Consider the following 208,852-nt stretch of genomic DNA (forward strand, 5'->3'; position numbering starts at 1 on the left):
ACTCCAAGAGTCTTCTCCAGCACCACAGTTCAAAAGCATCAATTCTTTGGCGATCAGCTTTCTTCACAGTCCAACTCTCACATCCATACATGACCAAGGGAAAAACCATAGCCTTGACTAGACGGACCTTTGTTGGCAAAGTAATGTCTACATCTTAATTTAGCAACACAAACTAAACTATTTGTCGAAGTGCTTAAAACCACACGCGAAATCTGCGCACTGTGCTGTGTTTGGAAGGATGTGGAGAATCACGGCAGGCTGCGCAGGCGCAGAAGGAAGAGGCCCTATCAAACCTTCAGGGCGCGCCCTTCCCCCACGCTCTTTCCGCCTTCTCCCATTGCGCAGGCGCAGTAGTGAAGCAAGATGGCGGCCCCCGTGGATCTGGAGTTGAAGAAGGTAAAAGAGGGTCTTGAGCAGGCAGAAGCTTTTCTTTGGAAGCTAAGGGGACTGTGGACAAGAATATCGAATGAATCTCAAGTGCTGCGGGAGGAAAGAGGCCCCAGGGAAATGGGGAGTGGTTTCTCAGAGTTCAGACGCGGGACCGGGCCTCCTTAGGCTGGAGTCGAGGGCGAGCGGCTCTTTGCCCGGTAAGAGCCGGTTGGACTGGGCCTGGTTAAGTTTGGCGGGCCTATAGCTGTTTTGTTCCGTTGTTCCGAGCTCCAGAGACCTTTCGTTGCTCTTGGTGCGTTCAGTTCCATAGTGAGGCCTGAAGTGAGCGCTTCCAGTTGGAGCCTCTTTAGCCTGCTTGCCCGAGCTGTAGCATCTGTAATTCTGTATCCTAATTTGCTTTGAAAAATTCCAAGTCCAGTCTGTTTTTAGGTCAGTTATTTAATCCCATACCTTGTAAGTTCGCTTCATACAGTTCAGTCAGGTATCCTTATAGCAATGTTCATCTTAGGGCTTTGCCAACACCACCCGCTACCCCCACCCTCGTTTTTAAAGACTTGTCAAAGAAGAAACAAGTCACAGTTTTCCAGATAAAATTGGTATCAGAAGGAATTGAGTTTCTCTCTTCAAACAATTGCCTAGAAATGTGTTGTTACACAGAAACGTTTTCACCACCCAAGAGTTGTCAGGATTCTAACACCACTGCCGACTCAAAAGCATATCCTTTTTTTTTTGCCGAAGGGAGGGAGAATGGGGATTGGAAAGGAGCCTAGACTTCATCTACTTTAAGCCAATATTTTTCTAGAAAAGGAAACAGTTTAACAGAAGCTTGGTTCTAGAATCCTGCATTCTGTGCCTCACTTTCCACCTTTTGACCACTACTTGAGGTTAGAAGAGCAAATTTTATTTAAGACTATCTTGTGATCAACCTTTGCATGAGAAATAAGACTGTTGAAGTAGCTCTTCCATGTAATAGATGAAGCAGTGTATTATTGCTCTGAGGGTTTATGAGTGTGTGTATTGCTTTTTGTTTGGAACTTGTACCTTTACTCCTTATGGTGCTCTCTAGTGCTGTATTATCTCATCTTTAACAATATACTAGCTTCCTTAGCAAACTGTCTTAAAGTGTTTTAAAAGTTTACCTTTTTTTTTTTTCTGTTAAAAGTTCAAATTTAAGTTAGCGTTTAGTGAGAGCTAACGATAGAATACAGCTGTGCATGAACTTACCCCTCAGTATTATTTGAATCTGTTGCTGGGAAACCTGTGGACAGTGAATGCAAACTAAGAAAATAATTACAGAATTAAATTGGGTAGTTTTGGCAACCAATAAAATTACAGAAAAAACTTGTTTAAAGGTCTTTTAATATGTTTATAATTTTGGGGGGAGGGAGAGTGATGGAGACTAATAGGAAACTTTAGGTACCTCCTCTCCCCTCTAGATGAATCTTTTGAAACCTTACTAGTAGGTGAGAACAAAGTCAGAATAAAAGTTTAGTAGCTCTTTGCCATGTATTGCAGCCACAGATGTTATTATTAAGTCAGAATTTGACAGCATGTGAAAGTCATTCTAGGCTCTTCAGAAGTATCAAAAACCTTTTGAGTTAAGAGTACTCAGAGGTCAAGTTTGGCTTTTTGTGTGCATATAAAGATCATGATGCAATTCTTTTATCAATGCTTTGAATTTTTTTGTGTCTTTCTCTTAAAATATTCATTTTCTGAATATTACTGTGGATCGTAGAGTAGAAAGATTCAGTAACTAGCGGTCAGAAGAAGTTAATTAAGTACTTGGTTTTTGACCTAGTAGTTGTTCAGCCCTGTGAAAGTCATTTATATCTCTTCAAAACATTGAGTTATTTTGTAAACTGTGCTGATGAATCTGCCATCCTTAACTCAGGATTATTGAAAAGAGAAAATGAGACATTTATTATATGTCAGTATTCTCATATTAATATTTACATGTTCATATTTCAAACAAGTGTGGGAAAGTGCTTTAAATAATCTTGAGTAGTACAGATGTGGTGAGTTGTTACATTTATGGTTCTTGTTTTGGGTCTCTGGGTTTCTGATTGTTGCATTTAGAACTTTTATTACTCCTTGGGTACCTGCTACTTGATATGGTTATTATTTACCATGCCTTTGTTCAGCTTCTTCAGATAGGTTGCATCTTCTGAGGACTGGGTAAGTTCAGTACAGTTGACTCTTGAACAGCATAAATTTAAACTTCAGGGATCCAGTTGTACACAGATTTTTAAAATAGTAAATACTGGAGTACTACATAATATGTAGTTGGTTGAATCAAATGTAGAACCAGGAATACAGAGGAACTGCTATATGGAGGGTCAACTATAAATTATAATTGGATTTTCAACTGCATGAAGGGTCAGTGCTTCTAATCACTGAATTGTTCAGGGCTCAAGTTTTTAGCAGACTGGCTTTGAGATGTTTGCTATGGTAAATTTCACGGCTTTGTCTGTTTACCAGGCTTCATTTTAATATATTAGATTTGATTTAAACATTTACTGTAAAATGTTGCACCTACTAAATCAAGGACTTCTTTCTTTTTAGGCCTTCACAGAGCTTCAAGCCAAAGTTATTGACACTCAGCAGAAGGTGAAGCTTGCAGACGTACAGATTGAACAGCTGAACAGAACGAAAAAGCATGCACATCTTACAGATACAGAGATTATGACTTTGGTAGATGAGACTAACATGTATGAAGGTGTAGGAAGAATGTAAGTAAAGTATATTCTTAAGGGGGTTATCCTGAAAGAAGTTTATCTGAATTAAGTCATAGAATTTGTTCACTTTACAACTTGGGTTAAAGTATCATAGCTTTAAAGAACACTAGATCAAATATCTTTTTTCTTTTAAATGAGAAACTGAATTCCAGGTAGATGTGTTTAATCTTAAACTTTGAAGTACATTTAAAAAATATTTATTCCATGTTCTTCTTTCCATACTTAGGTACTTATGTGTGTAACTTCAATGGTAAAAATGTGATTTGTTGTGAAAAGATGTTTATATTAGTTTTGTGTGTGAAGATTTTTTTAAGTAGTTGTAGTTTTAACCTCCTCTTCCCAACCTAATTATTAGTAGTCACACAAATCATGAATCCCAGATGTCTGATCAGGTTGTAAAAAAAAATAAAGATTCAGTTGTCTATTTAAATATACTCATTCTGTCAAACATGAGAAATCTAGTAAGTTGACTTACCTTGTTTGTTCTAATTATTATATGATTAACCACCTGCACTTCACTTTTTTTTTTCTTTTAAAAACTATATTGCCATTCTGAGAGAGAATACATCTGCTTCATGTTCTCCAAGCAGTAAATAGGAATGGAAAAGCCCTTAACTGCAGGTCACATTCCATTACACTGAGCTAAAAGGAGACTGATTTTTTTTTTTTAAGTGGAGGAGGTACAAGAGAAGGGTTTTTCTGGAATTTGGTCTTTGAATATTACTTAGTAAGTGGACCATTACTTAAGTTTGGAGCTCCTTTAGTTGGAAAGGAATTTGACCTCAGTCTAGGATGATTTGTTTTGTGATTGATTTGAAGGAAGCATGGCATGTGTAACGTTTAGTGATGGCTTTAGAATGACATCATGAGAAATAGACCCTGCTTATGACTAGCTAATCCATATTGGTTTGAAAAAGAGGTAGATTATGATAAACTGTTCATCTGATATGCTTTCTGAAAATAAACAGCGTGGATAAATAAATAAAATCTTATTGTTGGAGTCCATTTTTTCATTTTAGCTTGTTTTAAAAGGAAGAAAATTCCAATTTGAGAGTTTGTTACTGGGACACAAAAGAATTGGGATGAGAACAAAGTAGAACCCTTGAATATGTGTCTGTGTAGCATGAAGTGCATTGTTGGCATTCACTGCAGGATAATTTTATCTTTGTTATGAATATCCTTAGGTCTTAAAACAGTAATGGTAGCTTTTATAGCATGCTTGTTAACATGTTGTGCTTCGGTTTCACATCATTACATTAGCCTTTGCTTGCTGCAGTTAAAGAATTTCTTTCTCCTGAAAAGAAAAACTCTGGTCTTTTGATCTATAGTGAATTTTTTTTTTTTAATAATTTTGTTTTTTTATTTGTTTTGGCTTTGCTGGGTCTTTGTTTCTACACGCTGGCGCTCTCTAGTTTTGGGGAGCAGGGGCTACTCTGGTTGCGGTGCTCTGGCTCTTGTGGTGGCTTCTCTTGTTGCAGAGCACGGGCTCTAGGGTACACAGTCTTCAGTAGTTGTGGTTCCTGGGCTCTAGAGTACAAGCTCAGTAGTTTTGGCTCACAGGCTTAGCTGGTCCATGGCATATGGGATCTTTTGGGACCAGGGAGTGAACCTGTGTCTTCTGCACTGGCAGGCAGATTCTACCAGTGAGCCACCAGAGAAGCCCAATCTATAGTGAAGTTTTAATTTTTAATAGAATAATTTCATTTACTAAACATTTTGCAGAGATGGTAGGCAAGTTGCTTTTTTTGCTTATTGCCCAAAGTGCTACTTATTAGTTGTATTCCACTCAAAGAATTTTAGAGTTTAAAGGCTGGGATATGAATTAGTTAATGGTAGAACAGTAGTATTTCCAGAAGATTTATTTCATGTGAATTATGTTTCTTAAAAGAAGTAAGTAGCTTTAAGTTTTTAGATAACGTGGAATATCTACATGGTTTTAAACTTTGGTTTTAAATTTGTCTTTTGTACTTTGTGCATCTCACTAGAGTTTGTAGGGGCATGTAAGGTAAGTTGTGTTTGTTGTTTGGCTAGAGCGTTAGTGCCCTCAGGAGGAAAAGACTTGCTGAGTATTAGTCTGGTCATGAGGATGTTCTCTTTCTTGATGCTAAGCCTGAAATAGCTATTTCTGAATTTATAGTCTTGAGTAATCCTGAATATCATTGTGATTCACTTCTTTAATTCTAGTCTTTACCTTAATTTGTCTTTTTCTTTTTGAAAATTGTTCGGGAATTCTAATTAGAATGGTAATTTTTCCTCAAACTGTTGTTTTAAAACCAAGAATTATAAAATCTAAATCATTACATTTTTGTTTTAGAACCTGCAATTTTACCATTGCTGAAATTCAGGCCTCTTGCCTGGACTAAGAAGCAGTTGCTTCTGAACTGTTCTTTGTGCCCTTATTGTGTTGGTTTAAATGCTTTCTTCACACATCTGCCAGAGTTGATTATGTCATTATTTTTCATAAAATCTTTTGTTCATCCTTGGTTGCCCATGGGGTAAAATGTAAACTGTAAGCCTAGCATTCATGGTCATTCATAATCTGTCCTTAATTTACCCTTCTAGCCTCAAATCCCACAACTTTCTATTCCCAGGCTGAGGATAGTACATAAATTTCATCTCATGGACTTACTTCTTTCCATTGGTTTTGAGTTATCTGTTGAGGAATTTCAGTCTCATGTGGGCTTAAACATGCTTTAATTGATCAGTGAGGTCTGTCATGGGCTGAAGGTAGAAGGGGAGAGGCTCATGTACCCAAAATTGTTATCCCTACCCTCGTCACATGGGCTTCCTCTCACATGCCATGTTTTTGTGTTTTCTTGGTTTTGCTCCTTCTGTCCTTCTTGGCCTGCAGTATCCCACTTTTCCTCCTGAAATTCACATCCTTTAAGACAGAGCTTATCTTTTCTGAAGAGTTTTTCCATCTTCCCTGGCAGATTTACTAACACATTCCTGAATGATACCAGAGCTTTTGTTCCTATAGCTAGTAGAGTACGTGGGTGGTGGGATGAGGGCAGAACTTGATTGAGTTGGAAATGGTCTGGTCTCCCCAACTAGATTGTCAAAGACTGTATACATATTTATCTTTGTTTCTTCAGTCCTCAGTACAATGTCTGGCACAAAATGCGTGTTAAACGTGTGTTGGTTTGAATTGAATATAATTCTCTTGCCTAAAATAACTGCATTTTCTTTTGGTCCTTTAGAAAGAAAATGTTTAGTCAGTGTCAGAGACTTAAGAGTTGAAGTTTATTATGCTTTTTAAATATATGATTCAATGAAGATTAAATTTTAAAAGTAACATTTAAGTTCAGGTTCGACGCATAAATTTTCCTCTGTTCATTTCTTTGCATTTGTGCTTTTTTAATAAAATTCTTTTTTAGAAATAAAAAAAAAAATAAAAGTAACATTTTGAGTAAGGTCAGAGGAATTGTTTCTGACCAAAATTATGTCCCCTAATCTGACAGAATTAATTCTTTATTAAATCTGTTGAGAAGGTTGACTAATTCTAAATGCCAACCAGTTGCAGAGATAGTCAGCATTGACAATATAGAAAAACCCCAAGCCTTTAGGGTTACGCTGAGGGCAGTATAATCCTTGGAGAGTAAAGGCTGTTCTGTGCAGAGTATACTGGTATAATTGTATATTTTACCTTGCTTATGCTTACATAGGATGGAAGTCATATTTTTCATTTTAGGGTGTGCATTTAGTTTACAAAGTCATTTCGAGCCTAGATGCCTTTCCCAGTCATGAGTATGGAGAAAACTGGGAGTGTTAAATAGCTTTTATACATGGCAATTTTTGGTTTAAAACAAGGAAAATCAAGCTACAGGGTAAGAGATGATGAATTGCTGTATACTGTAAACTCTGCATATTCGTTGCTCAAAGCTATAGTCCATCTAGTCTCTTGGCATGTTGCCAGCACATTTTAGTTCTCTTACTTCATATTCTTTGGAGGGGCTGTTATGTAGCCTGATACTACTACCACCAATTTCTAGTTTTGCTACTTAAGCTGTTTGTGAGCTGACCTCACCGTACTGCTTTGAGAACTATGATGAAAGTTACAACTGTGGAATGATGTGTCTGAATAGTTGGACGTGTTTGTCTTTTCATCTTTCTAGCGTGCAAGGAAGGAATAGGCACAGATCTCAAATAAATATTACATGAATGTTTCTTGTAGTTTTTTTTTATGAATAAAAACCAGCTTGTAATTATTTATGGTAGTTTTCTTCCATTTTCCTTTGCATAGTAGAAATAAGAATATTTCTCAAAGTTAGTATTACATTTGAAAGTGCACATAAATGACATTTAATCATACTAATGTTTGAAAGGACCATCATTAGAATAAAGGTCAAATTTATTTTTATTAACAATAGATATGATCCAGACCCTGATTTGATATTAGTGCCATTATTCTAATATCCTTGTGCTTGAGCATTACATTAATAACACTTCTTCTTTCCAAAAGAGATAAATTAAGCTTTATATTTCTTTAATGAGAGGAACTTGAGTAGATTAGCCTTTGAGAAGAATGATTAGTGCCTTTCTAAAACTTGAACCTAACTGAAAATAACTTTGTACCATATTTAAACTAATTTAGAGGTATGCCACCATTCTGTGGATATTTTTTACATTTAAGGAACTAAGAATGAACAATGGTATAAATCTACCAACTAGATAAGTGTCTAGCAATGCAGGAATTGCTGTTTGGGAGCGGTGTTGCTATTTCTACTTGTTGAAGTAATTTGATGGTTGATCTCTGGTGGTTGAAAAATCCAGAAGTATAAAACTTAAGATAAATGTGGCACAGGTAGAAAATGAAAACAGTAGGTATATTTCTGATCGGTAACAAAATTTTTAAAAAAATCTAAATAATTGAACAGATTTTCAACTAATCATGATGTAGAAATCTGAACTGTGACAGTTTGGTTGAACTGCCCTTTGTTTAGAATGTTATGTTGGTTTTGTTTTGATTTTAATTGTTAGCTTGAATGTTGACTTGTAATTTGGATTGTAACATTTAGAAAAGTCAAGGTGAAACATTTGCAGTTGCTCTTAGTTTAGGTATATTAAATATTAGTCAAAAGGAATATAATCAGGCTGTCTTAAGTTTTGCAGCCATTTTACTTCATGTTCATGTAGAGTTGATATTCCAGTCAATTTGAGGTAATTTTAAAGCTGAAGATATAGTTGCATTATATTTTATTCCTAATACATTAGGAGGCAAACCACAAATCTTGGTGTAACAGACATTGTTAAGTATTATTGATATTATAATAATAATAGTTTGTTATTGTTCTCCCTAGAACCAAGTCTAGATATTTTATGCTTTCTATTGGAGAGAAAAATTGCAGTCTACTTTTGGTGTGAGGGTCACATTGCAAATTCAAATTTATAAGTTCCTTTATACTGTCTTTAAAGGTATTAATCTGTATTTTAGAGCAGAGAAAATGAAGCAAAGATAAAATAATTTTCAGAGGTAAGAAGAAATTTAGTCATTTTTTAGGTTTTATTTTAAAGGAAAAGGAATTTTGATGTTGAGCTGCTTTTCCTAATAGAATATGAACCACCCTTCTTGTGTTTTTATACAGAGCCGTATAAAATCATGGCTTTCATTGCTCAGAGTTCTAACAGGGAAAAAACAACTCTTCCTGTTGTGCAGGGGAAAATGACTTCAGTTTTGTTGATGTTGAGTATGTATATAACCCCAGCTGGGCATAGACTCCTCTTCCACAGATGTGATACTCTAGGGAGAGGAGATTACTGAGTCATAGTCTTAATTTCCTTAAGCTGTCAGTGATTTAAAAACTTGGTGTTCATTATAACTCTTCTGACTGCTGTGTAGAATGACATCACTGTTTTTATGCCAGGAGAAGTTAACAAACATTTGCGTAGGAATGACACAGCTATGTTTCTTCTGCAGAAAGAGTAGTTTTAATAATTTTTTCCCTTCTTCCCCTCCCATATCCTCCAAGATCCAAACAATCTCACTGAAACACTGGAAACTAATTTCCAAAATGTTGTAATTAGGAGTTTATTGTAAAAAAAAAAAAAAGAGACTTTGTACACTTCCCTTGGGATGTACAAACATACTGAAATAAAAATTTTATTTAATGTGTCTTTGTTGTAGGGTTGGTTCATTTATGCTAGAACTTGTTGAGAAAAGGTAAATGTAATTGATTCATTTTGTTACCATTACTTGGAGGAGTTTGCTTCTGCCATCTCCTGACATCAAAAGGCCTGCCTTTTTTTTTCTCCCATCTGCTTTTGTTGCATGAAAATAATTAATCAGCAACACAAGAGGATAGTGGTACAGTATATTCCAGTTGGTGATAAGCAAGAAATTAATGCAGTTAACTGGAGGAAGGGTGAACAAAATCACCTTGTTGTTCCTGCTGCTGCTGCTGCTGCTGCATCACTTCAGTCGTGTCCGACTCTGTGTGACCCCATAGACAGAAGCCCACCAGGGTCCCCCGTCCCTGGGATTCTCCAGGCAAGAACACTGGAGTGGGTTGCCATTTCCTTCTCCAGTGTGTGAAAGTGAAAAGTGAAAGTGAAGTCGCTCAGTCGTGTCCGACCCTTAGCGACCCCAGGGACTGCAGCCTACCAGGCTCCTCCATCCATGGGATTTTCTAGGCAAGAGTACTGGAGTGGCTTGCCATTGCCTTCTCCGTTGTTCCTATGTAAATAAAAATAAAGCTAGCAGTAATCATGAGCTTGTTACTTTGTCCTTGGGGATTTGGGTGCTGTAACTGACTTAAATCAGGTTGAATTTCTCTGAAGTGAAAAACAATCAATTTTAAGCTGTACCAAGAATTTTCTGATTTTAGCTGCCACTTATCTCATAGTGGCAAATTTAGGAACAACTTGCTATCTAATCTGTTTGAGAGAAGACTGATATGGTCATGTCAAGGAACATAATCTGCTTAATGAAACATCCAAAAAGGAACTGCTGCTGCTCAGTCACTTCAGTCGTGTCCGACTCTGTGTGACCCCATAGACGGAAGCCCACCAGGCTCCCCCGTCCCTGGGATTCTCCAGGCAAGAACACTGGAGTGGGTTGCCATTTCCTTCTCCAATGTGTGAAAGTAAAAAGAGAAAGTGAAGTCGCTCTAGGAAAAAAAAACCTTGCTTAAAGGGTAAGAGCCAGTCCATATATATGAATACACAAGTAATGACTTATTGGTGTTTTTTTAATTTATTCGTTTTATCAGGAGTTGCTGTGAATTGCAGATGTCTTTTGCCCAGATAGAATAATTAGGATTGCATTGTGTTGCCATGCACCATTAGTGCCTGTGGTTTTGTGAAGAGTGTATGCCCACTTTATTTTTAGAGTTTAGGTTTGAATGGACATTCTGGGAGAATGTTATCTCGTTGTTCTGACCAGAAACTTTCATTACCAACTCTTGTTCTAAGATCAGTTACCTTGAAATGAACCAGATTACTTGGAAAACACTACCCTTTGGCTTTGAAGAAGACTTGAAATATTCTTACATCAAAATTTCACAGCAACAGGAGCCCAGTATTGAAAATGTATCTTTAAATAAATAGGTAAGAGCATAACTGCCCTAAGCAAAGCCTTTTACATTGTTTGGCTCAGGGTAAAAAGATTTGGACCACAGTGTGTATCCTATATGTGTGTAACTCTTTTGCTCTTGTACCAAGTTGTATTTATATTTCTTTGTGACTTTCTGCTTTTGCACCAGTAGTCTTCTGTTTGTATTCTTCAGTACTCATTTTTTATTATCTGGTGATTCTAGTTTATCCAGTGTTATATTTTAACCTATGAGTGAAATAAAGATCACATCTTGGAAAAATTTATAGCATAGCTCGATGGTTATGTGTGGAAATGTTCGGGTTTTGATGAGGCCAGAGTAAAAGTGGTAAACATCAGAGGTAATTATTTACCAGAATGCTTAGAATACCAAGTAGTGACCAAAAATAAGTGTCATGTTTAAAATAGATTAACATACTACTGTTTCTAATTCTGGAGTAATACTTTGATTTAAAAATACACAGTGATTTTTAACTAGTACAGATTAAACCTATCGGTATGTGACTTACTCATCTAGAACAAGGAATGTTTACATGAAATTTGGTTCCTGAAGGAACCATGATTTTTAAAAATAATTCTAATGAATTCCCAATCCTCATCTTATTTAACTTATCAGTAGCATTTAGTCCAGTTTATATTTCTTTCCTTTATGTACTTTTTTCCCATGGCTCCTAGGATACTACCTCTTAATTTCCCTTAAATTTCACTGGCCATTCCTTCTCAGTCTTCTTCACTGTTTCCTTTTCTTTCCCATTTCCAAATATTAGATTGACTTTGGGCTCATCTCAGCCTTTGGATTTTTTTTTTCTCTTTTCTTATATATAATCAGTTTCTTAATCTCTTTAAATGCTTTTTTTGTATTCTGACAACTCTCAGAATTTTATCTTCCCTTCCCTGAACTCCAGACTTGGATATATCCACCCGCTTCCTTTACATATCTGTTTGATGGGCTAATAGGCATCTCAAAACTAACTTGACCAAAATAAAAATATTATTTTTTAAAATTTTGTGTATTTTTGGCTGCGCTGAATCTTCATTGCTTTTCATGGGCTTTCTCTAGTTGCGGCGAGCAGGGGCCACCCTTTGTTTCGGTGTGCAGGCTTCTGATTGCAGTGGCTTCTCTTGTTGTAGAGCACAGATACTAGAGCACAGGCTCAGTAGTTGTGGCACATAGGCTCAGTTGCTCCCTGGCATGTGGAATCTTCCTGCACCAGGGATTGAACCCTTGTCACCCTCCTTCGCAGGTGACATTGTGCCACCTTCCATTGTGCCACCAAGGAAGTCCAAAATGTTGTGGCAATCTGAATAGGGTTGATGAGTTGGAAAAGAATTTCCAGACACAGAGTGTTTCAGAAAGGAGTGAATTTATTGAGAACAAAGAGCAGAGATAGTGAGGGGCATTGCAAATGCAGACTTTCTGACAGACCAGGGATAGCCGGCTGTGAGAACAACAGGCTGGCTCAAGGGAGAGCTGTCGCTTTTCATGGTTTAAGTACCCAATTTTTATAAGCTCAGGACAAAGAAGAATCCTACTGGAAGGATGGCATTAGGTCCTTGGTTAGGGTGCTATAGGGTGAGTACTGGAGTGGGCATTTTTGCCTAATTGGAGTCAGGAAGCTGGCTGGTAATGATCGGGGGGCTTTTGGCAGGCAGTGGTTGCAAAGGGGCTCAGTCAACTTAAGACGTGACCTTGGTTCTGGGCTCTGCATCTATGGCCTTAGTACACGGCGTTGTTACTGTGACCTTGGGATGGGACTCCACACAAAATTCTCATTATTTACAAATTAACCAGTTCCTTCTTTAGTCTTTCTCATTTCAGCAAATGCCTTTTCTTTCCTTTTAGTTCTTCTAAATCTTGGCTCATCCTTGACTCCTCTCTTTTAGTCTTAAGTTCAGTCCATTAGCAAAGACTGTCTAAATTTTGTCTAGAATCTGCACATAACTTATTACCAAGTTGGTCTAAACTGTCGTTGGATTGCAGTTTTCTCTTAAATGGGCTTCCTGCTTCCATCCTTACCACATTGTAGCTGTTCTCAACTGTGTAGCCAGAGTGATTCTTTTTTTTTTTTAATTTTTAGGCCGTGCTGGGTCTTCATTGCTGCTTGCAGGCTTTCTCTAGTTGAGGCAAGCAGGGGCTACTCTCTAGTTGCAGTCTGCGGGCTTCTCATTGTGGTCGCTTCTCTTGTTGCAGAACACGGGCTCCAGGGCACAGGGCTTCAGTAATTACACCACACAGGCTCAGTAGTTGTGATGCACTGGGCTTAATTGCCCTCTGGCTTGTGAAATCTTCTCCAACCAGGGATTGAATCAAACCCATGTCCCTTGCATTGACAGGTGGATTCTTAAGCACTGCACCATCAGGAAAGTCCCAGAGTGATTCTTTTAAAATATAGATCTTTCTTCCAGATGTCTGTATGGCTTATAACTTCCCTTCCTTCAGTCTGTACTAAGTAGGCATTGAGACCTTTTGTGACTACCCTATTTAGTTATTTATCAATATATTAAAAAATTTTTAATTGATATATAGTTAATTACAATGTTGTGTTACTTTCTGCAATATAGCGAAGTGAATCAGTTATACATACACGTATATCCTCTCTTTTGTGACCACCTAGTTTAAAATTAGTATATGCATACTTTACCTCCTACCTATTTGCCTTGTGTACTCTTTTTTTCCCCCTTGTCTTTATTTTTCTCCTGCCACTTTAAACCATCTGGCATACCATAGTACTAACTGTCTATCTTTCTTAAATCAACTTTATTGAGCTATAACTTACATATGGTAAAATGCATTCATTTTAAGAGTAGAGTTGGGTGAATTTTGACAAAGTGGTGGTTACACTCCAATCATGATATGGAACATTTTCATCTCTCTCTAAAATGTTCTTTCTTGCTTTAGCCAAGTCACTCCCCTAAATCCTGCCCTGGGCAACTGATAGTCGGATTTCTATCACTGTAGATTGATTTTGCCTATTTTAGAACTTTATATAGAATATATAAGTAGAATCATTACAGTATATACTCCTTTTGTGGCTTCTTTGATTAAGCTTATTACTTCTGAGATCTGTCCATATTGTGCCTGTTAGTCTTCCTCACGGACTGTATTTTGGGTGTCAGTTCCTCCACTTTTTAAAGTTTTCTTGCCTCTGCCCTCCCCACTGTGTTTGCTAACTTCATCTTGAGATTGGTTGTAGGAATTCCAAGGATTTCATTCAGATGTGACAACATCCAGAGTTAAAAAGTCACCTTGTTTTTTGTGTCACTTTTTGTGAGCAAAGAAATCTTTCCTTGAGGTCGTCAAAAGGACTATCACATTTCATGACAAGAGCTGAGCTACATGCTTGGCTTAAATCTTGGGGGTTGGAACTGCCATAATTAGGTAAGACCAAGATTTACCACAGGATTTACCTCCCAGAGTCACTCAACAGTGCAGGCTACCCAGACAAAACTGGGACTCTGTCAGCAAAGAATAACAGATACTGGATAGCCAACCAGTAGCATCTGCTAAAATCATCAACAGTAATTGTTGCAGTGTCCAACAGTTAGGGCTAGCTACATGAGAATTATATAAAATATTTAAGAAGAATTAGGAAGTTTAAATAGGGAATATAGATAGGAAATTCTTGAAGTAATTTAGGAGTATAGTAATAAGGGCATAATTAAGGTGGCAGAAGTGGGATGGAGAGGAAGAGGGTGAAAGAAAGTGATGAGCCTTGGAGATAAATTGGGAATATGGGGACAAAGAGAATAGCTGTAGGTTTGGGACTTAGTTGAGTGGGCAAGTGGTGACATTATTGATAGAGACTGCATTTGAAATGGGGAAACATGATTGTAGGCAGTGTTGGCCTGGGAAGGTAAAATGAATTTAATTTGGGACGTGTTGAATTTGAGGAAATGTGGAAAATGTAAGTGGAAGTGACCATTAGATGATAGTGCAGGTGATAGAGATTTGTACTATTTTGAGATTCATTAGCCAAGTTGTTGTTGTTGTTGTTGGTGGTGGTTTAGTTGTTAAAACCATGACCAACTCTTGTGACCCCATGGACTGTAGCCTGCCAGGCTCCTCTGTCCGTGGGATTTCCCAGGCGAAAGTATTGATGTGGATTGCCATTTCCTTCTCCAGGGAATCTTCCTGACCCAGGGATTAAACCTGCGTCTGCTGCATTGCTGGTGGATTCTTTACTGCTGAGATAGCCAAGTTTAAGCCTTGAAAATAAGAGTTCTCAGAGGGACTTTGGGTACAAATAGCTTAGCCTAGAGCCTGCATAATACTTTTAATATGGGCACTGAAAGAGAAAAGGAAAGAGGGACTTACGAATATAGTAGTTGCTAAGGGGAGCATGAATGGTATAGTACTAAGATGCAGCAGTATCACTCAGTTTATATTAATTTTTGATAATATTCTATAGGTTTTTATCAGGGGATCTCCTGTATGCTTTTAACATGTCCTCAACCTGCTTTATTTTAATTAATAGACTTTTATTTTTTAGAGCATAACTTTTAGTTTAAAAGAAAACTGAGCAGAAAGTACCAAGAGCTCTCACATTCTTCCTCCCCAGTCTCCTCCTTTTACATATTGAATTTGTGTTGTATATTTGTTTCCGTTGAAGGAATATTGATACATTATGATTAATAAGATCCAAGGGGCTTCCCTGGTGGTTTAGTCAGGAGATGTGTGTAGTATTTTAGTTCCCCAGCCAGGGATTGAACCCACATCCTCTGCATTGAAAGTGGTGAGTAACCACTGGACTGCCAGGGAAATTCCAGCTCACTTCTTTTTTTTTTAAATTAATTAATTTGTTTTTGGTTGTGCTGAGTCTTTGTTGCTGTGCAGACTTTTTCTCTAGTTGCAGTGAGCAGAGACTACTGTCCAGTTGTAGTTGCTGGCTTCTCATTGTGGTGGCTTTTCTTGTGGAGCACGGGCTTTAGAGCCTAAGGGCTTCAGTAGTTGTGACTCTCAGGCTCTAGAGCACAGACTCAGTGGTTGTGGTGCCCAGGCTTAGTTGTTCTGTGGTATATAGGATCTTCCCGGGTCAGGGATCCAACCCATGTCTGCTGCATTGGCAGGCAGATTCTTTATCACTGAGCCAGCAGGGAAGCCTTCATTTCTTTTTAAATTTCCTTTTTTTCTCACAGTGTTTCTGTCTGTCAGTTCTGTTGTTCTATCTTTGAGTGTACTTATTTATTTAAAACATTTTATTGGAGTAGAGTTGATTTATAAGGTTGTGTTAGTTTGGGGTATACAGTAAAGTCATTCAGTTATATTCATTATTTTTCAGATTCTTTTCTCATATTGGTTATCACAGAATATTGAGTAGTTCATAAGGTATACAGTAGGGTCTTGTTGATTATCTGTCTTATACATAATACTGCATGTATGTTAATCTCAAGCTCCTAATTATCCCTTCCCATCACATTTCCGTTTTGGTAATCATATTTGTGAAATATTTGTTTATCTGGATATCTGTTTAATCAGATATCTATAAGTCTGTTTTTGTTTTGTAGTTAAGTTCATTTCTATTATTTTTTAAAAAATTACATTCCACATATGAATGATATCATTTGATATTTGTCTTTGACTTACTTTCATTAGTATGATAATCTCTAGTTCCATTCATGTTGCTGCAGATGGCATTATTTCATTCCTTTTTATGTCTGAGTGATATTCCATTGTGTGTGTATATATATATATAAATATATATATACACACACACCACATTTCTTTATCCATTCTTCTGTCGATGAATATTTAGGTTACTTCCATGTCTTAAAATTGCAAATAGTACTGCAGGGAACATTGGAGTGCATGTATGTTTTCACACCATGGTTTCCTCCATATATATTCTGAGCATATTTTCATGGGCTTCTTGTTTATGCTGTGTGTTTCCTTTGGAGAATTGTCTGTTTTAGATCTTGTGTTCAGTTTTTGATTGATTTTTGATATTGAGCTGCCGGAGCTTTTTGTGTATTTTGGAGATTAATCCATCAGTGGTTGTATCATTGGAAATATTTTCTCCCATTCTTTGGATTGTCTTTTCATTTTGCTTATGGTTTCCTTTGCTCTGAAAAGCTTTTGAATTTGTTAGGTCCCATTTGTTTGTTTTTATTTTTATCACTCTACGAGGTGAATCAAAGAAGATATCTCTGCGATTTATGTCATAGAGTATTCTGCCTATATTTTACTCTTAAGAGTTTTATAGCGTCTAGCCTTACAGTTTTGAGTTTATTTTTGTGTATGGTGTTAAAAATAGTTCTATTTCATTCTTTTACATGTAGCTGTTCAGTTTTCCTAGCCCCACTTATTAAAGAGACACTCTTCTCCACTGTATATTTTTATCTCCTTTGTCATAGATTAATTGACCATAGGTGCTTGGATTTATTTCTGGGCTTTTTGTATTGTTCAGTTGATCTGTATTTCTGTTTTTGTGCCTGTACCATACTTTTTTTTTTAATTGGATAATTGCTTTACAATGTTAAGTTGGTTTCTGCCATACATCAACATGAATCAGCCATAGGTATACATATGCCTCCTCCCTCTTGAAACTCCCTCCCATCTTCCACCCCATCCCACCCCCTAGCTTGTTACAGAGCACCCAGTTGAGCTCCCTGTGTTATACAGCAAATTCCCACTGGCTCTTTTACCTATGGTAATGCATATGTACCACTGTTTTGATGACTATAGCTTGGTGGTATAGTCTGCAGCTAGTGAGCCTGATTCCTCTGGCTCTGTTTTCCTTTCTCAAGATTGCTTTGGCTATTCAAGGTCTTCTGTGTTTCAGTAGAAATTAAATTTTTTGATCTAGTTCTGTGAAGAATGCCATTGGTAATTTGATAGGGATTGCATTCAATCTATAGATTTCTTTGGGTAGTATATTCATTTTAATAATATTGACTATTCCAATCCAAGAACATGGTATATCTTTCCATCTGTTCTGTCATCTTGAGTTTCTTTCATCAGTGTCATAGTTTTTACTGTACAGGCCTTTTGCCTTCTTAGGTAGGTTTATTCCTAGGTTGTTTTTTTTTTTTCTTTAAAAAAATTATTTTTTAATTGAAGGATAATTGCTTTATAGAATTGTGTTATTTTCTGCTGAATATCAGCATGAATCAGCCATAGGTATACATATGTCCCCTCCCTCTTGAACTTACCTCCCATCTCCCTCCCAATCCCACCCCTCTAGGTTGTTACAGAGCCCTGTTTGAGTTCCCTGAATCATACAGTGAATTCCCATTGGCTGTTTTGCATGTGGTAATATAAGTTCGCATGTGGTGATATAAGTTTCCATGTTACTCTCTCCATACATCTCACCTTCTTTCTCTTCCCTGTGTCCATAAGTCTGTTCTCTATGTCTGTTTCTCCATTGTGTGTGTGCTTAGTCTCTCAGTCGTGTCCGACTCTTTGAGATACCATGGACTGTAGCCCACCAGGCGCCTCTGTCCATGGGGATTCTCCAGGCAAGAATACTGGAGTGGGTTTCCATGCCCTCCTGCAGGGGATCTTACCAACAAAGGGATCAAACCCAGGTATCTTGCATTACAGATGAATTCTTTACTGTCTGAGCCACCAGGGAAGTGCAAGAATGCTGGAGTGGGTAGCCTATCCCTTCTCCAGGGGAACTTCCCGACCCAGGAATTGAACCAGGGTCTCCTGCTTTGCAAGCAGATTATTTACCAGCTAAGCTACCAGGGAAGCCTGTTTCACCATTGCTGCCCTGCAAATAATTTCATCATACCATCTTTCTAGATTCCATACATACATGTTCAGTTCAGTTCAGTCACTCAGTCGTGTCCGACTCTTTGCGACCCCATGAATCACAGCACGCCAGGCCTCCCAGTCCATCACCAACTCCCGGAGTTCACTCAAACTCGTGTCCGTCGAGTCGGTGATGCCATCCAGCCATCTCGTTCTCTGTCGTCCCCTTCTCCTCCCGCCCCCAATCCTTCCCAGCATCAGAGTCTTTTCCAGTGAGTCAACTCGTCGCATGAGGTGACCAAAGTATTGGAGTTTCAGCTTTAGCATCAGTCCTTCCAATGAACACCCCGGATTGATCTCCTTTAGAATGGACTGGTTGGATCTCCTTGCAGTCCAAGGGACTTTCAAGAGTCTTCTCCAGCACCACAGTTCAAAAGCATCAATTCTTCGGCGCTCAGCTTTCTTCACAGTCCAACTCTCACATCCATACATGACCACAGGAAAAACCATAGCCTTGACTAGACGGACCTTTGTTGGCAAAGTAATGTCTCTGCTTTTTAATATGCTATCTAGGTTGGTCATAACTTTCCTTCCAAGGAGTAAGCGTCTTTTAATTTCATGGCTGCAATCAGCATCCGTGGTGATTTTGGAGCCCAAAAATTAAAGTCTGACACTGTTTCCACTGTCTCCCCATCTATTTCCCATGAAGTGATGGGACCAGATGCCATGATCTTTGTTTTCTGAATGTTGAGCTTCAAGCCAACCTTTTCATTCTCCTCTTTCACTTTCATCAAGAGACTTTTTAGTTCCTCTTCACTTTCTGCCACAAGGGTGGTGTCATCTGTATATCTGAGGTTATTGATATTTCTCCCGACAATCTTGATTCCAGCTTGTGCTTCTTCCAGCCCAGCGTTCCTCATGATGTACTCTGCATATAAGTTAAATAAGCAAGGTGACAATATACAGCCTTGACGTACTCCTTTTCCTATTTGGAACCAGTCTGTTGTTCCATGTCCAGTTGTGACTGTTGCTTCCTGACCTGCATACAGGTTTCTCAAGAGGCAGGTCAGGTGGTCTGGTATTCCCATCTCTTGAAGAATTTTCCACAGTTTATTGTGATCCACACAGTCAAAGGCTTTGACATAGTCAATGAAGCAGAAATAGATGTTTTCCTGGAACTCTCTTGCTTTCTCCATGATCCAGCGGATGTTGGCAATTTGATCTCTGGTTCCTCTACCTTTTCTAAAACCTGCTTGAACATCTGGAAGTTCACGTTTCACATATTGCTGAAGCCTGGCTTGGAGAATTTTGAGCATGACTTTACTAGCGTGTGAGATGAGTGCAATTGTGCGGTAATTTGAGCATTCTTTGGCATTGCCTTTCTTTGGGATTGGAATGAAGACTGACCTTTTCCAGTCCTGTGGCCACTGCAGAGTTTTCCAAATTTGCTGGCATATTGAGTGCAGCACTTTCACAGCATCATCTTTCAGGATTTGAAATAGCTCAACTGGAATTCCATCACCTCCACTAGCTTTGTTCGTACTGATGCTTTCCAAGGCCCACTTGACTTCACATTCCAAGATGTCTGGCTCTAGGTCAGCGATCATGTTATCGTGATTATCTTGGTCGTGAAGATCTTTTTTGTACAGTTCTTCTGTGTATTCTTGCCACCTCTTCTTAATATCTTCTGCTTCTGTTAGGTCCATACCATTTCTGTCCTTTATCGAGCCCATCTTTGCATGAAATGTTCCCTTGAAATCCCTAATTTTCTTGAAGAGATCTCTTGTTTTTCCTATTCTGTTGTTTTCCTCTATTTCTTTGCATTGATCGCTGAGGAAGACTTTCTTATCTCTCCTTGCTATTCTTTTTAACTCTGCATTCAGATGCTTCTATCTTTCCTTTTCTCCTTTGCTTTTCGCTTTTCTTCTTTTCACAGCTATTTGTAAGGCCTCATCAGACAGCCATTTTGCTTTCTAGGTCTTGTAGGTCTTCATAGAACCATTCAACTTCGGCTTCTTCAGCATTACTTGTTGGGGCATAGGCTTGGATTACTGTAATATTGAATGGTTTGCCTTGAAAACGAACAAAAACCATTCTGTCGTTTTTAAGATTGCATCCAAGTACTGCATTTCGGACTCTTTTATTGACCATGATGGCTACTCCATTTCTTCTAAGGGATACCTGCCCACAGTAGTAGATATAATGGTCATCTGAGTTAAATTCACCCATTCCAGTCCATTTTAGTTCACTGATTCCTAGAATGTCTATGTTCACTCTTGCCATCTCCTGTTTGACCAGTTGAAATTTGCCTTGATTCATGGACCTAACATTCCAGGTTCCTATGCAATATTGCTCTTTACAACATCGGACCTTGCTTCTGTCACCAGTCACATCCACAGCTGGTATTGGTTTTGCTTTGGCTCTATCCCTTCATTCCTTCTGGAGTTATTTCTCCACTGATCTCCAGTAGCATACTGGGCACCTACCGACCTGGGGAATTCCTCATTCAGTATCCTATCATTTTGCCTTTTGATACTGTTCATGGGGTTCTCAAGGCAAGTAAACATGTTCGTATATGATATTTCTCTTTCTCTTTCTGACTTCACTCTGTAAAATAGGCTCTAGGTTCATCTACCTCATTAGAATGGACTCAAGTGCATTCTTTTTTTTATGACTGAGTAATATTCCATTGTATATATGTACCATAGCTTCTTTATCCATTCACCTGTCAATGGACATCTAGGTTGCTTCCATGTTCTGGCTATTGTAAATCGTGCTGCAGTGAACCTTGGGGTACTGTGTCTTTTTCAGTTTTGGTCTTCTCAGGGTATATGCATAGTAGTGGGATTGCTGGATCATGTGGTAGTTTTATTCCTAGTTTTTTAAGGAATCTCCATAGTGGCTGTTTATATTCCCACCAGTAGTGCAAGAGGGTTCCCTTTTCCATACCCTCTCCAGCATTTATTGTTTGTAGACTTTTTGATGATGACCGTTCCAACCAAGGTCCGTCTAGTCAAGGCTATGGTTTTTCCCGTGGTCATGTATGGATGTGAGAGTTGGACTGTGAAGAAAGCTGAGCGCCGAAGAATTGATGCTTTTGAACTGTGGTGCTGGAGAAGACTCTTGAGAGTCCCTTGGACTGCAAGGAGATCCAACCAGTCCATTCTAAAGGAGATCAATCCTGGGTGTTCATTGGAAGGACTGATGCTAGAGCTGAAACCCCAATACTTTGGCCACCTCATGTGACGAGTTGACTCATTGGAAGAGTCTGATGCTGGGAGGGATTGGGGGTAGTAGGAGACCGGGACGACAGAGAACGAGATGGCTGGATGGCATCACCGACTCGATGGACATGAGTTTGAGTGAACTCCGGGAGTTGGTGATGGACAGGAGGCCTGGCGTGCTGTGGTTCATGGGGTCGCAAGGAGTCGGACACGACTGAGCGACTGAACTGAACTGAACTGAACTGAATTCTGACTGGTGTGAGGTAATACCTCATTGTAGTTTTGATTTGTATTTCTCTAATAAAGAGTGATGTTGAGCATCTTTTCATGTTTGTTAGCTGTCTGTCTGTCCTCTTTGGGGAAATATCTGTTAGATCTTTTTCCCACCTTTTGGTTGAGTTGTTCATTTTTCTGGTATTGAGTTGTATGAGCTGCTTGTATATTTTGGAAATTAACCCTTTGTCACTTGTTTCATTTGCTATTATTTTCTCCAATTCTGAGGGTTGTCTTTTCACCTTGTTTATAATTTCCTTTGCTGTGCAAAAACTTTTAAGTTTAATTAGGTCCTACTCGTTTGTTTTTATTTCCATTACTCTAGAAGGTGGGTCATAGAGGATCTTGCTTCATGTCAAATGTTCTGCTATGTTTACCTCTAAGAGTTTTATAGATTTTGGTCTTACATTTACGTTTTTTAATCCATTTTGAGTTTATCTTTGTGTATGGTGTTAGGAATTGTTCTAATTTCATTCTTTTGCATGAAGCTGTCCAGTTTTCCTAGCAGTAGTAACTGGGATTGGCTCCTTAAATCTCTTTCTGATCTTTCATTGTTAGTGTTTAGAAATGCAGCAGATTTCTGTATATTTTGTATCATGCAACTTTACCTAATTCATTGATGAGCTCTAGTAGCTTTTGGTAGCATCCTTGGAATTTTCAAATATAATATCACGTCATCTGCAAACAGTGACAGTTTTTCTTCTTTTCCAATTTGGATTCTTTTTATTTTTCTTCTCTGATTACCATGGCTAGGACTCCCAACACTGTTTTGAATATCAGTGGTGGGAGTGGAGATCCTTGTCTTGTTGTTCCTGATCTTCGAGAAAAATGCTTTCAGCGTTTCACCGTTGAGTATGATATTAGCTGTGGGTTTGTCAGATTGGGCCTTTATTATATTGAGCCATGTTCCCTTAATACCCACTTTCTGGAGATTTTTTTATCGTAAATTGCTGTTGAATTTTGTGAGAAGGTTCTACATCTATTGACATGGTCATATGATGTTTATTCTTCAGTTTGTTGATGGGATATATCCCATGATTTGCATATGTTGAAGAATCCTTGCACCTCTGGGATAAATTGCAATCGATCATGGTATATGATCCTTTTAATGTATTGCTGTATACAGTTTGCTAGTTTTGGTTGATTTTTTTGTTTGCATCTATGTTCATCAGTGATATTGACCTGTAATTTTTCATTTTTTGTTGTATCGTTGTCTGGCTTTGGTATCAGGGTGATGGTGGTGTCATAGAATGAGCTTGGAAATGTTCTTTCCTATGCAATTTTTTGAAAGAGTTTCAGAAGGTTAGATGTTAATTCTCTGAATGTTTTATAGAATTCCCCTGTGAAGCTATCCAGTCCTTGATTTTATTTATTCAGTTCAGTTCAGTCGCTTATTCGTGTCCAACTCTTCACGACCCCATGGACTGCAGCATGCCAGGCCTCTCTGTCCATCACCAGTTCCCGGAGTTTACTCAGACTCACCTCCATTGAGTCAGTGATGCCATCCAACCATCTCATCCTCTGTTGTCCCCTTCTCCTCTTGCCCTGTCTTTCCCAGCATCAGGGTCTTTTCAAATGAGTCAGCTCTTTGCATCAAGTGGCCAAAGTATTGGAGTTTCAGCATCAGTCCTTCCAGTGAATACCCAGGACTGATCTCCTCTTGGATGGACTGGTTGGATCTCGTGCAGTCCAAGGGACTCTCAAGAGTCTTCTCCAACACCACAGTTCAAAAGCATCAATTCTTCGGCACTCAGCTTTCTTTATAGTCCAACTCTCACATCCATACATGACTGCTAGAAAAACCATAGCCTTGGCGAGATGGACCTTTGTTGGCAAAGTAATGTCTCTGCTTTTTAATATGCTGTCTAGGTTGGTCATAACTTTCCTTCCAAGGAGGAAATGTCTTTTAATTTCGTGGCTGCAGTCACCATCTGCAGTGATTTTGGAGCCCAGAAAAATAAAGTCAGCTACTGTTTCCACTGTTTCTCCATCTATTTGCCATGAAGTGATGGGACCAGATGCCATGATCTTTGTTTTCTGAGGTTGAGCTTTAAGCCAACTTTTTCACTCTCTTCTTTCACTTTCATGAAGAGGCTCTTTAGTTCTATTTCACTTTCTGCCATAAGGGTGGTGTCATCTGCATATCTGAGGTTATTGATATTTCTTCTTGCAATCTTGATTCCAGCTTGTGCTTCATCCAGCCAGTTTCTCATGATGTACTCTACATATAAGTTAAATAAACAGCGTGACAATATTCAGTCTTGATGTACCCTTTTTCCTATTTGGAACCAGTCTGTTGTTCCATGTCCAGTTCTAACTGTTGCTTCTTGACCTTACACATTTCTCAAGAGGCAGGTCAGGTGGTCTGGTATTCCCATCTCTTTCAGAATTTTCCACAGTTTATTGTGATCCACACAGTCAAAGGCTTTGGCATAGTTAATGAAGCAGAAATAGATGTTTTCATGGAACTCTCTTGCTTTTTTGATGATCCAGTGGATGTTGGCAATCCTCTGCTTTTCCAAAACCAGCTTGAACATCTGCAAGTTCATGGTTCACATATTGCTGAAACCTGGCTTGGAGAATTTTGAGCATTACTTTACTAGCGTGTGAGATGAGTACAATTGTGCAGTAGTTTGAGCATTCTTTGGCATTGCATTTCTTTGGGATTGAAATGAAAACTGCCCTTTTCCAGTCCTGTGGCCACTGCTGAGTTTTCCAAATTTGCTGGCATATTGAGTGCAGCACTTTCACAGCATCATCTTTCAGGATTTGAAATAGCTCAACTGGAATTCCATCACCTCCACTAGCTTTGTTCATACTGATGCTTCCTAAGGCCCACTTGATTTCACATTCCAGGATGTGTGGCTGTAGGTGAGTGATCACACCGTCGTGATGATCATTTTTTTATAGTTCTTCTGTGTATTCTTGCCACCTCTTCTTAATGTCTTCTGCTTCTGTTAGGTCCATACCATTTCTGTCCTTTATTGAGCCCATTTTTTCATGAAATATTCCCTTGGTTTCTCTGATTTTCTTGAAGAGATCTCTAGTCTTTCCCATTCTATTGTTTTCCTCTTTCTTTGCACTGATATCTGAGGAAGGCTTTCCTATCTCTCCTTGCTGTTCTTTGGAACTCTGCATTCAAATGTGTTATCTTTTCATTTCTCCCTTGGTTTTTGCTTTTCTTCTTTTCTCAGCTATTTGTAAGGCCTCCTCAGAAAGCCATTTTGCTTTTTTGCATTTCTTTTTCTTGGGGATGGTCTTGATCCCTGTCTCCTGTACAGTGTCACGAACCTCCGTTCATAGTTCTTCAGGCACTCTTATCAGATCTAGTCCCATAAACCTATTTCTCACTTCCACTGTATAATTGTAAGGGATTTGATTTAGGTCATATCTGAATGGTCTAGTAGTTTTCCCTACTTTCTTCAAGTCTGAATTTGGCAATAAGGAGTTCATGATCTGAGCCACAGTCAGCTCCTGGTCTTGTTTTTGCTGCCTGTATAGAGCTTCTCCATCTTTGGCTACAAAGAATATAATCAGTCTGATTTTGGTGTTGACCATCTGGTGATGTCCATGTGTAGAGTCTTCTCTTGTGTTGTTGGAAGAGGGTGTTTGCTGTGACCAGTGCGTTCTCTTGGCAAAACTCTGCTAGCCTTTGCCCTGCTTCATTCTGTACTCCATGGCCAAATTGTCCTGTTACTCCAGGTGTTTCTTGACTTCCTACTTTTGCATTCCAATCCCCTGTAATGAAAAGGACATCTTTTTTGGGTGTTAGTTCTAGAAGGTCTTGTAGGTCTTCATAGAACCGTTCAACTTCAGCTTCTTCAGTGTTACTGGTCAGGGCATAGACTTGGATTACTGTGATATTGAATGGTTTGCCTTGGAAACAAACAGAGATCATTCTGTCATTTTTGAGATTGCATCCAGGTACTGCATTTTGGACTCTTTTGTTGACTATGATGTTTATTTACCGGGAGTTTTTAAATCACAGTTTCAATTTCAGTACTTGTGGTTGATCTATTTATATTTTCTATTTCTTATTGGTTCAGGCTTGGAACCTTGTACTTTTTAAAAATTTAGAAAATTTCTTCTAATTTGTCAGGGTTTTTTGCATATAATTGTAGTAGTCTCTCATGATCTTTTATATTTCTGTGGTGTCCATTGTAACTTCTCCTTTTCCATTTCTAATTTTATTGATTTGAGCCTTCTCTCTCTCTCTCTTTTTTTCTTTTTTGATAAGTTTGGCTAAAGGTTTAACAAATTTGTTTATCTTTCAGAGGACCAACTTTTAGTTTCATCCTTTTATTGTTTACTTCATCTCTGTTTATTTCTACTCTGATCTTTATGATTTCTTCTACTACCTTTGGATTTTGTTTATTCCTCTTCCCCTGTTACTTTAGGTATAAGTTTAGATTGTTTCAAATTTTTCTTGTTTCCTGAGGTAAGGTTGTATTGCTGTGGACTTTCTTCTTAGCACTGCTTTTGCCATAACTCAGGTTTTGGATTGTATTTTCATTGTCATTTTTCTAGGTATTTTTTTAAATTTCCTTTTTGATTTCATCAGTAATCTATTGGTTGTTTAGTAGCATGTTGTTTAGCTTCCACATGCTTGTGTTTTTACAGTTTTTTTCCTCTGTAATTGATTTCTAATCTCATAAAATTGTGGTTGGAAAAGGTGCTTTATGTGATTTCAGTATTCTGAAATTTACCAAGTCTTGATTTGTGGCCCAAGATGTGGTCTGTTCTGGAGAATGTTCCATGTGCAGTTGAGAAGAAAGTGTATTCTGCTGCTTTTGGATGTCCTATAAATATCAGTTAAGTCTGTCTGATCTAATGTGTCATTTAAAACCTGTGTTTTTTAAAACTGATATTCTGTCGGATCATCTGCCCATTGGTGAAAGTGGAGTGTTAAAATCCCCCACCATTAATTGTGTTAATGTACATTTCTTTCTTTGAGTGTTAGAATTTGCATTATATATTGGAGTGTTCCTTTGTTGGGTTGTTGTTGAGTCACTGAGTTGTATTTTGACTCTGCAACCACATGGACTGCAGCACGCCAGGCTTCCCTGTCCTTCACCTTTCTGGAATTTGCTTAAACTCAGGCGCGTTGAGTCAGTGATGCTGTCTGACTTTTTCATTCTCTGCCACCCTCTTCTCCTTTTGCCTTCAGTCTTTCCCAGCATCGGGGTCTTTTCCAGTGAATCAGCTCTTCACATCAGGTGGTCTGAGTATTGGTGCTTCAGTTTCAGCATCTGTCCTTCCTGTGTTGGGTACATCCATATTTTATAATTGTTACTCTTCTTGGATTGATTCCTCGTTCATTATTTAGTGTCCTTTGTCTCTTGTGACATTCTTTATTTTAGTGTCTGTTTTGTCTGCTGTGAGTATTGCCATTCTGGCTTTCTTTTGATTTGCGTTTGCGTGGAATACCTTCTGTCCCCTCACTTTTAGATCTGTATGTGTCCCTAGATCTGAAGAGGGTCTGTTATAGACAGCATGTATGTGAGCCTTGTTTTTGTAGCCATTCAATCTGTGTCTCTTTGTTGGAGCATTTAATCCATTTATATTAAATTTATCTAATATTTGTATATTTATTTCTGTTGTTATATGTATGTATATATGTATGTATGTATATTATTATATGTATATTTCTATTGTTATTTTAAATTTTTGTGGGTCTTCTTCCCTTCCTATTTTGTCTTTTTGTGATTTGATGCCTATCTTTAGTGTTGTGTTTGGATTGCTTTTTCTTTTTTATGTAATATATCTATTGTAGATTTTTGGTTTGTGGTTCCCATGAGGTTTTGCTATAGCAGTCTATGTATAAACAAGATTGTTTCAGTTCAGTTCAGTCGCTCAGTTGTGTCCGACTCTCCGCGACCCCATAAATCACAGCACGCCAGGCCTCCGTGTCCCTCACCTACTCCCGGAGTTCACTCAAACACATGTCCATCGAGTCGGTGATACCATCCAGCCATCTCTTTCTCTGTCATCCCCTTCTCCTCCTGCCCCCAATCCTTCCCAGCATCAGAGTCTTTTCCAGTGAGTCAACTCGTCGCATGAGGTGGCCAAAGTATTGGAGTTTCATTTTAGCATCAGTCCTTCCAATGAACACCCAGGATTGATCTCCTTTCGAATGGACTGGTTGGATCTTCTTGCAGTCCAAGGGACTCTCAAGAGTCTTCTCCAGCACCACAGTTCAAAAGCATCAATTCTTCGGCGCTCAGCTTTCTTCACAGTCCAACTCTCACATCCATACATGACCACGGGAAAAACCATAGCCTTGACTAGATGGAGCTTTGTTGGCAAAGTAATGTCTCTGCTTTTTAGTATACTATCTAGGTTGCTCATAACTTTCCTTCCAAGGAGTAAGCGTCTTTTAATTTCATGGCTGCAGTCAGCATCTGCAGTGATTTTGGAGTCCCAAAAAATAAAGTCTGACACTGTTTCCACTGTTTCCCATCTATTTCCCATGAAGTGATGGGACCAGATGCCATGATCTTTGTTTTCTGAATGTTGAGCTTCAAGCCAACCTTTTCATTCTCCTCTTTCACTTTCATCAAGAGGCTTTTTAGTTCCTCTTCATTTTCTGCCATAAGGGTGGTGTCATCTGCATATCTGAGGTTATTGATATTTCTCCCAGCAATCTTGATTCCAGCTTGTGCTTCTTCCAGCTCAGCATTCCTCATGATGTACTCTGCATATAAGTTAAATAAGCAGGGTGACAATATACAGCCTTGACGTACTCCTGTTCCTATTTGGAACCAGTCTGTTGTTCCATGTATAGTTGTGACTGTTGCTTCCTGACCTGCATACAGGTTTCTCAAGAGGCAGGTCAGGTGGTCTGGTATTCCCATCTCTTTCAGAATTTTCCACAGTTTTTGGTGATCCACACAGTCAAAGGTTTTGACATAGTCAATGAAGCAGAAATAGATGTTTTCCTGGAACTCTCTTGCTTTCTCCATGATCCAGCGGATGTTGGCAATTTAATCTCTGGTGCCTCTGCCTTTTCTAAAACCTGCTTGAACATCTGGGAGTTCATGGTTCACATATTGCTGAAGCCTGGCTTGGAGAATATTGAGCATGACTTTACTATTGTGTGAGATGAGTGCAATTGTGCGGTAGTTTGAGCATTCTTTGGCATTGCCTTTCTTTGGGATTGGAATGAAGACTGACCTTTTCCAGTCTTGTGGCCACTGCAGAGTTTTCCAAATTTGCTGGCATATTGAGTGCAGCACTTTCACAGCATCATCTTTCAGGATTTGAAATAGCTCAACTGGAATTCCATCGCCTCCACTAGCTTTGTTCGTACTGATGCTTTCCAAGGCCCACTTGACTTCACATTCCAAGATGTCTGGCTCTAGGTGAGTGATCACACCATCGTGATTATCTTGGTCGTGAAGATCTTTTTTGTACAGTTCTTCTATTAATTTCAAATGCATTTTCAGTATTCTGCATTTGTGCTCTCTTCTCAGTATTGCTGGTTTTGATGTCACATTTGTGTGTAGATGTTTACTACTTTTGCTTTATGCTTGCCTTTACTGGTGGTTTTTGTGATTGATGTTTTCTTATGTCTAATAGAGGCCTTTTCTATTTAGAGAAGTTCTTTTAGCAGTTGTTGCAGGTTTTCTTGTGGCATTGAATTGTCTTAGCTTTTGCTTGCCTGTAAAGCTTTTTCTCCATCAAATCTGAGTGAGAGCCTTGCTAGGTACAGTGTTCTTGGTTGTAAGTTCTTCCTTTTCATCACTTTAATTATATTGTGCCACTGCCTTACAGTCCACAGACTGTCTGCTGAGAAATCAAATGATAATCTTGTGAAAGTTTCCTTGTGTATTATTTATTGCTCTTCCCTTGTTGCTTTTAATATTTTTTCTTTAATTTTTGTTGGTTTGATTGCTGTTGTCTCTTGGCGTGTTCTTACTTGGGTTTATCCTGCTTGGTGCTCTCTGTGCTTCATGGACTTGGGTGACTCTTTCCTTTCCCATGTTAGAGAAATTTTCAGCCATTATCTGTTCAGGTAATTTTTTATTATATAGTAAAAATTTTATTATAAAATATTTTCTCAGGTTCTTTCCTGCTCTCTCTTCTCCTTCTGGGACCCCTGTAATGCTCATGTTGGTGTGTTTAATGCTGTCCCAGAGGTCTCTGAGACTGTCCTAATTCCTTTTTCCCTTTTTCTGTTCTGTGGCAGTGATTTCCACAATTCTGTCTTCCAGCTCACTTGTCTGTTTTTCAGCCTCAGTTATTCTGTAATTGATTTCTTCTAGTGTACTTTTCATTTCAGGTATTGTATTGTTCATCTCTGTTCATTCTTAGTTCTTCTAGGTCTTTGTTAAACATTTCTTGTATCTTCTTGATGTACCTCCATTTTTTCTCGTGAGATTCTTAAATATTTCAACTGTTATTATTTTAAGTTCTTTTTTGTCTAAATTGCCTGTCTCCAGTTCACTTCTTCTTCTGAAGTTTTATCCTGTTCCTTGATCTGGGACATATTCCTTTGCTATCTCCTTTTGCCTCACTTTCTGTGATTGCAGTTTCTGTTTCACAGGCTGCAGGATTGTAGTTCTTGATTCTGCTGTCTTCTTCCTGGTGGATGAGTCTAAGAGACTTGTGTAGGTTTCCTGCTCGGAGTTACTGGTTCCTGCCCACTGGGTGGTGAAGCTGGGTCTTGTCTGTCTGGTGGGTAGGGCTGTGTCAAGGGTTGTGTTTATTGGGCAGCTATATGCTTAGGAAGAATTTAAGCACTTTTTCTACTAATGCATGGGGCTGTGTTTTCACTGTGTTGAATTTTTGGTCCAAAGTGTACCCATTGGATCCTACAGGTTGTTGGGTGGGGCCAGTTCTTATGAGAAAACGGCAGCCTTTAGGAGGGCTCATGCCAGTGAGCACTCCCCAGAACTACTGCTGCCGTGTCTTTTTCCCTGCAGTGAGCCCCAGCTGCTCTTTGCTTCCACAGGAGACTCCAATTCCAGCAGGTAGATCTGGCCCAGGCTCTTCTGAGGTCATTGCTTTTTCCCTTGGGTTCTATTGCACTTAAGACTTTGTGTTGCCCCTCCAGGAATGGAGTTTATGTTTCCCCCAGTCCTATGGACTTCCTGTGATCAAACCCTACTGGCCTTCAAAGCCAGATTCTCTGGGATGTACTCTTGTTGCCAGATCTGCAGGCTGGAGGGCCTGACACATGACTTAGAACTGTTGTGCAAGAATTTCTGTGATATAGTTATTTTCTAGTTTGTGAGTTGCCCAGCCAGTGGGTATAGGGTTTGATTTTATCATGATTGTCCTCCTTCTGCGCTGTCCTGTGGATTTTTCTTTGGTATCTTTTTTGGTAGGTTCCAGTGTTTTTCTGTTAATGATTCGGCAGTTGTGATTTGGGGGTTTCCATAAACAGGTGAGCTCACGTCCTTCCACTATGCCATCTTAGGTTTATTGTTTACATTTAGTTGATATTTAATTCAGCAATCTCAAAATGTTCCAAAAATAATTTAATGTATTTATCACTGTAATATTGAGAATATCTGGCATACGGTTTGAAGAGACTGGTAATAAGGAAGGGGGCTTCTATGCTGTTTCACGCACAGTGAGGCTACTGCAACATCTTCCCAGGACTGCTCCAGATCCCCCAGCTGAACCATAACTACACACCATGTGCCCCAGGTCCCCTACACCCCAAACTTTGGAGACAGGTGGGATCTGCACGGTCCACATGATGCTGTCCAAAGCAGGTAGCTAGCTGGGGATTGGTGTGTGAGGGTGGATTTCTTCCACATTAACAACATTTTCGAATTAGTCTGTTATTTCCATTTTGTTGAAAATGATGTTTGTTTCTCATGTATAATTTATATAGGGTAAAATGTACCCATTTTAGTTGTATAGTTCTGTATGTTTTGAGAAACATGCTGCTGTGTAATTATCACCACAGTAAAGTTATAGAATATTTACATCCCCTCAAAACATTCCTTTATATTCATTTGTAGTTAGTTGTCTCTTTACCCTCACCCCCTAACAACTGTTGATTTGCTTTTTGTTCTTGTAGTTTTGCTTTTTTAAGAATGTTTTGTAAATGGAATCATAATGTATGCAACCTTCTGCGTTTGTCTTGCTTGGCTTAATATAATGGTTTTGAGACGTCTCCATGTTGCTTAGTATATCAGTAGTTTGTTCGTCTTTTTTGCTCAGTACAAGTTGACTCACTGGAAAAGACTCTGATGTTGGGAGGGATTGGGGGCGGGAGGAGACAGGGATGACAGAGAATGAGATGGCTGGATGGCATCACCAGCTTGATGGACATCAGTTTGAGTGAACTCCGGGAGTTGGTGATAGACAGGGAGGTCTGGCGTGCTGTGATTCATGGGGTCGCAGAGAGTTGGACACGACTGAGCGACTGAACTGAGCGTACTGTTGTGTAATTGTACCACAGTTCATCTATGCAATTCATGGTGGACATTGAGTTTCCAGTTTTTGGCAATTCTGGATAACCCAGCTGTAAATATTTGTGTACAGTCGTTCCGTGGACATATATTTTGTTTCTCTTAGGTAAAAATCTAGGAGTGGGATTACTGTGTTGAATGGTAAATGATTGCTTACATTTATAAGAAACTGCCAAACTCTTTTCTGAAGTGGCTATACCATTTTGCATGCCCACCATCTGTATGTGAGAGTTCTAGTTGCTTCCATCTTCACCAACACTTGGTATTGCCTTTTTTTGTTGTTAATTCTAGCTGTTGTAATAACTGTAACAGTATCTCTTTGTGGGCTTAATTTTTATGTCTCTAATAACTAATGATGTTGAGCATTTATTTGTCATTCTTATCTCTTCTTTGATGAGATGTCAGTTTAAGTATTTTGGCTTTTTTTTTTTTTTAGTTTTTGCTTATTTATTTGACTGTGCTAGTCTTATTTCTGGAGAAGGCAATGGCAACCCACTCCAGTACTCTTGCCTGGAAACGCCCATGGACGGAGGAGCCCAGTAGGCTGCAGTCCATGGGGTCGCGAAGAGTCAGACATGACTGAGCAACTTCACTTTTCACTTTTCACTTTCATGCATTGGAGAAGGAAATGGCAACCCACTCCAGCATTATTGCCTGGAGAATCCCAAGGACGGAGGAGCCCGGTAGGCTGCTGTCTATGGGGTCGCACAGAGTCGGACATGACTAAAGCGACTTAGCAGTAGCAGCAGCAGCAGCAACAGGTCTCATTTGCAGTGTGTAGAATCTTTTAGTTGTGTCATGAGGGCTCTTTAATCGTGGCATGCAAACTCTTAGTTGCAGCATGGTGGGATCTGGTTCCCCGAACAGGAATTGAGCCCAGGTCCCCTGCATTGGGAGCACGAAGTCTTAGCCACCTGGCCACCAGGAAAGTCCACTCTTGGCTATATTTTATTTTTTTAATATTAAAAAATTTTTATTTGACTGCACTGGGTCTTATCTTTGATCATTGTTGTGGTATGCAGCAACTTTAGTTGTGGCATGTGAACTCTTTTGTTGCTGCATGTGGGATTGAGTTCCCTGAACAGGATCAAACCCAGGAGCTCTGCATTGGGAGCATGGAATCTTAGCCACTGGACCAGCAGGGAAGTCCCTTGGTTATTTTTTTAAAGATAAAATTAATTAAAACAAAATTCACTCAATAGTTTTTAAGTATACAATTTAGTGTTTTTTTGAATATTTTTGAAATTTTTAAAGATTTTTATATGTATTTTGGCTGCACTGGGTCTTTGTTGCTGTGCATAGACTTTCTCTAGTTGTGGTGAGCGGGAGCTCCATGAAAGGGCTTCTTATTGCAGTAACTTCTCTTATTGTGGAGCTCAGGTTCTAGGGTGTACAGGCTTCAGTAGTTGTGGCTCAAGGTGTTTGTTGCCCCATAACACATGGGATCATCCTGGAGCAGGGTTCGAATCTGTGTCCCCTGCATTGACAGGTGGATTCTTAACCACTGGACCGCTAGGGAAGTCCCCAGAAAAATATAACCACAAAAAGTATTCTTAAACCTATTATCAGTTATTCCATAATACCCCTTTCCTCTGGCTGTGTGTGTGTGTGCATGTATGTGTATACGCTTAGTTGTGTCTGACTCTGCATCCCCATAGACTGTAGCTTGCCAGACCAGAATACTGGAGTGGCTTGCCATTTCCTTCTTTAAGGGATCTCTCCAACCCAGAAATTGAACCCATGTCTCTTGTGTCTCCTGCATTGGCAGGTGGATTCTTTACCACTGCACCACCTGGGAAGCCCTTCCCCTTGCCGTTTGCAATCACTAATCATTCTGTCTGTATAGACTTGCCCATTTTGGATATTTCACATAAATATAACCTTGCAGTCATATAGTATATGATTGTGTCTATCTTGTCAGCATTATGTGTTAAAGGTTAATCCACGTTGTAGCGTGTCAGTACTTTGTTCCTTTTTATTGCCAAATATTCTTTTGTATGACTATGCCACATTTTATTTATCCATTTATCATTTGATGCACATTTTAATTGTACTTTTTGGTTATTGTGAATAATCTACTTTGAACACTTATAGTCAAGTTTCTGTGCATGTGTGTTTGTATGTATTTGTTTTTTTCTCAGTATATTTCTAGAAGTAGAATTGCTGAAGTTTAACTCTTGTACTGCAAGGAGATCCAACCAGTCCATTCTAAAGGAGATCAATCCTGGGTATTCATTGGAAGGACTGATGCTAAAGCTGAAACTCCAATACTTTGGCCACCTCATGCGACGAGTTGACTCACTGGAAAAGACTGATGCTAGGAAAGGTTGGGGGTGGGAGGAGAAGGGGACGACAGAGAATGAGATGGCTGGATGGCATCACCTACTCTGTGGACATGAGTTTGAGTGAACTCCGGGAGTTGGTGATGGACAGGGAGGCCTGGCGTGCTGTGATTCGTGGGGTCGCGGAGAGTCGGACACGACTGAGCAACTGAACCGAACCGAACTGAACTCTTAACATTTTAAGGAACTGTCAGAATGTTCCGCAGCAGTTATACCATTTCGTGTATCCATCAGCAAAGTATGAGGGTTCCAACTTCTCCATATGCCCTTAAAAATTGTTATTATCTGTCTTTTTTGATTATTTCCATCCTTGAGGGTGTGATTGTGCTTTTACTTGGAACTATCTGTGTCTTTTTATTGAAAGGGGATTTCTTGTGATAGCATGTAGTTGGGTCATGCTTTTAGATTAAATCTGGCAATCTTTGCCTTTTAATTGGGGTCTTTAGATCATTTCCATTTACAGTAATTAATGCTGCAATTGGATTTAAGTCTACCACCTTGCTGCTTGCTTTGTCTTTTCTCATCTGTTCTATATTCCTTTTTTTCTTTTTCTGCCTTCTTTTAGATTAATTGAGTATGTTTTATGATCCTGTGTTATCTTCATTTTGGCTTATTAATAAGTCTTTAGTAAAATTTTTTTTTATTTAGCTATTACCTTATTTTTTTGCAGTATGTCGTTTATTGTAACCTGTTGTTAAATAATATCACTCATCTTGTTATATTTCAAATTTCTGCATTCTTTTTCTGTTATACATTTTAGATATATGTTGAAATCCACGGTATATTGTTACTATTTTGCTTTAGATCATGGGTTAACAAGCTTGTTATTTTTTAATTGAAGAATAATTGCTTTACAGAATTTGACAAACTTGCTTTTTAATGGGATATAAATAATTTTGCTGACAGTATAATTCCTGTCTCAGCTTTCTTACCTGCCATTGTTGGGAGAAAGCAACCATAGACATTCTGTAAACAAATGAGTGTGACCAATTCAGCCTGCAAGCAATAGTTTGTCAACCCATGTTTTAGACAGTGACCTATTTTTAAAATCATTAACAATGAGAAAAACATGTGTTTTATGGTTACATCTTTTGTTGTTGTTGTTATTCTGAACTTTAAACTTTTTATTTTGTTGGGGTATAGCCGATTTTAACAGTGTTGTGGTAGTTTCAGGTGTACAGCAAAGGGGCTCAGTTATACATATACACATATCCATTCTCTCCTAAACTCCGTTCCCATCCAGGCTGGCACATAACATTGAGCAGTATATTTATCTTAATTTGTAATATTTTTAGTGCTTTTCATTTCTTTGTAAGTTGACATATGTTATCATACTCCTCCTGGAACAACTACTTATGAAATTTCTTGTTTATGTTTGCTAGAATAAATTCTCTCAGTGTGTTTTAGTTTGAATTTCCCCTTCCTTTTTTTTAAAGATATGTTCAGTGTGTGTGTGTGTGATGCTGGTTAATAACTTTTGTCTTTTAGTACATTGAAAATGTCATTCCATTGTCTCTTTCTTGCATAATTTGTGGCAAGAAGTTTGATGTAACTCTTACCATTGTTCCTTTTAATGCAATGTGTCATTTTCTACCTTCAAAGTTTTCTTTCTAGTTCTCAATAGTTTGATTATGTTACGTGTAATTTTGTTCTGTTGTATTTATTTTTGTTTGGATTTCTCTGGGTGTCTTGGAACTGTGATTTGGCTTCTTTTTTTTTCATTTGTTTTAGAAAATTCTTGTCCATTATTTCTTCAAATATTTCTCTAATTTTCTTCTATTTTTGGGTCTCTAATTACACATATGTTGTGTGTTAATTGCTCAGTTGTGTCCAGCTCTTTGCGACTCCATGGACTGTAGCCCGCCAGGCTCCTCTGTCCATGGAATCCTGGCAAGAATACTGGAGTGGGTTGCCATTTCCTTCACTAGCACATATGTTAGACAGCTTAATTATTATCTCTTGCCTGCTATATCCTATTTTTGCTTTGTTTTATTGCTTTTCACACCATTTTTTCCTCTTTGTGTTTCAGTTTGATTAATTTTTCTTAGCCCATCTTCACGTTTACTAGACCTTTGCCATTTGTGTGAGTAGGAACACTGTAAATTAAATTCTGTGAGTGAAATTTTCTGTACATATATAATAGGTGTTTTTTTTTTAATTAGTGTTTTATTTTCGGCCACGCTGCACAGCTTGTGGAATCTTAGTTCCCTGACCAGGGAATGAACCCGCATGGCTTCCCTGGTGGCTCAGAGGTTAAAGCATCTGCCTCCAATGCGGGAGACCCAGGTTCGATCCCTGAGTCGGGAAGATCCCCTGGAGAAGGAGATGGTAACCCATTCCAGTATTCTTGCCTGGAGAATCCCATGGATGGAGAAGCCTGGTAGGCTACAGTCCACGGGGTCGCAAAGAGTCGGACACGACTGAGTGACTGAACGGAACGGAACGGAACCTGTTAGTGAAAATGTGGAGTCCTAACCACTGACTTCCAGGTAATTCCCTATAGGTTGGGTTTGGACAACAGCCCATGAGGAAATCAGCTTGAATTTGGACCACAACCCATGAGGAAGTCAGCTTAGGGTTACAAATACTTAGGGGACTTTTTTTTTTTTCGTTTTATTCAATACCATGGTATAGATAGACGAGTTTCTTTTATTTTACATACCTAGAGACAAGTACCCCCCACCCCCCAGACTGGAGGTGGAATCCTTTAATTCAGGATTATCTTAATAACATCCTTACTTTGGATGGTGCCTAGGTTTTATCTCCCTTTTTAAATCCTGTTTCTTTGACAGTTTGGATGCTCATGGTCTCTAGGATTCAGCAAAATCACTCAAGGTGAAAACCAGTTTATTGCTTTCTTCTTGTAGTTGTTCAGTTGCAAAGTTCTGTTCAACTCTTTGTGACCCCATGGACTGCAGCACACCAGGCTTCCCTGTCTTTCACTATCTCTTGGAGTTTGCTCAAATTCATGTCCACATTTCATTTCATTTTGGCCCTCTGTAGAGTATTTCTTTTTTTATTCTGTTAGTTTTAATGAGATGTAATTGCCAAAAAAGCATTGTATATGTTTAAGGTGTACAGCTTAATGATTTGGCTTACATACATTATGAAATGTTTGTCACCTAAGTTTCAGTTCAGTTCAGTCGCTCAGTTGTGTCTGACTCTTTGCGACCCCATGAATCACAGCACGCCAGGCCTCCCTGTCCATCACCAACTCCCGGAGTTCACTGAAACTCATGATGTTTACTATGTTAAAAACTACATCTCTAGTACTTACTTGTCTTAGAGGAAGTTTGTACCTTTTGACTGCCTTTATCCAGTTCCCCTTCCCTCACTCCCTGCTTCTCATAACTACAAACCTGATTTTTTTTTCTATGAGTTAGTGTGTTTTTAAAGTATAATTGACCTAAAATGTTTTGTTAGTTCCTGTTAATGCATCATAGTGATTTGACATTTCTGTACATTTCAAAATGATCACCATGGCAAATCTAGTTATGATATGTCACCATAGAAAGATGTTGTTGAGTGTGACCCCCATGCTGTACATTTTATACCTTTGACTCATTTACTTTGCAGCTGGAATTTTGTTCCTCATTATCTCCCTCACCTGTTTCTTCTCCTTGTCCCCTCCTCTCTGGCAGTTTCCTGTTCGTTATCTGTATCTATAACTGTTTCTTTTTTGCTAAGTTTGTTAATTTGTTTTTTAGATTCCACATATAAGTGAAATCATATGGTATTTGTCTTCCTTTGACTAATTTCACTTAGCGTAACACCCTCTGGTTCTCTTCATATTGTCACATATGGGAAGATTTCGTTCTTTTTATGGCTGAGTAATATTTCATCATATATTTATGTGTGTGTATATATGTATATATTTTATGTCTTTTATCCATTCATCTATTGACGGACACTTAGGTTCCTTCCATATCCTAACTATTACAAATAATGATGCAGTGAACATATAGGTGACTATCAGTTCAGTTCAGTTCAGTCGCTCAGTCGTGTCCGACTCTCCGCGACCCCATGAATCACAGCACGCCAGGCCTCCCTGTCCATCACCAACTCCCGGAGTACACTCAAACTCATGTCCACAGAGTCGGTGATGCCATCCAGCCATCTCATTCTCCGTCGTCCCCTTCTCCTCCTGCCCCCAACCTTTCCCAGCATCAGAGTCTTTTCCAGTGAGTCAACTCGTCTCATGAGGTGGCCAAAGTATTGGAGTTTCAGCTTTAGCATCAGTCCCTCCAATGAACATCCAGGATTGATCTCCTTTAGAATGGACTGGTTGGATCTCCTTGCAGTATAAGGGACTCTCAAGAGTCTTCTCCAACACCACAGTTCAAAAGCATCGATTCTTCGGCGATCAGCTTTCTTCACAGTCCAACTCTCACATCCATACATGACCACGGGAAAAACCATTGCCTTGACTAGACGGACCTTGGTCGGCAAAGTAATGTCTCTGCTTTTTAATATACTATCAAGGTTGGTCATAACTTTCCTTCCAAGGAGCAAGCGTCTTTTAATTTCATGGCTGCAATCAGCATCTGCAGTGATTTTGGAGCCCAAAAAAACAAAGTCTGACACTGTTTCCACTGTTTTTCCATCTATTTCCCATGAAGTGATGGGACCAGATGCCATGATCTTTGTTTTCTGAATGTTGAGCTTCAAGCCAACCTTTTCACTCTCCTCTTTCACTTTCATCAAGAGGCTTTTGAGTTCCTCTTCACTTTCTGCCATAAGGGTAGTGTCATCTGCATATCTGAGGTTATTGATATTTCTCCCAGCAATCTTGATTCCAGCTTGTGCTTCTTCCAGCCCAGCGTTCCTCATGATGTACTCTGCATATAAGTTAAATAAGCAAGGTGACAATATACAACCTTGACGCACTCCTTTTCCTATTTGGAACCAGTCTGTTGTTCCATGACCGGTTCTAACTGTTGCTTCCTGACCTGCATACAGGTTTCTCAAGAGGCAGGTCAGGTGGTCTGGGTTGACTATATCTTTTCTAATTTGTGTTTTCATTTTCTTCCGATAAATACTCAGGAGTGGAATTGCTGGATCATAGGATAGTTCTATATTTAATTTTTTGAGGTATCCCTATACTGTTTTCTGTAGTGACTGCACCAATTTACATCCCCACCAACAGTGCATGAGGGTTCCCTTTTCTCCACATTGTGGAATATTTGTGGTTGCTCAGCAAAATGTTCGGAGAAGGCAATGGCAAGCCACTCCAGTACTCTTGCCTAGAAAATCCCATGGACGGAGGAGCCTGGTAGGCTGCAGTCCATGGGGTCGCTACGAGTCAGACATGACTGAGCGACTTCACTTTCACTTTCCACTTTCATGCATTGGAGAAGGAAATGGCAACCCACTCCAGTGTTCTTGCCTGGAGAATCCCAGGGACGGGGGAGCCTGATGGGCTGTCGTCTATGGGGTCACACAGAGTCGGACACGACTGAAGTGACTTAGCAGCAGCAGCAAAATGTTAAAATTTTTTTTTCTTTGTCCTGGATGTCTGCTCTACAAGATGCCAATAATAGAAGTCTTACTCAGCTTTTTACAATGTGGAGAGTTGTGAAAGGCTGAGTAATTTTTTAATTGCTTTTTTACTAAGTGATTTAGGTTGTTGTTTGTTTTTGTTTTGCTAAAAAACTATGAAATAAAAATATTTTGCATGTAGGTCTTTGTGCACTCAAAGAGTTTTTTCATCATCATGGAATGAGTCAAAGGAATAAGATATGATCATTCTTATTTAGCTTTTTCTATGCTATATAATTTGTGGATTCCTTAAATACCACTAAAATATGTTTTTATATTCTAAAAATTTCCCACCCAGACAAAATGCATTATCATAAGCATATTGTTATTTCTGAATAGTGTGTGTCCAGGTTACCATACTTTGCAAGTATATCCAAAAGATAGCATTGCCACTGACTCTAGGCTGTGTTTTCGCAGTGAACAACACTTTTGATACATGCTGAATCATTAGAAAACGGAAGTTATGTACCAAACTGCAGGACAGTTCAGAACACAGCTTCTGATGTTTCTCAAATAAAACCAGAAGTCATTGTCAAATTGTTTTTCAGATGGCATAGTTACAAATAAATGAGGAAATGAAACAGCAGGCTACGCATCATTGATAGATTACGTGCATAGCCACATGGCATTGATTTCCAAGGTAGAGGCTTTTTTACAAAGCAGTGACAATTGTAGGTTATGTAATACTGAGTATTAATAAGTATGTTTTGTATATATCATTTGTTATATGAAAATAACTTTTCATTTCATGCTCTACTTTTCCTTTGGGGCACGTTCTGAGCTGTAGAACAGTTTTATCTCCCATTTGGTTTCTATAAATTATCAGGCAAGGTGCCTATGAGAGTCTCTACTTTGAGAAGTAGTGTACATAATAGCTATCTTCAAAATAACATCTAATAACTCATGTTTTGTTTTTTTGACACTAGTTAAAGGTGTTTTCTAAAGACTTTTCCCAGAAATCCAAATGTTTCTGGGGACTCCTTCCAATCCGCAATACAATGTATCTTTGGCATTTTAAAACTTGAGGGCTAAACCAGATTTTCTGTAAATTTTTTTTTGGTTTGAATTTTGTCTATGTAATTATTCTTTGAAGTAGACATTTGCACTTACTCCATACTCACCCCTGTTTAAAATTTTCAAGGCTGAGATGTCCTCAGGCTTGTAAGTAGATTGGCCAGCTTCGATGACATCTCTCTAGCCTTTGAAGTTGGCTCAGTTCAGTATAGATACCTCAGGGGTGTGTGGTCATGGAAAAACATGTTTTTGTTGAGTGTTCTTGCTTTCTAGTAATTTTATTTTCTGCTCAAGGGATTTAGTATCTGTTCAGATACTTTATTTTTAAAGACCACATAAGTAATGACTTGACCTCTAATCTTAGCTTTGAAAATTTCCCAGACATTAATAAAGATAATGCCTAATGACTTGTTATTTGAGAATACTGCTCCCTGGCCAGCAATCAGTGCTATTTAAAAATGTATATTTTACTCTGAAAATTATTTCTTTGGCCAAAAGCCTTTGTTAGTAAAATTGTGCATATAATGACATAATTTGGTAACTCTGGGGCCTTGATTTGTAATACTTTTTATATGTTGTCACCAAGACTTATTACAGTTCAAAACAACTCTTTTCCTTGAATACTACACTAAATGATTAGTTCTAAGAAAAATATTCTGTAAACAATACTCTTATCAGAAATAGCACCTGTCTCTTGGACTAATAATATGAGTATTTTGGACACAAACCATTACATGGTAATCCTTGTTTTTCATGAATGTGGGCTATCTTTGCAGTAAATATATGAATAAGATTTTTGCAAAGGGTCAAGTTAGTACTGAAGACTAGGATTATCATTTAAATTTCCTGGACTGTCCTTGTCAGGACCCATGTTTAATAATTTGTGGAGTGAAATAATCACACCAGATTGCGTTATATGTATGTCAGGCTGTATTCATGAAGAGAGGAAAAAAGTTCCCTTCCAGGTGTCTGGGCAAAGCTAGAGTTGTCCTTTTTTGTTGTTTTTGTCTGTGATAACAGACCCTCTTGGTAAGAACCTACCTAGATACAGTGTTGTTTTTGTGACGTTGGTAGAGGAAATAGTCTATTGCTAACTTGATGTGCTTTCTTGCATGGCTTCTTAAGAGATGATGTTTAGTTTTTTGCTAAACTCTTAAGTTATATGCAAAGAGAAGAAACAGTCTGCGTAATTAATTTTTTTTTAATTTGTTATAACTGAGTTGGACAATCCTAAAAGAGATTTGAGTAATTGAGATTTTCCCTTGCTTCCAGTGGAAGGGAAATATTTCAGTTTACTTACTTTAGGTTATAAAAATAGTTTGTTCTTCCTTTGCCTGCAGCAAGACTTATGAATATAAAGTCCCAAAACAGATTTAGTATTAATTTTTAAAGCTTCCCCATATTTCTTCCCTCATCTACTGTAACTAATGTGCCTGAATGTAAAATGGAAAAAGTTGAAAATTTCCACTTGTGCATTTTGAGCTTTTCAGAGGTATTATACACTCTGGATATAGTAAAAGATACTAGGCCTTATACAGTGCTTTTTGTGTGAGGAACTCATATAAACACTAATGCATTGATCCTAACACAGTACTTGATTGTGACTTTAAAAGGTCATGAGTTACTGCTGTTACAAAGAAAATTTTTTAAAGATTGGAGGAAGAGCTGTGATTTACAAATATTGTTTGAAAGATATCAAGATAAAATTTGATACAGAAAACTGAAAAATTAAAGTTAGGGAGGATTTTTATTGTTTTTTCAGTTTTCTTTTAGCCTGCAATAGATTTTTATCTCCCTTCCTTTTTTTCTTTTGTCTATGAATATCCTTGAAGCCTGATTCCCTTCTTAAGCCATGAAGGCAAAATTTACTTTTAAACATTTATTCCTTCTCAGCCAAAAAGGCTGCAGCCTGAGGACTTTCTTGAGGAAGTTGGTCACATTAACATAATAATGCATTTTATTTGTTCTGAGTTGGGAGATGATCCTTCTGGTTTTTTTTCCGTTTAGTATTTTGTGGCATATGGTTATTGATGAACACAGTGGTCAAGTGGCTTAATCTTCAACCTTTTTGTGTTTTTAGGTTTATTCTTCAATCCAAGGAGGCAATTCATAATCAGCTGCTAGAGAAACAGAAGATAGCAGAAGAAAAAATTAAAGAATTGGAAGTAAGTAGGTTTTGAGTGAATAATGATAGCTGTAGTCAGCTTTTAGGAGAAAAGTAATGATCTCATTTTGTCACATTAAATGAAAATGTATGCCTGCCAAGGTCATGTCACATTGTTTTTATTTTTTCTGATTGTGTTAGAGCTAATGATGCAGTCTTTTTATGGCAGTGTATGACAAAAAAAAAGACTAGTCTCTTAAAACTTTAGGGAGTTTTGGATACTTTAGGATAGGATATTGTTAACCTGAGTGTGTTTCTTCCATTGCCTTTGAGTGAACATGTTTATTCTTAAAAAATAAAAGCACAGTGTGTATGTAAATAACACATATTATGGCAGATGAACGTGAGAGTGGGTCATGATAATAGTAGTTAAAGAATCTAGATATATGACTCTAACATGTTGTAATTCTAGATAAGGACAGAGTGAGTAGTAAGCGCTAATTGGGCTTTGCTGGTGGCTTAAACAGTAAAGAATCCGCCTGCAATGCAGGGTTCGATCCCTGGATTGGGAAGATTCCGTGAAGGCATGTCTACCAAGCTAAAACTAATTATCTATATGAAAGATAGTGCTTCAGTCAAGAAAAGTCTTTTTTTTTCTTAGGGGAAAAGATGATAGGTAAGAATAATAACTTTATAGGTGTTTGGAAAATTGGAAAAGATGATAGGTAAGAATAATAACTTTATAGGAGTTTATTATTATCATCTTCTTACACATTAAAACCTTTGCTGTTGCTGTTTAGTTATCTGACTTGTGTCTGACTCTTTGTGACCCCATGGACTGTAGCCTGCCTGGCTCCTCTGTCCAGGAACATTGGAGTGGGTTGCTGTTTCCTTCTCCAGGAGATCTTCCCAACACAGGGATTGAACTGGGGTCTCTTGCATTGCGGGTGGATTCTTTACCAGCTGAGCTACCAGGGAAGGCACCTGGGAAGTCCTTAAAATCTTTAATGAAGTAGTTTTCTTGGACTTTGGTGAACGGTCTATCCTCTATGTAGTAAAAGTTGGATAGGACAAAAAACTGGTCGTTATTTTTGGGGACCAAGATTTCCTGAGATGGGGGTGGATACAGTGACTTCATAGGTCACCTTATCTAATTTCTTTGAATACTGTTTGAGGCAGTGGTTCAGAATCTGACTCAGCCTTTTACTGAATTGATGAGACATTTCTTATAGCCTTTTGGGGATTTCTCAGGGACACCAACTTGGCATGGCCTGGGCAAGCATGTGATGTTTTAGGTTACTTAGGCTTATTTTTGTTTGACTACTGATGAAAATTTAAGCAGACTTGATAATGGTTTTGTTGCTTAGAAAATGTATTGTGAAACAAATAAGCAGACAAAAAAGAAATCTTACCTGTAGTAATCAGGTTTTTATTATTTCTTTATCATTTTTGTCAGCCCAACTCTTCTAGGTTGAGTTTTCCAAACAAAAATACCTTAAAAAAAACAACTGAACAGAACTATTTCATGTGGAGTACCAAAAAAAAAAAAAAAAAAAGAAAATGTGTTTTTGCAATTATTGATAGATATATCTAAACATTGTCCTGATGAGTAAGTGGCAAAGTAATGTGTAAATAATTCTCTTTTTTTGAAAACAAACAAAAGCCAAGATCTGTATATGAACATTGAATATGATTTGTTTTAAGTATGTATATTAAATTAATACTAGTTCAGTTCAGTTCAGTTCAGTCGCTCAGTCGTGTCCGACTCTCCACGACCCCATGAATCACAGCAAGCCGGGCCTCCCTGTCCATCACCAACTCCCGGAGTTCACTCAAACTCATGTCCACAGAGTCGGTGATGCCATCCAGCCATTTCATTCTCTGTCGTCCCCTTCTCCTCCTGCCCCCAACCTTTCCTAGCATCAGAGTCTTTTTCCAGTGAGTCAACTCGTCGCATGAGGTGGCCAGAGTATTGGAGTTTCAGCTTTAGCATCAGTCCTTCCAAAGAACACCCAGGATTGATCTCCTTTAGAATGGACTGGTTGGATCTTCTTGCAGTCCACGGGACTCTCAAGAGTCTTCTCCAGCACCACAGTTCAAAAGCATCAATTCTTCAGTGATCAGCTTTCTTCACAGTCCAACTCTCACATCCTTACATGACCACTGGAAAAACCATAGCCTTGACTAGACGGACCGTGGTTGGCAAAGTAATGTCTCTGCTTTTTAATATGCTATCTAGGTTGGTCATAACTTTCCTTCAAAGGAGTAAGCGTCTTTTAATTTCCTGGCTGCAGTCAGCATCTGCAGTGATTTTGGAGCCCCCCAAAATAAAGTCTGACACTGTTTCCACTGTTTTTCCATCTATTTCCCATGAAGTGATGGGGCCAGATGCCATGATCTTTGTTTTCTGCATGTTGAGCTTCAAGCCAACCTTTTCACTCTCCTCTTTCACTTTCATCAAGAGGCTTTTGAGTTCCTCTTCACTTTCTGCCATAAGGGTGGTGTCATCTGCATATCTGAGGTTATTGATATTTCTCCCAGCAATCTTGATTCCAGCTTGTGCTTCTTCCAGCCCAGCGTTCCTCATGATGTACTCTTGCTTATTTAACTCTTAAGTTAAATAAGCAAGGTGACAATATACAACCTTGACGTACTCCTTTTCCTATTTGGAACCAGTCTGTTGTTCCATGTATAGTTGTGACTATTGCTTCCTGACCTGCATACAGGTTTCTCAAGAGGCAGGTCAGGTGGTCTGGTATTCCCATCTCTTCAGAATGTTCCACAGTTTATTGTGATCCACACAGTCAAAGGCTTTGGCATAGTCAACACTAGTTACCCTAAGGAAATTAGATGGGGTGTGGCTGTAATTGTTTTTTTCTTATAACCTCTGTGTTGGATAAATTGTAACAAGTATATGTTAACTTTCATAGTTAAAAAGAAACATCAAGGTAAAATTGCCACAGATGATGATTTTAGCATACTATTTAGCTCTGGTGAATATCAGGAAATTCATTTTCCGAAAGTTTCCTTTCATGGAGTCTCTCAAATACTGGTAAGAGTATTCTGATATCTGTCAGATAGAATAAATTAGCTCGTTTGTTGGTATTTGAAATGCTTGTTAATAACTATAAAAAGAGTAATTCTCTCTCTCTGGGAACTTCCTCTTCTTCCTCCTACCAACTCTGTTAATCCTTAAGATCTTAGTTTAGGGCTGAAAATTAAGTGCTTTCCCCTTGTTCTAATTTTTCTAGTTTCATAGCACAATGCGAGGATTTGAGCATATAAATTATAATCAGTTGAAGTCATTACAAATATTACTTCCTATTACTTGGGAAGCCTGATACAGATTCAGAGCTCTAAATAGTTTTTCCCAAGGTCTTCCAGTTATTACTCTGCTTTAATTAGTCTCTTCCTTTGAGCGTTAGTATTTCTTGCCAGTCCAACATAATTATCATTGTTGTTATTAATTTGTACCCTCATATACTTTACTATTAAGTTGAGGATGCATAATTTATACAATAACTCTGAAGACTAAGGCCAGGCTACTTCGTTTAGCACCTTTCATCCCTTATGAAGTAAGATTTTTGGTTTGGGTCAAGAGTTCCAGTTTCTAATCTGGTTACACTGTGTATGCCTCTGCATCCCCTACCAGTAGTCTATATAAATGACTCTATGGATCAGCCATGACATAGCATAGGTGCTGGTCTGATCTGAGAGCCCACCTTCGTTAGTATTTTCTAGACTGCCTTTTCTCCACCTCCATTCTTCGTTTCTTTTTGCCCTCTCCATATTTTTTTCCCCTAGTCCTTAATTTATGAGTGCAAGGATTACCTAGAATTTGTTTAGCTTTTAATAATGCTAGTATGCTGTGCTGACATTGTCAACTAGCCTGGTGTCTCACTTTCTGGCCCTTTTCCTCTTCTGGAGCAGAAGTGGGAATACTATAATGTTGCACTCATGTCCTTAGTTCCCCAACCAGGGATTAGACCCATGGCCCCTTCAGTCGAAGCCCAGAGTCTTAACCCTGGGCCTCCAGGGGAGCCTCTTCTCTCATATCCTCTTGATAGGGAGTTATAGTACTTGTTTGAAGTGTAGAAACAAGTACCATGTAACCTTGGGAAGATAGGCTGTAATTTTCTTCTTAAAATTCAATATTTTACATTTTAATACCCCTATGTTGGTTTTTCAGGCTATAATCACTTTCTTGGGTTAGATTAGGAAGTGACTTCATAACAGACTCACAATGTTATAGTGTTATATAGATTTTTACCTTTCCTTTCTAAAGATGATTGATCAGGTTCTGGGAGCAAATGTCAGTTTCATCCTCATGGTGATTAGCAGACCAATGATTCTATTCCAGCTGAAGAGAAAAAAAAATGATGCCTTTAGGATGGTAGAGTAACCATGTTGTTTATGTCATTGAGGGAATTCATTATTTTTGAAAAAATACTGATAAATAACTTTAAGGAAGCTGGCTGAGTATATAACACATAATACAGTATATGTTATTAGAAAATATAAAATTGTACTTCTTAAAAATGACATGCATATAATTGGGATTTCTGATTAGGACTTCATGTGTCTCATCTGTCTGTATAAAAATAATTTTTGAAATATACAGCATTGCTGCATAAAGAAAGTACAAGTTTTTATTTTTTTGAGATTTGAGAGTGTAATTAGACACCCTGTCATTAAACTCACAGACATTTGTGAGGCATCAGATACAAAACATAGTAGTAGTGTAGTGTTGTTTGCTCAGCTATGTCTGATTCTTTGCGACCTGATGGACTGTAGCCCGCCAGGCTCCTCTGTCTGTGGGATTTTCCAGGCAAGAATCCTGGAGTGGATTGACATTCCCTTCTCCCGGAAAGTACACATTTTTAAACATTTTATTTTTTTCATGGCTGTTCTGGGTCTTTGTTGCTGCTTGTGGGCTTTTTCTGGTTGCAGCGAGTAGGGGCTACTGTATAGTTGCAGTGCGGGGCCTTCTCATTGCGGTTGCTTGTTGGGGGCGTGGGCTCAGTAACTGTGGGCCACAAGCTTAGTTGCCCCACAGCATATGGGATCTTCCTGAACCAGGGATTGAACCTGTGTCCCCTGCACTGGCAGGCAGATTCCTAACCACTGGACCACCAGGAAAGACCTGAGTTGTTTTTTTTTTTAATTTCAGTTTTAGTTAAAGTTGACCTAAAACCTTATTGATGGATTGAAGAGATACCGGTCTTCTAAAGAGTGAAAAATACATCCTATATTTTTGCTCTCTTTTGGGGGGGTTAAAAAAAAAAACAATTACTTGTGGACTTTTACAGTTGCAAAAACTCAGATTCAGCATTTAGATGAGCTAGAGCTGAATTTTTGACCCCTTTTGCCTTTTGATTCTCAAGTATTTGGAATACTTGAGATAACTGTAAGCTTTCAGTGATGTGTTTGAATACATTTTGACCATCATTCTCCTGTGTTCTTTCTCATTGAATTACTGCTTCAGGCTCATCTGCCTAAAGTCTAAAATTTGCCTTATATTTTAGGCACATGCAAATATTGGTTGACCACTTTCCTTCCTCTCTTTCTCTGACGTGGTTCCCACCCTTCCACCACCCAGGTTAGCTCAGCAATGACACAATAAAAATAAGAATAAGGAAATTAAGACATTCTGCCCTGCATAATACCACTTCTGACGCAGAATGTTTCAATCCCAGAGTTGTGAAATAGCTCTCCAGCCCATGCTATAAGTAAAATCGGAGACACTGTGAAAGCCCTGACTCTTCCATAAAAATGGCTATTACGGTCAGATGATAGTTCCTGAAACAAGTAGGAAGACAAGTGGCAAGAAAAGTGGATAGGAGGTGCCTGTGACACTCTGCAGTTGGCTGAGTTCTGAGACTCTGATGAGAAAATGTTTTGGAGTAGTTCCCATGATTAAGGATATTTCACTCTGCCTAAGGAGGATCATTTTTTCCACAGCATGGGTGGTGACTGGTAGGCACTTGGATGGATGCCTAGTTTTTGCCCTAAATACTTCACTTTGGGGCTGGTACCTTTGTGTGTATGATGGGACACCATCTTTGGAGGTGATGTCAAGTGAACACTACTGTATGTTAAGCACTGATTCTTATCTGTGTTGTCAATGAAGAGAGAAGGGCAGGTGAGAGCGAAGCCAGTGGCAGAATGTTTTACATATATACCCAGTGGTTCATCTGCTTGCATACCTCAAAGTTTAGATTCCATTAAAAAATTCATTTATTTATTTTGTAGTGAAATACAGCATTTACAGAAATATGTATTAAAATTCATGTAGTTTAATCAGTAATGATAAAGCAGTCACCTGTAACAGTCATCCAAATCAAGAAATCAAACATTGACAGGACACCAGAGTACCATCTGCTTCCATTCTTGCTTGTTCTCCCCCTCCCCCAGGTACGTCTAACTTTTGGATATTTATTTTCTTTTATAAAAAGTTTTACTACCTCTCTAGGTACCCCTCAAAAGTTTTTGATCTTTATATGAACAAAATTAATCTCCATATTTTTTGCTTTTCTTCTTTCCCTCAACATTGTGTCTGAACTATTTGATACATTCATGTTGAGATTGTGGTTTGTTCATTTTCATTGCTATATGTAGTCCATTATATAGTTGGGCTACAGTTTATCTTTCCAGACAGCTCATTTTTAAAATTTTTAATTGGAGGATGATAGCTTTGCAGTGTTGTGTTGGTTTCTGCCATATATCAACATGAATCAGCCATTGGTATACATATGTCCCCTGCCTCTTGAACCTCCCTCCCAGCTACATCCGATCCCACTGGTCTTGGTTGTTACAGAGAACTTGGTTGAGCTCCCTGCATCATACAGCAAATTCCCACTTGTTGTTTTACATAATGATGTATTTGATTCAGTGCTAACTCTGTCAGTTCATCCCACCCTCTCCTTTCCCAACTATGTCCACAAGTCTCTTCTGAATGTCTGCATCTCTGTTGCGACCCCCCAAATTGATCAGTACCATTTTTCTAAATTCCATATATATATGCATTAATATATGATATTTGTCTTTTTCTTTTTAACTTAGTTCATTCTGCGTAACAGGCTCTAGGTTCATCTTCAGATTTATTCTTTTTTTATGGCTAATATTTCTTTGAATATATGTACCACCATCATTCATTTGTCAATGGACATCTTCAGTTGCTTCCACGTCCTGGCTGTTTTAAGCAGTGCTGCAGTGAACATTGGGATACATGCAGACAGCTCATTTTTACCCTTAAGAAGACAAGATGTTTTCATAAAATATTTGCATAGTTTATCTCTTAGCCTCTTGCTGAGGAGATATGTTTTCCAGAGACATCTCCTATTCTATCCCAGGAGAGTTTGAGTGTCTGGAGAGAAGTGAAATATAAAATGTCTCTGCTCTAAAAGTTACTTGGTGATTATCCACCTTCAGTAGTAACTAGATAGCTACGCGTGTCTGATGTCTTTAAAATCAAAAAAAGAAATAATTGCAAGTTTAGTAAATAATCTCTTTACTATGTTGATTTGAATTTGGGAGTCTTGGGTGAAGCTTCTCTTATTGTTCCGTTTGTTGGGATTTCAGATATGAATCAGTTCAGTTCAGTCACTCAGTCATGTCCGACTCTTTGCAACCCCATGGACTGCAGCATGCTAGGCTTCCCTGTCCATCACCAACTCCCGGAGCTTGCTCAAAATCATGTTCATCGAGTCAGTGATGCCATCCAGCCATCTCATCCTCTGTTGTCCCCTTCTCTTCCTGCCTTCAGTCTTGCCCAGCATCAGGGTTTTTTCATATGAGTCAGTTCTTTGCATCAGGTGGCCAAAGGATTAGAGTTTCAGCTTCAGCATCAGTCCTTCCAATGAACACCCAGGACTGATCTCCTTTAGGATGGACTGGTTGGATCTCCTTGCAGTCCAAGGGACTCTCAAGAGTCTTCTCCAACACCACTGTTCAAAAGCATCAATTCTGTGGCACTCAGCTTGCTTTGTAGTCCAACTCTCACATCCATACATGACTACTAGAAAAACCATAGCTTTGACTAGATGGACCTTTGTCGGCAACGTAACGTCTCTTGCTTTTTAATATGCTGTCTAGGTTGGTCATAGCTTTTCTTCCAAGAGGCAAGCATCTTTTAATTTCATGGCTGCAGTCACCATCTGCAGTGATTTTGGAGCCCAAAAAATGTCTGTCACTGTTTCCCCATCTATTTGCCATGAAATGATGGGACTGGATGCCATGATCTTCATTTTTTGAATGTTGAGTTTTAAGCCAGCTTTTTCACTCTCCTCTTTCACTTTCATCAAGAGGCTCTTTAGTTCTTCTTCGCTTTCTGCCATAAGGGTAGTGTCATCTGTGTATCTGGTGAATACTTATCTCTTTGTAGAGTTCATTTGCATTCTCAGCATACATAAAAATGAATGTTTTAAAATAGCTTTTAGTTACTTAAATTTAAGTCTAAAAGGGCCTGATGGTTGGAAGGCTAGAGTTATAGTGAACTATATATAAATACACACACACACACACACACTCACTCACTCCATGTCCTGGTGTTTTAGGACATGCAGCTTAATGTAACTATGTGATCCTCCTCTGTGGCTTTCAGAGAAGAGTGAATCTGAAAAAGTCCATATATGGTCCTTTTTCTGGTTGAGTATTTATTGGTTATTATCAATATTATCAGTATCTTGGTCAATATATATGTGATATGATTCAAGTGCTAATATTTGCCCAAATGTAAACTGTCTGTGGTATATTTCATTTCCTCAGTAGAAGTATTTCATTTCTGGTAAGAACTTAGATGTAACCAGTCCAGATAGATTTGCCCTTTATTGACCATTTCTTGTTTGTCTGTGAAGTGCATATTACAGATATTTTACACACATACTCCTTTGATTGATCTGTTCATTTGTGTCTTCATTTTGTGATTAACATTTTAAAAAGGTTTTGCATTCCAGTTAGTCCAGAATTCAGCTTTTTGCATCTTGATTCAGTTATTCTTTTCTTCTAGGATACATTCCCAGGGTGGAACACTTGTCCATAACCACACCAGACTCTTCCTTTGAATGCTTTAGAGGGTTGTTGACCTCAACCTTTGCTGCTGTATGCTTTATATGGTCTGTACTTTTCTTTGTTTAACCATAAATATTTGTCCTTAGCCGCCTCCCTCCCATGCCTGAGAGTTCCTCCATTCACTTTCAGGCTGCCTAGTGAATTATTTCTTTTGATGAGTTAGAATTTGAATTTTGTTTTCTGTCATTTGCATGCCTCCTTGCCCTTGTAACTTGATGGTGAGGTGAAGTTGGTCAGTATACTTTTCTTTGTACTAGATTTTTGGGGCTTCCCAGGTGTCAGTAGTGGTAAAGAACCCACCTGCCAATACAGGAAACATGAGATGCAGGTTTGATCCCTGGGTTGAGAAGATCCCCTTGAGGAGGCCATGGCAACCCACTCCATTATTCTTGCCTGGAAAATCAGTCCATAGGGTTGCAAAGAGTCAGATGTGACTAAAGTGACTTTTCACATACAGCACATACTAGATTCTTACTCTGATCAGTCTTTATATGATAGATCTCCTTTAATCTGAAGTAATAGATGCTGGCCAGAAGAAATGAGTTGTTCAATACTTAATGTGGACAGGCCACACCTGTATTAATGAGCACACTAAAGTGTATGTTAACTCAAAAAAACAAGATCCAAACTGATATTTGAACCATAAATAGAGATCTCAAAGTCAACTAGACTTGTAGTAGAGCATTCATTACTCTAAATTCCTAATTTAAATACTAAATTCTTATTTAAATGCCTTCTGTTGAGTTATGAGTTCTGGATTCTAGCCCTTGCTGTATTCTAAGCCTCGGTGTCCTCATCTGTAAAAGAAGAAGGTTGGACTAGAAGATATCTAGGGTCACTTATATTGCGTTTATTGTTAGAACCTTATTCTTTTTTTGAATTGCCACTTTAGAAGCAAAAATGCCCCCTTAAAATGAAAAGATGGAGGGAGGCAGACCAGAACAAAAAAAACCCAGTTTCCTTTCTATTCAGATCATTATCTTAATTTTAAAAAGTTAATTGTAATCATATTTTTGCAGGTAAATAAAATTAGCTGTCTACAGCTTTGCCAGCTAAAATGTAATACAAGGTGACAGCATCTCCTTTGATCTTTGCAGTAGTTGTTTAAGTTCCTGAAATCACAGAGATTGTGTATGTGATGGCTTAAAGGTATCACCTGTTCTAGAGATACTTTTGGATAGAGCTGTGTAATAGCTTATTAACTCCACATTCATAAAGTAGCATTCTCAAGGAATGTTATCATTTGTAGTGTTTTATCTTTTAGTGATCATGTAAAATACATGATACTTAGAATAGTGGCAAAAATATTCAGAAAATGTTGAAAAATTATTAAATTCCTTGAGTGTATGTGGACATTTTTTATAGTGGCAAATTTTATAAAATGTTTTTAATGAATTTTAGTTAATCTGCTGATATACTGCTTAGGACTTTACTATTTTTATTTTTACCATTTTATTCATTTTTCAAAGCATTTTTACTCCATTATTTCATTTAAAAGTAGTGTCTATGGTTGATGCTGTCTTGCTAATTATGATTAATTAGAGGATTTTCTCCCATCTCACTTTGTCTTGTTTCAAACAAATCTCTCACTTGCCACCAGGATAATAAAAATATTTGAATTCCATCACTATTCATGAGGCTGTTCTTTTGGGCAGGTAATTATCTTGTGAGGGAATTTTTCCAAAATGGACACACATGCATTAAACTCCTAACTTTTGTATAAAACAGTTTAGTTCATATTCTGCTTTTGTTTTTAAGAAAACACATGAGGGTGGAACAATACTTCATATCAGGAAGCATTATCAGTTTCCACTGATGTTTTATACGTGCTCTGTTTTTATATGAGACTCTAAAAGCTCAAATGCTGTGTGATGCTATAAAGACATGGAAAATGATTCTTTCTTAGGGTTGGAGGAAGTGATGACTAGTGTTTTGCTGGTAGTATCTGATAATCCCCCCTCCCTTTAGCTATTCTAGGCATGTTTAGTTGTCGGGCGTTGTCGGACTAAATTGCTAAAAATAACAAATAAGGGGGAGGCTGTTATAAGACCAGCTCTTGCCACTGTCTGTAATCTGTTTAATTTAGTTCCTAAGGAGAAAGGGCAAAAGTAACATGGTGCCATTCTCATTGAATGGGTTTTTTGTTTGAAGTGCTGACAAGTACATTGTTTGAGCTCTCTCTTTTCCCAAACCCCATAGGGCTCACATATGCACATCCACTTATAGTGGAGAGCCAGAGCTGGGGGACTCAAAGAGCATGTTCTAATCAGTGGTTATGCTTGAGATTAACCAAGTGAATTTGGTCTTTTGCATAACTTTAATGTGGCTTTTGACAGTGGAAATGTGCAGCTAGCCTATGAGAGAGGATGAGTTGGAGAAGACGGTGATTAGAAATGGATATTGTAAGAATAGACATCTGTATAGTACTCTCTACTACAGCAACTCAACGTTCCCAGAGAGTCAGGTTGTTTAAAATTAACCACATATGTGACTTCAGTACATCTGCATGTATTGATAATTTTAACTCACATTGCCAGCATAAACCTTTCTGTGAATTTGGCTCTTGCTCTTTCTTCACCTTAACTTCTTTCTATTAAAGAAATAACTTTCTGTAAAGTGGAGATAGCAGTCTAGTCAGTCAGTTCAGTTCAGTCACTCAGTCGTGTCCGACTCATTGCAACCCCATGAACCACAGCACGCCAGGCCTCCCTGTCCATCACCAACTCCCGGAGTTCACCCAAACCCATGTCCATTGAGTCGATGGTGCCATCCAACCATCTCATCCTCTGTTGTCCCCTTCTCCTGCCCTCAATCTTTCCCAGCAGCAGGGTCTTTTCAAATGAGTCAGCTCTACGCATCAGGTGGCCAAAGTATTGGAGTTTCAGCTTCAACATCAGTCCTTCCAATGAACATCCAGGACTGATCTCCTTTAGGATGGACTGGTTGGATCTCCTTGCAGTCCAAGGGACTCTCAAGAGTCTTCTCCAACACCACAGTTCAAAAGCATCAATTCTTTGGTGATCAGCTTTCTTCACAGTCCAACTCTCACATCCATACGTGACCATTGGAAAAACCATAGCCTTGGCTAGATGGACCTTTGTTGATAAAGTAATGTCTCTTGCTTTTTAATATGCTGTCTAGGTTAGTCATAACTTTCCTTCCAAGGAGGAAACGTCTTTTAATTTCATGGCTGCAGTCACCATCTGCAGTGATTTTGGAGCCCAAAAAAATAGTCAGCCACTGTTTCCATCGTTTCCCCGTCTATTTGCCATGAAGTAAGTGAGGGGATCGGATGCCATGATCTTAGTTTTCTGAATGTTGAGGTTTAAGCCAACTTTTTCACTCTCCTCTTAACACTTTCGTCAAAAGGCTCTTTAGTTTTTCTTCACTTTCTGCCATAAAGGTGGTGTCATCTGCATATCTGAGGTTATTGGTATTTCTCCCAGCAATCTTGATTCCAGCTTGTGTTTCCTCCAGCCCAGCATTTCTCCTGATGTACTCTGCATATAAGTTAAATAAGCAGGGTGACAATATACAGCCTTGATATACTCCTTTTCCTATTTGGAACCAGTCTGTTGTTCCATGTCCAGTTCTAACTGTTGGTTCCTGACCTGCATACAGGTTTCTCAAGAGGCAGGTCAGGTGGTCTGGTATTCCCATCGCTTTCAGAATTTTCCACAGTTTATTGTGATTCACACAGTCAAAGGCTTTGGCATAGTCAATAAAGCAGAAATAGTTGTTTTTCTGGAACTCTCTTGCATTTTTGATGATCCAGTGGTTATTGGCAATTTGATGTCTGGTTTCTCTGCCTTTTCCAGAACCAGCTTGAACATCTGGAAGTTCACGGTTCACATATTGCTGAAGCCTTGCTTGAAGAAATTTTAAACATTACTGTACTAGCGTATGAGATGAGTGCAATTGTGCGGTAGTTTGAGCATTCTTTGACATTGCCTCTCTTTGGGATTGGAATGAAAGCAATCTAGTACTTGTTCGTAAAGCTATTGAAGATCACGGAAGTGAAAGTCGCTCAGTTGTGTCCGACTCTTTGCAACCCCGTGGACTATACAGTTCATGGAATTTTTCAGGCCAGAATACTGGAGTGGGTAGCCTTCCTCTCCTCCAGGGGATCTTCCCAACCCAGGGATCAAACCCAGATCTCCCACATTGCATGCGGATTCTTTACCAGCTGAGCCACAAGGGAAGCCCAAGAATACTGGAGTTGGGTAGCCTATCCCTTCTGTAGGGGGTCTTTCCCACCCAGGAATTGACGATGACTGAAGGAATGAGTTAAATGTCTTTCCTGTCCCCTGTTATGCATTTATCAGCAGTAGAGTGTGTGAAAACTGGAAGCAAATTTGCAGTTATATTTCTGGTGTTCCACATTCTTTGTTGACTCACCTGAGCATTTATTGATTTTTATATTCTGAGGTTGCTTATTGATTTTTGTGTCTGAAGACCTATCCAAAAATCCCTTTGTGTAATTCTTCTGTTTTTTTTTGTGTGTGTTTTGTTTTGGTTTGAATCTGGCCACTTTACTGCCAAAGAAAGAATGGATTGCTTTTATTAGAGATTCTTGCTAAGGAGTATCTTGGGAAAGCCTGTTTTTAATGATGATCCTGATATTTACCTAAATCTTTGAAATCTGAGCGGTTGGACACTGTAAGCTTTGGGAATGCTTATTCCTTTTAGGCATTTCTTAAGTCACCAACCTGCCTTACTGCCTAACTTAATGAAACACATAATCATTTTACTGAACTAAAGGGTCTTAGAGATATAGTTTAGAGCACAGTCTTCAGCACTATCCGTGCTGCATAGTTGATGATGACGTCTTGTATCATTTTGGCCAAGTTTAATCAGCTGTAGAAATTTGTAAAAAAAAAAATCACTTTGCACTTCTGGATTTTTGAGGTTCAGATTCAGATCCTTCATTAAGGCAGGCTTAGTGTCTTTATCTCTTTAGAGAAGGCATGAGAGGGAAATAAAAGGTAGATGGTGATGGAAAACATAAGAGGAAGAGGAGCTTCTGGTACTAGAGTTGAACCTTAAAATGGGTCAAGTTTTGAAATTAACTGTAAAATGTCAGCTGCCTTAATTTTTAAGTGTTGATGCTGTCAATATCAGGGTTTGAATTTCCCATCTACAATGGATTTTTCCTTCCTTTGGGCTGTGTGTGCACTCAGTCACATCTACCTCTTCGTGACCCTATGGATTATAGCCTGCCAGGTTCCTCTGTCTATGAGATTTTCTAGGCAAAAATGCTGGAGTGGGTTGTCATTTCCTCCTCCAGGGGATCTTCCAGACCCAGGGAGCAAACCTGCATCTCTTCTGTCTCCTGCATTGGCAGACAGATTGTTTACCACTAGTGCCACCTGGGTAAACAATTCTAAGATTCCATGAGATAAGGTTCTGGCCAGTAATAAGTAGGCCAGAAGAAGTGTATGCATGTAAAAAAAATGCATCATTAAATGTTTGCTGGGTGTCTTGATTATACACTGTACTTTGGTGTTTTAACTAACTATGGAGTTTTTTTGTTCTTATTTTTATACATCAAGGAACCTACAGTCTATTGTAATACTGTGTGCCATGCACTATTGTAGGCAAAGTTAGCAAAGGCCCTGATGGCATGGAACTTATATTCTGGAGAATGGGAGTGAGGGGACAGATAATAAATAATTGATAAATGTTAGAAAGAAAAACAACACACAATAAAGAGATAGAGAATGGTGAGATATATATAAGCTGTCTTACATCGTGCTGACAGGGAGGGTTTCTCTGATACGGTGTATTTGAGCAGAGAGACCTGAAGGGAGTAAGAAAGCAAGCTATGTGTACATCTTGGAGAAGAGGGTTCCAAGCAGAGGGAACAGTGAGTATAAAAACCCTGGAGGTCAGAGCATATTTGATGAGTTGTGGGAACATCAAGGAGGCCATGTCAGCTGGAGCTGAGTGAGCAAGAATAGTAGGAGATGAAATCAGAGAGGTATCAGGGAATAGATTATAGAGGGTTTTGTAGGCTATATTAAGGATTTTGTATTATAGTCTGAAGTTGGGAGTTTTGGGAGGGTTTTGAACCAGAGGAATGATATTATCTGATTTACATTTTAAATCTCACCATCTGGATGCTTTGGTGAGAGTGGATTATGGAGAGTAAGTGTGGGAGCAAGGAGACTTGCCAGGATGCTGTTGTATTATGTCTCGGTGAGAGATTGATGGTGGCTTGGACCATGGTGGTGGCAGTGGAGATGATCAGAATCCAGATATATTCTAAGGTAGAGCCAAAACAACTGAGTGCAGGGATGAGAGAGAGACTGAAAGTTTTGAGCCTGTTAGATTCATAACTCCTTCCTCCACGTATATCACTCATCACCTGTTGCAGAGATCCGGGTTGGGTTCATGAGGGAAGGAGGCATTTTAGCTGGGCCTTGAAGATCAATTAGAACTTTATTATTAACACATAGGATTGGTTCAGGGGAGTCAGCATTTCAAAGCAAAAAAATGCTATGACCAGAAGTCTGAAAGTAGAGCGGTAGAAAGGAGAGTTAAAGTGAGAAACAAAGCTGGAAAGGCCTAAGGGAAAGAAGTGAAGGCTAAAATGAATGAAATCAGTATGCTTTATACTCACTTTAAGTTCTTGTTCTGGGTGAGTAGTTACTCCCAGTGCAATGCTGTTCATTCACTGTGGTTTCCACACAGCACTCCATGTGTGATGGGCTCCACAGAGATTCCACATGTTTATGGGAACATATATGCTGTTGATAATTCATAGATCAATATTCCTAGTCAATTTTTAAGTTTCAAAAGTAATTTTAAAAGCAAATTGAAAGTTTGTTTGGGGCCTTGTTAACCTTTGAGATACTGTTAGACACCCAAGTAGAAATGTTGAATAGACAGTTGGAAATAGGAATCTGGAACTCCAGGCTAGTGAAGTAAAATTGAGAGTTGTCCATAAATTGTCAGTTTATAGGTGGCATTTAAAGTCATAGAACTGGATTAGATCAACTAAGGAGAAAAGGTAGCTACTTATAGGAGCTATAAAAAAGGTTCATGTACTGAGCCAAGGGCGCTGCTGCAGGATGTAAAAGCTCTGTACAGAGGTGTGGACAGTGCAGTGTGAATTCAGAGAACTGAGTGAACACCCACATGGGCAAGCCTCTGCTGTGAAGGGGCCAAGCTGCAGTGCTGAGACCAGCTTCCTCCATGGTTAGGGGGCTGTGCGGGCCCCTGGTTTTGTGCTGCAGCAGACGCTGTCAGCCCAGTTAGACCTGAGTTTCTAGGGCTTTGTGGCCTCTCTCATTACCACTGACCTGGAGCTGGGCAGGCCTGGTCTGTTGAGGGACAGTTTGCTTTCTCTGGGGAGAGATTGCAGAATGTAGAGACCGACATCTAGTTAATCTCAGAGCTGACCGGGCTCTCTGGGGGACTACACTGCAGGGAGTGGTGCAGCATAATTCATTTAAAGCACAGATTAGAAACACCGCCTGTGTGTATCTGTGGTTTCTTGGGTAAGATCTGAGGGAGGAGTGTGCTTACATGGGTGGAAGCAGGCATGCCTGCTAGTTTGGAAGGTTTAAAGTTCCCTAAAAGAATTTTATAGTACTTTCACTGGTGCTTGTGTACACTCAACACATAAGCACATACAAACGTGCAGTTTCCTACCCTCTTTCAGTGTGTATTAAGAAATACTTCAACTTTTAGAATATTTTTTTAGTTCCTTTTACAAATTCTTAGCAAGTAATTGGCACTGCTTTTCTTGGCTCTGATAAAGCACAGCATAATGCCTTGACATAATTATTAAGATGATCTCTGGAATCAGTGAATATGAATTTGAACTCTAACTCTGCCATACTATCACCTTGGGTAAATTACTTAGTGTCTCTAAGCCTGAATATACTTTTTTATAAAATATCAACAACAGCAGGGTTGATGGATAAGGACAGTAAATAACCCTCTTATTTCCTGTTTAAGTATGGAATCAACTGAAAGTTGGGCATATTGATATGAAGATGTAAAATATATTTTACTGTTATTACTGGGGAAGATTAGATTGAAGGATGTGTCTTAGGTGTGCAGCAGTAATAATGATTTCTAATACTGATCCAGAGTTAAGTTACCCAGCAAATCTGTGGAAGTTTGGGACAAGCACAGGTCTCTCTCTGCAGAGGCAGGGGGAGCATATCTGTCAAATTTATGAGGAAAATGTGTACCTTCTGCAAGCAGGCAGATCCTGGCAGAGTGGCAGGGGCCAAGCCATAGTTCCTTTTTCTAAACTCACCAGTCAGAAAAGCCAGTAGTCTTCCTGAGAGTAGCTTGAGGAGGCCAGGATGGATACCTGGTGAAAACTGGAGGTGAAGAGAATCAGCATTTCTTCCTTCTTACAGGAAGTACCTACCTCATAACATGATACATACAAATCACTTGGTGGCTGGCACACATTAACTGTTCGGTAAATGCAGGGTTTTGTTACTTGCATATGATGGATGCTCAGTAACTATTTACTGATGGAGCATTTTGCCACCACATGCTTACAAGATAAAAGTTTCCTTTTAATAAGGGGAAAAAAATAAAGGTACACAAATGTACAAAACTAACACAACAAACACCTGTGCACTCATCACCCAGAGCTAACAAATGTTAGCATGTGGTAATGTTTATTTATTTTTGTTTTTTTACAAAATTAAAACCATACTAATGAAATTGAAGTCTGCTTTGTAACTTGCCTCCTGGCTATATATTAGTTTCATTCCCGCTAACTAGGAGAAACTACTATGAGCTGTTAGGTATAACTTTCCAAGCCACGTTTCATAACATCCTATAGTCAATAAATGACATTATATTGTTCCTGTCTTTAAGTTACTTGCCTTTTTTTGAATTCTGTTCACACTAATAAATATATGTAATTTATTCAGTTTACTGTAGGGTATTCTATAAGAACATGTAACTTTCTGTATTTTATTCAAAGGATCCATTGTTGATAGCTTTAGTATATACATGTAAATATGGCCAAGGGACCTGATGACTCCTTTCATATGTAGCATAAATACAGACATTGTTAAGGCTAGTCAGTGGGCTCAAGGATGCAAGTGCCAACAGGTTGGTGAGATCTCCTGCTCTCACTTCCTAATGGCCATGGATTCTGTGGTGAAACCATCTCCTGAACTAGCTGGATGGGATTGAAGGCGGGAGGAGAAGGGGATGACAAAGGATGAGATGATTGAATGGCATCACCGATGCAGTGGACATGAGTTTGAGTAGGTTCCAGGAGTTGGTGATGGACAGGGAATCCTGGCGTACTGCAGTCTTTGGGGTTGCAAAAGTCAGACACGACAGAGTGACTGAACTGACTCAAACTAGCTGGCCTCTGCCAGTGTTTTAGAAATGGAGATCACATGTCCTTCACAGTGCCAGAATCAGAATTGATGAGAAAGAGAGGGCAAGTCATAGTGGGAACCCAGGATTCCAGATTCTAATTTCCAACCACTTTTACTCTGAAAGAAATGAGGATTCCTATGCCATGGTTGGATACTTCCAGTAGCTGGGTCCTCTAATATTAGTGGTCCTTTTCTTATAAAATTATAAACTCGTAAATACCAACTCTTTGAGTAAAGAGATAAAGTGGCTTCTAAGTGGCCTTGTGTCTGGAAATTGAAGGAAGGGCAAAAGAAAAACCACCCCTTGAATCATGTTTGCAAAGAGAAGTGTGCCAAGTACTCTTTTATTACTCCAGTGTCATTATAAATTTAATTGGTCTTATGTCAGCTACTTAGATCAGAGCTAATAGCATGTTCAACTCCATTCTGTTTGTACCAGTTCCATGGTAACTTGGGTGGGTGTGGAGTTGGGACAAGTGGCAGCTGCGACGTCTGGTCTGTGGAGTGATTTCATCATGATACGAGCCCCTTTATCAGCCTGGATGGAGAAGTGTCACTGGGCAATGTGACCTGACTTCTCAGTGCCCTCAGAGCAATGAGCCAAGACCTTGGGCTGCTTGTCTGACCTAGAGGTTTAGCTCAGAGTTAGAGAGCAGTGATTTCTTGGTGATATGAACAGGTGTAACTATCAGTTTCCCTTTTCTCTTTCTGAGTAAAAAGAAAGCTGAGGTTTTTTGAAAGCTTTTTAAAATAACCCTTTGGTGTTAGAGTGAGTTTGTAGTTCTCTGGTTCTGCCCTCTGATGACCTGTACAAATCAGCGGAGGAGGTGCCCATGAGTCATGCCTCTGTGCTTTTAGTGGCTTTGAGCTCTTACTTGTTTTCACTGTCTCCTGGTCCTTTTATGGATTTCCGGTTGCCGTATCTCTATTTTTTTAGTTGTATAAATATGTTACTCGATTGGAAAGTAATATTGTGATCACATAGAAATTTCCTTGCCTTTGTTTGTCCATAGTCTCTCCCAGAGTACCTTATAAACTCATGAAATGTTAATGCTTCTGCTGATAACATTAATTTTCAGAAATTAATACATCAGTTTATTTTATCCTGCCTGGTTTGTGTATGTGTTACTGTCAGCCCCTGGGTGGAGTAAAGACTAATTTGCTCTGAAAATAATTCATTCGGAACTTGCATTGCCATGCCTGTTTTTAAACACAGCCTTATTACTGTTTAATTCTAGAACATGTTCATCACCCCCCAGAAGAAACCCGTTAATCATTAAGCATTTGCTTCCCATTTCCCCTTCCCCCAGCACCTGGTAATCATTCATCTATTTTCCATCTCTGTAGATTTGCCTGTTCTGGATGTTTGTATAAATGGATCACACAATATGTGGCTTTCTGAATCTGGCTTCTTTCACTTAGCTTAGTGTTTTCAAAGTTCATCTGTGTTGTAACATGTATCAGTACTTCTTTCCTTTTATGGCTGAATAATATTCAGTTATATGGATATACCACATTTAGTTTATCTGCTTATCAACTGATGGACATTTGGGTGGTTCCTACTTTTGGGCTATTATGAGTAATGCTACTAACAATCACAAGTTTCTGGTACTATACACCTGTCTTCCTTTTTCTTACTTGGATTTATACCTAGGAGTGGAATTGCTGGGTCTTACGGTAATTTGTCTTTTCAATTTCTTGAGTAGCTACTCAACTGTTTTCCATAGCAGCTGCATCATTTTACATTTCCCACCATCATATATAAGGGTTCTGATTTCTCTGTGTTTTCATTAACACTTATTTTCCATTTTTGATTGTAACCATATTCAGTTCAGTTCAGTTGCTCAGTCGTGTCCGACTCTTTGCGACCCCATGAATCACAGCACGCCAGGCCTCCCTGTCCATCACCAATTCCCCGGAGTTCACTCAAACTCATGTCCATCGAGTCGGAGATGCCATCCAGCCATCTCATTCTCTGTCGTCCCCTTCTCCTCCCGCCCCCAATCCTTCCCAGCATCAGAGTCTTTTCCAGTGAGTCAACTTGTCACATGAGGTGGCCAAAGTATTAGAGTTTCAGCTTTAGCATCAGTCCTTCCAATGAGCACCCCGGATTGATCTCCTTTAGAATGGACTGGTTGGATCTCCTTGCAGTCCAAGGGACTCTCAAGAGTCTTCTCCAGCACCACAGTTCGAAAGCATCAATTCTTCGGAGCTCAGCTTTCTTCACAGTCCAACCCTCACATCCATACATGACCACTGGAAAAACCATAGCCTTGACTAGATGGACCTTGGTTGGCAAAATAATGTCTCTGCTTTTTAATATGCTATCTAGGTTGGTCATAACTTTCCTTCCAAGGAGTAAGCATCTTTTAATTTCATGGCTGCAATCAACATCCACAGTGATTTTGGAGCCCAAAAAAATGTGGGTGTAAAATAGTATCACATCGTGGTTTTTGTTTGCATTTCCCCAGTGAGTAATGATGTTTAACATCTTTTCATGTGCTAATCAGCCACTAATATATCTTCCTTGGAGAAATGTCTACTCAAGGGTCCCTTGCTTGTTTTTTAACTGGTTTGTGTATCTTTTGTTGTTGAGTTGTAAGAAAATAGAAATTCTTAACTTGCTTGGAGCAAAGAGTAGAATCAGACTGACTTCTGGCCTTTTGCCACACATATTTGCATGTTAGTCTTGCCACCACAGGTGAGTCAGTTACACCTCCACTTCTAAGAATGCAAGGTGTTGCCCTTACTTCCGCTTTCAGAAGGCACACCTTTGTTCACCTACCCCTTTACCATGCCTACAGGCCAAACTCAATAGTAAACACTGTTGATTTGATCCTCTTGCTCTTCTTGTAAGAGGGCAAACTAAAGACAAACTGAAATAGTAAAACTTGTTTTATTTGCTCATTTGGAAGACTTGTAGAGTTTTGATAGTCCTATTGATAGGTCAGGCTTTCTGACCCTGGAGATGCAGAAGAAACTAATGCATATTAGAAAATTTCCTTTTGTAAAACTTGTTTCCATGAGACTTATTTATTATGTACTGTGTACATTTGTTTCTCAAATACAATGAAACTTAGAATAATGTTCTAGTTGGACTCTAATTTTTAGGGTTTTTTGGTTTGTTTAGTTTAGAAAGGAATCAGAGACCCCAGGGTTGTGATATTGGTAGTTGTCTTTGCCCATCCTTTTTCTGATCTCTTTCCTGCAGGCCCTGAATCAGATACTTACCATGTTTAGTATACTGTTAGGAGATTTGTACAACACACAGTTCTCGGTTGTGGCATTGCATGATTTCTGAAGGATATTTTCTTTGTGTATTTATTTCCTGAATATAGCAGTTCAACCCTTCTAATAATTTCCTTGGGTGTAGAGTATACTGATACTCTACAACTCTTGTGTTAGACCTGTGTGAAGCCCAGTGTCTCCTTTGAAATTAAGAGGTAAAATTAATTTGTCCTGACACTTAACGTATTCTCAGGGCTCATCTGTGATAATTAAAATATCAGGTGGTTTCCCTTCATGAAGTTTTAGGGTCAGGTCTCAAAGAGCTATAGACTTTTAATTTTTATTTTCAGTTTTTTTGGCTGTGCTGCTTGGCTTGTGGAATCTTAATTCCTCAGCCAGGGATTGAATCCGGGCCCTCAGCAGTGAGAGCGAGGAGTCCTAACCACTGGACTGCCAGGACATTTCCTAGACATTTTAAAGTTGGAAGATATTCCAGAGGCCACTTGATGGAGCACTCCCCCCACTGCCCTCAACATTTCTGATGTGTTGTCATGGTTCTTACTTGAACACATCCAGTGATTTCTAGTCATCTCATCCTTTTTTCCTGAACCACTCTTCTCTTGGTTTTTATGAAACAGTGCCCCTCCTTTTTAGGTATTACTTGCTGGTTCTCTTCTTCCTTTCGTTCTTCCTAAATGTTGACTTCCTATAAGGCTGAGTCCTTTTATTCTGAGTTCTTTAGGAATTCCGATCATTCTCGTGGCTTCAAGTACCTATATGTAAACTTGCATCGCTAGCCCAGACTTCTCTGAACTTCAGGGATGCAATCTAGTTTTCCTTTCACATCTCACTTAGATGGTTCACAAGTACCTTAAACCCAGCGTGTCTAAAACTAACAATCTTTCCTTCCAAACCTGATCCCCTTGGGAGGTATTCTTGACACCCCCCCCCACTTCTGATTGATAATGAAGGTTAAGTCCTCTGATAGCTTTTTCTCTTAAATATTTCTTAAATCGGTTCTTCTCTATCTCCAGTGCCACCACTAAGATACTGTCATCTCTTTCCAAGATTATTACAATGGCTTCCTAATAGGTTTCTCAGCATTCACACTCTCTAACCGAGTGCTTCCCAAGCCTTTTTGCAGCACAGCACCTAGAGAACAGTATTTGCATAGTTCACTGGGATAAGTGGACAGAGGGTGCTCACGGTGGAGGCAGCTGCCCAGGGGAGGTGGGGGCCCTTTGGCTACTCCAGGGACTAAAGAGATCAATATCATGGATACATCTATTACCCTTTCATTACTTACCGGGCTTTCTGCAGGGAGCCTTGCTCTAGCTCATTCTCTGTGTTGTAGCCAGAGTAGTTTTTGTTTTCAGTGGAAATTTGATTTTTGTTACTCTGGCTTAAGACCCAGTGGTTTTTCATCATCAAAAGATCTTTAATATGGCTTTTGACCCTCTGTGATATGACTCAACCTCACCAGCCTCATCCTTCTGTATTATCTATCCCTCCCTCCCCCTTCAGTACTTCAGCCTCACTTGCTGTCATTTAGTTCCCAGACATGTCTTGCTTCATTTGACCTTTGCACATGCTGCTTCATTTGCCTGGAATTGCTCTCTCCCCCTGCTAACCTCTCCACTTAATTTCCATTCATCCTTCATAGCTTATTCAAAAGTGCTTCTGTGATTTCCTTGATTATACCAGGTGTTTCCTTTATTAACATGCTCAGACACTCAGTCGTGTGCGACTCTTTGCGACCCTTTGGACTGTAGTCCGCCAAGCTCCTCTATCCATGGGATTTCCCAGACAAGAATACTGGAGTGGGTTACTAATTTCCTCTTTCAGGGGATCTTCGCAACCCAGGAATCAAACTCACATCTCCTGCATTGCAGGCAGATTCTTCTTCACTGCTGAGCCATCAGGGAAGCCCCTTCCTCTCTTAGACACTGTGCTTTTCCGGAAACTCAGAGCCCTTGTTGCAATGGTAATTCAATGTCTGTATGTCCTGCAACAGTGTAATCTCTGTGAATAAGTGTGTGACTTGTTCACTGCTCTAATCCCAGTGCTTTTCAGGTGTAACATGTGTTGAGTGCCCAATAAATGTTGGTTAAATTATGTGTCACTTCTTGGTACTGAGGATGAAGGATTAATCACATCAGAGAAGAACCCTACTTTTATGAAACTCATATTCAGATATCGACAATGAAAATATAAGCAAGAAGACAACATAAGCAAGAAAATATGAAGTAAAGTGACATTTTCGAGAGCTGTTGGGCAGGCCTCTCAGAAAAGATGAAATTTCAGCTGAGGTCTGCATGAGAGGAAACAACCAGCCACTTAAAAGTATCCAAAGGAAGAACATTCCAGGTGGAGGGCACAGATGATACAAACGTCTTGTTAGAAAACATTTAAAATTGTTTAGGCAAGTGAGAAAAGGAAAGAGTTGTCATAAAGTTGGAGTGGTTAGCATGGACCAGATGATGCAGGGCCTTATTTTCTGGGTTGAAGAGTTTAGATTTTATTTGAAGTGTAATGGGAAGACATTCAAGGGTTTTGAGCAGAAAGTAACCCTGATTTACTTGTTAAAATATCCATGACAAACATCCAGGCGAGGATGACAGAGGCTTGGGCTCGGACAGTAGCAGTGGTGCTGGGTAGAAAGGAGCGGGTGGTTTGGGGATGTCTTTGGAAGTAAGTTAAGACTGAAGGGGGGATGGAAGGAGGATGTTGGGTTCAAGGAAAAGAGAAGAAAAGAGTGGCTTCTGTATGTTTTTGCTTCTCTGGTTTTTAAATTGAGCAATTGAATGTATAAATGAATTGTGCTTATTTTAGGCATGTTAATTTTGGGTTTGACAACCAGGAAGATACGTTTTATAAGCAATTTGATGTGTAAATCTGGAATTAAGGGGAGTCTGGGTTGGAGATACAGATTTGGGAGTCATAATGATGTTTAAAGCTGAGAATAGATGAGGGTTTCTAAGAGAGAGTGATGAAGAGAAGAGAAGTTAAGGACAGCTTCCCAGAAAATACCAACATTTTGAAGTTGAGCAGAGAAGTAGTCAGCAAAAGAGAACTTACAAGGAGTAGCCAGTAATGTAGGAGAAAGATAGGAGTGTGGTATCATGAAAGCTAAGAGAGGAAGTTATTTTAAGAATTGTGTTGAATGCTGTTGATGAGTAAGAATGAACAGGTTGAGTAAGAAGAGAACAGAGAGTAACCACTGCTTTGGGTAACATAGAGATCATTGGTGACCTGGACTTCGGTCAGTTCAGTGGAGTAGATGGGAAGCGTGATTGGAGAGGTTTGAAGAGATAATGGGAGGTGAGGACGTGAAGGCGGCTGCTGAACAGCTAGTTCAGGATGTTTTGCAAGACGGAGAGGAGAGGGAGGAGACAGTACTTACAGGGGAATGCGAGGTCAAGAAAAGTGTGGATGTGTGTTGTGTGTGACTTGCCTTACCAATAGTTACTTTTCAGAGAAAGAGAAGTTGAAGATTAAGAAGAAAGAAAAAGGATAACTGTGGGAGTGAACATTTTGAAAAGGGGATGGATTCAACCCCAAGTGGAATTGTTGTGTTTTTATAAAAACAGAGACACTCTGACACTCTGTCCGTTTTAACATGGAGAAAGAAGAGAGTATATGCATAGGTGTAGGTCAGGTGATGGATTTGGTAGTGAAAAGAGTAATTCTCCTCAGATTGCTTCTACTTTCTCTGAGCTGGGAATGAGAGAGGAAGAGAGGTTAGGTTAGGGTTAGGAAATTTGAGGAGACAGGAAAGCATGAAATAGTTATTTGGGAAAGCAGAGAAGTTAATATGTTAAGGAAATTTAATAGAGCTTCTGGACACTGGTGAGTATCTGAAATTCATGGTGTTGAATTTAAGTGAAACTGTGCTATACAGTGTGTTTTTCTCCAGCTACATTCAGCTAGTCGGGTACAAACGTGGAGTAGGTGGGTGGTTGGATTAGCTTGGGTTGTTAGTATTTTGCCAGGGAAATGCAACAGAGGGAGAGAGGGGGCAAAAGGGAGTTCAGAAGGGGAATATAAATGATGGACTGTGGAAGCTGAGCTGGGTGAGAGGGGAGAAAGTCCTGGAAGCAGAGTGGATAATGAAAAACTTGTAGAGTGATGAGGTTGAAGAAGTGCTGGAGGGAGTTATCAGATCAAAATGACCTGGAAAAATATGAAGTGGTGGTGAAATTGAAATTCTGGAGGAGGTAGTTATTGGTGTCCGGAGAAGGCAATGGCAAGCCACTCCAGTACTCTTCCTAGAAAATCCCACGGATGGAGGAGCCTGGTAGGCTGCGGTCCCTGGGGTCGCTAAGGGTCGGACACGACTGAGCGACTTCACTTTCACTTTTCACTTTCACACATTGGAGAAGGAAATGGCAACCCACTCCAGTGTTCTTGCCTGGAGAATCCCAGGGACGGGGGAGCCTGGTGGGCTTCCGTCTGTGGGGTCACACAGAGTCGGACACGACTGAAGTGACTTAGCAGCAGCAGCAGTTATTGGTGTCAGTATCTCTGGGGTATGACTATGGGCTGGGTGGCTCAGGTGGGGTAAAGTAAAAATTGTGAGGGGAGAGAAGGTCATAGTATTGAATGGTTGACCTCCACTCTTGTTGAAGTCACCTTGAGCGGTGCAGCTGTGGTGGAGAGGGAGACGGTGAGCCATCGATGAATGAGGGGCCGCAGCCAGACCACTGGTAGATTGCAGCAGCAAGGAGGGGAGAAGAGGATGGCACACTATGATGCCACAAACTTCAAGGACTAGGGATTTTGGAGGAAAAAAGAGAAAATGGTTTGGCAGTAGGCTTGATGAATGAATGGAAGGATGGATGGATGGAAATTTATGCTTTTATTAGGCAGCTTTCATTGAAAGTTAAAATCTCTGCTTGCTGGATTCAGTTCTACCTTGTAAGGCTCCCTCTTTTTTTAAAGAGAAATTGGCAAATCTTGCTGGTTAAATCTGGCTTGCTTCTTGTTTTTGTGTTTTTAGAACACAGCTAGCCCATCTGTTTACACATTAAAATTTTTGATTTTTGGCTGTGCTGGGTCTTTGTTGCTGTGCTCAGACTTTCTCATTGTGGTGGCTTCTCTTGTTGCGGAGCACCGGCTCTAGAGCATGTAGGCTTCCATAGTTGTGGTGCACAGGCTTGGTTGCCTATCAGCGTGTGGGATCTTCCCGGCCCAGGGATTCTTAATCACCGGGCCATCGGGGAGTCCTGTTTACACATTTTTTATGTTGCGTTTGCACTATAGTGGCAGAGTTGAGTAGCTGTGGCAGAGGCAGTTCACAAAGCCTAAAATATTTATTGTCTTGCCCTTTATTGAAGGAGTTTGCTGGAGTCCATTTTTGAAGGAGGTTCTCAAACTTCAGTGTGCATCAGAATCACCTGGAAGGCTAGTGAAAACAGATTGCCAGGCTCCATTCTAGAGGTGCTTATTCAGTAGGTCGGGGTTGGGACCTAAGAACGTGGATTTCTAATAAGTTCCCAGGTGTTGATGGTGCTGCTGGTCAGGGGACCATACTTCAAAAGCCGTTGTTTTAGATATTTAAGTTAGTAATTGGATTCCTTCTCCGCTTAATATTCTTTGAGCCAAGTTCCCTACCTCCAATAGCTATATATCTCTTAACAGGATTATTGTCTTATCTTACCCCCTTTAAGCTTGGTGCCTGTGAACATAATGATTCTTTGGCTAAAGCCTGGTCTCCGCCACATGCATTGGAACAGGTGCCCGACCTTGCTCTTCACTTAACCTGTGAGCTTGTGTTCTTTGTTTCTCACGTTTTCTAATGTGCTGGTCTTTCTCTGAGACTTAAACTGATGTGGTAGGGAGAGTAATAGTAGGTAGAGATCACAAACTTTAGGTGGACTAAAATGTTAATAAACGTTATTATTTGGAGGAAATATGACCCCTTTCCTCCCCCTGCCTCCACCCTGGTGTATCTTTGCTCTGAGGAACTTGAGTAGAGCAGAGTTTTGCTTTGCCTTGGGTACATTGAGCCATGTGATCATAGGTGGGATATGGGAGTCTGGCCTCATATGGTAGCTGTGTTAGAATCTCTTTAGCAAGTAAAAGAACATCTGGGAGAAAGAAAAGGTCATTGCTCAACCGATCCAAGTCTTTTGTCCCTGTCTATCAACAGAGGAACTTCTGAAAGGTGTCTTGAAAGCAGTTTCTAAAAGATATGGTGACAGTAACCCCATCTTAGGTTTCTCTTTATTCTCTTGCTCCATGCCTAAATTTGCTTTCTCATTCTTTAAGCTTGTCTCCCAGCCATACGTAGTTCAGCAGTTACCTTGCAGCCTAGTTGTTTCCTTATGGTGAAATAGATAAACCCAGATGAGTCCACAAGTGGCCTTGGATCACTTGTCTGTTATCTTCAGGTTCCTGGTCAGGTCTGCCCTGCCCGCCTCTGCTGCTCCTCACTCACGCACTCGCGTCGCACTTGCACTTTCAGAGCTCTGCGCATCCCTGTCTCATTTCCCTTTCTGACTTCTCTCATTGTGCCCTTGCATTGCCTTTGTTTTTCTCTTCTTCCTCTTGTTTCCCTGCACTCCTCACATTTTACCCCATCTGCCAAAACATGCCTCCTCAGCCTCAGATGCTGGCCTCTTGCTAAATTTCCCCATTATGGGCAACTGGCCCCCTCTGACCATTTTATAGTTCTGTGAACTGAGAGAACAGGAGAATCATTGAATCATTAATTTGGTGTTGTCTAAATCCTCATTTGATAAGTTGGAAAATAAAAAGGGAAAGAGAAAAAACTTTTCTATACCCCAAGGTAGGACAGACAGGAAAAGCATTAATTTCAAGAAAGAGAGGAAAACAACGTTCCTAAAAGAAGTCTACAGAGATCGTGCCACAAGATGCATTACCTCAGGAGTCTATTTGAGAGATTGTGTCATGTCAGAAAAGTTCTAGGGGACTTGAGCCTCGTTGCTTTGTGAGAGGATGAGAATGAAACTCCAGGCCCTCAGTCTGACTCCCGGAAAGAACTGCACGCTGATGAGCAAGAAGGCCAACAGTGTCATTTCCCTGGCCGTCCTGAGCCACAGGAAATCTCAGAATTTTGCGTCAGGACAAGGCCCACAAGAATGTTGCTGCGCCCAGAGCCCTGTGGTTTGATGCCACTAGAGAATTTCCTACGGAAGGGGTTCTGAGGGAGTGCTCAGTAAGGCAGAAAGGTGCTGCAGTGAGGCCAGCAAATGCCTTCCCAGGACTCGGGATGGAAGGTGAGGTTTGAAAATGCCTCCTAGAGTTTCCACAGCAGTCATCCCCTTGTTGTGCACAGCAGCCCTGACATCACATGGAGCCCTTTCTCAAGGATTTCTGACTCCAGGATGCGGGAAATGGGGATGGTTTGTATTATGGTTTCACAAGTTAACCAGTTAAAGCATAAGGGCTTTGACCTGTACATAGGGCCTCTACGTGGGAGCAAGGTTTTGATGTCCGCATCAGCATCAGTGAGGTCTGAGTTTTAAACCTGTGTATTTCTGGAGGCAGAGGTTAGAGGGCAATGCCAGAAACCGAAAACCACCTTGAAGGAGAATGGTCATTTTCTGCCTTTGCTTCCTCTGGTGGGTATTCCTCATTCATTCAGATTGGGAGGGAAACTAAAACGGAGTGTGCATACAAGGAAATCAGAAAGGCCTCATTTCCCGTGATAAATGCACTTATTCAACTACTGAGTTCCTGTTATGAACCAGCCATTCTCCTAGACACTGGACTCTGTCATGAGCAGAGTCTTGCCATCAAGGACCATTTCTTCTCATAGGGAAGACAGACAGACACATACACCCCTTCAGGTGGATGGGTGATAAGGAGGAAAATCACAGAGTGAGGAGGATAGAGTGTGGAGCTACATGTGGTCACGAAGACCTTTCCCATAGGTGACATTTGAGAAAGACCTGAAGGACCTGAAGGAACAAGTAATGTGGATATCTGGGAAGAAGGTCCCTACACAGAGAGAACCAAAGGCAGAGGACAGGCAGGAGCGTGGCTGGTGGGTTGGTGGGACAGCTTGGAGGCCAGTGGGCTGGAGCCGAGGTGAGAGAGGCAGACATGGGAGGGGAGGTCAGAGAGTCAGCTTAGAGCAGGACTGTACATGGCTGTTTGAAAGGCTTTTGCCTCTTGAGAGAGATGGGAAGCCATTGGAAGGTTTTAAATGTTGAAAGATGACTCTGGCCACTGTGAAGAAACTGAAGGGGGTGGTCAAGGATAGAAGAAAGGAGGCCATTTAGGAAGCTCTTGATTAAAGTCAGAGTCTGGAGATATTTTGAGATAGTGCTAGCAGGATTTGTTTGATTGGATGTCAGGTGTGAAAGAAAGAAAATTCAAGGATGACACTGAAGTTTTTGCCTTGAGTTGAGAGAATGGAGTTATTTACAGGAATGAGGAAGAGCCAGGTCCACACGGTTTCTGGTTTGACTGATGGTTTTCAGCTGTGGAGATTCAAGGAAGAGAAGGTTTAACTGAATCATTCGTTCCTTAATTTTCTCCATTCTTTCTGATGGTCTCATTTGTATTTGGGTCAATTCTACAACAATGATTTCTGAGATAAGTACAACCCCAGCATTCTCACTTTTAGGGATCCTTAACTAAGCTTCTGTGATTTGGTGTGGGTGAAAGGTATGGGTTCAGAAGAACCTTGGGATAAACTCTGTCTCTGGGAGCATCCTTCATTTTAGGTGCTGTGTTGGTATCCTAGGGCCACAGAACAAGTTACTAGAAACTGGGTGGTTTAAAATAACAGAAATTGATTTTTTTTTTTGCAATTCTGGAAGGTAAAAGTCCAAAATCAAGGTGTTGCAGGGCCATGCTCCGGGTGAAGTGTTTAGGGAAGACTCCTTCCTGCTGTCTAGCTGACGGAGGTTGTGGGCCATCCTCGGCCTTCCTCCTCTTGGAGATGCATCCCCACTGTCGCATGGCATTTCCCCTGTGTGTCACTTAGTCTTTGTGTGGCCTTCTTATAAGGACACGAGTCATTGGATTTAGAACCTGCCCTAACCTAGTGTGCCCTCATCTTAACTTGGTTACATCTGCAAAGACCCTGTTTCTGAATAAGGTCACACCGGCACATACTGGGGGTCAGGACTTCATCATGTCTTTTCGTGAGACAGTTCAACCCATATCATGTGCTTTGGTACAGGTTTGACTGTGAGGGTCTTCTGGGCTTAGGTATGTTTGAGGATGAGACAACTGAAATACAGTTGGAAAGCAGGACTATGCTAGAGATGCCCCATCTGTTGGGATGAAAAAAAATTCTTTAATATCCAGTAAGTCTGTGTAAACTGAAGATTTAAAGATAGACAAGTTCATTTTACATTATTTTGAAACTTGAAGACTTTAGGATATGCAGTAGTAAAAATCATGAAAAAGTAATGGAAGTGGAAGATGGAAGGAAGAGATGTGACAGAATAAAGAATTTTAAAGTTGAGAGTTACAACCTGGACTTGATTGGCCAGAGCCCGGGGCCGTAGGGAGAAAGGCTCTTGCTGATGTTCCAGTTTGATGGTTTCTCTCGTTGGGGCAGCAAGTGGGTGGACATGAAATGCAGCAGACCTGGGTCCTGAGCTCTGGCCGAACTGCAGGGCTGGAACCCCACTTGCTCCCCTCGCCTCTTCCTTGGATTCCGTACCGGGCTGGGACCCAAAAGGTGCCCAGATGACACATGGCACTCACTCTCTAGCTGCAGTGCGACACCTGGTACATGTTCATTCTTCAGTGCTGAGTCAGGAGTTACTAGTGTTTGCCTTTTTTACTCACAAGTAAGTCTAACGATTGTTTATCAGAAGACGTTCCCACTCTGATATCACAGTGATAGATAGGACTGTACCAGATTTAGCGGTGTACAAAATTTTCTTGGCAGTAACACACACTTGTGGCCATAGAATCACCATGGTCACTGGGAGTTTTTTGGAGTTCTTGTTCTTTTGTAAGGAATTGAGTGCAAGCCGAAGGGATGGGAGATGGGTAAAGAGACAGGGCTCTTCCTGGCCTTCAAGAAATTTGAAGTTCGGAGACAAAGGAACCAGAAGTTCACATAAGAACTGTGATAAAGATTTGTGGGATTAGCGGATGCAGACTGTTACATTTATCCATCATAAATGGTAGGGTGTGTAGAGCAGGGAACTGCATCCATGTCCTTTGAGGGACATGGTGGAGGGAATAGGAAAGAGAACATGTATGTGTGTACTGAGTCATTTTGCCATGCAGTGGAAATTGGCACAGCACTGTGAATCAGCTATACTTAAAATTATGGATGCCTCAGCACCTGGCACCTAAAGGAAACTATACTTTCCAGTGTATCATTTAATAAATGTCTGGACAGAGAGTGGGAGAAGTTGGAGGCAGGGGTATGGAGAAGGGGCGCCAGAGAGGTTTCATGGTGAAGGCCCTGGGTAGTAGAAGCCCTCATTTCCATTTTTCTGCTTCAGAGGTTGGGGATCAGTTCCCAAGTAAGGCCTGAGACCAGGCTGCTTACCTGCCCTCTGCCACCACCCTCCCCTGGCTTCCCTGGGTCATCTGGGCGCTTTAGCAGTGAAAACCCCCAGCTGCTGGGGTGAGGGAGGGGCCCTGGCTGCCTCTGGGCTAGGGCTCTGCACTCCTGACTCTAGTGTGGCTCCATCCCATGCGCCCTGGCAGGGGATTATTTTGAGCATTCCCCAAAAAGGGAGACTTCATGTCATGTCTGTTAAATGGGAATGGAGCCATAAGTGTGTCCTCAGGGCAGGGACCAGTGGTGAAGCCACACTTCTGGGGTGACCACAGGGCAAATAACGTACAGACATCATTTCCTTTGACTAATCTTTCATAATCCTGGTCCAGATGTGGCTCCTGAAAGTGAAGTTCTTTGTCTAAGTCAAGATTTTTAATTTAGGACCCAGATGGGGTAGGAGGTAAACTTCCAGAAGGTCTGTTTTACTCAGTGTGTCATTGTCCTGGATTCCTGGCAGGCAGTGGTTTCATTAGAAAAGCAGATTTCATCCTGACTCATATGCCTCAGTGAGCCATGTGATACAGCTTCTCAGTCCGCGAGGCAGCCTGTCTCCTGTTGCGCTGGACAGAGCGGAGGGCGCGCTCTCTGCTCTGCAGCAGCGACAGCTTACAGGCGCCTGGCCTGGGCTTTGGAAAACCTTGAGAGACAGTCTGTTACGGGGCCAGAGCTTTGTCCTGGAATTTCCTGGCCTTTGTCTGTCTGGTGTAACTTCATGTACCACGATGCCTGTTTTTAGAGTCTGCTTCCTTCTGGGGGGAAGAGTGCTGTTGCTTTCCACCGAGCACTTCTGCTTCCGGAACCGAGTGACACCCTCCCTGGTGCCCAGGCGTCGGGGTGGGGGAATGCTCTGGGGCAGGTGTGTACACCTGGCTCTCAATAGACAGTAGGCTCCTGGAAGTCACTAGTCACAGAGAAGCCATAACCCTTGGGCATAAATGCAGTTATCTGTCAGCTTGGCACATTCACCCTGATCCTAACCCTCGTTTCCTTCTCATATTGCAGCAGAAAAAATCCTATCTGGAGCGGAGTGTGAAGGAAGCTGAGGACAATATCCGGGAGATGCTGATGGCGCGAAGGGCACAGTAGGCAGCCTCTCAGGAACCTCTTCCTTCTGACCCCTTGCCATTCCTGGCGAGCGGCCTGTATAGGGAAACTGCTCTGCCTGAGGGACATTTTATCTGGATGGTCTAGTAACCTTATGTTTTATGCATGGCTTGGAGCCCCTTTCAGATCTCATCCTTGTATGTTCTATCCTGGCTCTGCCTGCCACCCTTCTCCCCTGTGGTTGACTCATGAACTCCAGGGAAGGGAAGATGGGAGCCAGGACAGATAGGGGAGTTCTTCCGGGGCCTACTGCTGGTCACGTCAGTCAGACCAATAAAAGACATCTGTCCCACTCTGCTGAGTCTGCTTTTCTTGAGCTGATGGATGAAAACAGGACCAAAGAGGCAAAGAGTGTCTCCACCTCACTCCTCCCTGTTGCCTCTCCAGGGCTGTGGCCCTGCTCCTTCTGCATTGAAGCCTTGCCCTGTTTGTTTCTGTTCCTCTGGGTAAACCCCTCAACTTCTGAGCCTCCATGCACCAGTAGTATGCAGATGAGGAACAGGAGAGCAGGCATAGCTGAATGTATGATCACAGCAGTGGTACCTCAGGGGCAGTCTGCCTAGAGTCCTCGTGTCCAACTCTGCAGCATGCCAGGCACCTCTGTTCTCCACTGTCTCCTGGAGTTGGCTCAAATTCAGGTCCACTGAGTCGGTTAAACAATAGCCATTATTAAAAATTACATTTGTAAATTTACTATTATATTAAAAGGTTAATAATTATTAAGAACTTATCCTTTCTGAATTAACTTCACTGAATTTGACCATTATCTATGTATTTGAGGTTGACAGTCTGTTGTGTCTGGACGGTGGAAATACAACCTAGCAGTGTGAGCCTGCCCTTCTTTTCCCGACTCCATGTTCCAAGATACCATGTTGGTAGCTTGAAATCAGCCATGGGGGTACCTACTGTTTACTGCACAAAAATCAGGTGATGATACAAAATCATGGCTTTTTGGCTTTAAGGAGAGAGATGGTAGTTAAATATTTTTGTTTTTAAAGCAAGAGAGCTAATAATTAAATATTCGTCAGCAACTGAAGAGGAAAAGTGGGCAGGCGCAGTTAGGGAGAACTGTCAGCTGTGCCTCAGGATAGGCCGCTGAAGGAAAATGAGACTTGCTGCTATGGCGGCCCAGCGCCACCCTGCGGCCAAAGCTGAGATGGATGGCCTGACCGGCTAGTTTGTATTTAATATTGTGACAGCTCTCCTCTCTCCTTCTTGTGTGGCAATGGAGGGGGTAGGTTCTGGGAGGGCATGGCAAGAAAAGAAAGACTCAGGTCTGTCTGGCCCTGGGGGCAGCCCTGGATTACCAGGACACGCTGCTCTAGGCTCAGGGAAAAAGCCAGTGTGGCTCCTTGGTGAGGCTGTCTCTCAGTGGGCCTGGGGAGAGAGTGCTTGCTTGGCGAGGGCCCCATTACCTGACTGAAGAACACCTGGCCTTGGACGCTGCTCCTAGGAGCTGCCAGGATGAACCAGTAAATCAGCTTCCTCGTATACTGGTCAGTGGCTGAGAAATCCAGGGCTTAGATTCTACTGGAATAACTGAGACAGTTGAGGCTTAGATAAATTTATTGAAACATACAGGATGTGAGCAGAGAAATCATTCATTGGTAAATTACATCAAACCTGAATATAATTTTAAAATTATAAATATATATTTTATTATAACTAATAAACCTTTGGCCAAAAAAATAAAAAGTCATGTAGCACATTTGTGAAAGGCCAATAAGAATGGATTTGAACATTAAAAAGATCAAGTCACTGAATTAAACAGCAGCAACCCCTGCTAATCTAGAATCCCACTGTGTTGAAGGTAGAAATGTCTGTGCAGAGCTAGTCGTTGATTTCAGCAATCAGAAGAGGCGGGGCAGGCACACCTGTGCACGGTGGCGGCAGAGCTGGCAGGACAGGAGAGTTGGGATGGTCAGGTGAGCATGTCCCAGAGACAGCAGCAACAGAGGGCCGTCCAGCAGGCTGTGAGGCAGGTAGATGTGCCCAGGTCATCCCTTCTTTGGTCTTCTACCACGTACACTGCAGGGGGAAGGGGACAGAGGATAAGAATGAACTCTAACACTAACTTAACAGTAAACCCCAGGCCCTATAAGAGCCAGCACCACCCAGACCAAGGGAGAGCTCCATGAACAGCCAGAGCCACTGAGCAGACTTTCCTGTAGCCTGTCCACTGAGGCAGTCTCGGTGATGAATGCAGGAAGGGTAGCTTAGGACTGTCACCCTTCCTGCTAAGGACAGTCATCCCTGCAGGAGGGCAAGCCCAGGGGAATCTCCACAGTGGCCTCACACCAGCCCAGCCTGAGTTAAGTAATGAATGTCTGTTGTGCTGTGGCCAGAGCTGGCTAACCCTACTGGGTTTATAAACCAGGGAGCACCCTGTTCCAAATCTTACAGGGGAACTGGGGGCGGGGTGGGAGGGCTTCCTCAGATATACCTAAGCCATCTCCCAAGAGCAAGAGGATAACTATAATCTTTTAAAACCTAAAGCCCCTTTAGATTAATCAAGAATCTTGTTTTTTTCATACCTGACCAATGCAGAATGTGCTGCAGCCTCTAAACTTTTGCACAAAGCAATGGAAGGTAGGATGAAAACCTGGGCAAGTGGGAGGGTATGGCCGGAGCTTGGTACTCTTGTGTTTCCTCTGAATGGAGTAGGAACTTGGAGCCCTGTCAGGGCTAAGTGCTCTATTAAGAGAGAGGAGTGCTAAACAATCCCCAGATCAAGAAGGACCCCCAGCCGTCCTTTACTCATCAGCTGACTTGTGGCTGACATCAGCCTCTCACTTCCTGTTAGAATATCTGATGGTTGACTGTGGCCTCAGAGGATCTGCAGACACTTTTAAGAAAATCTCAAAACAGCTACCATCATCAAACTCAGTTATAAAGCAGTAAGGATCTTAAATTTTTTTGCAAGTTCATGAATACATGAATCTTCTAAGTTAAACCAATCCTTGGGCAATCGTCTTTCAGTTCTATTTTTGCGTATCTGTTTTTATACCTCCTCGCTTGGCAGCTCCTCTCTCTGGAACCTGGTATAGTAGCTTGAACACACTGGGTAGTGTGAGCTTGTCCAAGTTCTGTTGTATCAGCTGCCCTCCACAGAGAGAGCCCTTTCCCTTCTCTCATGGCACAGGTCTAATCTCATTTGGCCCCACTCAGCGACACAGGAAAAGCTGATCAGTGTCTGGGAGTCAAGACCCACCCCCAGGGGGTCAAAAAGTAGACAGCCTGATAAGGCACATGACCTGATTTAGTCTTAACCGTAACTATGTGGTGGATGTTCCCATTTCATAGGTAAGGAACTCGAGGCTCAGAGAGGTCAGGTCTCTTGTTCAAGTGCATAAACAGCCAGAGCAGGAATGTGAGCCCAGGCCCCAACTAAGACGGCAAAGGGACCAGGAGGAGCACAGGAGTGAATGGGCTCCAGGGCAGTCCTCCTCACTAGCCAGCACCCATCCAACTCTGGGGTCACCCGAGCAGGAAAGCCCCAGGCAGGGTGTCACCTGCCATTTCTGCCCAGATGACCGACCCAGGTTCCTAGCCTCCCCTGATCCTGCATGGGTAGCACTGGACAGGGAAACCCAAAGCACAGTTGGCTGTGGATCCCTTGCCTGCTCTCCTGTTGCATTCTCCTCCTCAGTGGACTGGCTCTGCTGCCCCAGGACAGAAAGGCTCCTCCCCTGCAAAAGCAGCCTGCTGGACCCAGGCCGGAGACCGAGCCCACTGGGCTCCTGTGTGCTGGGCCCTGCAGTCTCTCTCAAGCTGCCTTTACAGAGGTGCTCACTACGTGCCCCAACCCGAGCTGAGGGCCATCACAGCCACACGGGACACCTGTCTGCTCCCGGCTTCCCCACTCCCAGCCCTTCCTCCTGTCAGAACCACTGACCCACAGGTAGCTTCGTCAGGAAAACAAAGATGTCTCCGTCTTGCTTCCTCTGTCACCTTCCTCCTCTAGTCCACGTCTGTCCTAGCCAGGGCTTATTTCACATGATGTCCTCCACAGCCTGGTGCAGTGGAGACTCTGAGCTGACTACCCCCAGACAGTGGTTACAGAGGTTAGAAATAGTCAGTCTGGCTAAAAAAAAAAAAACAGAACTTCAAGCCTAAGGGCTGCGTCAGCCTTGATGGGGGTAGTTAGTGCTGTACCTACCTTAGAAACCCGGTCAGCTATTTCCTGGAGCACCATCTTCCAAAGCCCTTATTATGACTTTTTCCTTCGTGTTAGCTGAGGACAGACCCTATCCCCCCAGACTGTACAGAAGATGGGGGGGAGTCTGTGTAGTAAAGTAGGTCTGGAGGTGGGAGTGAAGTGATTTCCTTGCTTTGCTTCCCATCACCAAAGCCGGGATGACAGGCACAGGAGAAAGCTCTGAGGAAGGCTCACAGCACCCACTGTAGGGCACAGAAACTGCGCATTTGATAACCGAGTCTTCCTAGGTGCCCTGCCTGCCTGTGCAGTCTTGAGGAACTGCAGCTTCATTAGGGGCCTGCTGCGCTGAGCTGCAGGGCCGGTCTGCCCAGGGCCCCACCCCACCTTGAGGCTTCTGAAGCTCCTTGCGCCCTGTACTCTGCCACCTGTCCCCATCCCTGCCCCTGCAGTGTGAACCCCCTCCCCGAGAGCTCCCTGCTGCCCTAGCTCAGCAGTCAGGATGCAGCTGTGCCAGGCTGGGACAGCCTCCCTGGGTACCTTAAGTCAGGGCACTGTACACACACCACAGCTTCGCTGGCCGCACCAGTTACCCAGCACGAGCTGGGGCGCAGGGGATTCTGACGCAGGTGTCTCCACACCCAGGCCACATGAGCCTTACTGGCAACTGGCCTGTACTGGCAAGCTGAGCATGGGGGGTGGGGGTGGCAGGACCATGGTTATGCAAGACGTTAAACATTAAGGGAGGCTGGATCAAGAGTATACAGCAACTGTACTATTTCTGACTCATCTGTAAATCTACAATTATTCCAGAATTTAAAAAAAAATTTTTTTTTCTTTTAAAGGAAGAAACAGCAGAGAGGGATCAAAAGTGCAGTGGGAGCAGTCAGTGCTCAATGAGGGGCAAAGTATCTGGTGTCTGCAGGGGCTGCTCACACTGAGCTCCTGCTTAGGGGTCCAGTGCCCCCTCGTGGCCAGCCTGGGTGCCAGCTCCTTCTGACGCAGGCAGGCCTTTACAGATGGGCTCACACACATACCAGCCAAAAGGCTCACTGTCCCATTTGCTGTATGTCTCAGGAGTCAAGGCCACTTTATTCAGCCTGTGCCCTGGTCCCAGGGAAGGGACTGAACAGACTCTCAATTTCCAGAAAACTGTGGTTGAGTTGGAGAGCAGGTCCGGGGGTTCCTTCACCAGCTTGTCTGCCTTGCCCTGACATGGCCCTTTGGTACCAACCTTCAGTGTCCCTGGGGTGGGGCCTGAAGAGGGGCAGGTACTCAGAGTTGTCACGTGAATGCAGGTGCAAAAGACAGCGTGAGTAGTGGTGGTATAGGGGTTGCGGGATGTAGAGGGAAGGGTGTGTGAGCATGTGTGTGACTTGGAGGCCCAGCCTAGGTCAGAAAGGCCCAGGGGAGCTGAGCAGATTCTGGCAGAGGATCCTCATCCACTGTCTTGCCTCAGCTGGAAGCAGAGAAGACAGATGCAAGATGCTTGGAGGCATGCAGCCCCCTGGGCCCAGCTGTCTGTTCACCAAGCCCTGGGGTCTTCTCCAGGGCCACCAGCCACACCAACCAGCAGTCCCAAATTCTAGGCCTACCATAGTGTACACCCAGGGGGCAGGTATTCACATGGGCTACTCAGAACCCTGGTTCTGGGCACGCAGTGGGCAAGCGGGGCTCCAGGCCACATGGACCCGGGCAAGAACGTGAGTGGAGACTCTTAGCCAAAGGCTTCAGTTCTCAGTCAGCCCCATCCTGGAATCTGAAACCCTGACTCGCTCAGCTCAGACATTTTAAATGATTAAACAAGGACTTTGAAGTGGTAATTCTTGTGCCTGCATCTGTCTGCAGACCCAGCCCAGGAAGCTAATAAGGAGAAGCAAATACAACAGACTGGGGCCTCCCAGACAGTTCTGACGTCTCGGGCCTTCTTGCTCCAGCACCTTGGCCTCTTGCGCAGGCTCAGACTAGTGGTGGCACCCCATGCTGCTCCTTTACTGCTGAGACCACCACAGCCCAGCGCCACTGGAGGAGTGCCCCCGGCGGAGATGACAGCTCTGCCAGAGGCAGGAGGCCTGTGGTCAGTGCTCAGCTGTCTTCACCCCATCTTCTAAACCAGCATCCAAAACAACATAAGGCCAGCCTTCCATGAGGTATCAGTGGATGCCGAACAGCCCTCCTACTGCTCAGACTAGGAGGTAGGAAGAGGGAAAAATCTTAACGCATCTGAGGAAGAAGTACAATCTCAAGATGGCCCCAGGACAGCTCCTGCACTTTCCAAGCAGCCACAGAGAACACACTGCTGGCTGAGGATGCACTTGAGCTTTCCTTGGGTGTGCAAGTGCAGTGGGACCATTTTTCACTCAGCACAAGGGGGCTGCACCCGGGACAGAAGCTGTCCTGAAGGCGGTACCACTCTGCCACCTGCTCTGAAGGCCATGAGCACCAGGTAACTATGCTGGGGGAGGGCTGCCGTAGGGGGTGAAGGGGGGCCAGGAGTAGTAGAGGGAGGCAGTCAAGGGAGTGTCGTTTTCACTGGAGTCTGGAGGTTGAGAGAGGAGAGGTGAGGCGTAGCTCCTCTTCCCTCTTCCTCCGCAGGCAGGAGGGGTGTGGGGCTGGTGCCCTGGCACAGCCTTGGTCCTCCCGCGCTCTGTGACAGCACCTGCCCCCCCGGGCCTCACTGCCTGCCCTGCTCCTTCTGCCACTTCAGCCATGTCCCCCACGTCTCTGTCCCTCTGCTTGCTTCAGTGTCCCAAGACACCTACTCTAAGGCACGGCAGTCTGGGAGCTGGCCCGCCAGTTCATCCGTCCTCTCACACACCTACTGCCTGCCACCCCACTGAGCAGTCAGCCCAGCATCACTGTCAGACAGAGTGCTGAGTGTTGTGCGTTGCTTTGGAAAGGGTGAGTCTGCTGACTGTGGGTCCCCGTCCCGAGATCTCCAGAAGTGCAGCCACCACCATCCTCTGAGGAGGAGCTGCTGCACAAAACCCAGCAGCCACCATGGCCAAGCCTTCTGGGGGTCTAGGCGACCCCAACCTGCCTCAGCCAGAGCACCCAGAGGAGGGTGGGCCCCAGCCGCCTCCTCCCTGGGCTCAGGCACAGGCCAGCTTGTACTTTCACCCTGTCCAACACAGTCAGTCCTATGAACAGCAGACCTGATGGTAAAATTTTTTCATAAACTACAAAAAGGTTAAGTACATGTGGACATCTCACACCAGTCTGGTAAGTAAGACTGGACTGCCACTACCTCCTGTGACCCTGTCCTTGGGCTAGACCTGCTGGGGCCACTGGGACAGAGGTGGTTGTGGATACGGGGACAGTTGAGAACATCCCGGATGCCAGAATTGCAAATGAAACTGCCTTGGAGATCACGTGGCAGTCATTTTTTGGTAAGAAAAGGATCCTGAGCTCAGAAGGGAGGTGGCAGCTAAGGTTGCACGGTGAGCTGGCGGTAGGTCCTGGCCTGTCAGCCGGCGCTCCTGGCCCAGTGCTGTCCGCACATCAAGGTTAGGCTCACCTCAGACAGCAGGCTGCCTGCAAGTGACCTGAAACACAGATTGTGGAGGGGCGAAAGGCCTCTCCTCCACTGCCCTGTTCTCCCTTGAAATCCAAGGTCTGTGTGCGAGCAAGATCTAGCCCTCACCCTCCTCCACAGTGTGTCCCCAAAGAGTCAGAGCCGAATGGCCCTGGCCCAGCAGCAGTCAGTTGGGAGACGACTGAGTTCCAGGGTCCCTTCTGGCAGCCATTCGGCCCAGAACAAGGCACTTCTTGGGGGCGTGTGGGGGGAGGTGTACTTGGGCTGTCCCCCTGAAGAAATCTACTTCAGACTTTCCTTGGGCCCCCACCACTTGAGTTACTTTATTCTCTGAGGGCAACAGCTACGTACATGGGCTCTCTACAGGGCACTGCACACGTGACAGTCGCAGCTCCCCCATGCCCCAGCCTCTGACTGGCAAGGTGGGGAGGGGCACAGGGCCTCAGAGCCTACGTTTTGTGACAGAAACATAGTGTTTGGCCTGGGGCCTGGCACAGAGTGAAGGAAGGAGGACTCAGAATCAATGGGAAGCACAGCATGACGACATCCTACAGAAAGATCACCAAAGTCTGTTTTCTTATTCTCAGCCTGTGTGCAGGGAGGGGCTCCTCCCACCAGCCCATATCCAGGTTGGGATTCGTACTTGTAGCACTAAATCACAGGATGACAAAAGCAGAGGAACCGGCTGTCCACGTGAAGCACAGTTGCTCAGCGAGAAAAGGGAAGGAAGAGACAACCCAGGGAGAAGCAAGGGGCTGTGTGTGTGTGTGTCGCAGGGGCTAGGAACAGCTTTAGCTGTTGAGGCCCCTCAAGAGAAGAGAGATTGAAATGTTTAGAAACATCCCATTTCTTGAGATAAAGGGAGTAAGGAGACCCTCATACATACACAGGTGAGCATCTGCCTGGACGTGATGAGTGTGGCTGTCACTGAGACAATGCACACACTCGGCCGCAGGAGAACATGATACAAAAGAGAAGAGTCAACAAAGGATGCACACGTTAGAAAATCATAAAATATCCAAGTGAAAGGATCATCCTCCTCCCACCTCCCAGACGGAGATGCTGCAGAAGGCAGGGAGGTTGCTAAGGAGCCTGAACAGGGCATGTGAGCGAGAATGCATGGGTGCTGTCCCTCTTCCTCCGATAGGACTCGACGCAGGGCTGGAAGCTGCCAGTTTGGGAGCACGCAGTGGAGATCCAGCAGTGCTCACTAGTCAGTAGGGCCAGGCTGTTTGTTCTACAAGTGGGGAAACAGGAACTCACTCTGCTTACGCAACACCCCAAAAATAAGGGCTTCCTTTCTTCCCTGTACCGACAGGGAAGAGGTTAAGACTACGGCCCACAGAACCGAGCTAAGAGGCCCTGGCTCTGTTCTGCTGTAGCTGGGTGACTGCGTTTAAGTCACTTGACATCTTGGAGGCCCTGCATCATCCTCTGTGGGAAGGAAAGACAGCAGGGGAAGCTGCTGCCTAAAGAGGACATGTGAAAATGTAATGTGGACAAAGGTGAATATCATTAAGATGGGTCAAAAAAAGAAATCTCAGTTTACAACCAGGTTTCACCATGGGGTGAGATGTCATTCATGCTCAGTCATGTCCGACTCTTTACGACTCCGGGGACTGTAGCTCCCCAGGGTCCTCTGTCCATGGGATTTCCCAGACAAGAACACTGGAGTGGGTTGCCATTTCCTTCTCCAGGAGATCTTCATGACCCAGGGATTGAACCCATGTCTCGTGCATTGGCAGGTGGATTCCTTACCACTGAGCTTTCAGACAGTATCTTTCACAGTTTGAAAAGGTAACTTTTTATGTTCATAGAGCTGAAGACCTGAGGTGCCAGGCATTCCAGTGCAGCCTCTGCAACCACGTATGCTGGCCCAGCAGCGTGCACCAAGCTTCGTCTTGACAACTTGGCCACAGTGAGCACCCCAGGCCCACATCTACAGAAATGCCCCAGGCTGACGCTAGGGATGAACAGCTTAGGGGACGGGTGCTCTGCCCAAGGTTATAAAATGAAAAACCTAGATAAATCTTTTTAGTTGTTATTTTTTTCTAAAAATCTGAGAAGATAATCAAGAGCTACTGCTTCTGCTGATGAGAAAAGAAAATAGATGATCAAAAGGGAAACTCAAATGATTGGCTAGGGTGATGGCAGAAGACTTCGGTAAGTAACTTTATATACCCTGAGACCAAGAGACAGAACAGCCGGTGTTCTAGAATCCTGAATTCAGCCAAGAGACTAGGGAGGGGACTGAAGAACAGTGATGGGAGGAATACGCAGGTTGAGAACGTACACAGCCACCTCTCAGCACTGGCTATTCTGCTCCAAGTCTGTGTGTGCCACTGCCTTGGATTAGAGGAACCATGGTGTGACCTAGGGAAAGTCAAAGGGAAGAGTATGAGAAGACCTGACGTCATGGCTGATGTTACTACAGCAGACAGGAGGAAGCAATTCATTATATTGTGATGTATCATGAATATATTTCTAATGTGGGTTTTTAAGAAATATGAGCGAGGCTGCTATGCCAGGCAGAAGAAATTAAGGAGAATCTAGAAAAAATTCAGATCATGCCCAGTACAGGACAGTTCTATGACCCTGTGGCAGGGGTTTAGACTCCAAGGCAGAGAGATTCCTCTAATGACTGGCAGGTCTTGCTCACAACCTACTCAGGAAGGAGGCAGAGATCAAGGTTGTGAATGATGGTGGCTGACTGCCTCAGAGCATGACTTGGCCCACAAGCCCCTCAACATACTGGTCATCTTTTCATTATGTTCCTACCCAATTCGATGTAGACACACCTCTACCACAAAGCTTCAAAAGACACCAATACAATCAATCATAAGCTAGGATTATCACAACATAGCAAATGAGGGAGCAGGCTGCCTGGCTTCATTAGAGGTTATGGCATATAAGAGGGAACAAGTGAAGTGAAAGCCGCTCAGCTGTGTCCGACTCCTTGCAACCCCATGGACTACAGAGTCCATGGAATTCTCCAGGCCAGAATACTGGAGTGGGTAGCCTTTCCCTTCTCCAGGGGATCTTCCCAACCCAGGGATTGAACCCAGGTCTCCCGCATTGCAGGCGGATTCTTTACCAGCTGAGCCACAAGAGAAGCCCAAGAGGGAACAAGTTGTGCCATTAAATACCCGCCAAGCCTCATAATCTATAGATTTAATGCTATTCTAATCATAATCCCAACCATTTTTTATTGATAAACTGATTCTAAAATATATGGAAAGTCAAGAGAACTAGAATAACAAAAAATACGGAAAAAGAATAAAGTTGGAGGACTTAATGCTACCTTATTTTAAGGTTAATATAAAGCTACAGTAGTCAAGACAGCTACAGTTCAGGAGAAGGAACTGACACAGATGAACGCCTCAGAGAGGACAGTGACAGCTCCACACAAACACGGACAGCTGGCGCTCGACAAACACGCGAAAGCAGTTCTATGCAGAAAGGACAGTCTTTTCAAACGTTGAAACAACTGGCACACAAACCCCAAAAACTTCAACCATTTTAAGCCTCACATTTTATGTAAAAATTAACCCCAAATGGCTCATAGATCTAAATGTAAAACTATAAAATTTTTAGAAGAAGACATAGATTCCTCATGACACGGAGTTAGGCAAAGAGTTCTCAAATCTAACAACAAAAGCATGATAGTTTGGGTTTGATCAAAATTTAAACTTTTGCTCTATGGAAGACACTGTTGAGATGAAAAGACAAGCTATAGACTGGGAGAAAATATATGGAAATAACATCCAGTACAAACCTTGTATCTAGAATGTAGAAACACTCAAAACTCCACAGTAAGAAGCCAACAGACATGTCACCAAATAGGATTTGAGAAGAACAAATACATATACGACATCATTAGCCATTTAAAAAATGCAGATTAAAACCACACCTATCAGAGTGGCTAAAATTAAAATCACTGACAATAAGTGCTGACAAGGACACAGGGCAACTGGAACCCTCAGTCATTGCTGACGGGGATGCATAATGGTATAGCCACTCAGAAAAACAGCAGCAGCTCCTTAAAGTTACTATACACTTAATCATTTAAGCCAGAAATCATGCTTCTTAGAAAAATGAGAACTTATGTTCACACAAAAACCTGTACATAATTTATAATCACCTAAAAGTGGCAACAACCCAAATGTCCTTCAATAGGTAAATGAATATAAACTGTTACGTCCAGACAATGGAATACTACACCCAGATCTTCAGAAAATCCACCAGCAGTTACACACTGATTAATTCTGATTACAAGGCAGTACCTCGGAAGGACATTCTAGGGCAGAGAACCCATTCAGCCCAAATCTCCCTTGGCCAAATGTGCTGGAAAATCCAGAACAACTAAAGTTCTCAGATGTATTCCTCAGGTCCCTGGGATTCTAGACAAGAGGCAGGGGATGGCCCCTGCTTGCCTCAACTGCAGTTCCACAGTATCTATTCCACACTGCAGTTACATGGGGAGTTTCTTATAAAACAGTTTATACTAGAAAAATCTGAACCCTATCAGACTGAAATGGTGGTTAGGAAGGATCTATACTTGCTGCTGTTCAGGAGGACCTCCCCAGCACGGACAGTCACATGCTTGACAGTCTATGTGCTGGACCCTCCAACAGAATCCATTTGGAGAGCAGGGCCTCCTCTGTCCAGAAGCTCAAAACCTGCGGGACATTAACTGACTCCCTTACTTGGTGTCTGACCCCTCTGGAAATTCTTTTTTTGTATGGTTCTCTTCAGTTTAACAGTCTTTGAGCTTTCATGGCCCAGCTGGTTCTTTGCACTATGAGCTCATCTCTTACACACACACACACGCGCGCGCGCGCATGCACGCACGCTTGCCTTCCTTTGGACCTCTATTTTTGGTCGTAGCAATCTTGTCTCCTCCTCTGTTGGTGTCCTTCACAGAATAGAAGCTGGAGGGAAGTCCACCCACCCTCAGTGACAACAGTGTGGCCAAATCAGTGCACATTTTTTGAGTTCGTACCTGACTTCCCAGCAATATTTGATGCTATGGATCATTGCCCTAACACAAAGCCTCTCTGCTCTCAGGGCATCCTATTCTCTTGGTTTTCCATCTTTGATTCTTTTGCAGGTTCATCATCTACAGGTACAAGTCAGTTTTCCTTAAAGCTCAGCCCTACATTGCCACCTTCTCTTTTCCCTCCATATTTCTATCTGATGTGATCTCATTCATTCCCACAGTTCTAATTACTACCAATATGCCAGTGCTTCTCACATTTCATCTCCAGCCCAACATCTCCTCCAAGCTCCAGGTGTATTTACAACTGCTTATCTGACATCTCTACTTGAATGTCTGATAAGCACCTTAACACCTCAATCTAACCCAACACATTCAGAGCCCAACATGATTTTCCTCCTCCTGACCAAATACAGTTCCTTTCCTTTGTTTCCAATCTCCACAAATACCCTCACCAGGCAGTTAGTTCCAGTCAGAATCTCAGGAGTCATCCCCATTTCCTGTTTCTTCAATCCCCATAGCCAGTCCCTCACCAAGTCTTCTTAATTTTACTTCCAATTGTCTCAAGTACATTAATGTCTCTCTGTCATCACCATGTGAGTTTGTGCCTCAAACCATTCTCTACATGGAAGCCAAAGGGAATTCTTAAAAATTCAAAGTTGATCATGTCATTCCTTTGCTTAAAATCCTTCGATGGCTTCCCACTGCTCACAGGACAGAACCCCAAAATCCCTAAGTAGGGCTGTGGGCTCCATGTCGTGCTCCTGCCTGTTTTTTTTTTTTGTTTTGTTTGTTTTTTAAATCTGTTCCCATCATCCCACTCTTCTCTGTCACACCAATTTCCTCTTCTAGTTTCTCAAATGATGCATGTTCTCTCCTGCTACTGGGCCTTTGCACCTGCTTTTCCTACTGTTTTGCTTATTAACAGCTTTTCATCTTTCAGCACCTTCCCAGACTGTCCCGTGTTTGTGTTTTCATGGCAATACATATCTTCATAGTAAAGTAGAATGCCAATAATGCCTGTGGGATTACTTAATGTCTGCCTCCCTCCCTAGATTGTAAGCCCCAGGGGGGCAGGAATTGGGTCCAATCTATGTGGCCCATCACCTGACAGGCTGCAGACATTCGGCATCTACTGAGTGTCAGTCCTCGTAGACGGAGGGTGGTTCCCTGGGAGTATACTTGGGGCAGATCGAAGAACTGCACCTCCCAGTTTAAAGTGACCCCAAGGCGATGCTGTGACAAACTGGATTGAAAATCCAATCTGTGACCCCAGTAGAGTGAAGAAATTATTTTCACCAAAAAAAGGATTTTTTTTTTTTTTTCATAAAAAAGGGTCCATATACAATAGCATTAAAACTGCAATGCACCTGAGAAGACATCCAATTTTAAAACCAACAAAGGATACATAGAAAGCTGTGTGAAGAAAATTACACAATTTTATCTAAGGACATAAAAGATGACCAAACAAAAAAAGATTAAGAAGGGCTTCCCTGGTGGTATGGGGGATAAGAATCTGCAATCCCTGGTCCGGGAGGATTCTGCATGCTGCAGGGCAGCTAGGCTGGAGCACCACAACTGCTGAAGCCTGACTGCCCTAAGCCTGTGCTCCGCAACAGGAGAGGCCACTGCAACGAGAAGCCTGCGCACGGCAACTAGAGAGCAGCCCCACCCGCCTCAACCAGAGAAAGCCTGCGTGCCGCAACGAAGACCCAGCACAGCCATAAATAAATAATTCTTTAAAAATTAAGAGAAATCATGTTCCATGTATACAAGCATACATAGACAGCACTCTAAAATGTCAACTCTCCCCCCAATTACTCTAAATCAAAGTCAAATATGGTAGTTTTCCATGACAGTGTGTCATTTTAGGATGACACACTCATCCTAAAATCCTGATTAAAGGAGTAAAAGGCCAAGAACATCCAGTCCGGTTCAGTTCAGTTCAGTTGCTCAGTTGTGTCCGACTCTTTGCGACCCCATGAATCACAGCATGCCAGGCCTCCCTGTCCGTCACCAACTCCCGGAGTTCACTCAAATTCATGTCCATTGAGTCGGTGATGCCATCCAGCCATCTCATTCTCTGTCGTCCCCTTCTCCTCCTGCCCCCAATCCTTCCCAGCACCATAGTCTTTTGTTGAGTCAACTCTTCGCATGAGGTGGCCATAGTATTGGAGTTTCAGCTTTAGCATCAGTCCTTCCAATGAACACCCAGGACTGATCTCCTTTAGAATGGACTGGTTGGATCTCCTTGCAGTCCAAGGGACTCTCAAGAGTCTTCTCCAGCACCACAGTTCAAAAGCATCAATTTTTCGGCGATCAGTTTTCTTCACAGTCCAACTCTCACATCCATACATGACCACTGGAAAAACCATAGCCTTGACTAGACGGACCTTTGTTGGCAAAGTAATGTCTCTGTTTTTTAATATGCTATCTAGGTTGGTCATAACTTTCCTTCCAAGGAGTAAGCGTCTTTTAATTTCATGGCTGCAATCAGCATCTGCAGTGATTTTGGAGCCCCAAAAAATAAAGTCTGACACTGTTTCCATTGTTTCCCCATTTATTTGCCATGAAGTGATGGGACCAGATGCCATGATCTTAGTTTTCTGAATGTTGAGCTTCAAGCCAACTTTTTCACTCTCCTCTTTCACTTTCATCAAGAGGCTCTTTAGTTCTTCTTCACTTTCTGCCGTAAGGGTGGTGTCATCTGCATATCTGAGGTTATTGATATTTCTCCCAGCAACCTTGATTCCAGCTTGTGCTTCTTCCAGCCCAGCGTTCCTCATGATGTACTCTGCATAGAAGTTAAATAAGCAGGGTGACAATATACAACCTTGACATACTCCTTTTCCTATTTGGAACCAGTCTGTTGTTCCATGTCCAGTTCTAATTGTTGCTTCCTGACCTGCATACAGGTTTCTCAAGAGGCAGGTCAGGTGGTCTGGTATTCCCATCTCTTTCAGAATGTTCCACAGTTTATTGTGATCCACAGAGTCAAAGGCTCTGGCACAGTCAATAAACAAGAAAGTTCTAAAGAAGAAAAAGGGGTACGTGCGTACGCATGTACGGGGGGGCAGGAAAGATGCTTATCACACTAGACTCCCCATTCTAGCCCATTTGTATGTGGGAATTTGGTATATGACAAATCTCATTTTAAATCAATAGGGAAAGGGTGACCAAATCAATAAATGGTGTTGGAACTACCAAAATAGAAAAAGAAAACCAGAACTCTATCCTATATCATGATCAAAAACCAATTTAGGTGGAGTAAAGACTATGTTAAAAAGTTTTAGAAAAAAATATAGACTGATCTTTGCATCAAAGATTAAAACACACAAAGCATGAGGGAAAGATCGATAAACATGACATTTAGAAACTTTCATACTAGAAAATACACTATAAAAAGGTTAAGAACACAGGCAGAGGATATTTCCAAGCCTATAAAAGTGACAAGTATTAGTCTGTGGAATTTTTAAAGTTTCCCTACTAATCAGTAAGAGAAGACAAACCAGTAGAAAAAATGGGCTAAGACGCTAACAAGCAATTCACAAGATTTGTAAAGACAAGTCAAAAATATATTTATGTTCAAGGTCATTAGTAAGCAGGGAAGGTAAAATAGCGAGATACCATTTCACACCTATCACAGATGCTAAAATGTTGAAGTCTGTAGATGAGGTAATTTTTAATGAAAGAAAAACTGTCAACTGTGCAGCACTAGTTGTTTATTCCAGTAACAGAAGGTAGCGGGCCTGCAGGGAGCACTCGGGGCTTCGCTGCTCAGTCCAGGCTTTCCAGGAGGCAGCAGCAGCAGAGAGCAGCCCAGCACGCGGCCAGGGCCGCCTGACACCCGATGTCTTCCGTCTTCCTTTCCCGCTCCACCACGTATGCTGGGGGGCAGGGGAAGGGCGGGGAGAGAGAGACCCAGTCAGAGGCGACTGTGAGCCGCAGAGGCCTACGCTGTTCAAGCACTTAGCGCATCTGAGGAGACAGATTCCAGTCTCACTCCCTCTTCAGACTGTCAGCTCCGGGAAGGGGAAGCCACGCCTATCTGGTTCCCTGCCCGATCCCCGCCGCACCCCAGTGTCACTACCTGCACATGTCAGGTAGTTTCCTGGATGTGTGAGTGAAGGTGACATCTGCTTAGCAGCTGTCAGATCACTGTTTCCTGCCACCTCCCCTTCCCCAAGCCGCCCATGAAACACCACCCAGTACCTGCCTGGACAAAGTGATACAGTTTGTGGTGAGGCCCGCCCTGCAGGCAGATGTGGCAGGTGCTGGCTGAAAGCTTTACACATTGTCTCATTTAATCCTCACAACAGCTCTGTTACTATCATTTGTAACTCTCAAACACAGTCTGCAGGAGTGTAAATTAATAGAAGCCCTTTGAAAGAGAATGGAGGCGGGGAGGGTGCTGCATAGAATTTTGACCCAGAAAATCTGTATCTAGGGTTTTTCTATAGAAACAATTGTCTCATTGTTAAAAAATGTGTGTACACTGTGATTGCTGCTGTATCAAAATAACCCCAAGCTAGCAACAACCTTGATGTCTGTCACCTGGAGACTGTCTACTTAAGCTAATACATTCCATAGAATAGAATACTAAATGGTCATTAAGAAGGAGGAGATGGTTCTTCCATCCTGCCAATAAATCAAGCAAAGGATAAAAGCAAGGTATACAACAGTGCGCTCGTTATGTTTGTACAATGAAAAGGATACACATACACACACAGACATACAGATTTCTGAAAGAATATAAGAAACAAAGGTCAGAATGTGGAGGGGTAGGGACTTTACTCTGCTTTTGCATTTTATGTTTTTCTCAAATCCAGGCTCGTCCAGTTCCAAAGTCACACTCAAAGCTGCTGCTCCTCCATGTCACTGCTGGGGTCCTGTGGGCAGGAGGGAGGCTGTCCAGGTTCAACACAGCTTAGACCCCCTCCCGCCTCTGCCACTGTGCTAGCTCTGGGGCTTTCTCTGGGGGCAGCTGGCATCGACTGATCTGGGTTCCCTGGTGGCGCTGGCCTCCGTCCCGGATGTCTTCCCCAGTGTCACGATTACCTACACACCACCCTCGGCCCAGCTCCCCTAACCTGTGGTCCCAGTGCTGTTGCTCCCTTCACAGCCTGGCCTGGTGGCCTTCACTCCTATGACCTGGAGTGTGACCCATCAGATTTGCCTTCGATGCAATTCTGACTTCCCTCAGGCCTTGCTGATTCAGCCCCAGGCACACGCTAGGGTTTCTGCTGGGCCAACCTGGCAAGCAGCAGCTGGATCAGATCACCACTCCCCCCACAAGAAGCCTGGAGACCAGAGGGTCCTCACGCTGGTGCATTCCTAAGGCTGAGCCCCATGAGCCAGAAACAAGCGCCACCATGCCAGGTCCCCAACAGCCCCACTTCCAGGGTTCCTTTTGCACTCTTCCCTCTCCAGTGACAGGAGCTGGTGGCATTTCCCAAACCAACCCCAGCCCCTTCTCTTCAGTCAGGAGCCACCTGAGCCTGGTCTGGCACAAAGGGCACCGAGGAGCAGGCGCAGTCGGTCTCACCTTGCAAACCCCAGGAGAGCCACTGGTCTGCCAGGGGCCACCTTCGGGCCCCCACCCTCCTGCTGGCTCCCCCTCTCATTCCCTGCTTGGAGTGCCAACATCAAGATCTTCTTTCTGCTCCACCGCCTCAGCAGAGCCCCCACCAGACCCAGCCCCCCCCCAGCACAGACCCAGCCCCCCAGCACAGACCTGGCCCCTCCAGTACAGACCTGCTCCTTCCAGCACAGAGCCCTGTCCCCCCAAAGCGGCCCCAGAGGTTCCAATGTCTCTTCCTAGGAACCCAAGGTTCAACAGGAGTAGGGGTGGGGTAAGTAGGCAGTGGGTTCTCATCAGATTCTGGAGATAGGGAAGTTTCTTCCCCGCTTCTCTGAACTTCCCCATCAGATACAGCTGCCCCAGTCCAGGTCTCAATTCCCAGACACTCTGCTCCAATTTGAGCCTGAGTGAGAAACCACAATTAGATTTTCAGAACAGAGATTTTTAATAAGACATATCAAATTGGATTTAAATATAGGCTTATCTACTCATTGGCCATGTAACCTTGAGCAGGTGACAACCTCTCAGCCTCAGCTTCCTGTGCTGTGAAATGAGAGTGACATCAGTAACCTATACCCCATAGGGTTTCGGGGAAAGTGAAGAGATTAGACACGCAAAATGCTTACAGCACAGTGCCCAGCACAGTGTCGGTGTTCAATAAATGCTCATTGGTGTTATTGCCGTATTAAAATGACTGACTCTCAGGGAGACCCCTCCCAGGACTGACTAAAGAGGTGGGTGGGCTACACACAGGTAGAGAGAAGGGGTTGGGGGCTCACCCAGACTCAGAAATAAACCAGAGGCCAGGAGGCACTTACAGGCTGTTCTGGGAGCCAGTGGCCTGCAAGGTCACCTAGTCCTTCACTGTGCAGAGGGTAGTAGGTACGGCCTGCGGGAGGGTGTGCCCAAAGCCCCGAGGCGGGGAGTGGCTGAACAGAGTCAGGCCCCCACCTCCCACGGCCCCACAGCAGGACAGAAGACTGCTGGAGAACTGCCAGCAATTCTAGGCCCTGCTCTCACCCCAACTTAGGTGCAAGCATGCGCGCGCACACACACATTCTCTCTCTTACTCATTCCCGGTCACTTTCCCTTCGACCTCAACCAACCACATGGCACCAGAGCCCAAGTTCAGGGTTGGGGAGGTGCGACTCTGGAAAGTTCAGAGAGAGTCCAGGACAGGGAGTCTGGGACAGAAGAGGGACCTGGTTAGCAGGGGAATAAACAGGGCAACAGCACAAAGGCTGTAACCCAAGGGCCAGAGACAGACCTGCAGCCTGACTGCCAGACCCATGCCTAGCAACAACCCACTGCACCTGAAGACCCGGGCACCTGGGCTCTGTGGCACTGACCCAGTGGGAGAGCCCACAGTAGGTGTCACAGGACCTACCAGACCACCTGCCAGTCGTCCACCTTCCCATCCAGCCTGTGACACCTGAGCAGAGATGCCAGCCCCCCTCCCAGGTCCGGCTGTGCACCCCGTGAACCAGCTTCCTCTCCTCCTCTCTCTGTCAGAGAACTGCTCGCCTGCCCCAGGGCAGAGAAGTGCCCCTGTCCTCCACGTCAGTGCCAGGAATAGCGACCTGATCCACTTGCAGGCTCCTCCCAGGGTCAGGCCAGAGATCACGCTCAAGGTTGGGTTACTATGTGAAAGGCTCTCTGCTTCCACTCAACACACAGATCTTTCAGACCCTCTGAGAAGCATCTTATCTGCTGTTTGTTTGAAGGCAAACTCCTCCCTTGTTCCTCCAGCATCTAAAACCAGCACCAAATAAGGCAACCCTCAGGAGAAGGCGATGGCAAGCCACTCCAGTACTCTTGCCTGGAAAATCCCATGGATGGAGAAGCCTGGTAGCCTGCAGTCCATGGGGTCGCTAAGGGTCGGACACGACTGAGCGACTTCACTTTCACTTTTCACTTTTACACATTGGAGAAGGAAATGACAATCCACTCCAGTGTTCTTGCCTGGAGAATCCCAGGGACGGGGGAGCCTGGTGGGCTTCCGTCTATGGGGTCACACAGAGTCGGACACGACTGAAGTGACTTAGCAGCAGCAGCAGCAGCAGCAGGAGACTAGAATGGTGCCTAGCACTCAGTGCATACTAAGGCCACCTGCTGGAGCAGGAGAAGCAACCCTCCACCTCCTCCTCCTCCACAAGGCTGACAGGACAGCACCCTGACCTGGGGCGCCGTGCATCTCCGAGAAGCCTTTCCGACCTGGTCCAGCCCAACCCAGATCTTTCTGACTCTGATCTGCTGCTATCACCTATCAGTACGATCATTTAGAAACCTTGGTCTGAGAAATACCAAGCAGAGACAGAGATAGGCCTGCGGGCAGTCTTCAGATGAAAAAGCAAGGCTACGTGTACAGTAGTCAGTCAGTGTTCAGAACACAGCCTGGGGCTAAGAGCGAGGGCCTTTCCCTTTGCGGGCCAGCAGTGCTTTCTATTTACCTGAAGCACTGGAACAGGTAAGGAAACAGGACTGCCTCAGAAACGGCTGGTTTATCCTCAGGGTGTCTAGGTGCCATAACTATTAACGGACTATAAAGGTCCTCAAGTGCAGGGAGCAGGTCTTTTCCCAGTGCTCCCATGTCCACTTCCTAACTGGTCTGTCAAATACAGACGGGCACTAGCCAAAGAAGTCTCCTCAAGAAGTAGAGGGACCCACGACAGGACAGGTGAACCCACTGAAAGCCTGTCATCCCTGGATGTGTCCACCTCACCAACACCGTGGGCCCTCAGGCTGGTCTAAGCTGGTGCCGGGAAGACCACTTCCAGTGGCAACTCCAAATGCCAAGCTGTTTCAGAAAAGTATTTTATTTTCCTGGGGGAAAAATATAACATATAATTCGAGTAATGCTAAATGTTGTGTAAGAAAACCGGATGAAATAAAAAGAGATGATGAGAACCAGTAGACCTGGGGGATAACAGCATGCCTGCCCAAAGCTGCTGGGAGTTGAAGACAAGTGACTTCAATATTCTCAGCTGGCAGGGGCTCAGGGTTTTGGGGTCCCAAGACGGAGTCAGGGGTGGGGACAAGGCCAGAAGACCAGCCCAACTTGGGTGAGGAGGGGCAAAGTCAGCAAGAGCCTGCACCCCTGGAACAAGCCAGCTGTAAGGAAGTGCTCTGCCTAGGGTCAATGCCCACCACTGAGTGACAAGGGGGCCGCCACAATCACAAGGGAGTCGCCAGCTAAGTGTAGTCAATAAAATCTAATACATAAAACTGGAATTTTAACATGTTGTGAAATCCTATCAAATATCAAAAGGAAGCCTGATGTTACAAGTGACCAGTGGCGGTTGCGTTATAGTCTAAAATTAGGCCATGAGTAAAGCTTCCTTTGGCCTGTGAGCCCAGCCCTCAGTGGAGAAGGGCGAGTCATCAGAAACTGACCTTCAAAGACATCCTGCTCCTGTGCTTTTCAACTCCTGCTCAAAGAACTGAAAGCGGGCGTGTGGACAGGTATTTGCACACCCACGTCCACAGCAGCACGTCTGCATTACCAAAAGGTGGAAGCCACCCAAGTATCCATGGTGGACGGAAGGATAAGCGAAACGTGGTTCACACATACAATGGAATATTCTTTAGTCGCAGAAAGGAATTCAGACATATGACACAACATGGATTAAAGACATTTTGCTAAGTGAAATAAGCCAGACACAGAAGGACAAATACTGTATGACTCTTGTTACATGAGGTACCTAGAGGAGTCAAATTCTTAAGAGACAGGAAGTAGGATGGTGGCTGCCAGAGGCTAGAGAGGGGATTTACTGTTTAGCAATTAAGGAGTTCTAGTTCAGGATGATGAACCAAGTTTTGGAGACAGATGATGGTGACGGCTGCACAACAATGTCCAAACTGTACACTTAAGAGTGGTTAAAAAGATAAACCCTATACTCTGTCATCCCCCGCTTATCTGGGAGGGTTCCAAGCATGTCAGCACCTGGGGAAAGGGACGCGGATCAGAGCTTCACTTCCCAGCGGGCAGAGCTCTCTGGGCTGGCGCTCAGGGCCATGCTGCTCAGCTGCTGCCCGTTCCCCTGGGCTGGTGGGGGATCCCGCCACCCCGCAACGGAAGTCTGCCTGCCAGCCAGGTGCCTGCCTGCCCTCTGGCCCGAAGACCCCTCCAGAACGCTCCAGCCAGACCGCACAGACACAGGATGTGCCAGAGGAGACAGAGCCACTCTGCTCAGGGTCCCTCCCAGCCCACACGCTCACTGCTCGGTTCCCTGACATGGCCAACTCTGCAGGGGAGTCCAGGAGTAAAGGCCACCGGCCCTGACGCAGGCGGCTCACAGCCAGCCTGTGCAGAAGAGCCCCGAGCGAGCTGAGGAAGTGCACGCTGGAACGCCACGCCGGGGGCGGGGGCACCAGTGATCAACAGAGAACCAGGACAAGGCCTTTCAGTGAGCTGAGGAGAGAGGAATGCCAACCCACGGCTGCCCTGTCCTTGTTTTCCTTCCTTCGCAAGAATATTTAAAGAAAAGCTGGCTTTGAGCGGCTCACAAATAGGCGGCGTTGTAGACTGGCCCAGGTGTGTTCCAGCCCTGACCGCTCCTGACTGGGAAGGGTCATCATGGCCTGAACTCCCAGGGAGGGAGTGGTGGTGACGGGGACTGACCGCAGGATCTGTTATTTCATACCCTGCTGAGCAGCAGGAAAGACACTTAGAACCAGGCAATCAGGGGAACAAGCAATGAGAGAAAAGATAAGAGGAGAACAGAAACAGACTCAGAACCCACAAACTCCCAACGTCACTGCCCCCTGAATATAAGAAAACAATTGCCATGATTTTGAATGCTAAACAGAAAGTAGGAAAATTATTTTTGTTGGCTTCAGGCGCTAGGTTACAGGAAAAAATGGCGAGGTTCATCAGAGGGGAGCTGGCTTTTTGGACTCTTTTGTTGACTATGAGGGCTACTCCATTTCTTCTAAGGGATTCTTGCCCATAGTAGTAGATATTAATGGTCATCTGAGTTAAATTCACCCATTCCAGTCCATTTTAGTTCACTGATTCCTAAAATGTCGATGTTCAGTCTTGCCATCTCCTGTTTGACCACTTCTAATTTACTTTGATTCATGGACCTAACATTCCAGGTTCCTATGCAATATTGTACTCTACAGGATCGGACTTTACTTCCATCACCAGTCACATCCACAACCGGGTGTTGTTTTTGCTTTGGCTCCGTCTCTTCATTCTTTCTGGAGTTGTTTCTCTACTCTTCTCCAGTAGCATATTGGGCACCTACTGACCTGGGGAGTTCATTTTTCAGTGTCCTATCTTTTTGCCTTTTCATACTGTTCATGGGGTTCTGAAGGTAAGAATACTGAAATGGTTTGCTATTCCTTTCTCCAGTGGACCACGTTTTGTCAGAACTCTCCACCATGACCTGTCCATCCATAAAGTCATGCTCAAAATTCTCCAAGCCAGGCTTCAGCAATAAGTGAACCATGAGCTTCCAGATGTTCGAGCTGGTTTAGAAAAGGCAGAGGAACCAGAGATCAAATTGCCAACATCCGCTGGATCATGGAGAAAGCAAGAGAGTTCCAGAAAAACATCTATTTCTGCTTTATTGACTATGCCAAAGTCTTTGACTGTGTGGATCACAATAAACTGTGGAAAATTCTGAAAGAGATGGGAATACCAGACCACCTGACCTGCCTCTTGAGAAACCTGTATGCAGGTCAGGAACTAACAGTTAGAACTGGACATGGAACAACACACTGGTTCCAAATAGGAAAAGGAGTACATCAAGGTTGTATATCGTCAACCTGCTTATTTAACTTACATGCTGAGTACATCATGAGGAACACTGGGCTGGAAGAAGGACAAGCTGGAATCAAGATTGCCGGGAGAAGTATCAGTAACCTCAGATATGCAGATGATACCACCCTTACGGCAGAAAGTGAAGAGGAACTAAAGAGCCTCTTGATAGTCAAAGAGGAGAGTGAAAAAGTTGGCTTAAAACTCAACATTCAGAAAACTAAGATCATGGCATCTGGTCCCATCACTTCATGGCAAATAGATGGGGAAACAATGGAAACAGTGGATGACTTTATTTTGGGGGGCTCCACAATCACTGCAGATGGTGACTACAGCCATGAAATTAAAAGATGCTTGCTCCTTGGAAGAAAAGCTATGATCAACCTAGACAGTATATTAAAAAGCAGAGACATTTCTTTGCCAACAAAGGTCTGTCTAGTCAAAGCTATGGTTTTTCCAGTAGTTAAGTATCGATGTGAGAATTGGAATATAAAGAAAGCTGAGCACCAAAGACTTGATGCTTTTGAACTGTGGTGTTGGAGAAGACTCTTGAAAGACCCTTGGACTGCAAGAAGATCAAACCAGTCAATCCTAAAGGAATTCAGTCCTTGGTGTTCACTGGAAGGGCTGATGCTGAAGCTGAAACTCCAATACTTTGGCCACCTGATATGGAGAGCTGACCCTGATGCTGGGAAAGATTGAAGGCAGGAGGAGAAGGGGATGACAGAGGATGAGATGGTTCGATGGCATCACCGACTCGATGGACATGAGTTTCAGCGAGCTCTAGGAGTTGGTGATGGACAGGGAAGCCTGGTGTGCTGCAGTCCACGGGGTAGCAAAGAGTCAGACATGACTGAGTGACTGAACTGAACTGGCTCTTTGGAACAGGCCCAGATGGATAGAAATCAGCATGGAGGTCACTGCTGGGCCCTTCTCATTAGTGTCCAGGCACAGACGGGCACAGGCCCCTCTGCTATCAGCAATGTTAGTCTGACTCACGTTGAGTACCAGCCTCAGGAGTCTCATTCAAATACGTCTTGCTGCATTTTCTAACAAGGCAAACACCACCCTATTGTTTTTTATCAAACACCAAGTGTGTCTTTATCTTACGTATACAGACCACAACTGGCTTCTGCAGGTACCAGGTTCCTACGTTACTGATTAACAGCCCCAGCAGATATATTTATGCAAAATGCCCCAGGTTGATTTCTTCCTCCTTGGTCAAGCTTAATTTGGCGACAGTAAAAATGGCTGTGTTTGGGGTGAATGCACCCCAGTGCAGAGCCCTGGGTACTGACCTCTAGGGCGGGTGGGACAGGATGACCACTCTCAGTGAGCATGGTGCGACGGTGATTTCAGCAAGGCAAACCTCACTTGTAACGACTGTCTCAACAACCCTCTACTCCCTGAAGGACACCACCAGCCATTTCCCAGCAACAAAAGTCATCTTTGTAGATTTGGAAAGAACTGTGTGGGGTGCCTTGGATCTGCCGAGTAATCTCCAACAGTTCCTTCTGCTCTGTAACTGCCACAACCCACCCAACCAGGAAGAGTCCCAAAAACCACCACCCAACCTGCTAAGATGTGCCATTTGGCAAATGTGAGGCCAGAGATGTCCCTAGTGGAGAAAGGGGGACAGAGGGGGAACCTGGCCTGTAGAAAAGCTTCTTTCCATGGTCAACTCTACTATTAATATTAATAGTTCCAGCCAGCTTGTCATTGAAGCTAGATCCAAAAAGTCTCCAACATCATGACCAACCACCTTTCCAGTGAAACAGGAAGAGACAGACTAATCCTTGCCACAAAAGGCTGAGGTGGGAAGCTAGGTGAGGTTAGCCCTGGTGATGGAGTGGATACCAAGGGAGCCCCAGTGTGTCAAGAGTGACAGGGGCAGCTGATTGCTCCCCATCTGCTGAGCGAGGTTCAGTTGCCCAAAGTGGTGGGTTTATTCACAACCCTGCCGGTCTGGAGAACGCAAGGCCTCTCAGCAAACTCAGAAAGCCCAGCCTCTTTGGCTGAGGGCCCCTTCCTGCTGCCCAGCTGTCGTCCTGAGTCAGAAGCACCCCTGAGGTCACCACACAAACAGACCCTGGCCTCCTAACAGCTCACCAAGGACCCCTGTGGGGATGAGGAAAGGCGGTTGTAGAGTCCGGTACCCCAGGGTCCACTCTAAGTGCCACTTTGAAGGGCGACCACCTCTCCCAGCTTCGGTTTTCTCACTTGCGAGATGGGAATAATAACAGCACCTTGTCCCTCACTGGGTTCTGTATACTGCCTAGTATACAGCAGGCTCGAAGTTTTTGTCAGCTGCCATCACTACTCTCGAGACAGAGACCTGAAGGACAGAAGGTGTTGAGACAGCTGGAAGTGACGCTGGCATTCTGTAAAGCTGTTGGAGAGCCTACAGACAGCTTCTTCTTCTACTTGATGAACTGAGGTTTTTGAAGAACAACCAAGTGATGTGAAAATCAGGTAAAAGAGGTATCTATTTCTGTTAAGTATTGCCTAGACCCCCTCCTTGTGGATGCCAGGCTGCCGGGCAATGACCCAGGAAGGCAGGGGGCACAGTCGCCTAACGAGGCACAACCACTAGGCATCCCCACGGCCCTCCCACCCCACCACAGCAGCAGCTGGAGCTGGTGACCCCCAAGAACCCTCCTACCAGCCCCTCACCCTCCTGCCCCTTCTACTAGGCCCACAGAGTGGAAAGGTCCAGTCCAGGAATTCCTTTAGATCTCCAAGATAAAGTCTGGTGACCCTTAGCTCCCGATTCTACCTGGATGAAACTGCTGCACACGCCACGTTACTAACCACGCCCCTAGTCTACTCACACCTGAAGTACAGGAGACATGGAATGAGTGGGTGAATGAATGGAGGAGTGAGTGAACAAAAGGCGTCTTGCACCTTTTACCGCAGCTGGAAAAGCTGTCGTAGCTGGCCTCGCAGGCAAGCTCAGATACGGGCTCAGCTGGCTCCTCTCTGAAGCAATGGCAGAGTGCAACTAAGAAAAGGTATGAAGATCCTGTCAGTCTGAAGTTCTGAAGGAAGGTGTCACTCTCACTTTGGTCAATTTAAATCCTTCAAGAGATCTTGGCTCATCCTGAACTTCCCTGAAATGGTTGAGGGTATCAGGGCCATCACTCTATCCCAGAAGGAATCCATGTGACCAGGAGGATATCTTGGGAATGAGTGAAGCAAGCACAGATAGCTCAGGATCGCAAGCCTGGCTGGGTTGAGGAGAGTGGGCCCCACAGTCCCAGGATTCACCTTCTCAAGAGGGGGGACCCTCCTGAGAGCCTTTCCTTCAGATCCAGAAGCCTAGGGCACTGCGCCCATAGCTGTGAGGAATTCATGGCTGCCCGGGGTGCTGGACAGGGATTGGGGTGGAGGGGGGAATACTGATCCTTTATAAACTACCCATGATACACCTACTCTCAGAAGCAAAAACCCATTTTTACTCAAAAACAATCTCGTCCACTCTAAAATCCTCCAGGCTGATAAGGTATGCCAGGCTACCAAATGGACTTATTTCAGGGGTAAATGGAAACGCTCAGAGGGAATCAAAACACTACCAAAAAGAAAACCTAATGGAAATTTTTTTTTTTCCCCTAAGGAAAATGCAATTGAAAGGCACTAAAATCTTCCCTGGACCATTTCTGATTTACAGTCTTGAAGCAGGTATGTTCCTGGGAAAAGATTCTGACGCCTGGGATCCCAAGAACAAAGCTCTCCATGTCACCACACACACCCAGGTATAACCTCTAGAGGAAAAGTGTGTGCGTGTGCATGCACTTGTACGTGTGTGTATGGGATTGGGGTGCGGTTGCCCTTCTCCAGCTTCAGAAAACCTCTAGAGTCTAAAAGGCTGAGAATGTGTAAGGGCAGCTGGAGGGTGTGAGCCACCTTTTCCATCGCACCATGGATCTAATGAGGAAAAAGCCACTGAGCCCAGCACTGGGACAAGGAGGCAAGCGGTACTGGCTTCTCGAAACAGAAAGGGCTGGCATCTATAGCCATACCACCCTGAACGCTCCTGATCTTCTCTAGAAGGGTGGGCAGCCTTGACAGCACACAGCAGCAAGCTTCCTGGTTGCAAGCTGATAAGGCTTTCCAGAAGAATGGATAGGAAAGCGTACATTTCCTGGAGGAGGAAGCCACTCCCTCAGGGAGCCAAGGCCAAGTGTGGAACAGCAGAAGGCCAGGGCAGGCTACTAATCCTGCCACGATCCACTCTCTGGTGGGTCTTGGTGGGTTTGAGACCAGCTCTCAGGGCAGGAGCTGGGCCCTCCTCATCCCTGTGGTGCCGCGCCCCCAGCCCAATCCAGCCACTGCAGATCCAGGTTCACTGGCTCTGGGGCTAGGCCTGCCACACCGGAAATAGCCCATTTCAATAAAATGTACCTATTTCCCTTTACTTCTCTGTGGCTCGGTTTTCTCACCTGAAAAATGGAGGCAATAACACCACCCACCTCTTGGGATTGTTATAAAGATTATATGACTAACTTGAAAAGCAGCACAGTGCCAGGCACGAAGTAAGTGGGTAATATATTGCAAGTATTACTGTTGCTGTAAAAAAATAAATGGCTAGAAGGAAAAGCACCTCGAGAGACTGGGTGGGTGGCCAGGCATGAAGACAGCATGGTGAGACTGACATCTGCACGGAGACCTCACTGAGAACCGCTGCTCACCGCTCACAAGACTCCCACATTGTATGGGGCCAAGGTGCAGCGGAGGAGATACAGATTTGATGAATTTAAGAAGAAAAAACCCAACCACACTTTTATGCAGCATTTATATCAGCTACAAATACATCTCCTAGACAGAGATGAACCTAATAGTCAAATTTCAAAAGGGTTGTATCATGAAGATCTAAACACAGACCAAAAGATTTATATGAAAATGTTAACTACTGTCTCTGGATAGCAAAAGTATGGGTATATTACTTTTTGTAAGGAAGAGCTATTTCTGTAAATTAAAAAGTTATTTAAAAAACAAAGCTGTTTTTCTGTGTGAGAACCTGGCTGTACCCCAGGAGCAATGGCCTGGGGTCTGGATAAGTGGCACTAAGTCAGTGTTTGGAGAAAGCCACTCTTCTGGCCCCTGACCACACTGGGCTTGGTCCCCACACTTGTGTCAGCGTCTGCTGGGCTAAGCCCTCATCCACTAATGAGGATGCCAGTCCTTATCATCTTCAATAGCAGCATTTTAGTTACAACCATCCCATGTTGCATCCCACCTTTTAGAGAATTTCAACTCTAGGTAGCCACAATATAAACATATATAGATTTTTTCCCCCTGTGGCTAACCACACTGACCACGGGGAAGCAGGTGCCCGTGGGCACAGGGCCACAACAGCATGGGTACAGGCAGAGCCTCAGGGCCTGTGCTCGGGCCTGGGCCGCCTCTCAGCAAGGCTAGTCTTACTTCTGTTTGGAAGGGTTCATCCTAAGGAAAGACCACCGCCAACTCCAGTGGCCTCACACTCACAGGGCGGTCCCAACACCCTGGTGCTGGCTTCAAGCCCACCTGCATCTCCCAGGTTTCCTGGACACCTTTTACCCAAAGCAGCATTCCTTTCCTTGCCCACCAAATCAATTTCCTCATTGTTTATACCAACCCAACTTAAAAGGCTTATGTGAGATGTGAAGGAAAGGCGTTTGTCAAGTTTCAAGACTGGATGAAAGCAGTATTAGAGCCGAAAACACACGCTGCACCTGGAGGGTGGGGGAGGCTGAGGAAACAGTGCAGCAGAGTTGTCTGGGGGCAGGCAGGACTTCAAACACCAGTCTCCTGGGCCAGCCGGGTCTGGCCAACCCAGCCACATGCCCCTGACCAGCTGAGCAAACTGGATCTGCAAAGAGCAGCCGCCCTTTTACACTCCATTACCCCTGAGTGCTGGGCGGGCCAAGGCTTTTGAAAAAGCAAAAGTGTTTTGCATTAAGCACTTGACCAAAACAGACTGTGTTTCTATATCCAAAAAGAATTAAAAACCCAAGGCCATCTTTAGAAGCCTATGGTCCCCCAGTGACCTTGTGACCAGGCTGTCTTCATGTGACGCCAGGTCCCAGACCTTGGGCAGTCACTAGGGAGTGGGGGGACAGGGCATGGGACGTCATTTAAGCGTAGGCCTACCTGAGCAGATCTGTCGAGTTAAAGCCTGAGGTCACAAACATGGGGACTGAGAATCAAAACTGGTGCCAAGAGCCCACTCACTAAAGACTAGTCTCATCTGTTTTTGTGAAGAGTTGCAACTGAGTGTCCCAGAGAGAAGAGGTGAGCCTGCCTTTTCACTGACGTTAACAATGTATGTTATTGTTATGAATATTATACATTTTATACTTAAACTATTATATATATTATTAATATTTTGAAGTATTTCAAGGGCATTTTCTAATGTAATGTAAATAAGCATGCAAGTTAAGAATACAATTTGAAACCAGACAGACCTGGGTTCAATTCAAGGTTTAGAGAGTTACTCTCTGACTTTAGGCCAGTTAAATTCATCTCTCTGAACCTATGTCCTCATCTCTGAAATAGGAAACCACCAGCACAGGACTGCTGTATGGATTAAATAAGATAATATACACAAAACACCTGAACAAGATCTAATTAGAAACCGCAATATTTACTTAGTGCTTGGCACTACATCACACAAGGCATTTAACATCTGTTGGAGTGAGAGGTGAGATTCCAAGGGAAAGTGAAAGACAAGTTATTAAAAAAAAAAACAAACCCAAAACTTTTACTCATTCATGGGAGGCTGAATGATACATGGAAGCATGTCAGGCTTTGGGTCAGATCCCTAGGGAACCATGGTCAAGACATTACAGCCTCTCTAAGACTCAGGTTCCCTGAGTGTAAGGTCTGGGATAACTTACCCAGAAGGACTACAGAAAGAATCAAAGCCATGTCCATAAAGCTTCCAGCCCAGCATGCGGCACCTCACTAGGTGCTCAGTAGTCACTGAGGAACACAGGCTTTGGGGTTAGACTGGCGGGTCTGAATCTCAGCTCTACAACCTCCTAGTTGTAGGACCATGAACAAGTTTCATGCTTTCTCTGCTTCAATTCCTTCATCTATACCAGTGGTCCCCAGCTTTTAGGCACTGTGGACCAGTTTCGTGGAAGACAATTATTTTTCATGGATGGGGAGAGGAAGATGGTTTTGGGATGATTCTCACATTCTCAAAAGCAGCCCAAAACCCTGATCCCTTGCAGGTTCAGTTCACAGTAGGGCCTGAACTCAAGAATCTAATGCCACTGATCTGGCAGGAGGTGGAGCTCAGGTGGGGACAATGGGGAGCGGCTTTAAACGCAGATGAAGCTTCACTCACTCACCCACTGCTCACCACCTGCCGTGTGGGCCAGTCTGTGGCCTGGGGGTTGGGGACCTCTGATCTGTATGATGGGGATGGTAACAAACCTATTTCACAGGGTTGTTACAAGGACTAAAAGAGCTGACTCATAAAAATGCCTGATACACCATAACCACTTGATAACTATTCGTTCTTTTATTTAGCTTTTATTAATTATTCAACAATTAATAATTAATATTAAATGTTCAAAAACGTAGACCACTGGCCTCAAACTCTTCTTGTCCTGCTAGTTTTAATCTAGGAATTGTTTTCAGACACCCAGATTCTCCAGGCCCACCTGCAGAGAGGCTCAGAAACAAAGCTTGTCTATCCAGTAAGAAGTCATGAGTGAATTCTTTAAAGCTCCAGGTTCCTGGAGGCTTTTTCCTGGGCTGGCCACCAAAAAAAAGTCATGGATTTTTTAGCTGCTGATAAAGCTTATTAGGAAGGCCTTTTCCTCCACTGGGCTCAAAAGTCCATCTTACAGCTTTCATACGAAGACTCTATAGGAAGGGTTCTCAAAGGCAAGTGATCTGAGCCCCTAAGGAACATCTGGTAATGTATGGACAACACTGCTGGTTGTTACAACTGAGCAGATACTACTGGCATATAGTGGGTAGAGGCCAGGGATGCTGCTAAACATACAATGTACAGGACAGTTCTGTATTCCCCCCCACCAAAATCATCCAACCCAAATAGCAAGGTGCCAAAGGTGAAACCCTGCCCTACAGGGAATCTGCTTATACAAGGTAAGTGGGGTGGAGGAGGGGACAGGACACATAATGGAATCTACACTACAGTGGCCGCCAGGTGCAAACAACACGTGCATCTAAGCAAGAACTGCTGGGGAAATAAGAACACAAAAATGATTTGAGATAATGGGGTATCTGGACTGTGAGTGGAAAATTTTTTTTCTATGAGAGTTGTTACTATGTTCAGGGACCAGACCACTCAGTGGAGGCAAAAATGACCCAAAGCTGCATCTCTCAGTTCTGATAATTCACACACTCGTGACTCAGTACTCCAACAATGCTCCACGGTGAATATCCTGCTCAGAGCCCAGACCAACAAATGAATTACACGAGGGAGGGGAAAGTGGTGTAAATGATCTTTTCTGCAAATTCAAGTTCAAAGTTTAACAACTTGACAAAGCTTACTCCAGAAACTCACCCTGTCCTCTCTCCTGCGTATCTTCAAACTCCTCTTCATCTTTAATCACTCAACAAGTACTCACTGGGGAATCAAGGGGTCAGTCAAATTATTCAGGGTCTCTGCAATCAGGACACTTTTGGACAGTGGTGGAGACCTTAATTCTCTAACTAGAGCCAAAGCTGTAAAATTACAAACCAAGAGAGCACTATGAAGGGCAGAAAGCTGGCCCAGGCTGCACTGGGGAGTGAGGGTGAGGTACCACTCAGTGTCACTGAAGTTACACAAGAGTGAGACGGGAAGGATTAGTAAGAGTTACTTCTACTGAGTCAAGAGAGGTATGATTTTGCAAGCCATACAGAGGAAACACCATTTGCAAAAGCCATATGGGAGGAGAGGCCTAGGGAGGTTGAGGAAGTGAAAACAGAATCTGCTGGCAAGACTAGAACATGGAGGACCTCTCAAGTCCTTTGGAAATGCTGGTCTTTATCCTAATAATAGGAAGGGAAAAGAAATGTTTAAACCCTTAACTTTTATAGGTTCTACTCTGGAACACTCAAGGATTAGGTGAGGAACAGCTCTCCCCAAAACTTCTTTATCCTCAGGTAAATAAAAACTTCTGGCCTATCACAGAGAAACCCAGGCCAGTAGCAAAGCCTCAAACTAAATGGAAGCCAAGAGACCATGACCAAAAGTAAGAAGAAGCAGTTTTCTCCTCAAAGTAAGGATGAGCTGAAAGCCCAATGGGCCACGGTCCTGGCCCTCCCTGCATCAGGGAGAGGGGAGGTCTGCAGTGCTGAGAGAAATAGCTGGTGCCACAGCCCTTATCAAGAGCCACAAATCCCCAGAGGACTCCACAAGCAGCCCACCTCCTCCTGGTTAAAGAGGGGAACATGTGTAGGCTGGATTAGACCACAGGCAACTGTTCCTTTTGCCCCATTTCTGTGCCTTCATCTGGATAGGCCCTGGGGATTGATGCTTTCTGTAGCTCTTTCTGGAAACCCTACTACCAGCTACGGTGCTAGCTCTGGGAACCTGACTGTCTCCATCTCATACTTCTTCCTTCTCCCTTTCTAGAGACCTTCCTCCTTGTGGTCACTGAGTCTGTCTCAGGTCACACAAGGTGTTAGAATGATTGCTTGCCACTTACTAGCTCTGACCTTGGGCAAACTCTTCTTTAATAAGACCCACTTCATGGAGCTGTCCCTCTAATTAGAACCTGAAGGATATATAGTGTTCAGCACCAGGTATGACCCACAGCAAAAACTCAGAGCCACTCCTAGGATTCTATACAGAGAAGCTGAGAAGGGAGAGGAACCCAAGGTAACATCACAAGGAGGGTGCTGCAGAGACGCCTGTGCAGCCAGAGGACATGGGGAGGGGACAGCCTGCCAGTCAACACATCCTTGGACTCAAGTAGTGAACATGACACACAAAAGTGCCTGCCTGCAAGCAATTTACGCTCCAGCAGGAGGACGAAGGCAGTCAAGGAACCGTGAGCAATGTGCTGGGAAGGGAAAAGAGGCACAGAGAGGGGAGAGAGAGCAGACAAGGGTGTTTCAGCTGATGGGGTGGGGAGAGGGAAGGTGGGTGGAAGGCTTCTCGGACTAGGTGACACCTGAGCAAGAATCAAGAGAACACAGGCCGGGTCGATTTTGAAGGAAAGAGAAAGGCAGAGGGGAAGGGAATGGCAAATACCACAAATACCAAGGAGCACTGGAGCACTACACAGCAGTAGCCTGCCCATGGAGGGCCTGGCTGGTCACCTAAGGACTGGTTTTTACTCTGAATGACAAGGGAAGCTTCTAGAGGGTCTGGGGGAGAAAGCAGACAGCAGGGGCAAGAGCAGGAGGAGGGAGACCAGTTATAAGGCGGATGACGTGACTCTGGAGTTGTGGGTCCCATGGCTGCCTCAGGCCCGTGGGGATTCTGGCGGGGGGGATGGGGGGCAGATCAGGAATGACTCTTAGCAACTGGGATCCCCACCTTTCCCCTGAGGGCTTCCTGTCTTCAGCAGCCCCATCCATCCACAAGCAAAAATTCAGAAAAGTGGTGTGGGCCAAGGGAGGGTACTGAGTCCTCCCTGCCTGTACACTGGACAGTATATGATTTTTGTTTACGCTTCGCCTCAGTCCTGTGATCACAGTATTACAGATAAGGAAGTAGAAGCTCAGGGAACTGGAGAGACTCCACCTACATTCCTGAGCCAGTGTGGCTAGTGGTGGCTCCATGCAGAGTCCTTGCTGGGACATTCTGTCATCTGACACCTGGTGAAGAAAGAAGGTACTGAGGTGGACTTTATCTACGCTGGAAAGGCTTCCCGGGGCAACGAAAAATGCCTCATCAGAGTTTCTGATTAAAAAAAAAAAGCATAAACGGCTCAAACAAGCCAGCTGTAAATTTCTTAGCAGAGATTCTGGATTTCTTTCCTTGTTTACCCCTGCGCTGGGTGAGAGAGCAGTGTCAGACATGAAGGCAGTGTGCAGGCAAACCAGGCCGCGCCACCAGCCTGCACAGACTGAGGACTGGGGAAAGGCCGCTGTGGACTGGGGAAAGGTTGGCTGGTCGGCCAGTGACCCAGGTAGGGCTCTTCTGCCACAAGCATGCACCTTTTGTATTTTCAAATTACAAAGAACAAAAACAGGCACACTTTACAGGCTCAGAAACCCCGTGCAAAGGCCAATCAGCCTTCTGAACTCCATGGGGACATCCTAGGGACTCTGCTGAAGCAGAATTGACTTCATTTTATATCCATACATTGCCAAATATCAGTCCTAACCCAGAAGAACATGAATAAAATCCCAGTACCTGGACCTACAACAGTTAAATAGCAAGGGAAGAGTCTCATATGGAAAGGGGACCAGAAATGGAACATGAATTCACGAACATCTTTCGAACTGATGTTATTTCCATCCATTTAGCAGACATTTACTGAGCATATACCACATGTCAGCACTGTTCTAGGTTCTGTGGAAACAGAGGCTGAGAGAAAAAGATCGCCTTCATGAAGCTTACCAGGGGAAGCAGGCACACTCAAAGATCAAAGAGGTTAAGCAATCTGCCCAGGTCCTAGCATTAATTAGGGGATTTGAATCCAGCTTTTATCACACTTGCCACCTGTCTACTAGGAAAGTGGTACCCTGTTATAACTCCCTTCTGTGTTTGTTTCTGTGGCTGGGGGGTGAGGGGGAGGGAGGAGACAGGGGGAGAAATAGGCTGAGAAGAAAGTACTTTCCTCAGATGCGTGTCTGAGGACTGCTGTGGAATCAGTAGTGGATTGTAGCAGCATGCAGTAAAGAGGAAATGCATTTAGCCTGGATTCAGGACTTATGTCTTCATCAAAACACAAGCATCCCGGCAAGTCACTAAACCTCTCTGTATTTCAGTATCTCTAAGAAAGAGGGTCTAGAGCCAGACATCCTGGAATGTGAAGTCAAATAGGCCTTAGGAAGCTTCACTATGAACAAAGCTAGTGGAGGTGATGGAATTTCAGTTGAGCTATTTCAAATCCTGAAAGATGATGCTGTGAAAGTGTTGCACTCAATATGCCAGCAAACTTGGAAAACTCAGCAGTGGCCACAGGACTGGAAAAGGTCAGTTTTCATTCCAATCCCAAAGAAAGGCAATGCCAAAGAATGCTCAAACTACCGCACAATTGCACTCATCTCACACGCTAATAAAGTCATGCTCAAAATTCTCCAAGCCAGGCTTCAGCAATACGTGAACTGTGAACTTCCAGATGTTCAAGCTGGTTTTGGAAAAGGCAGAGGAACCAGACATCAAATTGCCAACATCCGCTGGATCATGGAAAAAGCAATAGAGTTCCAGAAAAACATCTATTTCTGCTTTATTGACTATGCCAAAGCCTTTGACTGTGTGGATCACCACAAACTGTGGAAAATTCTGAAAGAGATGGGAATACCAGACCACCTGACCTGCCTCTTGAGAAACCTGTATGCAGGTCAGGAAGCAACAGTTAGAACTGGACATGGAACAACAGACTGGTTCCAAATAGGAAAAGGAGTACGTCAAGGCTGTATATTGTCACCCTGCTTATTTAACTTATATGCAGAGTACATCATGAGGAACGCTGGGCTGGAAGAAGCACAAGCTGGAATCAAGATTGTCGGGAGAAATATCAATAACCTCAGATATGCAGATGACACTACCCTTATGGCAGAAAGTGAAGAGGAACTAAAGAGCCTCTTGATGAAAGTGAAAGAGGAGAGTGAGAAAGTTGGCTTAAAGCTCAACATTCAGAAAACTAAGATCATGGCATCCAGTCCCATCACTTCATGGCAAACAGACGGGGAAACAGTGGCTGACTTTATTTTTTGGGCTCCAAAATCACTGCAGATGCTGATTGCAGCCAGGAAATTAAAAGACGCTTACTCCTTGGAAGGAAAGTTATGACCAACCTAGATAGCATATTAAAAAGTAGAGACATTACTTTGCCAACAAAGGTCCGTCTAGTCAAGGCTATGGTTTTTTCCGTGGTCATATACGGATGTGAGAGTTGGACTGTGAAGAAAGCTGAGCGCCGAAGAATTGATGCTTTTGAACTGTGGTGTTGGAGAAGACTCTTGAAAGTCCCTTGGACTGCAAGGAGATCCAACCAGTCCATCCTAAAGGAAATCAGTCCTGAATATTCATTGGAAGGACTGATGCTGAAGCTCAAACTCCAATACTTTGGGCACCTGATGTGGAGAGCTGACTCACTGGAAAAGACCCTGATGCTGGGAAAGACTGAAAGCAGGAGGAGAAGGGGATGACAGATGATGAGATGGTTGGATGGCATCACCGACGCGATGGACATGAGTTTGAGTAGGCTCCAGGCGTTGGTAATGGACAGGGAAGCCTGCTGTGCTCCAGTCCATGGGGTCGCAAAGAGTCAGACGAGACTGAGCAACTGAACTTGACTGACTACGTAGTAATATACACCCAAAATATATGTCAAATTTCCACCTGAGGGAAAAAGCCTTAAATTCTGGTTTGGTAAGACCTGTCTTTCCAAATGGGTCTTTGAACCCAATCCTTGGGCTGATACAGCTCCTTGCCTAAGTGCTTTTGTTTCCTGAGTTGCTTTTTATAGAGCATCCCTACTCTTATTTCAATAAGAAATCTCCTTGCATATCTAAGAATATTATGATTCCTCTCCTCCTTTCTTTTCCTTCCTGTGTTGCCTCTGTTCCCTCAGTGACCCTTTATCCTGTCTGTTTGGTCACCATCTATCATCTGGGGCCTTTACTCAGGTCTCTGAAGATCCTCTGTTGTTCATTAATATTTAAAGCTGAGATTCTATTACTTGCAGTTTTATGAGTCTTGACTAACACAAATGGTAGAAGTCTAAACCAAAACAATAAGAGCAAGGTTGACTGTAGTCATTCACTTAAGAGGTTCTTTCAGTTCAGTTCAGTCGTTCAGTCGTGTCCAACTCTTTGTGACCCCATGAATCACAGCACGCCAGGCCTCCCTGTCCATAACCAACTCCTGGAGTTCACTCAAACTCATGTCCATCAAGTCAGTGATGCCATCCAGCCATCTCATTCTCTGTTGTCCCCTTCTCCTCCTGCCCCCAATCCCTCCCAGCATCAGAGTCTTTTCCAGTGAGCCAACTCGTCGCATGAGGTGGCCAAAGTATTGCAATTTCAGCTTTAGCATCAGTCCTTCCAATGAACACCCAGGATTGATCTCCTTTAGAATGGACTAGTTGGATCTCCTTGCAGTCCAAGGGACTCTCAAGAGTCTTCTCCAGCACCACAGTTCAAAAGCATCAATTCTTCGGCGCTCAGCTTTCTTCACAGTTCAACTCTCACATCCATACATGACCACTGGAAAAACCATAGCCTTGACTAGATGGACCTTGGTTGGCAAAGTAACGTCTCTGCTTTTTAATATGCTATCTAGGTTGGTCATAACTTTCCTTCCAAGGAGTAAGCGTCTTTTAATTTCATGGCTGCAATCAGCATCCGCAGTGATTTTGGAGCCCAAAAAAATAAAGTCTGACACTGTTTCCACTGTTTTTCCATTTTTTCCCATGAAGTGATGGGACCAGATGCCATGATCTTTGTTTTCTGAATGTTGAGCTTCAAGCCAACCCTTTCACTCTCCTCTTTCATCAAGAGGCTTTTGAGTTCCTCTTCACTTTCTGCCATAAGGGTGGTGTCATCTGCATATCTGAGGTTATTGATATTTCTCCCAGCAATCTTGATTCCAGCTCGTGCTTCTTCCAGCCCAGCGTTCCTCATGATGTACTCTGCATATAATTTAAATAAGCAGGGTGACAATATTCAGCCTTGACGTACTCCTTTTCCTATTTGGAACCAGTCTGTTGTTCCATGTATAGTTCTGACTATTGCTTCCTGACCTGCATACAGGTTTCTCAAGAGGCAGGTCAGATGGTCTGGTATTCCCATTTCTTTCAGAATTCTTTACAGAACATGAAACCTAACTGAGTTTGCTGAGAGGAAGTGCTTTGAAAGAAGTCTGTATGGAGTGCAGCTGAAGTTCGCACCTAGGAGTGGTAAGTTCTAGGGAAGGTGTGGGATTCAGGAGGGAAAGTTTCATGGAGGTGCTGATATTCTGTTTGATCTCTCTGTAGGGCTGGGCAGAATGAGAATGAGGAGCAGGGAGTGAAGGGGAGCAACACGGCTGGTCAGAGGCCATCCTCAGTGGTGGCATCCTTAACTCCAAGCCAAGGTAGATACTGGATGAGACATCTGATGGTCTAATAATGGGGTGGGTATATTTTTCACACGGGAGGGATGTGAACTGTTAAAAGCAAAGATTGGAGTGTGGTGGACCAACTGCCAAGACGGCCACCAACAGCTCCTCTCGCCCTGTCCTCACATGCTGTTTCTCCTAGTGTGTGCCTGGTCAGTTGCTCAGTCGCATTCAAATCTGCAATCCTACGGACTGTGGTCCACCAGGTTCCTCTGTCCATGGGATTCTCCAGGCAAGAACACTGGAGTGGGTTGCCATTTCCTCCTCCAGGGGATCTTCCCGACCCAGGGATTGAACCCCTGTCTCCTGCGCTGCAGACAGATTCCTTACCACACTGAGCCACCTAGGAAGCCCCTGTTCCTCCTAGTGAGATGAAGTCTGTTTTATACCAATGTTTGTAACAGCCATTTATTTATTATTCATAATAGTTCAAAAGCAAATATCTATCAACTAATGAAAGGATGAATAAAATATGGTATATCCATAGAATATTATTTGGCAAAGGAATGGAGCACTGATACTTGCCACGATGTGGATGAACCTCGAAAACATTATACTCAGTAAAAGCAGCCGGTCATAAAAGACTACATATTACATGATTCAAAGTTCAGCACAGACAAATCTAGAGACAGAAAATAAATTAATGGAGGAGGAGATTTAAGGATATGGGGAGTAACTGCCAAAGGGTCTCTTTTCAGGGTGATGACAATGTTCTGAAATTAGTGGTGATAGTCACACAACTATTTTAGTGACTACACTAAAACCCACTGGACTGTACACTTGAAGTAGGATAACTGTATGGTACGTGAATTGTATCTAAACAAAACTGTTACCAAAAAAGCAGAAGTGAAGGAGATGGCATCTAGTTCCCCTCCTGCTGAACCTGGCCAGCCTTTGAGCAACAGGATACAGGGTGAGGTGGTGCCAGTTCTGGGCCTCACTATTAAAAGCCTGGCAGCTGCTACTTTCACACTCTTGAAGGACAGGGAGATGTACAGAGAGAGGCCTCACGAAGGTAAACGAGGCCTTAGTCATGTGAGTGAGGTCGTCTTGGACATTTCAGCTCCAGCCAGGCTGACAGCTGAATTAAGTCATGCAAGTGACCCCAGGAGAGATCCCCTAAAGCCAATTCACTGAACCATGAGAAATAATAAATCGCTGTTGTTTTAAGCCACTTAGTTTCAGAGTGATATGTTCTACAATAGTAACTGAAACACAACCTTTCTGAGCCTCATATTCCACTATAACATGGGACTAATGACAGAGGGTCACTGTGACAATCACATGAAGCTAATGCCAATGCAAGAAATATTAACTATTATTATTATTATTAAAAACCATCCCAGGAGACCCTTGACATATTGCAGGTGTGCTCCCCAGGGAAGCCTCATTCTCACAAACACCTGCTCCTTCCAATCACATGGTTTCCAAAAAGCTGATTTGCTGAGGAAAACAAAGGCTTAAAAAAAATACAATATCTGAGAAAATGAAATTTGAACTTTAAACAGAGTACCAAAGAAGGGTCTGCTTAGATCAGCCACCTACCCACCTTCTTGTATATTCAACACATCTTTATTAAATCCTTACTAATTACCAAACGTCAATTAAGAATAGCTAAGACCCCCTCCAGCTCAGCTGGTAAAGAATCTGCCTGCAATGCGGGAGACCTGGGTTCGATCCCTGGGTTGGGAAAATACTCTGGAGAAGGGAAGGGCTACCCACCCCAATATTCTGGCCTGCAGAATCCCATGGACTATACAGTCCATGGGATTGCAAAGAATTAGACATGACTGAGCGACTTTCACTTTCACTAAGACCCTAGAATAATTTCCACCTAGGTGGCTGTTAACAGAATGGACTACACACTAGAACTTCAGCTGAGAGATGGTAAATGCAGCAGCAGATAAATCTAAAATCATCCTGCTAGAGAAAAAAAAAAACCCTTTAAATTTCTGCAGAGCGCTCAAATTCTCATGCTTAGAATATAGGCCCCAAGAATGATTCTGATTGAGGATCCCAGGAGCAACAGAGATAAATAAATGAAACAGGTTCCCTAAAGGTGCATCCCTTAGTGAGGGGGTCAGAGGGTCCCATTCACAGACTCTGGATCCCCCAGAACCCAGGATGAGAGAAGGACTTCACCATCTGGCATCGCCTGCCAAGTCTGGTGCAGCATGGGTGTAGGCAATTAACAATACCGAGGCTGATGTCAGTGAGAAATTCTGTAGAGAAGGATGTTCAACAGCTTTCAACTGCATATATGAAATCATGACAAATTGATAACACTAAACTAAAAGAACCTTTTAATCCTAAGAACAATTAACATCCTATTTTTTCCTCAAAAATGCTGACATAATACTAACACTTAAATGACACCAAAGGTAAGAAAGAGGGCCAAACCCATGAATATTTTCTGCATGAGGGGACAAGGTCCACCGAGTCCAGGAAGCACTTATTCTAGACAAGCTCTGGAACGTTCCAATCCACTGAATGCTACTTACAATCAGTACAAACAATACAGGCCTGGAAATGTTTGGAAGGGCCTGTATTGCTTCACAAATCTTTCACTCATAAGCCAGAAGGGCTCTGGGTGAAAGATACAGCCGAGGGAGGCATTGGACTGAGTCTATTGTTTAATACAAACGCTGGGCTGACGTTTTTTATTGACATACATACTAAAGTGCACAGATATTAAGTGTGAGACTTGAAAAATGTTTATACCCAGATTAAGATTAAAGAATACTCCTAATACCCAGAAGGTTCCCTGTACCCTTCCCAGTCAATAACAAACCCCACCGTAGCCCCCCACTCTGCTATTTTGATCTCCAGAACCACAGGTTAGTTTGGCTTAGTCTTGAATTGCACATAAACAGAATCATACATTATGTCGTCTTTTCAGACTGCCTTCTTTCATTCATCACAGGGTTACCTTATTTTGAAACAGAAACCTAGATACAGAGCTTATTTTCAGGAAATCCCCCTCTGATGTCACAGACCTGGATGCCAATTATTCTGATTATACTGGTTTTACTTCCTGAACTCCTCCAAGCACATGTTGTAACACTTTAAAACAGAAACAGAGCTTGGATTGGAAAAGTTTTCCTTCAAAATAAACTAAATCTTTTAAAGGTATTCAAATCTATTCAACATTGATATAGCCTCTGACTTAATACCATAAAAGTGTAATCTTTCCCATACTGAGCCCACGACTCCCCTTAAGTCTACTTTTCTTCCTTGGTATCCACCCATTCCAAAGAACCCTCAAATTCTGAAATAAAAAGAAACTTCAATTCCGTTACTACTTTCGATTATTAAGGGGTTAAACTATAAAATTTAATCTTAGGGGTTAAACTATTAAACCTTAGGGGTTAAACTATAAATTAACCTCAGAAAATCTCTGAGGCAGCTTAAGGTTCTAAAATTCAGATGAATGTGGCAGTTCAGAAAAGACAGGAAAGGGACAACAGCAATAAGATACAGGTACAGAGTCCACAGTTAACCTGTCAGGATTCAGATCTGGGCTCTGCCATTTCTAGCTGGGTGGCCTTGGGCAAGTCATTACTCCAATCTGTGCCTCAATCACTTCACTGTAAAATGGGAATAACCTCGTAAGACTGTTGCAAGGATTAAATGTGAATGTATATAAAGCTCTTAGGAAAGCATCTGGCACATAATAAGCACTCGGTAAGAATGAGCTATATTCAAAAGCTGAAAGCTCAAAGAGAGCAACTATTCTGCAAACCAAAAAGTTCTAGAACAGTCACAGCAGTCACCCAGACATATATAGCACAGTGCTTCTCAAGATGTTTCCTTTCTAACCCTTCACAGACTGCTGCTTTTTGTAAAATGCAAGATTACAGGCTTGAACGTCACAGCAACCTCAAACTGTTTTCAAAGTTTTTAGATGTTTACTCTTTCTGCATTTCCTCAAGGCAGCCTGACAGCTGCTCACGGGCTGCCCTTGTCTCCAGAGTAAACTCTGGGAAGCACTGTTCTAGCACACAAGAAAGACTACAAGCCTGCTGACACTCAGCCGGCAGGTTGCACAGAATCATGAAAATAGATTAGCAAAGAAAGCCAACCCCACAGCAGGGGCAAAAGGATGACTTGAGGGTCAACAAGTTGAGAGAGAAAATAATCCCAACAGGCTAAACTTGGAAAACAAAACTGGCTGCCAAAGCAAGAATCCAACTGCTAATTTGCCCCCACTCACTGCTTGAGGAGGTGCCCTCAGAAAACATGTTGGCCAGGAAGTGATGTTAACGAAGGAAGGAATCAGAACTGACTCAACTCTCCTGAGTTAGAAGTCAATCTATGCAGTCACCAAGCTTTGGGAATGGCAACCACAGCACTCAAAGGCCAGAGTTGCTCCTCTGCCAGAGAGAACATGCAAACATCTCCTTTAGAGATGTGGGACTGCACACACATGCACCCAGGCACACACACACAGTCGTCCCTCAGTGTCTATGAGGACTTACTTGTTCCAGGACCCACATGATACCAAACCTGTGGTGCCTCGAGTGCCTTATGAAAGGTATTTGTATATAACCTACACATGTCCTTCTGCATGCTTTAAATCACTTATAGATTATTTATAACACCCAACACAAGGTAAATGTTGTTTAAATAGTTGTAAATACAACATGAATGTTATGGAAGTAGTTTCGAGAGTGCAGCAAACTCAAGTTCTGCTTTTTGGAAATTTTCAGAATTTCTTTCCCCAAATATTTTCAATCTGGTGGTTGGTTGAATTTGTGGGTACGGAACCCACAGATACAGAGGGCCGACTGTACACCCACCCATTCACATCACAGTACCTGTGGTTTTAGGAGGCTCCTGAGGTCCGCCCTGCCAGCCATACTGTGGGTATCCTTGGTAGGGATATCCGCCCTGAGGAGGTGGGTAGGGTCCCCCTGGAGGTCCTGGAGGGTAGAATCCAGGCCCCATCGGTTGTGATGGATAAGGGGGATAAGGGGCCGTCGGACCGGGGCCCGAATACGGTGGAGGGTTCCCTTGGTTCATCAGGGACCTGCAGAGTATACCTAGGAGACAAACAGTGAAAGTTATTTGTTTTTAACCTGAGGAAATCATTAGAAAAAAACTGTAATCATTAGACAATTTATAAATTGCCTTAGAGATATCCTAAACCTCTTGCACACTTTCAGCTCTGCCCATTTTGTTTTCTTCTCACCACTGGCAAATATCTTACGTATCTGATTGCTTTTTGTCTGCCTGCCTCACTAGACGACAGGCTGTGACAGCAGGAATCAAGCCAAGCAGCTATGCCAGCAGTGAGTGACCAGGGACCAGGGTAAGGGTTGCTCCTGCTCCAGGCACTGGGTGACCTGATTGCTCTCCCCAGACCCCTAGCTCTGCGCAGCTGAGCAGTGCGCTCGGTTGTCACAGCGCAAAGGGTAGAGCTATTTACAGAGGATGCCAAGCATCTTCTCTGACCATCCAGGCTCCCAGGACTCTGGAGGGCTCACCAGGAACCCCCACTGTTTTATAGTTCCTGTTCTGGGAGCTTTGCTTCTGTGAGGGAGGCCATTTCCTCCCAGCCCCCAAAGCCTTTTACCCATTTTCTTGATTAGGCCTGAAATCTGGAGGGGTCGGCATCTCCTTTCTATCATCTCTGTAGCCCCTGAAGTGCCTGATCAAGGACTTCCTGATTAAAAGCACTCTTGGGGAATGCAAAGTCCATACACTCAGATGAATCTGATACTGTCATCTTGCTGCCTTGTACTGTTACCCCTCTCCTGTGCTGAGATGTAACATTTAACTATCTAAGTTAATAAAGGAAAGGGTCTCATGCTCAAAATTTAATAATTTCACCATTAATTCTTTATAACATGCAATCAATAAATTCATAAATGACTATAAAAAGAAGAGAACAACTTCTTATAAAGTAATAAATTACTTTTCTTACTTATAAATAAAGTAAGTCTCCCTAAAAAATATGGATTAAAATAGTGGAGTTTGCTGGCTGCCCACACAACAACCATATCCCCCTTCATAATAAGTCAGATTTCCAGTTATGGATCCACTCTCTCCTCCTGCAGTTCACGTGCTTCATAGAAAGCTCATTCCTTACTAGCTCCAGGGTAAACCCAGTCTAACCTAAGCCAATCCAGGTCACCCTTTCCCCTTTTCCATCAAGACTGATTCAAGGAATTTAGGACTAAAGCCAATCACAAATGGCAACCCTTGGCCACCTGGATTATTTCTAAAGTGGTTTGATCAGTTAAACTCTTAGGGCTCTTCAAACATGCTCCCAAACATGCTTTCACCTTAACATAGGCAAATGCATACTCCAGCAAGGACATGGGCTACAAATTGCTGACAGCCAATCTTCAGCCCTGAGGGGGTCACCAGCCTTAAGATGAAGTAGGTACTTCAGAAAGGTACAGCAGAAAGAAGGAAAGAAATGGAATTCTAGATGACTTTATAATAGCTCATAAATCAGACTGAAACCCAACCTAACCTAAGCTACTACCTCTGTAGAATTTCCAGTGCTAGGAGTCAATAGTAGGGTAAGCTAAGGAAACCCTGAGTGATGTTCAAGCAAGCAGACATTTATGTAGTGCTGACTATGCCTGGCACTGGTTTAAGTAGTCGGGTATAGAAATGAACATGGTTCAAATCCTTCCCTGGACAATGGGTTAAAAAGAGAAACATAAGGATGGTGTTTTTTAGAAAAGGTGGTAAACAGACTACTGGGCTGGAGTAGGGACTTAAACCCAGTGGGAGGAGGTGCGAGTGAGGAGACTGTCATTTGGAGGAGGCGACAATAAACTGAAACTTTATACTATGGAGTCAGAATGGCTGGAAGCTCTCTCTTTTGACCACATCTGCCTTCTGTCTCCCATTCTTCTTTTTCCAGGGGCCTAACAGGGATTCAGAAAAGAATGGGAGTTCTTCCTCCTCTTTGCTCTTTGGCCCATGCCAACATGGCACCATACTCTGACCTGGGAATGACTTTCCCTTTAACCTAAGGCAAAGGCTGGTGGTGACTAACATTGCAACCATCATGTGAATCTGAGCATACTTAACTGCTGACTACTTCTGCATTTCCTCTCTCCTACCTGGAAGGCTGTGGTAAACACAGTGAGACCTGGTTAATACAGAAATCAGTCTTATTAATCCCCTATGGCTATTCCATTAGTTATAGAACACAGCCATCATAACTATTCTTTCCTAAAATTCAGTGTGTGTGTATGGAGGGTGGGGTCAGTGTGTATCCTCTGAATTGACCTAATTTCATCAAAACTAGCTTCAGTTCAGTTCAGTTCAGTTGCTCAGTCGTGTCCGACTCTCCGCGACCCCATGAATCACAGCACGCCAGGCCTCCCTGTCCATCACCAACTCCCGGAGTTCACTCAAACTCATGTCCACAGAGTCCGTGATGCCATCCAGCCATCTCATTCTCCGTCGTCCCCTTCTCCTCCCGCCCCCAACCTTTCCCAGCATCAGAGTCTTTTCCAGTGAGTCAACTCGTCGCATGAGGTGGCCAAAATATTTCAGTTTCAGCTTTAGCATCAGTCCCTCCAATGAACATCCAGGATTGATCTCCTCCAGAATGGACTGGTTGGATCTCCTTGCAGTATAAGGGACTCTCAAGAGTCTTCTTCAACACCACAGTTCAAAAGCATCGATTCTTCGGCGGTCAGCCTTCTTAATCCAACCTAATTCCATCAAAACTTCATTAATCCAACAAGACCCTGTAATAATGATTGTTCTCCCTCTAGCAAAGTCTAGACCTATATTTCTCTGAAGACACTGCCCTTCCAAAAACAATGAGCAGTGAAAAGGAAAAGAGAACAAAGTATTTAGAAATATCACAACCTCATACCTCAATGTTTCATGACTTTTCTTGATTGATTTCTGTGTATTTATTTCTCACTATTCCTGGGACCCTCAAAACTCTCTCAAATAAATGTGTCTTCCCCCTTCTCCCTCAATCATGTTTCCCCCTCGTTTTTAGTACATATCTTTCTCCTGCCTGAGGAACTGCTTGATGTCTGGGGTTGGGGGGAACCTCATGTGCTACTCAGAGGCACTTATAAAGAGGATAACCCAAACAATGCTCTACTGTCAGGACCCAACCCTACTGCACGCTCTGTCCCTGTGTTCCCAGAACACAATCATCTTAGGGCAATAAAATCTGGATTTATTTTCAGTGTCCTCTAGGCTGGAAAAAAATTCCAGTAAGAGAACAGCAAAAATCACAGAAACTCCATCTATATTGAGGTCAAAGATTCCAGAGCTGGCATCTGAAAAGCAGGAGTTCACCCAGTGGGAATCAATTGTTCCCAAGTTTGCACAGAAGCAAACCCAAGTAAACAAAGATTCCCTCACATTAACACAGTCTAGTACAAACCATTTAACATAACCAAAATATAAACTAGCTTTAAATTTAAGGTATGATACAAAACTTTAAAATATGAATTTTTCCCTTATAAATGTGGCCAGGTGAAATGTAAGCACTGCTATAGGAGAGTGTGTTATACTGAAGATCAAATGTAAACAGTGGAAACTGCAGCATTATGGACAATTCACAGCTCCAAAAGAAACAGCTCAAATTAAGCAGCAGCCAGGATCAATTAAGACTGCATTGAATCCATCTGAGAAAGAATTCAGAGTAATGACATTAAATATGATCCAAGGTCTCAGAAAAAGAATGAAGGCATAGATCAAGAAGATACAAGAACTGTTTAACAAAGAGATAGAAAATCTAAAGAGTAAACAGAGATGAACAATAACTGAAATGAAAAATACACTAGAAAAAATCAATAGCAGAATAAATGAAGCAGAAGGATTGGTAAGTGAGCTCGAAGATAGAACAGTGTAAATTACTGCCACAGAACCAAATAAAGAAAAAATAATGGGGAAAAAAAAAGAGGATGGTCTCAGAGACCTCTGGGACAACACTAAATACACAATTTGCCTTATAGAGGCCCCAGAAGGAAAAAAGAAAGGACCTGAAAAAAATATTTGAAGAGATAATAGCTGAAAACTACCGTATCATGGGAAAGGAAACAGTCACACCCAAGTCCAGGAAGCACAGAGAGTCCCAGGCAGAATAAACCCAAGAAAGAACATGCTGAGAGACACAGTAATCAAACTGACAGAAAACATTAATACATTATTGACTGGGAGATTTCTGCAGAAACTAATGCCTGTGGTTGGCAATTTCTTATGTAAGTGAATACTGAAATGTTTCCAGTCAATAATGCTTGGATAACAAGATATATTAATATGTCTCCAGTCATTAAGTTGTTAAAAGCAACAAGGGAAAAGCAACAAATAACATACAAGGGGTAAGTTCTCTGTTGGTCCAGTGGTTAGGATATGGCACTTTCACTGCCATATCCCAGAGTTCAATCCCTGGTAGAACTAAAATCCCATAAGCTACACAGTGGAGAAACAAAACCAAAAAAAGAAACCATATATAAGAATTCCCCTAAGGTTATCAGCTGATTTTTCAGCAGAAACTCTGCAGGCCAGAAGGGAGTGGCCCACTATATTTAAAGCAATGAAAGGGAAGAACCCACAACCAAGAACTCCACCCAGCTGGACTCTCATTCAAATTTGATGGAGAAATCAAAAGCTTTACAGACAAGCAAGAGCTAAGAGAATTCAGCATGAGCAGACCAACTTTCCAACAAATGCTTAAGGAACTTCTCTAGGTGGAAAAGAAAAGGCCAAACTAGAAACAGGAAAATTATGAATGGAAGAGCTTACCAGCAAAGCAAACATATAGTAAAGGTAGGAAATCATCCACATACAAATGTGATATCGAAACCTGCAATAATAAGAGGAAAGCACAATGCAGGATATTGAAAATGCATTTGAAACTAAAAGACCAGCAACTTAAAACAATTTTGTTTATATATAGACCACTGTATCAAAACTTCATGGAAACCACAAACCAAAACTGCACAATAGATGAAAAAAAAAACAACAACCCACACACAAAGAAAAGCAATCCAAAACAACACTAAAGTTAGTTATCAAATCACAAGAGACAAGAACAAAAGAGGAAAAAAGACTGACAAAAACAAATCCAAAACAATTAACAAAATGGCAATAAGAACATGCATACTGATAATTACCTTAAATATAAATGGATTAAATGTTGCAACAGAAGACAGAGACTGCCTGTCTTAAAAAAGACCAGACATATTTTTCTCTCCCTACTGTGGTGCTGGAGAAGACTCTTGAGAGTCCCTGGGACTGCAAGGAGATCCAACCAGTCCATTCCAAAGGAGATCAATCCTGGGTGTTCATTGGAAGGACTGATGCTAAAGCTGAAACTCCAATACTTTGGCCACCTCATGCGACGAGTTGACTTACTGGAAAAGACTCTGATGCTGGGAGGGATTGGGGGCGGGAGGAGATGGGGACGACAGAGGATGAGATGGGGATGGCATCACCGACTCTGTGGACATGAGTTTGAGTGAACTCCGGGAGTTGGTGATGGACAGGGAGGCCTGGCGTGCTGTGATTCATGGGGTCGCAAAGAGTCGGACACGACTGAGCAACTGAACTGAACAAAAGACCCAATTCAGATCTAGGGATGCATACAGACGAAAAGTGAGGGAACGGAAATCTCCATGCAAATGGAAATCAAAAGAAACCTGGAGTGTCAATAATCACAGCAGACAAAACAGACTTTAAAATAAAGACTGTTACAACAGACAGAGAAGGACACTACATAGTGATCAAAGGATCCATTCAAGAACAAGATATAACAATTGTAAATATATATGCACCCAACACAGGAGCATCTCAATATTTAAGATAAATACTAAGAACCACAAAATGAGGAAATGACAGTAACACAGTACTAGTGAGGGACTTAAGACCCCACTTTCATCAAAGGGCAGATCAGACAGACAGAAAACTAAAAAGGAAACACAGGTCTTAAAAGACACACTAGGCTACAAGGACTTAACTGACATTTATAGAACATCCCATCCCCAAAACAGATGAATACACATTCTTTTCAAGTGCACATGGAACATACTCCAAGAATGATCACATGCTGGGCCACAAAGCAAGTCTCAGTAAATTTAAGAAAATGAAAATCATATCAAACCTCTTATCCAACCACAATGCTATGAGATTAGAAATCAATTACAGGGAAAAAACTGTAAAAACACAGACACGTGGAGGCTAAACACTGTTACTAAACAACCAATGGATCACCAATGAAATCAAGGAGGAAATTAAAAAAAAAAACAACAACCTGTAGACAAACAACAGTGAAAACACGACAACCTAAAACCTATGGGATGCAACAAAAGTAGTTCTAGAAGTAGAGAGAAGTTTATAGCAATACAATCTTACCTCAGTAAACAAGAAAAATATCAGACAACCTAACTGGACATCTAAAGCAACTAGAGAAAGAAAAACAAAATCCAAAGTTAATAAAAGGAAAGAAATCATAAAGATTAGAGCAGAAATAAATGAAATAGACAACAAAAACAACCCAGAAACGATCAATGAAATTAAAAGCTGGTTCTCTGAAAAGATAAAATTGATAAACCTTTAGTCAGATTCATCAGGAAAAAAAGTAGAGTGCTCAAATCAATAAAAACAGAAATGAAAAAGATGTTATAACTGACACCACAAAAATACAAACGATCATAAGAGATTGCTACAAACAACTATATGCCAATAAAATGGACAACCTAGAAGAAATGGACAAATTCTTAGAAAGGTACAACCTTGCAGAACTGAACCAAGAAGAAATAGAAAATATGAAAGATCAACCACAAGAACTGAAACTGTGATTTAAAACTCCCAACAAACAAAAGTCCAGGACCAGATGGCTTCACAGGCAAATTCGATCAAACATTTAGAGAAAATTGTACATCTATACTTATGAAACTATTCCAAAAAAATTCCAGAGAAAGGAACACTCCTTAATTCATTCTATGAGGCCACCATCACCCTGCTACTAAAACTTGACAAAGATGCTACAAAAATAGAAAATTAGAGACCAGAATACTGATGAACATAAATGCAAAAATACTCAACAAAATACTAGCAAATCAAATTCAACAATATATTAAAAGGCTCATACATCATAATCAAGTGGAATTTATCTGAGGGATGCAAAGATTCTTTAATATACACAAACCAATCAATGTGATACACCATCAACAAACTGAAGAATAAATGTCATATGGTCATCTCAATAGATGCAGAACTTTATGACAAAATTCAACATCCATTTATGATAAAACTCTCCAGAAAGTGGGCATAGAGGGAACTTACCTCAACATAATAAAGGCCATATATGACAAACCCACAGCTAACATCACACTCAATGGTGAAAAGCTGAAAGCATTTTCTTTAAAATCAGGAACAAGAGAAGGATGTCCACTCTTGCCACTGTTACTCAACACAGTGTTGGAAGTCCTAGCCATGGCAATCAGAGGAGAAAACGAAATAAAAGGAATTCAAACTTCAGAAGCAGTAAAACTTTCACTGTTTACAGATGGCATGATACTATACATAAAAAATCCTAAAGATGCTACTGGATAACTACTAGAGTTCATGAACTACTAGAGTTCATCAATGAACTTGGTAACACTGATACAAAATTAACACACAGCAATCTGTTGCATTTCTCTACGCTAACAATGAAAGAGAAATTATAGAAACAATCCTATTTTCCATTGCATCAAAAAGAATGAAACACCTAGTAATAAACCTGCCTAAGGGAAACAGTGGAAACAGTGTCACACTTTATTTTTTGGGGCTCCAAAATCACTGAGGATGCTGACTGCAGCCATGAAATTAAAAGATGCTTACTCCTTGGAAGGAAAGTTATGATCAACCTAGACAGCATATTAAAAAGCAGAGACATTAATTGGCCAACAAAGGTCCGTCTAGTCAAGGCTATGGTTTTTCCAGTGGTCATGTATGGATGTGAGAGTTAGACTGTGAAGAAAGCTGATCGCCGAAGAAGTGATGCTTTTGAACTGTGGTGCTGGAGAAGACTTTTGAGAGTCCCTTGGACTGCAAGGAGATCCAACCAGTCCATTCTAAAGGAGATCAGTCCTGGCTGTTCATTGGAAGGACTGATGTTGAAGTTGAAGCTCCAATACTTATACTCTGAAAACCATAAGACACTGATGAAAGAAATTGAAGATGACACAAACAGATGGAAAGAATACCATGTTCTTGGATTGGAAGAATCAATATTGTCAAAATGACTATAATACTCAAGGCAATCTACAGATTCAACGCAATTCCTATTAAATTACCAGTGGCATTTTTCACATAACTAGAACAAAACATTTAAAAAATTTTATGGAGACACAAAAGACCCTGAATAGTCAAAGAAATTTTGAGGAAGAAAAATGGAGTTGAAGGAGTTAGGTTCTCTGACTTCAGACTATACTACAAAGCTAGAGTCATAAAAACAATATGCTACTGGCACAAAAACAGAAATATAGACCAATGGAACAGGACAGAAAGCCCAGAAATAAATCCAAGCTACTACAGTCAATTAATCTATGACAAAGGAAACAAAAATCTACAATGGGAGGATACAGAGTCTCTTCAATAAGTGGTGCGGGAAAACTGGACAGCTATATGTAAAAGAATGAAATAAATTTTTTAAACACCATACACAGAAATAAACTCGAAACAGATTAAAGACCTAAATATAAGACCAGATACTATAAAACTTAGAGGAAAACAGTCAGAATGCTCTATGACATAAAACAGAGCAATGTCTTTTTCATCTGACTCTGAAAGTAATGGAAATAAAAACAAAAATAAACAAATAGGACCGAATTAAACTCAAAAGCTTTCGCACAGCAAAGCAAACCATAAACAAAGTGAAAAGACAACCCACAGAATGGGAGAAAATATTTGCCAATGATGTGACCAACAGAGATTAATCTCCAAAATATACAAACAACTCATGTACCTCAACATCAAAGAAACAAACAACCTAATCAAAAAACAGGCAGAAGACCTAAACAGACATTTCTCCAAAGAAGACATACATATGGCCAATAGGCACATGAAAAGATGCTCAACGTTGCTAATTATCAGAGAATCCAAATCAAAACTGCAGTGAGATATCACCTCACATCAGTCAGCATGGTCATCATCCAAAAGTCTATGAACAACAGATACTGGAGAGGGTGTGGAGAAAAGGGAAGCCCCCCCGCTACACTGTTGGTGGGAATGCACACTGGTGCAGCCACTATCGAGAACAGTACAAAGGTTCCTCAAAAAACTAAAAACAGAGCTACTATATGATTCAGCAATTCCACTCCTGGGCACATTATCTGGAGAAAACCATGGTTTGAAAGGATTTGTTGTTGTTTAGTTACTAAGCCATGTCTGATTCTTTTACAATCCCATGTCTTAATACATGCACCCGTATGTTCACTGTAGTACTGTTTACAATAGCCAAGACATGAAAGCACCTAAGTGTCCATCAACAGATGAATAGATAAAGAAGATGTGGTACACACATACAATGGAATATTACTCAGCCATAAAAACAATAATGTCATTTGTAGCAACACGGATGGACCTGGAGATTATCATAACTAAGTGAAGTAAATCAGAAAGACAAAAATATCATATGATAATGCTTATATGCAGAATCTTAAAAAAAGATGATACAAATAAACTTATTTGTAAAACAGAAACAGACTTACAGACTTAGAGAACAAATTTATGGTAACCAAAGGGGAAACATGAGTTTGTGATTGACATATACACACTATATTTAAAACAGATAACCAACAAAGGCCTACTGTATAGCACAGGGAACTCTGCTCAACCTAAATGGGAAAAGAATCTGAAAAAGAACAGATACCTGTATATGAATAACTGAATCACTCTGCTATACACCTGAAACTAGCACAACATTGTAAATCAACTATAATCCAACATAAAATAAAAACTTTTTTAAAAGACTGCATTGAATAGTATCTGATGATCCCACTCAAGACATGCTCAAAGTCACAGGATTTTCAGTTATTCAACCATAAAATGAGAAGAGTAGAAACTATTCTTTCGGAAAGTGGCCCATGGAGATAACAATCTCAGCAAAGTAGAGATGAAGGAAAGAACAGTTTTTCAAAGTCATTATTTTTTAAATGACAAGATACCTGGTATCTTGGCACTAGCCTTGCAGGCAGTAGGGTGGAGAATGTTCCTCTGGAAAAACCGAGCAGCGCCAAGGGGAAAAATATATTGATAATTATATTCAAGAGGCCAAAGAAATGACTCTCCCAGTCATTCCACAATAAAGCCCATCAACAGAGAACTTCTAATCGACTTTTTATTGCCTCATAAATAAATGAATGAACAAGGATTATCAAGACATTTGCAGAAAGCCTGCAACATAAAAGAGCAAAACAAAAAAGAAAAAGAAAGAAAACCCAAATGTCCAAAAAAGCCAAAACAATAAATTATGGTGTATCTATTAATAGTTTCTTTGCACTTATTTTTAATTTGCTTTCAAAGCCATGATATAATATTAAGTGTAAGAAAAATGCAATAGCATGATCCTGATTTTCTTTAAAATAAATATTAATAAATGGATCAATGTTACAGAATCAAGAATTCTACAAGAGACCCACACAGTAGTCGTTTAATTTATTAGAAAGGTACCACTGCAACTCAGAAAGTAAAAATTAATGTTTTCAATAAATAGTGCCAACTATTCTTATGGGAGGAAAAAAAAATGATCTCCATCCTTATAAACTGTGAATAATTCATACTATACCATGGACTTTTATATAAAAGCTAAAGCAATCACACCTTTAGAACAAAGTTTATAATATATTCATGACTCAGGCAGTATTTACCTTATGACCTAGCAACTCTTAGAAATACACTGAAGTAAAACGAGTGCATAAGCACACCAAAGATATATGCAAGAATCGTCAGTGACTTCCCCGGTGGTCCAGTGGTTAAGATTCTGCACCTCCAATACAGGGGGTGCAGGTGCTGTCTCTGGTCAGGGATCTAAAGATCCCATATGCTGTGTGATATGGACAAAAAAAAAAAAGGTCAAAGCAGCTTAATTTATTATAGCCCCAAACTGGAAACTATCCAAGTGTTCATCAACAGCAGAACAGAAAGATTACAGTATAGTCTATCAAAAAGAAACTGCCCAGCAATAAGGAAAGAATGAATACTATCTGCAGCAACATGGATGAGTCAAACAGATAATGATCAATGAAAGAACCTAGACTTCATATTGCTAAGATTCCATTTATATGAAGTTCAAGAACAGCCAAAATGAATCTACAGACACTGATTGGAAGCACAGGAGGTGACTTCTGGGATAATGGAGATGTTCCCCATCTTAAGCTGAGTCATGATTACATGGAATACTCCTGGAGTTGTACAATAAGATTTTCATGCTTTAAGTGTACAATAACAGTAGACAGATAAAATTTGGCTAGATGGAAAAAAAAATTTATAGTGGTTTTCCCTGGGTGTTAGAATTACAGGCAATTGTTATTTATTCTGTATTTTAAAAAATTCCACAGTCTGAAAAAAATTGTTTTCTTAGTGCTTTTTTGTGTTTTCATGCTACCCACCTATTTTTTTTTTAAATAGCTAGACTGCCTCTGTAGACCTTCTGTCTCCTTCTAGTACTCTAATTTCCCTTTCTATTACTAAAAATTCTCCTTTATGGATAAACTACTTTATATCTGCTCCTCACTGCTTTTTACAGTGATTTTTGTAATTGTGATTGTTTTTTTTTTTGGGGGGGGGGGCGGTATACCACGAGGCATACAGGATCTTAGTTCCCAACCAGGGATCAAATCTGTGCTGCCTGCAGTATAAGCTCAGAGTCTTAACCATTGAACAGCCCGGGAAGCCCCATGATTCTTTTCCTCACAAGACAACACAGTTCCTTAAGGTGTTTAAATGTTTTCTTCTGCTTCAAACTGAGAAGTCATTTGGCTAAATAACAAACTTGGGGTTAAAAAATTTTTTTCTCTAGGTTACATACAGACTTTCCCCACTTTGGAACTATTCTCATATTCAAAGCCAGAAGTTATGCTTATCCCTCTCTCTTTACATATCCTTTTTGGGATTTTTCAAAACTTCAAAGTCTGAAAACATGAAACTGATCTTATTCTAAAGACCTCCTCTGTGTCTTTTTTGAACTCCCTAATTAGCTGGCCTTTTAATAGGATCTTTGTGAACAGATTATTTTATATTCTAGGTCCCTCAGGTTTTTTTTTTATTCTCATACCCATAATTTTGGGTATGACTGTGCTAAAAATAAGCTTTAGAATTACTAGTTCTGTGCTGCTCTACCATCTCAGGTTTACAGTTTTCATTAAATTTTGGTGTTGACATGTTTGTTTATTCCATTCACAGTCATCTGGCCATTCTAAAAGAAGTAAAGACAACAGGTCAGGGGAGTCAGCGAAGGCTTCTAAGAAGAAGCAACGATCAAACTGAGAATTAGGCAGAAAGAAGAATGCAGATTACTCAAACCTCACACTCTTGTCAGAGGTAACATTTGCTTGGCAGATAACTATTGGCAAGCCTGATCATTTGTTTATTCAACATTAAGTACTTACTGCCTGGTAGCTCAGACAGTAAAGTGTCTGCCTACAATGCGGGAGACCTGGGTTCGATCCCTGAGTCAAGAAGACCCCCTGGAGAAGGAAATGGCAACCCACTCCAGTATTCATGCCTGGAAAATCCCATGGACCAAGGAGCCTGGTGGGCTACAGTCCATGGGGTCGCAAAGAGTCGGACACCACTGAGTGACTTCATTACACTTCTTCACCTGACAGGCCCAGTAATGAGGATATCAGAGGAAGAACTAACTCTAGCTGGCTTGCTCTTCCTCTTCAGTACCTCTGATAGTAAAAATAAAATTTTCTTTTCCATTTGTTGGTTACCGCATCAGATGGAAAAATCTGGAAGTTCGCCAAATTTCAAGGGTATGGGGTGGGTGGTTTGGCTAAACAGACCAGACGCTTTGCCTGGTTCAGAGGGCAGTTATCTCAAAGAGTTACTCGTTTACTGAAACACATGTATAAGTAAAGAATAACCCTGCCAACAGAGGAAGTGGGCCACATAGTGTGAGCCTGCTGTGGTCCAAGAAAAGAAGCAACAGCATCAAATCCGAACCCCAAAGCCACAAGAACAGGCATTCCATAGCCACAGGCCTTCATCTAGGAAGAACCTACTCCTGACATGCAAGCTTCACACTGGGGCCCTGGGGAACAGCAACAGCAAGGGTTTACTTCTACTTTTTTTTTGGCCATGCTGCATGGCTTGCGAAATCTTAGTTCCTGGACCAGGGATTGAACCTGTGGCCGCCTCAGTGAAAGCACAGAGTATTATTCCCAGGATTCACTTCTAAAAGGTGGCAGTGACATTCACAATAACAGAGCAACACCAGGAGACTATGACAGTTGATACTGTGACATAGACAAGATCTTTGTTTTTATGACTTCCTCACTATGGGTAACACATTTGGCTGTGTTACCATTTCCTAAGTTGTTTTTTTAGGGGGGTGGGAATAGGTGGGAAGGAGACAACCGACTGTCTAAATACGGATTCTGGTATCAATCTCCCAAATATTATTAACCATCCCTACTTCATTCATGATCTTTCATCTGCCAGAGAGTTAACTGGGCCTTGAGCTGTCCTCACATAATCAATGAACCAGAGCATGCCTTTTGTATCAGCATTTTGGCTTGTGGCTTTAGCGTAGTAGCCTCTCAGTAGAATGCACAATGACACAGAGCTCAGAAATGGGCTCTTCACTGAACAAGGGCCTCAAAATGCACAAGGGAGGCAAAAAAATAATAGTGGATCATCCACCCCTGGAGGCCCTGTCCTAGAGTAATGAAGAATTTCACAGACTGTCTTGTTTTCCCTTCTTACAAAGGCTATAAAAACTATTTATCGCTTATATAACTGAGTTACACGTGAAACTAAAAAAAAATCTACAAACTGTTTAGTAACATGGCTTGTTAAAGCCACTCAGGTAATTGCTTTAAGCCACTATCTCCAACATTAAACTAACACAAAGATGTAAGCATTCTCCATTTGCCCTGATATATTAGATGAAGAACAATGAAGTCTGAAAAGTCATACACACATTAATAATCCACAGTAGTTCAATATTATTTGAAAACATGGCTATAGCCAATCTCATTTCCCTCCAACAATAAACGTGCAGCCTTGAAGACTGTGACACTCCAGAGAAGTTCCCCTCAACACAGAAAAACATATCATCTGCTAAAATCTAACTGCATAAAGCTTTCTATACAGAATCTCTGGCTGGATCCTAGGCCTGTCACTCTCTAAGGAGTAAGATATATAACCTTTATTAACCAGTCCTCAAAAAAAAAAAAAGCTTCCCGAATTACTCAACCATCAAAAAGAATGAAATAATGCTATTTGCAGCAACATGGATGGACCTAGAGATTACAATACTAAGTTAAGCAAATCAGAAAGAGAAAGACAAATACCATATGCTATCACTTACATGTGGAATATAAAAGACAACACAAGTCAACATAGCTACAAAACATAAAGACTCACAGATACAGAGAACTGACTTGTGGTTGCCAATGGGGAGGAAAGGATTGGAAGTCTCGGATTAGCACAGGCAAACTTTTATGTATGCGATGGATGAACAACAAGGTCCTACTGATTAGCACAGGGAACTATATTCAATAGCCTATGACAAATTATGAGGGAAAAGAATATGAATAGAATATATATGTATGACTGAGTCACTCTGCTGTACAGCAGAAATTGACATAGCATTGTAAATCAACTATACCTCAATAAAATTTAAAAAGAAATGCAAATGCAAAAACAACAAAAATCGCTATCTGAAAATATCTACCAACAACTAAAATAGTGTATCCTGAACCATCCAGGCATCAGAATCCCATTCCGCTCTAATGTTTGGAGGATACACCCTTTCTTTTTATTGAGAGTTCATTCTTTTTCCTTATAAATTCTTCAATAAAGACTAATTTTTAAGTGAAACTTCAAATAATAAAAAGAAGTCTATTCTATGAATCAGAAATTCCACCTTTAGGATTTATCCTACAGGTATAGACTAGTGCCAGTATACCAAAAAAAAAAAACAAAAACAACAAACCACACGATTTTATACCACAAACACAAATATTTACTATAACATTTGTTTACAACTATGTAACATTATATATCAAATACATACAAATACATATATGATATTTGTTTGTTGTTGTTTAGTCACTAAGTTGTATCCAACTCTTCCTCTGTCCATGATATTTCCCAGGCAAGAATACTGCAGTGGGTTGCCATTTCTTTCTCCAGGGGATCTTCTCCACCCAGGGATCGAACCTGCGTCTCCTGCATTGGCAGGCAGATTCTTTGCCACCACAAACACAAATATTTATTATAACATTTGCTTATAATAACTATATAACATATATATAAAATACATGCACATACATAAATGATATGTAACATCCTAAAGGTCCACCTCTATGGGGATGGTTAAATAAGCCATGGAATTTCCAAACCACAGAACTGCTATTTGACCCTTAAGAAGAATGAGGTAGAATTACATGTATTGAAAATGGAAAAGTGCCAACATAGTGAAAAAAGCAAATTACAATACAAAGCATTCTTACTATCCCATTTGGGCTTAAAAATAAAGTTCTATTTCTAGACCTGAATAGGTTACAGTTATATTAGTGAATATAATTATTCATTAAACTGTACTTTTTTTGTCATACACACTTTTCTACACAGTTGGCCCTCTGTATCTTCAGGTTTCACAACCTTGGATTCAACCAACAGCAAATTAAAAATATTCAGAAAAAAAAAATCCCACAGAGTTCCAGAAAGGGAAGCTTGAATGGCAACTATTTATAAAGCACTTACAATATGTTAGGTATTACAAGTAATCCAGAGATGATTTAAAGTATTCAGAGGATATGCATAGGTTATATGCAAATACTATGTCATTTTATCTAAGAGGTTTGAACATCCACATAATTTTGGTGAGAGGGTCCTGGAACTACTGAGAGGTGACTATACATGCTAAAAAATGGAAATTATCTTTAAGTAAAGTCTATTTCATAGCTTTTAGGAGAACCCAGGTGGTGCAGTAGTAAAGAATCCGTCTGCCACTGCAGGAGACACAGGAGACAGGTTCAGTCCCTGAGCTGTAAAGATCCCCTGGGGAAGGGAATGGCTACTGACTCCAGTATTCTTGTCTGGACAGTTCCATGGACAGAGGAACCTGGCGGGCTACAGCTCATAAGGTCATGAAGAGTCAGACACGACTGAGTAGGCACACAACCTACTTCTTAACTTATTGAGCAGGAAAGCCACGCTTCGAGATGCTTCCAAAAACCATCCAACTACTATTGAGAATATGTTTTTTTTCAGCTTCAGGGCAGGATCCACAGCTGTGAACAGACCCATAGATTCCAGGCGAACCTCACCAAGGGCTCCTTCTCCAGCCTTTATTAATCATGGATGGCTCTCTGCAGAAACCACAGGACACCTGAATGCAGGACAGACTACTGCCTTCAGATTCTGGAAGGACTCCTCAAAGGTGGACCTCACTCAGCCCCTTGTCTGACAGCTCCCAAAACGCCAGCAATTACCCCACCTCTCACTACCTCCTTGGGAACTCCAATGTCCAGCTTCATCCGACCACAAGCTCAGGGACTCTGGTCATTACCCAACTAATGCAGTTATCTGAAAGCCATGGGGAAGTGAAGACTGGCTCCTCCTCAGAAAGAAAGGCTGGGATCTCTGAATTACATCTAGTCACTGGGATGTACAGGACGGCATTGTCACTCTGCAATTTCAAACAGTCAGTCATCAAAGTGACAATGGAGAGAAAATGAGTTCAGCAAGAGAGAGGGTAGAAGCGAAAGCAGCAGTGAACAGAAAGAAAAGTAAAAGGGAAGAAAGCTGTTAACAGAGAAAGTGAGTTGAGGAGATGAAAGGACAGGTTAGGGCAGGGAGAGAGAAAAAAGGGAGGAACCCTGCCCCCTGCCAACTTGAGAGGACACACTAGAAAGGCACAGGTCCATCCCTCCCAACAAGCTGACAAGGCCACTTCCCAGGCCAGGTCCCCCACCAGCACAGCCCCTGAAAGACGGGCTCTGCCTGCCCCCTCCCAGAGCATTAGACTAGGCTTTGTGGGAAAGTTGAAATCTTGATAGCTTAGAAAGAGGCCCCCACAGCTTCATGTGCTGGTAATTTAACTAAGCCTGGTTCCTGCCGGCTACCAGACCGGCCCTGGCTTCGCTTCATCATTAAAGCAAGCTCTCCTGACCCGTGGCAGGAGCCGCAGCTCAGTCAGCACCATGGGGCAGCTTCAAAGGACAAGAGTGAATTTCACTGCACACCAGCAAGTACCAGTCACACCTGCCACGTGGTCACCCCAAGGACCAGACAACCCAGAGCAGTTCATTCCTTCCTCCTTTCTTTTCTGCATTTTCATAGAATTTTTAAAATAGGCATTACAGACAAAAAGGTTACACAAAATAGAGGTTAGATGTCATTATTTGCATCCACCAAGAGCAACCATATGTTCATATATGGGAGCCAAGGAGACCAAAGGAGTATGGGGTAGGGATTAATTAAAACCCAAACAAACAAAAAACAAACTGCATCCACCCTGAGCAAAATTTTGAGTTTTCCAAGTGCACACTTGCACAGAAAGAGCAATAGAACACAGCATCAATAAAGACACATCCTTGGCAGAGGGCCTAGAATTTACTGATGATATAGTATACAGGTTCACCACCACCAAGACCTCCTTTTGGCAAACCTCCTATTATAACACCAGTGGTTTCAACTGACTGCATACATTTCTTCTCAGTTCCTAGACCCTTCACTCTGCTGTCTTCCTGGTATCACAGAGCCACTCGGAGTTTCAGGAGGTGGGGTTCAAGGGGCCCTCTCTGAAACCTGGCTACCCCCAAACCAGTCCTATCACCTGTCTACTGCCCCCTGAAAAAATTCACAGTGAGTCACATCTTTGGATGAAGGCAGTATTTTTCCAAGTGGGATATGTGGCACGGTTTGGGGAATGTGGACAATTTTAACAGTTATGCTTTTTAGTATTTGCCTTCTACTTGTGTCAGGTGATAGCTGTTTCCAATTTTAGCCAATCATAGTTTCCCCTTTAAATAACTTCTGGAGTTTTTTAAAAAATGGCACACTTTAAAGAAAAAAATGTTAACAGTACTGATGGCAAAGGGATAAGACAAAAATCATGCAGGTGGAATATAAATTAACTGTGGGAAACAGGTAAAGCATCCACTTCCAAGCCCTTTGACTTAGCATGCAACTAGCCCTCACTGGGGCCTTCCCAGGTAGCTCAGTGGTGAAGAATCCACAGTGCACGTGGGTTCAGTCTCTGGGTTGGGAAGATCCCCTGGAGTAGAAAATGGCAACCCACTCCAGTATTCTTGCCTGGAAAATCCCATGGACAGAGGAGCCTGGCAGGCTACAGTCCATGGGGTTGCAAAAGAGTCGGACTCGACAGAGTGACTAAACAGCAACAACACCCATCACTGGTGTTTCTACTGCCACCATCACATATCAAGATTTGCCACAGTTTAGTTCCACAAAGTCAGCAGAACTAGAAGGATGCAGAAACTGCATCAGAGATTGAAGAATCACAATCTTAGTGAGGGTGTTTGCAGAAGAAAGGCTGGGGGTGGGGGAAGGAGGGACACGGGGTCTGGGGTCTATGGGAAGCTGGCAGGCAGCAGGAAAACAGTAAAAACAAGCTTAAAGATAAGGACTCATGAGCTAGGCACATTCCTACAGAAGTCCCCCTCTTCACATGTATTATACCCATATGATCCTACCCAAGGCCCCAACACTGAAAGCTGACGGGCAAAGTGCTGAGGCCAGAGGCCAGGCACCACTTCCCAGGTCTTCTTCGTCCCAAAGAACTTTGCAACTCAACAGCCCCCAACCCTTACCATTTTGTGAACACTGGCCAAGAGGTCAGATAGTTTTCAGTCATGATCTACGCTATTTTCTGGGCCAATTCTCTTGACACTAATGACTCTTTAGCGCAAATCAGAGAAGTGATAAGAGGCATCTGTGAACAAGGTATTACTCTCTAATGAGTAAATTCAGGTAAATCAAACCCTCTTCTCACCATGAGTACCAAGACTCCCTTATATCATTTACCTGCATCATCACAATAACCTGAGTATCACAATAAAGCAACTCACACAAGGTTTTTGACTTCCCAGTGCAGATAAAAATTATGTATTCACTATACTATAGTCTGAGGGTACAAAGGCATTACGTCTAAAAAAACAATGTACACACCTTAATGTACATCCTCTGATGCTGGGAAAGACTGAAGGCAGGAGGAGAAGGGGATGACAGAGGATGAGATGGTTGGATGGCATCATCGACTCATTGGACAAGAGTTTGAGAAAGTTCTGGGAGTTGGTGATGGACAGGGAGTCGGACACAGCTGAGCGACTGAACTGAACGCACCTAATTTAAAAATCTTTTATTGCTGAAAACTGCTAACAAACATCCAAGCCTTCAGCAAAGTGTAATCTCTTTGCTGGTGGAGGTTTGAAGTATTGTGAGAATTACCAAAATGTGACACAGACACACAGAGTGAACTACTGCTGTTGAAAAATGACATCGACGGACACAGGGTTGCCACAAACCTCCCATCTGTAATATCGCAGCATATGCAAAGCACAACAGAGCAAAGTACAATAAAATGAGGGAGGCCTATTGAGAAATGGAGCGTTTCCTGCCCGGTTAGTAAACAGGGATATCACCATCATTAGCAATTTAACTGCAGCCCTCTATCGCGAGCCTGAGCTGGGCAGCCCCAGGGGAACTCAGGAAGGAGAATGCCTACCATCCAGCCTCCCTCAGACTAAAGCCTCTTCCTACAGTGAGAGTAAGCCCTGATGAACTGAGGACATTCATTCACACGATACTAGCCTGATGGTTAAGGTGTATATCAAAGGAATGATTTCAGTTAGCCCAGCCTCTCACATCTTCCACCTACAGAAAATAGACAAATTCCTTAACATGGGTTATCTGGTTTTCTTTAAATAACAATAACCTTTTGATATTCAGACTACCTGCCTTTTGTTGCAAAATTTCTATATAACTTGGCTCCCCTTCTCATCTCCTTGGAGCAGTTTTCTCAGGATTACTTCAGAAGCTATCTTCTGGGCTTAAAAGTCCTCAAAATTCCCACCAAATAACACTCAACTTTAAGTTGTGAATATTTTTTAAGTCGACACTATAATCGAAATGCTCAAACTACCGCACAATTGCACTCATCTCACACGCTAGTAAAGTCATGCTCAAAATTCTCCAAGCCAGGCTTCAGCAATATGTGAACCGTGAACTCCCAGATGTTCAGGCAGGTTTTAGAAAAGGCAGAGGCACCAGAGATCAAATTGCCAATATCCGCTGGATCATGGAGAAAGCAAGAGAGTTCCAGAAAAATATCTATTTCTGCTTCATTGACTATGCCAAAGCCTTTGACTGTGTGGATCACAATAAACTGTGGAACATTCTGAAAGAGATGGGAATACCAGACCACCTGACCTGCCTCTTGAGAAACCTGTATGCAGGTCAGGAAGCAACAGTCACAACTGGACATGGAACAACAGACTGGTTCCAAATAGGAAAAGGAGTACGTCAAGGCTGTATATTGTCACCCTGCTTATTTAACTTATATGCAGAGTACATCATGAGGAACGCTGGGCTGGAAGAAGCACAAGCTGGAATCAAGATTGCTGGGAGAAATATCAATAACCTCAGATATGCAGATGACACTACCCTTATGGCAGAAAGTGAAGAGGAACTCAAAAGCCTCTTGATGAAAGTGAAAGAGGAGAGTGAAAAGGTTGGCTTGAAGCTCAACATTCAGAAAACGAAGATCATGGCATCTGGCCCCATCACTTCATGGGAAATAGATGGAAAAACAGTGGAAACAGTGTTAGACTTTATTTTTGGGGGCTCCAAAATCACTGCGGATGCTGACTGCAGCCATGAAATTAAAAGACGCTTGCTCCTTGGAAGGAAAGTTATGACCAACCTACATAGTATATTAAAAAGTAGAGACATTACTTTGCCAACCAAGGTCCGTCTAGTCAAGGCTATGGTTTTTCCTGTGGTCATGTATGGATGTGAGAGTTGGACTGTGAAGAAAGCTGATCGCCAAAGAATTGATGCTTTTGAACTATGGTGCTGGAGAAGACTCTTGAGAGTCCCTTGGACTGCAAGGAGATCCAACCAGTCCATTCTAAAGGAGATCAATCCTGGGTGTTCATTGGAAGGACTGATGCTAAAGCTGAAACTCCAATACTTTGGCCACCTCATGCGACGAGTTGACTCACTGGAAAAGACTGATGCTGGGAAGGATTGGGGGTGGGAGGAGAAGGGGACGACAGAGAATGAGATGGCTGGATGGCATAACCGACTCTATGGACATGAGTTTGAGTGAACTCCAGGAATTGGTGATGGACAGGGAGGCCTGGCGTGCTGTGATTCATGGGGTCGCAGAGAGTCAGACACGACTGAGCGACTGAACTGATAATAGAAAGCTTCAAAATAGACACTATCCCGTTTCTGGCAAAGACGAAAAAGACTTGTTGCCTGCCCACAGAGACTGGATTCAAAGCATTTATCTCCCTTGATTTAGAAGGGAGGGCCCATTCAGTTTCCCAGCTCTGATTCTGAGGCCTAAATAGGTACTAATATTCCACACAGCACAGTGAAAGTTGCTCAATCGTGTCCAACTCTTTGCAACCCCATGGGCTACACAGTCCATTGAATCCTCCAGGCCAGAATACTGGAGTCGGTAGCCATTCCCTTCTCCAGGGGATCTCCCCAACCCAGGGATCGAACCCAGGTCTCCCACACTGCAGGCGGATTCTGCAATAATATTCCACATAAGCCTCTGAAAAACTATAAAAGAAGTCATTCTAAGTTCACTTCCTTTTGAAGAGCCCTTTATATATAGTGCCCAAGATGGTGTGAACCTTTTTGGTCAGAGCCTGGAGGGTCAACTCATGCCCAGTCCCCTTGCTTCTAAACTGCTGGGTTTTAATTGCTGACTCCCATTTTACAGCCAAGTCAATTAGTAGACTTGGTCAAGTGTGAGGAAGTTAGAGGCCTAGAATACAGCTTTCAAATCAGCATGAGAAAAACAGGAAGCCTCTCCTGTCAGCAACTTCCCTCATGTGATAACTATGCCACAAGTCTAAGAGATGGATTTTGTAGTTCTGTAGGGTCCCTGGATGCTTCAGCAAGCACCTGAATCCCTACCTGACCAAGGACTGGCAGAGTGACACAGTAGGAGAGGGGAATTTTAAAAGGTGACTATTTCACTCCTCATTCAATTTAGTGAGCATTATTGCTCCTTCAGTCTCTGAAGAGCTTAATAACTAACTCCTTCTGGGTTGAAAGGATGCTGGGTCAAAAGCCCAAGAGGCTGCTAGGTTACTGGTTTACTCCAGGCACTCTAAACCAGATGGATAAAATGTAAAACAGTCTGAACTTATTTACATATGAAATGCAAACATGAACTTACCCTTAGGCCTCCAGATCACACTATTGGTTTACTGGTGACCAAACCCAAATATACCAGGAAACAAAAACAAAAAAGCCTTAGGGTGCTCAATGAAGCTTTTAAAAAATTCAGAATGTCCACCTCTTTTTATTTCACGGTATCTCAAAAAAATACCATTCATCCAACAATTAAAATATTTGCTTTGGAGAAGCTCAAATTTCATATAAGCTCCTATGAATACTCCTTAAGAATCTCTGTGAAGAGAGCACTGCCCATTATCCCATTTCAAGGGCGAGGAATGTTTCCAGCCAGGAAAGGAGGGCCTGCTGTTGGGTGACAAAGGCACCGGCCTAGAAGGTTCCATGGGTCTCTGGCTCATACCCCAACCCTGCTTCTCATCTGGGCCCAATTTCCCCTAAGGGAGGTTATTTCTGTTCTTCAACAGAGCAACCAGCCCTGGTGTTTATCATAGACTGTGTTTAGGGAAACACTATTTTTTCTTCCTATCGAAGTCTTAAATTCTGTACCAGTGGGAAACTTGTAGAGGTGGCAAGGGTGAATGAAAGCAGAAAATTTCCCAAAACTCTTGGCCTACTTAACTGCCCTGACAGCACACAGTTAGGAAACCACTGGGTGTCATCTCAGGGGCCTCCAAAGAGCTCCCAGTCTTTTATGCCTCAGCACAGAAAAAAATTTAGTGAGAGGCAAAGTGACAGATGAGATTTACTAGAACAAGATGCTTGTAAGGTTTATAAGCAGGCAGGCAAGTGTTGTACTGCCCTGAGTATTCAGTGGATTACATTTTTATAATCAGAGAAAGAGAGGGGTGAGGGAGATCTTTGTCTTTCTTGAGTAGTGTCACACTTCCATGATCAGTTCTTCCCCCAGGTAGAGCAGGTAAGTTTTCTTGTCCCTATTTGATCAGGCCAGGACTGTCATAGCACTTTGGACAAAGTTATTCAGGTCTCAATACAATGTGGGTCTTTCATTTTGAAAAGTGACCTTCCCATAAATGATTGTTTTTGTATGCACAGAGCACATCCTGAGGGTCATTAACTTGATGACGCAACTGGGTAGGTTGTAGGCTTTATTCTCTACTATTGTTTTATTGCTTGGGGGGCACTGTGCAATGAACATGTCTTAGGGGGTCAAAGAGTATGTTTTAGGGATCATTAACTCACTGAGCTCACTGGGTAGGAGGTAGGTCTCATGCCACCACTGCTTTATTGTCTGGGGGCCTGTCTCGTGCTTCTGTTGCATGGTTTTGTTGCTAAGCAGGTTAGATTTTATTTTATTGTTAAGCCAACCAATCAGGCTTTGATGCTAAGCGACTTGTTTTGCTTTACGAGTCAAGCAAGCGCACATGGTCTCAGAATCTTCCCATTATTTTCTTGAGTGATCATTAATCTTACTGTAGTCTCCCAAAGCCCCCTGAAGTTCCCCTCTATCTACAATTCCCTAACCGGGTTTCTAAGCTAACTATTTGCTTATCCTTGTGCTTGCTTGTGTGTGTGCTCAATCTGACTCTTTTTGATCCCATGGATTGCAGGCCACCAGGCTCCTCTGTCCATGGAATTTTCCAGGCAGGAATACTGAAGTGAGTTGCCATTTCCTACTCCAGGGGATTATCCTACTCTATTAGTTATAGTGTTTGGAGGGTGGGGGGACCGTTTACAAAGAAAGCATGGTTAACTGGCTGTTTCAAATATTTCCAAAGAGATTTAGAAAATTGATAACAATTTTTTAAAAATGTGGCCCAGAAATCTAATCTCCAATGATTCTTAATATTATGGGGCTCCTGGAAAGCCCAATAAAAAACACTAACAAACCCTACCAATGAATAAGCACACAAGGGGAAAAACTCTTCGGGTTAGTAGAAATATGTTGTAAACACACATTGCTCAATGCTCAAATGGCCTGTCTTAAGATGTCATTTACAGAGAATGACGTTGCTGATCTGACTGGAAGTCTGCTTTCCCCAGGTGCCACCACTCTGGATTTGTCCTCCCGTGGGTGCTGTGCTGGTTTCTCCATTTATGCACAAACCTTGCCAAGTTCTCAGCAATTCCCTCAACTGCCTTTTACTGTACAGGATCCCTGGAGGTTCAATTCTGTTTTCTGGAGTCAAACAAATACAAAACAAGTTGGTGAGAAGTTTCAGCTATTTCACTTCCTCCAGAAAAAAGAAGTTTGTGGAAGATTCAATATAAAAGGGACAGCTGTTGTTGTTTTAATTTTTTCCCCCCACAGGATCAGTAAATTTCAGAGTTGGAAAAAAACTGTACATCACTCAATCATTCCTCTTCAATAATTAAAATATCTTCTTCTCATTTCTCAAGAATTTAAGACAAAAATGGCCAATTAACACTTATGGAGCGTTACCTGGAAAGCCCACAAACTGAAAGTAGTAGGTAGGAAGGGAGGAATCTGTTCTACAATTAACAAAGAGCATGGAACTTCTTTCAGCTTCCCCAATGCCCCCATATTCATGTTTTGGGCACTGATTATCCTTCAAGAACTTCTGTGCCATTAAATCTCTTACCATTCACTCGGACTTTCGGTTTCACCCTAGGTGTAAGAGGTGTTGTAGAACACTCTGAAACCTCTAAAGGGTAAGTGCTGTGGACAATACAACCTCAATGCATATGAAGAAAGGCAAACCCCGTAAACAGTCATAACTGATCGGGTCAAACGAGATAAGAGAAGGCAGCTGGTTGCTTCTTTTCCCTCAGAAGAAGGAATTTTTTAAAAATCTAGGATAATTGGCACCTGGCTGCCTACACCCCCATCCCTGGCTCCTACACTTCCTAAGCAAGGTTTCCAGAATCCCAACAGATTAGAGGTCTAGGCGTTGTCATCTCTTTTCCAGGCTGTTATAACAGCCTCCTCAGTCTCCCCATACCACTGTTCCCCCTACCGCAATCCAGCCGACGCTTAAATGGCTCCCACCCACAAACCCTCAGCTGAGCACTCAAAAGAGTTTTTCCAAATGGGCCCTAACCTAACTTTCCGAACTTCTCCTCTGCCCTCTAAACCGCCCAAGCACTCAATCCAGTAAATCTTTCCTTTACTTCCACATCAAGGTCTCTTTCCCAGAGGTCCCCTTTCCCTCCCCATACTCTTCCAACCCCCACAGCTGCCGGAGATTAGCCCCATCCCTTGGGGCTCCGCTCAGATTTCACTCGCCCCAACAGGTCTATTCACATTTCTATAAATCGCACTCAACAGGATTGAAACATCTTTTCTGAACACCTCTGGTCCCAGCTCCCGCTCGGCCTCGCGCCCCCAACAGGCTCGGTTCTACGCACGGAGTGGGTCGCCCGCAGCGCTCTAGAAATCGCAGCTCAAGGCGAAGAGACGCGGACGCCTCCCGCAGACGTCCCTCGAGACCGGGTGTGGCAAGCCTAGCTCTCAGTCAGCCGGCTCCTCACTACGCGGAGCCCCTTAGTCCTCGGCCCAGAGGCCCCGGCGGGCAGTGCGGGATCTTCCCAGCCTCAGCCAGCGGCGCTGCGACGGGACCCGGAGGAGCAGCCGCGAAGCGCCGGGGTGTGTATCAGGCCGGCTGCAACCGCTCCGCCGGCTCCCGGCCTCTCCCCCAGCTCTGAGCGCTTCCCGGCCCGAGTCCGCCCATCGCGCCCCGGAGCCCGTCGCTCTCCCGGAGCCCTCTGGGGAGCTCGGGGGTGCGCAAAAGCCCAGAAGGGCTCTGCCCGCGCCTAACCCCTTCCCTGGTCCCAGCTTGGCTGAGACCGGGTCCGCCGCGGGCCTCACCTCTCCTCTCTACGAACCCGCTGAGCACTGGTTCGGCCGGGACCCGCTGGAACCTGACGAGACCGCACAAGTGGCGCCGCACCTGCCAAGAAGCGAGTGAGAAGACTAGGCTCTCCTGACGTCACGGCCTCCACGAGCGCCGCGAGCGCGGAGTCACCTGATCACCCTGGCAACACGCGCGGGGCGGGGCGAGGCGGGGGGCGGCGTCACAGCGCGAGCCCCGGCCCCCAGCAGCGAGGCCTGGAGGCGCCACCCGGAGCGCTCCCGAGCGGTTGACGGAAACTCGAGTTCCGGCTCCGGCCTCCCTGCTCTGGCCTTCAAGTAGGCATGGATAAGTGGGCATGAATACTCGAGACTCCAAAAGGCAGTCACCTCAGGCTGGATCACTGCTCCGAGACTCCAGACGTTATCCCCTCGCCGTCAGAGCAAGTGCCTGACCTCAGGGCCTGTGTCCTCACCGAACCCTTAAGGGATTCAGTGCAAGGCGTGCTGCAGGCTTCGCTTGTGAGCTGCTTCTCTCCTCGTCTTCTTCTAGATCCAACTAGGTTCGAGGGTTTGCTTCCAGAACTGTATATGAAAGGACTGGGGCTGAGGCTGATAACTGGATTGCTCTCTGGCAACTTTACCCATAAGCCTCACAACAAGTAGTGCAGCCTTTGCTGGAGAATATAGTAGTAAGACTTCATTCACTCAGGATGAAGAACAGGCTGTAGCCCAGCCCAGTCCTCCTGTCCTGCACCCCTCCTTCTCTGCCAACAGAAAGAGAAAGCACTGAAACACTCTCAGAGCAAAGCTTAGCACAAGCCTGAAAGTCCTAGTTGAAGTCCAATTTGTTTTCAGTTTAGAAATTGATTTTCCCTTCAGTTTCCTCCCCTAACTCACTATGATGCTATGCCTACATCTCTGTGACTTTCCAGTCACTAGACATAGACCGTCAGTTTCAAAATGAAAATGTAAGATCCTGTGGAGGTCCTGGTTTGAGAGCCACTGCTTATTCTATCCCTTTTACTTCTTTCTGAGTTCCATTTAAGTTTTAGTCTCCTACATCCTGCACCACTATGGAAGTTTCATATATGTTGTCCTTCCCTCTTAGAGTTTGGGATTTTAAACCAAAAAGTTATTTTATAAATAATTTCTAGTGAGCATCTTTGCCTGGCAATGGGTGCTTAAGGCATGATCCTTGAAGATTAAAAGTTTATGAGTGGTGCATCTCATATCCAAGTACCACCTGTACTGTTTACTTAATAGTTTTGTTTCAAGTGACACTTGTTTATTTTTATACATTTAAAAAAGAAAGTAGCATATAAATGGGGGGGGCGCGGAGAGACAGCTGTGAAAGAGAAGAATCATGGCTCCAGACAGAGTTGTACTAAAAGGAGAGATATTTAAAATATGAGCCCAGGTCCCAAAGGGCAGAGATTAGGAGGCAGGAAGATGGTGGGAGCAGGGGCAGCCAGACCTGGGGTGGCTGGTTGGTCTGAGGAGGGGAGCTGTAAGTGCAGGTTAGGGATGCGTGAGGGAAGAGCTGGGTTGGAATGAGGTTTGAGGGATGCATAGAGGGGAGAAGTCTGGGAGCGGAGAGAATGGAGCAGGGATCTAGAGAAAGGAGAAAGAGCAGTGGTTTGAGGAGGAACTACTGAAAGGAAGGGTGTGCTAACAGCATTAAGGAAAGGGAGATTACGAAAATGAGGACTGCAAGGAAGGAGGAGCAGTGAGAAGAACTTGATGGAGGCCCTACAGGAAAGCTCAGAGCCTCTGAGGCTGTAATGTGGGCAGAGTAAGGTGAGATGAGGGTGGGGGCAGGGTTAACCGCCTTGGAAGAGAGGGCAGCTGGACATATAGGGCCATGCCGTGGGAGAAGAATGGTGTTTTCAGTAAGGTCCTTGGTCACTCCCATTTTACTGAGTTGTTTGGGGGTGATGGCAATAAAGAGTTCATGATCTGAGCCACAGTCAGCTCCCGGTCTTGTTTTTGCTGACTCTATAGAGCTTCTCCATTTTTGGCTGCGAAGAATATAATCAATCTGATTCTGGTATTGACCATCTGGTGATGTCCATGTGTAGAGTCTTCTCTTGTGCTGTTGGAAGAGGGTGTTTGCTATGACCAGTGCGTTCTCTTGGCAAAGCTCTGTTAGCCTTTGCTTTGCTTAATTCTGTACTCCAAGGTCAAATTTGCCTGTTACTCCAGGTATTTCTTGACTTCCTACTTTTGCATTCCAGTCCCCCATAAGGAAAAGGACATCATTTTTGGTTGTTAGTTCTAGAAGGTCTTGTAGGTCTTCATAGAACCGTTCAACTTCAGCTTCTTCAGCATTACTGGTCAGGGCATAGACTTGGATTACTGTGATATTGAATGGTTTGCCTTGGAAACAGAGATCATTTTGTCATATTTGAGATTGCATCCAAGTACTATATTTGTTGTACTTGACTCTTGTTGACTATGATGGCTACTCCATTTCTTCTAAGGGATTCTTGCCCACAGTAGTAGATGTAATGGTCATCTGAGTTAAATTTACCCATTCCAGTGCATTTTAGTTTGCAGATTCCTAAAATGTTGATGTTCACTCTTGCCATCTCCATACAGTCAGCAAAAACAAGACTGGGAACTGATTGTGGCTTGGATCATAAACTCCTTATTGCCAAATTCAGACTTAAATTGAAAAAAGTAGGGAAAACCACGAGACCATTCAAGTATGACCTAGATCAAATCCCTTATGGTTATACAATGGAAGTGACAAATAGATTCAAGGGATTAGATCTGATAGAGTGCCTGAAAAACTATGGACAGAGGTTCGTGACATTGTACATGAGGCAATGATCAAGACCATCCCCCCAAAAAAAGAAATGCAAAAAGGAAAAATGGTTGTCTGAGAGGCCTTACAAATAGCTGTGAATAGAAGAGAAGCAAAAGGCAAAGGAGAAAAGAAAAGATATAACCGTTTGAATGCAGAGTTCCAAAGAATAGCAAGGAGAGATAAGAAAGCCTTCCTCAGTGGTCAATGCAAAGAAATAGAGGAAAACAATAGAATGGGAAAGACTAGAGATCGCTTCAAGAAAATCAGAGATACTGAGGGAACATTTCATGCAAAGATGGGCTCAATAAAGGACAGAAATGGTATGGACCTAACAGAAGCAGAAGACATTAAGGAGAGGTAGCAAGAATACACAGAAGAACTATTAAAAAAATATCTTCATGACCCAGATAATCACAATGGTGTGATCACTCACCTAGAGCCAGACATCCTGGAATGAGAAGGCAAGTGGGCCTTAGGAAGCATCACTACAAACAAAGCTAGTGGAGGGGATGGAATACCAGTTGAGCTATTTCAAATCCTAAAAGATGATGCTGTGAAGGTGCTACACTCAATATGCCAGCAAATTTGGAAAACTCAGCAGTGGCCACAGGACTGGAAAAGGTCAGTTTTCATTCCAATCCCAAAGAAAGGCCATGCCAAAGAATGCTCAAGCTACCGCACAATTTTAGTCATCTCACATGCTAGCAAAGTAATGCTCAAAATTTTCCAAGCTAGGCTTCAATAGTACATGAACGGAGAACTTCCGTTCAAGCTGGATTTAGAAAAGGCAGAGGAACCAGAAATCAGATTGCCAACATTCACTGGATCATAGAAAAAGCAAGAGAGTTCCAGAAAAACATCTATTTCTGCTTTACTGACTATGCCAAAGCCTTTGACTGTGTGGATCACCATGAACTGTGGAATATTCTTAAAAAGATGGGAATATTCTTAAAAGATGTGGATATTCTTAAAACCACCTGACCTGCCTCCTGAGAAATCTGTATGCAGGTCAAGAAGCAACAGTTAGAACTGGACATGGAACAACAGATTGGTTCCAAATTGGGAAAGGAATAAGTCAAGGCTGTATATTGTCACCCTGCTTATTTAACTTATATGCAGAGTACATCATAAGAAATGCTGGACTGGATGAAGTACAAGCTGGAATCAAGATTTCCAGGAGAAATATCAATAACCTCAGATATGCAGATGATACCACCCTTATGGCAGAAAGTGAAGAAGAACTAAAGAGCCTCTTGATGAAAGTGAAAGAGGAGAGTGAAAAAATTGCCTTAAAACTCAACATTCAGAAAACTAAGATCATGGCATCTGGTCCCATCATCACATGGCCAATAGATGGGGAAACGGAAAGAGTGACAGACTATTTTGGGGGCTCCAAAATCGCTGCAGATGGTGACTGCAGCCATGAAATTAAAAGATGCTTGCTCCTTGTAAGGAAAGCTATGACTAAACTAGACAGCATATTGAAAAGCAGAGACATTACTTTGCCCACAAAGGTCTGTCTAGCCAAAGCTATGGTTTTTCCAGTAGTCATGTATGGATGTGAGAGTTGGACTATAAAGAAAGCTGAGTGCAGAAGAATTGATGTTTTTGAACTGCGGAGTTGGAGAAGACTCTTGAGAGTCCCTTGGACTGCAAGGAGATCCAACCAGTCCATCCTAAAGGAAATCAGTCCTGAATATTCATTGGAAGGACTGATGCTGAAGCTGAAACTCCAATACTTTGGCCACCTGACATGAAGAACTAACTCATTTGTAAAGACTCTGATGCTGGAAAAGATTGAAGGCGGGAGGAGAAGGGGATGACAGAGGATGAGATGGTTGGATGGCATCACTGATTCAATGGACACGAATTTGAGTAAATTCTGGGAGTTGGTGATGGACAGGGAGGCCTGGCATGCTGCAGTCCATGGGGTCACAAAGAGTTGGATATGACTGAGTGACTGAACTGAACTGAACTTGGGTGCGATGGGGCATAACCATCAAAGGAAAAATAGAATGTTCCCCACCCTCATTCCCACCACGAGGAAGGAGTGCTATCATATGAATACAAACTCAAGGAATGTTACTTGGCAGCAATCCAGAATTGAGACATGGCCAAGGAGCATGGCCATTTCTAGGATTTGACCTCCAATCCCAGAAGTGAGTCGTCAGCCAGATGTAGAAGTTGCTGGAGTTTCCTCAAATTTTCTTTCCTGAAAATAAAGAAAAATGCCTGTGTGAAAGGTCCTGACAACGCAAATTTTTGTGAATGGATTAGCCATAGAAATGGCAATGGATTTTCAACATTTGTGAGCTCAGGAAAACCATCCAAGGATTGCAGAGGCAGCATAATGCAGGGGTGGGCAACATATGCTCTCTGATTTATCCATTTTGTGAAATCAGACAAGTTATCCACCTTCCTTGAGCCTCAGTCTTATCTGTAAAATGGGTATAATACCTACCTCGTGAGACTGTCATTAACTCGAGGTGAATTCTAGGTCAAAGGAAAGACACATATTCAGGTTTTCAGAAGGCCATTTTCAAACTCATTGTATTTGGGGGACCTCCCTGGTGGTCCAGTGGGTAAGAATCTGCCTTGCAATGAGCAGGATGCAGATTCAATCCTTGGTCAGGGAACTAAGAGCCCATATGCCACAGGGCAACTTAGCCCATGCCACAACTACTGAGCCCGTGGGAGCCCGCACAGCACAACTAGAGAGTCTATGCACCGTAAGAAAAGATGCGGATGGCGCAATGAAGATCCTGCATGCTGCAACTAAGACCTGATGCATCCAAATACATAAATATTAAAAAAAATCACTCTATTTTCATTGGCCCCATCTGTTCACCCACCAGCTGGATGAAAGAATGTTTCTTGGATGCCTAATATACACACTATACCGTGATGGATATGAAAGGAGCAAGTTCTCTGACTTGGTCCTCCAGACTTCAGACTCCTGACAGGACAGTGGGACAGTATGAGAGCTCACAAAGGCCCTGTGAAACCGAAGGCTAAACTATGTCATGGCCTTCTCTGCCCTCAGCATTCACAAAGAGGCTGGCTGCATTGGCTGAGGTGGGATGTATGAAGGAAAGGGTCTGGAACACAGCCTGAAAGGCAAGATTTGGAGAAGTGGTGAGAGAAAAGAGCTTTCTTGGTCATGTCATCCAGATGACATGAACACTTGGGACAAGGGCTTAGTAAATATTTGCTGAGTGAATAAATGAATGAATGAAAGATTGAACAAATAAGCAAAGGCCACACCATTAGAGAACGGTGGGCACAGGCATAAGACCAGCCTAGGTCGGCTGTGGAAACTAGAGAGTTGTGAGAAACAAGATAGGGACAGGGCAGACTGTAAGAGGAGCTTTTGAAACAGCAGAATCTTCTGGTAGCAACACAGGGTCTGGAGCCAAGGTGACAGGGTTGCATTCGAACTCTATTACTTATTGGCCACATGTCCTTGAGAAAGTTATTTAACCTCTTTCTGTGTTAGTTTCCTCATTCGGGAAAAAAATATGGATTACATTGTTGTCTACTTTATAGATTTTTTCCCCCACCCCCATCCCTACCCACAGTGTATCTATAGTGTTATTTTGAAGATTAAGATAATGTGTATGAAACATAGACATGGAGCTTGGCACCTAGTAAGTACTCCTATTGGAAAAGATGTTTCTGAACTGTGGTGTTGGAGAAGACTCTTGAGAGTCCCTTGAACAGCAAGGAGATCCAACCAGTCCATCCTAAAGGAGATCAGTCCTGGGTGTTCACTGGAAGGACTGACGTTGAAGCTGAAACTCCAATACTTTGGCCACTTGATGCTAAGAGCTGACTCATTTGAAAAGACCCTGATGCTGCGAGGGATTGGGGGCAGGAAGAGAAGGGGACAACAGAGGATAAGATGGTGGGATGGCATCACTGACTCAGTGGACATGGGTTTGGGTGAACTCCGGGAGTTGGTGATGGACAGGGAGGCCTGGTGTGCTGCAGTTCATGGGGTTGCAAAGAGTTGGACACGACTGAGCGACTGAATTGAAGTGCTCCTAACTGTTCACTTTTCTTTATTATTGGTATTGGTTTTATTAAGGCATAAGAAGAGTATGGATTCAATACAAAAACTATAGGAATCTACTGAAGCTCCTCAGAATGGAAAGTGGGAATGGGAGGCAATGTTTTTGTGTTTGCTTTTTTAGAATAGATTTTTATTTATTTTAAAATTTCTATTGGAGTGTAGTTGCTTTACAATGTTGTATTAGTTTCTACTGTATAGCAAAGTGGATCAGCTATATGTATACATATATCCCCTCCTTTTTGAAGATGTAGTGTTTTGTAAAGAATTGTTTGGAAGCAGCATCCAACATGGTCAGAAGGGAGAGTAGGGGCAAAGGTGCAGCCCCAAGAGCTAAGGAAGGGCTAACCAAGGACTAGAAACCACCCCTTCTGGTGAGGAGAAGGACTGTCTTTTGCTCACATGTGTGTGGCAGTTGGAGCCTAGCAGGTAGAGGTGCACAGAAACCCTATTAAAATGAACATCTCTAAATGCTGCACAGGTCAAAAAATGTCTTTTTGGAGCTCACAGGCTCAGTGGCAAACACTGTGGAACTCACCTCAGAACGGAGTTTTAAAGCACTGGGAAATCCACTAAGAGCTGGCCTCTGGCTTTCCTCCCATGGAAACAGACAAATGAATACATGTGAAAGGAAAGCCAGTGAATGTGGCCAGCACATACACAAAAACCAGAAAAAAAACAAATCAGATTCTTTTCACGTTTGAGGATATTGAAGAAAGACGAAAAAAGCTTCACTTCTGTTTGTTAGCTCGTTGGTCTGGCTGATTATAACGGAATTTGAGGTCCATGTGAAGGAAAAAGGTGTCAGTCTGCTTTCGGTCATGCTTCAAGGTTTGGGGTTTCACCTGAGCAATGAGTTTCAGTTTTACACATCTCTTTCCTGATTTACATTTTCAGATTCCAATTTGCTAGTCAGGATTGTCTCCATTGCAAGGAACTAAAATGCTCTTCAAATCAGTTTAAGAGAGAGAATTTATTAGCTCTTGAAACCAGGAGTCCAGAGGCAAATCTGAACTTCAGGCATAGCTGGATCCAGGCACTCAAGCAGTTTCACCAGGAATCTCTCTTGCTCTGTCTCTTGGCTCTCTTTTCTGTGCATTCTCTGAGAGTGCAGCCCCTCTGAGAGTGTTAGAAGCACATTCTCAAAACAGACAAAAGGCTTTCTCTTTCCCAGAGAGCTTTTTACTAAGAAAAGTTCCAGATTGGAGTCTAACTGTTTGCATCGGCTTGGGGTAAATTGCTTCTCTCTGAATGTGTGGTTGTGGCCAGGGGATGTGGCATCTTGGCTAGTTCGTGCTGTCATCTGGAACTGGGGGTAAGGCTAGCCATCTCTCAAACCCCACATTGGAAAGTATGGAAAGAACAGCTTCCCCAGGAAAATTGAAGTTTAGTTATCAGAACTAAGAAGAACAGATACCTAGCAAACAAAAAACACAGCTGACCCCTACAGGTCACTGATACCAAAACCACAAACTTATTGAAGAGTCCTGTAGGCACATGTATTCAATAATATGAAATTCCAGTATTATTCCAAAAGGATAGCTTTGGCTCTACTTGGGAGCCAACTCACCTTCTCCAGTATTTCCAGGAAAATTGCATCCACTGTGGGGGGGACGCAAACTTGAGCACTGAGAGGTTAAGCCTTGTTGAGATCATGATATAGAACCCACCACTGGTTTTACCTAAGTGCACTCTCTTCTCTGGAAGGATTACTTCTGAGGAAAGTGCTTCAGAGAGTACTTCATGTTTTAAATGTGTTTGTACAGCACCTTGAATTCTCAAGAAGCACCACATAAAGGCATGCAATTTTAATTGTGACTTTTCGAAGCACTGATTCCTAAAGTGGCCTAGCCACTGGAGAAACCCAGCCCTGGAGGAAAACACATTTTTCTCGTGGGCTGTGACTCAACTGAGTATGAAGTTTTCATCAACTCTTAAGAATCTCCCTGATTTCTGATATTTTGAAAATAAGGGGGGAAAAAATCAGCACCTATAAATTTGAGATACTTAGCCTATATGTCTATTTGCATTTATATTTATACAATGAACCAGTGATTCATGGAGAAGGAAGCCACAGAGGATGAGATGGTTTGATGGCATCACTGAATCAATGGACATGAGTTTGAGCAAACTCCAAGAGAGATAGTGAAGGACAGGGAAACCAGGCATTCTGCAGTCCATGCGGTCGCCAAGAGTTGGACACGACTTAGCAACTAAACAATAACAAATGATGATTTAGCACTTGACATATGAAGAATAGGAACTCAGGGAAAACATTAAATCCACACATTCATTCAGCACATGTATTAAGTACCAACCATGTGCCAGGGGCTGTTCTAAGCTCTGGAAATGTAGGAATAAGCAAAATAAAATTTTCAAAATCCTTGCTTATATCAAACTTACGTTTTGGTAGGTGTGTCCGTTCATATACTGCTTTGGGTCTCTTCTGTGTCACTGACAGGGATTGTCATAATCACCAGTAAACATGCAGGGCAAATTCTTTGTGAGTGCTTCCTCTAAGGCAAGGCTTTTGGCCAGTGCTCTGCGTACGTTTTCTCATTATTCTCTTCTTCCTAGGGATTAAAAACAGAATTCAGAGAGATGCACACACCTGTTTAAGAGGCCCTAGGCGTAAGGGGTGGAGCCAAGATTGAAACTCATTTCTCCATTTCTGCCTTTTTAAAAATTATTTCATTTCTTATAGTTTTATCATATATTTATTTATTTATTTTTGACCATGCCACGCGGTATGTGAGATCTTAGTTCCCCTACCAGGGATTGAACCTGAGCCCCTTGCATTAGAAGCACAGAGTTTTAACCACTGAACCACAGGAAAGTCCCTTCACATCTGCCTTTTAGTTTGTACCCTTTCTTCGAGTGTGGAAAGAGGATGATGCCAAGTGGTGGGATTATGGCAAACTGGAGAACAAGCTCTGTGCAAAGGGAGCCACAATCTAGCCACTTGGCACAGGGGAGTTGGCCCAGTGTGGCCAAGTCTTATGATTTTTTTTCAAGAGAAGCTAGCAAACAGAATTTTGACATGAAAACCAGTTTTTAAAATATAGTGAAAGCTAAACAAAATCTGAGCATTATTCAGGCCACAGGCCTGCCCCTCTATGAGAAAGCACCCCAAAACGAAAAGTGGGTAGAAAAATACAGCTCTGGGGGCTTGCATGAAGTAGTTGTCAGGTTGATTTGATAAAGCTAAGGTAAACAGGTGCCCCTGTTTACCAGTAAAGCAAAGTCCTTAATGAAAGTTAACAGTGAGGGAGCAGCTGGAGCGTTCCTACCCACTAGCATGGAGGAGGTTGCAGTGAGCCATCTTAGGCTGGGTTGACAGGCCATGCTTATCTGAAAGGGAAAATTTAACTTCAGGGCGGGCTCCATGTTACATCTGAGGCCCTAATAATGATGATTATGCTGTCAGCGCACAAGATGCAGTTCAAAATAATTCTCCTCCTAAAAATTACATTCTGCTCGCTTCCTGGTGCTTCCTTGTCTCCCCCTGCCCCAGTACTCCCGCGCTCAGCAAGCCTTTCCTCTTACCCACCCCTTTTGCCAGCGACTGGCAGTCACAGGACAGATGGTGGTCTCATCACTGGGATGGTCTGAGACCAGAACAAGGCTGGTCACCTGTTGGTGGCAGCGCCTCTTCCTGTCCTGGCCTTTGGAGGGAGGGAGAGGAGAGCTTCTGCATTTTAAAAAAATATTTGCACCATCAATAGACTGAGACTCTACAAGACAATAGTTTTGCTTAAAATGAGTAAAGGAATTCCCATCTCCTGGATCTTCACAAGATCAGAAAACCTCTGTTTACTACAAGGATTGTTTCAAAAAGGAAAGTGAAATCTGGCACATGAAAAAATCCCCTTTCTATCTGTTCTCAAGATAGTAACTCTGCAGACATATGCCACGTGTATTCCATCACAGCACAACAGTGCTGTCGTGCGCTGGGGACAGATTTGCTGCTGCTGCTAAGGCTGCTGCTGCCACCGCCGCCTCCACCACCTCCTTCTGTTGCCTGGATAAAGCCGAGGCATGTGGCACTGCTGTGAGATTCTTAGAAGATCAGGCAATTGTTCCTGGCTGGGGCCCTACAACTCAGTTTGTACTGCAAGGCTCTAAATCCTAGCTCTCCTGGGCTATGGAAGCCTTGTTTTTGTTTTGAAAACACACATAGTAAGGACTAAGACACTTTCTGAAAGGAATAGGAGAAAGAAAACTCCCCCATTTCTTACTTGAAAGATCATTTAAGAGGAGAAGTGACTTCTCCCACTCAGGGAAGCAGGGCAGTGCTATGAGTGTCCAGAGACCTGCATTCTAGCCCTGGTTCCCCTAAATCCTTGTTTTGGAACCCAGAACCATTTATTAAATCTTTTTGGGCCTCAATTTCCTCATCTGTAGAGTGGAAATAATAATAGCCCCAGACACACAGAGCTGTCGCAAGGGTTAAATGGTATGGGCAGTAGAAGCTGCTCTCTGCACAGAATACGTTCTCCAGGTCACGGGAGCCTCCATGTATCCCCACCATTGACCCCCAGCATCCACGCCCTAGGAGAGGGTACAAATTAAGAGGCACATACTTCACCTTGGCCCCACCACTAATTTTTCTATGGCTCCTTGGTCAGGTGATCAGGAGTTATACATGATGACCAGGGTCACTCTAGTGCAGTTCTTTTTTTTAAAAAAAATTTTATTGAAGTATAGTTAATTTGGGTTTTCCAGGAGGCAGAAGTGGTAAAGAACTTGCCTGCCAATGCAGGAGATGTGAGACAGGGGTTCAGTCTCTGGGTTGGGAAGATCCCCTGGAGGAGGGCATGGCAACCCACTCCAGAATCCCATGGACAAAGGAGCATGGTGGGTTACAGTCCATAGGGTTGCAAAGCATCGGACACAACTGATGCGCCTTAACATAGCATGCATAGCACACAGTTACACAGTTTACAATGTTATGTTTAATTTCTTCTGTATATCAAACTGACTCATTATATATTCTTTTTCACATTCTTTTTCATTATAGCTTACCACAGGATATTGAATCCCTGCGCTGTAGAGTAGGACTTTGTGGCTTACCTCTAGTGCAATTCTTTAGCTGCTGCAGGGGAGACCTTGGTACCAACTACACCTGGAGCCTTAGTGTCACCTTTACCTGAATTTCTGGGCTGCTTTGGCCACAGGCCAGAGGAGAGTAAGCCTGTCTACCTCCTGCCCCAGGCCCCTCCCTGGAGAGGCCAAGCTCACAGTTCCCTGGGTGTGGAGTCCACCTGCCTCAGAGAGGGAGGGGCACTGTGGCCGCATGCAGTTTCTTCGGCTCCAGGCTAGACCCAGTGCTTCTTTTTTTTTCCCCATATTTTAATTTAAAAAAATATTTTAATTTTTATTGACTATATGAACTCATAATATTTGGACATAGGTGAAAAAATATATTGTTGAAATTCATTTCACCTGAGCTTTTTACTTTTAATTAAAATTGCATGTATGATTTTCATTATATTTCTATTGGAGAGCACTATCCTAAGGTGTCCTGGATGAGGCTGTTCTGGGATTCCCTGGCGGCTCAGTAGTAGAGAATCTGCCTGTCAAGCAGGAGATGCAGGTTCGATACCTGGGTCAGGAAGATCCCCGGGAGAAGGAAACAGGAACTCACTCCATTATTCTTGCCTGGGGGACAGAGGAGCCTGGCATGCTACAGTCCATGGAAGACCCACTGCTTCTGAATCACTGGGGCCAGGGCCTAGGAATCTTCAAATAACAAACCCTCTGAGGGAGCAGAGCCTATAAAAGTTAGCATTTATGGCCCTCTGGTCCCTCAAACTCTGTAGATGTTTTCCTCAACCTGTCTCTCCTCATGTGTCCTGCTTAACTGGGCCATCGTCCTGCAGGGAAGCCAGGCCTTCAAGCTACAAACCGGAAGTCCGCTGAGTCTGGGACCGTCCCCATCACCTCATAGCAGAGTTTGGCCTTGCTCCCCTCCCCCTCCCCTCACCCCCCAGACCTGTTCAGGCCTTCCCCTTGATTTCACACCAGAACCAGTGGTCTTGCTCTCCACCTGTCTAATCTGGAGGTCTTGATATGGAACAGACAACTGGCTCTAATATTCCCATATTTAAAATTCTCCAGTGGTTTCCCATCCTGCAGGATCCAGTCTATGAGACAGTTAAAAGCCTTTCTCCTCAGCCTCATCTCTCTGGCCACTCCCCTGGAAGGAAAACTCCAGCTGGACTTATCTGATGCCCAGATCTTTGAATTTTCCCTGGAGCTGCTTGCCTCTGGGCTACTACAGACACAGCACCCTTCACTGGAACACTCTTCTTTGCTACTCTTCCTTCAAGTCTGAGCTGAAATGTCACCTCCTCTGGTGAGAGGTTGCAAATAGAACATCTGTCACCTTCCCAGATGTTCTCAGGTAGTGCTGACTACTCCCTCCTCTTTCCCTGTACATGCCCTCAAAATATCACCCATGACTCTGTATTGCCTTTATTTGCTTGTGTATTTCTGCCCATCTAGACCCATGAGGGATTTCCATCTTATTAATTTCAAATTCCAAACCTTTATCAGGGTTGATAAGGTCCAGTATGGGCTCACACCTACCTCTTCACCCCAACTCCTATCACTCTGCCCTACCCACTCCACGCTGTCACTCTGGACTTCGAACTGTTTCCAAGATTACCAGACTGCTTCCTGTTCTGGGTCATTGTTCTTGAAGTGACCTTTTTCTGGAATGGCCTCCCCTAGATCTTTCATGGCTGTCTCTCTTGAGTGCTCAGTCATTTTAGTCATGTCTGACTCTGCAACCCCATGGACTGTAACCCAGCAGGCTCCTCTGTCCATGGGGATTCTCCAGGCAAGAATACTAGAGTGGATTGCCATGCCCTCCTCCAGGGGATCTTCCCAACTGAGGTCTCCTGCATTGGCAGGTGGGTTCTTTACTAGTGCCACCTGGGAAGCCCCTTGACATCCAGATCTCCTCTCAAATGTCACCTCCTCAAGAATCACTTGGCCAACCAATCAAAAGTAATCTTCCCTCCCTCCATTGTCTCTTGCATACTGTATTTTCTTTCCTTCATAGCACTTACCATAAGTTATAGTTAATTCATTTTAAAAATCAGCCCTATTGGAGTGCAATTTGCATATGATAAAATGCACACGTTTAAGGTGTACAGTTATGTGAGTTTTGACAAATACCCAAATATTTACCACTCTACTCAAGATGTAGAATATTTCCATAATCTGTATAATTTTCCTGATTCCTCCTTCCAGTCAGTACGCCCCCTCCCCAGGGCCAGCCCCAGTCAATCTCTGCTCTGCTTACTGTTCCCATAGCTTCATGTTGCTTGTTCTAGAACTGCATTTAAATGTAATCATCCAGGGAGTTCTCAGGTTGTCTAGTGGTTAGAACTCAGCACTTTCACTCCTGTGACCCGGGTACAATCCCTGGTCAGGGAACTGAGATCCCACAAGCTGGGCAGAGGCGGCACCCGCGAGAAAGAACAGTGTAAATGTTGTTATCCACCAGGCTGTACTCTCCTGCCTGGCTTCTTTCACTTCACACAGTGTTCTGGAGGTCCATTCATGTTGCAGCACTTATCAGCATCTGTTTCTTTTTACTATTGAGTAGTAAGCTATTGTACAAATATATCTATTTGCTTGTTGATGAACTCCTGGGCTATTTCCATTTTCGAGCTTTTACGAATAATGCTGCTTTGACTTATAGACACAGGAAACAAGCTTACAGTTACCAAAGGGGAAGGGAGTGGGGGAGGGATAAATAAGGAGTTTGGGATTAGCAAATACAAACTATTACCTATGAAATAGATAAACAACAAGGTCCTACTGTATAGCACAGGGAACTATATCCAATATCTTGTAATAAAATATAATGGGAAAGAATCTGAAAAAGAATATATCTATATCTATCTGAATCCCTTTGCTGTATACCAGAAACTAAAACAACATTATAAATCAAGTATACCTCAATTTTTAATTATCTAAATAAATAAATAAAGCTGCCCGGACAATTTGTGACAAATCTTTGTGTAGACATACATTTCACTTTTTTCAGCTAAATACCTGTATTAGAGATTGCTGGGCATATGGTAAGTGTATATTTTACTTTATAAGATACTGCCACATTTCTTTCCAAAGTGATTTTCTATTTCACAGTCCTGCCAGCAAGATATGAGTTTCAGTTGTTCCACATCTTTGACAACACTTATTACTGGTCTTTTAAATTTTGGCCATCCTAATAGATGTATGGTGTTATCTCATTTGTATTTCCCTAACAGCTAATGACATTCGACAGCTTTTCATGTGTTTATGGAATTTTGTGTCACTTCTTTTTAAAGTATTTGTTAAAATCTTTTGCCCATATTTTATTTTGGTCATCTTCTTAATATTGAGTTATATTTCTTTATATATTTTAGATACAAATTATTTGTCAAAATATAATTGCAAAACTTTCTTCTAGTTGGCAACTTAACTTTTCATGTTCTTAATGCTGTCTTCCAACTCATTCCCCCTTTTATAATTAGTTCTTTCCATGATCTGAGAAATCTCTGCCTATCCCAAGGTCATGTAGATTCTCTTATGCTTTCTTCTACAAGTTTTAAAGTTTTCTTTTTTAAAAATTTAGTTCTTCAATCCATCTCAAGTATGTTGTAAGTAGAGACTGAGAGTCATTCATTTCCATATGGATATTCAATTATTCCAGCACCATCTGCTGGAAAGTCTATCTCTTCACCTGTAGTCACTTACATTTTAATTACTGAATTTTTCATTTAATTATTTGTCTCTCCCACTAGACTGTAAACTCCATATATTTGTTCTAACTGAATCTGGGCTCTTTTCCATCACTGCTATCTCCTTGCAGGGAGAGAAAACAGAGTAAGGGTTTACTCGGCAGGTAATTTTAGACGTGACTCTGGGAACAAGAGTAGGATGTGGGACAGGAAGGAAGGAAAGCAAGACATGTGCTATGGAGTTGGTGGCCACTGTGGGGCTCGACCCAGCGGGGACCTGCTGAGGAGCAGCACAGAGGGCACCTCAGAACTGTCTACCGAGCATCAGAGCAGCAAGCATACATCCACCAATACCAATCCTATGAGTCCGGGGTTACCCTAGCAGGGCTAACTCGCCCACACTTCCAGACCATCATGCTTGAGTCCAGATACAAGCAAGAAGGCACAAGTTGTAGGGAGCAGCCAAGCCAACCTCCTCAAAGCTAGTTGCCATGGCAATGGCTGAGTAAAAGGTGGGCCAGAAGGATGGGAGAAGTGTCACAAGAGGTCTCCAATACACATTCATTCAACAAATATTTATTGTCTCCTCTGTGCCAAGCCCTGTGTTAAGCACTGGAGACAGTCATCAAAAAGCCAACGGGAGACAGACAGAAAACAGTTTGGTAACTGATACAACATTTTATCAAGCAAAGTACTATAAAGACAAATAAAACAGGGTAGGAGAACTGTGAGGCTGAGTGGCAGGATGGGGTTCCTTTGGACCATCAGGGAAGGCCTCTGAGAAAATGATATTAGACAGAGAGTAAATGGGGTGAGAAACTGAGCCACCTGCATACGGAGAGCAAGAACGTTCCAGGCAGAAGCAGCTTAGGGGGTTAGAGGAACAACAGGGAAGTCACTGCAACTGGAGCTCTAGGCACAAAGGCCAGGAGAGAGGGTCTGGCGGGCCTCAGAAGTGAATTTGAACTTTATTTTGAGTGTGGTGTGAAGCCACTGGGGGTTTAAAGAAGGGTCATGGCATAGTCTTATTTACAGTTTAAAAGTTGTGCGGGCTACCATGACATATATTAGAATGGCTGAAATTAAAACTGATAATAGCCAGTGGTGGCAGGAATGCAGGGTGACTGCAGCTCTCATACACTGCTGGTGGGAATGCAAAGTGGTAGAGCCAGTTGGCAAAAGAGTTCAGTCATTTCACATAAAGATAAACAAAGATAAAATTATATTTATCATGCAACCCAACAATCCCATTCTTAGGGATTTACCAGCACGGAGTGAAGCTTATATTCACAAACCTGTTATGCAGATGTTCACAGTAACTTGACACATAATCACCAAAAAACTGGAAACAATTCAAATGCCCTTCAACTGGTAAAAGGCTAAAAGGTGGCAAGTCCATGTAAAAATATTACTTAGTAACAAAAAAGGATGAACTACTAATCATACATGTAACAACCTGGAAGAATCTCATAAGCCTTATGCTTAGTGAAAAAACTCAATCGCAAAAGGTTTCATACTATATAATTTCATGTATACAACATTCTAAAAGTGACAAAACTATAGAAATGGAGATCAGATTACTGGTTGCCAGGGGTCAGGGAGGAGGACCAGGGAGGCATGAGGTGGGAGTGAGTGTCACTACAAAGAGGGAGCATGAGAGAGTTCTTCCATGATGATATAGCAGTTATCCATCTCAGCGGGGTGTGGTCGTTACAGGAATCTCTACTCTGGATTTAAGTGCATAGAAATACACACACAGCTCCCCCCACACACAAATGAATGCAGGTTAAAAACTGGTTAAAACTAGGGAATTCCCTGGTGGCCCAGTGGTTAGTACTTTGTGCTGCTTTCATTGCAAGAGTGAGGGTTCAATCCCTCGCTGGGGAACTAAGATCCCATAAGCCACGTGGTATAAGGTCTGTTGTCTAGTTAACAGTAATGTACCAGTGCAAATGTCCTAGTTTTGATATTTTACTGCAGCACAATATAAGATGTCTGAGACTCATTATTTTTGCAGTGAGTATACATCTGTTTCAAAACTAAAAGTTTAGAAATAAAACTCTAGCAAGTGCATTAAAAAAAAGTATAAAAGGCTTTCTCTGAGATAGGGGAGATTTGCAAATGATGGAGAGTAGATGACATTTGGGAATGTATTGTCAACCCTCTTAGGTAAGATAATGTATGGTCAGCACTCATTCTTTTTTGGGGCGAGTGGTTTGGCCACACCTTGGGGCATGCAGGGATCTCAGTTCCCTGACGAGGGATTGAACCCACACCCCCTGTAGTGGAAATACAGAGTCTTAACCACTAAACCACCAGGTAAGTCCCTCATCACTCATTCTTAGGTGATATATGTTGTGAAGTTTTAGAAATGAACTGTTGTTGTCTACAGCTTACTTTCAAATGGTAAAAAAAAAACAAAAACATACCTATTGTAGATGTCACTTTAAAATACAGCAAAATGCAAACAATTATTGAACTAGGTGGTACGTTTATAGGTATTCACTCTATTATTGTTTTAAATTTGAAAACATTTTATGATGAAAAGTTGAAAGAAGGAGAAAAGGGATGAATTGCTGATATGTGCAACCATATGGACGACTCGCAAAAGCACTGCCGAAAATGAAAGAGGCACGAGGCTGCAAATCACAAGATCCCATTCCGCAACCGGGAAAAGGCAAAGTTGTGAGAACAAAGTCAGAGCGCTGGTCTCCAGTGGCTGGGCTTGGGGGAGAGGTCTTATCACTAAAGAAAAGAAGAAAAGCTTGCTGTGGGGGGGCATATTCTATATTTTGATTGTGATGGTGGCTACATGACTGTGTTTGTTGAAATTCATAGATCTATACACTCATAAAGGTAAAAATTAATGTGTGTAAATTATACCCTTCCAAAAGGAAGTATCATGTGTAGAAGAACCATTAAAACACAAGCTACTGAAGATCTAAATATAACACCATAAAAATCCTGGAAGAGAACATAGGCAAAATATCTCTGACATAAATCATACCAATGTTTTCTTTGGTCAGCCTCCCAAGGCAATAGCAAAAAAAAAAAATCAAATAGGACCTGCTGCTGCTGCTGCTGCTAAGTCGCTTCAGTCATTTCCGACTCTGTGCGACCCTATAGACGGCAGCCCACGAGGCTCCGCCATCCCTGGGATTCTCCAGGCAAGAACACTGGAGTGGGTTGCCAGTTCCTTCTCCAATGCGTGAAAGTGAAAAGGAAAAGTGAAGTCGCTCAGTCGTGTCCGACTAGTAGCGACCCCATGGACTGCAGGCTCCTCTGTCCATGGGATTTTCTAGGCAAGAGTACTGGAGTGGCTTGCCATTTGCCTTCTCCGAAATAGGACCTAATCAAAGCATAAACAAAAAGACAACCTACAGACTAGGGGAAAATATTTGCAAATGATGTGACTGACAAGGGCTTAGTTTCCAAAATATACAAACAGCTCACACAGCTCAATATCAAAACAGCAAACAACCCAATCAAAAAAGGGCTGAGGACCTAAATAGACATTTCTGCCAAGAAGACATATAGATGGCCAATAGGCACATTAAAAGATGTTCAACACTGCTAATTACCAGAGAAATGCAAATCAAAACTACAATCAAAACTATCAGTCAAAATGGCCATCATTAAAAAGTCTACAAATATTAAATGCTGGTGTGGGTGTGGAGAAAAGGGAGCCCTCCTACACTGTTGATGGGAATGTAAACTGGTGCAGACACTATGGAAAACAGTACGGAGGTTACTAAAAAAACTAAAAATAGAGTTGCCATATGATCTAGCAATCCCACTCCTGGGCATATACCCAGACAAGACTATAATTAAAAAAGATACATGCACCCCTCTGTTCATAGCAACACTACTTACAATAGCCAAGACATGGAAACAACCTAAATGTCCATTGATGAGGAATGGATACAGAAGATGGACTATGACTCAGCCATCAAAAAGAATGAGATAATGCCAGGTGCAGCAACAAGGATGGACCTAAGGATTATCATACCAAGGAAAGCAAGTAAGAAAGAGAAAGTCAAATACCATATGTTATCACTTATATGTGGACTCTAAAGTACACAAATCAACATGTCTACAAAACAAAAACAGACTCACAGGGAGAACAGACATGTGATTGCCATGTGGGCATGGGAGAGGAATGGACTGGGAGTTTAGGCTTAGCAGATGCAAACTATTACATATAGGGTGGATAAACAACAAGGTCCCATTGTATCACACAGGAAACCGTATTCAATATCCCGTGACAAACCATAGTGGAAAAGAATATATATATATATATATATACATATAACTGAGTCACTTTGCAGAGCAGAAGAAATTAACACAACATTTTAAACCAACAATACTTCAGTAAAATTTTAAAAAATAAAATTACAATAAAACACAAGCTGTACTGTGCTTAGTCCCTCAGTCATGTCTGACTCTTTGCAACCCAATGGGCTGTAGGCTGCCAGGCCCATCTGTCCACGGGAATTCTCCAGGCAAGATTACTGGAGTGGGTTGCCATGCCCTTCTCCAGGGGAACTTCCTAACCCAGGGATCGAACCCAGGTCTCCAGCATTGCAGGTGGATTCTCTACTATCTGAGCCACCAGGGAAGCCCAAGAATACTGGAGTGGGTAGCCTATCCCTTCTCCAGGGTATCTTCCCAACCCAGGAATTGAACTGGGATCTCCTGCATTGCAGGCAGATTCTTTACCAACTGAGCTACCAGGGAAGCCCAAAACACAAGCTACTGGGGGGCAAAGATTTTATCTAAGTCTTGTTTGTTTTCCTTATAACACACTTGGCATCTAATAAGCACTGAATAAAAATTAGCTCATATGTGCAGTAAGGTTTTTTCCCCAAATAAAACCCCTATAGTCTGGGGAGCCTCAGCTGTGTAGGCTCTGCTCTATGGCTCTATGCGTGATACGTCCTTGTCTTACTCACATAGGTTTGATGTATTTCCTGCTGTGTTCTTGGGAACAGTGAGGTCCTTCCGTCTCATGTATCCTGATGCTATCTGTGGCCATCTGAGGGGCCAGCGACAGCCCCAGGGAGTGGCACTGCTTCAACAGAGACCCAGGAAAAAGTGTTTTACCTTTCTCCTGAGACTTGTAAATCCAAACCAAGCTTACCTCTCCATGTAGCAAAGACTAGCTCATTTTACATAGAAAAAAGAAGTTAGAAATTCTCCTCGCAAACATCAAATGCTAAATAAACATGACACTTAGTCTTCCAACATAGTAACATTGATAACTACTATCTGGCTTTCTCAGTGCCAAGTTCCTTCACAGGCTCCATGTCATCCTCGTATGGCTTGAACATGTTAGCAGCCCCATTGCACAAGCGGGATAACTGTGACTCAGAGAGGTGAAATGAGTTGCCCTTGGCCACACCCTGGGGTGCTCTGATAACCTACCCTATGCCTACTTCCCTGCTTTACCAAGTTGTCTTTCACCGAGCTCCCCCACCCCACCCCCTTTCAGCCACTAGCCCTACTCAGGGAACAGCCTTTACGCACAAGCACTGTGGGTCCAACAACACTGCACGGGACCTCGGGACTCTTCTTACACAGAGTGGAATGTTCTCTCTGCAGTGGGTGAGCGGTGGCATTTAGGTCAAATATGGAAGGCAAGGGGCGGGTGGGGGTGAACGGAGGGGAAGGGAGGGGAGAACATGCAGAAAACACCAGATGCTCTTTCTAGGTTTAAAAAAACACAGGCATTAGGGAACACAGATTTTTATCAGGCTGTTGGGAGGGAGAGGGGGAGGGGAAGAGCAGACTGTAGAGGAAGTCAAGGCTTCCATGCAGACCTTAGAACTGGGTCTGGGGCCCAGTGACAATGATAATAAGGATGGTGAATGCTGGCAATAGTCACAGATGCTGTGTGCCAGGTGCTAAGCGCTCCACACGAGTGACCTCAGGTAACATTCTCAGTAACTCTTTAGACTTAACTACTATTATTTTCATTCCCATTTTTTCAGATTAGGAAACTGAGGCCTAGAGAGTACATACACGAAATCGCATATTTTCATACGTCAGGCTCATGTACATTCATTGAATCAGGTCAGGAAGGACACACATCACTCTAACAGTAACAGTTACCGCGGTGGGGGAAGGCGGTGAGCATGACAAGGGTGCGGAGCTTTAGCTTTTTAATTGTATCCTTTTATATTTTTAACAAGGGAATGTGTGCTGAAAGAAAAAAAAGAAAGAAAGGAAGGAAGGAAAAAAGAAAGAGAAAAAGCTGGGATCCCGCAGCTCGTTCGAAGTCGGCTCTCCCAGACGGCAGATCGTAGCCCTTAACCGCTAGGCAGCACTGGTTTTCAAAGAAAGTCCCGAGTTCTTGCCCCCAAACTCCTGACAGGGAGTAGCCAGGAGGACTCGACTTCTGAGAGACGTCGGCCCCTTGCCCCACCGCCCTCGCTGGGATTCCCCGCGGGACAGGACCAGCCGTGCGTCTCAGCCCCAGCGGGAGCCCAGCGCTCCCGGTCCAGCCCCGGGGCCCGCCCACTGTCACCGAGCGGACTCCGGGCCAATCAGCCCCGGGTGAGGCCACGCCGGGAGACGACAGCGGCAGGAAATCAAGGTCAAGGCCCCGGACACAATGGGGCCATTGTCGGTCTCCAGTCAGTTGACTTTCAAGCAGCAGTTCCCCATCCACCCTCGCTCCTTCCCCCCATCCCCGCCCCCTGCCAGGAAGTCACCCAAACCCACTGCCTCCTGTCCAGCCTCCGCCCGAAGGAAGCCGCATTCCGGATCCTACCCCAGACCCGGGAGGCCGGGCGGCCCCGTGCGGGGGCCTGCTACGTCCACCAGGTGGCGACAGAGCACCGCATTTCTGAGGGCGGGCAGAGAGGCCGGGGCAGGCGCTCAATCACCCATCAGGGCGAGGGGGCACCCAGCACTTCCTGTTTTATCCAAAAAACCAAGTCGCATTATGCTTTCCCTCACCTTTACTCTGAGGTCACCGGACCTGAAATTTCAAGGCCTCTTCTTTCAGCAAACGGCAAAATAGCCTGTAGACTACTACAGCACTTTTCCTTGATGGAGAGGAAAGCCAAGTGGGAACCTCTATACTCTGCAAATCATAGCAGGTAAAGAAAGCCTTTCCGATCTGGGTTATCAACTGGCTGATTGATTGGTTGTTGTTGTTTAGTCGCGAAGTCGTGTCTGATTCTTTGCGACCCCATGGACTGTAGCCCGCCAGCTTCCTCTGTCCATGCGATTCTCCAGGCAAGATTACCGTAGTGGGCTGCCATTTAGTGCATAATAATAAACATCATCTCCAAAAGGCCTTGCTGCTCCACACCGCACCCCGCCCCTTGTAAATTATGTCCCCCTTGTTGTTGTGCCTTAGAATCCACTGTAGTTTTTCTTCTTGTCATGTATCACAACTAGTAATTGGACACGTTTGATTCTTTTCCAAGTTTGCTTCAGGAGAGCAGGTACCAGGTCCACTTTTGTTTACCAATGCATCCTTAGTGCTTAGTACAGGATCTGGCACACAGTGTTGCTCAGTGGTGTCCAACTCTGCGTCCCCATGAACTGCAGCATGCCAGGCTTCCCTGTCCTTCACCATCTCCCAGAGTTTGCTCAAACTCATGTCCATTGAGTCAGTGATGCCATCCAACCACCTCATCCTCTGTTGTCCCCTTCCCCTCCTGCATTCAATCTTTCCCAGCATCAGGGTCTTTCCCAATAAATTGGCTGTTTGCATCCTGTGGCCAAAGTATTGGAGCTTCAGCTTCAGTCCTTCCAATGAATATTCAGGATTGATTTCCTTTAGGATTGACTGGTTTGATCTCCTTGCAGTCAGAGGGACTCTCAAGAATCTTCTCCAACAGCACAGTTTGAAAGCATCTATTCTCTGCACACAGTAGGTGTTCAATAAATATCTACCAACATAGGGGCTTCCCTGGTGACTCAGTAGTAAAGAATCTGCCTGCCAATGCAGGAGACATGGGTTCAATCCCTGGTTGGGGAAGATCTCACATGCCAAGGAGCAAGTAAGCCCCAGTGCCACAACTACTGAGCCCATGCTCTACAGCCCACCAGCTGCAACTACTGAGTCCACATGGGGCAACTACTGAAGCCTGGGCACCCTAGAACCTGTATTCTGCAACCAGAGAAGCCACCTCAATGAGAAGCCTGAGCACCACAACTAGAGAAAAGCCCCCACTTGCAGCAACTAGAGAAAAGCCTGTGCAGCAACGAAGACCCAGTGCAGCCAACAATAAATAAATAAAATTACAAATATTTGTCAACATAATAAATGAGCTGGGCTCCAGCTGCCTGGCTCCACAATCTCCCTTCCACCCTGTTTATGATGGGCAACTTTACACGTGTCACTTAATATTTCTGAGTTTCAGTTTACTCATCAGTTGACCCAGTGGAACCTCAGGCAGGCCCTTCCTGGGCCAGGCAAGTGGTTGGATAGGAGAAGATTCAAAACAAGTGCACCCAGTACAACAGGCTCCTCCTGAGACCTGCCATCCTCACTGCGTCACTGGGAGATGTGCCCAAACCATGCCCCAGCCCTGGGGAAGGAAGAAGAGCCTTTCAGGGAGCTGACCAGGAGAAGCCCACCACTGACTAAGAAGGCCTAGGAAGGGGATCCTGGCAGCGTTCCAGTCCCCATTGCTACCAGGGACACTTGCAGCCCCTCTGCAAAGTGGGCTGGGGAGTGAGCCAGAGGATCTGAGGGCCCAAACACACAAGCACCCACACTTCACACACTGGGGTAGCTGAGAGCACAGACTCTGGAGGCCTACCCCAGCTCTGTGGCTTACCAGTGTTGGCAAATCACTTTCCTTAAGCCTCAGCCTCCTTGCCTATAAAATTGGGGCAATGATAATAGCGTTGAACTCCTAGCGTGGTTTTGTGGATTTAGTGAGCTAACACATAAAACATCCTGCACACTATGGGCACTTAGTAACATTAACGTTACTATCATTAAACACTCACTGTTTAGCTCCTTTATCACAAGGTTCCGCCAGTTTGGAGAAAAGGAACCTGAGACTCAGAGAGGTAAAGTAATTTGCTCAGGGTTCCAGGATTCAAACCCAGGTTTGATCTCAGAGCCTGTGCTCTTGGCAGGTGAGGGAAGTGGTCCCAGGTGCCCAAGGCATGATGGGGTCAGAGCAGGCAGAAAAGGAGAGGAGGGAAGGAAGCCCCCAGGGCAGGTAGGTGCTGAGGCCACCTACAGAGCCTGGCCAGCCTGAGCCACAAATCTCCTCTCACAGCACCCCCAGGAGTTTGTGGCCCCCACTCACTCACGTTGTCCCGTGGAGCTTGGGCCCCTCCTTCTCTCCTCTTTCCTCCAGAATTCAGTCATCTTGACTAACAAAAGTGACCATGGCTACCCTGACACATGTGTGACACCTGCTGGTCAGGCCAGGCCGGTCAGTGTGCCAAGTTGAGCTCAGGCCCCCTCCCACGTGCCAGGGTGCACAGGCTCTTCCACCCCAGTAGTAGAGCCATCCTATTTCCTCCCCTGCTCTGCAAAGGTGGGCCAGGAGCTGGGGCAGAACTGAGCTTGAAGAAGAAGAGGTGAGAAGGGCGTGTAGAAGATGCTGCCCTGTGAGGCCTTGGGTTTGGGAGTGAGTGGGCATGGTGGGGAAGGGAAGAGGCAGTCCAGCTTTGCCTACCCTCCAGAGTCTGAGACCAAGTTTGAGTCCAGGCACTGTCATTTATAAACTATGTGACTTTGGGAAGCCATAACTTCTCTGAGCCTCAGTTGTCTCATCTGTAAAATGGGGTTATTAAGCTTACCTGAGGTTTATGGGGACTTCAAAAACTAATGTATGAAAAATGTAGGCCCACAGGGCAGACACCTAGTCAGCTCTCCATACATGATCTCCTTTGCTGCTGCTGCTGTAGTTTCTGCTACTGTTACTGATGACAGCTTGGGGACAAGGCCACGCAAAGAGTTTGGCCAACCTCTGGAAGAGGGTCAGCCAGGTTGGCTGGGGGAAGCTTCCTCCTTGCCTGGCCCCGCTGATAATAACACCAGGTCCTCAGACCTGAAGGAGGAAGCTCAGAGGTCCTGGAAGGGGGAGTCCCCCTCCCCTTCTGGACCCCATCCTCCCGTCATGTGGTGTCCTGCCAGCCTGTGAGATGGGATGCGGACCTCTTATCCTGAGGCAGCCTGGTGTCCCTTCCTCTCACTGCTTCTCTAACTGTTGCCAGTGCCAGAGACCTGCTTCCCTGTGTGGTAGGTGGTGGGGCGGGGGTAAGGGTGGGGTGGAGGGCAGGGGTAGAGTGTGTAGAAGGCTGAAGGAGCTGAGGGGGTGGATCGAGAAGATTCTCCAGTTTATAAAGAGGATGGAGCTGCTTTGACCTCAGGCTGAAATAAGGTAATTGTCCCCATACCCTTCCATCCCCTTAGCTCTTTTCCTAAGCATGATGCTGTTGGCAAAGTAAAAGAATGGAAGCTTTAATGAAGAAGTAAAAATGACTTTTTTCCAACAACAGAATCTCCAGTCCAGGTGGCCATCTGACACCCCATTTCCAGGGCTGGGGGCTGCTGCTCCCATATCCTAGCCTGTATCTTCCCTCAACCTGAGAGCAGGCGGGGCTGGGCCTCTCAAAGGCAGCCGAGCAGGCTTGGGCTCAGGCTGGGACTGAAATCCTGCCCTTCAGCCCTTTTCCTAAACACTGCCTGAGTAGGGCCCATCTGAGTAGGGCCCATCTACTGCCTGAGTAGAGCCGGGATGGCTCTGGAGTCCCAATCCTCAGGCAGGGTCTTTCTGCCCCTCCAGCAGGTGAGCCCCGCCGGCTCTATTTCCATCCTCCTAAACTCCATCCCTACCCAGATCCCCCAGAATCTGGGGAGGGAAAACTCTGGGCCTCCTGCCTTCTGAGGGTCTGAATCCCTGAGGACCCGTCAGCACCCCTGGGACCTGGCCTGAGAGGACAGGTGAGCTCCCCAGGGAGATCAGCCCATATGTGTGGAGCCTCTGGAGTTTACGATCTGATCTTTGATTAGGCTGGAATGTTCCCAGTCCGGTTCGCAGCAATGTCTAATGTCCAACAGGAGAGACTGTGGGAGGGTGTCTCTGGTTCCTCAGCTTGGAAACCCACAGGCCCTGTTTTCAGGGTCTGTGACTTCTGGCCTGCCCACTCACCCTCTCCTTCTGCCTCTGCTCACCTTACTCCCATCCCCTTCCCCCCCACCATTTCTCAGCAGCCCTCAAAGGGCTTACGCCTCCCTAGGGGCGTTGCTCTTGTGGTCCCCTCTGTCCCTACCTCCAGTCATCCCTCTGTCTCCCTGATTTAATTTTTACTATTTCATTGGTCTCCCCTCCAAGAAGCCTTGCTGACCCCTCCCCTCCCTCTGACCCAGGCTGGGCTGGCTGTCCCTCCACTCTGCCATATGCTAGTTCCAGAGTACTTGCCTTGGAAAGCATCTGTCCCCTCTCACCTGCCCCAGGACAGGGACGCTGCCATCGCTGGACCTACATGTGGAAGGGCTCAACTGGAATTGATTAATGAGTGGCAGTCACCTTTAGGCTTTAGGTCAAACACCTTATATACAGAGAGAATGCCTCTCCCCTCTCTAACTCCTGGGGTTCAGGATGCCTTTCTCTTCTGCTAAACCCTCCCCACTGGCCCTGAGTCCCATCACCACCTGATAAAGGCCATGGAGATGATGCAGCCAAGGAGATGACATGGAGTTACAGGGCAGCTGAAGGACCCAGATTTCCCAGCTGGAAGAGCCCTTGACCCTAGTCCCCTCTTCTGTAAAATGGATAATAGGATGGCTTTAAGGACCGAATGTGATAATCCCCATAAGAAGCCCCTCTCCCCTAACTGGTGACTCTCTCTCCCGGAGGCCTTGATCTCCTCTGGAGAGGGCAGGGAGGCTCTGCACTCTGGCACGCATCCCGTTTGCTGCAGTTCTACACCCCTGACCCCTGCCCTGTCCCCTCCCCAGGGCCACACTTTCCCAGAGCGCAGAAGCCAGGGCTGCTCCCGGACAGGGAGCAAACTCCGGGGAGGGGCTTCAGTGGCAGATTTCTGCCCATGTGTCTGTGTTTAGGTTCGGGGGGCTACCTCTGCCTCCACAGGTGCATCCTTATTCCTAAGCCCACCTGCCTGCCAGGTGCCAGACTCTGGGAAGTCACCACCTAAGCATATCGGGGAGCACAGGCATCTGGGGAGCTCAGCCCTCAGGAAGAGCTGAGCTGCCACCTTCCTGCCTTGGCATCCGGCTCTCTCACTGCCCATCCTCAGGCCACCGTCCCTGAGTCTGTGCAGACGCAGGATGAACTTGACCGGGGTGGAGGCCAGCATGGCGCCCACCCCTGCTCTCCAGTGCTTCTCCTTCCACTAGCTCTGGGCTCTGGGGGATGGTCTGTAGGAGGGAAAGAAGGTGTGAACCCTGGAGGCACAGAGACCTCAGTTTTAATCCTAATTGGTTGTGTGTGAATTCGGCCAAATGACTTCATTTCTCTGGGCCTCAGTTTCCTAAGCTATAAAATAGGGGTGACAGTAGCAGTTCTCTCTGAGAAAGTCATAAAGATGAAATAATATAATGCACGTGGTTCACGCAGCTCGGAGTGCCCGTATCAAGTGAACAATACATAGTAATGCTACTGTTATTATAACCTGTCCCTTGCTGTGTTCCCAGCATCTACTCAGGATACCTTAATGCTGTCCAAACTAATGGAGTTGGAATTCATTCAACATTTATAATGCCTAAGGGACTTGCCTGGGGGTCTAGTGGCTAAGACTCTGCGCTACAAATGCAGGGGGCCTGGCTTTGATCCCTGGTCGGGGAACTAGATTGCTCCTGTGGCAGCTGAAGATCTTGCATGCCTCAACTGAGACTCAGCACAGCCAAATAAATAAATATTTATAATCCCTTAAAGAGGAGTTCAGTCAACTGAATGAGAGGAGAAAGGGGCCCACCAGCTTCTAAGGCATGGGGTGCTCTCCTTTGCTGCCCCAACTCCTGCCTGGAGCCCCAGTGACTCTGCTGCTGGCCTTAGCTCTTCCATGTCTAAAAGCTCAAGGAGCTCTTGCCTCACTTTCCTGATGTGAAAACTCAGGCAGGAGGGCAGCCGTGCTACTCGAGACCCAAGTGCCCTGGCTGGGATGCGTGCCTGGCCAGGAAGCGCTAACAAGGATCATACCTCAGTTTAATGCCTGCTTCCGGCTTTCCAATGAGGACTCTAGGACTCTCCTCTCCACAGACACAACTCACGGGCAACGATACCAGCAGGGGAAGTGGCCGTTCTGTGCTGGGGTCTCAGGGGTGACCATATGCAACTATGGAGCTTTGTAGTTGCTGAGAGTGGAGTGGCCAGAGGAGGGGGGTCAGGGGGAGCCCGAGAGCCCCATACCCCCAAGGACCCGGGCCGCAGAGTGCAGCAGGCGCGTAGAGCACTTCCCTGGGTCCCGGGTTCTGGCCTCGCCCTGTAAAGCATGCAGGGGCTAAAATCCAGCACATCTGTAAAGATACAAGGAAGCAAATGCAGAGGCCACAGCTGCCTGTGGGTCTAGGCCACCTCATCCACCCCAGGCTGCGGCCCGCTAACCCGTGGCAGTGGCATAGGTGCTTGTGTGTCGGCTGAGTGAGCCTGGCATTCCCAGCAGGCCACCCTGGAGGTCTCTCCTGGTGACACCAAGAGGCCTGAGAGAGAGACTCTGCCCAAGGACTGAGGCTAGTTGGTGGAGCTCAGGAGGCTGGGACACAGCGGCTCCACAGCCTGAAACCCCGCCCTGCCATGGCCTGGAAACTTCAGTCAGTGGCCACAAGGGGCACTGTGGCCTCCTGCCACCAACTGGCAGCAAAGGAAAAGTGCGTGGCATCCTCAGGGAGAGAGGCTGGCAGAATTCCTGGGTTATGGGGGTGAGGGATAGGGTACAGGGAGGGGCCTTCTCGAAGCTCTGGGGTCATGTTTCAGGAGGAAGATAAGCACCATACCAGGTTCTGTGGGGGTCTGCGTCCCGGTCAGTCCCCTCCCACTTCCCCTCCCCCTCAGATTGTATCCCTCCCCCCCCACCCCTTCACATGCATCCTGTGGTTCTCTTTATCATGGCTTATAATTCTCTGTTTGCCAGACGGCTCGGTTAATGTCTGTATCCTTTATGGACTGTGGATCTACAAGGTGGCACTATTATGATGGCCAGGGCTGTGCTTGTCTTCTTTGCTGTCTCCCTAGCAGTTGGCACAGGGTTTCATTCATTTGGGGAAAGAATGAGAATAAACTCCTTTATCAGACATGGTGAGCTCTCTAAGGGCAGGAACGGCTTCATTTATTTTTGTACCCCCAACCTCCGCCATGGTGCCTGGCACAAAGTAGGTACCCACTGAACAGTGTGGGATGGAAGACCCTCTGTGACTGAAGGTAGGCCAAGGAGAGCCTTGGCAGGTGTATTCCTGTCCACCCCTTCCCACTCGTGAGGTAGTGAGGACATGGCCTTCTCCTCTGGGTAGGTCTCCTGGGAACAGAGGGCTCCCTGGAAGAGCTGGGCAAGGGGAAGGGTAGTGCTGACTTGAGAAGAGGACAGGATTTGAGGCCTTGGGGGGCTGAACTAGGGGTGCTCTTCCAGCGGGTCGCTGCCTTCAGGTGAATGGGGAAACTGTGGGAGGCATACATGGCAAGCACTCACCTCTGGGGAGGCTCAGAGAAGACAGAGTGGAAGCAGGGTAGGTGTCTGGGCCAAGGTCAGAGGCTGCGGTCAGGCAGACAGTTCACCTGACCCCATCCATCTCCACAGCTTCCTGAGGTGGGGATGGGGGCCAGGGCTCCCATAAGTGTTGCTCTTCAGATGTGAGGCTCTGGACTGTAGGCCCCTCCTCGTCTCCACGGAGCAAGGAAGTCTCAGACACTGAATGACTGGGGGACCAGGGCTGGGATCTCACCTTGGGCATAGGGTGGCTCAGGGAGCCTTAGTGCTGTGTCCTGGGAAGGTGTGGGGTTAGGGGACAGGGGGCAGGAGAGGCTCCCTCAGGGCTGCAGAATCACCCAGGCTGACTATGGCTTGATTTCTGGACCCACCTTTCATGTCCAGATTAACTGAGGAGGAGGCAGAGGGTCTCTTGGGACCCAGGTCTCAGATGCTAAACAGATTTAGAGTCTGGAGTTTGCAGCCCAACCCCACATCCCAGAGCCTGAAAGTCACTTAAGACTACAGAGCTGGTCCCTCTTTGCCGACACCGGTCAGGCCTTGTGAATTCCCAACTCTCTAGGGGAAGAGGAGCGCAACCGCTCCGGATCCCCGGCCCCAGCGGTTTGTTTCAGCGTATATCAAACCAGCAGAAATACATTCGTACGCAGATTTGAAAACGGAGCTCCTGTGCAGCTTGAGACATAATTTAACCTTTAATTCTGACTTTCAGGGTCGCAAAACCTCCGAAACTGACCAAATCAAAGCAAAATTAAGTGTGTGTGATTGACTAGCGGCGAGTAGAGAGGTACTGTTTCCAAGACTCTTGCTGAAACGAAACATAAACTTGACTTCCTTTTTTTCAGTGGTAGAAATACTTACCTAGAATGGATGCAGGCTAGTGTGTGGGCACAAAGAGGATTTAAACACACACATGTTTATCACCAACTCTGTCAGGCCAGACATGTTTTGATAAAGGCTGATTTGGGTTCCAAAGAACAGACTATTTTTCTACGGAAACAGCATCTCATCGAGTCAGAAGAGCCTCAGCAAAGCCAAGGCCAGGGCGCAGGTCCTGAGCCGTCGGGGTCTCCGCCGGCAGGCCTAGACTGACCGAAATGTGGTCCTAACCGGCTGACCCAGGAAGGAGCAGACATACGTAATTGTGAACCCACGATTTCGTTTTGTTTTCCTGAAGCCAACTGTGGCCCTTCAGTACACGCCCGGGCAGCGTGTACCGCGGCCCGGCTCGGGTCCGAGCGGGTGGAGGCCGGCTCCAACAGGTGCGGCACGGGTGCGCCCGGCCAACCTCGCGCGGGGTCTCGCCCTAGCACCCGCACCAGCACCGGCCCGGGCAGGACCCGAGCCCCAGGGCTTAGAGATCGGCCTGCGCACCGCCCGCGGCCGCTTTGCAGGGGTGGGGAGAAGGCGGGAGGCCAAGATGCGTCCTCCCTTATCCCCTGCTTAAATTCCAGCGTCCTCCATTTGCTGCGCCCGGGGTGCGGCCTATTCAGTCGCCGGCCCCAAAATCGGGGCGGCTGTGAGAGCAGAGCCGGGGCTGCCAAGAGGGCGGAGGAGGGGCGGGAAGGGAGTGCGGCGAGTCCGCGGGGCAGTGCCCTGTGCGCGCGGGGCTGAGCACGCTGGCGGCCCTGCCACCTGTGCGGGCGCGCGGCGGCTGCGCCCCCGCCCAGGCCTGGGGCGCCCAGAAGGACCGAGTCAGCCCGAAGGCGGGGCTGGAAGTAGCGGCGCGACTCAGCCCGGCTGAGGCGGCGGGAAGCTGGGAGGTTCTGGCGGGCGCGAGTTCCCTGACCGGGCCTCTCCCAAGCTCTGCGTCGGTGCCCCGGACGTCCCGAGAGCCTGCGGGCACCCTATTCGCCCCCTGGCGGCGCCGGGGACACGGCGGGTGCCGCCGCTGCCACCGCCACCGCCGCGGAATGAGCTGTCCACAGTAGCACTGGGCGCCGCCCGAAGTCACGCAAGAATCTGTCCCAGGGCTGCGAACCGGGAGGCAGGTGGCCATTGGGAGGGACGGAGGGGCGGTGGAGGGATGGAGGGATGTTGGGGCGGTGGAGGGATGGAAGGATGGAGGGGCGGTGGAGGGATGGAGGGATGTTGGGGTGGTGGAGGGATGTTGGGGCGGTGGAGGGATGGAGGGATGTTGGGGCGGTGGAGGGACGGAGGGGAGGAGGCAACTGTGAGGTCTCGGGGTTTTCCTGGGATCCATGTCCTACGCAACCCGCGTGCGCTTCTCCACCAGATGGTGGCTGACACCCAGGGACCTGACTCCCGACTGGTCCTCCCTCCTTTCACCCTGGAAATAAAAGCCTCCCTCTCATCCTCACCCGTTTTGGGTAAAGTTCCTCTCTTCCCTCCCGGAGTGAGCTGACAATGGATGCCTCAGAGGCCCAACCACACCCGGACCTGCCACTCCTCCGACCTTGCACCTAGAGCCCTGAGGCAGCCCTAGGTTCCAAGAGGATCAGCAATCAGCGCGGATGTGAGCGCTGGCCTAAGCTTTGTAGGAGGTAAAATTCCTTGTCTTCTGGGTGCTTCTAATCTCAGAGGACAAACACACTTGGGAGACTTTTGTCACAGCAAGTGACCTGGCAGCAGGAGGTTCAGGAGCAGACATGGTAGAGATGGGCTAGAGTGTGAACACTGGAGCCAGCAGAACTTGCCAAGTGGACAGGGTTTGGAAGAGCAGAGGGAGAGGGAGGGAAAGAGAGAAAGATGTTCCGAGTCCAGTGGAGTGGTGTGGAGGGCTGGTCTGGGAGCTCTGGGGAGCCCGGAGAGGCTCTGTCTCTCAGGGTGGGCTTCTGTTGGAAGCGTCAGCTTCTGCGGTGGGACACACAGAGGGAGAAGGCAGCGCTGAGGCTAGGTGCCCTCTGGGGAGCAGCAGAGAAGGCTGCTCCGAGGTGCTGGCTGGGAAGGCTGCCACCTGCACAGTTCTGAGTGGCTTCTTCAAGAGGGTGGGTCATACATTACAAAAATGAAGTCCCAGGTCGCACTCAGAAGTTTCTGTCCAGAAGGAGGAAGTCCAGGTTATGGAAGGAAGAGGGAGCAGCTGTAGGCTAGGTCCAAAGGTGAAAAAAGTAAGAGAGTGAGGCGGGAGCGGATGATGAAGTAGCACTGGGAAAAAGAAGCGTCAGGCTGCGTCCTGGGGAGGAGGAAGCCGAAGGGTAGAAGCCCCTATGAGGGGCAGCAGGGGGCGCGGGACCCCAGAACCTCAGGCCCACCAGAGCCAAAGGGTAGCTGACAGTCTGGCTTCATCAGTTTCTGCCCCATTGCACATTCCATTTTCCTTACCAAAGTCATCCCAGGTAATTCAGAAGAAGGCTTCCCACTCAGCTTCTGGCTTTGCACTGAAGATGTGGCAAACCCAGGATGAAACTTCTAAGCCTCACTGTGCCCTCCTTCCCAAATCTGTCTAGGTCTTAGAGCTGCTGGTATCTTGCCTCCGTCTCTGACTTGGAAAATCTCTCTTCCTGGCAGTGGAGGCAGTCACTGGGTCATGTCTCAGTAATGTGGTCTTCCCAGTTGGCCTCAGCATCCAGGAAGTCCAGCCTGGGGTTGGATTGCTTCATGGTAACGTCTCATCCTCACCCTGGGGCAGGCTCCAATAGGTCAGCGAGTTAAGCCGGGCAGACAGAGTGAAGAGCCCACAGACCCAGGCACTGGCTGTACTAGCACTTCCACGAGGAGGACTGAGGCTGCCCAGATGTTGAACTGAGAGAGTTAGGAGCATGATGCCCCAGCCACCAGCTGCAAAGAGGGCTTTGGGAATGGGCTCCCTGCAGCCCCAAAGTCAGACGGGGGCAGCCCTCGAGGAGGGCGAGGGAGAGGGCAAGCGCTGTCACCAAATTCTGCCCTTGTGATCAGGGCACCCCACCAGTGAGGGCCCAAGGAAGCACCATTTGAAAGAAAAGCCAGGGTCAAAAGTCTTCTGTTGGGACTTCCCTGGTGTTCCACTAGTTAAGATTCTGTGCTTCCAATACAGGAGGCACAGGTTCAATACCTGGTTGGGGGACTAAGCTCCCACATGTCACTTCTGCCAAAAAAAGAAAAAAGTCTTCTGGATTAAGAGTGGAGTGGGGTTCTGGTGTGTGCAGAGACCAGGCAGGGGGCGGGGGTGGGGAACAGAAGGAGGGGAAGGGTCCTGGCCTAGCAAGAACTGAAGAACTGCAAAGACCAGTAGTACTCTTTTGCCCAGGACAGATTTCCTTCCCTTTGCTAATACGTCACAATTAAAGGAGAGCCTCCATTTATACAAGCTCTGCTTGAATTCCTCCAGGGTTAACCACTTGCAGTTTCCCCATCTTCTAAAGGGGCCTGGTGAAAACAGGGAGAAGCATGCGCATTTCTTCATGGGTAGTATGGGGGTGGGGGTGGGGGGTATACCTGAGGGTCTGTGTCCCTGGTTACGCTACCCTACCGCTACCGTTTACCTTGCTCTCCCTTGGAATGTCCCAGAGGGGAACATGATCCCCCAGCCACCTTTCCCTGCCAACTTGTTTTTAAAATTTACAAACACAGCCATCAATATCTAAGTCCCTACTATGTGCCAGGCACTGTAGCAAACATGTTCGGTTCATGGCCTCATCTGCTCCTCATAGTAGCATGGGGCCCCATCATCCCTACTTTGACTGGTTCCAGTTCCCATTCCCAGCCAGGCACAAGGGGTTGAAGTCTGTTCCCTATGCTGATATAGAGGACACAGTCCAGTTTTGGCGTCACTCACTGTGTGGTGACTCAGTAAATATTAATTAACTTTGAGGACAAGCTGCACTTTGACTTACCTTTGGCTAATTAAATAAACCTGCCATGTAAATCAGCAGAGGGGACAGAGAGACAATAGGCTATTTTGAAGAGAAATTGTGCTGGGGGACAGACAGTAGGACTGTTGGCCTTCAAGTAGAAATTGATCTTGGCCTGCTCTGGCTCCCTTTGCATTCTTTGAAGCTTGAGCCAGAGTGGTGGGATAGGAATTACCCTTCTTAGAGAATGCCTCCCCTCTGAAGTCCTGGAGAACGAGGAGGAATGAGGCAGGACGCACAAGAACACTGGGCCCCCCATGCCCACAACCACAGGAACAAGGCAGAACCACCGAGCTCTCCCTCTCCCCCCAGTTCATCCTCATCTTGAGTTGTCATGTCCCTGTGGTCCCGGGTTGGCTGCAGGTGACCTGGGGCCTAGGAAAGACAGGCTCTGAAAGCCCCTTCCAACTGTTCCTGGCAGTTTTAGATTGTTGGGGCTGGCAGGCGCCTTGCTGGGCTCTGCTTCCTTCTGCTTCTTCCTGAAGATAATGAGCCATGGCAATGACCCAGACCCTCTGGAGGCCCAGATCCTTCTCTGACCAGCTGGAAGACCTGGGGCAGGCCATTTAACCTCACCAAGCCTGGCCCAACTCCATTAAATAGGGAAATAGTAATGTCAGGCTCACAGGGGCCTGTGCACAAAGTAAGGGCTCAGTAAGTTGTAACTGCTTGATGATGATGATGACTGTCTCTGGTTCATAACAACCAACTGTATCCAAAATTATGCTGGTCTGTCTTGAGATGTAGTTGGAGTAGCTACTGCATTTGAGCCCTAAATTGTCACTTTGAAGATGGATATTTTTTATGTGGAAAAAGAAAGAACAGCATCTCAAAATAATGTCATGAAGTTAACACGGAAGAATAGACTGAGGTAAGGTAGGGGTGAGGGCAAGGGCAGAGTGAGTACAGAAATTGCTGAGAATGAATGTGGCGGTGTGTCAGAACACCCATGTCCCTTCCTGGCCCACGTAAGCCCCTTCCTGCAGCCACGTTGGAGCCTTTGCCCCTCAGAGCCCTCACCCCATCTTTCTCTCTGGGATAGTGTTGCCAACTCTAGGGGCCTGTGGCTCATAGCAGGCAGTCCCCTACACTGTCCTCTCCTAGAGGAAGCCACACGGGTCACCATGGTGGGCTACAGGAGCCCTGCAGAGTCCCCCAGAACTGCCAAGCAGGCACAAGACAAACATTTACATTCAACACACTGGAACGGGTCAGACGTGGTTCTCAAAAAGCTCAGACTTGCAAGCTTTGGAGAAGGCCCAGGTTTGGCTTCTTTTAACTCCTAAACAAATTCTTGTGGGATGTTGCAATTACTTGTGACAATCCCTCTCCCTGCCTGGGACTTTGATTTCAGATTTAGACATGTAAAACTGGGTGGCTGGCTGGGCCTTGAGCAACTTGGGGGGTGTTGTGGGAGATGGCCAGGGAAAATTCTTTGTAGCATCTTGTGTTTGGAAGCGAGATCTCTAGGAATCAGATACTGCACTTATGTTTGTGTTATAGAACTTTTCAGCCCCTGTGGCAGATTTCCTGTCCCTGAAATCAGTTCACTGTGCTGTAGTGGCTCCTTCTGTCCCTTGGAACACAAATGTCTAGAAATCATTTTCTCTAAGAGTCTTATGTGGGAGTGACTTTCCAACCACTGTGACAAATTCCGCAGGCCTTACCCTGAAATCTTATCCCCTGGATAAGCGGCAGGTGAAGATGTGTCAAGGGGATATTTTAGTGCTAACTGGTGCTGACCTGGACCAATGGCACCTGGAAGCAGGAGGAGGTGATGCAGAGACAGCCAAGTAGATGCAGATACACAAGAGGAACATGGCTGGGCAAAGCGTGTCTGACAGTCGGACTCTGTGGCCTTTCTTGGTAACCAGGTGCATATGCAAACTCTGGGCAAACTGCCTAGGTCTTTGTGTTGCCATTGTACCTGCCCTTAAAGCACATTCAGCTATTCTGGGGAATGAGGTGGGGCTCTAGACCCCAGTCAGGCTCCTGTTTTCCTTCTTCCTGGCTATCACACCTGCTGTGAGAGCCCACAGAACTTTAGTTCTGGCCCTTTAGGCTTTCACACTGGCAACAAGACAGCTGGAAAAGGCTATTTCTGAAAGAGTTCTGAGCGGAAAGGCTAGGACTTCTTGCTTCACCCCAGGCCTCTGGCAGTCAGTCGAAGCTAACACCCTGCCTCTCGAAGCTGTTGCACATGACAGAAATCAGGAGTCGCAAATGGCTGGGAATTCCTGGACCCTCTGTGAAGCTGAAGGTGGTGAGCAGAGTCACAGGCTGATATCTGCTGGCAAATCTTGGGAAACGGACTCTCGCTTCTAGTGTAGGCAACAGGCACAGAATCGCTAACACTGCTATACCCTCAGATACCTGTGGCGTTTCCTTCCAAGTTATCATCTTGTGTGGGTGAAGCTTAGAAAGCACATGGAACAATGTGAAAGAGAGGCGGTCAGAATGAGGGGAGGTGTTTCAGGCCAACCTGATTCTTGGGGAAATCTGGACTAAAGAAACCATTAATCAGTTCTACTCTAAAGAGTAAGACAGCAAGACAAGAAGGGGGATTCCAGGAACGGGATATAAAGGCAGAGGGTAGAAGAGATGGGATAATTCCCCTGAGTACTTTTGAGTCTTGGACAGATAAAACTTGGAATTCCTGAGCAAAATCAAATATTCAACTGTTTCATCCATCTCTGAGTGGAAGAGGGAATGAATAAACTAGAACCATAGTACACTGCAACACAAGGCTCTGGTGGCTCAGGGCACTAGCCAATGGCCACTGAGGGACTGTGGGGTCAGGAGAAGAGAGAGTGTCTCCCCTGGAGGCCCTTAGGAACACATCTGAGACATTCTACTTCTGGATGAGAAGAGTCAATATCGTAAAGATATCGACCCTCTCCCATTTGCATAATAAATAAAATCCCAACCAAAATTCCAATAGGACTTGTTAAAAGAAATCTGACAAACTGACAGGGAAGTACATTTGAAAAGAAAACATATGTAAGAAAAACAAAAAACAGTGTTTGGAAAAAAGAACAAAAGAGAAAAATACATTGTATCAAAACACACTCAAAGATACAACTATTAAAATGGTGTACAAACTTTATTATTTTGGGGCTCCAAAATCACTGCAGATGGTGACTGCAGCCATGAAATTAAAAGACACTTGCTCCTTGGAAGAAAAGTTATGACCAACCTAGACAGCATATTAAAAAGCAGAGACATTACTTTGCCAACAAAGGTGCGTCTAGTCAAAGCTATGTTTTTTCTAGTAGTCATATATGGATGTGAGAGTTGGACTATAAAGAAAGCTGAGTGCCGAATAATTGATGCTTCTGAACTGCGGTGTCGGAGAAGACTCTTGAGAGTCCCTTGGACTGCAAGGAGATCAACCAGTCCATCCTAAAGGAAATCAGTCCTGAATATTCATTAGGACTGATGCTGCACCTGAAGCTCCAATACTTTGGCCCCCTGATTCGAAGAACTGACTCACTGCGAAAAACCCTTATGCTGGGAAAGACTGAAGGCAGGAGAAGAAGGGGACGACAGAGGATGAGATGGTTGGATGGCATCACCGACTCAATGGACATGAGTTTGAGTAAATTCCAGGAGTTGGCAATGGACCGGGAAGCCTGGCATGCTGTAGTCCATGGGGTTGCAAAGAGTTGGACACAACTAAGCGACTGAACTGAACTGAACTGTACAAGGAATATAAAAAGTTCAATGCAACAGAATAGAGAATCCAGACAGTCACGTGAATTCATGGGACATTTGAATATGAGAAGAGTAGTGTTTCAAGTCACTGGTGAGAAGATGGCCTATAGGATAGATAATTCTGGGCAGCATGCCATAATTTTCCTCTGCAAAAAAAAGTTAGATCCCTAGCTCACACCATATATGAAAATAAATTCCTCATAAAGGACTAACACAGAAATACAACTATAAACTAAATATAAGAAAATATGAGAGAATACGTTTACTATTTGGGGATGGAGAAACCTTCTTTAAAAACCACAAAATACAAAGCCATAAAAGGATAGGTAATTTGATCAAAATAAAAAGTCTCTGTAATAACCCAAGAAACTATTATGAGGTTAGAAGGACCAGTCAGCCTGGTCCGAGGGGTAGTTCATTCTGCCTGGGAGCAGACTGTGAGACCAGATGGCCTCGGAGGCCTTTCCTTTCCCTCACAATTCCTTCATGGAAGTCAGGGTTCAGGAGGAAGCAAACACCAGAGGGTAGCTGCTCCCATTGTTATCATCCTTAGAGTCCTACAATCAAGAGGCAACTGAAGTCATAGTTGTTCACAACCAGCACAAAACGAGTGGGTAAAATGCATCAGGGTGCAGGAGAGGAGCAGTGAAGCAAGACGGATGGAACAGAAACACTTTTGCCGGCGCTGGGTGAGGAGGGGGAGGAAGCGCTGACCCTCTGTCAGGCGGCATGGTCTCCAGACTGTAGGCCCACCTTTCAAAGAGGGGAATGTGGCTCAGGCAGCTCCTCCCAAGACCTCATTTTCCCTGTATAGAGAATCTTTTGGAGGAGCTTTTGGAGAAAATGTTGGCCTGTGTGGCCTTTAATACCTCCATCCGAACCCTCAGCTCTGTAGGGATCACAGCAGTCCTGGGGTGATGGCCCTGCCCAGAGCTCCAGTGGCAGTGAGGATGGAAGCACCTGTGTTCTTGGGGTAGCTAGAGGACCTTACACAGTCTGATGACTCCAAATCAGAGGCCTATGTCTGGAGATGTGACTCTGTTTCGTGTCTGGAGAATATTCCAAAAGCAAAGTTGAAACTTGTCTCATGAAGCTTCTGTCAGTAAATTCACCTTACAGCGATCATGCTGTGCTCTTGGGGGAGTCCAGGGAACCACTGTGTTCAGTTACTTTGAGTTTGTACTTCCTACTTGTGAACTGACTCTGAGCTCAGAGCATGTTTGCCTGATTCAGGTAGGAAGACAGCCACATCTTAGGAAACCCTTGTGGCATTCTGAGGCCATCCAGGGAGCTGGCTTGAGCACATGAACTTGGGGTTGGAGAGGAGGGAGAAAATTCTGAGCAGGGAGAGAGATGCCATTTGTCAACAGGAACAAGTAGCTGAAACAAGGAATGATGGGTATTGAGAAGAACAGAAGATAGTACCAGGACTGGCCAGAACTGAATAGACTCAGTGATGGAATCATATTACAAGCAGCAGCAGACAATCTCAAAAGGCCCCAAGTTGGCCTTCAGAGCTATTTTTCAGGATTTGTAGGGTAAGGGGTAAGGAGTAAATAAGCACAGCTGGGGATAAGACCGGGCACTTGGCCTCTCATGAAAGGATGCCACAGGGGTAAGGAAAAGCCACTGGCCCCGGGGAAATTTAAAAAATGGACTATGGAACTTAGATTTATTGTCTCCAAAAGGAAGGACACAAAGACAAAGCAATGTAAAAACTGTTACTGAGTACCAACTATGTAACAAGCAGCCAAATCAGGGCCATGTAAAGAGACCCTGGAAGGAGACCCCGCTGTTACAACCACCAGCACACACCCAGCACAGCCACTTAACCTCGTTTCTCACCTCTGAGACAGCATTAGACTAGTTCCCCATGTGGCACAAAATCCCACAGTTTAGAGTGCTTTATAATATCGCAACCAAAATTCAGGGAAACAAGGGATATTTACCTAGCTCAAAATCCCCAACTTCCCAAATGGACAGAGCAGGTTCCAACCAGTCACCCCAGGTCCAATAAAGAGGATAACGCTCTTTCCTCCAAGCCTCAGCAACCCCACTTGCAGGCGCTTTTCATCAATAGTCCTGCTGATCAGCCAAGCTGAAGGATGCAGCCTCTTAGAGACCCCCTAGAGGACGGTTCTATTTCTACTCTCAGATTAGGACCAGTGATTCTGAACCTATTTGGGCTCTGACTTCCCTTGAGAGTTTTGAAGAAAACTATGGATCCTCTTCTCAGAAAAATGTACCTTGCACATACAGGTATAAACTTGTGTAAAATTTCGGGAGCTTTGGTCTGCTGCTCTGTGACAACCTAGACGGGTGGGATGGAGTGGGAGGTGGGAGGGAGGTTCAAGAAGGAAGGAACATATGTATACCTATAGCTGATTCATGTTGATGTATGGCAGAAACCAACACAACACTGTAATTATCCTCCAATTAAAAATAAATATATTTTGAAAAAACTTCAGGAGCTTTACAGACCCCCAAAAGCCCCAGCGTAAAAATGTCTGCCAAAGGCAAATCTCTCCTTTCCTTATGCAAGAGTTGTTCCCCAGGGCTGATTAACTGCTATCTTAGATGTCCAACAGGTGAATTAATATTCAGCATTGACCTCTAGTCATCCCATGCCCTTAGCAGATGGCAGATTCTCTGCTGTTGCTTGTAGCCAGAATGAAGCAGAGCGCCTAGACGGAGACCTCATTTTGTTTTTCAAAAGAGCACTCTGCTCCACCATTGCCAAAAAACCTCAGACACTCCAGGCCTGGAACAGAGATAGTAGAGGCAAACCAAAATGGAATCTGGTCTGGTACACAACTAGGCCTGTGAAGAGGGCACCGCAGACTGGATCCTCCTTGGGCTCGTAGGAGAAAGGAATGTAGGAAGGACCAAAGCCGAAACAGGAAGGGGTCAGAATGGGTTCCCCTCCCTTTAGCTAAATGCAGACTAGCTGGTCACTCTAGAAGAGGCGTCTACTCTTTCTCTGGTTCCTCTACCTGGGAACTCAGAGGCTGTTGGAGGAAGTGCTCCTATCAACTACAAAAGTTCTACATTTGTCTCCCTTTTGACCAGCAACCTCAACGAGGAAAAGGATGATGAAAGAATTTATTGAACACTACTCTGTGCTAAAATTTCTTCACATGAATTATTTCATTTAATCTTCCCGATGATCAGATGAAGCAGGTGCTCTTATGCCATTTACAGATGAGGAAACTGAGACCAAGAGAGGTTAGGTAGAGCTGCTGAAGGCCACAAAGTTTGTGAGTGGCAGAGTCTGCATTTGTGTCTAGATCTGATTTCAAAACTAATATTTTTAACCCCCACCTCCATGCTCCTTCCTCAAAGGCCGCAACTCAGACAAAGACCCTGGAAATCCTCCAGAGTGATGGTTTGTCTCCAAATCCTTGCTTCCACTTCCCTGTCCTCTGCCCACTATACAGCAGCCTGGCTCTCATCAAGGACTCACTTTACGGCAAGTTGGTTGAAAACCATCGAACTCTCTCTCTTCTGTATGACTTTGCTATTTGAGTCCATATTCCATAGCCCTAAATTTATCTTGGAGCCTAAATTTATTTTAAACTCAGCTGAGCTCAGGAGCCTCATTTCCTCTTCAGGTTTAGAATGAAGGAGGGAGGTTCTTTTTCACTGCTGCTTTGGAATGCTGTTGGGGGAGGGGTTCATTGTCACAACTCTCATTTTAAAGATTGGGAGGATGGGACTTCCCTCGTGGTCTAGTGGTTAGGAATCTGCTTTCCAATACAGGGGACCTGGGTCTGATCCCTGGTCAGGGAACTAAGATCTCACATGCCTTGGGGCAACTAAACCTGCACTCCACAACTGGAAGCAGGAATGCTGAAACAAAGAGCCCGAGTGCTGCAACTAAGATGTTACACAGCCAATAATAAACTGATAAATATTTTAAAAATGAAAAATAAAGATTGGAGGGAGGGCCAAGGAACAGAGAATAGAAGAGCCAGGATTTGGTAAAATGTCACCAATGATGTTGGAGCTCTATGGAAGCCATAATTCTCTAGACACCTCCCAGCTTGTGGCACTGGGAAAAAGGGAATATAACTCTTGAAGAGCTAGTCTCCTCCACTCCCTCAGCTAGTGGATACCAAGGAGAGTGAGTTCCCAGCTCATCAAGAAGCCCAGAAGAATACTGCCCATCAAAAGCTTAGTTGCCGAGGGCCCCCCAAGTGCATACTGAATGGCTGGAGCCCCAAACAACAGTGCTTTGGGGGGCAACTGGGGGCACAGTGGGCATCAAGTGATCTTTTGAGGCCAGGGTTATTGCCCTTTCCCCAGAAGCTCACCTGGAGATGAAATACCTAGGGAGAGGAGATGCTGAGGCCCATTCAGAGATGGGAAGTACATGAAGCTAGGGAGAATTGGCAGCGGGCAGAGAAGAATCTAGAGAAGGAAATGGCAACCCACTCCAGTGTTCTTGCCTGGAGAATCCCAGGGACGGGGGAGCTTGGTGGGCTGCCATCTATGGGGTCGCACAGAGTCGGACACGACTGAAGCGACTTAGCAGCAGAGAAGAATCATCTCATATTCAGGGTCCCTGTCCTATGCCACCTGTGGGCCAGAGGTGAGATAAAACAGGATGACAGTACTTGCATTTAACATGGATAAGGAAGTCAGCCCCAGAAGCACTGTGGGCGTCAACGAAGTCCAGCTGCTTAGCTGAGAGATGTTTACTGAGTATCTGCTGTGTTCCACACTTGTCCAGGCACTGGGAATGCCTTAGTTTTGCCCTCACAGTGTGAGCCTCCCAGAAAAAGAAAAAAACAATTTTGGACAGTGATAAGCACTAGGAAGAAAATGGAAATGGAGCTGTGAGGGAGAGGGATTGGAAGGGGGCCTCTTTGAAAGAACATGAAGGCTGATGCCTGTTTATGAAAAAGGGCCAATGTGAGAGGATCTGTAGGGAAGCATGTTCTGGGCAGAGGGCAAAACAAGGCCGAAGACTCTTAGGTGGCAATGGGCTTCATGCATTTAAGACATGGGAAGATGACCAGCTAAGCTTAAGAGAGATGAACATAGAGGTGAAAGGAAGGAGACAAAACTGGGTAGTCAGGTGGGGCCAGGTCATAAGGGCCTTGTAACCATATCTATGGGCGAGCTGTTGCATGGAGAATGAACTGCAGGGAGCAAAAATGGCCACAGGGAGACCAGTGACGAGGCTGTTAGGTGAGAAAAGGGGTGACCATCTACGATTTGTTGTCTAAACCAAGATACTTGTACAAGCGAACAGGGGTACCACAAATACTCAAACAGGGACAACCGGAATAACCAGGCTTCGGCACTGACAAAGCTCTAGCTGCAGTCATCTTCCCCAGCCAGGACTGTCACAGGAAGTGCTGCAGTTTTTAGCACTTCTGTTCTGACACAGAGCTCCCAGCTCCAGGAGATGGAATCACTTTTCTGTTTGCCCAGGCCCTGGCCTGATGCCCCATGCCTGAGCATTTGGTTTTTGTCTAGAGGCCACGGGTTACAGTTGCAGCACAAATGGGGCAGAAAGCCCTTTCCTCTGGTGTGGGGGCTGCCCACTCTCAGCGACAACCAACAGGACAGGAATGAAAGAGCTAACAGGGAGTGCGTGGCCACCGCTTCTCAAGGCAGTGTGGAGAGGTGGGAAGCCAGAGAGGCATGGACAAGCTCTCAGTTCCAGAACAGGGATTCTTAACTCAGAGTTGAGGAGGTCTCTGAAGCAGGTGAGAGGGTCCTAACTTTTCATCAGGTTCTCAAACCAAAAACGCCAAAAGAGATAAAGAACCTTTGTTTTAGGGAGTAGGGGTTCTCACACTTCAGTGTGCATCAGAGTCTCCTGGAAGGCTTGCTTCAACAGGGACTGCTAGTTTCAGGCAGGTTCTGATTCAGTTCTGTCTGGAGTGTGGACCAAGAATTTGCACTTCTAACAATTTCCAGTGCGGTGCTAATGCTCTTGGGTGAGGGAACACACCATGAGAATCACTGCTTTAGAGGATACAAGAAACATGAAGGATTATGAGTGTCCCTTTTCAGACAAGAGTTTTAATAGATACCATAGCCCTCTAAACCAGCCCTAAGTTCCAAAGAATTTCATATTTTGTATTTGGAAGAAGCCCCAAGGAGAGAGACACTCAGGACCTTCCTTTAGAGCTCAGGAAGCATCTGAGAAATAGCATTTTTAGAGGATGCTAAGTGCCTTCAGAAACGTTACAAGCCCAAGCAAAACTCTAAGCTGGAAACTACATGGCTGGCCCTGATGGATCCAATTACTGGGCCAATTATTGGCAAGTAGTGAGGTTTAGGGAATCTGGGCAGACCCAGATCCTCTCCTGGAAGCTGGCTCCTGTTCTCTTTTGAGCCTGTACCTGCAGCCAAGTGGGCCCAGATAGGAGGTCAGCCATAAGGAAGACAGAGGGTGTCTGCTGGGGGTATAACCTAGGGACAAGAAAGGAATCAACAGCTCCACTGGACAGAACTGAAAGGCTCATTCACAGGGCTCTTTGATCAGGTCAATGTGATGAAGATGAGAAGAGACAGGAATATTACCTAGCACTGTACTTTAAGCAAGAGCAGTGGAGAGAGGCCTGGAAGGGCCATTTGACACGTTTCCTCAGACCTTGTCTGAGTAAGTCACTCCCCCATGAAAGTGGAGGGGGAAATGAAAATGTAGATTCATTCATGAATCAACCTTCAGAACAGGACGTGTGGCTTGTGAGCTATACAGAGAAATCTTCCTTTACTTCAGGGGGCATTGGTTTTGCCCTCCAGCTGAATATATCCTGAGCTAAGGCACTGTCAGAGTCAGGGAGTCCCTAGGAGTTACTAGAGTGACTGAGACCAAGGGTGTCCTTGGGCATCATCTGCCAGGACTGGTGACTTGAATTCTGACTGTGTGACCCGGGCATGCTACTTGATTTCTTTGTGTCTTAGTTTCCTCTTCTGTAAAATAGGGGTAATAATAGTGCCTGTTTCATAGTGTTGTAGTAAGATTTAATGAAATAACCTAGACAAAACACTTAGCTTGCATATTTTAAGCACTCAACATAGAGCTTTATTTTTTTTTTTAAGTGAGGGGCTTGGAAAAATTTAGGATGGTGGCAGTACATGCTCACCCTCAGTGTCACTGCCAGAGGCAGAAAGAGAAGGCAGGCTGAGCCTGGAGCTGCTGCCAGTCTCCCTGGGAGGGTGACAAAGAAATTCCTGCTTCCTGGGGAAGGTCTGAGTTGTGAACTAAACAAGCAGGGAGAGTCAGGATTGCTAGGATGGTGGGGTTAACTGGACAACTCTGCTGGCTGTGAGGTGGGGATATCCTGCTCTTTTAAACATTGCAACATTCAGTGAGCCTTTTTGTGACATTTTCTCACTGCCAACCTAACTGCCAAATGGCCTGATTTGAACAAATCAAAATGAATGAAAATCAAAGCTGGTAGGAAAATGGGAATGATGTTACTGGAAACACTCCAGAGATTTGCAAAAATAAGGTAAAATCCCCATTTTCAATGGGAAAAATAAGTGGTTCCTTCTCAAGTTCCTGAAGTGTGGGGGACCTGAAGTGTGGGGGATGGTGCTGAAGTGAAATGAAAGCAGTAGTGCCTGTGCTGACCCTGAGGTTAGCTAGCAGACAAAAAGAGATCTCTCGTTCCTCTGATCCCATAAGACCAGAACCTCTTCCAAAACGCAGTACCTCAAATCAGAAAGTCCTGTCTGCTTAGAAAGAAACTGTTACTGGCACTAGGAACAGAGTTCTAAAAAAATCATGCAAAAGAGTCAAAGTAAATGACATACTACATGATTAAATAAAAGTTAACATCCATTGAAGGTGGGGGTGGGAAGAGATTGCCAATTTTATCACTTTAGAAGAGAAAAGTGCTAAATAAAAATGGCTAACAGTTCTGTTGACCATGCTGGGCCCCTTTCCTCAGGGGCTCCCATGAGCCCATAAGTCTTGCCCTAGAGCTCAGACCCATCCCAAGTCTGGGATGTTCCCCCTGCAGCCCGGCAGCAGAACCTCGCCTCCACCTCTCCAAAATGACCTCAGGGCATATTCCCTGAGGTCAGGGATTCCCATTTGGAATCTTTCAAAGATTAAGGCCACGGGACAGTTAGGAAGGGGCCTGGCTTCTAGCTTTTCACTCCCTTTTCCCTTGTGGCTCAGCTGGTAAAGAATCCGCCTGCAGTGCGGAAGACCTGGGTCTGATCCCTGGGTTGGGAAGATCCCCTGGAGAAAGGAAAGGCTACCCACTCCAGTATTCTGGCCTGGAGAATTCCAGGGATCATACAGTCTATGGGGTTGCAAAGAGTCGGACACGACTGAGTGACTTTCACTTCACTTCACTTCAGTTCAGTTCAGTTCAGTCGCTCAGTTGTGTCCAACTCTCCGCGACCCCATGAATCACAGCACGCCAGGCCTCCCTGTCCATCACCAACTCCTGGAGTTCACTCAAACTCATGTCCACAGAATCGGTGATGCCATCCAGCCATCTAATTCTCGGTCGTCCCCTTCTCCTCCCGCCCCCAACCCTTCCCAGCATCAGAGTCTTTTCCAGTGAGTCAACTTGTCGCATGAGGTGGCCAAAGTATTGCAGTTTCAGCTTTAGCATCAGTCCTTCCAATGAACACCCAGGACTTACCTTACCAAAAATCGTGGCTGGAGTTGCTACCACAATCTGCAATACTAGAGAGTCCTCCTCTGGGACAAGCCCAGGAGTTTGTCTGACTCTACATCGAGGTAAGAGGGGGAATCTTTAGGAAGTACCCACCTGTCCTCTGCATGCCACCTAAATCAGAGGCACAGCCACCTGCCCTATCCATGCAAAATAGAGGCCCCTCCGTTTTAACTCTGTTATTTTTACAGGAGTTGGTGGTTGTCAGGTGTGGAAGCTGGTCCAACAGCTGGCCAGCTGTGACTAGCTGTCTTCCAATAGCTAGTCTGCTGCTCTCTACAAAGGAGAGCCATTTCAGCAAGAAAAAATCCAAACGACAACAACAAAGCTTTCTTGGAATTTACTCAAGGAAGCCTGAAACTGTGTTACTGTGAACATGAGATACTTCAATGGCCATGAGTCAGTTTTTAGAATATAACTACTGTTATACACATGTATCGGAGAAGGCAATGGCAAGCCACTCCAGTGTTCTTGCCTGGAGAATCCCAGGGATGGGGGAGCCTGGTGGGCTTCCGTCTATGGGGTCACACAGAGTTGGACATGACTGAAGTGACTTAGCAGCAGCAGCAGCATACACATGTATATATGTATATTTATTTATTTGGTTGTCTTTTTTTTTTTTGGCCATGCTGCACAGCATGCAGGAGCTTATTAGGTTGGTGCAAACGTAACTGCGGTTTTTGCACTGTTGAAATTTGCCATTTGATATTGGAATACGTTCTTAAATAAATGTGGTTATGTTGTACATCACTTTAATGTGTATTTCTCACTTTATTTTTTGGTAATGACTTATTAATTGCTGTTTATTTTATATTTATTTGAGACTATGGAAATGGTAGACAAAAAGCAAATTTGAGCGATTTTCTTATTCGAGTTCAAAATGGGTCGTAAAGCAGCAGAGACAATTTGCAACATCAATGCATTTGGCTCAGGAACTGCTAACAAATGTACAGTGTAGTGGTAGTGCAAGAAGTTTTGCAAAGGAGATGAGAGCCTTGAAGATGAGGAGTGTAGTGGATGGCCTTCAGAAGCTGACAACAACCAACTGAGAGAAATCACTGAAGCTGATCCTTATACAACTACACAAGAAGTTCCCGAAGAACTCAATGTTGACCATTCTATGGTCATTAAGCATTTGAAGCAAATTGGAAAGGTGAAAAAGCCATGAGTGCCTCATGAGCTGACCCAAAAAAAAAAAAAATCGTTTTGAAGAGCTGTCTTCTCTTATTCTATGCAACAACAACAAGCCATTTCTCTATTGGATTGTGACAAGAAATGAAGAATGGATTTTATATGACAACCAGTGACAACCAGCTCAGTGGTTGGATCAAGAAGCTCCAAAGCACTTACCACGGCCAAACGTGGACCAAAAAAGGTCAAGTTACTGTTCAGCAGTTTGCTGCCTGTCTGATCCACTACAGTTTTCTGAATCCGGGAGTAACCATTACATCTGAGAAGTATGCTCAGCAAATCGATGAGATGCAGAGAAAACTGCAATGCCTCCAGCCAGCATTGGTCAACAGAAAGGGCCCAATTCTTCTCCTGGACAATGCCCAACCACATGTTGCACAAACAATGCTTCAAAAGTTGAATGAACTGGGCTATGAAGTTTTGCCTCATCTGCCATATTCACCTGACCTCTCGCAAACCGACTACCACTTCTTCAAGAATCTTGACAACTTTTTGCAGGGAAATGCTTCCACAACCAGCAGGAGGCAGAAAATGCTTTCCAGTTTGCCCAATCCCTAAACATGGATTTTTACACTACAGGAATAAACAAACTTATTTCTCACTGGCAAAAATGTGTTAATTGTAATGGTTCCTATTTCGATTAATAAAGATGTGTCTGAGTCTAGTTATAATGATTTAAAATTCACACCTCAAAACCGCAATTACTTTTGTACCAACCAAAATAGCTCCCTGACCAGGGACTAAACACATGTTCCTTGCATTCGAAGCTCAAAGAAAAAATCTTATAGTGTGATTTTTGCAGGAACTTTGTTTTTGCAACCACTTGTTCCAAGCCTTCTCATATCCAGCCTAAAAGTAAGTGAAAGCACCAGAAAAGATAAATTGAGGAGAAAGCAGAAATCCAAATTTCCAACTCCATTTCTAAAGGTTGAGGAAAATACCATACAACTGAAGCCACTGCTGGTTTTTGAGTTAGACGCCAAAACTGAGATAGCTCTTTTTGGTCAGATAATCTAATCTTCTATGAGAAGGTCCCATTAAAACTATTCTAAAGATCACTCCTGTGGCACATTTTTACTGGTAACTTCTTTCACTAAAAAAGCAGTTTCAAAAGGATCTTATTTTCAAGCACAACTGTTATTTTCTGCAGAGAACTCTCTTCATCTTTTGTCATGATTCTTTTGTAACCCAAACCAACTTCAAATTTAAACGACAAAAACTAAAAGCTTCCGTGGAAAGGGGGCATAGTCTATGGGAAAAGTTTTTCCTTCTCTTTAGTCGTGATGGCTTGGTTAACCATCCCACCACCAGAGAATTTTAAAAACGGACTTAAGAAGCAAGATAGGGAAGCCATTCACATAAAATCTAATTTGTTTTAAATTAGGAAAGTTTTCCAATGTGAGACAGCACACCTAATGCCTGAAGCAAATCAATTATCAGACAAATATATCTGCTACTGAACCCTTAAAATGGTTTTTGTCTATCCAAAAAAAAATCCAAGAGCAACCATAACCACCCCCACCAAAGGCACTGAAACAAAAGACTGATCTGTTTATACAGTCACATGAAAAATAAACATCTTTATTTTTTTGCCTACTTTATTTCATTTTTTTCCAAATAAAATTTAAATCTGTACAAAGTATACTGTTACAGTATATATTTTTTAAGAATCAATGCCTAAAAGAATCACAATACTTCAATAAGCAGTACAGCAGACCTCGCTAGTTTCAGCTTTGATATTGAACAAACTCAAGCCGGCTGATGCACAACACATTTGCTTGGTTTCCACATGGTGAGTTCCCAGCACTGAGATGGGAGAACATGACAGCAAGTATGGTTATATTACAGCCCGACACACTGCGCTTCTTCATGTGATAATAACTGCACATATTTAATACAGAATGCTCAAATTTACTTTTTAAATTGCATTTGCTTACTTCTTAGTTGGCAAAATTCAGCATTCTTAATGGGGTCCCCAAACAGTGCAAATTAATGATATTCTACTGTATAATTGGCACATCTCCAATAAGGATTAACTTGTAAACTCAAAGAATATTACAACTTTGTCCTAAATTTTAACTAATATACATCTGGTCCATTTAACCAAAGTCATTTTGGAAAGATATTAACAATTCTATTTCTGAAAGGATATTGTTTTGACCATTCTTTAGAGAAGATAAATTTTTAAATTGTCATTAAAATGTTTTACTATAAAAATTTTACAAACTTGATTAGAAATTTCAAGATTATGATTCACAGCAGACAAATACAAACTGTTCATATTCCAACAATACCTACTCTTAGGCTTTCAGAGCACAACCATGTCAGCTGTGTTAACTAAAATTCTGAACAGTGTACTAAATTTATAAGTGGTGCTGGGTCTAGCAAGTGTAAATACACAGTATATTTTAATGAAAAGAATTGTCTTCTTTATACTTTATTTGTTTTCCCATAAGGAAACATTAATGTTTACATTCTTTAATAAAGTTAATCTTACATCAGAATATAACTTAATACTGTCAGCAACAGGGACCACACACAGTAAATAAGAAGCACATTTAAAATAAGTCTGAATTCACATAGATTAACATTTGTTGGTTAATAAAATATCGACAGTATTACAATCTTACAATATTTACAGTAAGAAAAATCTAGAGTAATATATACCTTTCACAGCAGGATTCCTTTGTTTTTAAAATTATTATTTCTTCCAGTTTGGGATTGTGTATACACAAAAAGCTCAAATAAAGCAACTCTGCAATATAATCTTAAAATAATGGCTACTGAGGGAAATTCTATCACAACCATTGAAAATAATGGTGACTTTTCACGGAGTCTGTGGCATCTGAGAACCTAGTTAATTAACCAAAGTCTTGCTCAAACCAGCCTCAGTTACCCAGATTAAAGCTGCAGAACTCCGGCCTTCCCTGACTGCTAAAAACCCAACAGATTTTCTCAACATGCTATAAGAAAAGAGGGAAAATAGGTTTCAGTTCACACCTCATGGCTGGAAGCCTCTGACCAGTGTACATTCCCAACTTATGCTAAAAAGAGGGCCAACTTCATCCCTAAATCATCACAAGAGTTTACCCTCCAACTACAGGGCACTGTGATACCAAGCTCACGCATTCCTCAACCTTCCAGCATCAGGATAAGGCATGAACTTGGCCCATATAATACACACCAGCATCTTAAAGACTTGGGATCAGGGCAAAGAAATATACCAGTGCAGTGTGCACTGAGATCAACAGGGAAAATGGGAAGCGATGCACATTTCCGATTAGAATGGCAAGAAGACCCACATCCCTAAACTGGAATTTGGCCAGGGCATCAGAGATAGCACCCCCTCTCTGAGTACCGCAAGCGATTAGGATGTGTGCTCTGGGCCTCCTCCAAGAGAGAGCATCTACAGGAAGTAACACCATGTGGGACATTAGTTCAGTGATGACTCCCAAGAAAGCAGATACAATTCTTGAATCTGGGGCTGTCCACAGCTCCTGAGGTCACTCATCAGAGCTGTGACCTGTCCCAACCCTGCTTAACTTTAAGAGATCTGATGGGCACAGAGCACTCAGGGATACGGCTGCTGGCTACTTTGGACTCTAGATCTCACAGGTAATCAACAGGTATCTGAGATTGAATTAGCAAACTGTACCATAGCTCCTTAAACAGACACTGTCAGGTTTGAAATCATGTCAAGCATGAACCTTCACTGTCAGGTCAGAAATCAAAGTGGGAGTTTTCCCACATCAGCCAAGGTTATTTTGTCAAAACCTTAGAGGAGTTGGACAGTTTTTCATGTTGCAAGTGATTAGTTTACTTATTTAGTCAAGCTGGATTGGCAAACCAGACTGATTTATTTAGTTAGCTTTGTTTTTTTGATTCCTATGTATGTGTTAACCCAAAGCTGTTCTATTTGGGCTAAATACACTGACAGAGAAAATTCAAACAACAAAAGTTCTCAGCAAACTTTTGTGGCATTTTCTTTTTGGACGTCAATGCAAGATCTAAAGGTATTTCTACCCAACAAAGTCTGTTTAAGTTGTTTAATGTTATTTCCTTTTTGGTCCTATACAGAATGCTATGACTTCTATATAGGTCTGAATGCTGCTCCATGTAGATTCCTTCTGTATATCTAAAAATATATACTTTTCAGTAGTTCAATACATGGTTAATCTTCCCACAGAGGAAGATTTTTGTAATCACATGTTGCAAAGTAGAAAAACATCTCCTTTCTAAGAAAGGAAATACGTATACTTTCCTATTGTACACTTTTGAATAAGCCCAAAGGCATGCACCAAAAATCATTATTAAAACTAATACATGCACTAAAATGGTATACAGTTAGACTTAAATAAGGTGCTGCTTTTTCAATTTTTCAATTTGAAGAAGACATTTTGTCAGTATGTTGACTCAAAGATCTCTCCCCACCCACCCACCCCACTCCACGGCATCAAGAGAGAAAAATAAAAAGTATGCATAAACTTTTAAGCTATTCTTTATAGGGGGAAAGGACAGATATATCAACTATCCTATTCATAAACTGGATTCCCAGTTTTAAATAAGACCAATATTTACTGGTAAAAATTGTCAAAGCTAATACATCCAAACAAATGTTACTAGTAAATAATGTTCTACATAGAGAATAATTTACTTTGGTTTTACGTACTTTCTCAAAAACAATACTGGTGTCCCATACGTCACCAAACTGATGTGTTCCAGCAAAGTTGTAAGGCAAATCTTTTTCTTCCCTAGTGACATCTTGTTTCTCAATAGACAAAACTAAAATCTTTTGGTGAGGAAGGGGTTAAGATAATGGCTAACCCCTTGGCATCCTGAGCATTGTAGTTTATCAAACTCTACCCTGCTAGAAGCTGTCAGGCACCCTGACCCCTGCCTTGAACCAGGAGTGGCTCCCATGTTTAGAGATGCCCTAACTCCTTAAAAATAGCTCTCAGAACTTTGCTTCTCTCTTCCTTCTGTCTGGTTGTTAGAATGTCTAACAAAGCTGTCTAGAATGTCACATTTTGCTAGTAGGGGCCACCATCTAACAGTAATTCCAATCTTAAATGTTTTATGCCAATACTTAGTTCCTAATTTTATCATTTAATTGCATTAAAATTTTCTCTACGGAGTTTACAGCAGAGATCCTTAACTTGGATTCCAGAAGATGTGTGATGCCCCTGAGGTTGTATGCAAAATTAACTGTGTATGTAGTATTTTCTTCCTGGGGGGGAGGGTCTATCACTTTCATCTGATAATCAAAGGTATCTGTGACCCCAAAAAGATGATAAGGGACTTAAGAGGGCTACCCGTAATTTGTTTTATTCCAGGATTGGGAAATGGGGTAAAAAACCTAAAAATGTCCTCAAAAAGGAGGGGGGCATATTGTTGATCTTTTCCCTTTATTCATATTTGGGAAATAAGTGCTTCAAACTAGAAAAAATAATTAAGCTGATTAAACCCTATTTAAAAATAATCAAAGCCACTTTCTAAAATTTTTTCATTTTCCATATATGATAAATTTAGTCTCCAAGAAAAGGTTTGGAGACTGAATATTTCTCTTTTCCCAAAGAAAATTCATAGATATACTACTGATCATTATCCACATTTAACCCAAGACAACACAAAACCTAAGACAACTATAATGATGTAAGCCTTTAAGTTACAGTTTTGAATAAAGGATTATCTAGAGTCAAATACACATTTGTCAACATTCATTTCCCAAAATTGGTCCATATTTAGATAACTACCGGGCACATTTCCACTAGGTAAACCTCAAGTCTGAACAATGGAAGTTTATAACTTTCTACGTCAATTAAAAACAAAGCCACAAAGTTCTACAATAGAGTCCAGCCATACACATTCACACTATGTCATAGAGAACTTTCTCATTTCAAATACATCACTGAATTTTCAACGGAATTTGTAAACTTAAGATCCAGAATAAAAAGCAAAACGTGCTGAGAAGAGCATGTCGAGAATTAAAACACTACCCCCTGCCGCACCCCTTCCATCCAGAAACACACTCAGGCATTCCAAAAATAAACCAGCTCTGAAGAGAGGCCTCTAGCTTGTTGGTTTTAAGTGTGAAGCTCCTAAAAGGCTATGGAAGAGGGAGTATAAAATGAAATAATAATTTACAAAAAATAATTTCAGTCAAAACACATTTCTGTTCTATTGACAAAACTGTCATTTTTTTTTTTTGCAATTCCAAACACTGTTGCGCAATCTCACTAAGACAAAAAATATGTTCACAGGTACGCTTTTTGTTCTCCTACTCTTTCTAGAGTACATCTTGAGGTTATAAGAATGCCTCTAGTTAAAATAAAGTCTCTTATCCCTTGCTACCCCCTCCTCAAAAAGTGAGTCAACCTTGAATTCCAAAAAGGAATATTCATCTAATATAGTTATTTCAACACCAGTTATATCACATAGACCATAAGGAAACTCCATGAGTATTATGGAAAACTACATGAAAGAGGGAGCTGCCACTTGCCACCCACTTCACTTCCAGCTTTTTAAGCCAATGCCCAGCTAGACTCAAATCTCATTGACTTCACTGAAAACAAATTAACACTCCAAAATCAGGCCATTTCAGGCTGGAAACTGGATCTCAAAAACATCACTTCATATATATATGTATGTATATATATTTTTTCTACCCTAACTTTCACTTTGTCTATTCAAATAGTTTAATAAAACTCACATTTACAAAGGATTTTATTGGCAAATAAAGGCCCATATTAAAAATTTTATCAAAACAAATTTTTGTTCTACATAGCTAACACTACGAAATATTTTCTTGGACTTATAAAGAATATTTAATTGCATATAAGTTTTGCTTTGGGTGGGATATTGAAAACGTAAGAAATTAGAAAAGACTAGAAACAAAAGTGAAAGTGACTAGTCTTTCAAAAAATCAAGTGCAAAGATAAATAGTGCAAATAATGAAAACTAGAAATTTTATAGGCAACTTTACAGTCTTTCCTGCTTTTGCACTTTTACATATTGACAACTTTATAAACCCTAACAACTGTATGCAGCATGGAAATGGGCTATCATTTATCTCCATTGACTAGACTCAAGGAAGCCTTTCAAAGACTTGTCTCACAGTCATTTAAATCACTGGTTCTTGACACAGGTTTGGGAATTCACTTCTTTTTAAACAATTCCTAAGGGAGGGGTTATTTAAGAAGGCTCTGCACTGACTTAAGTCATAGTATGTAACCATCATAATTTAAAATCTGACATATAATACTACTGGATGAAAATCATACTAACTGCCAGCTCTACAAAATAAGTTAAAATAAAAATAATTGTTAGTATTAATGTATTTGACATTTATAAAAAAAATTACATTCCAAATACAAAATCAGAACCTCTTTTTTTAAAGTTATCTTTAAGAGGTTTTATCACTAAAATATACAGATTTGGGTAAAATGAAACATTAATCTGTCAAAATCAGTGAGATTAAGTCCATTATCAAACTAGAAAACAGTTAATTCAAATATACTTGAATTGTGTAACTTTAAAAACAAGTATTATAGCAACGTTTCATCTTATCAAAATGTTACTGGGATACTGAGAACAGAAATCTGAACACAATCAGTTTCACCCTACAAAGGACATAAGAACTTCCAAGATATACTAAATTATATTATTAATATTTGCCACCAATGAACTCTTGGGATACAATTTTAAAGTAACATAGAAAGTGGAGAAATAAACAGAAACTTGAGTTTGAGGGCGGGTATGTTGCCTAATTTCAGAAATATATATTCTTGAGGGTCTCATGAGGGCCACAATGTTAAATAGTTGCTAGGATTGCAAACAGAAAACAAATAGAAAAGACACCTAAGATTTTAATTCAGTGTTTTTGACCTGGTTTATTGTACTTCTAGAAATTTATGTGGAACAAAGGCTCAAGGTTCTATAAAGCAAGGCATAATATGGATCTTTGTGGACTGCAAAACTGAATAATTTGATCTAAACAACATTTTGAAAAGCAAATGTAAATTACATTGTAACATGAGTCCAGGAGAATAGTCTGTATGATAAATATTTGATAGTTTAAAAATAAATATGAAAAAGTTTGAAACTTTTTAAATTACTTCCCCTCAAAATAAGTCTCTAGCACCATTTGCCTTAACCAGAAAAGTTGCCATTCCACAATTGTGCTATTTATATTTGTCCAGAAAAGCAAACATCTTATACCTGAAAACAGATTTATATACTGCATCATCATCATAACATAGACCAATAGCTCTCTCATAACCAACAAGGGACCATTTTTTCTGAAAACTTCCTTAGTGAACATCAGCTTCATTGCCCTTAGCAAACAACTCTCATTTAACCTCTCGGTGTCTTTTCCTACTTCCAGTAAAAATTTCTCCCACTTTACCTCCAAACCATTCCTTTGTATACCTCTCACACTTCCATTCATAAACACTTTAAACAGCTCTCCCCCTTTCTGCTCTCAAATTTCCAAACCAGTAAGTCTCAGCTCCAGGAACTTACCTAAAATACACATACTTCTTACTTTCTTCAATTCATACATATCTTAACAATGTCAGTGCTCTTCAAACTGCCAACTTAAGACTACAGGGAAGACAGCAGTCAGAAAAAACTGCCCCATTATCTCATAATACAGAAATCTTTCTGGGATCAGTTAGCTATGTTCTTTTCTAAGGCAGGAGTCAGCAATTTCTTTACTTCCTTCTTGAGGAGGTAAACTGGACTGCCACTGGCAGGCCTATGGCAAGAAGCATAAGAGAGCAAAACAAGGAAAAAGGAGGATGGGAAGAAGAAAATTCCAGTGTATAGGGTAGGGAGGTAGGTCAAATGTCACCAACAACTACCTTCCCTGGAAACTGCCAATCCACTCCAGCTCAAGGGGAGTTTGATCCATTCCCCAACACGACTATTAATCATCAGTGGATGGCCATCACTGAGCTGGTCAATGTGAATACCTAAGTCACCTGTCCCGTAAGTTTGACTGCTACTTCATAGTAAGAACATAAGTCCTCTTAGGATTTTTCTGTGTTAATCCAATTTAGAGCAAAACACATGCTAACAAGAATATTTCCAGGTTTCTCACAATTCTAGAATATAAAGGTTTGGTCCTTGAACTTGGAGGCTTCTTAAACTATTAAAGTGCACCCTAAATCAAGAAAATTAAACTCTTTAAATTTTTTCTAGGAAATGTTATAAAAATTTATAAGCAAATTACTAACAACCACCAAAACAAAGTATATATTCATGAAAATGCAAAAATCTTGCGATTCCAAAATGAGTAAAATATTTCTGGTCCATAAGTAGTAACTTTGTTTTACACAGAGGATCACCACCATGTTTCTACCTATCAAACAAGACAATTTTCCACAAAAGTAAAGCACATCAGGAAAAAAGAAAGAAAATAAATACCAAACACAATATGGGGACAAAATAAAAATGAGTAGCTGTGAAATTCTTTTTAAGAAAAATATTTCTAACAAGTGACCTTTGCCATATTCAACCTTCCTAAAGACATAAATTGCCTAGGACCATCCAACATCAAAACTTGGTAGTCAGTTTAGCAACTGAAAGGTAACAAACTATTGGCTTGAAACCAATCATATATTTCACTTTTTACCTGGTTCTTGCATTATGAAATTCTGCCTGACTCATGATAATGCTAATTTAGATGATCGCCATTGTAATGAAATTTCTGCTCTAAAAGAGCTTGTCAAAGGGCCTAGGCCTTAAATTTAGGTTTTATTTTAGGAGCAAATAACTCTTCAAACATTAAAATCAGCTTTTCTTAAAAAATGTATTGCAAATCCTTTATATTAATGTTGCTGGGTAAAAACAGTGATTTTAATAGCAGTGATCACTTAAGTTTCACATAATTTCATTATGAATGATCTAAATTTGGTTAACTTTCAATGAAAATAAACAAATATATGATTTAAAAGTAGATAAACTTTAATAAACAACTTTGCACAAATTACTTTAGTGAATTTATTCACTTAAACAATTCTAATAAATTCTCTTTCCTATTCTTTTCACTCTCATGGGGAAGCGTGCATATATAAATATATATCTACAAATCGTTGATATCCAATTTAGGGATCATCAACTATAAATGTTATACTCAGTTATCACCAACCTTTTTCAAACTTCAGTAGCTAAAGATTCTCTTACCATTCTTTTATATAGAAAGCAGGATCTCATTCTGCTACTGAAAATGAAGAAAGTCATCAGATTTGGTATCTCACTTTTTATGGGGGAAAATATCTTAAAAGTACGTTCACATGTAAAATAACACAAATCAGGAAGCTACGAAAGCCACCAGAACAACAATTTCAGAAATCTCCACTCTGAAATCATATGGGAATATGTGTATGTGTAACATGAAAAAATGAGTGGGAATAATGAAGACAGGGTGAACCATATGGGGTGGTGGTTTAGTTGGTAAGTCATGTCCGACTCTTGCAACCCTATGGACTGTAGCCTGCCAGGCTCCTCTGTCCATGGGATTCTCCAGGCAAGAATACTGGAGTGGGCTGCCATTTCCTCCACCATGTGTGGGAGATAAAAATAATCATGCCCATGGTGGGGTCAATCATGGCTGGCAGATAACCCAAAATATAAAAGAAAAAAGTGTTTAGGAGAGTTTCAACATTGCTAAATAAAAAATGTTAAAAGCACAGAAAAAAATGAATGAGACAACCCCCACAAACATCAAGTTTCATAGGAAAAAAGTGACCTATACATCTTTTTTAATATACCAAATCTTAACTGACTTAAAGATTATATAAAGTAGTTGGGTCATGGTACCCACCCATATTCTCATTATCAATGGACTTATCTTTTCCCCTCCCTTCCACCCAAATTTAGTTGTTTCCTGCAGAAAATGTACAGCATTTCTATAAGTATAAGAAATGAAAACAGTGAGTACAACTGATATAGATCCATTGACTTTTATTACAAATGTACTTGATCACTTGGCTTCAAAAAGTTTAAAATCAATACCCTATTTTCTGTATGCCAGTACAAAGCAAACTGTTTTACAAATTAAATACCTAAAAATTTGACAAAAATATTAAAATTTGATGAAAAACAATTATAAAAATCCTTAATCTCTCTCTTCAAAAAAGGAGGCAGTCTTCCCAGTCCTATTGTACAATATTAATAATATTCACCATTTTTAGAATAGGTAGCTAAATTATATTTTTTCTGTTAGCATACAAAACTCTTAGACTAATAGATTTTATTTGTATATGCTCCAGTTAAGTTTGTGAATGCCATCTGATTGCAATATAATCAACTATCTTTAATTGAGTCCTAATTTACACTTATTTAATAATTTGCATAGTTTAAAAGGGAAAAAGGTTATTCTATAACTAATTATCATAGGCTATTACAGTGCTATTTTTCAAGGCAACAAGTACTTGCTCCCAAATGAAATTATCTCTCTTCTTTAGGCAGGGGTTAAAATTACTAGCAGCTTTCTCCATCACCTGAAAAACCAAATTGAAATAGTTACCCATCTCTAGATGTGAAGACCTATAAAATACATTGATATATTTTTCACTTTGAGTCAAATTTCAACCCCTGCATGGGACAACTACAAAGTGAGACTTTCAAGGTTTTTTATTTCCCTGTTGGTTTTGGTTTCTACTCTCCATGGCTTTTGAGAAGCTGGAAAAGTCTGTCTTTCTGACTCACATTGTCTTTTTTTCCATTTGGCAAATATTCATCTACCTCCAATCTGTATCTAGTGGAGGAAAAGCCAACATGGCTTTTCTTATGAACTTCCTTTGTTGTCAAAGGCATGTATAATGATTTCTACAGTTCTGGTTAGTTAACTTTAGCTCCCTCTGTGGCTGGATGACTGCTGCTTCCAACATCAGCATGATAAATAGGAGGCACAAATAAAAAGTAGCTTAAAAAAAGATTTGGTGACTTAAAAAAAAAAAAACGAACAATACCAAACACACACACTTATGGGCATTTAAAATCTGGTGGCTGATCTCTGGATTAAATTACTTGACAATGTCTCTCATTTTAAAGAATGTAATGCATTTCAAGAGTTCTTTTATACTTAGGCAAAATAGTATAGTTTAACCAAGCTCTTGGACCTTAATTGTAAGACAAAGCAGATCATTAAAAATAAGGCATACTTGTCATGAATTAAGTTTTGTTTACATGTTTTTGGCACATTTGATCATACTGTCTTCTATGAATAACACATATGGTCAAATATACCATTTCCTTTTTTGTTTCAGCACAAACAGGGTTTACCAACTAGTAAAATAAAAACAAGGAAAAACTCCAACATAAAACACTGAGTTATAGAACCTTGGTAAAGTACCGAGCACCTGGGGGGAAGGGTGGAAAAAGGATGAAACAGGAGAGGGGAAAAGGGAAGGTTGGGGTACTTGGGGAGGTAAAGTGAGATGCAAAAAAAAGAGCATCTTTACAGTCATTAGTCTTTTCTATGATCACATCTTAGTCTTAAAAGATCTGAATGTGGATTTCTTTTAAAATCCACTGACCATAAATCAGACACTGGTTTCAAAATCTTAGTAAGATTGTGTTTAACTGTTATAGTGTAAAGATAATTGCACAGTACATGTGCTTCTTGATCCGGTAGGATTCCAAGCAGAATCTGAAGTCTATAGCTATGAAAGGCTTCACTTTAGGTAACTCGGACCCTAAAGAAAACCTCATGAAAGAACTCGCATCTCAAAGAAAGGACACTTTGCCTAAGTTTGCTGTGTTTTTGTTGACTTGCACTACTTATTGCTGGCTACTATGAAACACTGATCTAGGAGTACTCCAACAACCTGTAGTACAAGGCTTAACTTTAAGAAGCTATAGTAAACAAGAGACAAAATCAAAGCAATTCTCTTTCCTAACTAATAACAGCACAGAGAATGCAGTCTTTTCCATATCACAGTTAAAGTACAGTGAACAAAACAGCTCAACAAACCTTAAGACAAAAAAGTGCAGGTTATTAATGTTTACATGCAGTTGATAAGCATTCCAAATGTCACATTATGCACTTTAAAAGCTCAACTTTACTATGTGGA

General features: G+C 43.3%; 4 protein-coding genes and 1 long non-coding RNA gene across 8 annotated transcripts in view; 1 reads left to right on the forward strand and 4 right to left on the reverse strand.

Annotated features, from left to right (window-relative positions):
- Positions 1–288: 288 nt before the first annotated feature.
- On the forward strand, positions 289–76,861 carry PFDN1 (prefoldin subunit 1). The gene is made up of 4 exons (XM_055429446.1): positions 289–396; positions 2,953–3,119; positions 43,266–43,350; positions 76,464–76,861. Exons 1-4 carry the CDS (start codon positions 364–366, stop codon positions 76,545–76,547), a joined length of 369 nt encoding a protein of 122 aa, XP_055285421.1. The 5' UTR covers positions 289–363; the 3' UTR covers positions 76,548–76,861.
- Positions 76,862–78,113: 1,252 nt separating this feature from the next.
- LOC148777072 (uncharacterized) lies at positions 78,114–86,543 on the reverse strand. Its single transcript, XR_016038030.1, has 2 exons — positions 85,143–86,543; positions 78,114–78,593 (listed from the first exon to the last, which is right to left on the reverse strand). It is a non-coding gene; the product is annotated as an uncharacterized LOC148777072 (long non-coding RNA).
- A 6,414-nt stretch (positions 86,544–92,957) lies between these two features.
- On the reverse strand, positions 92,958–147,514 carry CYSTM1 (cysteine rich transmembrane module containing 1). Its single transcript, XM_088839300.1, has 4 exons — positions 147,329–147,514; positions 147,172–147,286; positions 120,641–120,865; positions 92,958–93,139 (listed from the first exon to the last, which is right to left on the reverse strand). The coding sequence occupies exons 1-4, from the start codon at positions 147,512–147,514 to the stop codon at positions 93,030–93,032; spliced, it is 636 nt and encodes a 211-aa protein (XP_088695426.1). The 3' UTR covers positions 92,958–93,029.
- A 49,839-nt stretch (positions 147,515–197,353) lies between these two features.
- On the reverse strand, positions 197,354–200,186 carry IGIP (IgA inducing protein). Its single transcript, XM_088838630.1, has one exon. The coding sequence runs from the start codon at positions 197,660–197,662 to the stop codon at positions 197,501–197,503; it is 162 nt and encodes a 53-aa protein (XP_088694756.1). The 5' UTR covers positions 197,663–200,186; the 3' UTR covers positions 197,354–197,500.
- Positions 200,187–201,984: 1,798 nt separating this feature from the next.
- Positions 201,985–208,852, reverse strand: part of PURA (purine rich element binding protein A) — a 16,293-nt gene continuing 9,425 nt past the window's right edge. For all 4 annotated transcript variants that reach the window (XM_055429443.2, XM_055429441.2, XM_055429442.2 and 1 more), the window contains exon 2: positions 201,985–208,852. This exon is cut by the window's right edge and continues 3,266 nt beyond it. The gene's annotated coding sequence lies outside the window, so the exon portion shown is untranslated.

The sequence above is a fragment of the Moschus berezovskii genome, chromosome 8, assembly GCF_049115385.1.
Source record: "Moschus berezovskii isolate FMDL1 chromosome 8, NW_MosBer_1.0, whole genome shotgun sequence".
Taxonomy (NCBI): domain Eukaryota; kingdom Metazoa; phylum Chordata; class Mammalia; order Artiodactyla; family Moschidae; genus Moschus; species Moschus berezovskii.

Excerpts from the sequence above, each read along its gene's own strand:
- PFDN1 (XM_055429446.1), top strand. The coding sequence starts at position 364 with ATGGCGGCCCCCGTGGATCTGGAGTTGAAGAAG. Across the intron at positions 3,120-43,265 it reads TATGAAGGTGTAGGAAGAAT|GTTTATTCTTCAATCCAAGG; the intron begins GTAAGTAAAGTA and ends TTGTGTTTTTAG. Across the intron at positions 43,351-76,463 it reads AAAAAATTAAAGAATTGGAA|CAGAAAAAATCCTATCTGGA; the intron begins GTAAGTAGGTTT and ends CTCATATTGCAG.
- IGIP (XM_088838630.1), bottom strand. The coding sequence starts at position 197,662 with ATGTGCAGTTATTATCACATGAAGAAGCGCAGTGTGTCGGGCTGTAAT.
- CYSTM1 (XM_088839300.1), bottom strand. The coding sequence starts at position 147,514 with ATGCCCACTTATCCATGCCTACTTGAAGGCCAGAGCAGGGAGGCCGGA. Across the intron at positions 147,287-147,328 it reads CGTGTTGCCAGGGTGATCAG|GAGAGCCTAGTCTTCTCACT; the intron begins GTGACTCCGCGC and ends CCGTGACGTCAG. Across the intron at positions 93,140-120,640 it reads GGAGCCTCCTAAAACCACAG|CATACGTGGTGGAGCGGGAA; the intron begins GTACTGTGATGT and ends CCTGCCCCCCAG.